The sequence below is a fragment of the Eurosta solidaginis genome, chromosome 3 (assembly GCF_040869045.1).
Source record: "Eurosta solidaginis isolate ZX-2024a chromosome 3, ASM4086904v1, whole genome shotgun sequence".
In the NCBI taxonomy this organism is placed as follows: domain Eukaryota; kingdom Metazoa; phylum Arthropoda; class Insecta; order Diptera; family Tephritidae; genus Eurosta; species Eurosta solidaginis.
The window spans coordinates 45,720,859-46,009,216 of NC_090321.1; the positions used below are offsets into that span (position 1 = coordinate 45,720,859).

Genomic DNA, 288,358 nt, shown 5'->3' on the forward strand with positions numbered 1-288,358 from the left:
AAACTAAAGCCTCCTTCAAAAGGGATGCTCATTCGATCGCTCCTGATGAAATAGAAAAAACAACACGAAGATTGATAACAATATGCCAGAGGCAACATTATCAAGAAGAGTACGCAAACTTGAAGTCAGGAAATCTAATAAATGGGAAGAGTGAGATTTTACCCCTGAACCCATATATAGATGAAGAAGGCATCATTCGAACTGGGGGGCGGACTGGGGCATCGAAAGACATGTCCCATAATGAAAGTCATCCCATTATTCTTCCTTATACTTGCAGGTTATCCAGACTTATAGTCCAATCCTCTCATGAGACCACCCTGCATGGAGGGAACCAGCTGATGCTACGTCATATCCGCACTCAGTACTGGATCCCACGCGTTAAAGTCATGATAAGGTCGGTTATCCACAACTGTAAAGTCTGCACTATTTACAGGAAGCGGACGCAAACGCAACTTATGGGGATCCTTCCGAAAAAGCGCACCACCTTTACTAGGGCCTTCACTAACACTGGGGTAGATTTCGCGGGACCATTCGATATAAAATCCTACCGAGGAAGGGGATGTCGAAAGCCATCCATCTAGAAGCGACAAACGATCTTAGTACCGGGTCCTTCCTAGCTGCCTTCGCCAGATTCGTATCCAGACGAGGCTATCCGAAAAACGTTTACTCCGACAATGGTACTAACTTTGTCGGAGCTTCTCGATCTTTACGATCCGAGTTTAAAACATTTCTGCGTGAAGCAAGGGACGGAACGTTGACTAAATATAGCCATCACATTATAGAATGGCATTTTATACCGCCAAGCGCTCCTCACATGGGAGGTTTGTGGGAAGCGGGGGTAAAAAGTTTTAAGACCCACTTTAAAAAGATCGCATCCGATCATAAATATACTCTCGAAGAGTTTACAACCCTCTTATGTCGAATTGAGGCCTGCCTCAACTCGAGACCTCTAAGTCCCTCATCCAACGACCTTTCCGACCTGGAGCCGCTTACTCCAGGCCATTTTCTCGTAGGTGGGCATCTTTTAGCTCCACCTGTACTCGACTGTAGTGAAAACCCTGCCTCCATTGTAAACCGATGGCAAAAGATGAAAGCCCTTCATCAAACCTTTTGCAAAAGATGGAAATCGGAATATCTCACCGAGATCCAGAAAAGGTATAAATGGAAACATCCACAATCCAATTTAAAAGCCGGGGACCTAGTCGTCATAAAAGAGGACAACCTACAACCAAACGAGTGGAGAATGGGGAGAGTCGTCAACACACATCCAGGTTCCGATAACCGTGTACGTGTTGTTGACGTCAATACAATTAAGGGACAAATTAGCAGACCAATCGCGAAACTGGTACTACTTCCGCCCAACGACAACGAAAATGAACTTTAATAGTCCACATTTCTCCATCCCAAATAACCCAGCTCTCGTTCACCCCGAACGAGGCCAACACCCCGGTAACCCTGCTCTCGTTCCCCTGAACGAGGCCAACAAAACCCTAACGCAGATTTACTATCTGCCACAGAATGCTTCTTCCAACAATTGCGTTAGTGCGCCGTGGCCACCACGCAATTGTTCAGAAGATAATTGAATGTAGGCGTTGACCCCAGAATTTTGGTCGTATCGTCACCAGAATATCCCCGTACCTCTCCCATCACACGTTGGGTATTCATCTCACAGCTGATGTCACGCTGTTTAAACTTTTTCCACGTTATTAAATAAATAATAAATTAAAAATTGATTTAAATGATTGTTTTCATCCATTTAAAGCAATAAGGGCTAACAACGCCATCAAAAAAGGGGCATCAGCTGATTTCGAAACATGCTTAATGATAGCAGCGTACTTCATCGGTGCGATCCAACAGATATTAGTGCCCCAAAACAATAAAACCTTTCCACCAAAGTAAACCCCAACGAATTTCCACCCTTCTGTCACCACTGAGTAATGTGCTAACAGCGACATAAAAATATGGTTAATGAATGACTTCTCACATGGAAAATCTCAAGCACAAACCATTTTTTTCAACAGCTTTAAACAATTTTCTGAAAACCTAACAACCAAATCATTTATTCCTTTTTACTTACTACAAAACAATAAGCCACTATAGAAGTCAAATGAAAACAATGCTACATCTTTATATTCGCATTATCAGTTTGGAATTTTTAAAGTGCTTTATGCACAGCATCCTCAAAACCTTCCATGCTTACAATTGGCGTTTGTGGCGTAATACCGTGCCCTAGATTTGAAATATAACGTTGCTTGCACGAATTTCTTCTGGTATTTTATACATATCCTGCGGATCTAAATTGCCTTGCAAAGCAATATTTTGACCAACTTGCTTCCGTGCCTCTACTGGATCCACAGTCCAATCTAAGCCTATAATGTCATAATCCAAAGTTGCTTGCTCTTTCAATGAGTGGCCAGCACCTTTAGCAAATAGTGTCAAAGGCACTAAAGGTATTGATTGTTGCTGCAAACGTTCGACCAACTTATCACGAATTTCTTTATGTAGGGTACTGCCCATTTCAGAAAATCTTCTTTGCTTAAATGCTCTGCTGAAGATTCGAAAATTTGCAGCAATTTTGCACCGGCCTTTGTCGGCATTTCCAAATAATCAACAATGGCGTCAGTCACCATGCTTAATAGCTTTTTTGAATCTACTGGAAAATCGATAACCCAAGCTTTTGATTTAGACATCGTTTTACTGCCGCCCCCTTCAATCATGTAACCCATTAGTGTCCACGGTGCACCCGTGAAACCAATAAGTGGCACACGTCCTTCTAGCTTGTGGCGCATCATTGTAATAGCATCGCCAACATATGTCAAGCGCCCCACCGCTCCCTCAGGTGTGAGCTTTGCTAAATCAGCAGGTGTTTGCAATGGTTCTGGGAAAACGGGACCCACACCCGCATGCATTTCCACTGTCACACCAAGTGCTTGCGGTATTACTAGAATGTCTGAAAATATGATAGATGCATCCAAGTCGAAACGTCTCAGCGGCTGCATTGTCACTTCACATGCCAGTTCGGGTGTACGACAAATAGTAAAGAAATCATGAAGCTTACGTACCTCTTGAAATAGCGTCCAGCCTGACGCATTACCCAAACGGGCACCCTGTCAACGGGCTCGCCACGCGCTGCTCTCAAGAGATTATCATTTTTAAGCAGTGGAAAGTTCTTTGTATCTTTCATTTTGTGTTGTTTATTAACTGGACTATGCTTTCTGTTGCGAATTACACCGTAAAGTGTTGCCTTTGTTTTGTTTTGGTTTAATTTATAACTTGTGAAATGTAGAGCTGCGACCGGCACGAAAAAAAAAGACCAAAAATTCTGCATTAAAAAATAAAGTTATTGTCACGAATATTAGCAGAATTAAGGAGTGCTGCCAGCTCTAAGCCGATGCTAAGCATGAAACTTTAATAAATCTTTGTTTTGATAACACTTTTAACTCTTTGGTCTAATCAGACTCAGTATCAAGTAGGGTTTGTTATTGTAATACAAACAAAAAAAATAAAAAATAAAATAAGTAACTATTGTTATTCGCATACTTATTACTCGTCAGCGATCTTTTGGTTTAATATAAACTCTATGATATCGTTTTATTGTGAGTCAAATGATGGATCATCCAGTATAACCATTTTGGTTGATCCCCAAATCTCAATTAAATGGCCAGCATTTTTTGCATATCCAGCAATTTCATCTTCCACAGTTCAAACCACACGTTTTTCCACCCTGTATTTATCAGCGTCAGCGAATTTCAAACAAATCAAGATTACTTTTCAACTTTTATTACAAAAAAACAAGAACAGCTTATTTTCGTTCGTAGTTTTTCAACACACTACGCTTACAAAAGCGAAAGACTTACAATTTTTGAAACTACAAAAAAGAGGGCGTTCGACCTACAGTACGCTTTGATATTTAATGTTGTGGATGACTGAGAAAGGGCATACTATGCATGCATTGAGTTGGTCAACTTTAACTTTAAGTGGAACACTAATCAAGCATTCAAATCTCAGTTGATTTTTATCCAGTTACTTTCTCTTGTATATTGTAATTATTTGAGCATTTTACCTTGATTGAATTTACGTCCATCTTTATCGGTACCTGTCCAAGAAAAATATTGTGGCACTCATTCTTTAGTTTCCTCCGAATTGGCATCCAATCTCCTTCATGCATAACAATCGTAATCAACTTGCCAATCGGGTGATAGGGTGAAGGCTAATTCATGACCGCGCCACACCCAAACACCGGATATGGTACTATCATTATCCTCACCAAACAGGCACACTAAAGCAAAGGCTTGCTTACGCATTTCATCGCGACGTCGAAACATACCAGTGATGAGATTGCACAACACAAACACTTTTGTAAGCTCACTATTATATTTATATTCACCGAACCAGATAGAATAATTTTCTGGATCGAATTTTTGCCAAAAGTAGGGAACGGAAACACATTCATCCTCGTTAGAGTATGAACGTTTGAAATCATCGAAATTGAATGTACCTATTGACAGTGAATCGAAATGATTTAAGCAGTTACGTGTCAAAGGATAAGCAACTATTATATCCAACTGTCCACTATAAATGCAAATAGTATAATCATTTAATAATTGTGATATCCATGGTGCAACCGTGTCCATTACATCCTTCTTCAAAAACCTTTCAACTTTATTTTCTTTACCCAAATCATGAAAAGTCATATTACCAACATGCATGGCACGACGCGTTGTTGACGATTGCAGGAAATTACCAAGCGCATCAGCGGGTTCGTCATTATCAGTTTTCAAATAATTATAGTAAACATTAAAACCGGTTAGATTAAGAAAAAGTGAACCATTCACAATAATATCATTGATAAGACTATCAAAATTTCGAAAGCGCATTCCATGTCATGTTGTTCTATGCATTTTTACCCCTTTCTTCTTGTTCATGGAACTGTTGCAAACCACGATCATCTATCAATTCCAATTGGTATAAATAATCACTATAATTTGGTTGATGTAATAGATCTGAAAGTCCATTACCAATGGCAAAGCCCTTCTGTGGTATATAAACCCGCGTCTATTGCATTTTGCACCAAATGTATGGGATATGTTAACGCTGGTACATATTTCCCAGCATACGATTCACCCGTAATCCAAAATCCACTGGAATTACGCCATCCAAATAATTCGTATAATTGCATAACAGCTTCATGTAAATTCCGTCCAACATCTTTTTCATTACCCGCATAACCATCGTCACTACCAGTAAAACTGAAACCAGTATCAACTGGACTATTACCCTAATTTCTTACATAAATGGTTTAAGTAGTGCTATTTTAACTTTAAGCACTTTGCGGAGAATTCTTGTTGCACACAAAGTGCTTACCTACACATAAATATAAATATGTGCGTATTGTTGTGCTATAATGTTTTATTTAAACTTACTTCCATCGCTATGCGCCACACCCTCACGCAACAGGAAATACCTCAAGCCCTCTATTGTGTAAAGTTTAGCTGCCTCAACCGGATGACCAGAATCAAGCAATAAACCTGCGCCCGTGTGTGTGTCCAAACGTAGCTGTGATTCTGTTAAGAAAGCTTCATCTGAAACATAATACCAACCACTGTATGCAGCAGAGTAAATGTGGCCGCGCGATTTTAAAGTGTGCCAAAAATGCGCTACAGCCGTCTTGTGGCGCTCTTCGTTAGTACGGATAAAATATGTGTTTGCTATACTCGCTTCGCCGAATACATGACGATATAGCGCAGATATATACTCGCAATATTGTGCAACGGGCACGTTTTGAGCTGCTGCTTGTTGGATTTTTGTACCATGTTCATCAGTGCCAGTACAGAGATGAACTGTCCTTTTGGGGTCATTAATTGATATGACTGTTCATTGTAATATTCTAACCTGAAAATGCAAAGAAAAATTGATCAATGAAAATAAAGAAATAAGGTTAGAATTAGCAAATTTTACTATACGAACAGTAACTATACTAACCGCATGTCGTAAATCAATGACATCTTTTTTCCTTTTTTCCATTCAGGAAATGGAAAAGCGTAGCAGATGTCAAAATATCTACATTTACTGTCTGACTGTCAATGATTATTGCAATACAAACGTTAGGCCTCATGCGAAAGCATCTCGCGCACTACACGTCATGCACTACATGCGCACTACACGTCACGCACTACATGCCGCACTAAATATCGCGCACAACACGCCGCACATGTCGCGTATTACATATCTCGATCAATCATTCATGTGGACGGGATTTGAAATACCTAATTCCACGAATCTCAACATTATCGACAATACACGTCAAAAAATAATGTTGGGTGGTGGAAGTGCAACTCTGTAATACCTTTTCAGCCAGGTTTCGAATCGTTCCGTGTGGTGGCAGGCCACTTGTGGTGAAAACAAAGTTCACCCCAAATAAAAAATAAATTGTTAGGACTACTTCGGCGACATCTACGGACATAAAATAAATTATAAAATGCACTAAAGGCGCTAAAGCACCAGCCACATCGCATGGATGCGTGCTAAATCCGTTTTTTCTTCGTTTCTTTGCGCGCATAAGTATTTAATTATGGCCTTTAATTTTTATTTCAACTAAATTTTATTTCAATAAAATTTTTTTTTTCTTCTGCGAAAATATATTAGAGATAATTTTCTTTTTATTTACGCCACCCAAACAACATTCCGCTAACCTCAATTTGGGCATGATCAATGACACCAATATTCTTTCAGATCATGACCCGTTATCAAACCTTATTGGCCAAGTCAGAGGGAGTCGCAAAGCGTTTCGACGTCGCGTGCCAGCTCTGCGGCAGGGACCATAGTCTCCGATTCTGTGCCGAATACAGGAAAAAATCCCCGGAGGAGAGGTTGCGGGCCGTGCTGTTGCACAAATACTGTCCGAATTGTCTGTCGCCCTTCCACCGCGTGGACAAGTGCAATAGCAAATATCGCTGCAAACGGTGCCAGCAAAAGCACCACACCACGCTCCATCTAGATGAGCGTCTTTCTGAACGCGATGATGCAACAACCATTGGCGACGACAGCCCGTCAGATGACACGTTGCCAATCCACCTAATGGGGCCGACAAAGTCCTGGGCTCAGCAGGTGGAGGAAGAGGAAATGGAGGAAGAGAGAGCGAAAATGGAGGAAGAGAGAGCAAAAACAGAACTGAACCGTCAATGAGCAGGAACGGGATGCGCAGTTTCCGACCGCTGTTGCAGCACGAACGAAGGGCGGAGGAAGTAAAGAAAGCTCGGAACCATCAAAATAACTGGCGGCGCCGTGACGTTGGACTCCAACGCGGCCCCACCAAGCCATCCAAACGCGAGAGACAGCAGCGGCAAAAAAAATCGACGCCATACTCTCTTGAGTACTCTCAGAGTACAAGGACGCTAACGTGCGACACGCCGGAAGGCTTCCGGACAGGGCGGCTGCTCCAGGCTACTCCATCGCCCATCATGCGGCCTTTCGTGCCCATTGCGTGGGCATTTACACCTGGTTCGGGCCATTATTGATCCCTGCGCCACCAGCACGATCGTCGATGCGGAGCTGGTACGCGACTTACAATTGGAGCGCCAAGGACATGGACAATGCACCCTCATACTGCGCGCAAATTCGGAGCGTCGACGCGCATAACGACCCAAGCAGCCATCGTCGAAAGCCATTACCGCTTAAGTCCACCGTCCGATGTGGACCCCAAGATTGCCGCGCCCTTTGAATTCATGCGGCTGGCGGATCCGCAATTCTACCGCTCATCACCAATACGGCTTACACTCGGCGCTGACATTTACGCCGAAATGATGGTGAGCGGTACACCGGCATCCACAATTGGCGGTCTCCTAACCCAACCGACCGTGTTCGGGTTGGTGGTCTCGGAAGCCTGCCAAAAATAAATATCCGACTTTCACGCCTCACACATGCGCCATCTTATATATATTTAAGTAAATATGCACGGAATTTAAAACCACGTACGTATATCTAATAACTTCTTTTCTTTTTCCACAGGAGAGCGAAACGTGAGGTCAACCATCTGGCGTGCAGTGCTTGCAGTCCGCATCTGCACTGCCTTCTTTCATTACACCGCCTTACTGGACGTGCGATCACGTGGCATCCCCTTTTTTTTAATGTTTTCTTTGTTGCTTACGGCAAGGGGGCCGGTATGTTTAGGCCACAGGCCTAAATATATCTCCCCTCCCTCGTAACATAATTTTCTTCGCTTACTGCCACCCACATATGCTTGTGATCACTAATACACACAGGCATGTGTGAGTGGCGGTACGCATGTATCTTAGATTTTTACCGCTGTGAGCCCGCGGTATAGCAACTTTGTTGCCGGGAAACCCAACGAAGGAGCTGTATCTCGGGTTCATCGGCTCATGTCGCAAAGAGGCTCGTCCTCTTTTAATCCAGCAGCCAGCAAAGGAACACGTAATCACACGTTCACGTAAGTTGTCAATTTCCAAAAATATACTTAGTAATTTCCTAAAATATATTTAATATTTTGACCTTTCAAAACATTTGTTAAAAAACTTCCTTAACACTTGTTGTATTTATATACATTGAATAAAAAAAACACTGTGAATTCCTTTTATTAATACGAAACCTTTTTGGTGTTTTTATTTTTTTCCCCTTTTTTTCGCCTAACTAATCTTTAACAAATACGTGGGTGCGCGCCGTTGCCACCACGCATTTGTTCAACCTTTGTAGAAATTTATTATGCATAATATGCATATACACACACATCGTCCGGTTATTCGTTAACCTCGTATCTACAAGTGAGACATCTTCGGTAAAGCGAACACGGTTACCACACCATGTTTTCATTTGGGACCAAAATTAATCGAAAAAAAGGACAAAATTTTTGTTTTATTTTATTAGTATTAAATACAAAATTTTAGGATGTTTCTACATAAAATTTTACTAAACATAATGAAGAATTTCCTTTAATTCAAGCTGAACAAACAAATATATGTGCATGCAACCAAAAAGTGTTTCTATATTTGGACATAGGATAAGTCTATGTCTTTCACCAACCAAACGTTGTGAACCTAGTGTTGGTCACAAAGCTCTTGGTTCTAGAATTATGTTGTTGATTGCAATGAAATAAAATATATAGTGCAGTTAGGTTTTAGTAAGAAGCGGTTCAAAATTTGCGTTCTGGTGTTGCCGAACTATGTATGTGGAAAAATCAGTAAATCATAAACGAAACTAGGTAATTTTGTTAGTGCTATTTTTATAGATGCTTACTTTTCTCTTAACTTTTAAACTTCATATCAGAGCCTATATTCAGTAAGTGTGAGTTTTGATCCCAGGCCTCAGGGGTTCTGCTAGCACCTACGGGAATAATTTTATACAAAACATTTCTTCCGAAATCAAATCTCTCAACATATATTCGCTCATCTGCTTCCTTCTGTTTTCGAGTTAAAATATTTCTTGTGCCAAGATACTTAATTTTCAATTACCTCGTGTGGCTTAACACCACAATAGTCCTGGAATTCCTTGAACTCATTGAGCTGGGTGAGAAAGATTTAAATATCAACGTGCCAAACGAGAAGTAATGCATATAATTTCTTTTTATAAATTTTGAAAGTGTTATATTGTTTTCACACAGACGGCTTATTGAATAATAAAGACAGTTTTCTACATTAAGACGCTTATTTAGCTCAATCTTCCCTACAAAATTCGCATCTATAATTATTTCATTAGTAGCTAATCGAATGCCTAATGAAGTCAAAAGCACAATGCAACTCTGTTGGGAGCGTTCAGTTTCTTAGTTTTTGGAGTGTTCAGTGCTTAAAAATGTCATTTGTCAAAGTAAATGTTATTGCCTGCATGGCGGAACGATACAAGGTGGACGCATCGAACAGCAGATTATAACCTTTTTTTATTTGATTTGATACATCAACTTTCGGCGCAGTACGATTTTGACATTTGTACATCGAATTTACAAAAACAAAGTACATGGAATTCTTATTTATGTAAGTAGGTATGTCACCATGCTGACACCTTGTATCGTTCCACCATGATTGTCTGTCATATAGCATTGTCATTTTATTCGCTTGACATTTCATCCTTCATACTAATCGAGCAGTTACTTCTGTGTGAAAGCAAAAAATTTACGATTTCATTAGAAGGTGAAATGAGATCATTAAGTTTCTGTGTGAAAATAGTATTAGGCTCACAGCAGAGTATTCGCTATAAGCTATGCTAGCCGAGAAGTAATTTTTATTTTATATTGTTACGAATATACTATGTTCAAACAGAAAAATAAATTGAGGCAATTTCGATTTAAATAGAGTGGTGTTTATACAACTCAATTTAGCCTACACAATAGTAATTTGATAGCTGGTTGGCTCATCTCTACAGCAACAACATACCTTTGTTCAGACTGTCAAAATGTGCGTGTTGGTATTAGGCGAATGGAATGGAATGAAAACATAAGACTTTGAAATTTTTGTGTGTTGTAAGAAAATAAGTTCAATGTTTTGGTTTTATTTTGAGTTTGCCATCTTCTTTTGAAAATCCGTACTCCAGTGAAATGAAAAAAATAAAATCAGCTGATGAGATGAGCCAACCACATAGGTGAGTAATGCGTAGTTGACGTTTAAAAACAAACACACTTTACAAGGTTGTATTTGCAGTTTGAAACAATTTATTACGCAAATTTTTTAAATTGGTAATTTATTATTACAATTTATTATATGATAAATTGCGTAATAAATTGCCCAAATGGTATAAATTGCCAATCTGGTGTGTGTTTGTACATAGTATTACAATATATATATTTTATATAGTGTTGTATAACCGATCGAGATATCTAGCCGTTATTAATATTATTATAAAAAAAGAGTTTTTTTTTTTTGATTAGTCGGTTATTTCATCAGCAATTAAGGACAATGTGTTTGCCAACACTTTTCTCTTTATAGCCTGGCCCAAATTATATCCTAGGTGAAATGTTATTGTTCTGGTACATTTTATTGACTGAGCAATTTTTTATGGTGAGAGTTCCATTGCAGTAAATTCAAAATTATATGGGGGCTAACGAAAGTGTTGCGAATTTTTGGGCAATATTGTGAAATTTTACCTGAGTGAAAAAGAGAGAAAATTACCAATCGTGTCTTTGGAAATTCGGCTTAAAATTTGCACATGGAACAACTAAATACTCTCCTCAATAAAAAAAAAAAAATGCCTTAGAACCTTTAATCGAGGGCCCCTGAGAAACACATTTTGGTTTGATGTTTTTATTGTCTCCTCAGGCCTAGGCAAAAAATCGTTATCAATATTCGTTGCTTTTGAAATTCGGCTTAAAATTTGCACATGAAACAACTAAAGACTCTCCCCGCTCCCCGGCAAAGATTAGCAAAATCGGATGACGAACAACGCCCACTTTGTAAAAAAAATGTTTTTAAAGTTAAATTTTAACAAAAAATTGAATATCTTTACAGTATATAAGTAAATTATGTCAACATTCAACTCCAGTAATGACAGAAATAAAAGAATATTTCAAAATGGGAGTGGCTCCGCCCTTTTTCATTTAATTTGTGTAGAATACTTTTAATGCCATAAGTTGAACAAAAATTTACTAATATTTGTGAAATTTGGTAGGGGCATAGACTCTATGACGATAACTGTTTTCTGTGAAAATGGCAGAAATCGTTTGAAGCCACGCCCAGTTTTTATACACAGTCGACCGTCTGTCCTTCCGCTCGGCCGTTAATACGATCACTTGAACAAAAATCGATATATCTTTACTAAACTTAGTTCACGTGCTTATCTGAACTCCCTTTATCTTGTTATAAAAAATGCCCGAAATCTACGCCCACTTTCTCGATATCGAAAATTACGAAAAATTAAAAAAAATTATATAATTCTATACCAAATATGAAAAAAGGATCGATCCACCTTTATGGCGATATCTCGAAAAGGCGTCCACCTATAGAACTATGGCCCACTGCCTTTTACAATACTCTTTAATACCTTCAATTTGATATCCATGTCATACAAACACATTCCAGGGTTTCCCTCGGTTCATTTTCCTACATGGTTATTTTCCCTTATGTTGTCACCATAGCTCTCAACTGAGTACGTAATGTTCGGTTACACCCGAACTTATCCTTACTTGTTTTTATTCATTTTCTCTTTCTAATTTTAATTATTACAAATGGAAAACTGATTTGCAGCTACCAATATTTTCGCACAACTTTCCCCCTATCATGTCCTACGAATAATGGATAACTGTAACAGTATCGCATTTCAGTGTTTCTTAAATCATTCTCTAATCGAATTATAACCAAGTACTCTGACCTAGTTTTCGATAAGAGATGCACTAATGTAAAATCACAATATTTCTCTAACGTTAGATACTGTCTTCGCTGTGCTGGTGGTAGCGTAGTCCCGCGCAAGGCCACATCAACAACTAAGAAAAACGTTTTTTCAATTAGAAAGCAAGTTTTTCTAAGCGGGGTCGCCGGGTGTTAAGATACTTGGCTTGGATATCATACGTGGTCCAGGCTCTGGATTAGGGACTGTTATCCGCCTTAGACTGGCCATAGTGACGAATTGTCACGCGTCATAAATTATCACGTCCTGCGCGTGGTGCCCCTGTTTCTACTGATAATGGCGGATCTATCTAGAGAAGATAACTCGATAAAACCCGCACCCCTGAGTCATTGTGCTGAGTTCAAACGAGGGAGGACTCTTTTAAGTGTCAAGATCGGTACACAACGGTGACGAACTGGATTGTTAGGGCTTACGATTTTGATTTGGGCTGGTAGGTGCGGTATTCTGCCACTCTGGTAGGTCGGGGTGAAACCCAATCGAAACGGCTGGTAGCCTAATGCCGCACCTGCCTACGTCCCGTTAAAACCGTGGCGGGCCTCAGGGTACGTTCCGGCTCCGTCGCCGTTAAGTTGGTGGTGTAGGTGCGGTTGAAAAATTTCCCGCTTTGCGTCCGGTCTAGCTCTGAACGCATTACCCATAAGGTAATACGTCAACCCTCGCGTAACTTCCCTGCATAGCACAGATAACCACGGGACCGTTGAAGGGCGACTACACATTCGGCTCCGTATAGCGGACTTGAGGGGGACTTCTTAGAATAGACACGACCAATAAAAATCAAAAGGAGGGTAGGAGTGACGGCGAAGGCCGTCATGGTGTAAGGGATGCGACAGGCGCGGAGAGCGCTCCGAAGCAGGTCGTTGGCAGCCGGGAAAACTCCCGGCGGACTAAAAGGTCTTATCAGTCGGATCAGCGCAGGGGTGTGGGTTGAAACCCCGTGGGTGCGGGTAGTTATGGTAGTGGAAGGGAGTCGAAACCGACACCTCTACTTCACAGCGAAACCCTTTGACAATAACCATGCCGTAACAAAAAGGTCAATACTTTCTGCGATCGCAAAACTTTTCGACCCTCTTGGCTGGCTGGCACCAGTCGTAATTGTAGCCAAAATAATAATGCAAAATATTTGGTTGGAAGGGACAGGCTGGGATGAAGATGTGTCTGAAACTACTCTACATCGGTGGCAATTATTCATGACTGACTACGAAAAGATCAACGATATACGCATACCGCGGTGGGTTCACTACACATTGAAGGACAATGTCGAAATACATGGATTCAGCGATGCCTCGGAAAAAGCATATGCCGCCACTGTCTTCCTTAGGGTACTAACGAAGGATCAAGTCTTCACCAACTTGCTGATGGCCAAGACGAGAGTAGCCCCGGTCAAAACTATATCATTGCCACGACTGGAACTCTGCGGCGCAGTCCTACTTGCAGAAATGATAGAGTCGGCCATAGAAAATATGCAACTTTACAATATTAAAGTAACCCTTTGGACAGATTCGACGATAGTACTGGCATGGATTCGAAAACCACCATGTTCGTGGTCAACGTTTGTGGCACATCGAATAACGAAAATTATCGACAAAGTTGGAGTCAAAGTATGGCGGCATGTAGACTCTGCGTCAAACCTTGCAGATTTGGCGAGCAGAGGCCTCCCCGCTTCGGATCTAATCGACAATTCTTTGTGCTGGCAGGGACCTTCTTGGTTACAAGAAGACAACGAAAATTGGCCAACACAAGAAGAAGATTACAACACGAATATCGAAGAAAAGAGGGTGAAAGTTCATACAACTTCGGTCAAAAATAACTTTGATATTCTAGATAGGTTTTCCGATTTACCAAGGGCTTTGCGGGTTATATCCTATATTCTTCGGTTTTTCCAGAATACGCACCCAAAAACTAAAGCCTCCTTCAAAAGGGATGCTCATTCGATCGCTCCTGACGAAATAGAAAAAACAACACGAAGATTGATAACAATATGCCAGAGGCAACATTATCAAGAAGAGTACGCAAACTTGAAGTCAGGAAATCTAATAAATGGGAAGAGTGAGATTTTACCCCTGAACCCATATATAGATGAAGAAGGCATCATTCGAACTGGGGGGCGGACTGGGGCATCGAAAGACATGTCCCATAATGAAAGTCATCCCATTATTCTTCCTTATACTTGCAGGTTATCCAGACTTATAGTCCAATCCTCTCATGAGACCACCCTGCATGGAGGGAACCAGCTGATGCTACGTCATATCCGCACTCAGTACTGGATCCCACGCGTTAAAGTCATGATAAGGTCGGTTATCCACAACTGTAAAGTCTGCACTATTTACAGGAAGCGGACGCAAACGCAACTTATGGGGATCCTTCCGAAAAAGCGCACCACCTTTACTAGGGCCTTCACTAACACTGGGGTAGATTTCGCGGGACCATTCGATATAAAATCCTACCGAGGAAGGGGATGTCGAAAGCCATCCATCTAGAAGCGACAAACGATCTTAGTACCGGGTCCTTCCTAGCTGCCTTCGCCAGATTCGTATCCAGACGAGGCTATCCGAAAAACGTTTACTCCGACAATGGTACTAACTTTGTCGGAGCTTCTCGATCTTTACGATCCGAGTTTAAAGCATTTCTGCGTGAAGCAAGGGACGGAACGTTGACTAAATATAGCCATCACATTATAGAATGGCATTTTATACATGGCATTTCACATGGGAGGTTTGTGGGAAGCGGGGGTAAAAAGTTTTAAGACCCACTTTAAAAAGATCGCGTCCGATCATAAATATACTCTCGAAGAGTTTACAACCCTCTTATGTCGAATTGAGGCCTGCCTCAACTCGAGACCTCTAAGTCCCTCATCCAACGACCTTTCCGACCTGGAGCCGCTTACTCCAGGCCATTTTCTCGTAGGTGGGCATCTTTTAGCTCCACCTGAACTCGACTGTAGTGAAAACCCTGCCTCCATTGTAAACCGATGGCAAAAGATGAAAGCCCTTCATCAAACCTTTTGCAAAAGATGGAAATCGGAATATCTCACCGAGATCCAGAAAAGGTATAAATGGAAACATCCACAATCCAACTTAAAAGCCGGGGACCTAGTCGTCATAAAAGAGGACAACCTACAACCAAACGAGTGGAGAATGGGGAGAGTCGTCAACACACATCCAGGTTCCGATAACCGTGTACGTGTTGTTGACGTCAATAAAATTAAGGGACAAATTAGCAGACCAATCGCGAAACTGGTACTACTTCCGCCCAACGACAACGAAAATGAACTTTAATAGTCCACATTCCTCCATCCCAAATAACCCAGCTCTCGTTCACCCCGAACGAGGCCAACACCCCGGTAACCCTGCTCTCGTTCCCCTGAACGAGGCCAACAAAACCCTAACGCAGATTTACTATCTGCCACAGAATGCTTCTTCCAACAATTGCGTTAGTGCGCCGTGGCCACCACGCAATTGTTCAGAAGATAATTGAATGTAGGCATTGACCCCAGAATTTTGGTCGTATCGTCACCAGAATATCCCCGTACCTCTCCCATCACACGTTGGGTATTCATCTCACAGCTGATGTCACGCTGTTTAAACTTTTTCCACGTTATTAAATAAATAATAAATTAAAAATTGATTTAAATGATTGTTTTCATCCATTTAAAGCAAAAAGGGCTAACAACGCCATCAAAAAAGGGACATCAGCTGATTTCGAAACATGCTTAATGATAGCAGCGTACTTCATCGGTGCGATCCAACAGATATTAGTGCCCCAAAACAATAAAACCTTTCCACCAAAGTAAACCATAACGAATTTCCACCCTTCTGTCACCACTGAGTAATGTGCTAACAGCGACATAAAAATATGGTTAATGAATGACTTCTCACATGGAAAATCTCAAGCACAAACCATTTTTTTCAACAGCTTTAAACAATTTCCTGAAAACCTAACAACCAAATCATTTATTCCTTTTTACTTACTACAAAACCATAAGCCACTATAGAAGTCAAATGAAAACAATGCTACATCTTTATATTCGCATTATCAGTTTGGAATTTTTAAAGTGCTTTATGCACAGAATCCTCAAAACCTTCCATGCTTACAATTGGCGTTTGTGGCGTAATACCGTGCCCTAGATTTGCAATATAACGTTGCTTGCACGAATTTCTTCTGGTATTTTATACATATCCTGCGGATCTAAATTGCCTTGCAAAGCAATATTTGGACCAACTTGCTTCCGTGCCTCTACTGGATCCACAGTCCAATCTAAGCCTATAATGTCATACTCCAAAGTTGCTTGCTCTTTCAGTGAGTGGCCAGCACCTTTAGCAAATAGTGTCGAAGGCACTAAAGGTATTGATTGTTGCTGCAAACGTTCGACCAACTTATCACGAATTTCTTTATGTAGGGTACTGCCCATTTCAGAAAATCTTCTTTGCTTAAATGCTCTGCTGAAGATTCGAAAATTTGCAGCAATTTTGCACCGGCCTTTGTCGGCATTTCCAAATAATCAACAATGGCGTCAGTCACCATGCTTAATAGCTTTTTTGAATCTACTGGAAAATCGATAACCCAAGCTTTTGATTTAGACATCGTTTTACTGCCGCCCCCTTCAATCATGTAACCCATTAGTGTCCACGGTGCACCCGTGAAACCAATAAGTGGCACACGTCCTTCTAGCTTGTGGCGCATCATTGTAATAGCATCGCCAACATATGTCAAGCGCCCCACCGCTCCCTCAGGTGTGAGCTTTGCTAAATCAGCAGGTGTTTGCAATGGTTCTGGGAAAACGGGACCCACACCCGCATGCATTTCCACTGTCACACCAAGTGCTTGCGGTATTACTAGAATGTCTGAAAATATGATAGATGCATCCAAGTCGAAACGTCTCAGCGGCTGCATTGTCACTTCACATGCCAGTTCGGGTGTACGACAAATAGTAAAGAAATCATGAAGCTTACGTACCTCTTGAAATAGCGTCCAGCCTGACGCATTACCCAAACGGGCACCCTGTCAACGGGCTCGCCACGCGCTGCTCTCAAGAGATTATCATTTTTAAGCAGTGGAAAGTTCTTTGTATCTTTCATTTTGTGTTGTTTATTAACTGGACTATGCTTTCTGTTGCGAATTACACCGTAAAGTGTTGCCTTTGTTTTGTTTTGGTTTAATTTATAACTTGTGAAATGTAGAGCTGCGACCGGCACGAAAAAAAAAGACCAAAAATTCTGCATTAAAAAATAAAGTTATTGTCACGAATATTAGCAGAATTAAGGAGTGCTGCCAGCTCTAAGCCGATGCTAAGCATGAAACTTTAATAAATCTTTGTTTTGATAACACTTTTAACTCTTTGGTCTAATCAGACTCAGTATCAAGTAGGGTTTGTTATTGTAATACAAACAAAAAAAATAAAAAATAAAATAAGTAACTATTGTTATTCGCATACTTATTACTCGTCAGCGATCTTTTGGTTTAATATAAACTCTATGATATCGTTTTATTGTGAGTCAAATGATGGATCATCCAGTATAACCATTTTGGTTGATCCCCAAATCTCAATTAAATGGCCAGCATTTTTTACATATCCAGCAATTTCATCTTCCACAGTTCAAACCACACGTTTTTCCACCCTGTATTTATCAGCGTCAGCGAATTTCAAACAAATCAAGATTACTTTTCAACTTTTATTACAAAAAACAAGAACAGCTTATTTTCGTTCGTAGTTTTTCAACACACTACGCTTACAAAAGCGAAAGACTTACAATTTTTGAAACTACAAAAAAGAGGGCGTTCGACCTACAGTACGCTTTGATATTTAATGTTGTGGATGACTGAGAAAGGGCATACTATGCATGCATTGAGTTGGTCAACTTTAACTTTAAGTGGAACACTAATCAAGCATTCAAATCTCAGTTGATTTTTATCCAGTTACTTTCTCTTGTATATTGTAATTATTTGAGCATTTTACCTTGATTGAATTTACGTCCATCTTTATCGGTACCTGTCCAAGAAAAATATTGTGGCACTCATTCTTTAGTTTCCTCCGAATTGGCATCCAATCTCCTTCATGCATAACAATCGTAATCAACTTGCCAATCGGGTGATAGGGTGAAGGCTAATTCATGACCGCGCCACACCCAAACACCGGATATGGTACTATCATTATCCTCACCAAACAGGCACACTAAAGCAAAGGCTTGCTTACGCATTTCATCGCGACGTCGAAACATACCAGTGATGAGATTGCACAACACAAACACTTTTGTAAGCTCACTATTATATTTATATTCACCGAACCAGATAGAATAATTTTCTGGATCGAATTTTTGCCAAAAGTAGGGAACGGAAACAGATTCATCCTCGTTAGAGTATGAACGTTTGAAATCATCGAAATTGAATGTACCTATTGAGAGTGAATCGAAATGATTTAAGCAGTTACGTGTCAAAGGATAAGCAACTATTATATCCAACTGTCCACTATAAATGCAAATAGTATAATCATTTAATAATTGTGATATCCATGGTGCAACCGTGTCCATTACATCCTTCTTCAAAAACCTTTCAACTTTATTTTCTTTACCCAAATCATGAAAAGTCATATTACCAACATGCATGGCACGACGCGTTGTTGACGATTGCAGGAAATTACCAAGCGCATCAGCGGGTTCGTCATTATCAGTTTTCAAATAATTATAGTAAACATTAAAACCGGTTAGATTAAGAAAAAGTGAACCATTCACAATAATATCATTGATAAGACTATCAAAATTTCGAAAGCGCATTCCATGTCATGTTGTTCTATGCATTTTTACCCCTTTCTTCTTGTTCATGGAACTGTTGCAAACCACGATCATCTATCAATTCCAATTGGTATAAATAATCACTATAATTTGGTTGATGTAATAGATCTGAAAGTCCATTACCAATGGCAAAGCCTTTCTGTGGTATATAAACCCGCGTCTATTGCATTTTGCACCAAATGTATGGGATATGTTAACGCTGGTACATATTTCCCAGCATACGATTCACCCGTAATCCAAAATCCACTGGAATTACGCCATCCAAATAATTCGTATAATTGCATAACAGCTTCATGTAAATTCCGTCCAACATCTTTTTTATTACCCGCATAACCATCGTCACTACCAGTAAAACTGAAACCAGTATCAACTGGACTATTACCCTAATTTCTTACATAAATGGTTTAAGTAGTGCTATTTTAACTTTAAGCACTTTGCGGAGAATTCTTGTTGCACACAAAGTGCTTACCTACACATAAATATAAATATGTGCGTATTGTTGTGCTATAATGTTTTATTTAAACTTACTTCCATCGCTATGCGCCACACCCTCACGCAACAGGAAATACCTCAAGCCCTCTATTGTGTAAAGTTTAGCTGCCTCAACCGGATGACCAGAATCAAGCAATAAACCTGCGCCCGTGTGTGTGTCCAAACGTAGCTGTGATTCTGTTAAGAAAGCTTCATCTGAAACATAATACCAACCACTGTATGCAGCAGAGTAAATGTGGCCGCGCGATTTTAAAGTGTGCCAAAAATGCGCTACAGCCGTCTTGTGGCGCTCTTCGTTAGTACGGATAAAATATGTGTTTGCTATACTCGCTTCGCCGAATACATGACGATATAGCGCAGATATATACTCGCAATATTGTGCAACGGGCACGTTTTGAGCTGCTGCTTGTTGGATTTTTGTACCATGTTCATCAGTGCCAGTACAGAGATGAACTGTCCTTTTGGGGTCATTAATTGATATGACTGTTCATTGTAATATTCTAACCTGAAAATGCAAAGAAAAATTGATCAATGAAAATAAAGAAATAAGGTTAGAATTAGCAAATTTTACTATACGAACAGTAACTATACTAACCGCATGTCGTAAATCAATGACATCTTTTTTCCTTTTTTCCATTCAGGAAATGGAAAAGCGTAGCAGATGTCAAAATATCTACATTTACTGTCTGACTGTCAATGATTATTGCAATACAAACGTTAGGCCTCATGCGAAAGCATCTCGCGCACTACACGTCATGCACTACATGCGCACTACACGTCACGCACTACATGCCGCACTAAATATCGCGCACAACACGCCGCACATGTCGCGTATTACATATCTCGATCAATCATTCATGTGGACGGGATTTGAAATACCTAATTCCACGAATCTCAACATTATCGACAATACACGTCAAAAAAAAATGTTGGGTGGTGGAAGTGCAACTCTGTAATACCTTTTCAGCCAGGTTTCGAACCGTTCCGTGTGGTGGCAGGCCACTTGTGGTGAAAACAAAGTTCACCCCAAATAAAAAATAAATTGTTAGGACTACTTCGGCGACATCTACGGACATAAAATAAATTATAAAATGCACTAAAGGCGCTAAAGCACCAGCCACATCGCATGGATGCGTGCTAAATCCGTTTTTTCTTCGTTTCTTTGCGCGCATAAGTATTTACTTATGGCCTTTAATTTTTATTTCAACTAAATTTTATTTCAATAAAATTTTTTTTTTCTTCTGCGAAAATATATTAGAGATAATTTTCTTTTTATTTACGCCACCCAAACAACATTCCGCTAACCTCAATTTGGGCATGACCAATGACACCAATATTCTTTCAGATCATGACCCGTTATCAAACCTTATTGGCCAAGTCAGAGGGAGGCGCAAAGCGTTTCGACGTCGCGTGCCAGCTCTGCGGCAGGGACCATAGTCTCCGATTCTGTGCCGAATACAGGAAAAAATCCCCGGAGGAGAGGTTGCGGGCCGTGCTGTTGCACAAATACTGTCCGAATTGTCTGTCGCCCTTCCACCGCGTGGACAAGTGCAATAGCAAATATCGCTGCAAACGGTGCCAGCAAAAGCACCACACCACGCTCCATCTAGATGAGCGTCTTTCTGAACGCGATGATGCAACAACCATTGGCGACGACAGCCCGTCCGATGACACGTTGCCAATCCACCTAATGGGGCCGACAAAGTCCTGGGCTCAGCAGGTGGAGGAAGAGGAAATGGAGGAAGAGAGAGCGAAAATGGAGGAAGAAAGAGCAAAAACAGAACTGAACCGTCAATGAGCAGGAACGGGATGCGCAGTTTCCGACCGCTGTTGCAGCACGAACGAAGGGCGGAGGAACTAAAGAAAGCTCGGAACCATCAAAATAACTGGCGGCGCCGTGACGTTGGACTCCAACGCGGCCCCACCAAGCCATCCAAACGCGAGAGACAGCAGCGGCAAAAAAAATTTACGCCATACTCTCTTGAGTACTCTCAGAGTACAAGGACGCTAACGCGCGACACGCCGGAAGGCTTCCGGACAGGGCGGCTGCTCCAGGCTACTCCATCGCCCATCATGCGGCCTTTCGTGCCCATTGCGTGGGCATTTACACCTGGTTCGGGCCATTATTGATCCCTGCGCCACCAGCACGATCGTCGATGCGGAGCTGGTACGCGACTTACAATTGGAGCGCCAAGGACATGGACAATGCACCCTCATACTGCGCGCAAATTCGGAGCGTCGACGCGCATAACGACCCAAGCAGCCGTCGTCGAAAGCCATTACCGCTTAAGTCCACCGTCCGATGTGGACCCCAAGATTGCCGCGCCCTTTGAATTCATGCGGCTGGCGGATCCGCAATTCTACCGCTCATCACCAATACGGCTTACACTCGGCGCTGACATTTACGCCGAAATGATGGTGAGCGGTACACCGGCATCCACAATTGGCGGTCTCCTAACCCAACCGACCGTGTTCGGGTTGGTGGTCTCGGAAGCCTGCCAAAAATAAATATCCGACTTTCACGCCTCACACATGCGCCATCTTATATATATTTAAGTAAATATGCACGGAATTTAAAACCACGTACGTATATCTAATAACTTCTTTTCTTTTTCCACAGGAGAGCGAAACGTGAGGTCAACCATCTGGCGTGCAGTGCTTGCAGTCCGCATCTGCACTGCCTTCTTTCATTACACCGCCTTACTGGACGTGCGATCACGTGGCATCCCCTTTTTTTTAATGTTTTCTTTGTTGCTTACGGCAAGGGGGCCGGTATGTTTAGGCCACAGGCCTAAATATATCTCCCCTCCCTCGTAACATAATTTTCTTCGCTTACTGCCACCCACATATGCTTGTGATCACTAATACACACAGGCATGTGTGAGTGGCGGTACGCATGTATCTTAGATTTTTACCGCTGTGAGCCCGCGGTATAGCAACTTTGTTGCCGGGAAACCCAACGAAGGAGCTGTATCTCGGGTTCATCGGCTCATGTCGCAAAGAGGCTCGTCCTCTTTTAATCCAGCAGCCAGCAAAGGAACACGTAATCACACGTTCACGTAAGTTGTCAATTTCCAAAAATATACTTAGTAATTTCCTAAAATATATTTAATATTTTGACCTTTCAAAACATTTGTTAAAAAACTTCCTTAACACTTGTTGTATTTATATACATTGAATAAAAAAAACACTGTGAATTCCTTTTATTAATACGAAACCTTTTTGGTGTTTTTATTTTTTTCCCCTTTTTTTCGCCTAACTAATCTTTAACAAATACGTGGGTGCGCGCCGTTGCCACCACGCATTTGTTCAACCTTTGTAGAAATTTATTATGCATAATATGCATATACACACACATCGTCCGGTTATTCGTTAACCTCGTATCTACAAGTGAGACATCTTCGGTAAAGCGAACACGGTTACCACACCATGTTTTCATTTGGGACCAAAATTAATCGAAAAAAAGGACAAAATTTTTGTTTTATTTTATTAGTATTAAATACAAAATTTTAGGATGTTTCTACATAAAATTTTACTAAACATAATGAAGAATTTCCTTTAATTCAAGCTGAACAAACAAATACATGTGCATGCAACCAAAAAGTGTTTCTATATTTGGACATAGGATAAGTCTATGTCTTTCACCAACCAAACGTTGTGAACCTAGTGTTGGTCACAAAGCTCTTGGTTCTAGAATTATGTTGTTGATTGCAATGAAATAAAATATATAGTGCAGTTAGGTTTTAGTAAGAAGCGGTTCAAAATTTGCGTTCTGGTGTTGCCGAACTATGTATGTGGAAAAATCAGTAAATCATAAACGAAACTAGGTAATTTTGTTAGTGCTATTTTTATAGATGCTTACTTTTCTCTTAACTTTTAAACTTCATATCAGAGCCTATATTCAGTAAGTGTGAGTTTTGATCCCAGGCCTCAGGGGTTCTGCTAGCACCTACGGGAATAATTTTATACAAAACATTTCTTCCGAAATCAAATCTCTTTTGCATTTTCTTCCTTCTGTTTTCGAGTTAAAATATTTCTTGTGCCAAGATACTTAATTTTCAATTACCTCGTGTGGCTTAACACCACAATAGTCCTGGAATTCCTTGAACTCATTGAGCTGGGTGAGAAAGATTTAAATATCAACGTGCCAAACGAGAAGTAATGCATATAATTTCTTTTTATAAATTTTGAAAGTGTTATATTGTTTTCACACAGACGGCTTATTGAATAATAAAGACAGTTTTCTACATTAAGACGCTTATTTAGCTCAATCTTCCCTACAAAATTCGCATCTATAATTATTTCATTAGTAGCTAATCGAATGCCTAATGAAGTCAAAAGCACAATGCAACTCTGTTGGGAGCGTTCAGTTTCTTAGTTTTTGGAGTGTTCAGTGCTTAAAAATGTCATTTGTCAAAGTAAATGTCATTGCCTGCATGGCGGAACGATACAAGGTGGACGCATCGAACAGCAGATTATAACCTTTTTTTATTTGATTTGATACATCAACTTTCGGCGCAGTACGATTTTGACATTTGTACATCGAATTTACAAAAACAAAGTACATGGAATTCTTATTTATGTAAGTAGGTATGTCACCATGCTGACACCTTGTATCGTTCCACCATGATTGTCTGTCATATAGCATTGTCATTTTATTCGCTTGACATTTCATCCTTCATACTAATCGAGCAGTTACTTCTGTGTGAAAGCAAAAAATTTACGATTTCATTAGAAGGTGAAATGAGATCATTAAGTTTCTGTGTGAAAATAGTATTAGGCTCACAGCAGAGTATTCGCTATAAGCTATGCTAGCCGAGAAGTAATTTTTATTTTATATTGTTACGAATATACTATGTTCAAACAGAAAAATAAATTGAGGCAATTTCGATTTAAATAGAGTGGTGTTCATACAACTCAATTTAGCCTACACAATAGTAATTTGATAGCTGGTTGGCTCATCTCTACAGCAACAACATACCTTTGTTCAGACTGTCAAATTGTGCGTGTTGGTATTAGGCGAATGGAATGGAATGAAAACATAAGCCTTTGAAATTTTTGTGTGTTGTAAGAAAATAAGTTCAATGTTTTGGTTTTATTTTGAGTTTGCCATCTTCTTTTGAAAATCCGTACTCCAGTGAAATGAAAAAAATAAAATCAGCTGATGAGATGAGCCAACCACATAGGTGAGTAATGCGTAATTGACGTTTAAAAACAAACACACTTTACAAGGTTGTATTTGCAGTTTGAAACAATTTATTACGCAAATTTTTTAAATTGGTAATTTATTATTACAATTTATTATATGATAAATTGCGTAATAAATTGCCCAAATGGTATAAATTGCCAATCTGGTGTGTGTTTGTACATAGTATTACAATATATATATTTTATATAGTGTTGTATAACCGATCGAGATATCTAGCCGTTATTAATATTATTATAAAAAAAGAGTTTTTTTTTTTTTGATTAGTCGGTTATTTCATCAACAATTAAGGACAATGTGTTTGCCAACACTTTTCTCTTTATAGCCTGGCCCAAATTATATCCTAGGTGAAATGTTATTGTTCTGGTACATTTTATTGACTGAGCAATTTTTTATGGTAAGAGTTCCATTGCAGTAAATTCAAAATTATATGGGGGCTAACGAAAGTGTTGCGAATTTTTGGGCAATATTGTGAAATTTTACCTGAGTGAAAAAGAGAGAAAATTACCAATCGTGTCTTTGGCAATTCGGCTTAAAATTTGCACATGGAACAACTAAATACTCTCCTCAATAAAAAAAAAAAATGCCTTAGAACCTTTAATCGAGGGCCCCTGAGAAACACATTTTGGTTTGATGTTTTTATTGTCTCCTCAGGCCTAGGCAAAAAATCGTTATCAATATTCGTTGCTTTTGAAATTCGGCTTAAAATTTGCACATGAAACAACTAAAGACTCTCCCCGCTCCCCGGCAAAAATTAGCAAAATCGGATGACGAACAACGCCCACTTTGTAAAAAAAATGTTTTTAAAGTTAAATTTTAACAAAAAATTGAATATCTTTACAGTATATAAGTAAATTATGTCAACATTCAACTCCAGTAATGACAGAAATAAAAGAATATTTCAAAATGGGAGTGGCTCCGCCCTTTTTCATTTAATTTGTGTAGAATACTTTTAATGCCATAAGTTGAACAAAAATTTACCAATATTTGTGAAATTTGGTAGGGGCATAGACTCTATGACGATAACTGTTTTCTGTGAAAATGGGCGAAATCGTTTGAAGCCACGCCCAGTTTTTATACACAGTCGACCGTCTGTCCTTCCGCTCGGCCGTTAATACGATCACTTGAACAAAAATCGATATATCTTTACTAAACTTAGTTCACGTGCTTATCTGAACTCCCTTTATCTTGGTATAAAAAATGCCCGAAATCCACGCCCACTTTCTCGATATCGAAAATTACGAAAAATTAAAAAAAATTATATAATTCTATACCAAATATGAAAAAAGGATCGATCCACCTTTATGGCGATATCTCGAAAAGGCGTCCACCTATAGAACTATGGCCCACTGCCTTTTACAATACTCTTTAATACCTTCAATTTGATATCCATGTCATACAAACACATTCCAGGGTTTCCCTCGGTTCATTTTCCTACATGGTTATTTTCCCTTATGTTGTCACCATAGCTCTCAACTGAGTACGTAATGTTCGGTTACACCCGAACTTATCCTTACTTGTTTTTATTCATTTTCTCTTTCTAATTTTAATTATTACAAATGGAAAACTGATTTGCAGCTACCAATATTTTCGCACAACTTTCCCCCTATCATGTCCTACGAATAATGGATAACTGTAACAGTATCGCATTTCAGTGTTTCTTAAATCATTCTCTAATCGAATTATAACCAAGTACTCTGACCTAGTTTTCGATAAGAGATGCACTAATGTAAAATCACAATATTTCTCTAACGTTAGATACTGTCTTCGCTGTGCTGGTGGTAGCATAGTCCCGCGCAAGGCCACATCAACAACTAAGAAAAACGTTTTTTCAATTAGAAAGCAAGTTTTTCTAAGCGGGGTCGCCGGGTGTTAAGATACTTGGCTTGGATATCATACGTTGTCCAGGCTCTGGATTAGGGACTGTTATCCGCCTTAGACTGGCCATAGCGACGAATTGTCACGCGTCATAAATTATCACGTCCTGCGCGTGGTGCCCCTGTTTCTACTGATAATGGCGGATCTATCTAGAGAAGATAACTCGACAAAACCCGCACCCCTGAGTCATTGTGCTGAGTTCAGACGAGTGTCAAGATCGGTACACAACGGTGACGAACTGGATTGTTAGGGCTTACGATTTTGATTTGGGCTGGTAGGTGCGGTATTCTGCCACTCTGGTAGGTCGGGGTGAAACCCAATCGAAACGGCTGGTAGCCTAATGCCGCACCTGCCTACGTCCCGTTAAAACCGTGGCGGGCCTCAGGGTACGTTCCGGCTCCGTCGCCGTTAAGTTGGTGGTGTAGGTGCGGTTGAAAAATTTCCCGCTTTGCGTCCGGTCTAGCTCTGAACGCATTACCCATAAGGTAATACGTCAACCCTCGCGTAACCTCCCTGCATAGCACAGATAACCACGGGACCGTTGAAGGGCGACTACACATTCGGCTCCGTATAGCGGACTTGAGGGGGACTTCTTAGAATGGACACGACCAATAAAAATCAAAAGGAGGGTAGGAGTGACGGCGAAGGCCGTCATGGTGTAAGGGATGCGACAGGCGCGGAGAGCGCTCCGAAGCAGGTCGTTGGCAGCCGGGAAAACTCCCGGCGGACTAAAAGGTCTTATCAGTCGGATCAGCGCAGGGGTGTGGGTTGAAACCCCGTGGGTGCGGCTAGTTATGGTAGTGGAGGGGAGTCGAAACCGACACCCAATGCAAACCCATACGGGGCTGTGTCTGGGAAAGGGAGAGGTCGGGAGAATGCGACGGACCAGCCCAGCGCCAGTAAGGAGGCCCTGTCGTGAAGAGCTTTTCCAAGGAGAACCCTGGGTCAAAGCCAGTCAGGAAAGGTAGGCGATCGACGCCACGTAGGAAAGCTCTGGGTGATCGACGCCTGGCCGAGAGCGCTTTGGCGGAACGGATTCAGCTCAGATTTCTGAGAAGCATTCCCGGACGCTGGAGTGGGCCAGGGGCATCGTAGCTGGCGACGATCACACACCGGTGTCGAACGGTGCGGGTGAGCAGCAGGGTTTGGGGGCTAGGAAGCAGCAAAGGTCGGATGAGCGGAATACCTCAACGACAAAAACGGCCCGAGGAGGTGGGGACGCGCTTGCGTTTAACGAATGCGTAGGGTACGCAGAGTAGAGGAGGCCGTTGGGTCACGTCAGCAAGTGCTTATTCTGCTAAACGCAGAGTCCACCGTTCCTCTCTCTGACATGAGGGGGGTTATCTCCTATGGTCTCGAGTGTGCGGTCCTCAAAATCTATCACGCCGATTCCAGGGGAGATGGCTTCCCTCCCCCAGATACTGGTCGGGAGGGGAAGGCGCCCGTAATGAAGCTAGTACCCATGGCTGTGGCTGCTGACCCCGCTAATTCGGACAGCGAAAACAGGTTTGACGTTTCGTCAATGGCAGGTCTGTTATCAGCGTTGGTCTTCTGGCTGATAGGGCAGAGGACTCCGAGGGCGAATCATCGATGGCGGGGTCCGTCATCATCATTCGTCTGTTTGGTGGTGAGGAGGATCTCCTAACGTCTAAGTGCGAATCCGCCAAGGATGGGGTGCGGAAGAAAAGTGCTGTTAATGGAAATCCGTCAAATCATTCTTCAGCAATCTAGGGCGGCTGTGGGTGGTCTCGGCGTGCATGTCCTATGGGGAAGAGCATTCATCTGTGGCAGGGGGCAGTCGTAAAGGTTTGCGGGGCGGGGGGCGGTCTTTTTTTCAAGAACTAGAAATAAGCCGCAAGTTTAATTTAGCTGATCACTGCAGTGTATTCCGAGCGAAAGTTGCTGCGATTAAGGAGGCGATGGATAAAATGCTATCCAGTGTTACTACGGTTAGGGAATTCAACATCTACTCTGATAGCTAAGCGGCTATCAAGGCCTTGAGTTGAACTACAGTGAGATCGAGGGTGGTGTGGTAGTGCGTGACCTCGCTTGCGATTGCATCGAACTATTTTATAATTAAGATTATCTGGGTCTCGGGCCATAGTAACATCCCGGGCAACTGTCAAGCGGATCCCTTAGCCCGCATCGGTATAACTGAACCGAATGAAGATGGCTGTAGGGATCTCGGGATTTCGCTGGCCACCCGTGGTTTGCTCCTCCATAGCTGTGCCCCGTGTCAGCTCAGCAAACGTTGGGCGGATACCGCCTCATGCAGCGTAGCAAGGTCTTTCTGGCCGAAAGTGGATGGTAGGAGGTCTGCCGAAGTACTTGCGTTCACTAAGACTCACATATCGATGGCCATTGGCATTTTGACAGGGCACTGTCCCATGGATATCCACGCGGTACGTTTCAATATACTGGAAACTCCATCCTGCTGCAGCTGTATGGAGGATGATGAGGTGGAATCATCAAATCAATTTATGCCTGATTGCCCAGCTTTTGCCAGAATATGGCGACAGCACTTCGGTCGCGACTCACTTTGATCTCCCGAGGATTTATCCAAAGTTAAGATCGGTATCATTCGAAACTTTATCGTTGCTACCCAACGATTCTCTAAGTAAATATGTCTACGTCACCGTTATTTTATTTTATTGTATGTGGTATCACAACGTCCAAGTGAGCTTCCCATATCAGGGTAGCTACCACCAAACCTAAACTAAACTAAGCGGCGTCGCCCCTTGGCAATAGTTTGCAAACACTATGAGTGTATTTCTGTGGCATTAAACATGTAGATCCCGTCCCTCCGATTTGTAGGAAAAACTAAAAAGAAACGCAACGTAAATTGGAAGCGACATTTAGGCTTACATCTCTTCGGAGTTAATAGCGGCTCCGATTTCTGAGGGTTTTCAAAACAGTTTGATCATTGCGATATCCAGCCACTCCTTTTGCCAAAGTAAAATCCTATTTTGATAAAATATCAGCTCTTTAAGGCCCTGGAAAATTTTCCATATTCATAACGACCAATTCGTAAATATATTTTGACTTAAACATATAATCTCCAACATGTGAATAAATTCGCCAGCGTGAAAACTTACAGATTATGGGTATGGGTGAAAACCAAAAACTAATTCGTTGGCTATGGTATCGTTAAGACTAAGGTGTTATTCTATGATTTCAAACCCGATTAAGTTGACTTCCATAGAGTTGGTTGGATCAGCTGTTTTACACGAAGTTTGCCAGGGCCTCAAAATAGTTGTTCTGCAATTTTCTTTTTATCTCATGTTCTATTCATACACGTGGAAACTTTACAGTAGTGATCAAACTTTGGTCTCACAATTTAAGGCATTTACATACGTACCACTTTCATTGCATAAAATCAAAAAATTTATTTATTCACAAGCATAACATTTTATTTGTAAATGATGTATAAAACAAATATCGCCATTTCGACTGTTGAGTAGAATGTCACCATAACTCAATGGCTGTTTCGAAAACGACCTATCTCAAAATGTTTCGAAATTCGGTGTTCTGTCGAGTAAGAGTGATATTCCACTCAACAGTGAATTTATAACAACACCCTTTAAGATGTATGGGATCTTAAAAATTCTTTAACTCCTTCATCTGTTAAATTTGTAAATAAACCCGGAGTATAGATCCGATCACCAATAAAGTGTGCCACCGCACAAAGATGGTCATTTACAAGTGCCCCTGCTCCATTTTCTCCACGACCCAGGTTACTTGTAATACCTCCAGCACAAAACATATTTTTTCGTGGAACAAAAGACGTATATCCAGATAGGTAGCGCAGGCAATGATTCCTTTCTATTATAGGCATCGTAATAGTTTTGAGCAAATCATTATGAACCATACTATCTTGCGTATCCGAACCCCATCCATTAACTTTCAAATCCATGTCCGGCTGTAATACGGTATGGCAAAGCGGAACAGGTTTTATTTTAGGACGCGGTGCAAAATCGAAACCTACTTTAGCCACAGCTATTTCGTAAACCATCGATCTTCCATTACACCGTGGATCGCAAAATACATTGCACACATTGCGCTTTTGACCCCGCTTTCTGCCTAAATTACTTATATTGTCTACACCAGCTATAACGTCGAGATCTCTTTTCGCGCGTCCTTGCGTGACTACACAATCCCCAATTGTAACCAGCGAATTCCAAGAGATTAGAGAACCAGAGCATTGATACTTGGAAAGTTGAAATATCGATACCGAATGTGGGCTGTCCTGTATATATATTCTTTTTCCATTTATAACGCGAAACTCCGCATTCGTTTTGAGTAAGCGTAGAACAATAAAGAGGATCGTGAAAATATCGCGTGTATACATTTCAATTTAAGAACTTTTGATCACTTTTCAAGTACAAAGACACTGAGATTAATTTTGTGGGCGCTATTTATACCCAATTGAGCGATATGAATAAAAAATAAGTAAACACTTTTCAGTCAAAATTTCTGGAATTTTAAATTACAACAATAAATCTTAATTAAAGTCAAGGCTACACAAAAAAAAAATCTTGTTTGTTTTCACTCGGTCCATTATAAATAAAATATATAAATAAATACAAGGCGCGCTAAACACCGAAGAGATTTTAGGCCGAGCTTATTTTACAATTTGCATTCATGGCAGAAATATATTGGGAGTGTATGCTTCACACTTCCGAGAGGCGACGCTGATTAGAAAACCTTTTTCTAATTAATTTTCTAATTGAGAAAAGTTTTTCTTCATTTTTTATGTTACTCTGCACGGGAGTTGAACGCAGCACCCTCGGCGGATAGGTGGAGCATGCTACCATAACATCACAGCGGCCGCCTCTATCAAATATGGCTTGTGTAAATTTTTGTGTGAAAGTGCTTACTAAAATTAAAATTTTGTTTATGACAAATACAATAAGTAAGGACGGGACTTTCTTCGGCTGTGCCGAAGACTTCATACCTTTCATGAATGGTGCTGAACAACAATCTTATCCCATTCGTAATATCCAAATAATCGGCGGTATAAGATATGAAATATATAGTGAACAGATGTACATGCCTAATTGATTTTTAAGATAATTAATAAATAAAAAATATGTAGGTTCTATGTGTGAGGATGCATAGTCTCACGTTTTTTGTGGCCTGAATGAAATAGCTTTGACCATGAATCACTTATCTTAACAATATATGCCGCAAACGTAAGCATTCGGTGAAATTTGAAGCTTCTAGCTATTAAAATGGGGCAGAAATTAGGAAAAGCTTCTTATCTGTGCAATATACAAGAGAATATGGTGAAGTTTGAAGCTTCTATCTGATAAATTGAGGAAGATATGAAACAAATCCTCTTTTCTGAAAAATCGCTTGTATGAGATATATATGGAATAGTGGTCCGATCCGGCCGGTTTCGACAAATGTCTAATCGGACACCTAAATATACCCGCTCACCAAAATTTATCAAGATATCTCAAAAATTGAGGGACTTGTTTGCATACAAACATGCAGACGGACAGACGGACATGGCTAAATCAACTCAGTTCTTCATCCTGATCATTTGAATTTTGAGACTCGTGACAAACTTAATATACCATTTAATTTTCATGAAAGGTATAAAAGCTTATTAAGCGTTTATACCTTCCCATACAACCTATTTGATATATGAACCTAAAACTGTTTTCACACAGAAACTTAATGATCTCATTTCACCTTCTAATGAAATCGTAAATTTTTTGCTTTCACACAGAAGTAACTGCCCGATTAGTATGAAGGATGAAATGTCAAGCGAATAAAATGACAATGCTATATGACAGACAATCATGGTGGAACGATACAAGGTGGCCATTTAATTTTCATGAAAGGTATAAAAGCTTATTAAGCGTTTATACCTTCCCATACAACCTATTTGATATATGAACCTAAAACTGTTTTCACACAGAAACTTAATGATCTCATTTCACCTTCTAATGAAATCGTAAATTTTTTGCTTTCACACAGAAGTAACTGCCCGATTAGTATGAAGGATGAAATGTCAAGCGAATAAAATGACAATGCTATATGACAGACAATCATGGCGGAACGATACAAGGTGGCAGCATGGTGACATACCTACAAAAAAAAAAAAAATTCCATGTACTTGTAAATTCGATGGACAAATGTCAAAATCGTACTGCGCCGGCAGTTGATTTATCAAATCAAATAAAAAAAGTTATAATCAGCTGTTCGATGCGGCCACCTTATATCGTTCCGCCATGTAGACAATGACATTTACTTTGACAAATGACATTTTTAAACACTGAACACACCAAAAACTAAGAAGCGGAACGCTGCCAACAGAGTTGCATTGTGCTTTTGACTTCATTATGCATTCGATTCGCTACTAATGAAATAATTTTAGATTCGAATTTTGTAGGGAAGGTTGAGCTCAATAAGCGTCTTAATGAAGAAAACTGCCTTTATTATTCAATAAGCCGTCTGTGTGAAAACAGTATAAGGAGCCTATTTAATTAATAACTATAATGGAAAGTATTAATTAGTTAAACAAAAAATTTAATATTGTCGCATATATCAGCGAAATGAAATGAACGTGGCTTTGCCAAAACATTTTGCTATACTTTTTCAAAAAAAAAAATTTTCCTAGTAACTGTTTGTTTGTATATGTGTATGTATATTTGCACAGTTGAATTGTGTTATCAAATTGATGTGTGTACAACGACTGCATTTTTAATTAAGTTTTATCTGTTTCCAAATTGCTAATAGTTTCTATTGTATACTGTCAAAAAACCAGAGTTGGGGAAGTGCACAAAATTCTGAGCAACAAAACTGCTCGAACTTAAATAGGCTGACATAACCAATACCTTTCGTGAAAAAAATAACGAGGTCGTTCAGAAAATAATCACTAAATAGTCCCAACAAATCGCGAAATACTCGCCGTCGCGGAGTTAAGCACACGGTGGTAAACAGAAGGAAGGATATAGTGCAGTTCTTAAAAAAGGAGGAGCCGATGCTCCCCTGAAATTCTTTTTTTTTAATGATCTTTAATTAGTTCCGAAAACAACGAATAGATCTGGCGATAGTTAAAAAATATTCGGTGCCAGTTCTTCCGATATGAGTCCCTAAACAATCGCGAAATACTTTCAAAAAACAAACTTGAAACTATATGGAGTTAGTTCCAAAAAAGTCTCGACGATATTATTACGAAAATAATCCGGAAAAAGATCCGAAACAGACGCCAGAAAATCTCGAACACAGTCTCTAAACGGCCCCGAAATAGTCCTAGAAAATTTTGAAATAGTCCCGAAAATGTTCCTCAAATAATCCCGAAACGGTTCTCTAATCCTGAGGTATTCTAAAGGTAGTCCCGAAAAGATTCCATACACGGTTTCGAAGTGGCCCAAATAGTTCCGATTTTATCCTGAAAAATATCCCAAACTGTCTTGATATAATCTCGGCAGTATGGAAATGGTCCCAATGATTCCAAAATTATCCTGTATGTAACCAGAAGATACAATTTTTTGGACTAATTTACATGAGTGGAGCGTTATATGGATTGGAAAGTTGACGAAAAAGGAGTCAACTTATCAATATATAGTCAACCAGCCTTTACCCGCGGCCCCGTCCGCAAGGAGAAAATGAAATATATGGGCTATCAAGTTATCTGTTTAAAAAAGTTTTTCTGTCTAATGCACTTTATTTTTGTAATTGAGTAAAAAAAGAACTAAATGAGCTAATAACCTTATAGAATCCCCAAATGATCCCGAAATTATCAAATAAAAAGCCACGAAATGACCCCCACGCTATCTCGGATGGATCCCGAAAACCATCCAGAAAACGACAAGATTCTAGACTTATCCAGAGAACCACACAGAAATGATCCCTGAAGGTTACCAAAATGAATCCCGAAATAGTCCCGAAAATGTTCTGAAATAACTCTGACGGGCTCCCGGATGGATCTCAAACACCATCCAGAAAATATCCAGGAAGGGTCCCTAAATTATCCCGACATAGTCCAGAAAAAGTGCCGAAATGGCCCCGAGGGGATGTATCTACAACGGATCGTGAAAACCATACAGAAATGATTCCGGAAGGGTCGCAAAATGATCCCGAAATAGTCCTGAAAAGACCCCTATGGGATCCCACAAGGACGGGTCCCAAAACTATCCCGAAAAAGTAACAAAAAAAATCACGAAATTACTCCTACGGCATCCCGGACAGATCCAGAAATGGTCTCGGAAAGGTCCCCAAATGATCCCAAAGCGGTCCCGAAATGATCCTGATCCCGAAATAATACAGAAAAAGTTACGAAATGACCTCAAAGGGTCCCCAAATGATCCCGAAATAGTCCAGAAGAAGTACAGAAATTACCCTGATGGGTTCCCGTACAGATCCCGAAATCCACCCAGAAATGATGCAAGAAGGGTCCTCAAATGATCCCGTATAAGCCCCGAAAAAGTCCCGAATTGACCCCGACGGGATCCCGGACGGATCCAGAAAACCACCCAGAAAATGAAGTCGAAAGGTCCCCAAATGATCCCGTATTAGTTGAGGAAAAGTCCCGAAATGACCCCGACGGGATCCCGGACGGATTCCGAAAACCATCAAGAAATGATGCCGAAAGGGTCCCCAAATGATCCCGTATTAGTTGAGGAAAAGTCCCGGAATGACCCCGACGGGATCCCATACGGATCCCGAAAACCATATAGAAATGATGCCGGAAGGTACACCAAATGGTCCCGAAATAATTCCAAAATGACCCCGACCCCCGAAACCCATCCAGAAATGATGCCGGAAGGAACCCAAATGATCCCGAAAAAGTCCCGAAATGACCCCTCCGGGATCCCGGACGGATCCCGAAAAACGTCTAGAAATGATACCGGAAAATACCCCAAATGATCCCGAAATAGTGCTGGAAAAGTCCCGAAATGACTCCGACGGAATCCCGGACGGATCCCGAAAACCATCAAGAAATGATGCCGGTAGGTACCCCAAATGATGCCGAAATAGTTCCGAAATGACCCCGTCGGGATCCCTAAAACTATCCAGAAATGATGCCGGAAAGGTTCCCGAAAACCATCCAGAAATGATGCCACAAAAGTCCTCAAATTATCCTATAATAGTCCTGAAATGACCCTGAAGGGATCCTGGACGGATCCCGGAAACTGTCCAGAAATGATGCCGAAAAGTTTCATAAATGATCCCCAAATATATCCGAAATTACCTTGCCGGGATCCCGGACGGATCCCGAAAAACATTCAGAAATGATGCCGCAAAGGTCCCCAAATGATCCCCTAATAGTCCCGAAATGACCCTGAAAGGATCCCCGACAGATCCCGGAAACTCTCCAGAAATGATGCCGGAATGGTCCCCAAATGATCCCCCAATGATCCCGAAAATACCCCGACGGGATGCCGGACGGAAAACCATCCAGAAATTATGCCGGAAGGGTCCCCAAATGATCGCGAAATAGTCCCGAAATGATCCCGGAATACTCCCGAAAATTTCCGAAAATAACCCCGACAGAATCCCGGACGGATCCGGAAAACTATACAGAAATCATCCCGGAAGGGTCCCAAAATGATCCCGAAATAGTCCCAAAAAAGTCCCGAAATGACCCCGGCGGGATGCCGGACGGATCCCGCAAACCATCCAGAAATTATCCCGGAAGGGTCTCGATATGACCCTAACGGGATTACAAATAAGGTGAAGCTTATTGTAAAACCATGTTAATAAGGCAGCAGGCGCGTTGGAGCGAATGAAGAGTTACATAGAAACATACGGGTTAAGCTAATAAAAGCGTGCTAATAAAAACAATTGAAGTAGGTCCGCCCTGGCGGGAGGAGAAGGAGAGGTCCACTGATCGTTTTTCCAAAATTGTTTAGATCTCGATCAGTATGTGCTAGATACCAAAAACTATTGATTTAGGAGAAAATTTATATTCAGTTATAACAATTTATAGATTTTACAACAGTGACGGGAAAAGGGAGGGAGGGGGCGGAAGGTGTCACTGCACACTTTGTAAGCCCTCGACTTATTTGACCCCTTGAGTCTGTAATATTGGTGAAGGCCAGTATACGTAATCGTACCACTGAAAAATGTTAAACTAATCCTTGGGGAAAATATGGCTGGATTGACCACTGACCAGTGTCCTGGATGTGAGCACTCTACGAGGTCGAAATATCGACTCGGACCACTTACCTTGTAGCAGCAAATATACGCGAACGCCTCTGTACAGCAAAGAAAGTGTCTGAAGGTGCGCAAGGAAAGTTTGCCGGCGAAAAGCTGTTCACGAAACAGACAACTGATGATTACTGATGATTACCTGATAATGTGGCCGAGCTGTGGGAGTATTTTGGTCTCTCATTACGTACAGCCGCTGCTGACACCATAGGTTTTCAGGGAGGCCGCAGAAAGACAACTTGTACGATGAGTACTGTCACGCTGCCTCGAACAAAAGGACGCTGCCTAAAGGGCCACGCTGCGCACATACGCAGAGGTATTTGGAAGGAAAAGACGTGAGGCAAAGCGGCTTGAGTGCGAGGCGCTTCAGATGTAGGCTGCAAGAAATGACGGCCGAGAGCTCTTCCAAAGATTCTGACCGTTGACGGATAGTCTCAAGATTCCTGCATAAATAATGATGGTGACGTGATAACTGACATGCAGCGTGTGCTTAAGTTTTGGAAGAAGCATTTATTCTCATTGCTAACTAGTGAGCGAGAAGACAAACATATTGCCCTGATGTAAAAGACAATCCGGCACTCGACTATGACGAAGTGAGAATGGCAATATACCGGCTAAAGAATAACAAGGCGCCGGATGGCGACGGAAAACCCGCCGAGCTTTTCAAAAATGCAGGTGAAAAGTTGGCAAAGGGCAAGCATCAACTACTTTGCAAAATATAGTTGGAAGAGCGAATGTATTCAGATTAAAATTTAAGTGTGCTCTGCCAAATCCACAAGACAAGCGATCCCGCAAAACGCGCTAATTACCGCCGAATCAGCCTTCTTAACATAGCTTACGAGGTTATATGAAACGTATTATGCAAAAGACTGAAGCCTAAAGTCAAATAAATAGCTGGCCCTTTCTTATCAGCGCATCTTCAGACCAGTTAAATATAATATGGGCCAGATTTTCACGATACGCCATATCCTTAAGAAGAATCGACGTACACAATCATCGACCTGAAAGCAACGCGAAAAGAAATGGCTTGTGTGCTGCTTTGACTGTATTTAGGTACGCTGCATAGTTAGTACGGCTGCGTCAAATGACATAGAGCAACGCCAACAAAATACCTAAATATTGAGACAAACCTCCACGAGTCATTCGAAACCAAAGGTGACTTGAGATAAGGCTACTATTTTCGTGCGATTTTTTTTAAACTCATGCTGGAGAAGATAATTCCAGCAACTTTGCTAAGCCATGAAGGCACAATCATTAACAAAAACGAATTCTATTCTCTCCTGAACATAAAAGAGGCAAAAAAGTGAGCCTTTCGGTAAATGAGAACAAAACGAAATACTTGCTGTCATCCAAGAAAGAATCAGCGCATTTGCGCCTTGGCCATGTCACTGTTGATGGATATAAATTCGAGACTGTGGAGGATTTCTTTATTTGAAAACCAGTGTAAAGAGCGAAAAACCTGCCAGATTAGAAATCAAATAGAGAATACCTCTGGCCAAAAAGTGTTAATTTAGACTGAGTAGCCAATTGCAAGGTAGAGTTTTCTCTCAACGAACAAAAAACACGCTCTACAAGTCGCTCATCATGCCAGTCGTGATGTATGACACAGAATCATGAACTGTGCGTAGACAAGACGACATGGAATTTGGGGTGTTCGCGAGAAAAGTTCTCCGAAATATTTATGTCCGTGATGCCGACGGCGAGTAACAGAGCAGATATAATGGTGAGTTGTATGAGCACCGAGGAAGAAGGCGCTCTTGACAAGAAAGTATTTCGATCGACATCACACTTTGCAAGCAGAAGAAAGCGGAGACTTTCACTGAGTTGGAAAGGCGTGGGTTCAAGCGTGGGCCTCTAAATATGTAGGTCCTGCAACCTTTGAGTAACAAAGTATCTTCTATTATAGATATGACTGCAGACTCATGACGGGTATTCTGACTGGGCACTGCCTTCTGGCGTCACATGCCATTAAATTAGGCTTGGTCAGTGATAGCAGATGTAGGAAGTGCGGGTTGGAGGAGGAAACGATCGAGCACGTTTCCTGCTTGTGCTCTGAGCTTGCCAGGCTAAGACTCCAGCCATTAGGAGTGACACAGCTGTCAGATCTAGAAGCAGGAAATGGCTTAATTCCTGGAAAATGTCTAGTATTTCCCAAGTGGACGGAGTTATTTTATAACATAGGTCCTAGTTTTTCAGTTTGGTCGTTAAAAGAAACTTATGGTTAAACTACGGACGCATTATGTCCATGTGAGGTCCTCATGGACCGGCCAGTTCAACCTAACATAACTTCCCATTGAGCTACGAACGTGAAGCTTCACAGATAGGTTAAGACATCGGGACAAAACTCTATCTAGTCCAACTTCGATCTGGATACTGTAACAGGTTAAACTCTTACCTATCCAGAATCAACCCCGATATACAAAATGTATACCCCGCTTGCAATGTGCCCCACATGACACGAACCTTCTCTTCAATTGTAATGTGGAACCAACGCCTCTAACACCACTTTCATTATGGTCCACCCCTGTTGAAACAGCAAGTTTCCTAGGACCCCGTTAGAGGATATTGATGACAATTTGTGATCGGTCACACCTACTGGATGGGGCTAAGCACTGCTACAACAACAACAACAACATACTCTTATTATAATTGATGTCTTATTCCGGAAACACCAGATATTGGAAAACCTACGAAATTTTCGTACAACCAGAGGGATAAATAGCTTCGAAAATTTAAAATTTAGGCATGTTAAACAACCGTTGGCAGGAGGTGGGCTTTCCCAAAAACAGGCATGGGTGATTCCACCTAAAAAGTTTATTTAACGAAAGAAAATACTCGAGGTTTGGTTTCGTGGTTTTCTTTTTATTAGGTTTACTACTTTCACTAGATGACTAGTATTAAGATTTTATTTTAAGTTCCTTTCATTTATATTTAACTTTAATTTTAATACAATTTTCAGCATGAAATTTCGAAATCCTGTAATTATACTCAGTTGAGCAGAGCTCACAGAGTATATTAAGTTTGATTGGATAACGGTTGGTTGTACATATATAAAGGAATCGAGATAGATATAGACTTCCATATATCAAAATAATCAGGATCGAAAAAAAATTTGATTGAGCCATGTCCGTCCGTCCGTCCGTCCGTCCGTCCGTCCGTCCGTCCGTCCGTCCGTCCGTCCGTCCGTTAACACGATAACTTGAGTAAATTTTGAGGTATCTTGATGAAATTTGGTATGTAGGTTCCTGAGCACTCATCTCAGATCGCTATTTAAAATGAACGATATCGAAAAACCGAAAAAGTGCGATAATTCATTACAAAAGACCGATAAAGCGACGAAACTTGGTAGATGAGTTGAACTTATGACGCAAAATATAAAATTAGTAAAATTTTGGACAATGGGCGTGGCACCGCCCACTTTTTAAAGAAGGTAATTTAAAACTTTTGCAAGCTGTAATTTGGCAGTGGGAAGATATCATGATGAAATTTGGCAGGAACGTTACTCTTATTACTGCATGTACGCTTAATAAAAATTAGCAAAATCGGAGAAGGACCACGCCCACTTTTAAAAAAAAATTTTTTTTAAAGTAAAATTTTAACAAAAAATTTAATATCTTTACAGTATATAAGTAAATTATGTCAAGATTCAACTCCAGTAATGATATGGTGCAACAAAATACAAAAATAAAAGAAAATTTAAAAATGGGCGTGGCTCCGCCCTTTTTCATTTAATTTGTCTAGGATACTTTTAATGCCATAAATCGAACAAAAATTAACCAATTATTTTAAAATTTGGTAGGGGCATAGATTTTATGGCGCTAACTGTTTTCTGTGAAAATGGGCGAAATCGGTTGATGCCACGCCCAGTTTTTATACACAGTCGTCCGTCTGTCCTTCCGCATGGCCGTTAACACGATAACTTGAGCAAAAATCGATATATCTTTACTAAACTCAGTTCACGTACTTATCTGAACCCACTTTACCTTGGTATGAAAAATGAACGAAATCCGACTATGACCACGCCCACTTTTTCGATATCGAAAATTGCGAAAAATGAAAAAAATGCCATAATTCTATACCAAATACGAAAAAAGGGATGAAACATGGTAAGGTAATTGGATTGTTTTATTGACGCGAAATATAACTTTAGAAAAAACTTTATAAAATGGTTGTGACACCTACCATATTAAGTATAAATTATATTAAAATCTTGCCAGGTATTACATATATAAATAAATTAGCGGTATCCAACCGATAATGTTCTGGGTCACCCTAGTCCACATTTTGGACGATATCTGGAAAACGCCTTCACATATACAACTACCACCACTCCCTTTTAAAACTCTCATTAATACCTTTAATTTGATACCCAAATCGTACAAACTCATTCTAGAGTCACCCCTGGTCCACCTTTATGGCGATATCTCGAAAAGGCGTCCACCTATAGAACTAAGCCCCACACCCTTTTAAAATACTCATTAACACCTTTCTTTTGATACCCATATCGTACAAACAAATTCTAGGGTCACCCCTGGTCCACCTTTATGGCGATATCTCGAAACGGCGTCCACCTATGGAACTAAGGATTACTCCCTTTTAAAATACTCATTAATACCTTTAATTTGATATCCATATCGTACAAACGCATTCTAGAATCACCCCTGGTCCACATTTATGGCGATATTTCGAAAAGGCGACCACCTATAGAACTAAGGCCCACTCCCTTTTAAAATACTCATTAACACCATTCGTTTGATGCCCATATTGTACAAACAAATTCTAGGGTCACCCCTGGTCCACCTTTATGGCGATATCTCGAAACGGCGTCCACCTATGGAACTAAGGATTACTCCCTTTTAAAATACTCATTAACACCTTTCTTTTGATACCCATATCGTACAAACAAATTCTAGGGTCACCCCTGGTCCACCTTTATGGCGATATCTCGAAACGGCGTCCACCTATGGAACTAAGGATTACTCCCTTTTAAAATACTCATTAATACCTTTAATTTGATATCCATATCGTACAAACGCATTCTAGAATCACCCCTGGTCCACCTTTATGACGATATCTCGAAACGGCGTCCACCTATAGAACTAAGGCCCACTCCCTTTTAAAATACTCATTAACACCTTTCGTTTGATGCCCATATTGTGCAAACGCATTCTAGAGTCACCCCTGGTCCATCTTTACGGCGATATCTCGAAAAGGCTTCCATCTATAGAACTTAGGTCCACGCCCTTTTAAAATACTCATTAATACCTTTCATTTGATACCCATATCGTACAAACGCATTCTAGGGTCAACCCTGATCCACCTTTATGGCTATATCCCTAAATGGCGTCCACCTATAGAACTATGGCCCACTCCCTCATAAAATACTCTTTAATGCCATTCATTTGATACGCATGTCATACAAACACATTCCAGGGTTTCCCTCGGTTCATTTTCCTACATGGTTATTTTCCCTTATGTTGTCACCATAGCTCTCAACTGAGTATGTAATGTTCGGTTACACCCGAACTTAACCTTCCTTACTTGTTAGTATATATGTTTATTTTTAAACGTTTTTGAATTTTTTTTTTATATTTTTCAAGTCGTAATTTTTAAGTGATTTGTTTACGAGTGTAGGAAGGCCATTTCAATATGCCATAAATGAGGAAATTTATAAAATTCTTCTGTCTCGGTTGATTTGCTTGTGTGATTTGCTGTGGAAAATGTTTACACTTGCTATTCGTGCGCGTGCAGTTGAAAAAATTCGTTTATAACAGAAACAATGTCACAGCTTTTGTTTTGATTAGCATTTTTTCTTTGTTTTACTAATTTAAACAACTTCGAGGGGTGTTTATATTAGACATGTGTGTATGTAGATATAGCGCTCTATAACGTTAATTGCATGTCTTGTTTCAGTTGTTATTTGTTTTTAATTGTTTTATCTTCTTCGTATTTTTCATTTATTTGCGTTAACGCTTAAAAATATTGTGGCGTGTGTGTGTTTAACTGTAATGAAATACTAATTTTTTTCACAGTTGAATTTTAGCCATATTTTTGTTAGTAATTATTATGTTTGTCAGTTTTTGTAATTTTGTTATTGATTTTTGTATTTTATTTTTGTTGTAAACATTGTTTATTTATATTTTATAAATATTGTTTACTCCTTGTTATTTGTAGAATAATAAACGAACAAATAAACACAATTTCTGAGATAATATTCGAGCCTTTAAAACTTCTTTACAAGCAACAAAGTAATCACACATGTACAAAACAGACAAACACACAACAGCAAATAAACACAAAACGATTAACGCACCAAAACAACAAACCCACAAAGAAGGTCAAACGGCTAAAATTACGGACCTTCACCTGCCTCAGTCAGCTACACAAATCGATCAGTAAAAACCACCCTCGATTCTGAATGAACACACAACACTTACATATGACTAAATATACACAAGCATCAATTTTGACAATACCTGCTCATGTACCTACGAACTATAAATACAGGACAAACTACAACAACAGATCAGAACGTAAATCGACACGGATATTTGTATGTTTGTATAGCAGAACGATCTCGGGAACGGCTGAACCGATTTAAATGAAATTTGGCACAGAGATAATGTATCACCTTCTAAGACTTGCCACTCAGAATATTTCACAAGGTTGCCACCTATTCGAGATTAAAAAAAAATTGCATTAGATATGCCGATATGGGTATCAAACGAAAGGTATTTCACTCCGCATTACAAGATGGACTTTTTTGAGTAGGGTTGCCATTTAGGGTTGGGGTAGTTAGGCGAAATAATACTCTACTTATTCATATTCTATTAAAGCTATAAAGGAGAACATTAAAGTTAAAAATCTTCGTAAAAAATCTTACACATGATTCGACTTAATTTTCTTAATTTCACACACGCTAATAAAATTGAGATGCAATGTCAAGGCGCCGTATTTTTGGCAAATATGAAATTAATAATTGCAATTTCTCACAGATTACTATTAGAAAGATTTCTCACCATAGCAAAAAGATATCTTACCATGGTAATTTGCTACCGTTGAACACTAGTTCAATTCAATTTGACGACATCTAACCATTTAACTACTTACCAACAGATGGCGCTTAGGAAGTAAGTTGACATTTAATTAAACTAACTGATAGTTGTCATTCGTGAAATTTACAATAATAAAATTGTGAGACTTTCATAGTGTATAACTAAAAAAATGTTTGGAATTAATAATTCTATTTTTAAGGAAATCAAATATTGGTACACTGAGGAAAGAAACAAAGGTAAAACTTACTATAACGAGGTTAATTCTACAATAAACAGCTATGATAGTCAACCAAAGCTGTAATTTGTTAAATTAACTATTATAGAAAAGTAAATTTTACGTTGAAAAGTAGTGTTGTAATTATAAGATTATTTCTTTTCAATTCAAAATAAATTAATGTTTATTTAAAAATTCACATTCTTTATTCAACTTGGAAATATAGTTGATTCAAACCTGACTTTGTTTTTGTTTCAACATTTATAACTGTCGTAATAACTATGTATATATACATACGTAAATAAGTAACTTTGACAACTATCCAGGCAGTGATATTTTTTCGTTAATTTTTTATAAAAATGTGGTACATACTTCAAAATTTGTATAAAACTAAAAGCAATTAAACACACAACCGTGTAATAAATAAAAAATCAAACATACTTATCTCTACAATAAATATTGCCGTTATTTATAGAATACAGGTGCAATGGTTTACTTAAAAATTTGGATATTTCGATAATATGAATTTCATAAATTTTACTGCCAACTTCGAATGATTGAAAATGCGTACAAAATTTTTTTAAAAGTATTGGGTAACATAATACGTATAAATTTTCGTTTTGATATAAAAAGTTATGTATTTTATGAAGTTTAAATACATCCCTTTGGGAAGCTAAATAAAAGTTTGTTTTATATTTCTTGTATCTGTAAACAATTTCGTCCAATATTAGACAATTGTTATAGTCAATATTTTCATTGTGAACAATTTTAGAAAAATAATCTGTCTTTGTTAAATTTATACATTTAACCAAATCATGTATATTCGATTTCGTTTTCCACACCGCTCTCATGGTCTAGTAAAAACTTTGTTTTCAGGAGATGGTCTAGTTTGAAGTGACGAAATTTTTTAGAGCATTGAAAACAGATAAACATATTGAAAGTTTAAGTATTTTTTAAAAAGTTTATTAGGGACACCACATTCAAAGTCTTGTAGTCGAAGTTGGTAGTTATGTCAAAAAAGTATTTCTGAATAAAAATCCAAACTAATTCACATCCCTCGGAATATGCCAATGAAAAAACTAGAAATATTTTAAAGCAAACATCCAAGCTCTCGAGGAATGTGGAAAATTTTTATAAAGTAGAATCAAAATATATGAAAAAGCTTTTTAGATCATTGGCAGATAAACTACAATTAAGAAAGCTTGTATTGTCAAATGGCATGAATAATATTTACGACCAATTTCGTAAATTTTTAGCTGATAGTCATTTATGGACTCAGTATGCAAAACAAAAATTTCCTGTGCGTCGATTATTGTGATCTCTTTTGCGCGTTTTCCCGAATTATTTGTAAACCTTGAAGATGTTGGTAATACCGATGTGAGCAATATTGAAAGTAAGTAATCCTGGGAATCTAACAAAAATTTCCATTAGATGGGTATTTAGCATATTTATGTACATATTATAATAAATTTACCTGTATTTGTCAACGATTTTTCCAAAGAAAATAACTGCTTACAATTGTCATTATTTATGTTTATTTCATAAAAGCGAACAATATTCCTTTCAAAGTGGTCCCACTTAGAGCGAAAATAGACTTGATTCAAAGGGTACAGAAAATCGAAATCAATTTCAATCTAAATAAAGTGAAAAATTTAAAACAAATGGAAACTTAGTATAAAATACATAAGTGTATGTTAAGAGACAAAGCTAAGTAGGTACTTAAATTTGGTTGAACCTGACAGATAGTCTATGTGAAGTTATGTCAAAAAGCTAAATCTTTAAATACCTACTAAACTTGATTATGCATATACACCAATATTCTTATATACTTACCAGCTCACGTGCCCGAGCATCGGCCAATTTTGGCCGGGCTTTTAAAAGGTCGACACTTGCCAAGCTCTTCATGTGTTGTTGCCTTGCTGCAAAAGTTTTAGCCCACTTATCCAAAACTTCGTTCCAATCTGCGTTCTCCTTGCTGAGCGACAACTTTAAAGTGCTGATAATAGAAGTATCGAGTTCTTCAGTGCATTGGTGCGTGTTGTTTTCTACATTGTGATGTATATTATTCTGCGAACCTTTTTTGGACTTGCGGCAGTTTAAGTATTTATAGATAGTTTTCCGGCCCGGGGAATATAGTAATATTCCTGAAAATTTTAATTAAAAAATTTGTTTAATCAAGAAGTAAAGAACATTATTTTGTTTACAATATTAATTTATTTCAAATTCTTATAAAACATAAAATCACATTTTTGCCTACTTCACTAGGGAAAACAGAGCAAATTTCGTTTAATAACGAATAAAAATCATTCGGTTTAAGAGAAATGTTTCCGTAGAATATTTCTTCGACTAAAACTTCAATTACTTCATTCCTGTTGATATTGTCAAGTCTACTGTTCTCTTTGTAGAAATTTAAAATTTTCTTTCCACGTGTGGTACTCGACAACAACGTAAATAAATCCTGACGAAAATAAAATAAAATATGATAATGTAAATTAAAATAAAAACAAGTAAGGAAGGTTAAGTTCGGGTGTAACCGAACATTACATACTCAGTTGAGAGCTATGGTGACAACATAAGGGAAAATAACCATGTAGGAAAATGAACCGAGGGAAACCCTGGAATGTGTTTGTATGACATGTGTATCAAATGGAAGGCATTAAAGAGTATTTTATGAGGGAGTGGGCCATAGTTCTATAGGTGGACGCCATTTAGGGATATAGCCATAAAGGTGGATCAGGGTTGACCCTAGAATGCGTTTGTACGATATGAGTATCAAATGAAAGGTATTAATGAGTATTTTAAAAGGGCGTGGACCTAAGTTCTATAGATGGAAGCCTTTTCGAGATATCGCCGTAAAGATGGACCAGGGGTGACTCTAGAATGCGTTTGCACAATATGGGCATCAAACGAAAGGTGTTAATGAGTATTTTAAAAGGGAGTGGGCCTTAGTTCTATAGGTGGACGCCGTTTCGAGATATCGTCATAAAGGTGGACCAGGGGTGATTCTAGAATGCGTTTGTACGATATGGATATCAAATTAAAGGTATTAATGAGTATTTTAAAAGGGAGTAATCCTTAGTTCCATAGGTGGACGCCGTTTCGAGATATCGCCATAAAGGTGGACCAGGGGTGACCCTAGAATTTGTTTGTACGATATGGGTATCAAAAGAAAGGTGTTAATGAGTATTTTAAAAGGGAGTAATCCTTAGTTCCATAGGTGGACGCCGTTTCGAGATATCGCCATAAAGGTGGACCAGGGGTGACCCTAGAATTTGTTTGTACAATATGGGCATCAAACGAATGGTGTTAATGAGTATTTTAAAAGGGAGTGGGCCTTAGTTCTACAGGTGGTCGCCTTTTCGAAATATCGCCATAAATGTGGACCAGGGGTGATTCTAGAATGCGTTTGTACGATATGGATATCAAATTAAAGGTATTAATGAGTATTTTAAAAGGGAGTAATCCTTAGTTCCATAGGTGGACGCCGTTTCGAGATATCGCCATAAAGGTGGACCAGGGGTGACCCTAGAATTTGTTTGTACGATATGGGTATCAAAAGAAAGGTGTTAATGAGTATTTTAAAAGGGTGTGGGGCTTAGTTCTATAGGTGGACGCCTTTTCGAGATATCGCCATAAAGGTGGACCAGGGGTGACTCTAGAATGAGTTTGTACGATTTGGGTATCAAATTAAAGGTATTAATGAGAGTTTTAAAAGGGAGTGGTGGTAGTTGTATATGTGAAGGCGTTTTCCAGATATCGTCCAAAATGTGGACTAGGGTGACCCAGAACATTATCGGTTGGATACCGCTAATTTATTTATATATGTAATACCTGGCAAGATTTTAATATAATTTATACTTAATATGGTAGGTGTCACAACCATTTTATAAAGTTTTTTCTAAAGTTATATTTCGCGTCAATAAAACAATCCAATTACCTTACCATGTTTCATCCCTTTTTTCGTATTTGGTATAGAATTATGGCATTTTTTTCATTTTTCGCAATTTCGATATCGAAAAAGTGGGCGTGGTCATAGTCGGATTTCGTTCATTTTTCATACCAAGGTAAAGTGGGTTCAGATAAGTACGTGAACTGAGTTTAGTAAAGATATATCGATTTTTGCTCAAGTTATCGTGTTAACGGCCATGCGGAAGGACAGACGGACGACTGTGTATAAAAACTGGGCGTGGCATCAACCGATTTCGCCCATTTTCACAGAAAACAGTTAGCGCCATAAAATCTATGCCCCTACCAAATTTTAAAATGATTGGTTAATTTTTGTTCGATTTATGGCATTAAAAGTATCCTAGACAAATTAAATGAAAAAGGGCGGAGCCACGCCCATTTTTAAATTTTCTTTTATTTTTGTATTTTGTTGCATCATATCATTACTGGAGTTGAATCTTGACATAATTTACTTATATACTGTAAAGATATTAAATTTTTTGTTAAAATTTTACTTTAAAAAAAATTTTTTTTAAAAGTGGGCGTGGTCCTTCTCCGATTTTGCTAATTTTTATTAAGCGTACATGCAGTAATAAGAGTAACGTTCCTGCCAAATTTCATCATGATATCTTCAACCACTGCCAAATTACAGCTTGCAAAAGTTTTAAATTACCTTCTTTAAAAAGTGGGCGGTGCCACGCCCATTGTCCAAAATTTTACTAATTTTATATTTTGCGTCATAAGTTCAACTCATCTACCAAGTTTCGTCGCTTTATCGGTCTTTTGTAATGAATTATCGCACTTTTTCGGTTTTTCGAAATTTTCGATATCGAAAAAGTGGGCGTGGTTAAGGTCCGATATCTTTCATTTTAAATAGCGATCTGAGATGAGTGCTCAGGAACCTACATACCAAATTTCATCAAGATACCTCAAAATTTACTCAAGTTATCGTGTTAACGGACGGACGGACGGACATGGCTCAATCAAATTTTTTTTCGATCCTGATTATTTTGATATATGGAAGTCTATATCTATCTCGATTCCTTTATATATGTACAACCAACCGTTATCCAATCAAACTTAATATACTCTGTGAGCTCTGCTCAACTGAGTATAACAAGTAAGGAAGGTTAAGTTCGGGTGTAGCCGAACATTACATACTCAGTTGAGAGCTATGGTGACAACATAAGGGAATGTAGGAAAATGAACCGAGGGAAACCCTGGAATGTGTTTGTATGACATGTGTATCAAATGAAAGGCATTAAAGAGTATTTTAGGGTTATAGCCATAAAGGTGGATCAGGGTTGACTCCAGAATGCGTTTGTACGATATGGGTATCAAATGAAAGGTGTTAATGAGTATTTTAAAAGGGAGTAATCCTTAGTTCCATAGGTGGACGCCGTTTCGAGATATCGCCATAAAGGTGGACCAGGGGTGACCCTAGAATTTGTTTGTACAATATGGGTATCAAAAGAAAGGTGTTAATGAGTATTTTAAAAGGGAGTAATCCTTAGTTCCATAGGTGGACGCCGTTTCGAGATATCGCCATAAATGTGGACCAGGGGTGACTCTAGAATGTGTTTGTACGATATGGGTATGAAATTAAAGGTATTAATGAGGGTTTTAAAAGGGAGTGGTGGTTGTTGTACAGGTAGACGCCTTTTCGGAATATCGTTATAAAAGTGGACCAGGGGTGACTCTAGAATGCGTTTGTACAATATGGTTATCAAACGAAAGGTGTTAATAAGTGTTTTAAAAGGGAGTGGGCCTTAGTTCTATAGGTGGACGCCTTTTCGGAATATCGTTATAAAAGTGGACCAGTGGTGACTCTAGAATGCGTTTGTACAATATGGGTATCAAATGAAAGGTGTTAATGAGTATTTTAAAAGGGCGTGGGCCTTAGTTCTATAGGTGGACGCCTTTTCGAAATATCGCCATAAAGGTGGACCAGGGGTGACTCTAGAATTTGTTTGTAAGATATGGGTATCAAATGAAAGGTGTTAATGAGTTTTTTAAAATTGCGTGGGCCTTAGTTCTATAGGTGGACGCCTTTTCGAAATATCGCCATAAAGGTGGACCAGAGGCGACTCTAAAATTTGTTTATACGATATGGTTATCAAACGAAAGGTGTTAATAAGTGTTTTAAAAGGGAGTGGGCCTTAGTTCTATAGGTGGACGCCTTTTCGGAATATCGTTATAAAAGTGGACCAGGGGTGACTCTAGAATGTGTTTGTACGATATGGGTATGAAATTAAAGGTATTAATGAGGGTTTTAAATGGGAGTGGTGGTTGTTTATAGGTGGTCGCCTTTTCGAGGTATCGCCATAAAGGTGGATCAGGGTTGACTCTAGAATGCGTGTGGACGCCGTTTCGAGATATCGCCATAAAGGTGGATCAGGGGTGACCCTAGAATTTGTTTGTACAATATTGGTATCAGAAGAAAGGTGTTAATTAGTATTTTAAAAGGGAGTAATCCTTAGTTTCATAGGTGGACGCCGTTTCGAGATATCGCCATAAAGGTGGGCCAGGAGTGACTCTAGAATTCGTTTGTGTAATATGGGTATCAAACGGAAGGAGTTAATGAGTATTTTAAAAGGGAGTGGGCCTTAGTTCTATAGGTGCACGCCTTTTCGAGGTATCGCAATAAAGGTGGACCAGGGGTGACTCTAGAATGTGTTTGTGTGATATGGGTATCAAACTAAAGGTATTAATGAGGGTTTTAAAAGGGAGTGGTGGTTGTTGTACAGGTAGACGCCTTTTCGGAATATCGTTATAAAAGTGGACCAGGGGTGACTCTAGAATTCGTTTGTACAATATGGTTATCAAACGAAAGGTGTTAATAAGTGTTTTAAAAGGGAGTGGGCCTTAGTTCTATAGTTGGACGCCTTTTCGGAATATCGTTATAAAAGTGGACCAGTGGTGACTCTAGAATGCGTTTGTACAATATGGGTATCAAATGAAAGGTGTTAATGAGTATTTTAAAAGGGCGTGGGCCTTAGTTCTATAGGTGGCCGCCATTTCGAAATATCGCCATAAAGGTGGACCAGGGGTGACTCTAGAATTTGTTTGTAAGATATGGGTATCAAATGAAAGGTGTTAATGAGTTTTTTAAAAGGGCGTGGGCCTTAGTTCTATAGGTGGACGCCTTTTCGAAATATCGCCATAAAGGTGGACAAGGGGCGACTCTAAAATTTGTTTATACGATATGGGTATCAAATGAAAGGTGTTAATGAGTATTTTAAAAGGGAGTGGGCCTTAGTTCTATAGGTGGATGCCTTTTCGAGATATCGCCATAAACGTGGACCAGGGGTGACTCTAGAATTTTTTTGTACGATATGGGTATCAAATGAAAGGTGTTAATGAGTATTTTAAAAAGGGGTGGGCATTAGTTCTATATGTGGACGCCTTTTCGAGATATCGCCATAAACGTGGACCCGGGGTGACTCTAGAATGTGGTTGTACGATATGGGTATCAAATTAAAGGTATTGAAGAGGTTTTTAAAAGAGAGTGTCCCTTAGTTGTATATGTGTAGGCGTTTTCGAGATATCGACCAAAATGTGGACCAGGGTGATCCAGAACATCATATGTCGGGTACCGCTAATTTATTTATATATGTAATACCACGAACAATATTCCTTTCAAAATTCCAAGGGCTTTTGATTTCGCCCTGCAAAACTTTTTCATTTTCTTCTACTTAATATGGTAGGTGCCACACCCATTTTTCCAAGTTTTTTTCTAAAGTTATATTTTGCGTCAATAGACCAATACAGTTACCATGTTTCATCCCTTTTTTCGTATTTGGTATATAATTATGGCATTTTTTTCATTGGTTATAGGCGGATTTCGCCATTGTTTACACCAATACAAAGTGAGTTCAGATAAGTACGCGGACTGAGTTTAGTAAAGATATATCGATTTTTGCTCAAGTTATCGTGTTAACGGCCGAGCGGAAGGACAGACGGTCGACTGTGTATAAAAACTGGGCGTGGCTTCTACCGATTTCGCCTTTTTTCTCAGAAAACAGTTACAGTCCTAGAGTCTAAGCCTCTACCAAATTTCACAAGGATAGGTAGATTTTTGTTCGACTTATGGCATTAAAAGTATCCTAGACAAATTAAATGAAAAAGGGCGGAGCCACGCCCATTTTGAAATTTTCTTTTATTTTTGTATTTTGTTGCACCACATTATTACTGGAGTTGAATGTTGACATAATTTACCTATATACTGTAAAGATATTAACTTTTCTTTTAAAATTTTAATTTAAAAAATAATTTTTAAAAAGTGGGCGTGGTCGTTCTCCGATTTTGCTAATTTTTATTAAGCAGACATACAGTAATAAGGGTAACGTTCCTGCCAAATTTCATCATGATATCTTCAACGACTGCCAAATTACAGCTTGCAAAACTTCTAAATTACCTTCTTTTAAAAGTGGGCGGTGCCACGCCCATTGTCCAAAATTTTACTAGTTTTCTATTCTGCGTCACAAGTTCAACTCACCTACCAAGTTTCATCGCTTAATCCGTATTTCGTAATGAATTATCGCACTTTTTGATTTTAAATGGCGATCTGAGATAAGTGCCCAGGAACCTACGTATCAAATTTCATCAAGATACCTCAAAATTTACTCAAGTTATCGTGTTAGCGGACAGACGGACGGACGGACGGACATGGCTCAATCGAATTTTTTTTCGATACTGATGATTTTGATATATGGAAGTCTATATCTATCTCGATTCCTTTATACCTGTACAACCAACCGTTATCTAATCAAAGTTAATATACTCTGTGAGCTCTGCTCAACTGAGTATAAAAATAGGTAGATTCTTTGTGTGAAGATGCAAAGTTTCAGGTTTTTTTTGGTCTGCTTGTAAAAACTATTACTACGAATCATGTATTTCATGATGAAATTTGATGAATTTTGAAGCTTCTACCCGTAAAAAAGAGTCAAAAATTACAGTTTATATGGGGTATATAATATATATAACATCCAATCTCTATGATTTTTTTAGACAACAATATATGCTATATACGTAAGCATTCGTTGAAATTTGAAGCCTCTAGCTCTTAAAATAAGGCAGTAATTACGAAAAGTTTCTTATCTGAGCAATCGGTTGTGGGGGATATATACTATATATACGACCGATCTCATCAATTTTTTCAGACGATAATATGTGCAATATACGAAAGTATATGGTGAAGTTTGAAGCTTCAATCTGTTAAATTGAGGAAGATATGACAAAAATACTCTTTTTCTGAAAAATCGGTTGTAGCGAGGATATATGCTATAGTGGCCCGATCCGGCCGATTCGGACAAATGTCTAATCGGACACCCAAATACACCCGCTCACCAAATTTTATCAAGATATCTCAAAAATTGAGGGACTAGTTTGCATACAACCAGACAGACGGACATGGCTAAATCAACTCAGCCCTTCATCCTGCTTATTTCGGTATACTTGATGGTGGGTCTATCTATTTTCCTTTAAGGACTTACAATTTTCGGTTTCGTGACGACATTAATATACCAATTCATATTCATGAAAAGTATAATAACACTACTGCACCAATTTGCTAGATGTCACTTTATTCGAAAAATTGTATTTTAATGCAGTTTTACAACTGAATTCAAAAGACATCAATCCCAAAAAAAAAATTGAATTTTTAATTTTTACATGCTGTGGGCAATGATGTGTAAGTGTGGTAAGTCGTCAGTAGTTAAAAAGAACATGTCAATCTGAATTACTAGTCATATCTTTGTGCGCGCATTTTATTTATTTATTTAATTCATTCAATCTAAAAGTACATGCTTTGTTGTTGTATTAACGATGAATACACTCCTCGAAGGCTTTAGGGAGTGTTACCGATGTTGATGGTCCTTTGCCGGATATAGATCCGGTACATTCCGGTAACAAAGCACCATATAGGGACCGATTTATATCACCACATTAAACCTTCTAGGCCACCCCGCCCTCGCCAGAGCCTCGGCTGTCAATGAAACAGGATTCGCCACGGGTAGGTGAGGTTGAAGATTGGGTCGGAGAAGCTATATATTGCGCTCGCAACCTCTTGAGAGTGTTGCGCAACACAACCCCTTGAAATTGGATTCACCCAATTGAGACATGCCTTTACTTACTTACTTAATTGGCGCTTAACCATCTAAACGGTTATGGCCGTCCAACAAGGCGCGCCAGTCGCTCCTTCGCTCCGCCAACCGGCGCCAATTGGTCACACCAAGGGAGTTTAAATCGTTTTCCACCTGGTCCTTCCAACGGAGTTGGGGCCGCCCTCTACTTCTGCTTCCATAGGCGGAGATATGCCTTTGGTGTTTGATAAATGCTTTGCTCTGACCATAATCTACTTCCATTCTTACATGTCGATAACTACATGCTTTCTTACAGACTAGTTAAAAATAGAAAACAATTCAAGCTTATACTTATATAAGCTGTTATTAAAATTAAAAACCCTACTGGACCGATTTGCTAGAAGTATAGTCCTTATAGGTTCATTCATAGCATAATTCGTTTTATGAGTTATTTCGATAAATAATATATTATGTAGAAGATCACGCAGTGGAATATATGGAATGAACAAATTAGATAAATCAGAGCAATTCGTGCTAAAGTTTATTACATTATAGGCAAGCATGAGTGAGATAAAAGTTGTTCTGTCATGCAGAGCCTGAATACCAAGCTTTTTGTGCCTATTGGTATATGATGGGAGGACGTCTGGCCAGTGAAGCATACGTAAAACAATTTTTGTAAAAATTTTTTGAACTTTCTCAGTTTTATAGGAGTTAGATTCATAGAAATAATGACATATTATTGAGCAATATTCAAGACCATTTCTGACCAAGGATATATAAAGTGCCTTCAACGTCATTGGGTCCTTAAAATGACTGGTGTTACGTCTACTGAACCCAACCATTGCAACAAATTTTGAAACAACGAAGTCAATGTGACTAGAAAAAGAGAGTTTGGAGTCAAAAATTCACCCAAGTCTTTACTCTCTTGACAAAGATCTAGTATTTAGTTTGTAGATAAAGACAACTGCCACAGTCTTTTTGGAATAAAACAACACAGCGTTTGTTTGAATTTAAAAATAAATTATTGTCTGCGCACCATCCGGCAAAAGAGTCCAGATCAGAACCGCTAAAATAGTTTGGCAAATAAATAATATTTTTTGTGAAATATGTATATAGTTTTAGTGTTATATTTTAACCATTAAAGGTGAGGAGTGATGGGGAAACTTATTGACTAAAAAGTGCTAAGTCAGGAGAAAAAATTTGCTTTGAGAGCGGAAATTGTGCTAAGTCATAAAATAGCTGCTGGGTTAACATACATGATTTTTTATTTCTTTTTTTCAAAGCTTCTACGCTCCAAAGTATTGCAACTAAGGTAGCCTCATTCACAGTTTTGAAAAAGAGGTCATTTCAAAAATTTTTAATTTTTTTCGTCTCCTGAAAAATTCGTAAAAGTTGACTTAGCACATTTTCACATTAAGGTAACGTTATGCTATTGCGTACATCGAAACACTTAAATAAATAAAGTAACTAGATACTAGCGACAATAACAAAGTATGTTGTGTGTCGCACCACGTGTTATATAAAATACTAAAGAGCTACGAAAATTCATTTAATAATAAGTCCCTAAAATTAAAGCTAAACTTGGCCAGAGACTCGAAGTTAAATCCACTGGCAATCACCTTGGCCATATCTAAAGTTCATTCACCAAAATAAAGGGAAGGAATGTTGTTATATATCGGACATGTACCAATAAAGTGAAAAACGTCTTCTGGCTACTGCAAGTTTCATAATGTGCAAAGTGTAGACGATATGGTTTTATAGATTCTTGCGCTTAGATTCAGCAAACCTCCCCGTGCCCGGAGAATGGTGGAGCATGCTACCATAACACCACGGCGGCCGCCTCGATGAATTATAACTTGTGTAAATTTTTGGCTGAAAGTGCCCGCTAAAATTAAAATTTTATTTATGAAAACTTTTGCATTTTATTTATTAAGCGTTGATAACTTCCCATAAAAATTTTCTGATATAGGAGCCTAATGAGCATATTTAATTAATAACTATAATGGAAAGTTTTAATTAGTTAAACAACAGATACATATTGACGAATATACCAGCGAAATGAAATGAACGTTGCTTTGACAAACCATTTTGTAATATTTTCAAAGGAAAATTTCCTAGTAATTGTTGTTTTTTTATACATATATGTATATATATATTTGCACATTTAAATTGTGTTATCAAATTGATGTGTGTATAATGACTGTATTTTTAATGAAGTTTTATCTGTTTCCAAACTGCTAATACTTTCTATTGTATTCTGCCAAAAAACCAAAGTTGGGAGAAGTGCACGAAATTCGGAGCAACAACACTGTTCGAACTTAAATGGGCTGACATAATCAAAATCTTTCATTAAGTGTTAATAAGGCGTTAATTTTTTGTGGATTTAAACGTCTATTCATCTTTCAGATATTCGTAAAACTAGCCTAAAACCGCATCCCACTCCGCACGATATGCCAAGATATGATCTTGAAAAAATAACTAGATCTTCCAGAAAATAAGCTTTAAATAGTATCAACAAATCACGAAATACTCGGAGCCGCGGAGATAAATACACGGTAATAAATAGAAGGTAGGATATTGTGGAGTTCTTAAAAAAGGATGATCCGATACTCACCTGAAGTACATTTTAATAGTTCTGAAAACAACGACCAGATCCGGCGATAGTTAACAAATATTCGGTGCCAGTTTTTCCGATATGATTCCTTAACATTTCAAGATTCACTTTCAAAAACCAATCTTGGAACTATATGGAGTTAGTTCCCAAAAAGTCTCGACGATATTATTACGAACACAATCCATAAACGAATCCGAAACAGCCACAAGAAGATCTCGAACCCAGTCTTTAAACGGTCCCGAAATAGACCTAGAAACATTTTAAATAGTCCCGAAAATTTTCCTCCAATAATCCCGAAAGAGCCCTCTAATAGTCTCAAAGTATCTAATCTATAAACAGTTCTGAAGTGATTGCGTGCACTATCCCGAAATAATCGTGAGGTATTCTAAAAGTAGTCCCGAAAAGATTCCATACACGCTTTCGTACTGGCCCAAATATTTCCGGTTTTATCTTGAAAAATATCCCAAACTATCTTGATATAATCTCGGGAGTACGTTTTGAACATATGCAAGCTCATAGTAAGCACCCATTATTGTCAAGACTAGTTTTGCGATAAAAATTAATAGAAATGGGAGTAAAGAGAAACATTTACCATATTTATTGCCTATCAGTCAACAAATGCACTCTTCCATCTACCACTTTTTATGAAAAAAATCAGTCGTTGTAAGCCTATGGGAGGGGTTTGAACCCCCAAAACATTTTGCATTATTGAATATTGGAGTTATTTATTCAACAGTTTAGTGATTCGAACGTTAGCAGAATGTTGCAAATAAGAGGAATTTCCATAAATTCCTTACAATTGGTGTCTGAAGAGGAATTGTTGAATAAATTCCGAAGATTGCGAATATAACTTGGACATGGCAAAGTTGAGTGAATTGAGGATCCAGCAACTGAAGAAGGAGTTGGAGAGCCGTGGATTGAATACAACCGGAAATAAACTCGAACTTCAGGCACGACTACGAGACGCTATGGAGTCGGGCGCAATTAATGTGGATGATGATGTTTTTCATCCTAAGAGGGACGAGACAACAACAAAAATTGAAGAGAAAAACGAAACATCGAAGACAGTTACGAGCACAGACTTGAACATGATTTTGGGTGCAATATCTGCTCAAAAATCGACAATGGCATCTCACTGGAATCACAGGAGACACGTATAACACCAAAGATGGAAACACAACAAGAATGCCAGGAGAACGGTATAACATCCAAGATTGAAGCCCAGGAAAGACAAATGTCATCCCAACTGGAATCGGAGCAGACACGCATAACATCAAAGATTGAAGAACAAGAAACGCGTATTTCAGAAATGTCGACACAGATTACATCAAAGATGGAAACACAACTGAAAGAGCAAGAGGTATGCATAACAGTACAACTCGAAGCGCAAGAGGCGCGTATATCATCAAAACTCGAAGCGCGTATGGACGAGAAAATAACGCAGTTTGAGGAAAAAACGAAGCCAAGGTGGATGCTTTGAGAGGTCGTATACAGGAGTTGCAATTAAATCGCCCAGCTGTTTCAGCAAGCAATACGAAGGTAAAAACACCATCTTTTGTCGGCTCTGTTCTTTTCCATGTATTTAAGCTCCGATTTGAGAAAACGTCAGCAGTTAACAACTGGAATACTGAATATAAGGTTGCTGCGCTGTTCGTCGCATTAAAAAAACCTGCAGCGGAAATCTTACAGACCATTCCAGAGGGAGAACGAAACAATTTGGGCGCTCTAGAAAGACGATACGGAAGCGAAAACAGGAAACAAATCTACCAAATAGAATTGCAAAACCACTACCAAAAATCTAACGAGACTTTGCAGGAGTTCGCTTCAGTCATCGAAAGATTGGCTCATCTTGTAAATGCGGACGCACCTGTGGAATACACTGAGAGGGTAAGGATTCAGAGTTTTATAAATGGCATACGGGACGTCGAAACAAAGCGAGCTACATAAGCAAGCCCAAAGCAAACATTTGCTGAAACAGTATCCCATGCACTAACTCAGTAAACTGCCTCACGCCTGCCTGCAAAAAACGATGGTGCCGCCAAATGCTTTAATTGTGGAAAGCCAGGGCACATTGCACGTTATTGCATTGGGATTGGTACCCAATAGTTCCAACAATGTTGGTGGCCACAAACGCAGAGCTGAAGTAGATGAGCAAATCTCCGAGTCAACTCAGTCGTTAAACTAAAGCGAGTCAGCCGCAAGGGGTGACAGCTGGCTCCCTCAATTGAATGCCCCATAATCTCTATCCCCCAAATTGGAAGAAGGTCAAACAATCTTACTGTCGGAGGACACGTGGATGGAAATGAACGTTTACTGACTGTAGATACGGGTGCATATCATTTAGTCAACAAGAAGAAAAGACCATTGCTTGAAGCAAGATAACGTACAGCCAGGTATTTGGAGAAGTAGCATGTGAAGTAGCAATTGGGAACGTCATGATACTACACAATTTTATAGTGGCAGAGTTTGTTGATGAAATCATAGGATAGGATAGGATAGGTTAGGTGATAGCTGCCCTGATCTTGGACAACACGAAGGTCCGTTGTGATACCACATACACCAAAAATAACGGTGACTTAGACCTAGCTACTTAGAGAATCGTTGGGTAGCAACGATAAAGCTCCAAATGATACCGATCCCAACTTTGGATAAATCCTCGGGAGATCTAAGTGAGTGTCGACCGAAGTACTTTCGCCTAGTTCTAGCAAAAGCTGGGCAATCAAGCATAAAGTGATTTGGTGATTCCACCTCATCATCCTCCATACAGCTGCAGCAGGATGGATTTTCTAGTATATTGAGACGTACCGCATGGATACCCATGGGACAGTGCCCTATCAAAACCCCAATGACCATTGATAGGTGAGCCTTAGTGAACCCAATTATTTTAGCAGACCTCCTGCCATCCACTTTCGGCCATAAAGATCTTGCTACCCTGCAAGACGTGGTGTCCGCCCAACGTTTGCTGAGCCGATTCGAGGCCCAGCTATGGAGGAGCAATCCACAGGTGGTCAGCGGGATCCCGAAATCCCTACAGCCATCTTCATCCGGTTCAGTTGTACCGATGCGGGATAAGAGATCCGCTTGACAGTTACCCGGATATCACTATGGCCCGAGACCTAGATTATCTTAATTGTAAAATAATTCGATGCAATCGCAAGCGAGGTCAGGCACTCCCAGACCACCCTCTATCGCACTGTAGTTGAGCTCAAGGCCTTGATAGCCGCTTCCCCACTCCTCTCTCTGGAATGACTGGGGTGAAGGTTGTATAGGGGGCAGTTATCGGCATACAATAGTCCGTTATGTCCGGGATAAAGTCGAAACTGGTAAGAAGGCTAGAGTGTCCGCGGTCAGAAAGTCCATATCCCATATCACGAAGCCTGACCAACGACCTTGCCGCGGCCGCCTTTCCCGCAATATCTACTGGGTATATGTTCAGCATGACGTTCAGTGCCAAGGTAGGTGTTATTCTGAGAGCGCCACTGATACCGATCAGCGCCGTCCGTTGCACTGACACTAACATTTTGGAGGTGCTTGCCGTGTCCAGTGCTTTCCACCAGACCAGCACCCCATATAGCAGAATCGGTTTGACCACCATCTCATAAAGCCAGTCTACTACTCCTGGCCAGAATCCCCATCTCTTTACGATAGCCCCTCTGCAGCAGTACAAGGCAATGGCGGCCTTCCTGGCCCAATCTTCCACATTGGATCTCCAGGTCAGTTTCTTATACAAAACAATCCCCAAATATTTAACCCTATCAGAAAGTACCAACGGTAACCCTCCAACCGAGGGAGTTCTGAAATCGACCAACTTATATCTCCTTGTATAAGGAACCAATTCCGTTTTTCCCGGGTTGACCGCCAATCCACATGATTCAGCCCACCTAGCCAAAGTATCCATGTAGCCCTGCAGAACATCGCGCACGGTGCCCAGAAATTTGCCTCTGACTAGGATAGCGAGGTCATATGCATAGGCAACCACCCGACAACCATTGGCTTCCAGCTCCACAAGAAGCTCGTTGACTACCACAACCCAGAGGAGAGGAGATAGGACACCCCCTGTGGCGTACCCCTGCACACCTTTCTCTTAATTATGGCCCCTCTCCACTCCGCTGCGACAATTCTGCCGCATAGAAGTTTGCTAATAAATTCAACCAGAGCCGCCTCGACTCCTAAACCCACCAGAGCTCTTTCGATTTCCCGCGGTAAGACATTATTAAAAGACCATTCGATGTCTAGAAAGGCACCCAGAGCATACTCTTTGTGTTCTAGGGACCCCTCTATTTGCTTTACAATCGAATGGTGAGCCGTTTCCTTCGATCTGCCCTTGCAGTAACCCCCGAGGTATCCTTTCCCGCAGGTACAGTTCAATCAACCGCTCAAACGTCTTAAGAAGAAACGATGAGAGACTGATTGGGGTGAAATCCTTAGGTGATACATGAGAGCTTTTGCCGGCCTTCGGAATGAAAATAACCCTAACCGTGTGCCAAGATTTCGGTATATAGTTAAGCCTGAGGCAGTTAGTATAGATGATGGCCAACCAGCGGCAGGAAATCCCCAAAGACTTTTGAAGTTGCGCAGGAATGATTCCATTCGGGCCCGGAGACTTATAGGGCTTTAACGACCCTATATCCCAGGGTATTTGACGTATTGTAATGGCAGGCACTTCTGCATGGCCAACGACCGCCGACCATGCAGGCGAAGATCCCTGCGCAACTGAAATCATAATTGGAGTGTACTTCTTAATCGGCCAAGGCATCAAGATCGACATGCGAAGCAAGACGATGCGATATAAGAACATGGATGAGCCACTTAATTTCGGCTACGAGAAAGGCTACAGCAGTAAACGAGTGCTGGTGGAAGAAATTCAGCAAATACCAGCAAAATCAGAAGCAGTCATCTGGGCAAAGGTTGATGGAGATTGTGGGACAAACAAATTGTGCGTTGTCGCGGCAGCAAACAGATCAAAGCCGAACGAACTTGTAGGAAAAACCCTGGCTATGACAACACAGGATGGACGTATTCCGGTAAGAGTACTCAATGAGTTCAAGTCGCAACTCAAACTGACAAAAGGAGCTATATTGGGAAGATGCCAATAGGCTGAAGTAGTTATTAACTGTGAACAGCTCCAGGAACAAATTTTAACTAGCAAGACTGATCTTTCAAATGGCATCACAGCATTGACGGAGTACGCCAACATATTTGACCAGGATGGTTCCAAACCAGGCCACACCAATGTTGTGTAACATCAAGTTGAACTGGAGACGCCAGACCGATACGTCAAGCTCCTCGTAGTGTTCCACTGGCGAAGCGGAAAGTTGTGAGTCAAATCGTTCAAGAAATGAGCGACAGCGGCGTCATCGAACCATCAGACAGTCCACGGAGCTCAGCGGTGGTCCTTGTGAAGAAGAAGGATGGGAAAATGAGGTTTTGCGTGGACTACCGCAAGTTGAACGACGTCACGAAAAAAGATAGCTACCCATTGCCCGGAATTGACGATACTATGGACTCGCTATCTGGTACGAAATGGTTTTCCACACTGGACTTGAAAAGCGGCTACTGGCAAGTTGAGGTGAAGGAGGAAGATAAAGAGAAAATAGACTTCAGTGTCGGTGATGGCCTTTGACAATTTACAGTGATACCTTTTGGACTTTGTAATGCACCAGCTACTTTTGAGAGACTCATGGACAAGGTACTGAAAGGGCTACATTGGAAAACATGCTTGGTATACCTGGACGACATCGTCGTATTGGGCAAGAACTTTGATGAATATCTTATGAACTTGGAGGTAGTTTTCCACAGAATAGCTGGCGCTGGTCTGAAACTAAGTCCCAAAAAGTGTTCGTCATTTAAAAAGGAGGTAAATTATTTGGGTCACAAGGTAACAAGAGAAGGCATTTGTACAGCGAATGAAAATATAGAGGCAGTAAAGGATTCGCCAAGACCACAGAACTTGCATGAATTAAGAAGTTTCCTTGGGCTGTGCACATATTACCGCCGATTTGTAACAAACTATTCCAGCCTAGCCCATAGCTTCCATGAGCTTACAAGAAAAAATAAAGCTTTTGAATGGAAGAAGGAGCAAGAAGTGGCTTTCCAAACATTGAAGGAGCGTTTGTGCACTGCCCCAATGTTGGCACATCCGATTCCAGGAGCAACATTTATTCTAGATGCAGATGCGAGTTGATATGCGATAGGAGGCGTTTTATCACAACTGGTCGATGGACAGGAGAAGTTAATTGCATATTACAGCCGTTCGATTGGAAAACCAGAGACGAACTACTGCGTTACACGGAGAGAGCTGTTGGCATTGGTAGAGTGCATTAAACATTTTCACAAATACCTCTACGGCCAGCGTTCCGCGTCAGGACAGATCACGCAGCGTTGAAATGGGTTCTGCAATTCCGTAATCCGGAAGGACAATTGGCACCGGTCGAGCGACTACAAAGCTATAACTTTTCCATTGAGCATCGAAAATGTAGTACCCATGGAAATGCTGATGCAATGTCACGACCACGTAGTTTGAAATGCAAGCACTGTTCAAAGGCCGAGGCTAAATGGGGATTGGGAAAAGGAACAACTAAGGAAGTGTCAGCTAGAAGATACTGATCTGTCACATGTTATGAAAGGGCTCGAACGAAACGAAAGCCCAAATAGAGAGGTGTCAGCAGAGAGTCCCATTGCGATGTCATATTGGGCACAGTGGAACAGTTTAGAATTGATATCCGGTTGCTTGCATCGAGTATGGGAGAGTGAGGATGGGCAATGCAAGAAGAAACTGATAGCTGCTCCCAGAAAGAGGATTCCTGACGTGCTCAGTGAGCTTCATAATGGTCCAAGTGGAGGTCATCTTGGAATCACGAGACGCTCAAGAAGATTAAAGAGAGATTATATTGGGTTGGTTACCGCCAGTCGGTCACTGAGTGGATTGCGAACTGCGAGGTTTGCAGCAGAGCGAATGGGCCCAAAACCCGAAGTCATGGCCAGATGAAGCAATATAACTCAGGTGCGCCATATGAAAGGATCGCCATGGATGTCGCAGGTCCATTTCCTACTAGCAACTGCCGAAACAAATTTGTACTGGTGGTTAAGGATTATTTCAGCAAATGGCCAGAGGTATACCCAATCCTAAATCAAGAAGCGGAAACAGTAGCAGGAGTGTTTATAAACAATTGGGTTACAAGGTATGGTGTACCAATAGAGTTGCATTCTGACCAAGGCGGGAATTTCGAATCAGCTGTGTTCCAGGAAATGTGTAAATCATTGAGCACTCGAAAACTCAGTCCGATGGTAGGGTGGAACGATTCAATAGAACATTGGAGGAGCACTTAAGGAAAGTAGTGGACAAGTTCCATAAAGAGTGGGATACTCGAATACCATTATTCTTGATGGCTTACCTATCAGCAGTGCATGAGACAACGGGCCAAACCCCTGCAAAAGAAATTTTTGGAAATGACCTTCGACTGCCAGCTGATTTGAAGTTTAGGATAGATGCCGATGCGGAGAGAAATGCCAAGAAATCCGCTGGTGTTTTGGAAGAAGAGCTGAGAGAAATACACTCTCTGATAAGGCAACGAACAAAGATTATGAGTGACAAGATGAAAGTCAAATACGATAAAGCACTTAATTCGGAAGGTTGGAGATTTGGTGCTATTATACAACCCACAACGAAAAAAAGGTTTGTCCCCGAAATTGCAGTGTAACTGGGAAGGCCCATACAAAGTTGTAAAACGGATCAACGATGTAGTTTACCGCATACAAACTATTGGTAAACCACGAACCAAAATGAAAGTGGTTCATCTGGAAAAGCTGGCGGCATTTAGATCGGGGAATTTGTCTGAACGGAACGATCAGACTTAGGTGGAGGGCAGTGTGACGAATATTAGTGACACTATGTGATACTCATATCGCTAATCTGATGCTAAGTAAATAAAGCCACAGCAACAATAAAGCAAGCAGTCACTTGTATCTACGTAAACGAATCAATCATAATTTCTACACATATGTACGTACACGCAGCGGAGAGAAAACGCACAAACACATGCATATATCTTATCTGAGATGCTCACAAAAGTATCAATAATGTGTGCAAGTATCACTTACATATACACGCGCATCTGTAGTTATAGCTCGTAATTTTATAGCTGGTAAATAAGTTAAATTCTAGAAACGCCTAGAAGTATGCGAGCAAGGAAATCACAGCGTATAAAAGGAGGTAAAGCTGAGAATCAGTAATCAGTTTGATTTAAGCCCGCTATCTGTCAGAAATTTCTGAATTTAAATTGGAACTTCTGAACTTGAATTGTAATTTTCTGAACTTGAATTGTAAATTTCTGAACTTAAACTGGAAAAGGTGTAATATGTTATTGGCGGAAGTGTTGATGCTCCGTTGGCAATGGTGGATTTGATATGCTGTACCCCAAGATTTCTTCAAGGCGTGTACATCCCGAGCTAAGAAATCAAACGGAGGATAACTATTTGCAACAAGTGCAAGGGGACGCTCCGGCCATGAAAATACTTCAGTCAACACAGCAGCTTGGAAGCAGTGGAAGGGGGAAACCTCCACAACTTGAAATTTCTGAACTTGAATTAAAACTTTCTGAATATGAATTGTAAATTTCTGAATTTAAAATGAAATTTCTGAACTTCAATTGTAATTTTCTGAACTTGAACTGGAAACTCTGAACTTGAATTGTAAATTTCTGAATTTAAATTGGAAATTCTGAACTTAAATTGTAATTTTCTGTACGTGAATTGTAATTTTCTGAACTTAAACTGGAAAAGGTGTAGTAGATATTTTTATCATTACTATCAAGTGCAAATCAAAGGGAATTAAAGAGTTTGGTAATTCTATACAATTCATGACACTCTTAATACTCTTAATACACGTCAAAAAACATCAAGAGGGGTACCAGAAGACGCGTTTTGGAACCAGGAACGCGAATCCGAAAGCGGAAGTAAAAAATTTTGGGTACATAAAGAGATATTTGCAAAAGAAATTGAAAATTATCATGTGGTTGTTGTAAGTTTGATGATTTGGCGTAGTCAACAAAAAATTGTGAACATAAGAGTTTTGCGCCGATATAGTTTTGTTCTCCAAACAGGTGTTGGACCCACCCAGGGTAAGTTTTTATAAGCACGGCCGATGGCCTCCAATGAAGAAAGGTGTTCTGCGCAAAAATTCTATGGGTCCCATCCCCCGTTTCGGAGCACTCCGCGGTAATTTTTCGGTTTTCCGTTAATATTTTTTGAACGATCTAAAATTTTTATTTTCCGCCTTCGGATTATTGTTGTCGAGGTCAATACGCGTCTTTTGACACCTCTCTCGATATTTTTGGACGCTGTCATATAGAATTACCAATAGGTTAATCCAAAATGACTCGACTTTGATTTAAGTTTTAAGCAGTTCCTCTTTAGTTCAGAATACTTTACACATTTTCTAAGCTAAATTTATCACACACAGAAGACACGTAATTGAAACAAGCACTTTCCTTTCGCTGCCGCGCACAAAAATTCTTGATTCTTTAAGGTTATGTTTCTTATAGAGCGTTATGAAAAGGTGATGAGAGTAAAATTTAAAGAAAATATGACACAAAAGTCACAGGTTGAATATGCCATTCGTGTGTATGTTTGCTGTGGATACTGCGAGCAAACTTGCCTTAAATGGGATGCATACGAATGTGTGCAAGGTGAATTCAGTACAAGATGTTGTTATCCCAACAGCTGATTGCTTCTTCTTGATTATTTTCCATACAACGCCTTGTACAACAATATGTCAGTTAATCAAAATCAATGAAAATTTTCTTTTGACTTGACATTCTTCTGCACGGCCAATTGGTTGAATTCGCTTTGCCACCACCTGTAGTGGAATTCACTAGCATATAACGTTGCAATTTGTTGAGATTTTTATTAGCAATTTTGTTGCTAGCCTTATCGATTGCACTATTCACTAACTTAGTTTTAGCGACTCGATCTAAATTTCGTTTTAATAGTAGAAAGGTGGCAGCACAGCTTAACGAAACCTAAAAAATGAGAAAAGCACAAAAGGAATGCCAAAAATAAATAAATTCCGTATATTAACTGCTTTTAAAAGTCATTATTGAGCAAGTTTTTACCTGATTTCGCAGTTATTATTGTACCCCTTAATTGACCATCAAGTTGAGAAATAATATCATGAGCCAAGTCTGGGGTTAATCGGTACAGCTTTCGAAACTCCGTTGAATTCAAGAGGAATCAAATAAAATTTGATTTATAAATAAAGCAGCTTTTCGTGTTTGAAAGTATTCAATTAAAGTTCTGACTTTTTTTTAAATTAAAATTGCCAGAAATATTAATTTCGTGATATTTAACGCAGCCAATTTACTTGCCGTTTGTTTAACGACACAGCTGATCGTCGATAAACAAATATCGATACAAAATAGTTACTGAATAATGAAATCGTTACAGTTATCGATTCGCAAATAAAGCGATGGTGGTTAAAAAAGTTAGTGAATTTCACTACTGGTATGGATTCGCCTTGGATGTGTGTAAATATGTATTCAAGTTTGTAGAAAAGCTTCACAGCTACGCGAAGAGTGTTTTTGAAAAGTTTCTTTCAGAGATGTGGAAAAGGGACCAATCTATTCTATTAATGGTTCGATTTGCTTGAAATTTAATATATAAAAAATAAATAAATAAATGTAAGGCGCAATAACCTCCGAAGAGATTTTAGGCCGAGTTTCTCTTCCAATTTGCGTCGTGCTCCTTTTTAATTTTTCCTACAAATTGGCGGGACGGGACTTACTTGTTTTATGCCGACCCCGACCGGTATCTGCGAGGTAGATGAGTTTTAATTGAGAGCTTTTCATGGCAGAAATACACTCGGAGCGCTTGCCAAACACTGCCGAGGGGCGACCTCGCTTAGAAAAATTTCCTTCTAATTGAAAAACACTAGTTTGACTGCCTTGTGTATTTCAATGCACATTAAGAGCTCTGTGTAATATCGTGACAAACACAATACACAAAAACGATTCGAAGTGTTATTACTTTATGTTTGGCAGTGTGCATCGTAAAGGCGAATACTAAACAATGCAATTGTGCTGACTAACACTCTGGTTGCAGGTGGGTCAACGGGCCAATCATCAACCTCCCTCTTTCTATAACAATACTAATACAGTTTTTTCAAATAATATTCCTTTAAATCTTAAATCAGGTTTGTTGATCATTCATTACATTTTTGATTTGTGATTGTTATTTTTTGACAAAATAATTATTGTTTGCTTGCTTTCTTTATATTTCGTTTACTAATTTAGGTGGGAGAAGCCGAACGCATACATAATGTAATGACAGAGGATGGAGGATGTTTTGTCAGCTGTCATATCAACCGTCTTTAGCTCCAGGTTGTTTTCTGGTAGTCCGGGGAAAATGAGGGCATAAAAAAGGCCGTTTTGTAAAATAGTATTAAACTTCATGACACGGGAAAAGAAGGAAATTAAGAGTTTACACCAAAGAAAGCTAGAGTACGAAGAAGCAAGAAAAAGAATATTTTGTGATACAATAAATGCAAGTAGGAAAAACAGAAATTTTAAGAAGATAGAGAAGATGAGAGAAAAGACAAAATATATTAAAAGGTTGAAGAATAAAATAGTTTCAACAATTGCTACAGTGAAATGAGATAACAGGTTTTACGCCAGAACAAAGATAGGAGGTCATGAAGTCGTGGCTCTCTTGGACTCAGCGGCGAGTGCCAGCTGCTTAGAAAAAGGCTAAGCGGCACTTCTACGCGGTAAAGGGGCCTTGATTGTACCAATCAGGGGCCAAAATATCCGAACCGCGAACGGGGAGGAAACCGCCGTGGTAGGAGTAATAAAGTTACCGGTTGTGTGGGATAATTCGATGGAAGAATTAGAATTTTTGATAGTGCCAGGTCTACAACAACAAGTTTATTAGGTATAGACTTTTGGCAGGCATTCCGTATGGTTGTTGTAAGCAAAGGTTTGAATGGCAATGTGAATGCTACCAGTGTGACGAAGCTCGTGCCCGCCGAAGGTGACCTCTCTTTTGACGCAGTCCAACGCGTTTTGACGACGGAACAGAACCATATGTTGGAGCGTGTGAAGACCCAATTCCCGTCCTTCTCGGTATTGGGGTTAGGCTGGAAGACAAAGAGGAACACGTCATCGGGGTAGTGGACGAGAAACTGCCGGTCAAGCAACGCCATTATCCAATTTCGCCGGCCATACAAAAACTCATATACGCAGAGTTGGATCGAATGTTGGGCATGGGAGTAATGGAGGAGTCCAAGAGTAGTTGGAATTCCCCCGTATTACTTGTTACTAAAGGAACGAAGAATCGGCTTTTCCTAGATGCCCGCAAAGTGAATGAAATAACCATAAAGGACGCATATCCCTTACCACATATTGATGGAATTTTGAGCCGCCTACAAAACACGAGATATATTTCCGCAATCGACTTGAAAGATGCTTTCTGGCAGATTCCCTTCGAGAGGAAATCACGTGAAAAGACTGCCTTCACTGTCCCTGGTCGACCTCTTTACCAATTTACTGTCATTCCTTTTGGGTTGGGTTGTGCAATGCAGCACAACGAATGTGTCGTCTAATGGACAAGGTCATTCCGGCCGCTTTGCGTGAATGTGTTTTTGTTTATTTGGATGATTTGTTAGTGTGTTCTGAAGATTTCGTGTCTCATATGTGTCTGTTGGAAAAGTTCGCTCGGTGTCTTCGCGAGGCAAAGTTGACGATTAATGTAGAAAAGAGCAAGTTTTGTTTTAAGTAGGTACGATATTTAGGGTACGTAGTCGGGGATGGTTGTAAAAGGACAGATGACAATAAAGTGGTAGCTGTGAGGGACTTTCCAGTTCCGAAAACCCCGAAGCAACTACGATGGTTTCTGGGCATGTCGGGCTGGTACCGAAGTTTCATACAGGACTACGCGACTATTGCAGCTCCGCTGCACGACTGCCTCAAGAAAGACAAAATACTGAAATTTACTATGACGGACGAAGCAATCAAATCATTTGAAATTTTAAAGCAGAGTTTGGTTTCTGCACCGGTGCTCACATATCCTGACTTTAATCGTCGTTTTTATATTCAATGTGATGCATGAACTGACGGAGTGGGAGGGGTTTTGTTCCAACTGGACGATGACCAGAACGAAAGACCGATTGCCTACGTTTCGGCAAAATTAATAAAGCGCAGAAAAACTGCAGCAGAACTAGAATGCTATGCTGCAATCGTGAGTGTTAAAAGATTCCGACCTTATGTGGAAGGAACCACGTTCACCATCATAGCTGATCATGCCAGCCTCAAATGGCTCATGAATCAGAAAGATCTTTCTGGGAGGCTGGCAAGGTGGAGTTTGAAGCTCCAAGGTTATGACTTCGATATTCAACATCGAAAAGGTGCGCAAAACGTGGTTACCGACACACTCTCACGAATGCACATGGCCGAAATACAGACGAATGACAGAGCCATCGACATTTGTCTCGAGTCACCGTGCTTTGAGTCGGAGGAGTATACGGAGTTGAAAAAGACGCTGACCGAGAACAAAGACAAACTAGACGACTTATGTGTATCGGACGGTTACGTTTATAAACGGACGCAATGCGGCAGGGGGGACGATCTTCTAGCAGACCAGAACTTGAAGCTCTGGGTACCGTCGGAATTGCGACCGGGGATGGTAGGGTCGGTTCACAGCTCACCGTCCGCCAGTCATGGTGGCATCCACAAGACACTGTCCCTACTACGTCAAAAGTATTACTGGCCAGGTATGGCTACAGACGTATACACGTATATAAAAGATTGCGAAATTTGTAAAGTAAATAAAACTCAAAACGCTTTTAAACAAACGATGATGGGTAAACAGAAGCTAACAGAACGACCTTTCCAACGTTTGTTCATAGATTTTATGGGTCCGTATCCTCGTTCTAGTGATGGTAACGTGTATGACTTTGTATGTTTAGATAATTTTTCAAAATTCGTGTTTTCAAAACCAATGAAAAGGCCACTTCAGCTGAGGTAGTAAAGTTTTAGAAAAAGATGTGTTCCATGTGTTTGGTGTACCCGAATATGTCCATTCGGACAATGGGAAACAATTTGTTTCCGAGGGCACCAAACATGTAAAAACCGCCTTCTATTCACCACAGGGTAACGCTGCAGAGAGGGTAAACTGATCTGTCCTACAGATCATTAGATCATTTATAAAAGGGAATCAAAAGAATTGGGACAAATGTGTCAGTGATGCCGCATTTGCACTCCGCAGCGTTACACATGCAGCCATCAACATGTCGCCGTACTACGCCACTTTCGGTATGCCTATGATACAGCATGCTGCATCATATGAGCTATACCGAAATCTGGCAGCGGTAAAGGATGTTGATTGCGAGGTAGAGGCTCCAGGTGATAAACTGCAACTAATTCGAAACAAAATTATGAAAGAGCTGAAGTTGGCCCATGAAAGAAGCCAAAAGGTATACGACACTAGAAGTAGAGATGTGAAGTTTAATATTGGATAAATGGTATATCGCCGAAACTTTAAGCAAAGTTTCCAAGTCGATAATTACAACGCCAAGCTAGCTCCGAAACAAATAAAATGTATCGTACTTAATTCCATAGGGAATTCGATGTATGAGCTTGGCGACAGCAATGGGAAAAGGATCGGCCTATACATTTTTGCAAAATAGTTTAATATTTTTTTGTAGTGCTGGTACCTTTGTTCTATATTATTTATTTATTAATTTACGTAGTTTATTTATTTATTTATTGACGTATTGCATTTATTAATTTATGGACGTATGTGATTATTTTAGTAATTTTTTTTTTTATTTTTCTTGACTTTTTTTCATTTGATTATTTTTGCATTTATTTTTATTTTATTTTTATTTATTTATTTTACATATTTTTTTAAGCTATTGCATAGATTTTATCGCGGGCTTGGCGACTAAATCAAAAAAAACCGTAACTGATATTTGTCAAAAAAGATCCGAAAAGGCTCGAAAAGGTTCGAAAATGTTCGGTGTTAGCAACAGGCCAAATACATAAAATTGGATCTCTATCATAAACAGCGGTGGGCACCACTACATTTACACGGTTACCAAATTGAGAATGTGTTAGTAAACACGAACGCGTAGCGAGCACGAAAGCAAAATCAATTATTTATTTAGTTTGATTTCAATGCTTGAACGGTGGACACGTGTCACACGCATTCTTTGGTACTCTGTTTTAAGCGCGCGTGCGACACTTCCTCATCGTACGACCATCGAAATCAAACTAAAAGAGCTGTCGTTGATTTTCACGAAGTAGCCATTGTGCTATCGCTTATCGTATACATATATGGTCGCTTACAATCCAACCTAATAAAACCGCACTGCGATTTTTTAGCGCACGTAAACAACCGGCGTTTTTTGCCCGAACCCGAATAAGCATACGTTGCGACAATGTAAAGCATGTGTGCAAACGTCAAATCTAAATGTCAAGCAGGTGCTAAGCTCACGCTCACCCCGGATCATAAAGTTAAAGTGAATGTTAAAGTTAAAGCGAAAGTTAAAGTTAAAAATAAATTTAAAGTTAAAGTTAAAGTGAAAGTTAAAGTTAAAGTTAAGGTTAAAGCTAAAGTTAAAGTTAAAGTTGAAGTTAAAGTTAAAGTTAAAGTTAAAGTTAAAGTTAAAGTTAAAGTTAAAGTTAAGGTTAAAGTTAAAGTTAAAGTCAAAGTTAAAGTTAAAGTTAAAGTTAAGGTTAAAGTTGAAGTTAAAGCTAAAGTTAAAGTTAAAGTTAAAGTTGAAGTTAAAGTTAAAGTTAAAGTTAAAGTTAAAGTTAAAGTTAAAGTTAAGGTTAAAGTTAAAGTCAAAGTTAAAGTGAAAGTTAAAGTTAAAGTTAAGATTAAAGTTAAAGTTAAAGTTAAGGTTAAAATTAAAGTCAAATTTAAAGTGAAAGTTAAAGTTAAAGTTAAGGTTAAAGTTAAAGTTAAAGTGAATGTTAAAGTTAAAGCGAAAGTTAAAGATAAAGTTAAAAATAAAGTTAAAGTTAAAGTAAAAGTGAATGTTTAAGTTAAAGCGAAAGTTAAAGTTAAAAATAAAGTTAAAGTTAAAATGAAAGTTAAAGTCAAAGTTAAATTTAAAGTTAAAGTTAAGGTTAAAGTTAAAGTTAAATTTAAAGTCAAAGTTAAAGTTAAATTTTAGGTTAAAGTTAAAGTTAAAGTTAAATTTAAAGTTAAAGTTACAGTTAAAGTTAAAGTGAATGTTAAACTTAAAGTTAAAGTTAAAAATAAAGTTAAAGTTAAAGTGAATGTTAAAGTTAAAGTGAAAGTTAAAGTTAAAAATAAAGTTAAAGTTAAAGTGAAAGTTAAATATTAACTTCTCATTTATTCAATAACAGTAAAAAATTTGTTTTCTTATCTGTCACCACGCTTAAAAAGGTTAACTTGAATTAATATCAAAGAAAACAAAATGTTGCATAAATATTATAATTGCATAAGTTGATAATATGCAATAACTTTGCCGCGGCAGTCCCCGAGTGCCACACGTCCTTTTTTTTTTTATTTTACTTGACTGTATTATCTGTGATATTTTATTTTATTTAATCCTTCTATTTCGCCTTTTTTAATTACCAGTCATATTTTATTTTATAGTTTTGTTAAGTTTTATTATCTGTGATATTTTATTTTTTTAATTTATTCTAGATTTTAAATTCTATATTTGATATAGCTCATGAATGGTATAAGGAGTAGAAGTAACCCAGTGACTTAGTATGTATGTAGATGTAGCAATAGAACCAAGCGTTAACAATAAAATTAAGCCCGGCATTTAGTCGTGGGTCGAGGCCACACTTTGGACGGGAAACAATAGGTTGCAGGCTCCGTTCAAATTTTTCTTTTTACGCAGACGCTCCATAGTGCAGGCACCATCGGCGGTTGCGAGCCTGTAACGACAGCCTTGCATCATAAGCACTGGTTCGAGTGAATGGCAACATTATATGTGTCTATGTGTTTTGTGTCCAGGTTCGTGTGATGGCCGCAATGTTGCAATGACTGGCGCAACAGCACAACGGCAACATTGTATCTGGAGTAGACGGCGTAGCAACATTGCTGATGGCGTAGCAACATTACAGTCAAGACACGAACTAAATGTATCTGTGTAGGTGTTAGTTTGTGTAAGCGTTTAAGTGTATGAATGTAAGAGTGTGTGGATGCATAAATGAAAATACGGGAAAGCCGAAAGATAGCTTTGCACGCATAGGAAAAATTTTTTCGTTCCAAGAGCCTCCTGCGATTTACAACCAGATTGACTGAAATTTGTGTGTGTTAGTGCAGTCGGGTGGCTTCGTGACACACGTATTTGTTGTAGGCTACACGTTGATAAAAATCAAAAATTTTTGATTTTTTCATTTGACGCTTGCTTATTTGATAGTCGCGGGGTGTGATTTAGCAGTGTTGTATTTAGATTTTGTCGACATTCAAAATGAACAAGTGCGCGGAAAAACAGCAATTCATATTAAAATTTATTGAAAATTATCAATGTTTAGCAGCTTTATGGAATGTAAAGCTTTTCTTATTATTTAATAAAATGTTTATTAATTTTTTTATTATGTAATAAACTGCTGTAGTTGCAAGTAAAAAAAGTCATCATCCGATGACGGCATATTCACGTCCGAACGCTACGCTTTCTCAATGCAAATGTTGATTGATGGCTTTTTATTTGATAATCGCGGGACAAGCGTCAAATACCCGACACGCACACATACAAAAATTCAGTCAATCTGGTTGTAAATCGCAGGAGGCTCTAAGTAACGTTCTCTGCCACGGCGATAGCTATAAAAGAGCGCAACGTTAGGCAACGGACAAAGTATTACTTTATCAGTGCCCAGTGTGAGCGAGTGAATATCTAAAAGTTTTTGCTTCCACATAGCCAATTTTCCAAGAAAGCCAAAAGCAAATTTGCATGCATATATGCACGCCTTCACACAGACATATGTATATGTGTGTATATTAATAATGCAGACAAAAAAAAAAATAGTTTTAGCATCACCAGGCTTTTTGCACTAGGAATTCTTCAAGAATAATGTTTTTCTTTCCTTATATTAACAGGACAATCCCTTTTGGAAAGAACGCACTGGGCAGAGCATTGAAAATTACGGTTTGCGGCCTAAAAGCGAAATTGGCGACATACCGCCCAACAACAACTGCATCACCTTTTAAACCGACGGCACAGCACGCCTACAACAACACCACCCGTTTGCTCTCTTAGACGGCGCACAACACATACAACAACCACATATTTTTTTTTTCATCGGCGGCACAACGCCAACAACATCAACAATAGCTACGCATATTCGCTGCTGGCAACCACAACTTTCACCTGCGACACAAGCAGCGGCAACAATAACACCTTTCCTTTATATATATATCGCCACAACAACGACAACCACATCTACACCACCTGCAACAAGATAAGAAGCCGGTATTGGCGGCGGTCACGCTCAACAACGAAGAGACACCTTTTCCCACTTGCGGCTACAACTGCATCAACATTTTTTTTACACGCATTTCTGACGGCGCGATCAGCCATCAACATAAGGTCATCAACAACCAACAAAAAGGGAAGCAAATAATTGAATTTTTTCATATTACTATGTTTATAGATAAATTTTTCTTGGGATTTCGCATATGTTTATACATAAGTATATATATATTTGTACTAACCCATATTAAAGTAAAAACGGGGTTTAAAGGGACGGGTCCCCTTCGATTTGTCACGTTTGCCATATCGGTAGATTTTTACTAGAACCATTTTCTTTTTGTTCATTTAATTTTGATTTTTAATTTTAAGCCCACCTTTTTTTATTGTCTTTTGACGTTTGTATCTTAATTCCCTATTTTTCTCATTCTTTGCATATCTGGAATTAATTTGTTTTTTATTCCCTGGCAGCCTCCATCACTTTTCATGGAAGACCTCCTCCTTTTTGAGTTCGAATACTCTTTCAAATCTTTCGTGGTTTTTTGTTTTAAAAAGAAAATATCACTATTTGAAGTAATTATTCAAATTAATTCACCTGTTTTCTCTCTCTTCTCAATAATTCTGTAATATTTTTTTTTATTTCCTCACGTTTCGGTTTTTATACTCAGCTGAGCAGAGCTCACAGTGTATATTAACCTTGTTCGCATAACGGTAATCCGTAACGGCATAAGCTAATCGAGATAGATATAGGCTTCTATATATCGAAATGATCTGGGTGAAAAAGTAAATTCATTTAGCCATGTCCGTCCGTCCGTCTGTCCGTCCGTCTGTCCGACCGTCTATAAACACGATAACTTGAGTAAATTTTGAGGTATCTTGATGAAATTTGGTACGTAGGTTCCTGGGCGCTCATCTCAACAAGCATAGGTGATTCCAACTAACAAGTTTATTGAACGAAAGAAAATACTCTAGGTTTGGTTTTGTGGTTTTATTTTTATTAGTTGTATTACTTTCACTAGATTACTGTTATTAAGATTTTATTTCAAGTTTCTCTCATTACACTCAGTTGAGCAGAGCTCACAGAGTATAATTACTTTGATTTGATAACAGTTGGTTATACAGGTATAAAGGAAACGGGATAGATATAGACTTCCATATATCAAAATCATCAGTATCGAAAAAAAATTTGATTGAGCCATGTCCGTCCGTCCGTCCGTTCGTCCGTCGGTCCGTCAACACCATAGCTTGAGTAAATTTTGAGGTATCTTGATGAAATTTGGTATGTAGGTTTCTGGGCACTCATCTCAGATCGCTATTTAAAATGAAAGAAATCGGACTACAACCACGCCCACTTTTTCGATATCGAAAATTTCTAAAAACCGAAAAAGTGCGATAATTCATTACCAAAGACGGGTAAAGCGATGGAACTTGGTAGGTGCGTTGACCTTATGACGCAAAACAGAAAATTTGTAAATTTTTGGACAATGGGTGTGGCACCGCCCACTTTTAAAAGAAGGTAATTTAAAAGTTTTACAAGCTGTAATTTCGCAGTCGTTGAAGATGTCATGATGAAATTTGGCAGGCACGTTGCTTCTATTACTATATGTGCGCTAAATTAGAAAATCATAGAACGACCACGCCCACTTTTAAAAAAAATTTTTTTATGTAAAATTTTAACAAAAAATTTTTAATCTTTACAGTATATAAGTAAATTATGCCAACATTCAACTCCAGTAATGATATGGTGCAACCAAATACAAAAATAAAACAAAATTTCAAAATGGGCGTGGCTACACCCTTTTTCATCTAATTCGTCTAGAATACTTTTAAGGACAGAAGTCGAAATAAATTTACCAATCCTTGTGAAATTTGGTGTTTGCATAGATTCTATGACGATAACTGTTTTCTGTGAAAATGGGCGAAATCGGTTAAAGCCACGCACAGTTTTTATACACAGTCGACCGTCTGTCCTTCCGCTCGGGCGCTAACACGATAACTTGAGCAAAAATAGATATATCTTTACTAAACTTAGTTCACGTACTTATCTGAACTCACTTTATCTTGGTATAAAATATGGCCGAAATCCGACTATGACCACGCCCACTTTTGCGATATCGAAAATTACGAAAAATGAAAAAAAATTCCATAATTCTATACCAAATAGGAAAAAAGGGATGGAACATGGTAATTGGATTGGTTTATTGACGCAAAATGTAACTTTAGAAAAAACTTTGTAAAATGGGTGTGACACCTACCATATCAAGTAGAAGAAAATGAAAAAGTTCTGCAGGTCGAAATCAAAAGCCCTTGGAATCTTGACAAGAATACTGTTCGTGGTATACATATATAAATAAATTAGCGATACCCGACAGATGATATTCGGGGTCACCCTGATCCACATTTCGGTCGATTTCTCGAAAACGCCTTCATATATACAACCAAGGGCCACTCCCTTTTAAAATCCTCATTAATACCTTTAATTTGGTACCCATATCGTCCAAACACATTATAAAGTCACCCCTGGTCCACCTTTATGGCGATATCTCGAAAAGGCGTCCACCTATAGAACTAAGGCCCACTCCCTTTTAAAATACTCATTAACACCTTTCATTTTATACGCATATCGTCCAAACACATTCTAGAGTCACCCCGGTCCACCTTTATGGCGGTATCCTGAAATTGCGGCACCTATAGAACTATAGCGCACTCCATTTTAAAATACTCTTTAATACCTTCCATTTGAAACCAATGTCATACAAACACATTCCAGGGTTGCCCTAGATTCATTTTGCTAAATGGTTATTTTCCCTTATTTTATCTCCAAAGCTCTCAGCTGAGTATGTAATGTTCGGTTACAACCGAACTTAGCCTTCCTTACTTATTTTACACACGTTTTTTTTCTGTGGTAGATTGTCGCCACTGGCAAAAGTTATTACCTACTATCTATCCACTCACTATCCAAGATCGTTAGCGATCGAGCTGGACCAGTGTTTGACGTGGTCATATGTACATATGTATGTATGTTTGAGTTTTTTTTTATTTCAGCTACTCAACCGCAGCGGCGCCGTTGGATAAGAAGAGTAACTTGGTGAGTGTTTTGACAGAAACTTCAAAAATTTATTAAAATACACTTGTGTAGTTGTATGTACATGTGTTAGCACAGATTCCTGCTCTTGCAAAAATAGAACAGGAATTAGCAAATCAGAAAAATAAAAACAGATTGCAACGAACATATGTACATGCATGAAAAACGTCACAAATGTACATTTGCACTTACATACATACCTTTTGCTTTCATATACTCATAAATTCTTTTACTTTGTACATAATTGATCTTATGTTTACTTGAGCGGTTGCGGTAGGTCAGGAATTAGGGTTCTTGATTTTTTTTTGTTGGCCCTCTTATTTTATTTTGTTTGAATTCGTATCTTTAGGATTTAGAATTAGCTCCTATTTATAATATTGCATAAGGGTGGCCCCAAAAGTTAATTTTTTTTTTATTTGAGTTCAGACCCTTTGTCTATTAGTCGTAAGTATTTTGTATTGAATTGAATTTGCAATGTTAACTAGCAATAAAGTTTATCATTAAATTTGAGCAATTTTTTAAATTTTATTTCGAGTAAATAGAAACTTTACAAGTTGATCCTAGTAGTTAAGCCTTTTGAAATCATTGTCAAATTATTTTTTATTAAACTTTGAACTTAAAGTTTTTTGTAGAAATAATTGAACTAGTAGTATAGGGTGTTAGTTGCTAATTTGTAAACCATGAACTTTGTAAATAAATTGTAAGAATTATGTTTGGATGAAATTTGAATATATTCATTATGCAGGGCTAGGTTGAAAATAATTGGCGTTGGTGCTGCGCTTGTGCGTGGCAGGGTAAGATGAAGGTGAGTGTTTAGGGAAAATGACTGAGTGACAGGGGACAGACTTATGCCAGCTTTGGGGGCACTGTAAGTAGATAGGAGCCAGCGCAGTGCCCACGGTGCGGTGCAAATTGCACTGCAGAGGGAGGGTAGACTCCACCTGACAGGACAGGCCTTCACGTTTTTCTCCCCTTATGCTTTCCCCTTCTAAATTTGCCCCTCACGTCTATGTATATCTTTTTCAGCTTTTTCTTTACTTTTTTCTCATCATGCAGGTATGAACTCCTATTTTGTTCATGTGGCGGCGGGTGAGGTCGGTGGTGCAATACCCCAGACGACGAGATAGCCTGGGCCCGCCAGCATACCTGCTTGCCGCCCCTCCTCAGCACCCACCTCAGCCACGTAACAAATCTTATGATACAATCCATAAAAATTAGCTTACCTTTTAAAATTCTGGAAGTTTCTCCAGCTAAAATTTTTTTAACGCATTTAGTGTGAGTTACCTTTAGAAAAGAAACCACATTTATCAAAGAATTCCTCTCAAATATTTATCGATTTGTATTATATATGCAGACTAATATGCTGCATATTTCGGACACATTCTGAGATTTACGGGAAGAAGATTAGTTTAAAAACGTTTTCAAATAATTTTTTTGTAGAAGTGACTTTCGAAAGTATGTTTTCACACATATACCCGGGTCTAGAAGAGTAAATAATAATTTGACTGTATACCTCTGAGAAGGTTAGGGCAGAGCTGTCCGTCCGATTTTTTTTGTTAGGCTCGTTTTTAATTAAAATTAAATTAAATTTATGTTACTGGATGTTTGTAGTAGCTGTAAAATAACTGTTGAAGTATAGGCATTTTGATGGTCTCATTGCTAACTTTCTTGGCGTGCTCGTGTCGACAAAAACACTCCCGAAAGTTCTGAGAAGTGTTACCGGTGAGGGTAATGCTGCGGTGCTCGAAGAGTAGTTGAAACCCGTTGATTAGATGACTAAAATGTTAAAAGTGTAACGTCACGATGACGCATCTATTATTGAGAACTTTGCTAATTTTTTGACCAATCTGGTATTATGTGACATTTAGATCGGTAGTGCTGCTGTACGCTTGACCGAAAAGGAATACTTAGCGCGATATACCTGAGGAGGCCTACGCCGGGCTTTACTTCTAATTTTCGTCGTCCAACGCTTTAACTGTTCATATCAATTAGCGGGACATGTAGGTCCCATGTTTTGTGCCTTCCCCGTACAGCATCAATAGGGCAGATGCAACTTCACAGAGAAAGTTTTGATGGCAGAAATACAGCCTGAGTTTTTACCAAACTTCTGCCGAAGGCGACCCAGTTTGGATGATGTTCATTTTTACGGAACTGGACTTAAAGCCAGGACCTTCGGAGTGGTAGGCATGCACACTATTATCAGACCACGTTGGCCGCCACTTGACCGAGTCCATGTAAACATGTTAAAAATTAAAGATTAGGGAAATAAACTTGTTCGTGCTGGTATGTTTCAGCGGTTGGCCAAGAGTTGGTACGTAATACAATGCCCGGCTTCGCCTCCGAAGTTTATAAAACGAATGAACTGCAACATCTGTAGGGTCGCTTCGGCATATATGTATTTGGACACGTTTCCTATCTTTCCACTATTCTAAAAAAAAAAGAAGTTGTAGCCGAAATGTCTTTATAGCAGGAAGAACTATTTCCCACTTTTATGTTTTATGGGAAAAGGGTGACTTCAAATTGAACATCAGTAAAAGGTCAACGCAGTAGACTAAGTTCGTACTGGTCAAGTTATGCTAGCTGTTGCAATTTCCCAATAACTTGTAGGCGAATATTATTGTTCATGGTCCTCAAGGTCGATATTTGCTTTACTATTAAGCTGACTATTGTGCCCGTGTAACATATCATAGGACGTAAATGAATTCAGTCATGCAGTTTCTTTTTAGTTTTTGATTTCATTTTGAAAATATCTTTTAAAGAATAAATATCAATTAGAAATCTGTTTCTTAATATCCGCAATAAAACTAACCTTAATTTAACGACGAAAACATAAAAATTTCTTTAGTTCTGCAATTAATTTTTTTCTGAATTGTCACAGAAATTTATAATTCAAAACAAAATTGGAGAAGAATTTTTGCAATTTTTATACTCAGTTGAGCAGAGCTCACAGAGTATATTAACTTTGATTGGATAACGGTTGGTTGTACATGTATAAAGGAATCGAGATAGATATAGACTTCCATATATCAAAATCATCAGTATCGAAAAAAAATTTGATTGAGCCATGTCCGTCCGTCCGTCCGTCCGTCTGTCCGTTAACACATTAACTTGAGTAAATTTTGAGGTATATTGATGAAATTTGGTGTGTAGATTCCTGGGCGCTCATCTCAGATCGCTATTTAAAATGAACGATATCGGACTATAACCACGCCCACTTTTTCGATATCGAAAATTTCGAAAAACCGAAAAAATGCTATAATTCATTGCCAAAGGCGGTTAAAGCGATGAAACTTGGTAGATGGATTGAAGTTATGACACAAAATAGAAAATTGGTAAAATTTTGGACAATGGGCGTGGCACCGCCCACTTTTACAAGAAGGTAATTTAAAAGTTTTGCAAGCTATAATTTGGCAGTCGTTGAAGATATCATGATGTAATTTGGCAGGAACGTTACTACTATTACTATATATGTGCTAAATAAAAATTAGCAAAATTGGATGAAGAACACGCCCACTTTTTAAAAAAATTTTTTTTAAATTCAAATTTTAACAAAAAATTTAATATCTTTACTGTATATAAGTAAATTATGTCAACATTCAACTCCAGTAATGATATGGTGCAACAAAATACAAAAATAAAAGAAAATTTCAAAATGGGCGTGGCTCCGCCCATTTTCATTTAGTTTGTCTAGAATACTTTTAATGCCATAAGTCGAACAAAAATTTACCAATCCTTCTCAAATTTGGTAGGGTCATAGATTCTATGACGGCAACTGTTCTCTGAGAAAATGGCCGAAATCGGTGGAAGCCACGCCCAGTTTTTATACACAGTCCACAGTCTGTCCTTCCGCTCGGCCCTTAACACAATAACTTGAGCAAAAACCGATATATCTTTACTAAATTTAGCCCACGTACTTATCTGAACTCACTTTATCTTGGTATAAACAATGGCCGAAATCCGACCATAACCACGCCCACTTTATCGATATCGAAAATCACGAAAAATGAAAAAAATGCCATAATTCTATACCAAATACGAAAAAAGGGATGAAACATGGTAACTGGATTGGTTTATTGACGCAAAATATAACTTTGGAAAAAAACTTTGTAAATTGGGTGTGACACCTACCATATTAAGTAGAAGAAAATGAAAAAGTTCTACAAGGCGAAATCAATAGCCCTTGGAATCTTGGCAGGAATACTGTTAGTGGTATTGCATATATAAATAAATTAGCAGTACCCAACAGATGATTTTCTGGATCACCTGGTCCACATTTTGGTCGATATCGCGGGAACGCCTTCAAATATACATCTAAGGGCCACTCGCTTTTAAAACCCTCATTAATACCTTTAATTTGATATCCATATCGTACAAACACATTCTAGAGTCACCCCTGGCCCACCCTAATGGCGATATCTCGAAAAGGTGTCCACCTATAGACCTAATACCCACTCCCTCTTAAAATGCTCAGTAACACCTTTCGTTTGATACCCATATCGTACAAACATTCTAGAGTCACCCCTGGCCCACCCTAATGACCATATCAAGAAAAGGCGTCCACCTATAGACCTAATGTCCACTCCCTCTTAAAATGCTCAGTAACTCCTTTCGTTTGGTACCCATATCGTACAAACATTCTAGCGTCACCCCTGGCCCACCCTAATGGCCATATCACGAAAAGGCGTCCACCTATAGACCTAATGTCCACTCCCTCTTAAAATGCTCAGTAACTCCTTTCGTTTGGTACCCATATCGTACAAACATTCTAGAGTCACCCCTGGCCCACCCTAATGGCGATATCTCGAAAAGGCGTCCACCTATAGACCTAATGCCCACTCCCTCTTAAAATGCTCAGTAACACCTTTCGTTTGATACCCATATCGTACAAACATTCTAGAGTCACCCTTGTTCCACCTTTATGGGGATATCTCGAAAAGGCGTCCACCTATAGAACTAAGGATTACTTCCTTTTAAAATACTCATTACCATCTTTCATTTGATACCCATATCATACAAACACGTCACCCCTGGCCCACCCTAATGGCGACATTTCGAAAAGGCGTCCACCTATAGACCTAATGCCCACTCCCTCCTAAAATGCTCAGTAACACCTTTCGTTTGATACCCATATAGTACAAACACATTCTAGAGTCACCCCTGGCCCACCCTAATGAAGATATCTCGAAAAGGCGTCCACCTATAGACCCCATGCCCACTCCCTCTTAAAATGCTCAGTAACACCTTTCGTTTGATACCCATATCGTACAAACATTCTAGAGTCACCCTTGGTCCACCTTTATGGCGATATCTGGAAAAGGCGTCCACCTATAGAACTAAGGATTACTCCATTTTAAAATACTCATTACCACCTTTCATTTGATACCCATATCGTACAAACAAATTCTAGAGTCACCCCTGGCCCACCCTAATGGCGATATCTCGAAAAGGCGTCCACCTATAGACCTAATGCCCACTCCCTCTTAAAATGCTCATTAACACCTTTCGTTTGATACCCATATCGTACAAACATTCTAGAGTCACCCCTGGCCCTCCCTAATGGCGATATCTCGAAAAGGCGTCCACCTATAGACCTAATGCCCACTCCCTCTTAAAATGCTCAGTAACACCTTTCGTTTGATACCCATATCGTACAAACACATTCTAGAGTCACCCCTGGCCCACCCTAATGACGATATCTCGAAAAGGCGTCCACCTATAGACCTCATGCCCACTCCCTCTTAAAATGCTCAGTAACACCTTTCGTTTGATACCCATATCGTACAAACATTCTAGAGTCACCCTTGGTCCACCTTTATGGGGATATCTCGAAAAGGCGTCCACCTATAGAACTAAGGATTACTTCCTTTTAAAATACTCATTACCATCTTTCATTTGATACCCATATCATACAAACACGTCACCCCTGGCCCACCCTAATGGCGACATTTCGAAAAGGCGTCCACCTATAGACCTAATGCCCACTCCCTCCTAAAATGCTCAGTAACACTTTTCGTTTGATACCCATATCGTACAAACATTCTAGAGTCACCCCTGGCCCACCCTAATGGCGATATCTCGAAAAGGCGTCCACCTATAGACCTAATGCCCACTCCCTCTTAAAATGCTCAGTAACACCTTTCATTTGATTCCCATATCGTACAAACACATTCTAGAGACACCCCTGGTCCACCTTTATGGCGATATCTCAAAAAGGCGTCCACCTATGGAACTAAGGATCACTCCTTTTCAAAATACTCATTAACAGCTTTCATTTGATACCCATATCGTACAAACATATTCTAGAGTCACTCCTGGTCCACCTTTATGGCGATTTCTCGAAAAGGTGTCCACCTATAGAACTAAGGATTACTTCCTTTTAAAATACTCATTACCATCTTTCATTTGATACCCATATCATACAAACACGTCACCCCTGGCCCACCCTAATGGCGACATTTCGAAAAGGCGTCCACCTATAGACCTAATGCCCACTCCCTCCTAAAATGCTCAGTAACACCTTTCGTTTGATACCCATATCGTACAAACACATTCTAGAGTCACCCCTGGTCCACCTTAATGGCGATATCTCGAAATGGTGTCCACCGATAGACCTAAGGCCCACTCCCTCTTAAAATGCTCAGTAACACCTTTCATTTGATACCCATATCGTACAAACAAATTCTAGAGTCAGCCCTGGTCCACCTTTATGGCGATATCCCTAAATGGCGTACATCCATAGAACTATGGCCTACTCTCTCTTAAAATACTCTTTAATACCTTCCATTTGATACACATGTCATACAAACACATTCCAGGGTTACCCTAGGTTCATTTTCCTACATGGTGATTTTCCTTATTTTGTCTCCATAGCTCTCAAATGAGTATGTAATGTTCGGTTACACCCGAACTTAGCCTTCCTTACTTGTTTAAACAAAATTTGATTTGTGTTGTTTCAGTACACTTTTTCCATTGAATAAAATATAAGTTTTGTAAAGCAACAACATTCTTGTTTCTAAGGGCGTTCAAGATTGCTGCGTTAGAGCGAGAAACTGCTCACATCCGTCACCTCCTATCATTCCATCATGGAACGCATGTACATAAGTGGGAGTACGTGTGGGAGTGGAAGTGGAAGTGGGACCAAAACGTAGATTTTCATATATCCGTAATTATTTAAAAGGGTGTTCAATATTTGGTGTGTAGGTATACTTCTTATATGAGGTAATTAAGATCGGAGAAATAGAGGGAGTGGAAGAGTGAGTAAGCATGGAAATGAGAGGGAGAGGGGTGGAAATTAGAGTGGCAGTGAAATTGGGATTGGGTTTAGGAGTGAGGAGGAAAATTATAATGGGAATGGAGTGGTGATGAAGGGTAGAAGGAAAGGAATAAGAAGAGAAATGAAAATGAAGATGTAAGGAAGGCAATGGTCGGCTGTAACCGAACTTAGATACTCAGCTGCCAAATTACAGCTTGAAAAACTTTTAAATTACCTTCTTTTAAAAGCGGGCGGTGCCACGCCCATTGTCCAAAATTTTACTAATTTTCTATTTCTATAAGGTCAACGCACCTACCAAGTTTCAGCGCTTTATCCATATTTAGTAAAAAATTATAACACTTTTTCGGTTTTTCGAAATTTTCGATATCGAAATCAGCTCTTTAAAGCCCTGGAAAACTTTCCATATTCATAACGCACAATTCGTAAACATATGTTGACTTAACCATATATATGTGTACACTGGCATCAGTTATTGGTGCCTTAACCTAAATATGTGATAATTTCATGAAAAAGAAAATGTAAAAAATTTCGAAACGAAAAATATAATCTCCAACATGTGAATAAACTCGTCAGTGCGAAAACTTACAGATTATGGGTATGGATGAAAACTAAAAACTAATTGTTTGGCTATGGTATCGTTAAGACTAAGGCGTTAATCTATGAATTCAATAAACGATTAAGTAGACTTCCATAGAGTTGGTTGGATGAGCGTTTTACACAGAGTTTGGCAGGGCCTCAAAATAGTTGTTCCGCAATTTTCTTTCTATCTCATGATCTATTCATATACGTGGGAACTTTACAGTGGTGGTCAAACTTTGGTCTCACAATTTAAGGCATTTACATACCTACCACTTTCATTGCATAAAATCAAAAATATTTATTTATTCACAACCATAGCATTTTATTTGTAAATGATATATAAAACAAATTTCGGCAGTTCGACTGCTGAGTAGAATGTCACCATATCTCAACTGCTGTTTCGAAAACGACCTATTTCAAAATGTTTCGAAATTCGGTGTTCTGTCGAGAAAGGGTGATATTCCACTCAACAGTGAATTTATAACAACACCCTTTAAGATATATACCAACTTAAAAATTCTTTAACTCTTACGTTTGATAAACTTGTAAATATACCGGGAACATAGGTCAGATCATCAATAAAGTGTGCCACTGCACAAAGATGGCCATCCACAAGCGCCCCTGCCCCATCATCTCCATAACCCAGTTTACTTATAAAGCCTCCGGCACAAATCATTTCGTCTCGTAGATAAATAGGCCTATACGAATCTAGGTAAAACTGGCAGTGATTCCTTTCTATTATAGGCAATGTAGTAGTTCTGAGCAAATCTTTATGTTCGTTAACACCTTGTCTATCCGAACCCCATCCATTAACTGTCAAATCCATGTCCGGTTGTAATACGGTATTGCAAAGTGGAACAGGATTTATATTAGGACCCGGTGTAAACTCTTGAACGACTTTAGCCACAACTATTTCGAAAATCATTGGTCTTTCATCACACCGTGGATCACAAAATACACTGCACAAATTTTGTCTTTCACCACAGTCGCTACCTGCTCCTATATCGTCTACACCAGCTATAACGTCGAGATGTCTTTTCGCTTGTCCTTCTTCATCGACTACGCAATCTCCAACTGTAACCACCGAACTCAAAGATATTAGGGAACCAGCGCATTGATACTCGTAACCATGAAATATCGATACCGAATGTGGGCTGTCTTCTATATTTATTATATGACTATTTATAACGCGAAATTTAGCATTCGTTTTGAGTAAGCGTAGAACAATAAAGAGGATCGTGAAAATGCTGCGTGTATTCATTTCAATTTAAAAACTTTTGATCACTTTTTAAGTACAAATACACTGAGATTAATTTTGTGGGCGCTATTTATACCCAATTGAGCAATGTGAATAAAAAATAAGCAAAAACCTCTCAGTCAAAATTTCGAGAATTTTAATAACAACAATACATCTTAATTAAAGTCAAGGCTACACAATAAAAAATCTTGTTGGTTTTCACTCGGTCCATTATAAATAAAATAAATAAATAAATGCTAGGCGCGCTAAACTCCGAAGAGATTTTAGGCCGAGCTTATTTGCATTCAAAGCAGAAATATTGGGAGTGTATGCTTCACACTTCCGAGAGGCAACGCCGATTAGAAAAAATTTTTTCTAATTAATTTTCTAATTTAAAAAAGTTTTTCTTATTTTTTTATGTTACTCTGCACGGGAGTTGAACCCAGCACCCTCGGGGTGGTAGGCGGAGCATGCTACCATAACACCACAGCGGCCGCCTCGATCAAATATAGCTTGTGTAAATTTTTGTGTGAAAGTGCCTACTAATATTAAAATTTTGTTTATGGCAAATACAATAAGTAAGGACGGGACTGTTTTCGGCTGTGCCGAAGACTTCATACCTTTCATCATGGTGGAATCACCAGGTGAAGTAAATAAAAAGTGATAGAAGATGTACGCTATCTGAAACGGTAGAGATGTATTTTCAACGGTCAGAATAGGGTAAAATGTTTACCCACGTTGGAAAAGTAGGAGTAGAAAAACAAATGCCTTGCTACGAAAGCCATTGCAGACTGTTTTTTTTCAGCATATCAGTGCAACCTAATGCCAATACAAAAGGGATACAAAAGACCAGTGCAAACTTATATTACTTTAGGCATCGAATAAAATTAAAAACTTAAACTGCGATGAGTAGTAAAATTCAATAATGCGTCTAAAGTAAACTGACCTCAACTTCAACTGCAGTTGAAGCTTTTATCGAAAAACCGGACATAACTGGAAAAGGTGTTATCCATTATATAGTTGAACTGTACGAACTTTGCGCACTTAAATGGGTTTCGGGTTTGATGAACAGTTTTACAGTTTACAGATTGTACCAGAAATCCAGAGCCGTAATAAAATCCTCAAATCCCTCACTGGCAGTACTAGGGGAAAAGGCAAAGAAACGCTCATTACCACATACAAAGCAATTAACCAGCCGATTGCGTGCTACGCGTCCTCTATATGGTCGCCAAGCCTAAAAATTACCCACTGGAATAACCTACAGGCCTGCCAAAATACTGATCTCAGAACCGCCACTGGCTGTCTTCTTATGTCTTCAGAACACCATCTACGTTATGAGGCGAGAGTAATGAGATGCTAACCAAACAGTTCTTGTTGAATACCCAGAAACCTGGGCATCCCAACAGACATCTGATTGATGAGCGAACACCTCCTAGGGACTTAAAGAGTCATCTGCGTAAGCATTTTGAGGAAATACGGCACCTGAGAGCTCAGCCGTATGAAGCAAAAAAACATAAGCAGGTCCTTGGTGAACTCTACAAACAGGCGTCGGACCTTTATGTCAGTAATTGCCCGGTGAATCCAGTACTCAAAAAACAGTACCCAAGACTTGCGGAAGAGGAACGCATACTCCCCAGGGAAACGCGAGTCACTCTGGCCCAACTTCGTTCTGGATACTGTAACAGGTTAAACTCTTACAGATCCAGAATCAACCCCGACATACAAAATGTATGCCCCGCTTGCAATGTGTCCCCACATGACACCAACCATCTCTTTAATTGTAATGTGGAACCAACGCCTCTAACACCCCTTCATTATGGTCCACCTCTGTTGAAACAGCAAGTTTCCTTGGACACCGGTTAGAGGATATTGATGACAATTTGTGATCGTGCGCAGCTATTAGGTGGGGCGAAGCATTGCTACAACAACAACAGTCACACTTGGAAGTGATCGTAATACTTTTAAATGTGTTTCGATCTCTGAAAATCCATTGTTCTTTCCATCTGCTCTGTTGATTTGACATTGAGAGTCGGTTTAGCAGTTAATTCATGATGTATTACTAATGTTCCCAAGTTATTATTTACTAAAATATGTCAGGGGATATAATAGTAGTCGGCCTAGAACCAGAAGGTGCTAATCCGAACGAGCCGGATTCATATATTCTAAATTACAATCCATAACTGTAACAATCCTCTTATCTTAGTGGTCTAATTTTTTGGCCAAAACAACAATAGTGGGTAACAATTTTTTGTAACTGTATTTAGAAATCCATTGTTTTAGCGAAGTGTTTGCATAACGTCAACAGCATACATACCTGGGTATACCATACCATATGTATAGTAAATCGCATGCAAATATGATAATATTTGAAAAGTATAGTTTATTTTGAGTGAAAAAAATACTTGTGGCATAAAAATTATTATAAATTATAAAATACTTATGAAAAAAATATTAAAAAAAACTACGAAAAAATTTAAAATTATTGAAATTCAATTACATCTATCGCATTGCGGCAAGTCTTTGGAATGCTCTGCGCACACTGGTTTGTTAAATAATTTGCATGCTTTACGAGTAGGGCGTCGTTTGGAGTAGATGTAGCAATTCCCCTTTACTTTTAGGCGTCCCGTACTATCACGCTCCTCCGCTTCATGTGCTCCAGCATCCACAACTCGGATGGGCCTTCCTATCATGGCTTCGATGGCGTTGAGCGTTGAAAAAACTCTGGATATTCTGCTGTTATTCGCCCTTCTCTCTATTTCTGGCATGCATAGTTGCTCACTTAGCTGATGGAGAAACATCCTACGGCGGCTTGTATATGACTTCAGGTGAGTGTTGTTGTCAACGTATATTATGTATGCAGCAAACGCAGCAACGTCCACAATATTATAAAAGAAAGCCAAAGGCCATCTATTTGTGCGCCGCTTGGTACTATATTCGGACAAGCACATGTCCATATTATCAACTCCACCTTTGGTTTTGTTGTAGTCCAATATAAGCAATGGCTTCTTCTTAGGACCGTACGTTTCTGTTGTATAATGAGAAGTGGACAATAATACAACTGCCTTGTTTTTCTTGGGCACGTACGAGCACATCGTAACGTGATTATAGAACCCAAACATTGACGATTCAGCTTCACGTCCCTTGGGGTTGGCAAATGCTGCTGGCACGAATGTACGCCTTTTGTTGCAAGTACCCAATATAGATAAATTATTGTCTATCATCAAAGATTTTGCCAAGTTGTAGCTAGTGAAAAAGTTGTCACATACAATATTTCTTCCACTTCCATCAAAAAGGTTGATACATAAATCTTTGACTATTCTTTCACCAACGTTTCTTTCACGTTCACCAGACGGTGCCATTCCTGTATAGATTTGTCCCTGCATTGAAAAATTAAATTCAATTTAGTTATTTATACTTTCAACAATTTTCAACAATATTGATAGTACCTGCAATGGATAGAACGAAATGGAGTCGCACACCCACCACACTTTTATCCCATATTTGGCAGGTTTTGATGGTATGTATTGCGTGAAGCCAGTTCCACCACGATAAGCATACAATTGTTCATCTACGGTGACGTTGGCTCCTGCCACGTAATATCTACGAAGACAGTTGTTTAGCATCAAAAAAACGTCCGATATTGCTGCTTTGTCAGTTTGTTTGCGTTGCTGGCGTGTGTTTCCATTATCAAAACGAATGAAGCGGCTAATTTCCCAAAATCGTCGTAAACTCATTGCAGCACGATATAATGGATGTGACTTAGTATTCCACAAATCTTTCGTATGCACGTAACCAGAATGTGTAACGCCACTTAGCAAAAGTACGCCCAAATATACATCAAATTCACTTTCTGTTATGGGAATCCATGATCTCGGTTCTCTTGTTGGATGTTTTGCATTGTCATCATCAAAGAATTGCCTTGCCTTTCGATTTGATTCACGAATAATTATGTCGCATATTTCGTCTGACGTTATCAATTTGAACGTTTCTGAAATGGTCAAACCTTGCGTTGCCCGTACTGGTCCAGATTGTGCACTTCTTAGAATGTTGTGCGTACGGAATCTTACAGGTTGTGGTTGTATCGAAGACCAAACATTACCATCTCTGGCAGTAAAATATTCCCCAGTTTCAGTTGGTGCATCTTCAAGTTCTTCACCTGAATCACTGCCGTCCTCTGGGTCATATTCTGGTAACGTGGGCTCTTCTAAGTCTGAGTCATCACCACCAATATCACCTACACATTCATCTAAAGCCTCGTCACCAACTACTGAATCGTGGTCACTTATTTCTTCTTGGCTCTCTTCAAGCGTTTGACGAATATATGCTTGCTGTTCTTCTTACGAAAGTGCGCTTAGTTGTCGTGGAGTAAACCATTTACCATCTGCCAATTCACTTTGATTTTATTTTTTTATTTCCACAAAATAAACAGAAACGTCCTTTCACTTCGAATCATACGTGCATGATAAAATCCGTAATACTGGTAAACCCTATTTTATACTTTTTAGCGCAAGTGATTAACGCAGGTACTATCGATTTTTTCAGAGATGTGTACCTGCCGGGTTATAACGGCATGCCATTTGCCATACAAAACGTATGTACATACCCGGGTGTGTTGCTGTTGACGTGCGTAAAAAAGTTCTGCTGTTGACATAAAGGTTAATGAAGATCAATGTAAATGATATTATTTTTGCGAAAAATGATCTCTATATCAATCGTATTTTACTTTCAAAATACCATAATAGCAAGAAATTTAAGAAACTAATATTTAAAATAGGTGTTTCACTACACCTTCTTCGACCATTCGTTATTCTGCGTTTCGATTTCCATTACTGGAAGAAGAATTGAAATATTGTGAAAAAGTCTATATCTTTATTTTATATAAATATGAATAGTTCTAATAAAATCGTCAAAAATAATTTGATATAAACCCCCTTTTGACAACTGTACGACAGCTCTTAACCGTTTAAACTGGCTCGGCGAACTGGCGCCAGTTGGTCACAGCAAGAGAGTTTAAATAGTTGTTTCCACCTGTTCTTTCCAGCTGAGTGGGGACTGCCCTCTTCCTCTGCTTTCATATGCGGGTTCCAATAGAAATACTTTCTTGGCCGGAGCGTCATCTTTCGTTCGCATAACATGGCCTGCCCAGCGTAACCACTGTATTATAATTCGCTGGATTATGTTGATGTCTGCGTAAATCTCGTACAGTCATAACTAAATCTTTTTCGATACTCGCCATCGCCAATGCGTGGCGGTCCCTAAATCTTTCGAAGAACTTTTCTCTCGAACACACCCAGAGTCACTTCACCTGATGTTGTCATGTTCCACGCTTCTACACCGTATAGAAGGATGGGTACGATAAGTGACTAGTAGAGCATGATTTTCGTTTACCGAGAAAGGAGTTTCTTTTTCAATTGTCGTAAGTAACATTTGTAGGCAATAGTGATTCTGCGGTGGATTTAAGAACTGATGTTGTTGCTTGTGTTAGTAATGGTTCTCAAATAAACGAAGTCCTTTACTATTTCGAAAGTTTCGCTGACTCTTTCCTCGATGACGGCCGGTATTTTCTTTTGTCCTTATTCGCCATCAACTCAACAGCTTTTAAATTTCTTGTCATTAGTTTGGCAACGCTGCTTTTAATAAACATCCTTTTTCAAAAATAGATGTCGTGGATTGGCCTTTTTCCGCATGTTTTAAATGAAACACAACGGCGATATCTACTAACTTATGTATTTGTACATATCACGACCTCTATTTCTCCATTCTTCCAATGATCCAAAGCATTTCCGTGAGAATTGAGACTTATACGGAGCTATAAAACGCACTGGCTAATGGCTAATATGTGTGAAGTGAGAGCGAAAACTATCTTAGACCATGGATGGGTCTTTGTTTAATGATTTTGGGTGTCTTTTATCAGAAGTATTCCTCTTCGTACAGGAAATAAGTGTAAACAGCTTCTTCACAGTAGGTCAATTCTTCTTCATTGGCCAAAAGAAGATGCCACACCCATTTAAAAATGTTTAAGTTACGTCAAACGGTCTTCGAGTTATGACTTCAGAAATGGTACCCAAAGCATTTTCATTCCTTTAATTGTTATAAATACACTTTAGAAGGAAATAGCATAACAACAACTTTTTATAAGTTTTTGTTGAGCATGGCTCTCGAAAATTACAAAAAAACCCGATTCTGGGCATTTTCAATGAAAATGTGCCACGCCTTAACCTGAAGTTGTCTGCCCAAGAGTTTGGAATTTAATTACCTACATGCAAAGGAATAATTTGAGGGGGCGGTACAGCTTTTTCTTAAACTTAAAATTTTTTCATACAAAATATGTCCAGTCTAGTGTACAATGACTGTATTTTTAATGAAGTTTTATTTGTTTCCAAACCACTAATAATTTTTATTGTATACTGCCAAAAAACCAGAGTTGGCAGAAGTGCACGAAATTCGGAGCAACAACACTGCTCGAACTTAAATGGGCTGACATAATCAAAATCTGTCATTAAGTGTTAATAAGGCGTTAATTTTTTGTGGATTTAAACGTCTGTTCATCTTTCACATATTCGTAAATCTAGCCTAAAACCGCGTCCCAGTCCGCACAATATGCCAAGATATGATTTCAAAAAAAATAACAAGATCGTCCAGAAAGTAATCTTTAAATATTCCCAACAAATCGCAAAATACTCGCAGTAGCGGAGATAAGTACACGGTGATAAACAGATGGAAGGATATAGTGGAGTTCTTAAAAAAGGAGGATCCGATACTCCCCAGAAATACTTTTTTTTTAATGATCTTGAATTAGTTCCGAAAACAACGAACAAATCCGGCAATAGTTACAAAATAGTCGGTGCCAGTTCTTTCGATATGATTCCCTAAATAATCGAGAAATACTTTGAAAAAACAATATTGAAACTATACGGAATTAGTTTCCAAAAAGTCTCGACGATATTATTAGGAAAATAATCCAGAAACGGACCCGAAACAGACCCAAGAAAATCTCGAACACAGTCTCTAAACGGTCCCGAAATAATCCTAGAAAATTTTGAAATAGTCCCGAAAATGTTCCTCAAATAATTCCGAAACGGTCCTCTAATCCTGAGGTATTCTAAAAGTAGTCCCGAAAAGATTACATACACGGATTCGAACTGACCCAAATATTTCCGATTTCATCCTGAAAAATATCGCAAACAGTCTTGATATAATCTCGGGAGTACGGAAATGGTCCAAATGATGCCAAAGTTGTCCTGTAAGTAACCAGAAGACACAATCTTTTAGACTAACATCTATATAAACCTTGAACCGTACATACATACATCTATCTATCTATATAAATATATATATCTATCTATAAATCTTATAAAATAAAGTCGCTAAATGCCATGTATGCACATAACTTCATACAGAATACTCCGATTTTAAAACGGTTTTTTGCATTTGAAAGCTTAGCTACGTGAGATGGTACAGTTAAAATAATTTGAAGATATATATTATAGGGGCGTCGAAAATTGCCAAAATGTAGCAAAAAATCATAAAATTTTTGTTTACACAGCTATAACTCATAAACGGATGGATGGATTTCAAAAATTCTACTTTTCACTAAATCTTTGAAATATCTACCTTCGATCTCCATCAAAAAAAAATACTTGATTCCTTTCTTATATCAGCCAAATTTTTTAAACAAAAGTAACATTTTTATCAAAAAATGCGTATGTGTGTTTGTTCGCTGTGAACTGTCCGCGCTAATTGCTTTTGAGTGAGGCTTGATGCGACACATACATACGTACATATATAGCATTTGCTGCGTTATTTAACTTCGGGCGTAGGTTTATAAGTATGTATGGATGTACATCACTACATAGCATAGAACAAAGTCGCTTTTTCTGTCCCTATGTCCCATTGAATGCCTAAACCTTTAAAAATGCGCAACGGATTTTGATGCGCTTTTTTTTAATATATAAAGAGTGATTGAAGAGGAAGTAACAGATGAACATATTTGGCTGAAAATTGGTGGAGGGGTAGCTTAGAACCAGGAGACAGGCATAGGCTAATTTTTACCTAGTTCTGGATAGGGTCTTGAGATCAAAACGTGGACGTGGGTAATCCTGGGATATGTTTGTACAATATGGGTATCGAATGTAAGCTGTTTATGAGTACTTTGATACGGGGTATTTTTCCTACCCGCGTGTAACTAGAGTCTCGAGATATAAGCGAAAACGTGGCCGCGGGTACCCCTAGAATGTGTTTATAGAATATGGATAACGAATAAAAGCTGTTGATGAGTGCTTTAGTACAGAGCAATTTTTTTACGGCTGGGTGACTGCGGTCTCAAGATATGGGCAAAACCTGGACCCGGATACCCCTAGAATGTGTGTGTAATATGGATATCAAATGAAAGTTGTTGCCCAGAGCTTTAAAGTAGTTTTCATTGTGATATTCGATTTAGTTGCATTAACCTGGCAAAACTGATAAATGTGCATGCGAAGCCGAAATAAAGACATGAATTAATAATACCCACATAACTATTTACATACGTCCTATTCAATTTGCCTGGCAATAAGGGATGGAGAAGAATGGGAAAAACTTTAGAGAAGAGAAAAGACGGAAGGAGAAGGAGACTGAGAAAGAGATAGCGTGAGACGAAAATAGAGATAGATGAAGCGAAGAGACGGAGGGAGGAGTGAATAAAAGGATTAAGAAAAAGTGAGGGGGTGGGGAGCAGAGTTAGGCAGAAAATGTTTATTAAAATTGATGTAGATAGACCAAATTTAGGGCAGAACAACATCTGACCGGTCTGCTAGTATATTATAAAAGTAAAATTTGGGGTGTTCGATGTCTGGTTAAACCAAAGTAATAACAGCTTAGGAAACGGTTTATATAAGTGGAGCGCACGTTATATGGATTGGAAATTTTACAGAAAAGGAGTCAACTTATCAATATCTAGTCAATTAATTGCGCTTCGTCTTTATATTTTTATTTCTCATAAATATTTTTACAATTTCTATGTCAAAATTTTAAAACCAAAGATCAGAAAGAATATGCCTTTATATAAGGCTACATTTTTCGCTGATTTTGTCCATTTATATAAAGAAAATGCTTACAATTTCTCTATTTTCTTTCTATTATGTTTCTTAAAATGGGCTACATAGATTTCAATCTGACTTATCACAACTGGACGCAAAAGGGACTAGAGGGGCTCAATTATGCTCCAATGTAGACAAAAGAGATCAATCGGAGACCGCTCTGTTTAGAGATTAGTCGCACTATTTTTGCAGGGAAGCAACAAGATCGGCTACGTTAGGTGCTTCTTATTAAGAACTGCATGTGATGTACCGAGAGTAATCTACCTTTCGTACCAATGAACAGTGTTAAATTAATCCTTGGGGAAAACATGGCTGGATTGACCACTGACCAGTGTCCTGGATGTGTGCACTCTACGAGGTCGATATATCGACTCGGACCACTTACCTTGTGGCAGCAAATATACGTAAATGCCTCTGTACAGCAAAGAAAGTGTCTGCAGGTGCACAAGTAAAGTTTGCCGACGAAAAGCTGTTAACGAAACAGATAACTGATGATTACCTGATAATGTGGTCGAGCTTTGGGAGTATTTTGCTCTCTCATTACGAACAACCGCTACTGATACCATAGGTTTTCACGGAGGCCGCAGAAAGACAACTTGTACGATGAGTAGTGTCGCGCTGTCTCGAAAAAAGGGCGCTGCCTAAAGGGCCACGCTGCGAACATAAGCAGAGGTATTTAGAAGGAAAAAACGTGAGGCGAAGCGGTTTGAGTGCGAGGCGCTTCAGATGTAGGCTGAAAGAAATGACGGCCGAAAGCTCTACCAAAGATTCTGACCGTTGACGAATAGTTTCAAGATTCCTGCAGAAATAATAATAGTGACGTGGTAACTGACTTGCAGCGTGCGCTTAAGTTGTGGAAGAAGCACTTATTCTTATTGCTAACTTGTGAGGGAGAAGACAAACCCGATAGAATAATTGCCCAGATGTAAAAGGCACTCGACTATAACGAAGTGAGAATGGCAATAACTCGGCTAAAGAATAACAAGGCGCCGGATGGCGACGGACAACCCGAAGAGCTTTTCAAGAATGCAGGTGAATAGTTGGTAAAGAGCAAGCATCGACTACTTTGCAAAATATAGATGGAAGAGCGCGTGCCTTCAGATTAAAATTTAAGTGTGCTCTGCCAAATCCACAAGACAAGCGATACCCCAAAGCGCGCTAATTACCGCTGAATCAGCCTTCTTAACGTAGCTTATGAGGTTATATGAAACGGATTATGCAAAAGAATGAAACCTAAAGTCAAAGAAATAGCTGGCCCTTCCTTATCAGCGCACCTTTAGACCTGTTAAATATAGTATGGACCAGATCTTCACGATGCGCCAGATCCTGAGGAAGAATCGACGTACACCATCACCGACCTTAAAGCAACGCGAAAAGAAATGGCTTGTGTGCTGCTTTGACTGTACTTATGTACGCTGCAAAGTTACTAAGGCTGCGCCAAATGACATAGAGCAACGCCAACAAAATACCTAAATATTAAGACGAACCTCCCCGAGTCATTCGAAACCAAAGGTGACTTGAGATAAGGCTACTATTTTCGTGCGATTTTTTTTAAACTCATCTGGAGAAGATAATTCTAGCAACTTTGTGAAGCCGTGATGGCACATATCTATTCTCTCATGAACATATAAAGAGGCAAAAAAGTGAACCTTGAGGTAAATGAGAACAAGACGAAATACTTGCTGTCATCCAAGAAAGAATCAGCGCATTTGCGCCTTGGCCATGTCACTGTTAATGGATATAAATTGGAGACTGGGGAGGATTTCTTTGTTTGAAAAGCAGCATAAAGAGCGAAAAACCTGCCAGATTAGAAATCAAATGGAGAATACCTCTGGCCAAAAAGTGTTAATTTAGATTGAGTAGCCAATCGCAAGGTAGAGTTTTCTCTCAACGAACAAAAACACGCTCTACAAGTCGCTCATCATGCCAGTCGTGATGTATGACACAGAATCATGAATTGTGCCTAGACAAGACGACACGGAATTTGGAGTGTTCGCGAGAAAAGATCTCCGAAATATTTATGTCCGTGATGCCGACGACGAGTATCAGAGCAGATATAATGGTGAGTTGTATGAGCACCGAGGAAGAAGGCGCTCCTGACAAGAAAGTATTTCGATCGACATCACACTTTGCAAGCAGAGGAAAGCGGAAACTTTCACTGAGTTGGAAACGCGTGGGTTCAAGCATGGAACTCTTACAACCTCAAACTAACAAAGCTGCTTCTATTATAGAGATGACTGCAGACTCATGACGGGTATTCTGACTGGGCACTGCCTTCTGGCGTCACATGCCATTAAATTAGGCTTGATAGCAGATGTAGGAAGTGCGGGTTGGAGGAGGAAACGATCGAGCACGTTTCCTGCTCGTGATCTGAGCTTGCCAAGCTAAAACTCCAGCCATTAGGAGTGACACAGCTGTCAGATCTAGAAGCAGCAAATGGCTTAAGTCCTGTAAAATGCCTAGTATTTCCCAAGTGGACGGAGTTATTTTATAACATAGGTCCTAGGTTTTCAGTTTGGTCGTTAAAAGAAACTAATGGTAAACTACGGACGCATTATGTCCACGTGAGGTCCTCATGGACCGGCCAGTTCAACCTAACCTAACCTCTCAATGAGCTACGAACGTGAAGCTTCACAGATAGGTTAAGACATCGGGACAAAACTCTATCTAGTCCAACTTCGATCTGGATACTGTGACAAGTTAAACTCTTACCTATCCAGAATCAACCCCGATATACAAAATGTATACCCCACTTGCAATGTGCCCCACATGACGCGAACCATCTCTTCAATTGTAATGTGGAACCAACGCCTCTAACACCCCCTCACTATGGTCCACCCCTGTTGAAACAGCAAGTTTCCTTGCACCCCGTTAGATGATATTGATGACAATTTGTGATCGGTCACACCTATTGGATGGGGCTCAGCACTGCTACAACAACAACAACAACATAATCTTATTATTATTGATGTCTTCTTCACGAAACACCAGATATTGGAAAACCTACGAAATTTTCCTACTTGCAGAGGGATGAATAGCTTCGAAAATTTAAAATTCAGGCATTTTAAACAGCCGTTGGCAGGAGGTGGGCTTTCCCAAAAACAGGCATGGGTGATTCCACCTAAAAAGTTTATTTAACGAAAGAAAATACTCGAGGTTTGGTTTCGTGGTTTTCTTTTTATACTCAGTTGAGCAGAGCTCACAGAGTATATTAAGTTTGATTGGATAACGGTTGGTTGTACATATATAAAGGAATCGAGATAGATATAGACTTCCATATATCAAAATAATCAGGATCGAAAAAAAATTTGATTGAGCCATGTCCGTCCGTCCGTCCGTCCGTTAACACGATAACTTGAGTAAATTTTGAGGTATCTTGATGAAATTTGGTATGTAGGTTCCTGAGCAGTCATCTCAGATCGCTATTTAAAATGAACGATATCGGCCTATAACCACGCCCACTTTTTCGATATCGAAAATTTCGAAAAACTGAAAAAATGCGATAATTCATTGCCAAAGGCGGTTAAAGCGATGAAACTTGGTAGATGGGTTGATGTTATGACGCAGAATAGAAAATTAGTAAGATTTTGGACAATGGGCGTGGCACCGCCCACTTTTACAAGAAGGTAATTTAAAAGTTTGGCAAGCTGTAATTTGGCAGTCGTTGAAGATATCATGATGAAATTTGGCAGGAACGTTACTACTATTACTATATATGTGCTAAATAAAAATTAGCAAAATTGGCTGAAGAACACGCCCACTTTTTAAAAAAAAATTTTTTTTAATTCAAATTTTAACAAAAAATTTAATATCTTTACTGTATATAAGTAAATTAAGTCAAAATTCAACTCCAGTAATGATATGATGCAACAAAATACAAAAATAAAAGAAAATTTCAAAATGGGCGTGGCTCCGCCCATTTTCATTTAGTTTGTCTAGAATACTTTTAATGCCATAAGTCGAACAAAAATTTACCAATCCTTCTCAAATTTGGTAGGAGCATAGATTCTGTGACGGTAACTGTTCTCTGTGAAAATGGGCGAAATCGGTGGAAGCCACGCCCAGTTTTTATACACAGTCCACCGTCTGTCCTTCCGCTCGGCCGTTAACATAATAACTTGAGCAAACAACGATATATTTTTACTAAACTTAGCCCACCTACTTACCTGAACTCACTTTATCTTGGTATAAAAAATGGCCGAAATCCGACCATAACCACGCCCACTTTATCGATATCGAAAATTACGAAAAATGAAAAAAATGCCATAATTCTATACCAAATACGAAAAAAGGGATGAAAAATGGTAACTGGATTGGTTTATTGACGCAAAATATAACTTTGGAAAAAACTTTGTAAAATGGGTGTGACACCTACCATATTAAGTAGAAGAAAATGAAAAAGTTCTACAAGGCGAAATCAACAGCCCTTGGAATCTTGGCAGGAATACTGTTAGTGGTATTGCATATATAAATAAATTAGCAGTACCCGGCAGATGATTTTCTGGATCACCTGGTCCACATTTTGGTCGATATCGCGAGAACGCCTCCACATATACATCTAAGGGCCACTCGCTTTTAAAACCCTCATTAATACTTTTAATTTGATATCCATATCGTACAAACACATTCTAGAATCACCCTGGCCCACCCTAATGGCGATATCTCGAAAAGGCGTCCTCCTATAGACCTAATGCCCACTCCCTCTTAAAATGCTCAGTAACACCTTTCGTTTGATACCCATATCGTACAAACATTCTAGAGTCACCCCTGGCCCACCCTAATGGCGATATCTCGAAAAGGCGTCCACCTATAGACCTAATGCCCACTCCCTCTTAAAATGCTCAGTAACACCTTTCGTTTGATAACCATATCGTACAAACATTCTAGAGTCACCCCTGGCCCACCCTAATGGCGATATCTCGAAAAGGCGTCCACCTATAGACCTAATGCCCACTCCCCCTTAAAACGCTCAGTAACACCTTTCGTTTGATACCCATATCGCACAAACATTCTAGAGTCACCCTTGGTCCACCTTTATGGCGATATCTCGAAAGGGCGTCCACCTATAGAACTAAGGATTACTCCCTTTTAAAATACTCATTACCACATTTCATTTGATACCCATATCGTACAACCACATTCTAGAGTCACCCTGGCTCACCCTAATGGCGATATCTCGAAAAGGCGTCCACCTATAGACCTAATGCCCACTCCCTCTTAAAATGCTCAGTAACACCTTTCGTTTGATACCCATATCGTACAAACATTCTAGAGTCACCCCTGGCCCACCCTAATGGCGATATCTCGAAAAGGCGTCCACCTATAGACCTAATGCCCACTCCCTCTTAAAATGCTCAGTAATACCTTTCATTTGATTCCCATATCGTACAACTAGAGACACCCCTGGTCCACCTTTATGGCGATATCTCGAAACGGCGTCCACCTATGGAACTAAGGATCACTCCTTTTCAAAATACTCATTAACAGCTTTCATTTGATACCCATATCGTACAAACATATTCTAGAGTCAGCCCTGGTCCACCTTTATGGCGATATCCCTAAATGGCGTCCATCCATAGAACTATGGCCTACTCTCTCTCAAAATACTCTTTAATACCTTCCATTTGATACACATGCCATACAACCACATTCCAGGGTTACCCTAGGTTCATTTTCCTACATGGTGATTTTCCTTATTTTGTCTCCATAGCTCTCAACTGAGTATGTAATGTTCGGTTACACCCGAACTTAGCCTTCCTTACTTGTTATTAGGTGTACTACTTTCACTAGATGACTGTTATTAATTAAGATTTTATTTCAAGTTCCTTTCATTTATATTTAAATTTAATTTTCAGGCAATTTTCAGTAGGAAATTTCGAATTCCTATAATTAGTATATATGTTTATTTTTAAACGTTTTTGAATTTTTTTTATATTTTTCACTTCGTAATTTTTAAGTGATTTTTTTACGAGTGTAGGAAGGCCATTTCAATATGCCATAAATCAGGACGTGTATACATTTCTTCTTTCTCGGTTGACTTGCTTGTGTGAATTGCTGTGGAAAATGTTTAAACTTGCTATTAACTGTTTTTTAATTATTACTTAAATTGTTGTTAAATACATTGTGGTATGGAAAGTTCACTTACTTTATGTTTGCAAATTTTTATATACTCGCTGTAGGTATATTGATCGTAAAATAGGATCAAAATACCATGGCTATCCAATCCATTTGTAGTGCATAAATCGAAATTGAATCTTTGTGGCCACGTGTAATGCTTTCGCAAACCTATCATGGTCGTTGTTAAGAACTGTACCAGCGGGGAGCACGGAAGCAGTTCTGAGATTCAAGGACGTGAATAGCGCAATACAAAGCTTTATAGCTTCCGAATCCCAATTGTCAAAATCACATAGGCTAGGCGAATCCTGTTACAAATATGAATATACCATACACATATTTAGCAGGCGAGGCTCTGGCGACCTGGGGGCGTGATGGCCTAGAATCATTAAACCTGTCATGTCATCGCCATGGTAATGGTTTCCGAGCTGCGTCGGGCTTGTACCTTTATGGTGCTTTCTTACCGGAACGAACGTGTTCTATATCCGGCAAAGGACCATAAGCATCAATTACACTCAAAAAAAGCCTTGGGTTCGGCCCCTACGGGGAAAATCGCAGGGACTGTGGATTTACTTCGCATGCGCAGGAGTTCATTTTTGGGGTAGCTGACAATAAAGTATACTCAACCCTTTTTCACCAAAGTTGACTATGAAGCATTCGAAGTTGACAATGATTAATCAAACTAAAGAGAATAACGAAATTGTGAACATACAGTATTTTCTTAGTTGTCGCAAACCTGAACACCCTAGCAAACAACTGCTTGATCTAGTTCCGTCTCCAAGAGCGTTGAGGGAACATCTTTGTAATCACTATGGTGAGAACCGGAATACGTTTGATCCAGACAAGCATACGAGCCTTTCCAGCGCGCGCCGTCTCAAAGGGGTTGCCAGCGCAATATATAGCTCCTACAATCCAATTGTCAATCTCAACTTCCCGCGGCGAATCACGTTTCATTAACAGACGAGGATCTGTCGACCCGAAGCTCCTCATGGCACTAGGAGGTGGGGAGGGAGGGATGGCCTTGAAGGTTTAATGTGGCCATATAAATCGTTCCCGAGATGGTCGGGCTAGTACCTTAATGGTCATTTGTTACCCGAAAGTACCGCATCTTTATCCGGCAAAAGACCATCGATAACACTCCCCAAAGCCTGCGTGGAGTGTTTTTATCGTTAATACAACAACAGCAACCATTCTACTATAGTACAAGAAGAAAGAACACTACCAAGGAAGACACGAGTTTCCACATAACACGAACTACATTTTCAATTGTAATTGTTGTAAACTTAACTTCCCTATGGACCAACCCTGTTTAGACTGATAGTTTCCTTGGACTCCCGTGTTAATACATCAAGAACAAATTGACAATAAGGCCACCTCTTTGGAGTAAAGCGGTATCTTCGTTGGAAAGTTGGCAATAAAGTTCGAAAAGAAATTTGAATCTGTTCTTGTATTAAAACTGTGGAATTGTATCATATATCCGGCAGTTTTACAACGTTCAAAACACGATGTAGCGGATTATTTGTGCTTAGGTTAGAATGATAGTGGAACTCACAGTTGAAAAGGGTTTAGATAGACATTGTATCTTACCAAGGCAAGACCTTGTGATTGTACATGCGAGTGCAAGTTAATTTCTTACCAACAATTGACACTGCAGTGTTTGGCCTTTTTTTGCCTTTTCGTTGGGCCGCTGATAACGCAATTCGATCTGTGAGGCAGAGCCTTACATGGCAAATACTCACGTTAAGCATACATATATACTATGCGAGCTCTATCGCCTTTTTCTTTCAGGCAGTGCTTGTTTGCAACTTTCTTATTTTCGGTGGCGAACTTTGCAGGCCAAAACCTCCACCCAGATCATATTTTGTAATTGCGTGAATTTAGATCTGGACTTCTGCGGCGTCATTCCGTTAACGGAAATAATAGAGGCGGAATACTCTTAATCGATATGAAGCTCTAATCTGTGATGGAAATCAGTTACGAGAACCTACTTTGAAATCAAAAAGTTTGTGCTATAGTTTTTTTTTTCAAAGCAATATATTGTGGCGAATGTTGACATTAGTAAATAATCGCAACAACAAAACAGAGCAAGCAGCGACACTTATGTACTAGGCAACGAAGAGATATCTCACACACACACATGTAGTCATCAGCCGAAGTAGTTACTCACACATACACACGCATATGACTAGTATTAAAGAATAAACTATAAATATACATGTATGTAGCTGCTAACCAAGCATGAGATACAAGTGTTCGCGAAAACCGAGAGTATAATAGCAGCGCAAACGGTTTGATTTAAGTACGCTATAAGTTGCAAAGTGAAGTATAAATGTGAAGTATAATTGTACTACCCCCAAAGTAGTCTAATGAATACCATTTTGCAAAACAGTATATTGGAGTTTATTATTCGACAGTTAAGCGATTCGAACGATAGCAGTAGGTTTCAAATAAGTGGAATTCCCCAAAACTCGTTACAGTATATTAACTATATTGCGCTGTTTAAAATTTCCAATATTTAGTTTTGCTCAGTTAAAAATTGTTGAACATGCACACTAAAGTAATAATAGAACCTTAAATTCGTAGCATTCACAAAGTGTCATAACACGTCAAATTGTCGCCAATAATAACCTTACGACATTAAGACTATAGCGCATGCGACGACACTTTGTGAATACCCCAAATATTAAACACGCGCTATAAGATCGTGTTGTGGGGGTAAAGTGGGCGTGCGTGTGCAGTTGAAAAAATTCTTTTATAACATAAACAGTGTCACAGCTTTTGTTTTGATTAGAATTTTGTCTTTGTTTTACTAGTTTAACTGTTTTAAGTTCGACAACTTCGAGGGGTGTTTATATTAAACATGTGTGTATGTAGATATAGCGCTTTATAACGTTAATTGCATGTTTTGTTTCAGTTGTTATTTGTTTTTAATTGTTTTATCTTCCTCGTGTTTTTCATTTATTTGTGTTAACGCTTAAAAACATTGTGGCCTGCGTGTGTTTAACTGTAATGAAATACTAATTTTTTTCACAGTTTTAGCCATATTTTTGTAAGTAATTATTATGTTTGTTGGTTTTTGTAACTTTGTTATTGATTTTTGTATTTGATTTTTGTTGTAAGAATTGTTTATTTATATTTTATAAATACTGTTTACTCCTTGTTATTTTTAGAATAATAAACGAACAAATAAACACAATTTCTGACATAATATTCGAGCCGTTAAAACTTGTTTACAAGAAACAAAGTAATCACACATGTACAAAACAGACAAACACACAACAACATATAAACACAAAACGATTAACGCGCCAAAACAACAAATCCACAAAGAAGGTCAAACGGCTAAAATTACGGACCTTCACCTGCCACAGTCAGCTACACAAATCGATCAGTAAAAATCACCCTCGGTTCTGAATGAACACACAGTACATACATATAACTAAATATACACAAGCATCAATTTTGACAATACCTGCTCATGTACCTACGAACTATAAATACAGGACAAACGACAACAACACATCAGAACGAAAATCGACACTGATGATGGCACTATGCCAAAACCGGTTTTTCTCGAAACCAAATTTAACAAGGGATGACGGAAAATCGTTCCAATCTTATAACTTTAAACGAGCAATTCTTGTACATGTGTATGTTTGTATAGCAGAACGATCTCGGGAACGGCTTAACCGATTTAAATGAAATTTGGCACGGAGATAATGTATCACCTTCTAAGACTTTCTACGTATGTGTTTCCACTCAGAATGTTTCACAAGGTTTCCATCTATTCGAAATTAAAAAAAAAATTGCATGAGATATGCCAATATGGGTATCAAACGAAAGGTATTTCACTCCATATTACAATAGGGACATTTTTGAGTAGGGTTGCGACCTATTCGAAATAAAAAAATGCATGAGATATGCCGATATGGGTATCAAACCAAAGCTATTTCACTCCGCATTACAAGGTGGACATTTTTGAGTAGGGTTGCCATTTAGGGTTGGGATAGTTAGACGAAATAGCACTCTACTTACGCATATTCTATTAAATCTAACACATGATTCGACTTAATTTTCTTAATTTAATTTCACACGCTAATAAAATTGAAATGCGATATAAAGGCACCGTATTTTTGGTAAATATGAAATGAATAATTGCAATTTCTCACAGATTACTATTAGCAAGATTTCTCACCATAGCAAAAAGATATCTTACCATGGTAATTTGCTACCGTTGAACACTAGTTCAATTCAATTTGACGACATCTAACCGTTTAACTACTTACCAACCGATCGTGCTTAGGAAGTAAGTTGACATTTAATTAAACTAACTGATAGTTGTCATTCGTGAAATTTACAATAATAAAATTGTTAGACTTTCATAGTGTATAACTAAAAAAATGTTTGAAATTAATAATTCTATTTTTAGGGAAATCAAATATTGGTAAGTAAAAATATATAATATATGTACATATAAAAAAAGTAGAGTTTGATTAGTGATGACATGTAGAACAAAGTATGTTATGCGGCATACTCGAAGATTGCCGAACAAAGCTCGGTCGCCCAGGTACTATACATTATGTAAATAACATTGATTTTGGACGAACGCAAATAATAACGGTAATGCAACAGTTTTAGTGGAATTTTTAATATGAAAATTTTGAAAATTTAAAATCCTTTCTTTAAATTTACACTATTTTCATACTTAGTTCGCAACATATAATTTCATAGACTCTATAACCAACACTTTATAGTCCAATAACAAATATAACTTCTTCTTTTGTCATGCGCCAAAAACAGCTTAAGTCAACATAAGCTAATACCTCGCCTAACTTGTATCGACTTAAGCTGTTAGTGCTTATGACCATGGATTCTTCGCCCAAAAGCAATTACATCTCAAATCTTATTCTTACATTCTACTTTCTTTTCTTTTGTTTCTTGCATTGCAAATCCATCAATTACAATATTTAATTAATTTATTTATTATTGGTTTGAAATATTTTGCGAAAAAAGTAAAGTAATTGTCTTTATTTGTAATGCAATCTAATTTCAACTACATAATTTTGGCAAAACCGAATCTCGCTGGCATTCGTAATTATGATAACTGCGCAGAGTTGCGAATATAAAGTAAAAAATACTTTGTATACGCTTGCAACTCTGCGCAGTTTTCACAATTACGAATGCCGGCGAAAGATTGTTACATACATCCATATACAATACATATAATACATAAAGTAATAAGAATCAGGTAAAACAACAGTTGCAATAAATACTGAAAATGCTAAAACTTCTTTGTATATTATTTAAGTAATATTGTTTCAAAGCAACATTTTCTTGAATGTTTAAGTATTTTCGTTTGGTAAGGAAAAATGGATACTTTAGGGGGGGGGGGGGGGGGGGGTCCAACTTTGTAAGCTGACATAATCAGGTGAAAACGACTTCATAGCTTAAACAGACATCAAACGGAAATGTGAAGCTTTTCAAAGCCAACGAAGGATTAAAAAAAAATAAAAAAAATTTTTTTCCGAAACCCTCTCAACATAATCTTTAAATTTAGTGGCGGACATTAGCAACTTTTTTTACGACTCAGTCTAATGTGCATGTATGTATGTAATACAGTGTATTAAAGGGGAAATTGGCATAATTTTTAACTGAGAAATTGTTGAAATAGTTTCAGCACGTTGACGTGCGCTTAAAACAAAAATTTAAAGGGGTTTTTCATAACTAAAGCTAAAACATAAATATAGCTTTGCAAGTTAGAACTTTCCGAAATGATTCAAACAATGTATACTGAAAGGAGTTTTCGTTATCCTTCGTCAAATTTGGTTTCCGAACAAACAGATTTCGCCGTTGTGCCGTCTTCAGTGCCCGTTCGTTCTCTCGTTTCATGCTATTGTTTTGAGCAAAGCTGTTATACCCTGACGAGTATTATTGACAATGCGATAATCCCTTGCGGGTAAGGAGTAATGAATATGCTCGCGGTAGGTATATCGATCGTAAAATACGATGAAAATACCATGGCTATTCAATCCATTAGTGGTGTATAAATCGAAATCAAATCATTGTGGACACGTGTAACGCTTGCGCGAACCTATCATGGTCGTTATCAAGAACTGTACCAGCGGGGAGCACGGAAGCAATTCTGGAATTCAAGGACTTGATAAGCGCAATACAAAGCTTTATAGCTTAAGAGCTTCTGAAATCCAATTGTCAACCTCACCTACGGGAGTTGATTCCTGTTAAAAATATGAATGTATCATATACATATCGCCTGCTAAATATGGCTCTGGCGACCTGTGGGTGGTATGGCCTAGAAGGGTTAATGTGGTTGTTGTTGGTGTTGAAGCAGTTTGCTCATGTTGATCGTTTCCGAGTTGAAGGTTTATGGTGCTTTGATACCGGAGCGTACCTGATCTATATTTTACTTATATCCGGCAAAGGACATAAGTATCGATAACACTCCAAAAAGCCTTGGGTTCGGCCCCTACGGGGGAAAATCCCAGGGACTCTGGTTTTACTTCGCAGGTGAAGGAGTTCACTTTTGGGCGAGCTGACAATAAAGTATACTCAACGGAGCTATGCAGTTTCTACTTCGCCGAAGTTGACAATGATTAATCAAATTGAAGAGCATAACAAAATGCTAAACAGACAGTTTTTTGCTTAGTTGTCACAAGCCTGGACACCCTAGCAAACAACTGCTTGATCTTGTTCCGTCTCCAAGAGGGTTAAGGGAACATCTCTACAAGCACTATGGTCAAATCCGGAATACATTTGATCCACACAAGAATAAGAAGGCCCTGAGCGAAATCAACACAGAATGGGTAATCGCCTTTGCCAGTATGCGCCCGGTGTACCCGCTATCAATATACACCATCCTACTCTTGTAGGGTGGAGCCGTGTGTAGAAGTCCACGGAAAGCTTCTGACCGCCATTCACCTGGGAATTGTCAGAGCGATTCTTTTGCATGTGGTTCAACCAGCTCACTACCGCCGGTCGCTTGCGGCCAAGTATCCTTTGGGTAGCCGCTAAACGGATGTGCTAATGTGAGAGGGCGACAACCTGGCTAGGCCACTCTGATATAATCGGTTTAAGGGCTAGCCGGGGAAGATCTCATCGGCAGCGTCTGTACTCTAGGTGCGGCTGCAAGTGGGCGTCTGTCTTGGGGCAAGCGGCTCGCTATATAAACGTGCAAGTAATATTTTCACCCCCGCTGAGCGGGTTGTGCGCTGGGCTTGGGACCCGCCACGTAAAACCATACTCCAATGAAATATAACAACAAGCCTCGGATAAATACACTCTCTATTGATGACGACCATGCCAAACGTTTGAAGGACAATGAATAGAGGGCATGCACCTGGAACGTCCGCTCCCTGAATGGGATTTGTGCAGATGCCCGGCTGGTTGGTGTCCTCCTCAAAGCAAAATCTGACATCACCGCCATCCAAGAAATGGACGAAGCAAGGAAGAAAGAGGATCAAAAATTGTGACATCTATTGGAGTGGCCATACGAATAAGCGCAGTTTCGGCTTCGGATTCGTGGTGGGAGAGAGACTTTGTCGCCAAGTTCTGGCGTTCACATCTGTAGACGAACGTCTCGCCGCTATCCGAATAAAAGCAAAATTGTTTAATATATCATTAATCTTTGCCCATGCGCCGACAGAGGAGACAAACGATGAGGTGAAAGACACTTTTTATGAACAATCAGAAAGCACATACAAGCGCTGCCCCCGTCATGATATAAAAGTAGTGGTTGGCGACTTTAACGCCAGGGTGGGCAAAGAAGGTGTTTTTGGCCCTACAGTCGGAAAGTTCAGCCTACACAATGAAACTTGTCCTAACGGACTGAGGCTGATTGACTTGGCCGGTGCTCGAAACATGGTCATATCCAGCACGAAGTTCATGCATAAAAAGATACATCAAGCTACATGGCTGTCTCCTGATCGAAATACTCGCAATCAGATCGATCACGTTGTGATAGACGGACGGCATGCCTGTAGTGTTTTAGATGTGCGAACGATCCGAGGAACTAACATCGACTCGGACTCTCGATGCAGCCAAAATACGCACCCGCCTCAGCGCGGCTAAAACCAAGGAACAAAAACCACAAGGAAAGCTAGACGTCGAAAAGCTTCAATCACAAAAGACTGCCAATAATTTCGCAACTCGACCCTCACGCCTGCTCTCTGAGAGCACAACTCAGCCTAAAGGAATACAGTAGCAGTGTGAGCATATTTCCAAAGCACTTCGTACTGCAGCCGAGGAAAAAATTGGTTAACGGCGGCCACGAAAAACAACTGATACGATAAAGAATGCCGCGTTGCAACCGAAAGAAAAGACGATGCCTACAGGGCTACGTTAAAAGCGGGCGCGACAAGAGGAGTGTGTGAACGCTATCGTGAGTTGAAAAGGGAAGCGAGACGCCTTTTCAGGAAGAAAAAGGCAGAAGCAGAAAGGCGTGAGTGCGAGGAGCTTGAGCTGCTAACCACCAGGAATAACGCCCGAAAATTTTACCAAAAAATACGGCGGCAGACGGAAGGTTTTAAGACCGGGGCAAACCCCTGTAGAAACGAAAACGGGACCTTGTAACTGATGTCCAGAGAGTGCTTAGATTATGGAGGGAACACTTCTCTGCTCTCCCAACTGGAGGCAGCAATTCACCGCGCAGAGATGAAGAACCCGATCCCGCAATCGATGATGATGGAATATATGTCCCCCCGCCCGATTATGATGAATTTAGAATAGCAATAAAAAGATTGAAAAACAACAAGGCCGTGGGTGCTGATGGATCGCCTGCAGAGCTATTCAAGTACGGCGGCGAGGAGTTGGTAAAGCGCATGCCGCAGCTTCTTAGCAAAATATGGGCGGAAGAGTGCATGCCCGACGGTTGGAATCTAAGTGTTCTTTGTCCAGTCCACAAGTAGGGGGATACTGCAAAATGCACCAACTATCGTGGAATCAGCCTTCTTAATATCGCATATAAGGTCCTTTCAAGTGTATTGTGCGAAAGATTGAAGCCCACCGTGAACCGGATGATTGGACCTTATCAGTGCGGCTTCAGACCTGGTAAATCTACCATCGACCAGATTTTCACAATGCGCCAAATCTGGAAAAAACCCGTGAAAAGAGAATCGACACACATCACCACTTCGTCGACTTTAAAGCGGCCTCCGACAGCACGAAAAGGAGCTGCTTATATGCCGCTATGTCTAAATTTGGTTTCCCCGCAAAACTTATACGGCTGTGCAAAATGACGTTGAGCAACACAATCAGCTCAGTCAGAATTGGAAGGACCTCTCCGAGCCGTTCGAAACTAAACGAGGTTTCAGACAGGGTGACCCCCTATCGTGCGATTTCTTTAATTTGATGCTGGAGAAAATTATACTAGCTGCAGAACTAAACCGCACTGGAACAATATACTATAAAAGGGTACAATTACTGGCATATGCTGATGGCATTGATATCATCGGCCTAAACACCCGCGCTGTTAGTTCTGCTTACTCCAAAATGGAAAAAGAAGCGGTAAAGATGGGTTTGATGGTGAATGAGGACAAAACGAAGTACCTGCTGTCATCGAGCAAAGAGTCAGCGCATACGCGCCTTGGCAACCACGCTACTGTTGGCAGCCATAATTTCGAAATAGTAAAAGGCTTCGTTTATTTGGGAACCAACATCAATACTAGCAACAACATCAGCACTGAATTCCAGCGAAGAATCAGTCTTGCCATTAAATGCTTCTTTGGACTAGGTAGGCAGTAGAAAGGTAAACATACTCTACAAGTCACTATCGTACCCGTCCTGCCATATGGGGCAGAAGCATGGACCATGACAACAGCAGATGAAGCGGCTTTGGAAGTGTTCGAGAGAAAAGTTCTTCGAAAGATTTATGGACCTCTACGCTTTGGCGATGGCAAGTACCGAAGAAGATTTAATAATGAGCTGTACGAGCTATACGCAGACATCAACATAGTCCAGCGAATTAAAACGCAGCGGCTGCGCTGGCTAGGCCATGTTATGCGAATGAAAGATGATGCTCCGGCCAAGAAAGTGTTTCTATCGGAACCCGCCTATGGAATCAGAGGTAGAGGGCGGCCCTCACTCCGTTGGAAGGACCAGGTGGAAAACGATTTAGACTCCCTTGGTGTGACCAATTGGCGCCGTTTGGCGGAGCGAAGAAGCGACTGGCGCGCCTTGTTGGACGGCCATAACCGTTTAGACGGTTAAGCACCAATTAAGTAAGTAAGTAAGTACTCTTGTAGAAGAAGAAAGCACACTACCAAGGGAGACACGTGTCTCCACATAACACCAACTATTTTTTTAATTGTAACTTGGAACCTACGCCTCTAAACCCAACTTCTATATGGTCCATCCTGTTAGAGAGACATTGTATATTACCAACAATTGACACTGCAGTGTTGGGCCGGTACCATGAAGCTTTTGGTTGGGCCGCTGATAACGCAATTAGATCCGTGAGGTTGAGCCTTATATGACAAATACTCACGTTAAGCATATAGTATACTATGCGAGCCCTCCGTGTTCATGTTCTCTAAAAACTATCGCCTTTTTCTTTCAGTCAGTGTTTGTTTGCAAGTTTCTGATATTCGGGGGCGAACTTTGTAGGCCAAAACCTCAGATCATATTTTGCAATTGCGAGAATTAAATCTGGACTTCTCCGGCGTCATGCTATATGGAGCTCTAATCTGTGATGGCAAATTAGTTACGAGAACATGCTTTGAAATCAAAAAGTAGTTTTTTTTTTGAAAGCAATGTATATTAACTATTTCCGCTGTTTAAAATTTACAACATTTAGTTTTGCGCACTCAAATAGAACCTTAAATTTGTAACATTCACAAAGTGTCATAACGCGTCAAATTGTCGCAAATAATAACTTTACGACACTTTTTGAATACCCGAATTTCGGGTCCCGAAATGTTAAACACGCGCAACTGCTATAAGCACGTATTGTGGGGGGGTAAAGTGGGCGTGCGTGTGCAGTTTGTTGACTTAGCATTGTTATACTCAGTTGAGCAGAGCTCACAGAGTATATTAAGTTTGATTGGATAGCGGTTGGTTGTACATATATAAAGGAATCGAGATAGATATAGACTTCCATATATCAAAATAATCAGGATCGAAAAAAAAATTGATTGAGCCATGTCCGTCCGTCCGTTAACACGATAACTTGAGTAAATTTTGAGGTATCTTGATGAAATTTGGTATGTAGGTTCCTGAGCACTCATCTCAGATCGCTATTTAAAATGAACGATATCGGACTATAACCACGCCCACTTTTACGATATCGAAAATTTCAAAAAACAGAAAAAGTGCGATAATTCATTACAAAATACAGCTAAAGCGACGAAACTTGGAAGATGAGTTGAACTTATGACTTAGAATAGAAAATTAGTAAAATTTTGGACAACGGGCGTGGCACCGCCCACTTTTAAAAGAAGGTAATTAAAAAGTTTTGCAAGCTGTAATTTGGCAGTCGTTGAAGATATCATGATGAAATTTGGCAGGAACGTTACTCCTATTACTATATGTACGCTTAATAAAAATTAGCAAAATCGGAGAAGGACCACGCCCACTTTAAAAAAAAATTTTTTTTTAAAGTAAAATTTTAACAAAAAATTTAATATCTTTACAGTATATAAGTAAATTATGTCAACATTCAACTCCAGTAATGATGTGGTGGAACAAAATACAAAAATAAAAGAAAATTTCTAAATGGGCGTGGCTCCGCCCTTTTTCATTTAATTTGTCTAGAATACTTTTAAGGCCATAAGTCGAACAAAAATTTTTTTTTAAAGTAAAATTTTAACAAAAAATTTAATATCTTTACAGTATATAAGTAAATTATGTCAACATTCAACTCCAGTAATGATGTGGTGGAACAAAATACAAAAATAAAAGAAAATTTCAAAATGGGCGTGGCTCCGCCCTTTTTCATTTAATTTGTCTAGAATACTTTTAAGGCCATAAGTCGAACAAAAATTAACTAATCCTTTTGAAATTCGGTAGGGGCATAGATTTTATGACGCTTACTGTTTTCTGTGAAAATGGGCGAAATCGGTTGATGCCACGCCCAGTTTTTATACACAGCCGTCCGTCTGTCCTTCCGCATGGCCGTTAACACGATAACTTGAGCAAAAATCGATATATCTTTAATGAACTTAGTTCACGTGCTTACTTGAACTCACTTTATCTTGGTATGAAAAATGAACGAAATCCGACTATGACCACGCCCACTTTTTTGATATCGAATATTACGAAAAATGAAAAAAATGCCATAATTCTATACCAAATACGAAAAAAGGGATGAAACATGGTAAGGTAATTGGATTGTTTTATTGACGCGAAATATAACTTTAGAAAAAACTTTATAAAATGGTTGTGACACCTACCATATTAAGTAGAAGAAAATGAAAAAGTTCTGCAGGGCGAAATAAAAAACCCTTAAAATCTTGGCAGGTATTACATATATAAATAAATTGGCGGTATCCAACAGATGATGTTCTGTGTCACCCTGGTCCACATTTTGGTCGATATCTGGAAAACGCCTTCACACCACTCCCTTTTAAAACTCTCATTAATACCTTTAATTTGTTTGTACGATACTCATTCTAGAGTCACCCCTGGTCCACCTTTATGGCGATATTTCGAAACGGCGTCCACCTATAGAACTAAGGCCCACTCCCTTTTAAAATACTAATTAGCACCTTTCGTGTGATACCCATATCATACAAACTCATTCTAAAGTCACCCCTGGCCCACCTTTATGCCGATATCTCGAAAAGGCGAACACCTATAGAACGAAGGCCCACTCCCTTTTAAAAATACTCATTAGCACCTTTCATTTGATACCCATATCGTACAAACAAAGTCTAGAGTCACCCCTGGTCCACCTTTATTGCGATACCTCGAAAAGGCATCCACCTATAGAACTAAGGCCCACTCCCTTTTAAAATACTCATTAACTCCTTTCGTTTGATACCCATATTGCACAAACGAATTCTAGAGTCACCCCTAGTCCACCTTTATGGCGATATCTCGAAACGACGTCCACCTATGGAACTAAGGATTACTCCCTTTTAAAATACTCATTAACACCTTTCATTTGATACCCATATCGTACAAACATATTCTAGAGTCACCCCTGGTCCACCTTTATTGCGATACCTCGAAAAGGCATCCACCTATAGAACTAAGGCCCACTCCCTTTTAAAATAATCATTAACTCCTTTCGTTTGATGCCCATATTGTACAAACTAATTCTAGGGTCACCCCTGGTCCACCTTTATGGCGATATCTCGAAACGGCGTCCACCTATGGAACTAAGGATTAATCCCTTTTAAAATACTCATCAACACCTTTCTTTTGATACCCTTATTGTACAAACAAATTCTAGGGTCACCCCTGGTCCACCTTTATGGCGATATCTCGAAAATGCGACCACCTATACAACAACCACCACTCCCTTTTAAAACCCTCATTTATACCTTTAATTTGATACCCATATCGTACAAACACATGCTAGAGTCACCCCTGGTCCACCTTTATGGCGATATTTCGAAAATGCGACCACCTATAGACGGCCACCGTGGTGTGATGGTAGCGTTCTCCGCCTACCACACCGTATGCCCTGGGTTCGCACCCCAGGCAAAGCAACATCAAAATTTTAGAAATAAGGTTTTTAAATTAGAAGAAAATTTTTCTAAGCGGGGTCGCCCCTCGGCAGTGTTTGGCAAGCGCTCCGGGTGTATTTCTGCCATGAAAAGCTCTCAGTGAAAACTCATCTGCCTTGCAGATGCCGTTCGGAGTCGGCATAAAACATGTAGGTCCCGTCCGGCCAATTTGTAGGGAAAATCAAGAGGAGCACGACGCAAATTGGAAGAGAAGCTCGGCCTTAGATCTCTTCGGAGGTTATCGCGCCTTACATTTATTTATTTATCCACCTATAGAACTAAGGATTACTCCCTTTTAAAATACTCATTACCATCTTTCATTTGATACCCATATCATACAAACGCATTCTAGAGTCACCCCTGGCCCACCCTAATGGCGACATTTCGAAAAGGCGTCCACCTATAGACCTAATGCCCACTCCCTCTTAAAATGCTCAGTAACACTTTTCGTTTGATACCCATATCGTACAAACATTCTAGAGTCACCCCTGGCCCACCTTTATGGCGATATCACGAAACGGCGTCCACCTATGGAACTAAGGATCACTCCTTTTCAAAATACTCATTAGCAGCTTTCATTTGATACCCATATCGTACAAACACATTCTAGAGTCACCCCTGGTCCACCTTAATGGGGACATCTCGAAAAGGCGTCCACCGGTAGAGCTAAGGCCCACTCCCTCTTAAAATGCTCAGTAACACCTTTCGTTTGATACCCATATCGTACAAACAAATTCTAGAGTCAGCCCTGGTCCACCTTTATGGCGATATCCCTAAATGGCGTCCATCCATAGAACTATGGCCTACTCTCTCTTAAAATACTCTTTAATACCTTTCATTTGATACACATGTCATACAACCACATTCCAGGGTTACCCCAGGTTCATTTTCCTTATTTTGTCTCCATAGCTCTCAACTGAGTATGTAATGTTCGGTTACACCCGAACTTAGCCTTCCTTACTTGTTTTTGTATTTTATTTTTGTTGTAAACATTGTTTACGTTGTTTAAATGTTTCCCAAATTATTAAATAAATTATAAAATTAAAAAAATTGCTTGAAATAAGTGTTTTCATACATTTAAAAGCCTTACGGGCAATCCTCGGTTAAATCATTGTTTATTTATATTTTATATATATTTTTTACTCTTTGTTATTTATGTTACGCACGTATGTATTTTTTGTATGCACTATCAAATTTTTTTGTTTTAAACTTATTTTTATATATTTTTTACTCATCGCAGCTGCTAAACAATAAAAATAAAGCAAGCGTTTTTTAATGTTATATTTTAATAGAAATAACTTTTAATTAATATCTTTTTTTTACTAAATTTTTCTTAAACTATATAAATAACTGACTTATTTTGTTTTGTTGATTTTCCGACAAGGTGGATAAATGATGTATATTGGAACTATTTTCCGTCATCCCTTGTAAAATTTGGTTTGGAGACAAACCGGCTTTGGCGTAGTGCCATCATCAGTGTCGATTTTCGTTCTGATCTGTTGTTGTCGTTTGTCCGGTATTTATAGTTCATAGGTACATGAGCAGGTATTGTCAAAATAGATAATTGTGTATATTTAGTTATATGTATGTGATGTGTGTTCATTCAGAACCGAGGGTGGTTTTTACTGATGGATTTGTGTAGCTGACTGAAGCAGGTAAAAGTCTGTAATTTTAGTCGTTTGACCTTCTTTGTGGGTTTGTTGGCTTGGTGCGTTAATCGCTTTGTATTTATTTGTTGTTGTGTGTTTGTCTGTTGTACCTGTGTGATTACTTCGTTTCTTGTAAACAGATTTGAAGGCTCGAATATTGTGTTAGAAATTGTGTTTACCTGTTCGTATATTATTCTACCGTCGATTGTTTTATGTTTGTAGATTTCCATGTTTTTGAGTACGTTGAGACGCCGGCCTTTTGCTTGTATGTGAATCACCCTAATTGTTCTATTAATGTTTGCTGGGGAACATTCATTTTCAACCATGTGATTCGCGAAGTTAGACTCTGATATAATGCTTGCATTCCGTGTTTTTTGATTGTAATCTCTAATGTGTTCTCTGAACCTCGTTCTTATATGCCTTCCTGTTTGTCCTATTTGTTGGCATCCGCAGGTAACTTTGTATACGCCGTGGCTGTTAAACGGATCCTCTAAGTTAGTTTTTTAGTTTTCGCCCTAGATTGTTCGATGTTTTGAACGCTGTGTTAATGTGCTCGATAGTGAATTATAACGCAAATACCTGTCTTTGTAGACTTAATTCCACGGTATCAAACACGGATCTAATGCGTGATCAATGGCCCAACTATCGGCTACATGCTGTCTTCTCTCAACACTTCAGTGCACGAATCGTTTGGTACCAATTTGCTTGTAATCGGGCGATTCAATTACGAGTCATTACCTTGGTTAGGTAGGGGTGTATCAAGCTCCAGCCATTTTATGGCTAATGGCATCCGGTTGTTAGACAACTCCACCAGAATCTTAGTACGTTCTTCTTTGCTCACACGTAATTCGCTTGCAACAAGTTCTGTGTGTATAGATCAGATACATGCTACAGTCCCAAAATTTAAATAAATGTATTAGGGGCATTGTGAGCAACCCTTTCTGAGCACCAGGAATTTGGAACACAATTTAGGGATGTGATACAACCTTTATATGGCATATGATCTAAAACGCATGTTCACTGTGACCTAACTACAACGACGTCATCCGTAAGATCTAAAATGACTTTTCCCCATGAAAAACTACTTAGGTCTATAAAGCGAAATGTCCGTTCGTTGTGAGTATATATGACTGAAATATCCTGTGCCACCAGACAGTCATACTCACAAGTACTTAACACACCCACTCGCAAGATACACCATTTTCATTAGTCATGGTTACTAAGCCATTTACATTAAGGATACATCTCATTAGCCACAGTTAATAGTACGATTGCTCAGCATACACCACTTCTCCGTGAATAACTAACTACCCATGCCATCTATAAGCCAGAATGTCTTTTCCCAATGAATTAAACATAGGTACTTACAAACTGCACTGAAGACGCATCTCATTAATCACAAGTACTAAGAGCGTATGCCTGATCATATGCTTAGGTCCAACGAAGTTTCCAAAAATTTCAAAATGAAGTGTGGGAAATACCCTTACTTACTTACTTAATTGGCGCTTAACCGTCTAAATACCCACCCTTACAATTATCCATAATTTTCCACGACGAGGGACCCCGTTGCAACTGAAATACCAGCTAAACGTTTCTAGTTCAGTTATGCAACATTTGACATTATTTGATACATTTATACAACTCTAATAAACTCGCCATTGTATATCATCAAAATATCCACCATATTTTTCTTCCTGTTATTCATCTTTTTTAATCTTCCTGTTATACAATCTTTTTAAACAACGTGCACAATTTAGGGATGTAACCAACCTTGTCTTTGACGTTCCGCAGAAGCGACTGTGAACTACTTGTGCGCAGATTATCACGTACTCGGGCAGCTTACTCTATGTGAGAAGTACGTGAGTAAAATTTCTTGCCCACCTCCCACCAAAGAAGACAGTATTACTCCGAAGAGAATACTATATTGTCTGATTCGGCGGCTGGAGCGACCGCATTACTCCGAAGGGAACACTGTCAACTCCAACGAAGAAGCGAACTTCCACGAAGGCGATCCTACGCATTCTGGGTTACCCTCCCAGAATTACGATATGAAACCACAGCCACCGCGATGCTCCCACAAGGGGGCCATCCCAGGACAGGAAAGTGAGACCTGAAGAATTCAGATCACCTGGCTTTTTTCCTGCTCCCGCGGTGGCAGTTTTTATAAGGACCATGCTTGGGGTCCCACAGGGTGATAAAAGCGTCCACCCTGCTCCCTTTCGAGCAATGCCACTCAGAATTGGTTAGCCTTATCGTCACTAATAAGATGACGTACATTTTTTACGGTTAGGGTGCACTGATAGGTTTGGAGTGTGAAGATCCGATGATCAACCACAAACCAATTAAACCAACAGTACAATCCCTTTTCGTCAATAATTTGATGACGGCAATTTTGTCAGGGAGGTCTATCCACCCTTTCCGTCACTAATACGATGAGGGCAATTTGTTACTTTGTGGGTTATAGTCGCCTTTTATGACTAGCATGCCTGCCGTGGGCATATTCTACTACCCCTAACCCACAGGGGAGTGTTCATGTGGTAACGGGAACGATTTATATGACCACATTAAACCTTCTAGGCCATACCGCCCTCCCCACCCCCAAATTCCATGAGGAACTTGGGGTCGCCACAGGTAGGTTAGGTTGACCATTGGGTTGGAGAAGCTATATATTACGCTGGCAACCCCTTGAGAGGGTTGCGCAGCACAACCCCCAGCCTTTGGTGTTCCATAAATGCTTTGCGGTGACCATAATCTACTTCAATCCTTAAATGTAGATAACTACATGTTTTCCTACAGACTAGTTAAAAATAGAAAACAATTCAAGCTTATAAACATATATGTACGTAATCAGGGCCGTAGAGAGAAAATCCGGTCCCGGGGCCCCTGTAAAAAATCCACCAATACATTTGATTAATTTGGATTACAACAAACAAAATTTTTGCCACACCAACTAAATGATTTTTGGACTAAGAGGTGAAAATAAAATTAGCACAGAATATTTACTATTTATACTGTTTTATTGTAACGCAGAAATAGAATTCTCTTTTAACAGCCACATATTGCTTCAAATAATCTTTTCTAGTTATTTGGTAACATTTTAATACATTTCTGATAAATTTAATGATGATTATAAATTTTAATTATTCAATATAGAAAGTTCTGATATCAAAGAGTGGCTTTTCTGATATTTTTCGGTGCAAAATTTTTTATAATAATATCAAAATTTAACTGTCTTGCCAAAACAGATTCAACACAAAGCGTGGCAAGTCCTGAAACTCGCTCTTGAGATGAACACGATCTATGAAAGTTTTTGTTCTTGAAAGGATGCTGAAGGAACATTCTGCACTAGCTACAGTGAGAGGTATAATTCAAAAGAAACGTAAAGCAACACAAATGTTGGGGAAAATCGTATACAGATTTTGAACATATTGTAACGAATTTACTGCAATTCCCCTTATTTGCAATCTTCTGCCAACGCTCGTATCGCTAAACTGTTGAATAAAAAACTCCAATATTGAATAATGGAAAATGGCCTTTATTAAAGTACTTCACAATAACAGTTATACTTTGCAACGAATAGCTTGCTTAATAACCAAACTGATTGATAGCGGTCACCGTGGTGTGATGGTAGCGTGCTCCGCCTACCACACCGTATGCCCTGGGTTCGCACCCGTGCAAAGCAACATCAAAATTTTAGAAATAAGATTTTTAAATTAGAAGAAAATTTTTCTAAGCGGGGTCGCCCCTCGGCAGTGTTTGGCAAGCGCTCCGGGTGTATTTCTGCCATGAAAAGCTTTCAGTGAAAACTCATCTGCCTTGCAGATGCCGTTCGGAGTCGGCATAAAACATGTAGGTCCCGTCCGGCCAATTTGTAGGGAAAATTAAGAGGAGCACGACGCAAATTGGAAGAGAAGCTCGGCCTTAGATCTCTTTGGAGGTTATCGCGCCTTACATTTATTTTTTTTTTTTGATTGATAGCTTAAATGAAACTGACTTCTCGCCTCCACTGTTGTCGCCCTTTTATACTGTCCTACCTCCTTGTTGCATATTTCTAGGATTTTATAATTCCAGAACTTACTAGTTAGTTATAAATTTCTCAGCTAAAACTACAGATATATAATTTTTATAGCTTTTCTCATACCCCGTGCACTTGTATGTGTGAGCGACACTTCCGCAATCACAATTGCATACCTGTAGGAGCATTTCATATAAGATATCTGCATGTGCTTGTGCGTTGTTTCTCCGCCGCGTGCACCCGTGTTTGTAGACATAATGACTGAATTATTGATGTGAAATCACGTCACTGCTTAGCATCGGCCTAGAGATGGCAGTACCCCTTAGTGCCGCCAACATTCGTAACAATATGTAGATGGCATTTAGCAATTCTAATGGTGACAGAAATTTATCAAAATTTGGTTCGTAAATGTGTTTCAAGTGAATTATTTCGCATTATTTCTTTGAGAAATGTACGACTTGTATTTTTCGACAAATTCTACTGCGTTCGCTGGAACCGTAGTTTCATTCATGTCTTCAAATTGCCAGAAAAAGGAAAACGTCTCGCTCAAATTTCTCATAGCTGGAAATCGTTCAGTAATGCTAGTGATTACCGAATCAACGATCACCAGGAATGTATTGTTTTTAAAATCAGACTCTGGATCATCCGTAATCATCTCATTTCCATTGTCTTCAAAACGTCTTTTGGGTTTTCTCTTTCGAACGTCTGGATACTTTGGATAGATGCTCAATTGAGTAGCAACTGTTTTGCATACGTTTAAAATTGTTTTCCATTGGTTCCTGATCAACTTCAAATCAGCTAATAAGGCATCTAGATGTCGGACCTCAACATCAATGGTTGCGTTTTTAGCTTGAAGTACAATGTTTCTTTCATTAATGGTAGTCAGTATTTTGAACCAAATTGAGGACAGCAAGATACATTCGAACTTGTTGATGTACTTGAGAATGCCGGTAACATCGCCGTATGCTTGCGCAGTCAAATTTGGCTCTTGGCTGAAAGACTATGAAGAGATAGGATAGGTTAGGTGGTAGCTGCCCTGATAAGGATAGGTCACTTGGGCAACACGAAGGTCCGTTGTGATACCACATACACCAAAACTAATGGTGACTTAGATCTAGCTACTTAGAGAATCGTTGGGTAGCAACGATAAAGCTTCGAATGATACCGATCTCAACTTTGGATATATCCTCGGGAGATCCAAGTGAGTCGCGACCGAAGTACTTTCGCCTAGTTCTGGCAAAAGCTGGACAATCAAGCATAAAGTGATTTGGTGATTCCACCTCATCATCCTCCATACAGCTGCAGCAGGATGGAGTTTCCAGTATATTGAGACGTACCGCATGGATACCCATGGGACAGTGCCCTGTCAAAACCCCAATGACCACTGATAGGTGAGCCTTAGTGAAGCCAATTATTTCAGCAGACCTCCTGCCATCCACTTTTGGCCAGGAAGATCTTGCTACCCTGCAAGACGTGGTATCCGCCCAACGTTTGCTGAGCTGATTCGAGGCCCAGCTATGGAGGAGCAATCCACAGGTGGCCAGCGGGATCCCGATATCCCTACAGCCATCTTCATCCGGTTCAGTTGTACCCATGCGGGCTAAGAGATCCCCTTGACAGTTACCCGGGATATCACTATGGCCCGGGACCCAGATAATCTTAATTGTAAAATAATTCGATGCAATCGCAAGCGAGGTCAGGTACTCCCAGACCACCCTCGATCGCACTGTAGTTGAGCTCAGGGCCTTGGATAGCATTCCATCTACCGCATCCCTAATCGCAGCAATTTCCGCTTGGAATACACTGCAGTGATCAGCCAACTTAAACTTCCGGCTTAAATTTAGCTCTTGACAAAAGACCCCCCACCAACCTTTCCATCCAGCTTCGACCCATCCGTGAACAAGTTAACTGGTCCCATGCCCCAGATAATTCCTCTTTCCCAATCCTCTCTCTCTGGAATAACTAGGGTGAAGGTTGTATAGGGAGCAGTTATCGGCATACAGTAGTCCGTTCTGTCCGGGATGAAGTCGAAACTGGTAAGAAGGTTAGAGTGTCCGCGGTCAGAAAGTCTATATCCCATATCACGAAGCCTGACCAACGACCTTGCCGCGGCCGCCTTTCCCGCAATATCTACTGGGTATATGTTCAGCATGACGTTCAGTGCCAAGGTAGGTGTTGTTCTGAGAACGCCACCGATCAGTGCCGTCCGTTGCACTGACACTAACATTTTGGAGGTGCTCGCCGTGTCCAGTGCTTTCCACCAGACCAGCACCCCATATAGCAGAATCGGTTTGACCACCATCTCATAAAGCCAGTGTACTATTCTTGGCGAGAGTCCCCATCTCTTCCCGATAGCTCCTCTGCAGCAGTACAAGGCAATGGCGGCCTTCCTGGCCCGATCTTCCACATTGGGTCTCCAGGACAGTTTCTTGTCCAAAACAATCCCCAAATATTTAACCCTATCAGAAAGTACCAACGGTACCCCTTCAATCGAGGGAGTTCTGAAATCGGGCATCTTATATCTCCTTGTGAAAAGGACCAATTCCGTTTTTCCCGGGTTGACCGCCAATCCACATGATTCAGCCCACCTAGCCACAGTATCCAGGTAGCCCTGCAGAACATCGCGCAGGGTGCCCAGAAATTTGCCTCTGACTAGGATAGCGAGGTCATCCGCATAGGCAACCACCCGACAACCATTGGCTTCCAGCTCCACAAGAAGCTCGTTGACTACCACAACCCAGAGGAGAGGAGATAGGACACCACCCTGTGGCGTGCCCCTGCACACCTTCCTCTTAATTATGGCCCCTCCTCCCTCCGCTGCGTCAATTCTGCCGCATAGAAGTTTGCTAATAAATTCAACCAGAGCCGCCTCGACTCCTAAACCCACCAGAGCTCTTTCGATTGCCCCCGGTAAGACATTGTTAAAAGCTCCCTCGATGTCTAGAAAGGCACCCAGAGCATACTCTTTGTGCTCTAGGGACCCCTCTATTTGCTTTACAATCGAATGGAGAGCCGTTTCCGTCGATCTGCCCACGCATGCTGTGAAGCCGACAGTAACCCCCGAGGTATCCTTTCCCGTAGGTACAGGTTAATCAACCGCTCAAACGTCTTAAGAAGAAACGACGAGAGACTGATTGGCCTGAAATCCTTATTTGATACATGAGAGCTCCTGCCGGCCTTCGGAATGAAAATAACCCTAACCGTAAGAGAGCTAACTATGAAGAGAGCTCGGTACATTTTTTTTTTCGAGGATGTCCCATCGTTGTGGAGTGCTGCTGAAAATAATAAAATATTTTTGTACAACTCCGAAGAAAGTACTTGCAGCCGTACAACATTCTGCAGCATCAATACCACATAAATTGAGACTGTGGGTTGCACAAGGCGAGTAATCAGCATCCGACTTTTTGTAGAGAATGTGACGTAGTGCTCCGTTGTAAGCTCCTTTCATATTGGCGCCGTTATCGTACCCTTGTTGTAGCATTATACGTCACACACTGTATTGTATCATTATATGCCACACCTACTGTAACATACTTGCGGCTTTACGCCTAACAAATTCAAATATATTTTAGTAATAATCATATTACAATTATTGAACTAACCCAGACGGCACGGAATGCCGAATATGAGACACATATCACAGCTAATAAATTATACATATAAACACACAACCCATTGTAATATACATACAAACATTCAACTAATTGTGGGAAAATACCAAAATATTCAAACTGATCTGCTGACGCTGCAAATTGTACAAAACTACATGTATGGAGTTATGCATACAAAACTACATGTATACAAAGACTGTATACAAACGTACATGTATGCATAACCCATTTCCTATGTACTTATTTTTAGTTATTAGTATTAAGATATTTATGAATGTATAGGTTAAGTAAATTAGTATAAAAGACAATAATTTATTCAATAAAGAAGAGACTTAATGTCGCACAATCAAACGTGCAACGTCTTTCCATTACGAACATTTGTTGCACGACAATCTTTTAATGGGATTTCATGTTTACCTAGAGTATGGCAAATTAGATCAGCGATTTTCTGACCAGTTTTTTGGTTACAATTCACGAAAGCCAAAAACCGTTCTTGAATTGTAAAATTTGTTGCTTTCGAATTGAAATGGAGTTAGCGCAAAATGAAAGTTGTCAACGTGACTAGCATCAGGCATAGCATCAACGATAATAGCAAAATACTTGGGTTTCCTGCTTTGATCTAATATAGTTTCCCTTACGTGCTTTGCACAAATTTCTATAATTTCGTTCTGAACTTCTTGGGAATAATAGTGAACTTGTAAACGTTTGTTGTGCTGTTGTGAAATCCTAGCCTTTTTCCAAATGATCTCTAAGTATCGGATTATAATGGTTTATGAGATCTTATATGCCCATAAAATTACCACCGTTTCGTTCACCAAGATATATACCTTCGCCTTTGAAAGATATACCTCTTTCACCCAAAAATAAAATAGTGTCCAAAATTCTATATAAAATTTCTATCCATTTCTTAGTTTCAGCGATTAGCTGTTCATTGATAAGTGTATCAATTGAATTAGATTTTGTAAAGATCGCCAATGAATATAACATTTAATGTGATCTTGAGTATTTTCGTGTGATGGCAGTTTATCGTTTAGCTTGTTCCATACCTGGAATTTCGAATATCCGCACAACAAATTTTAGGTCGATTTAAAGTATTGGTGCTTAACAGACGACATGGTATGCAATAAAAAGCTTTGCTACTGGCACTCCACACTAACCAGTCACGCTCCAATTTCTCTCCATTTGGCAAGATTCTGTTTAACAACGAGGTAGGATATGCCTCGTCATGACAATCACGTGGAAAAATAACAGGACACTTTTGCTGACCTCGACGAATTATTTCGTTGACTTCTTCAGATCGCAAAAACTCATTATTCACGGTACCGATATCGAAGTCGTTTAAATAATTTGGAATTTGGTACAGAGTTGGTGGTATTGTTGGAAGACTTTCGAAGGTGAACCTTCATCAGTGTCGCCACGAAAACTTTACGATTTCGGATTCATGTAAGCATAAATTTTTATTTGATGTTTTTATTGTCTCCTCAGGCCCAGGCAAAAAATCATTATCAATATTCATTGCTTTTGAAATTCGGCTTAAAATTTGCACATGGAACAACTAAAGACTCTCCTGAATTAAAAATAAAAAGATGATAAAAAAATTTTAAGGAATACCTTTATATAAATGGAACAAAAAAGAGAAGGCAATTTTTCCTTTAACACAGACATAATCTTGTTGAATTTTGACTAAAAATCTTTAACAATAGCTCTTGTAAAAAAATTTCGGGATTTAAAACTATAAACGTGGAGCGCAGTCTTTCAATTTAGGGCAACCCCTGTATTTGGCATTAACTAATTGATTATTTAAAATTTAAGCACGCGCTCTACTTTTATAATTTATATCCCAAAATTCTTTTACAATAGCTATTCTTAAAATTTTTTAGTCAAAATGCAACAAGATTATGTCTGTATTAAAGGAAAAATTGCCTTCTATTTTTTGTTCCATTTATATAATGGTAGTAGTTCTTAAAATTTTTTTATCATCTTTTTATTTTCACTTTTATAGTGCTGCCTAAAAAAGAGCATTTGGAATTTTGGCATCTGACTCACGGCCCAAGTTTCAGGTCTCTAGCTCACCGAAAAGTTAGTTAAAAATCGATCGCAAGATTCCCTGCGTTTTTTGAGGGATTTCCGTTTATCTCGATTCCTCTTCCACATGGCGGCATTTTGTTTTCCACGAATTGTAGTGCCATCGCAAAATTTCCATTTGAAAATAAATTTTCTGTATATCTCGATCCGTGCGCCACCTAGCGGATTTTTTTAAACTTGCATTGTAGTGTTTTCCAGATCTGAACTGTGCTCTAAGTATCAAGTATCTAGCTCAACGCGAAGTTACCGAAAAAGACTTTTCCGTGGGTAAAAAATTCGTATGGAAATGAGGGGACAAACATGAAAGCGACTTAATATAGAGGTATTATAAAATGCGTTAGTACATCTAAATCGCGGGTCCCCTGAGAAACACATTTTTGTTTAATTATTTTATTGTCTCCTCAGGACCAGGCAAAATATCATTATCAATATTCGTTGCTTTGGAAATTCGGCTTAAAATTTGCACATGGAACAACTAAAGACTCTCCCCCCCTCGTCGCGCCTGCCGTAACGGCATAAACTAATCGAGATAGATATAGACTTCTATATATCAAAATGATGTGGGCGAAAAAATAAATTCATTTAGCCATGTCCGTCCGCCCGTCCGTTAACACGATAACTTGAGTAAATTTTGAGGTATCTTGATGTAATTTGGTACGTAGATTCCTGAGCACTTATCTCAGGTCGCTATTTAAAATGAACGAAATCGGACTATAACCACGCCCACTTTTTCGATATCGAAAATTTCGAAAAACCGAAAAAGTGCGATAATTCATTACCAAAGACGGATAAAGCGCTGAAACTTGGTAGGTGAGTTGACCTAATAAATTTGAATATAAAATTTGTAAAATTTTCAATGGGAATGGCACCGCCCACTTTCAAAAAAAGGTAATTTAAAAGTTTTGCAAGCTGTAATTTGGCAGTCGTTGAAGATATCATGATGCAATTTGGCAGGAACGTTACTCCTATTACTGTATGTATGCTTAATAAAAATTAGCAAAATCGTAGAACGACCACGCCCACTTTAAAAAAAAAAATTTAACAAAAAATTTAATATATTTACAGTATATAAGTAAATTATGTCAACATTCAACTCCAGAAATGATAGAAATAAAAGAATTTTTCAAAATGGGAGTGGCTCCGCCCGTTTTCATTTAATTTGTGTAGAATACTTTTAATGCCATAAGTCGAACAAAAATTTACCAATATTTGTGAAATTTGGTAGGGTCATAGGCTCTATGACGATAACTGTTTTCTGTGAAAATGGGCGAATTCGATTGAAGCCACGCCCAGTTTTTATACACAGTCGGCCGTCTGTCCTTCCGCTTGGCCGTTAATACGATCACTTGAATAAAAACCGATATATCTTTACTAAACTTAGTTCGCGTGCTTATCTGAACTCACTTTATCTTGGTATAAAAAATGGTCGAAATCCACGCCCACTTTTTCGATATCGGAAATTACGAAGAATTATAAAAAATGCTATAATTCTCTACCAAATATGAAAAAAGGGATCGATCCTCCTTTATGGCGATATCTCAAAAAGGCGTCCACCTATAGAACTAAGGATCACTCCGTTTTAAAATACTTATTACGACCTTTAATTTGATACCGTTACCGTAAAAACACATACTAGAGTCACCCCTGGTCCACCTTTAAGTCTATATCCCGAAATGGCGTCTACCTATAGAACTATGGCCCACTTCCTTTTAAAATACTGTTTAATACATTCTATTTGATACCCATGTCATACAAACACATTTCAGGGCTACCCTAGGTTCATTTTCCTTATTTTGACTCCAAAGCTCTCAGCTGAGTATGTAATGTTCGGTTACACCCGAAATTAGCATTCCCTGCTTGTTTTTATTAATTTTCTCTTACTACTTTTAATTATTACAAATGAACAACTGATTTGCAGCTACCAATATTTGGGCACAACTTAAGCCTTATTATGTCCTACGAATAATAGATAACTGTGACAGTATCGTATTTCAGTGTTTCTTAAATCATCCTCTAATCGAATTATAACCAAGAACTCTGACCTAGTTTTCGATAAGACATGCACTAATGTAAAATCACAATATGTCTCTAACGTTAGATACTGTCTTCGCTGGGCTGGTGGTAGCGTAGTCCCGCGCAAGGCCACATCAACAACTAAGAAAAACGTTTTTTCACTTAGAAATCAAGTTTTTCTAAGCGGTGTCGCCGGGGGTTAAGATACTTGGCTTGGATATCATACGTGGTCCAGGCTCTGGATCAGGGACTGTTATCAGCCTTAGACCGGCCATAGTGACGAATTGTCACGCGTCATAAGTTAAAACCCTGTCGCAACGGCTGGTAGCCTATTGCCGCACCTGCCCACGTCCCGTAAAACCGTGGCGGGCCTCAAGGTACGTTCCGGCTCCGTCACCGTTAAGTTGATGGTGTAGGTGCGGTTGAAAAATTTCCCGCTTTGCGTCCGGTCTGGCTCTGAACGCATTACCCATAAGGTAATACGTCAACCCTCGTGTAACCTCCCTGCATAGCACAGATAACCACGGGCCCGTTGAAGGGCGACTACACATTCGGCTCCGGATAGCGGACTTGAGGAGGGACTTCTTAGAATGGACACGACCAATAAAAATAAAAAGGAGGGGAGGAGTGGCGGCGAAGGTCGGGAATACTCCCGGCGGACCAAAAGGGCTTATCAGACGGATCAGCGCAGGGGTTTGGATTGAAACCCCGTAGGTGCGGGTAGTTATGGTAGTGGAAGGGGGTCGAAACCGACACCCAATGCAAACCCATATGGGGCTGTGACTGGGAAAGGGAGAGGTCCGGCGAATGCCACAGAGCAGCCTAGCACAAGTAAGGAGGCCCTGTCGTGAGGAGCTTTCCCAAGGGGAACCCTGGGTCGAAGTCAGTCAGGAAAGGTAGGCGATCGACGCCGCGTAGGAAATCTCTGGGTGATAGACGCCTGGCCGAGAGCGCTACGGCGGAAGGGATTCAGCTCAGATTTCTGAGAAGCCTGCCCGGACGCTGGAGTGGGCCAGGAGCATCGTTCCTGGCGACCATAACACACCGGTGTCGAACGGTGCGGGTGAGCAGCAGGGTTTGGGGCTAGGAAGCGGCAAAGGTCGGATGAGCGGAATGCCTCAACGACAAAAACGGCCCGAGGAGGTGGGCGCGCTTGCATTTAACGAATGCGTAGGGTACGCAGAGTAGAGGAGGCCGTTGGAGCACGTCGGCAAGTGCTGATTCTGCTAAACGCAGAGTCCATCGGTCCTATCTCTGACATGACGGGGGTTATCTCCTATGGTCTCGAGTGTGTGGTTCTCAAAATCTATCACGCCGATTCCAGGGGAGATGGCTCCTCTCCCTCAGATACTGGTCGGGAGGGGGAGGCATCCGCAGGGGAGCTAGTACCCATGGCTGTGGTTGCTGCCCCGCTAATTCGGACAGCGAAAACAGGTTTGACGTCTCGTCAGTGGCACGGTCTGCCATCAGCGTTGGTCTTCTGGCTGATAGGGCAGAGGAGGAGCTCCTAGCCTCCGAAGGCAAATCATCGATGGCGGGATCCGTCATCATCAATCGTCTATTTGGTGGGGAGGAGGATCTCCCAGCGTCCGAGTGCGAATCCGCCAAGGATGGGGTGCGGAAGATAATTGCTGTTAATGGAAATCCGTCAAATTATTCTTCAGCACTCTAAGGCGGCTGTGGGTGGTCTCGGCGTACATCGCATTAATCTGGGGCAGGGGGCGGTCGGAAAGGTTGAGGGGGGGGGGGGGGTTTGTTTTTCAAGAGCTAAATGTAAACCGCAAGTTTAAGTTGGATGATCACTGCAGTGTATTCCAAGCGGAAGTTGCTGGGATTAAGAAGGCGGTTGATAAAATGCTATCCAGTGTTACTACGGTTAGGGAATTGAACATCAACTCTGAAACCCAAGCGGCTATCAAGGCCTTGAATTCAACTACAGTGAGTTCGAGGGTGGTCTGGGAGTGCCTGACCTCGCTTACGATTGCATCGAACTATTTTATAATTAATATTATCTGGGTCTCGGGCCATAGTGACATCCCAGGCAACTGCCAAGCGGATCTCTCAGCTCGCATCGGTATAACTGCACCGAATGAAGATGGCTGTAGGGATCTCGGGATTCCGCTGGCCACCTGTAGTTTGCTCCTCCATAGCTGTGCGTCGGGTCAGCTCAGCAAACGTTGGGCGGCACCGCCTCTTGCAGGATAGCAAGATCTTTCTGGCCGAAAGTGGATAGTAGGAATCGTAAAATCACTTTATGCTTGATTGCCCAGCTTTTGCCAGAATAAGGCGAAAGGACTTCGGTCGCGACCCACTTGGATCTCCCGAGGATTTATCCAAGGTTGAGATCGGTATCATTCGGAACTTTATCGCTGCTACCCAATGATTCTCTAAGTAACTACGTTGCGGTTTTTTTATTTTATTGTATGTGGTATCACAATCATTTTGTCCAAGAGGGCTACCCCTATCAGGGTAGTTGTCACCAAACCTAACCTAATCTAATCGGGGTCGCCCTTTGGGAATAGTTTGCAAACACTCCAAGTGCATTTCTGTCGGCATTAAACATGTAGGTCCCGTCCCTCCGATTTGTAGGAAAATCTAAAAAGAACCACAATGTAAATTGGAAACGACATTTGGGCTTACATCTCCTAGGTGTTAATAGCGGCTGCGATTTCTGAGAGTTTTCAAAACAGTTTGGTCAGTGCGATATCCACCGACACCTTTTGCCAAAGTAAAACCATATTTTGGTAAAATATCAGCTCTTTAAAGCCTTGGAAAATTTCCATATTCATAACGCCCAATTCGTAAATATATTTTGACTTAACCATAGATATATGTACACTGGCATCGGTTGTTGGTGCCTTAACCTAAAATATGTGATAACTTCATGAAAAAGAAAATGTAGAAAATTTTGAAAAGAAAAATACAATCTCGAACACGTGAATAAATTCTCCAGCGCCAAAACTTACAGATTATGGGTATGGGTGAAAACCAAAAACTAATTGGTTGGCTATGGTATCGTTAAGACTAAGGCGTTATTCTATGATTTCGATAACCGATTAGGTTAACTTCCATAGAGTTGGTTGGATCAGCTGTTTTACACGGAGTTTGCCAGGGCCTCAAAATACTTGTTCTGTAATTTTCTTTTTATCTCATGATCTATTCATACACGTGGAACTTTACAGTAGTGATCAAACATTGATCTCAGATTTTAAGAAATTTACATACCTACCACTTTCATTACATAAAATCAAAAATACTTATTTATTCACAATAATAACATTCTATTTGTAAATTATATATAAACCAAATATCGCCAGTTCGACTGCTGAGTAGAATGTCACCATATCTCAACTGCTGTTTCGAAAACGACCTATCTCAAAATGTTTCGAAATTCGGTGTTCTGTCGAGTAAGGGTGATATTCCACTCAACAGTGAATTTATAACAACACCCTTTAAGATGTATGGCGACTTAAAAATGCTTTAATTCTTACATCTGTTAAATTTGTAAAAAAACCCGGAGTATAGATCCGATCACCAATATAGTGTGCCACCGCACAAAGATGGTCATCCACAAGTGCCCCTGCTCCATCTTCTCCAGAACCCAGGTAACTTCCACTACATCCAGCACAAATGATTGTGTTTGGTAGAACAAGATCGAGTTTAGATAAGTAGTAGTTCAGGCAGTGATCCAATCGTATTATAGGCATCGTAGTAGTTGTGAGAAAATCACTATGAACGTCAATATCTTGAGTATTTGAACCCTATCCATTAACTTTCAAATACATGTCCGTCTGTAATACGGTATTGCAAAGCGGAACAGGATTTATACTAGGACGCCGGTCAAAATCGAAACCCACTTTAACCACAACTATTTCGTCAGCTACTATTCTTCCATCACACGGTGGATCACAAAATATACTGCACACATCGCGTTCTTGACCACGGCCTATACCTGCTCCTATATCGTCTACACCAGCTCTAACTTTGAGATTTCTTTTCGCGCGTCCTTGTGTGACTACGCATTCTCCATCTGTAACCACCGAACTCAAAGATATTAGAGAACCAGAGCACTGATACTTGGAAAGTTGAAATATCGATACCGAATGTGGGCTATCCTCTATATATATTCTTTGTCCATTTATAATGCGAAACTCCGCATTCGTTTTGATTAAGCGTAGAACAATAACGAGGATCACGAAAACATTGCGTGTATACATTTCAATTTAAGAACTTTTCATCACTTTTTAAGTACAAAGACACGGAGATTAATTTTGTGGGCGCTATTTATACCCAATTGAGCGATATAAAAAAAAAAAAATAAGGAAACGACTTTCAGTCAAAATTTCAGGAATTTTAGATAACAACAATACATCTTAATTAAAGTCAAGGCTACACAATAAAAAATCTTGTTTGTTTTCACTCGGTCCATTATAAATAAAATAAATAAATAAATGCAAGGCGCGCTAAACGCCGAAGGACGAGCTTATCTTCCAATTTGCATTCATGGCAGAAATACATTGAGAGGGTATGCTTCACACTTCCGAGAGGTGACGCCGATTAAAAAACTTTTTTCTAATTAATTTTCTAATTTCTTAATTTTTTATGTTACTCTGCACGGGAGTTGAATCCAGCATCCTCGGGGTGGTAGGCGGAGCATGCTACAATAACACCACGGCGGCCGCCTTGATCAAATATAGCTTGTGTAAATTTTTGTGTGAAAGTGTCCACTAAAATTAAAATCTTGTTTATGGCAAATACAATAAGTAAGGACGGGACTGTCTGCGGCTGTGCCGAAGACTTCATACCTTTCATGAATGGGGCTGAACAGCAACAATCTTATCCCATTCGTAATATCCAAATAATCGGCGGTATAAGATATGAGATATATAGTGAACAGATGTACATGCCTAATCGATTTTTAAGATAAATAAAAAATAAACAAGTAAAGGTGTCTAAGTTCGGGTGTAACCGAACATTATATACTCAGCGTGAACTTAAATTGTACATTTAATTTCAGATAAATTACTTTTCTACATAACACGTGGCACCGCCCGTTTAAAAGAAAAATGTCTCCACATTTCCTCTTACAGTAAAACTTGATAAGTGAAATATCATTGATTGAAAACTATTTTTTGCTAAGTTATAGCTTATTATTCTAGTCTACGACCCTTTTAAACTTATTTTATATCTAAGTTGCCGTGGTCTTTAACCGATCTCGTCCTATTTTCCTGGAAATATTTGCTGCTATAGGGAAAAATTGTGTAACCAATTTTATTAAGATCCCTTAATTTTTCTTCGAGTTATGGCTCCCGAAATATTGCTTAATCATAAAAGGGGCGGTGCCACGCCCATTTTTTTTAATTTTAAGTTTTTCCTATTTATTGTTATAAATCCACTGGGAAATGAAATAACATTGATATAAAGCTTTTTTCTTCAAAGATATAACTTATTTTATTCGTCCACGAACCTTTTAAAAATCTTTTATATAAAAGTGGGCGTGGTCCTTAACCGATTTCGTTAATTTTTCATCAAAGCATTTCTTATAGTAAACGCAACCCCTTTTCCGAATTTTGTTACGATATGTTTAACGTTTTTTGATTTTTGATTAATAATATTTGTAAAATTTATTTTATCACAAGTGGGTGGTGCCACGCCCATTTTAAATTTTTTTTTAATTTTTATCAAGAGTCTCGATATCAGTCCACACGTCAAATTTCAACATTCTAGGTATATTATTTACTAAATAATCAGGTTTTATGTGTTTTCCAAAATGTTATATATATAAAAAGTGGGCGTGTTTATCATCCGATTTCGCTCATTCTCAATACCAATCTATTCTGTCCAGATTAGCGCGTGTATTAAATTTGGTGAAGATATCTCAATATTTACTCAAGTTATTGTGTTAACGGGCAGACGGACAGACGGACGGACGGACATGGCTCAATCGAATTTTTTTCGATACTGATGATATTGATATATGGAAGTCTATGTCTATCTCGATTCCTTTATAAATGTACAACTAACCGTTATCCATTCAAAGTTAATATACTCTGTGTACAAAGCACGCTGAGTATAAAAAATATGTAGGTACTTTGGTGAGGATGCATACTCTCACGTTTCTTGCGGCCTGCATGAAATAGCTTTGACCATTAATCACTTATCTCTACAATATATGCCGCAAAGGTAGGCATTCGGTGAATTTTGAAGCTTCGACCTGATAAATTGAGGATGATATGAAAAAAATCCTCTTTTCTGAAAAATTGGTTGTATTAGGGGTCTATGTATGGAATAGTGGTCCGATCGGCCCGGTTCCGATAAATGTCTAATTGGGCACCTAAATATACCAACTAACCAAATTTTATCAAGATATCTTAAAAATTGAGGAACTACTTTGCATAAAAACATACAGACGGACACAGCTAAATCAATTGAACGTTTCAACCTGGTCATTTCGGTAAACTTACTGGTGGCTGTATCTTTTCTCCTTTAATGCCTTTTGAATTTTGAGACTCGTTACAAGCTTAATTCATTTCATTTTTATGGAAGGTATAAAAAGCTTATAAAGCGTTTATACCTTCCCATACAAATTTTCTGATATATGAACCTAATGGGCCTATTTAATTAATAACTATCATGGAAAGTTTTAATTAGCTAAACAAACAGATTAAAATTGACGCATATACCAGCGAAATGAAATGAACGTGGCTTTGACAAAACATTTTGTTATACTTTTTCAAAAGAAAATTTCCTATTAATTGTTTGGTTATATATACATATGTATGTATATTTGCACAGGTGGATTGTGTTATCAAATTGATGTGTGTACAATGAATGTCAAAAAACCAGAGTTGGGAGAAGTGCACGAAATTTTGAGGAACAACACTGTTCGAACTTAAATGGGCTGACATAATTAATATCTTTCGTTAAGTGTTAATAATGTGTTAATTTGTTGTGGATTTAAACGTCTGTCCATCTTTCACATATTCGTAAAACTAGCCTAACCCGAGTCCCAGTCCACACGATATGCCAAGATATGATCTTAAGAAAATCACGAGATCGTTCAGAAAATAATCTTAAAATAGTCCCAACAAATCGCGAAATACTCGCCGTCGCGGAGATAAGCACACGGTGATAAACAGAAGCAAAGATATACTGGAGTTCTTAAAAAAGGAGTATCCAATACTCCCCTTAAATACTTTGTTTTAATGATCTTGAATTAGTTCCGAAAACAACAAACAGATCCGGCGATAGTTAAAAAGTACTCGGTGCCAGTTCTTCCGATATGATTCCCTAAACAATCATAAAATACGTTTAAAAAACAATCTTGAAACTATATGGAGTTAATTCCCAAAATACCTCGACGATATTATTAGGAAAATAACTCAAAAACGGATCCGTAACAGACCCAAGAAAATCTTGCACACATTCTCTAAACGGTCCCGAAATAGTCCTAGAAAAAATTGAAATAGTCCCGACAACCAGTGTACTGGTCACTGGTACGAGCACTCTGTGAGGTCGATATATCGACTCGGACCACTTACCTTGTGACAGCAAATATACGTAAACGCCGCGGTACAGTAAAGAAAGTGTCTGCAGGTACACAAGGAAAGTTTGCCGGCGAAAAGCTTTTCACGAAACAGGCAGGTGATAATTACTGCACTCGGCTCTCACACCTGCGCACTCAAAGTAATTTTCGACCTGACAATTTAGTCGAGCTGTGGGAGTATTTGCGCTCTCATTACGTAGCGCCGCTGCTGACACCGTAGGTTTTCAGGAGGCCAAAGAATCTGACCGATTACGGAAAGTTTCAAGACCGGAACAGATTCCTACAGAAATGATAATGGTGACGTCGTAACTGACATGCAGATTGTGCCTAAGTTGTGGAGGAAGAACTTATTCTCATTGCTAACTAGAGAGAGAGAAGACAAACCCGATAGAATAATTGCCCTTATATAAAAGACATTCCGGCACTCGACTATGGCGAACTGAGAATGGCAATATCTTGACTAAAGAATAACAAGCCGAAATATAGATGGAAGAGCGCATGCCTTCAGATTACAATTTAAGTGTGCTCTGTCAAATCCACAAGACAAGCGATCCCGCAAAACGCGCTTATTTCCGCCGAATCAGCCTTCTTAACATAGCTTATAAGGTTCAATGAAGCGTGTTATGCAAAAGACTGAAGCCTAAAGCCAATGAACTAGCTGGCCCTTCCTTATCACCTGTTAAATCTAATATGGACCAGATTTTCACGATGAGCCAGATCCTTAAGAAGATAGAACAGTCGACGTACACCATCATCGACCTGAAAGCAACTTTGACTGTATTTAGGTACGCTGCAAAGTTAGTAAGGCTGCGCCAAATGACATAGAGCAACGCCAACAAAATACCTAAATATTGAGACGAACCTCCCCGAGTCATTCGAAACCAAAGGTGGCTTGAGATAAGGCGACTACTTTCGAGCGATTTTTTAAAACTCATGCTGGAGAAGATAATTCCAGCAACTCTGCTAAGCCGTGATGGCACAATCATTAACAAAAGCGAATTCTATTCTCTCCTGAACATATAAAGAGGCAAAAAAGTGAGCCTTGCGGTAAATGAGAACAAGGCGAAATACTTACTGTCATGCAAGAAAGAATCAGCGCAGTTGCGCCTTGGCCATGTCACTGTTGATGGATATAAATTCGAAACTGTGAAGGACTTCTTTATTTGAAAACCAGCATTAGCAGCGAAAACCCTGCTAGCTCTGAAATCAAACGGAGAATAGCCGTTGCCAACAAGTGCCAATTTAGACTGAGTAGCCAATCGCAAATCAAAGTTTTCTCTCGACGAAGTATGACACAGAACCATGAAATGTCCAGGGAAAGGACGACATAGAAACAGAGTGTTTGTGTGAACAGTTCTCCGAAAGATTTATGGCACTGTCCGTGATGCCGACGGCGAGTATAAGAGCAGATATAATGGTGAGTTGTATAAGCACCGGGCAATAAGGCGCTCCTGACAATAAATTATTTCAATCGACATCACACTTTGCAAGCAGAAGAAAGCGGAGACTTTCACTGAGTTGGAAAAGCGTGGGTTCAAGCGTGGGACTCTAAATATATAGGTCTTACAACCTTAGACTAACAAAGTTGCTTCTATTATTAAGAAGAGATGTTGCAGACTCATGACGGATATTCTGACTGGACACTGCCTTCTGGCGTCACATGTCATTAAATAGGCTTGGTCAGTGGTAGCAGTAGGAAGTGCAGGTTGGATGAGGAAACTATCGAGCACGATTCGGGCTCGTGCCCTGCGCTTGCCTGGCTGGCCAGCTATTAGGAGTGATACGGCTGTCAGATCTAGAAGCAGCAAGTGGCTTAAGTCCTGGAAAATGTCTAGTATTTCCCAAGAGGATGGAGCTATTTTATAACATAGGTCCTGGTTTTTCAGTTTGGTCGTTGAAACAAACTTCTGGTGGAACTACAGACTCATTCAGTCCATGTGAGGTCCTCATGGACCGGCTTGTTCAAACTTAATCTAACTTCCCATTGAGCTACGAACGTGATGCTTCACAGATAGGTTAAGACTTCGGGACAATGCTCTATCTAGTACAAATTCGATCTGGATACTGTAACAGTTTAAACCCATACCTATCCAGAATCAACCCCGACAAACAAGATGTATTCCCCGCTTGCAATGTGTCCCCACATGACACCAACCATCTCTTCAATTGTAATGTGGAACCAACGCCTATAACACCCCTCTTATTATGGTCCACCCCTTTTGAAACAGCAAGTTTCCTTCGACACCGTTAGTGGATGTTGACGAAAATTTGTGTTCGGTCACACCTGTTGGATGGGGCGAAGCACTGCTACAACAACAACAACAACAACAGACTCTTATTATAATCGATGTCTTATTCAGGTAACACCAGATATTGGAAAACCTACGAAATTTTCGTACTTTCAGAGGGATGAATAGCATCGAAAATTCAAAAGCTAGACATGTTAACAGCCGTTGGCAGGAGGTGGGCTTGCCCAAAAACAGACATAGCTGATTCCAACTAACAAGTTTATTGAGCGAAAGAAAATATTCTAGGTTTGGTTTTGTGTTTTTCTTTTTATAAGTTTATTACTATTACTAGATGACTGTTATTAAGATTTTATTTCAAGTTCCTTTCATTCATATTTAAATTTAATTTTCATACAATTTTCAGCATGAAATTTCGCATTCCTGTAATAAGTATATGTTTATTTTTAAACGTTTTTGAATTTTTTTTTATATTTTTCAATTCGTAATTCTTAAGTGATTTTTTTACGAGTGTAGGAAGGCCTTTTCAATATGCCATAAATGAGGACGTGTATACATTTCTTCTGTATCGGTTGACTTGCTTGTGTGAATTACTATGGAAAATGTTTAAACTTGCTATTAACTGTTTTTTATTTATTACTTAAGTTGTTGTTAAATACATTGTGGTATGGAAAGTTCACTTAATTTGTGTTTGCAAATTTTTATATACTCGAGGTAGGTATGTCGATCGTAAAATACGATCAAAATGCCACGGCCATCCAATCCATTAGTGGTGTATAAATCGAAATTGGATCTTTGTTGCCACACGTAACGCTTTCGCAAACCTATCATGGTCGTTGTTAAGAACTGTACCAGCGGGGAGCACGGAAGCAGTTCTGGGATTCAAAGACGTGATAAGCGCAATACAAAGCTTTATAGCTTCCGAAACCCAATTGTCAAACTCACCTTGGCTAATCGAATCCTGATACAAATATGAGGCGACGGGCGTGATGGCCTAGAAGCATTAAACCTGTCACGTAATGGCCATGTTAATGGTTTCCGAGCTGCGTCGGGCTTGTACATTTATGGTGCTTTGTTACCGGAACGAACATGATCTGTATCCGGCAAAGGACCATAAGCATCGATTTCACTCAAAAAAAGCTTTGGGTTCGGCCCGTATGGGGGAAAATCGCAGTGACTGTGGATTTACTTCGCATGCGCGGGAGTTCATTTTTGGGGGAGCCGACAATAAAGTATTCTCAACGGAGCTATGCAGTCCCTTTTTCACCAAAGTTGACAATGATTACTCAAACTAAAGAGAATAATGAAATGATGAACATACAGTTCTTGCTTAGTAGTCGCAAACCTGAACACCCCAGCAAACAACTGCTTGATGCAGTTCCGCCTCCAAGAGCATTAAAGGAACATCTCTATTAGCACTATGGTGAGAACCGGAATCCGTTTGAGCAGACAAGCATAAGAAAGCCCTGAACGAAATAAACACAGAATCCTTAATCGCCTTTGCCAGCACGCGCCCGGTGGACCCCGCTCGATATACACCATCCTACTCTTGCAGAAGAAGAAAGCACACTACCAAAGAAGACACGAGTCTCCACATAACACCAACTGTATTTTCAATTGTAATGTGGTACCTACGCCTCTAAACCCATCTTCCCTATGGCCCACCCCTGTTGAGACTGATATTTTCCTTGGACTCCCGTTAGAGAACTTTTATGACAATTTATGAGTGGTCGCACCCATTGAATGGGGCAAAGCTCTGTTAATACATTAAGACCAAATCGATAAGGAGGCCACCTCTTTGAAGTAAAGCGGTATCTTCGTTAGAAGGTTCGCAATAAAGTTCGAAGAGAAGTTTCAATCTGATGGAACGAAAAGGCTGTAATAACATCGCTTAATTGTGATGCAGGTAATCCCGCTCCATAGGTTTTCACATCCCGTAATACTTGTATTAAAATTGTGTAATTGAATCATATATCCGGCCGTGTTCCAACTTTCAGAACACGATGTAGTGGATTATTTGTGCTTAGGTTAGAGTGATAGTGGAACTCACGGTTGAAGTGTTTAGATAGAGATTGTATCTTTCCAAGGCAAGACCTTGTGATTGTACACGCGAGTGTAAGCTAATTTCTTACCAACGATTGACACTGCAGTGTTTTGCTTTTTTTAGGCTTTTCATTGGGCCGCTGATAACGCAATTAGATCCGTGAGGCAGAGCCTTACATGACAAATACTCACGTTAAGCATGTATACTATGCGAGCTCTATCGCCTTTTTCTTTCAGTCAGTGTTTGTTTGCAACTTTTTGATTTTAGGTGGGGAACTATGCTGGCCAAAACCTCAACTCAGATCATAATTTGTAATTGCGAGAATTTAAATCTGGACTTCTATGGCGTCATGACGTTAACGGAAATAATAGAGGCGGAATATTCTTAATCCGATATGAAGCTCTAACTTGTGTTAGCAAATTCGTTACGAGAACCTCCTTTACAATCATAAAGTTTGTGCTGTAGTTTGTTTCAAAGCAATGTATTGTGGCGATGTCGACATTACTATGCTGTTAGTAAATAATCGAAACATCAAAACACGGCAAGCAGCGACACTTATGTACTAGACAATGAAGAGATATCTCACACACACGCACATGTAGTCATCAGCCATAGTACCCTACAAAAGAATCGTGCGATTATAGTTACTCACACATACACACGCACATGGCTAGTATAAAGGCATAAACTACAAATATACATGTGTATAACTGGGCTGGTAACCAAGCATGAGATACAACTGTCCGCGAAATTACTATACCTTAGGAGAAATGGGTGAACGAGAAAACCGAGATTATAAAAGCAGCGCAAACAGTTTGATTTAAACACGCTATTAGTTGCGAAGTGAAGTATAATTGTACTACTGCCAAAGCAGTCTCATAAAGACCATTTTGCAATACAGCATATTGTAGTTATTTTTTCGAAAGCTCTGCGATTCGAACGTTAGCAGAATGTTTCAAATAAGTGGAATTCCCCAAAACTCGTTACAGTATATTAACTATTTGTGCTGTTTGAAATTTACAACATTTAGTTTTGGTCAGTTAAAAATTATTGAACAGTAATAATATAACCTTAAATTTGTAGCATTCACAAAGTGTCCTAACACGTCAAATTGTCGCCAATAATAACTTTACGACATTAAGACTATAGCGCATGCGACGACACTTGGTGAATACCCGAAATGTTAAACACGCGCACCTGCTATAAGCTCGTGTTGTGGGGGGTAAAGTGGGCGTGCGTGTGCAGTTGAAAAAAGTGTTTTATAACATAAACAATGTCACAGCTTTTGTTTTTATTAGCATTTTTTCTTTGTTTTACTAATTCAACTATTTTAAATTCGACAATTTCGAGGGGTGCTTATATTAGGCATGTGTGTATGTAAATATAGCTCTTTGTGACGTTAATTTAAAGTTTTGTTTCAGTTATTTGTTTTTATTTGTTTTATCTTCCTCGTCTTTTTCATTTATGTGCGTTAACGCCTAAAACATTATGGCCTGCGTGTGTTTAACAGTAATGAAATACAAATTTTTTTCGCAGTTGAATTTTAGCCGCATTTTTGTTAGTATATATTATGTTTGTTGGTTTTTGTAATTTTGTTATTGACTTTTGTATTTGATTTTTGTTGTAAACATAGTTTATTTATATTTTATACATATTAATTACTCTTTGGTATTTGTTGTTTGCGTTACGCACGTATGTATTTTTTGTATGCACTATCAAATTTTTTTTGTTTTAAACTTATTTTTATATATTTTTTACTCACTGCAGCTGCTAAACAATAAAAATAAAGCAGGAGTTTTTTAATGTTATATTTTAATTGAAATAACTTTTAATTCATATTTTTTTTACTAAATTTTTCTTAAGCTATGTAAATACCATTTCTTTTGGACGAACGTAAATAACAACGGTAATGCAACAGTTTTGGTGGATTTTTTTTTTTGCTGAATTTTTAATATGAAATTTTTGAAAATTTAAAATCCTTTCATTAAATTTACACTATTATTCATACTTAGTTCGCAACGTTTCATCCCATAGACTCTATAACCAACACTTTATAGTCCACTAACAAATATAACTTCTTCTTTTGTAGTGCGCCAAAAACAGCTTAAGTCAACATAAGCTATTACCACGTCTAACTTGTATCGACTTAAACTGTTTGTGCTTATGACCATGGATTCTTCGGCCAAAAGCAGTTACATCTCAAATCTTGTTCTTACATTCTACTTTCATATTTTGTTTCTTGCATCGCAAATCCATCAATTACAATATTTAATTAATTTATTTATCATTCATTTGAAATATTTTGCGGAAAAAGTAAAGTAATTGTTTTTATTTGTAATGCAATCTAATTTCATATAAAATACATATAATACATAAACTACAATTTTATTCTTTTCTTTTTAATATTTTACTACTACTATAAATTAAAAAATATGATTTTATTTTCGTTTATATTTTGTTTTATTTTTATTTTCTGAGTCAGATACGTATTTATAAAGCTCTAAAAATGTGCAGTGAAACCCCTCTTTCGCCGACTAGCAGTGCTACTACAAAATATAATATTTTTGACAAAAAAAGTTTGAGTGCGCAAATAAAATAAATAACTGATACTTACTTACTTACTTAATTTGCGCTTAACCGTCTAAACGGTTATGGCCGTCCAACAAGGCGCGCCAGTCGCTCCTTCGCTCCGCCAACCGGCGCCAATTGGTCACACCAAGGGAGTTTAAATCGTTTTCCACCTGGTCCTTCCAACGGAGTGGGGGCCGCCCTCTACCTCTGCTTCCATAGGCGGGTTCCGATAGAAACACTTTCTTGGCCGGAGCATCATCTTTCATTCGCATAACATGGCCTAGCCAGCGCAGCCGCTGCGTTTTAATTCGCTGGACTATGTTGATGTCTGCGTATAGCTCGTACAGCTCATCATTAAATCTTCTTCGGTACTCGCCATCGCCAACGCGTAGAGGTCCATAAATAACTGATACATTGGAGGTTTATTTATTTTAATTAAAAAAAAACCTTTCTCTTTTAAATGTGATTTTATTTAGGGGGCCTTTACACTCGCGTTTCAATTTAGCTTTTGTTGCTGATTTGTTGCAAAAATGCAACACTGAACACAAGTTTTGTTTTTAAATTTATATTTCTTTAAATATTGTATTTTTTGCCATTACTATATTTGCTTCACAGTTTACCATTTTCTATGCATTTTTTCAACAATTTTTGAATTATTCATTTATAAATTTTTTTTGTGTTATCTTCAGCTAATTACTTAGAAGCTTATACTATTAATGCTGCAATTTTTTCTCTCTGTGTAATTATGTAATTATGTTTATGGCAATCTTGGTATAATTTCTTGAAATCTTAAATTTTTGTTTTCCATGAATTTTGTTAATTTTATATTTTTGATTTCTTTATTTACTTAATGCTGTTTTGTTTTTAATTCAAAGTGGTTTTTTTCATACGTAGTTATTTAATAAAATGTTTTTAATAAATAAGTTTTTTTTCATCATACATATATATTCGACATTTTTGTTGTTGTTGTTGTGGTTGTTGTAAGGAAAACGTAGACAAAAACAAATTCTCTTATTCAGTTCCAATATCCTTGCGAATTTTATGTCCTCGGAATGAGGCTTGAATTTTAGTGGCCGCCTTATGCAACTCCGGATCACTGAGATCGATATCTAGCTCCTCAGCTACCTTTTTAGTGATTTCTTGTATGTCGACATCATCAGGCGCATCTTTGGTTACAACTTTACGTGTTAAATGGCCGCGGAAGGCAGCCTGAATTTTCGCAGCAGCATCGCACAGTTTTAGAAGAAGAAGAGCGAAAGAAATATTCTATTAATAGAAGAAAAAAGGCTCAACTTAAGGTAAGTAAAATCTGAGGCATCATACAATTCAGAAGTGGAATATGTCATGCATCAATTGCTCTCAGTTACACAGATGGTAAAAAAGGAATCAGCTGAGTAAATAATATAAATATAGTTTAAAAAACTGAAAAAGAAGAACATATGCTGCCGTTGTAGTATCTACAATCCACTTAGATATTTGATGTTGATAGCACCGTAGCACAGAGGTTCGTGTCTCCGCTATTAAGCACAACTCGTTTCATAACTAGCTACATAACCACTTCAATAATTACCGCTAGATGGGACTACCTCCCCTTTGCGTACCAAGCCTAGGGAGTTACAAACAAGCCTGAATACAAGTGCAGCTAATATAAGCCACCCAATCCAAAAATTTAGAAAGAAGTTTTTATCAATTAGAAACAAATCTTTCTAAGCGAGTCGCGCCTCGGCATTGACTTGGCAAAAACTCCAGAGTGTATTTCTACCATGAAAATCTTGTCAGTGAAAACACATCGGCTTTGCAAATGCCGCTCGGAGTCTGCGAAAAAAATGTAGTTCCCGTCCCGAAAATTTGTAGGAAAAATTAAGGAAATATGTCGCAAATTTGAAGGAAAGCTTGATCTTAAATCTCATCGGAGTTTATCGCGCCTTGCATTTATTTACTTAAAAACCCAACTCTCGACAACCTGTTCAACAACTTATCTCAGCAAACGGTTTCGTTGAAGAATGTCCTACATCATAACTTGTTCCAAAAATCTGGACATGAGCTCACTATATTTTCAGCTTATATAGCGCTGTTTTGCAAAAGGTTTTGAAAAAGAGAGTTTTGTGAAAAATTAAGAATAAAATTTGAACTCCGCTTATATTTTTGTTGTTTTTAAAACTTCGAAAACCTGAAATACAAAATATAAGATGCGATGGTACAAGTAGAGAGCTTACGTGAGCTCAATCGAGTTTGCAGATCACGCTATTTTTGAGAAACAATGTCATTTGTGACGGTGACAGTGACAGAAGAGCCATACGATCTAAAACGCTATTCACAAATATTAACAGTTGTAAACATCTCAGCCTAAAAGTACACCTTAAGCTGCCAAGTAAGGAAAAATGCAGCTTTAATGTATTTTTAATTGGCGCATGACGCCACGAAGCGGCCATTAAAATTGTCGGAAAGAAAAAGAGAGAAAAAAGATAAGAGCAGAATTTTCTTGTTTTCCAGTGTCACAGTTTAGCACTCACTTACAAATTTAAGCCAATTAGTTGATAGTTTAGGCTATATAATGGAAACTTAAACAATTTCACGGTTGCAGCTCCGAGAGTATAACTTTCAAACGCGAAAACTTGAATACCAAACTTACATACGCACTAAAACCTTATAATTTTAACCAAAAGCTTAAAAACTTGGAACCATATCGTATTCATATCGCCCGCACTTCATAAACCCAATGTTACATTTTTTGATAAACTAATTTATTTCTACATAACTGACATAGCCATGGGAACGAGTATGGTATGTTATGGATGTGCATATTAATTGCTACAGCAAGCTTTGGTTTTGCCTACTACACATACTAAAACTTTCTTTTTCAGTTTGTCTTGCAATGCAACGTGCATGCAGAAATCTGTCCTATTATGAACCGAAACAGGTGCCAAGCACTAGTGACGGGCTGGTTATTTTCCTATTTGGCAAATTTCTGCATTATGACGAATACCTGTTTTGTCGTTCATCTCACAGTAGTGTCTTAACGGCAGAATAAATCTTGTTAATGTGATGCCACGCACTGTCAATATGAAATGGAGTCTGCGGAGAATGGTTTTGCTTTGGGAGGGAAAACGCAGTAGACATTTACATTCCTGCTAAGCCCAGTGAATTGTCGGGTATATACCTTAACCAGATCAGTTCATGTTATACACATAAGCTAAAATAAAGACGAATTTTTGCCAGCTGACCACATTAAGTTCACCATCTGCGCTTAAATGATTGCAAGAACTGTATCCGTGGTTGATAATACTAGGTTACACTTTGGGGTCAGGTTTCTAATTCTAGAAGATTATAGCAACACACAGGGTAATATTAACTCTCTTCTGGCACTTAAATTTTATAATTCCAAACTCCCACTTCCAAACTCCAACTCCGAAGACGATTCCTTAATTCTAGCTGCTGCTCTTAACTTAATTAATTGGCGCTTAGCCGTTTAAGCGGCTGCTGCTGCTCTATGTGGAGAAAATGGAGTTGAGCATCACAGTTGAAGACACTTTTGACCTCTAGATTAATAGTTCCTAGGATTTGGAGCTTAACATTTAAAACTTTGCTGACTTTTACGACTAATTTGAATGCCATAGCAACAAAATACAAATCGAATGCTTCCAAGCTCTGTTTTTGCAAGACTATCAGCTCAATTTTTACAATTAAGTGCAAAGCGCGATAACCTCCGAAGAGATTTTAGACCGATATTCTCTTTTAATCTGCGTCGTGCTCCTTTTAATTTTTCCTACAAATTTGCGGGACGACTCCGAACGGCATCGGCAAGGCAGATGAATTTTCACTGAGAAGCATTTCATGGCAGAAATATAACCGGAGTGTTTGCCAATTCACTGGCTATGCGCGACTTTGCTTAGAAAAACTTTTTTTTTTTCTTGAAACTTTGTTTTTAACTTCGATTTTACTTTGCCCGGGGCTTGAACCCAGAATCTTCGGTGTGATAGGTGAAATACGCTACCACCACACTACGGCGGCCGCCTTTATTACAATTGCAACAGATCAAAGTCTTACGATCTTTCCTTGGCCTCACTTTTAATGCGTCAAAATATTAACTTCATAATTAACGGGATTTTTCCTTTCCATGGCTTTGAGGTCATAACGATTTTCTTTCCTCCTTCGTTATACTCCATTTAAGTTAACAAACTTGTTTTAATCAAAGCCTCAAATAACTCATAATCTTAATTCCCGCTTGGATAATCCCTACTGTGATGAAGCCGTTCATAACATCAGACAAGTTTTCAACCCCAAATTTATGTTTTTGCGTATACGTTCTCTTGTTGTAACTTTTGTGTGTGATTTGTGCTTTCATCGCTCCACAAGGCATGACCATACATACGAAAATATGTACAATCTAGGTGCGGGCAGAAGTACGTAGTACCTGCACATTCTGTTTACCATGCTCAATACAAACAATTTTAGTGCTAGTTACTCGTCCTCATAATATCGAGTTTGCTGCTTGGCGCACAAACTTTTACTTTCGGCCAGCACAACAATTTTTTTTTGCAGGAAAGTTGAAAGTTCAAATGTTTCAAATAAAACAGTAAAAAAAAAAATTGCGTTAAACTTTTAAAACAAGGTAGTACATCGTATGTATTACGAGCTAAAGCTTACCTGAACAGACAAAGGTTTTTTTTTTGATGAAAAATATAAAATTTGTTGCAAAATATTGAACGAAATTTTCAAATAAATACAATACATACATACATACAAATATGTAAGGATACAACATCGAAACACATGCAGGGGATATATCAAATATTTTTCTATTGTCAAAATCATACTACACCAGATGATGAAATATCAAATCAGACAAACAAAGTACGAATCAACTTATTTCCTTCCGCCACCTGTAAAATTCCTCCACTTACCCGTTCAGCGACAGCGACGCGATAGCAAAAATATAAATTATGGCTTCATTGGTTTGCCCACCACTGGATTGGAGTGAAAATGGCAAATTTTATTACGCTTCACCTTCATTTCTGTAAATCATACACATGCCATGCCTTCCAATGAACAGTGATCCAGATACCGATAAAATCCATATGCATCACATTGCTGTTGCTTTTGCATGGTAAATTTCTATCCGAATCTGGATCAAGTTTCATCGGAACGCAACAATGATAATTGGAAAAGTTTTTATTTATACCAAACTATTGAAGGTAGTTTCACTTAACAAAAATTTGACGTATACAGGCAGTTCTTTATTTCTATTTTTGGTAATCATTATGACCAATTTTGTCCCACTGCAGAATTTTTGCGACTTTTGTTTTTTAATTTATCTTTCATTTACTTTCGTACAATGCACAATAGATCTACACAAAGGTTGCAGTGCTTCCAGTCCTAATAATAATAATAATTTCGTACAGAAAAAATTAAATACAATTTGATATAAACTTCTATTATTAACCCTTAAAAACCAAAATGAGAATTATTGGTACAAAAATGACCCAGCACCTGAATTGCCCATATCTATTGAGCTAAGCAAGATTTTGTAAACTCTTTTTTTGCATTATATAGCTACTTTTGAAGATACAATTCTATGTAAGGTTCTATCATTGACTTTTCCACCTCGACTTGCGATATCCGGTTTATAGACAACTACTGACGACTGAACCGATTAATGCGCATATCTCTTGAACCAAGCAAAATTTCAAAATTTTTTTTGTTACATTATGTAGCTACCAACTTGTAGATTAAGGCACAGCTTCATGCAAGATTCTGCCGCTAACGGTTAAGGCGATAAGTGGATTAATCTGTTTATCGATAACTACTGTCAATTTGTGCATATCTCGTGAACCATGCTAAATGGTACCCTGAGTCGAATTGTATGGGGGTATATGGGGTGAGTTTTATTTACCAATTGAGCAGACCATTATTTACGCATCTTCATAGATTCTGTAGGTCACTACAACAAGCCTCAATTAGCCTCATTAGCTGTCATTCTTTGTGACACCAAAGGCAACGACCTAGGGAAATCACTAGCTTTACCATCTCCTTGTGCGCTTGGTGGCGTCACACCCTTCCTAGATCACAAGGACGCTCTTGGTTGCTTCACAGTGTTGGTATATATTTATATATTTTCGCCGAAATCTTGTCGACCATGAGCAAATCGTGTGTTGTGCAACCGTAGTTGCTCATCAGCTTTTCAGCTGGTCACCTCCCAAAGTCTTTAACCCTTAACTGATCGTTTATAGTTTTGTGTTACCCGTTGTGACGTGTTGCTGCTGCTTAACGATCTTATCCCTTATATTCAACTCACTCTCAACTATCACTACCTTTTTTCCTCTTGTCTGCTCACTATCATTGGTATGGAAGTATTATTGGTATGAAGCCACGTAAGGTTTCCTCAGGGAATAACCTACTGATCGTATGCAGCTGTCCGGCTCTTTTATATTCAATTTGATTTTCGGGTTGTTAAAGATAATCGTTGCGTATATTTTTGAGACTAGATTATAATGTATTGGAGCGCCTGAGTCAGGCTCTCTATGGTATATAGCTCCGCTTAAAAGACACTACCAAAGTCAGTAGAAAGTGTGGACTACACTACTTACGTACACATACGGGGGGATCAAGTTAAGAATAACATTGAACCGAAGCTAATATCACCAGGCACATTAGCCTTTGCTCTTTCTAAAACTGCTGTTTATTGACCTTTTTCCTAGCGCCTTCACCCAAACTAGAATGCCATACTTTAAAGTGGGCCAATTACTGCGTTCTGTATACTATGCATGGATTACGGCAACTGTTCCTTGTTTCTTCCTTTTGCAGATAAAATAGTCTGCCCGAGCTTTCGTCCAACACTCTTCAATGTTCAAATATACTAGGTGTTATTATTTATTTTGGGCATATGTGTAGGCAGAACTGATGACTGACTCTGTATGGATTTTACGTAATCTGAGCCTTTCACAAAACCAACTTCATAATCATTAATCGACCTCCACCTTGCAGCAGCAACTGGTTACCTGTTTGAAGTATTAGTCGTATACCCTGCGACGGGACTACATGGCGAACGCATGAGACTTCCACCTAATGACCTCTGTTTGAGCTGCAGGGCAATGGATGTAATAGAGGGCAATGCCAATGCCCTGCTCATATCATTTATCGTTTTTATACTCAGTTGAGCAGAGCTCACAGAGTATATTAACTTTGATTGGATAACGGTTGGTTGTACAGGTATAACGGAATCCAGATAGATATAGACTTCCATATATCAAAATCATCAGGATCGAAAAAAAATTTGATTGAGCCATGTCCGTCCGTCCGTCTGCCCGTTAACACGATAACTTGAGTAAATTTTGAGGTATCTTTATGAAATTTGGTGTGTAGATTCCTGGGCGCTCATTTCAGATCGCTATTTAAAATGAACGATATCGGACTATAACCACGCCCACTTTTTCGATATCGAAAATTTCGAAAAACCGAAAAAATGCGATAATTCATTGCCAAAGGCGGATAAAGCGATGAAACTTGGTACATGGATTGACGTTATGACGCAGAATGGAAAATTAGTAAGATTTTGGACAATGGGCGGGGCACCGCCCACTTTTACAAGAAGGTAATTTAAAAGTTTTGCAAGCTGTAATTTGGCAGTCGTTGAAGATATCATGATGAAATTTGGCAGGAACGTTACTACTATTACTGTATATGCGCTAAATAAAAATTAGCGAAATCAGAAGAAGAACACGCCCACTTTTTAAAAAAAAATTTTTTTAAAGTCAAATTTTAACAAAAAATTTAATATCTTTACTGTATATAGGTAAATTAAGTCAGAATTCAACTCCAGTAATGATATGATGCAACAAAATACAAAAATAAAAGAAAGTTTCAAAATGGGAGTGGCTCCGCCCATTTTCATTTAGTTTGTCTAGAATACTTTTAATGCCAGAAGTCGAACAAAAATTTCCCAATCCTTCTTAAATTTGGTAGGGGCATAGATTCTATGACGATAACTGTTTTCTGTGAAAATGGGCGAAATCGGTGGAAGCCACGCCCAGTTTTTATACACAGTCCACCGTCTGTCCTTCCACTCGGCCGTTAACACGATAACTTGAGCAAAAACCAATATATCTTTATTAAACTTAGTCCACGTACTTACCTGAACTCACTTTATTTTGGTATAAAAAATGGCCGAAATCCGACTATAACCACGCCCACTTTATCGATATGGAAAATTACGAAAAATGAAAAAAATATCATAATTCTATACCAAATACGAAAAAAGGGATGAAACATGGTAATTGGATTGTTTTATTGACGCAAAATATAACTTTAGAAAAAACTTTGTAAAATGGGTGTGACACCTACCATATTAAGCAGAAGAAAATGAAAAAGTTCTACAAGGCGAAATCAACAGCCCTTGGAATCTTGACAGGAATACTGTCCGTGGTATTGCATATATAAATAAATTAGCAGCACCCGACAGATGATTTTCTGGATCACCCTGGTCCACATTTTGGTCGATATCGGGAAAACGCCTTCACATATACATCTAAGGGCCACTCGCTTTTGAAACCCTCATTAATACCTTTAATTTGATATCCATATCGTACAAACACATTCTAGAGTCACCCCTGGCCCACCCTAATGGCGATATCTCGAAAAGGCGTCCACCTATAGACCTAATGCCCACTCCCTCTTAAAATGCTCAGTAACACCTTTCGTTTGATACCCATATCGTACAAACATCCTAGGGTCACCCCTGGCCCACCCTAATGGCGATATCCCGAAAAGGCGTCCACCTATATACCTAATGCCCACTCCCTCTTAAAATGCTCAGTAACACCTTTCGTTTGATACCCATATCGTACAAACACATTCTAGAGTCACCCCTGGCCCACCCTAATGGCGATATCTTGAAAAGGCGTCCACCTATAGACCTAATGCCCACTCCCTCTTAAAATGCTCAGTAACACCTTTCGTTTGATACCCATATCGTACAAACATTCTAGAGTCACCCTTGGTCCACCTTTATGGCGACATCTCGAAAAGGCGTCCACCTATAGACCTAAGGATTACTCCCTTTTAAAATACCCATTACCACCTTTCATTTGATACCCATATCGTACAAACACATTCTAGCGTCACCCCTGGCCCATCCTAATGGCGATATTTCTAAAAGGCGTCCACCTATAGACCTAATGCCTGCTCCCTTTTAAAATACCCATTACCACCTTTCATTTGATTCCCATATCGTACAAACACATTCTAGAGTCACCCCTGGTCCACCTTTATGGCGATATCTCGAAACGGCGTCCACCTATGGAACTAAAGCCCATTCCCTTTTAAAATACTCATTACCACCTTTCATTTGATACCCATATCATACAAACATATTCTAGAGTCACCCCTGGCCCACCTTAATGGCGATATCTCGAAAAAGCGTCCACCGATAGACCTAAGGCCCTCTCCCTCTTAAGATGCTCAGTATTACCTTTCATTTGATACCCATATCGTACAAACACATTCTAGAGTCACCCCTGGCCCACCTTAATGGCGATATCTCGAAAAGGCGTCCACCTATAGACCTAATGCCCACTCCCTCTTAAAATGCTCAGTAACACCTTTCGTTTGATACCCATATCGTACAAACACATTCTAGAGTCACCCCTGGCCCACCTTAATGGCGATATCTCGAAAAGGCGTCCACCGATAGACCTAAGGCCCACTCCCTCTTAAAATGCTCAGTAACACCTTTCATTTGATACCCATATCGTACAAACACATTCTAGAGTCACCCCTGGCCCACCTTAATGGCGATATCTCGAAAAGGCGTCCACCTATAGACCTAATGCCCGCTCCCTTTTAAAATGCTCAGTAACACCTTTCATTTGATTCCCATATCATATAAACACATTCTAGAGTCACCCCTGGTCCACCTTTATGGCAATATCTCGAAACGGCGTCCACCTATGGAACTAAGGATCACTCCCTTTTAAAATACTCATTAACACCTTTCATTTGATACCCTTATCGTAAAAATATATTGTAGAGTCACCCCTGGTCCACCTTTATGGCGATTTCTCGAAAACGCGTTCACCTATAGAACTAAAGCCCATTCCCTTTTAAAATACTCATTACCACCTTTCATTTGATACCCATATCATACAAACATATTCTAGAGTCACCCCTGGCCCACCTTAATGGCGATATCTCGAAAAAGCATCCACCGATAGACCTAAGGCCCACTCCCTCTTAAGATGCTCAGTATCACCTTTCATTTGATACCCATATCGTACAAACACATTCTTGAGTCACCACTGGCCCACCTTAATGGCGATATCTCGAAAAGGCGTCCACCTATAGACCTAATGCCCACTCCCTCTTAAAATGCTCAGTAGCACCTTTCATTTGATACCCATATCGTACAAACACATTCTAGAGTCACCCCTGGCCCACCTTAATGGCGATATCTCGAAAAGGCGTCCACCGATAGACCTAAGGCCCACTCCCTCTTAAAATGCTCAGTAACACCTTTCATTTGATACCCATATCGTACAAACACATTCTAGAGTCACCCCTGGCCCACCTTAATGGCGATATCTCGAAAAGGCGTCCACCTATAGACCTAATGCCCGCTCCCTTTTAAAATGCTCAGTAACACCTTTCGTTTGATACCCATATCGTACAAACACATTCTAGAGTCACCCCTGGCCCACCTTAATGGCGATATCTCGAAAAGGCGTCCACCTATAGACCTAATGCCCGCTCCCTTTTAAAATGCTCAGTAACACCTTTCGTTTGATACCCATATCGTACAAACACATTCTAGAGTCACCCCTGGCCCACCTTAATGGCGATATCTCGAAAAGGCGTCCACCTATAGACCTAATGCCCGCTCCCTTTTAAAATGCTCAGTAACACCTTTCGTTTGATACCCATATCGTACAAACATTCTAGAGTTACCCCTGGCCCACCCTAATGGCGATATCTCGAAAAGGCGTCCACCTATAGACCTAATGCCCACTCCCTTTTAAAATGCTCAGTAGCACCTTTCATTTGATACCCATATCGTACAAACACATTCTAGAGTCACCCCTGGCCCACCTTAATGGCGATATCTCGAAAAGGCGTCCACCTATAGACCTAATGCCCGCTCCCTTTTAAAATGCTCAGTAACACCTTTCGTTTGATACCCATATCGTACAAACATTCTAGAGTTACCCCTGGCCCACCTTAATGGCGATATCTCGAAAAGGCGTCCACCTATAGACCTAATGCCCACTCCCTCTTAAAATGCTCAGTAGCACCTTTCATTTGATACCCATATCGTACAAACACATTCTAGAGTCACCCCTGGCCCACCTTAATGGCGATATCTCGAAAAGGCGTCCACCTATAGACCTAATGCCCGCTCCCTTTTAAAATGCTCAGTAACACCTTTCGTTTGATACCCATATCGTACAAACATTCTAGAGTTACCCCTGGCCCACCTTAATGGCGATATCTCGAAAAGGCGTCCACCTATAGACCTAATGCCCACTCCCTCTTAAAATGCTCAGTAGCACCTTTCATTTGATACCCATATCGTACAAACACATTCTAGAGTCACCCCTGGCCCACCTTAATGGCGATATCTCGAAAAGGCGTCCACCGATAGACCTAAGGCCCACTCCCTCTTAAAATGCTCAGTAACACCTTTCATTTGATACCCATATCGTACAAACACATTCTAGAGTCACCCCTGGCCCACCTTAATGGCGATATCTCGAAAAGGCGTCCACCTATAGACCTAATGCCCGCTCCCTTTTAAAATGCTCAGTAACACCTTTCGTTTGATACCCATATCGTACAAACACATTCTAGAGTCACCCCTGGCCCACCTTAATGGCGATATCTCGAAAAGGCGTCCACCTATAGACCTAATGCCCGCTCCCTTTTAAAATGCTCAGTAACACCTTTCGTTTGATACCCATATCGTACAAACATTCTAGAGTTACCCCTGGCCCACCCTAATGGCGATATCTCGAAAAGGCGTCCACCTATAGACCTAATGCCCGCTCCCTTTTAAAATGCTCAGTAACACCTTTCGTTTGATACCCATATCGTACAAACACATTCTAGAGTCACCCCTGGCCCACCTTAATGGCGATATCTCGAAAAGGCGTCCACCTATAGACCTAATGCCCGCTCCCTTTTAAAATGCTCAGTAACACCTTTCGTTTGATACCCATATCGTACAAACACATTCTAGAGTCACCCCTGGCCCACCTTAATGGCGATATCTCGAAAAGGCGTCCACCTATAGACCTAATGCCCGCTCCCTTTTAAAATGCTCAGTAACACCTTTCGTTTGATACCCATATCGTACAAACATTCTAGAGTTACCCCTGGCCCACCCTAATGGCGATATCTCGAAAAGGCGTCCACCTATAGACCTAATGCCCACTCCCTCTTAAAATGCTCAGTAACACCTTTCATTTGATACCCATATCGTACAAACACATTCTAGAGTCACCCCTGGCCCACCTTAATGGCGATATCTCGAAAAGGCGTCCACCGATAGACCTAAGGCCCGCTCCCTCTTAAAATGCTCAGTAACACCTTTCATTTGATTCCCATATCATATAAACACATTCTAGAGTCACCCCTGGTCCACCTTTATGGCGAAATCTCGAAACGGCGTCCACCTATGGAACTAAGGATCACTCCCTTTTAAAATACTCATTAACACCTTTCATTTGATACCCATATCGTACAAATATATTCTAGAGTCACCCCTTGTCCACCTTTATGGCGATTTCTCGAAAAGGCGTTCACCTATAGAACTAAAGCCCATTCCCTTTTAAAATACTCATTACCACCTTTCATTTGATAGCCATATCGTACAAACACATTCTAGAGTCACCCCTGGCCCACCTTAATGGCGATATCTCGAAAAGGCGTCCACCGATAGACCTAAGGCCCACTCCCTCTTAAAATGCTCAGTAACACCTTTCATTTGATACCCATATCGTACAAACAAATTCTAGGGTCAGCCCTGGTCCACCTTTATGGCGATTTCTCGAAAAGGCGTTCACCTATAGAACTAAAGCCCATTCCCTTTTAAAATACTCATTACCACCTTTCATTTGATACCCATATCGTACAAACACATTCTAGAGTCACCCCTGGCCCACCTTAATGGCGATATCTCGAAAAGGCGTCCACCTATAGACCTAATGCCCGCTCCCTTTTAAAATGCTCAGTAACACCTTTCATTTGATTCCCATATCATATAAACACATTCTAGAGTCACCCCTGGTCCACCTTTATGGCAATATCTCGAAACGGCGTCCACCTATGGAACTAAGGATCACTCCCTTTTAAAATACTCATTAACACCTTTCATTTGATACCCTTATCGTAAAAATATATTGTAGAGTCACCCCTGGTCCACCTTTATGGCGATTTCTCGAAAACGCGTTCACCTATAGAACTAAAGCCCATTCCCTTTTAAAATACTCATTACCACCTTTCATTTGATACCCATATCATACAAACATATTCTAGAGTCACCCCTGGCCCACCTTAATGGCGATATCTCGAAAAAGCATCCACCGATAGACCTAAGGCCCACTCCCTCTTAAGATGCTCAGTATCACCTTTCATTTGATACCCATATCGTACAAACACATTCTTGAGTCACCACTGGCCCACCTTAATGGCGATATCTCGAAAAGGCGTCCACCTATAGACCTAATGCCCACTCCCTCTTAAAATGCTCAGTAGCACCTTTCATTTGATACCCATATCGTACAAACACATTCTAGAGTCACCCCTGGCCCACCTTAATGGCGATATCTCGAAAAGGCGTCCACCGATAGACCTAAGGCCCACTCCCTCTTAAAATGCTCAGTAACACCTTTCATTTGATACCCATATCGTACAAACACATTCTAGAGTCACCCCTGGCCCACCTTAATGGCGATATCTCGAAAAGGCGTCCACCTATAGACCTAATGCCCGCTCCCTTTTAAAATGCTCAGTAACACCTTTCGTTTGATACCCATATCGTACAAACACATTCTAGAGTCACCCCTGGCCCACCTTAATGGCGATATCTCGAAAAGGCGTCCACCTATAGACCTAATGCCCGCTCCCTTTTAAAATGCTCAGTAACACCTTTCGTTTGATACCCATATCGTACAAACACATTCTAGAGTCACCCCTGGCCCACCTTAATGGCGATATCTCGAAAAGGCGTCCACCTATAGACCTAATGCCCGCTCCCTTTTAAAATGCTCAGTAACACCTTTCGTTTGATACCCATATCGTACAAACATTCTAGAGTTACCCCTGGCCCACCCTAATGGCGATATCTCGAAAAGGCGTCCACCTATAGACCTAATGCCCACTCCCTTTTAAAATGCTCAGTAGCACCTTTCATTTGATACCCATATCGTACAAACACATTCTAGAGTCACCCCTGGCCCACCTTAATGGCGATATCTCGAAAAGGCGTCCACCTATAGACCTAATGCCCGCTCCCTTTTAAAATGCTCAGTAACACCTTTCGTTTGATACCCATATCGTACAAACATTCTAGAGTTACCCCTGGCCCACCTTAATGGCGATATCTCGAAAAGGCGTCCACCTATAGACCTAATGCCCACTCCCTCTTAAAATGCTCAGTAGCACCTTTCATTTGATACCCATATCGTACAAACACATTCTAGAGTCACCCCTGGCCCACCTTAATGGCGATATCTCGAAAAGGCGTCCACCTATAGACCTAATGCCCGCTCCCTTTTAAAATGCTCAGTAACACCTTTCGTTTGATACCCATATCGTACAAACATTCTAGAGTTACCCCTGGCCCACCTTAATGGCGATATCTCGAAAAGGCGTCCACCTATAGACCTAATGCCCACTCCCTCTTAAAATGCTCAGTAGCACCTTTCATTTGATACCCATATCGTACAAACACATTCTAGAGTCACCCCTGGCCCACCTTAATGGCGATATCTCGAAAAGGCGTCCACCGATAGACCTAAGGCCCACTCCCTCTTAAAATGCTCAGTAACACCTTTCATTTGATACCCATATCGTACAAACACATTCTAGAGTCACCCCTGGCCCACCTTAATGGCGATATCTCGAAAAGGCGTCCACCTATAGACCTAATGCCCGCTCCCTTTTAAAATGCTCAGTAACACCTTTCGTTTGATACCCATATCGTACAAACACATTCTAGAGTCACCCCTGGCCCACCTTAATGGCGATATCTCGAAAAGGCGTCCACCTATAGACCTAATGCCCGCTCCCTTTTAAAATGCTCAGTAACACCTTTCGTTTGATACCCATATCGTACAAACATTCTAGAGTTACCCCTGGCCCACCCTAATGGCGATATCTCGAAAAGGCGTCCACCTATAGACCTAATGCCCGCTCCCTTTTAAAATGCTCAGTAACACCTTTCGTTTGATACCCATATCGTACAAACACATTCTAGAGTCACCCCTGGCCCACCTTAATGGCGATATCTCGAAAAGGCGTCCACCTATAGACCTAATGCCCGCTCCCTTTTAAAATGCTCAGTAACACCTTTCGTTTGATACCCATATCGTACAAACACATTCTAGAGTCACCCCTGGCCCACCTTAATGGCGATATCTCGAAAAGGCGTCCACCTATAGACCTAATGCCCGCTCCCTTTTAAAATGCTCAGTAACACCTTTCGTTTGATACCCATATCGTACAAACATTCTAGAGTTACCCCTGGCCCACCCTAATGGCGATATCTCGAAAAGGCGTCCACCTATAGACCTAATGCCCACTCCCTCTTAAAATGCTCAGTAACACCTTTCATTTGATACCCATATCGTACAAACACATTCTAGAGTCACCCCTGGCCCACCTTAATGGCGATATCTCGAAAAGGCGTCCACCGATAGACCTAAGGCCCGCTCCCTCTTAAAATGCTCAGTAACACCTTTCATTTGATTCCCATATCATATAAACACATTCTAGAGTCACCCCTGGTCCACCTTTATGGCGAAATCTCGAAACGGCGTCCACCTATGGAACTAAGGATCACTCCCTTTTAAAATACTCATTAACACCTTTCATTTGATACCCATATCGTACAAATATATTCTAGAGTCACCCCTTGTCCACCTTTATGGCGATTTCTCGAAAAGGCGTTCACCTATAGAACTAAAGCCCATTCCCTTTTAAAATACTCATTACCACCTTTCATTTGATAGCCATATCGTACAAACACATTCTAGAGTCACCCCTGGCCCACCTTAATGGCGATATCTCGAAAAGGCGTCCACCGATAGACCTAAGGCCCACTCCCTCTTAAAATGCTCAGTAACACCTTTCATTTGATACCCATATCGTACAAACAAATTCTAGGGTCAGCCCTGGTCCACCTTTATGGCGATATCCCTAAATGGCGTCCATCCATACAACTTTGGCCCACTCTCTCTTAAAATACTCTTTAATACTTTCCATTTGATACACATGTCATACAACCACATTCCAGGGTTACCCTAGGTTCATTTTCCTACATGGTAATTTTCTTTATTTTATCTCCACAGCTCTCAACTGAGTATGTAATGTTCGGTTACACCCGAACTTAGCCTTCCTTACTTGTTTGGCTTAAGATGGTCGCAATGGTTCAGTTGCCGTCATATTTAAGGTAGGAAGACGAGTGGGCATACCCGTAGTATCACAATGAGCCAGCAGGCCTAGGTGTTTTCCTCTACTAAGTATTCACTCAAATCTGCAGCCCCTTATGGTGACCTAACCTAACCAAACACTTTCCGTAACAGGTTTCAAAATAACTTATTAATCTACTTGTGCGCCTATCTGTCTGCATCAACGGCGCGTCTGCTTAACGCAGCGATTGCCACCACTTTAAACGAATGCGACTCAGATTAATGAATAGCATTTACGCGTTCACCATGCACAACGCAGTGGGAATGCTTGCAAAAAAAAAAAGAGTTAACCCGAAAAGGTCATATAAGCTGATGGATGGGTCGCGTGACCCAGTGTTATTGCTACATTTTGTCACATGGATATGAGCATATCTATGTATTCAGTTTCAAGGAATCGAGATAGATATAGACTTCCATATATCAAAATCATCAGTATCGAAAAAAAAATTTGATTGAGCCATGTCTGTCCGTCCGTCCGTCCGTCCGTATGTCCGCTAACACGATAACTTGAGTAAATATTGAGATATCTTCACCAAATTTGGTAAACGAGTTTAACTGGACCCAGAATAGTTTGGTATTGAAAATGAGCGGATTATAACCACGCCCACTTTTATATATATAACAGGGATCGCCACCCCATAAGCGCTTTCACGCAATTGTTTTTGTAAAACGCTCAGGCATGCGCATCGCATAGGCCAGCGCACCACACATCTCCGCGCGCACGCATTCTATCCTCTCGCCTACAACCGAATGTATTCTACTGTACCCATTAGGAACTAAACTGCTATAATTTCGTGTAAAATTACTTTTGAAGTAATATTTTCGGGTATATTTTTGGTTCACCTGTACGAAAACATTGAAGCTTTGTTTGATTTATTTAATGATTAAATTTTAAATTAAATCCAATTTTAATTGAACGCATTTTTTAATGCATTCAAGAAAAAAATGCGATACGTTAATTTTGAAAGCTACCATGTCCGACTGGGATTGTGCACGTGTCAGCGCCATTTCTTCTCGCTGATGGGTTGTCGCTAATTTTTTTAGAAAACAAAATGAAGAATAGACAGGCACTGACGAAAATTTATTTCGTCTCAATTGAAGTTAAAAATTTAATAAGGAATATACATATTAGTGGTAAGTTTAAATACATGCATGCTTTCTTTCACCGTTATTAACCGGAAAAGTTAATTTAAGATTATCACTCATTTGTCGAATAGAATATAATAAATAATGGGAGCCTGTCATTATTCTTCATTACAAAATTCTGTGTGACAAAATTTTGTAAATTGCAAAAAAATTCTGCTTGAACAAAATTCTGCTTTTTAAAATTCTGCTTTCTAAAATTCTGCTTTTTCAAATTCTGCATGTTTAATGCGAATAATTCTGCTTTATTCAAGTTTTGTGATTTTGATCATATGCAGAAGTGTGTACTACGCAGAAGGACATCACCGTGGCGGTAGCCACGGTTATACCACACACCGGGTCATGGCACGGCGTAGCCCAGGTTATTTTTTATAAGCGCGGCCAAAGGCCGCCTATGCAGAAAGGTGTTCTACGCAGAATTAGTGTGCATGGCGCAGCATGTGTGGGATCGGCTTTTTCCAGAATATTGACTTCCATAATATTGATTTCCGGTGTTTCGACTTCCGGAATTATGAATGCATGACCTCTTTAACATTGTTAAGATAATATTTTAATACAGAATTTTGAAATCAGAATATTAGAAAGCAGAATTTAAAAAAAGCAGAATTTTAAAAAGCAGAATTTTGTTTTTAGAATTTTGTACATACAGAATTTCGACACCAACCCGAAATAATAGCCCTGTTTTTTAAACGGTTTTACTTAACTTTACTCAGTGTAGCGAACAGAAATTTGTAATCGAAATTTAAGTAACTACCCCATAAGCTACATTATGTTATGTTATTTCAAAATGAAAATTTTATTGGCAATTATTTTAAAACATTTTAAGTTAAAATTATAAATTATTAATAAAAATTAAATTATAAATAAAATTTTTTTAAAATATATAGTTATTACTGTAATTAGGGGGAGTAAATGTAGGGCTATAGGTGAGTTAAATATCTTTATTTTTGTAAATTATTTTTAATTGAGTTATCTTTGAAGATCAAAATTTTTGAATTACTTCAAAAAGAAAATTTTTGTTCTTAGATATTTAAAAACTTCAAATGAATAAAAAATAAAAGCTGTTCTTAAAAAAAAAAATTAGAAAAGATTTAATAAAATGAATGAACAAAAAAAAAATAAATAAAAAGCCTCAAAATATAAAAAAATTAAAAAATATAAACAAAAAAAATATAAAAAATTATATATATAAATAATCGAATGAACTTATCTTCTATCAGGATTACAAAATATATAATTTTCTTTCTAAATAAAATAATATAATTTTATGAATTTCGAAGTTTTTACAGTGTACTTTTTACCTGCTCCGTCGCCGTTTTTTTTATTTTTGGATTTCAAAGTAGGTGTGGTCACACTTCCATAAGAGGCTTGTGGCGATCCCTGATATACAACATTTTGGAAAACGCAAAAAACCTGATTATTTAGTAAATAATACACCTAGAATGTTGAAATTTAACGTGTGGACTGATGTTGAGGCTCTTGATAAAAATTTCAAAAAATTTTGAAAAACGGGCACCACCTGCTAACAAAAATGTCTGCCCATTTGCTCTTGCAATAAAACTTGATAAGTGAGATATCATTGATTCAAAACTATTTTTTGCTAAGTTATAGCTTATTATTCTATTCTTCGACCCTTTTAAATTTATTTTATATCTAAGTTGCCGTGGTCTTTAACTGATCTCGTCCATTTTTTTTCTAGAAATATTTCCTGCTATAGGGAAAATTTGTGTACGCAATTTCATTACGATATGTTAATTATTCTTCGAGTTATGGCTCCCGAAAAATAGAAAATTGCTTAGTTATAAAAGGGGCGGTGCCACGCTCATTTTTTTAAATTTGAAGTTTTTCCTATTTGCTGTTATAAATACACTTGGGAAATGAAATACCATTGATATAAAGCTCTTTTTTGCAAAGATATAGCTTATTTTATTCGTCCACGAACCTTCTAAAAATCTTTTATGTAAAAGCGTGCGTGGTCCTTAACCGATTTCGTTAAAATTTCTTCAAAGCATTTCTTACAGTAAAGGAAACCTCACTACCGAATTTTGTTACGATAGGTTTAACGATTTTTGATTTATGATTAATAATATTTGTAAAATTGATTTTATCACAAGTGGGTGGTGCTACGCCGATTTAAAATGTTTATACTCAGTTGAGCAGAGCTCACAGAGTATATTAAGTTTGATTGGATAACGGTTGGTTGTACATATATAAAGGAATCGAGATAGATATAGACTTCCATATATCAAAATCATCAGTATCGAAAAAAAATTTTGATTGAGCCATGTCCGTCCGTCCGTCCGTCCGTCCGTTAACACGATAGCTTGAGTAAATTTTGAGGTATTTTGATGAAATTTGGTATGTAGGTTCCTGAGCACTCATTTCAGATCGCTATTTAAAATGAACGATATCGGACTATAACCCCGCCCACTTTTTAAATATCGAAAATTTCGAAAAACTGAAAAAGTGCGATAATTCATTACAAAAGACCGATACAGCGACGAAACTTGGTAGATGAGTTGAACTTATGACGCAGAATAGAAAATTAGTAAAATTTTGGACAATGGGCGTGGCACCGCCCACTTTTAAAAGAAGGTAATTTAAAACTTTTGCAGCTGTAATTTGGCAGTCGTTGAAGATATCATTATGAAATTTGGCAGGAACGTTACTCCTATTACTATATGTACGCTTAATAAAAATTAGCAAAATCGGAGAAGGACCACGCCCACTTAAAAAAAAAAAATTTTTAAAGTAAAATTTTAACAAAAAATTTAATATCTTTACAGTATATAAGTAAATTATGTCAACATTCAACTCCAGTAATGATATGGTGCAACAAAATACAAGAATAAAAGAAAATTTCAAAATGGGCGTGGCTCCGCCCTTTTTCATTTAATTTGTCTAGGATACTTTTAACGCCATAAGTCGAACAAAAATTAACCAATCCTTTTGAAATTTGGTAGGGGCATAGATTTTATGACGTTAACTGTTTTCTGTGAAAATGGGTGAAATCGGTTGATGCCACGCCCAGTTTTTATACACAGTCTTCCGTCTGTCCTTCCGCATGGCCGTTAACACGATAACTTGAGCAAAAACCGACATATCTTTAATGAACTTAGTTCACGTGCTTACTTGAACTCACTTTATCTTGGTATGAAAAATGAACGAAATCCGAATATGACCACGCCCACTTTTTCGATATCGAAAATTACGAAAAATGAAAAAAATGCCATAATTCTATACCAAATACGAAAAAAGGGATGAAACATGGTATTTGGATTTGTTTATTGACGCAAAATATAACTTTAGAAAAAAATTTTGTAAAATGGGTGTGACACTTACCATATTAAGTAGAAGAAAATGAAAAATTTCTGCAGGGCGAAATAAAAAACACTTAAAATCTTGGCAGGTATTACATATATAAATAAATTAGCGGTATCCAGCAGATGATGTTCTGGGTCACACTGGTCCACATTTTGGTCGATATCTGGAAAACGCCTTCACATATACAACTACCACCACTCCCTTTTAAAACTCTCATTAACACCTTTCATTTGATACCCATATCGTACAAACGCATTCTAGAGTCACCTCTGGTCCACCTTTATGGCTATATCCCTAAATGGCGTCCACTTATAGAACTATGGCCCCCTCCCTCATAAAATACTCTTTAATGCCTTTCATTTGATACCCGTGTCATACAAGCACATTCCAGGGTTTCCCTCGGTTCATTTTCCTACATGGTTATTTTCCCTTATGCTGTCACCATAGCTCTCAACTGAGTATGTAATGTTCGGTTACACCCGAACTTAACCTTCCTTACTTGTTTTTTTTTTAATTTTTATCAAGAGTCTCAATTAAGGTTCACATGTCAAATTTCAAACATTCTATGTGTATTATTTACTAAATAATCAGGTTTTTTGTATTTTCCAAAATGTTATATATGTATATAAAAGTCGTGGTTATCATCCGATTTCGCTCGTTTTCAATACCAATCTATTCTGGGCCCAGGTAAGCTCGTGTACCAAATATGGTGAAGATATCTCAATATTTACTCAAGTTATCGTGTTAACAGGCGGACGGACGGACATGGCTCAATCAAATTTTTTTTCGATAAAGATGATTTCGATATTTGGAAGTATATATCTATGTCGGTTCCTTTATATCTGTACAACCAACCGTTATCCAATCAAAGTTAATATACTCTATGTGCAAAGCACGCTAAGTATAAAAAAACATAAGGTACAAAATAATAACAAAAATTTCTTTTTTTTTTAACTTTGGTTTTGCCATTTGACGGTAAGGTATCGTTAAAAAGCAAGAAGTATTCTTCACACTGCTACGATGACGGCACGGCTATTGGTTCGCCAAAATTACGACTTGCCAAAATGTTGGCCGATGAAAATTAATTTAAATTTTTTCCAATTTTTTTATTAAATGTTTAACGTCCCATGGGTGTACGAATGACCATTAAAATACACGTGTCGATATTCAAGTTTATGATATGTTTGCAAGGCATAAGACTTCAAAATCTATGATTCCGTCCTCAGATGGATTATTATTTTTGCTACACTCATAAATATTTTTTGTGTTCATTAATTTTAAGAAATCGTTGTTTCTTTCAAAGTCATGGCAGCATTTATTCATCCGTTTAAGACCACTTCTTATTGTCATTTTGTTTCTGTGTTCGCTTTTAATCAAACTCATGTTTGAAAACGTCCTTTAACTTCATCATTACTTAGAGGGAGCACAAAATGGACAAGCTTTTGGAAATATACTGTTTAACATCGAACCAAAAACTTAATGTTGAAGTCAAATTTTTCCAATTTTGGAAATAGATATTTTTCCACTGCATTTGTAATCTCGTTATTTCATCAGTGCTTTACTTGCTTTTTTCGTTTGTGAAATATGAAAAGTTTTGAGGTTCTGCAATTCCAAATGTGTTTTCATCCGAAAAGAAATCTATTTTGCTAAGCGTTTCCATATTGTGCGACAAGCGTTGCCTTAATTGCTCTTTTAATTTAATTATCTTTCTTTCAATGAATTCGTCTATACATTTATCTTCTTTTTAAATTCATATATATTCTTCAAAGGTATAATGAAAATAAGGTAGGGCAGACAAAAATTTATTAAATTCTGAAGTTAAAGGGTCGAAACTGTTAGAAGGTGGCACTATGCTGTTGCACAAGCTGGAAACAACCTCATGACACAGTTTATCGATTAAAGTTTTTTTATCAGTTGAGTACCGAGTTGCCACATTATACATAACGAAACAAATAAAATAAAACTTCGACACACATAAAACACATTACAAATTTCACAATATGTATTGCCGAAATACATTTGGAGCCAAAAAGGGGCAAACATTTTACAGAGGGCCAAAAAAGGAGCTAGAGCTAAACCGGAATTTTTGGTGCTAAACGCAAAAAAATGGCTATGCACCTATACTATATACATACTAACATGTCAAAAAATGCATTGTGTACATGGGTACGTATGCGTTCATGTATCATGTAAACGGCGCATTCTTTTCGTATTTCGCGTTGGTAAGCGCGTGGTAATTGTAGAGTCACTCATGCGCCATGTTGTACCTAGACAAACGTTTAAAATTGCATCATTGCATTCATATTGGAAATGCGCGAGTATGAGTTGAATTGTGACATACTTTACACCTAATTTGTTGCGTGGGTAGGTTGAACTGGCCGGTCAATAAAGACGTCACATAGACGGAATATGTCCATAGTGTTACCAGAATTTGTTTGACGACCAACCCCAATCAGGCGGCAGGAGTTATGTTATAGTATAACTCCGTACCTAGCTTAATAACTGCTTCGAAATTTGGCAATTCTGCCACCCCTTATAGCTAGAGCCTTGAACTGGCGAGCGTAGGACACGAACATAGAACGTGCACAACCGTTTCTTCCTGCAGCTCGCACTTCCTACAACCGCTGTTACTGAGGAGGCCTAACATATAAGCATGTGACGGCAGCAGGATGTGTCCAGTTATTATGCCCATCATTAGCATTAAGTCTTCTATCTTCAGTTCTTCCTGCTTGATGGATCATATGCGTGGTTAGAGAGGGAATAATAATTTTGTATATCTTAAATAAGCTAAAGATGAAAAGGAGGGACTTATCTATTACTACAAAGGCAGCATTTAAATGCAATGGCCTCTGAGTGCAATCGTCTACTATCAAGAGAAATCTATATATCGCGGTTTTGAAAAATAAATTACAAGTTTCAAATTGGTAAATTACAAAGATGAACGCAGTGAGTGGGTAGACTCACATCATAACCTCAAATCATTTAAATTAACAGTAGTAAAGTGCTTCTCAGATAGCTTTTGGCGTTGTTTTGTGCCAGTTCGGATTCCCATCGGTTACAATCATGAACCAATAAACAGATCCCACATTAAAAAATGAGAGAGCAAAGAAATCATAGTTGGCTGGGAAATAAATTTTCTCGGCGTGACGTCTCGCTTTTGACAGCATGTTTCATTGCTGACGCAGTGTTCAGACTTTATTTCAATCGGAGTATTTTGCTCCGCTTTTACCTCCTAGAACATTTTTTATCTCAAAGGTTTATTTGGGTCGAGTTGAGAACAAAATAGTGTTACTACCTAATATCTTTGGTTGTCATTGCATACGCATGACAAGCTGATGCGAATTCATTGTTCGTGTCTTAAGACATGTTTTTTCACATTTTACTCACAGTGTTTGTATTTTTTTCGTACGGCGTGAGAATAGAAGGAGTAAAATGTAAGCAAAAAATGTTCCCGACGCGATTCTTGAAATTTTATATAGAAATGAAGTACGCTGAGTTAGTGAGGTCAGCTTACTCTGCTTTGCGATAACAGTCGCCAATTGGGAGCACCAAGCGAGGTTAAAGCTTCCTCCAACTGTCTCTCCCAACTCAGTGAAGGTTTTCTCTTTCCTCTGTTTACAAAGAGCCGGAGCGTATTCGTCAATCCGCATAACATGGCCTAACTAGCGAAGTTTTCTTTTTTTATTCGCTGCACGATTACCATGTCTGCAAAAATCTTATATAGCTCATCATTACACCTTTTTCGATACTCTCCGTCGACTTCACGGGCAGGACTATAAATCTTCTGGAGAAAACTCTAAGAGCCATGTCATCTTCTCTCTACACCTTCCATGATTCCGAGCCACACAGCAGGACAGATTTTACTTTTCAGTTACCTAAAGAAGCACTTTTTTCAATTACCTAAAGAAGCACTTGTTGTTGGTTTCAAGGCTGACATTGTTTTTGTTTATAACGCTGCTTCCCAAATAGGCGAAATGCTTCACAGTCTCGAATGTATATCCGTAAATAGTGAAGTGGCAACAAAGGCTACGATGACAGCAATTACTTCGTGTTGTCCTCATTTACCGTAAGACCCACTTTTTTGCTTCTTCGTCTTACACCAACTGTTCGTCTCCATGTTTAGACGGCCCGGCGGGTATCCTGTCATTACTTGGTACCATGTTTTTTTAGCCGGGATATTGCCATGCTCACTTCGCATATTTGGATACCGGAGCGTATTTTTCATCATCGGCTATTGGGGTATCGGGTTCGTCTTCCCCCACACTCTGTACAGCAGTTACCAGGTCGCCATTATCGTTCCTGCAGGAATCTGCCCCGGTCTTCAAGCCTTCAGTCATTAAAAGAGCATGAAATATGTGTGGTAAACCGAAATATGAGAGAAATGTAATAAATCCAAAAATTTCAAAAGCGCTTCGTCATCAAACTATTTTTTCAAATTCAATTACAAATACAACAATTCCGTATTACGTGATCTTGGCTAATTTGTTTATGGGTTACAGTCATTGATATTTGTTCAATAGCGTAGACGAAAATGAACTCATTGTAACTATGTTTACATATACACGCATTACACCTGAACACACAATATCTCGCTTTTAGTCTACCACACTGATGCATTTAAGTTTTCAATTCACTGTTATCACAGTACATACATGCGAGGAAGGTTAAAGCCCCGACACATAAGCAGTTTTTTATAGATTTTAACACAAGCTTATGCATTATGAGTAGATTGCACGTAACTTTATGGAGAACGGTAGAATGAGCGACACGGGCACCATCTGATATTGAAAAGTAGCCAACTCCCAAATTTTGTTGCAAGCGAATCATAAGAAGAAGAATTTTATATTTGCTTTGGCTAAGGGTGTTGGCACACTTTGTAAGTGAAATTATTTTTCCCACTGGTTGGTAAATTTTGTAACATTCTTCGCAATTAAAAACTGCAATATAATCGAATACGACACAAAATATGTTAGCAAGTAATTTTGTTGTATAGGGAGAATGTTTATAACAGTACTTCGCTAAATTTTGTGTATGAATGGGCAAGGCGTAATAAACTACAATTGCCAAGTCTGAATTTCCTTCTTATTTACAAACGCAACATCTTATTTGATTATGGCGATGTTATCGGAATGCATGGGCTTGTGTTAAATGCATCTATATGAAAAATATCATTGTGCCGCGGCCTTTAAGTGCCTTTTGTTCAATTCTGTTTTTAAACAAGTTCCGCAAAATAGCTGCTATATTTTTTTAATTTTAAATATTTTAAATACATTGAATTAGTCGTCACTTTGTCGTGAGTACCTAAATACGCAAAATAGCGCTGTAAAAGAAATGATTTATTTGACATGGTCAAATGACTTAAGTGAAAAATTCAAGGTTAATTCAAATTAATATAATTTTGGTCTGTGTGACGGATAACTAGTAATTATTTTATATTAAGATATGGGTGAGGTGCATATTACGAAGGTCTCCTATACAAACATTCACGTTTTTTCAATGCTAAGGAGTTCCACGCCATCATTGCATTTGTTGAGTATATTAATCAATGTTGATTTCACAGAAGCACAATAGTGGCTTGGTATCAATACCGCCAACGCTGGTTAAAAGACTAAGAATAGTTCTGCAGAAGGCGTGTCTTACGTAAGATGACACTAAGATCCACAAACCCAAAGGCGCGAGGGATAACAAAAAAAATGTGCTGAGGCAACCGAAATTCTAGAAGTTGGTAGTACCAAAGAGTACCCAGATTTATAAACGACAAGGATTTTCAACATCGGCAATACTCCACTAAGCCTTCTGATAGTGTTCTTGCGATCAAATTTCGCTAAATCTAGTCCGTAGTGTTACCAGAAATTTATTTTAGTGACTAAACTGAAAAACCCTATCAAAAAACAGGACCTATGTTATAAAATAACTCCATCCTCTTGTGAAATACGAAAAGCTTTCTTGGACCTATTGGACCTTGGTCCCTTGCTGCTTCTAAATCTGATAACTGTATCACCTATAATAGAGGGAGTCTTAGCCTGGCAAGGGCACGGCACGAACACAAAACGTGCTTGATCGTGTCCTCCTCCAACCCACACTTCCTACATCTGCTATCACTGACCAAGCCTTATTTAAAGACATGTGAAACCTGAAGGCACATGCCGTCTACAGTCCTTTCTTTTTAATGACAAAAGCAAGTTTGTTAGCCTAAGGTTGTAAGACCTACGCATAATCTTCGACACTTTACAGCCTCGTGCTTGGACCCACGTCTTTCCCGCTTGGTCGATCACGTGCACCTCTCGACCAATCCAATTGGTTCATCCGCGTTTTCATTCCCATCTATTCCCATATGACCTGGGACCCAGTATAGATGTATGACTACATGACTTGAAAACTTGTTCGACTACATAATGCCGCCAGTACGGAAAATTAGTAAGGTAAGTGGAAGCCAGTAGCGGCCACCGTGGTGTGATGGTAGCGTGCTCCGCCTATCACACCGTATGCCCTGGGTTCAACTCCCGGGCAAAGCAACATCAAAATTTTAGAAATAAGATTTTTCAATTAGAAGAAAATTTTTCTAAGCGGGGTCGCCCCTCGGCAGTGTCTGGCAAGCGCTCCGATTGTATTTCTGCCATGAAAAACTCTCAGTGAAAACTCATCTGCCTTGCAGATGCCGTTCGGAGTCGCATAAAACATGTAGGTCCCGTCCGGCCAATTTGTAGGGAAAAATCAAGAGGAGCACGACGCAAATTGGAAGAGAAGCTCGGCCTTAGATCTCTTCGGAGGTTATCGCGCCTTACATTTATTTTTATTTTTAAGTGGAAGCCAGATGATTCTGAGTTCCTGCAAATGAGAGTGTTGGCGACTTGGACATTCTGAGCTCATTACCGACATTTCAGTGCCGCCAATTAGCTCTTTTATACCATGAATGTCAGACGAGTTAGATACTATGTATCTGCTCCCGTTGCTTATAAGGTTTAAAGACATGACTGATATCAAGTACGATGCATCTGTCTTGCTCTCGCGAGTGCGAGCATCACATAGGAGAAAAGTGGCACAATTGTGTTGGGAGACAAACAACTTGAGGTTTTTGGCATCCACAACTCAACTATCATTTATTCTTAAATCGGGTTAATTTAAACGGGTGTCAAAAGGAAAGCAAGCACAAAACAATGAACGATACGTAGCTTGAGCGGGGTTGTACAATTCCGATATTTTTTGACCCAAAGGTTCGATTCAAACCAAATAGGTACTGTAGCATATTGTAACGAATTTTGGGAGATTCAGCTTATTTGAAACCTTCAGTTAACGTTCGAGTCGCTAAACTGTTGAATAAATCTCTCCAATATTCAGTATTCCAAACTGGTTTTTATTTAGCTTACTTTGGGAGTAGTACTTCACAATTATACTTCACAAACAACAGCGTATTTAAATCACAACTGATTCGTTATTATTCAGCTTGCGCTGCTTTAATATATATAGTTCCTCGGGTTCCTCGTTAACCCATTTCTCCTAAGCTCTAGTGATTTCTCGTTGTACCTCATGCTTGGTTAGTTATCAGCTATATTAGTACATGTATATTTGTAATTTATAGCCATATTCGTGTGTATGTGTGACTTACTACTTCGGCTGATGACTACATCTGTGTGTGTGATATAGCTCTTCGTCATCTTCTACATAAGTGTTACTAGCTTACATGTTTTTGTTGTTGCGTGATTATTTACTAACAGCTTAGTGATGCTAATATTCATCACAATATACACTTGTATAGTTACATACCCGATTCGTATTCGGCAAAGGACTGCCACTATTGCAAAACTGCCTTAAATATTCGGACTGTGTGCTTGCAGTGCGTAACAACAACAACAACTGGCAATAATGAAGATACACCTCTTCTGGAGTAAGTCATAATTATTAATTGGGGAATAACCGTTAAGCGATTTTGACCGTTTTGTAACAAGTCGTGTAAACTATCCCTTCTTCGCGAAAACTTACGCCAATATGGAGCACCAAGGAAGATGAAGTCTTCATTGTTATGCGTCTCCCAACATAGTGGAAGTCTCCTTCCCATACTTGTGACCACTTAAGTGGCCATAAGTTCAACTATGAGCATATAAAGTGATTACAACAAAACATTTTCAATTATTTTCATTTCAGTGGTATTGATATTGTCACGGATATTACCACCCCTAAGTTATCCCATCACTAAGGCGATGCTAAGGCCATGCCAAGCAGTATTTACGTTAATAATCAAATCAAGTATACACATATATAAGGCAGCCCAGAAAGATGTCACACACAGATGCATTTACTTATACGGCTATGTGCGCGCGAGAGACTGTAAACTACAAACATTCACATCAATAATTCAATCTGTATGTGTTTACATAAACGAATAAATAATTGCGTCTACACATATGTACGTATACGAGCAGCGGAGTGGCAATGCACAAACACATGCATATATCTTATCTCAGTGGTCATAAGAGAGGGCAATAATTTGTGCACGTAGTTGTGGCTGGCGATTTTGTAGCCGAAACAACTAGTAACTTCTGGAAATCGAAGAGCCTAGAAGTATGCAGCATAAACTATAAAAGCGGTGCAGGCGAGTAAGAAGTAATTCAGTTTGAGTTGAGCAATCAATCAGTTATTGATTAAGCACGCGATCTGGCGGCCAATAGTAGAGTTTAATTTGAGTTATCAATCAGTTTGGTTATTAAGCCAGCGAGTAGCAAAGTATAAGTTTAATTGTGAAATACTTTAATAAAGGCCATTTTTCCATTATTCAATATTGGAGTTATTTATTCAACAGTTTAGTGATTCGAACTTAGCAGAGGATTGCAAATAAGAGGATTTGCAAGTAAATTCGTTACAATTGGTGTCAGAAGAGGAATTGTTGAATAAATTCCAGAGGACAACAAGGACATGGCAAAGTTCAGTGAATTGAAGATCCAGCAACTAAAGAAGGAGTTGGAGAGTCGTGGATTGAATACAAGCGGCGCTAAACTTGAACTTCAGGCACGGCTACGAGAGGCAATGGAAGCAGAAGGAATTGATGTGGAAGAGTATGACTTTCATCTTGATGGCGAGGAAATAACAAAAATGGAAGAAACACCGCAGACAATGGCGAACACAGACCTGAACATGATATTGGCTGCAATATCGGCACAAATGTCCGAAATGTCAACACAAATATCTACCAACATGTCATCACAATTGGAATCACAGGAGGCAAGCATTTCAGAAATGTCGACACAGATAACATCCAAGATGGAAACTCAACTGGAAGAACAGAAGACATATATGGCATCACAATTGGAAGAACAGAAAACACACATGGCGTCACAAATCGCAGGACAATTAAAAAAACAAGAGGCACGCATAACATTACAGCTCGAAGCACAAGAAGAACGTATCTCAACAAAGCTGGAGGCACAGGAAACAAAATTCTCATCGCAGCTGGAGGCTGTTAGTGAACGACAAAATAAAGTTGAGGCCGAGATGGATGCTTTGAAAGATCGGATTCAGGAGTTACAATTGAACCGTCCAATCACTTCAACGTCTATTCTGAAGGTAAAATCCCCAACGTTTGATGGTTCTGTTCCATTCAAGTTATTTAAGCTCCAATTTGAGAAAACGTCGGCAGCAAACAACTGGAATGATGAAGAGAAAGTTGCAGCTCTGTTCGTGGCATTGAAAGGGCCAGCAGCCGAAATCCTACAGACGATTCCCGAAGGAGAGCGGAACAACTATGAAGCATTGATGGCCGCTGTCGAGAGACGTTACGGAAGCGAGCATAGGAAACAGATATTCCAAATTGAGTTGCAAAACCGTCACCAAAGAGCGAATGAGACTTTACAGGAGTTTGCCTCGGATGTTGAAATGTTGGCTCATCTCGCAAATGCGGACGCACCCGTGGAATACACCGAGAGGGTAAAAATCCAGAGTTACATAAATGGTATACGGGACGTGGAAACGAAGCGGGCTACATATGCGAATCCAAAACTAACATTTGCTGAAACGGTATCACATGCTCTGATTCAGGAAACAGCGTTGCTTCTGTGTAAGCCAGTTTTCAAAGCACGCCGTGTGGAAGTAGGAAGGCCAGAGTGGGTAGACACAATTTTAGAAGCATTGAAGGGATCTCAACAGAAGAATGTCGGAGTTATTAAATGTTTCAAGTGCGGCAACCCAGGTCACATTGCACGTCATTGCGATCTTGGTCCTAATAGTTCCAACAATGTGGGTTGCCGTAAACACAAAGCTGGCGGAAATGAGCAAGAGCGTGTCGGATGTAAAGAACAAAAACTTGCCCCGGCTATTGAAGGTACTGTGATATCTGTGTCGCAGATTGGAAGGAAATCAAGCAGTCTTACCATCAGAGGGAATGTGGATGGTAAAGAGCGTGTACTGACTGTAGATACGGGGGCATCTCATTCCTTGATTCGATCTGATTTGGTCTACAGGAGAGTAAAGTCATTTCCTGGAGCAAGATTGCGTACGGTCACAGGCGAGTATAATCAAGTCCAAGGCGAAGAGGTATGTGAGGTATTAATTGGAAAAGTCATGGTTCTACACAAATTCGTTGTAGCGGAGATCGTTGGTGGAGTCATATTGGGAGTGGACTTCTTGGTTGACCATGACGTCAGGATCGATATGCGGAGAGAAATGTCAGGAAATCCACTAGTGATTTGGAAGAAGAGCTAAGAGAAATACATGATCTGATAAGGCAACGAACAAAGATTATGAGTGACAAGATGAAAGCCAGATACGATAAAGCAATTAATTCAGAAGGTTTTCAGGAAGGAGATTTGGTGCTGTTATACAACCCACAACGTAAAAAAGGTTTGCCCCGAAATTGCAGTGTAATTGGGAAGGCCCATACAAAGTTGTAAAACGGATCAACGATGTAGTGTACCGCATACAAACCATCGGTAAACCACGAACCAAAATGAAAGTGGTCCATTTGGAAAGGCTGGCAACGTTTAGATCGAGAGATTTGTCTGATCGGGACGATCAGACTTAGGTGGAGGGCAGTGTCACGGATATTACCACCCCTAAGTTATCCCATCACTAAGGCGATGCTAAGGCCATGCCAAGCAGTATTTACGTTAATAATCAAATCAAGTATACACATATATAAGGCAGCCCAGAGAGATGTCACACACAGATGCATTTACTTATACGGCTATGTGCGCGCGAGAGACTGTAAACTACAAACATTCACATCAATAATTCAATCTGTATGTGTTTACATAAACGAATAAATAATTGCGTCTACACATATGTACGTATACGAGCAGCGGAGTGGCAATGCACAAACACATGCATATATCTTATCTCAGTGGTCACAAGAGAGGGCAATAATTTGTGCACGTAGTTGTGGCTGGCGATTTTGTAGCCGAAACAACTAGTAACTTCTGGAAATCGAAGAGCCTAGAAGTATGCAGCATAAACTATAAAAGCGGTGCAGGCGAGTAAGAAGTAATTCAGTTTGAGTTGAGCAATCAATCAGTTATTGATTAAGCACGCGATCTGGCGGCCAATAGTAGAGTTTAATTTGAGTTATCAATCAGTTTGGTTATTAAGCCAGCGAGTAGCAAAGTATAAGTTTAATTGTGAAATACTTTAATAAAGGCCATTTTTCCATTATTCAATATTGGAGTTATTTATTCAACAGTTTAGTGATTCGAACTTAGCAGAGGATTGCAAATAAGAGGATTTGCAAGTAAATTCGTTACAATATTTTAACTTGCTTATCTGCAGTAGTCATAAAGTCGACACGTATTCACATAAATTGGCATAAGGTAATTTTCTTTTGCCGCCTCCACGTATTAAAATGTTAACAACTAATAAATTTACAGTTATGTTTTATTATATGCACTTTATAATTTTTTTAGTATACTGAAAAGATAATTAAGTGCAGACCGTCAAAAGATGTGCAGAAATATTTAAGTGTAAAAGTACTCAAATTAAGGAGTATGGAATTTTTAAAGATCGAGCACTTTTTGTGTCGAATTTTTGGGAGTTCCTGATGATTATGCACTTAGTTCTAACGTTTGAATCGCTGAACTGTCGAATAAATAAATCTAATATTCAGTATTGCAAAATGGTCTTTATTTAGACTAATTTGGGACTAGTACTTTACAATTATATTCCACTAATAGCGTGTTTAAATCAAACTGATTGATTATCCAGTTTGGATTGCTTTGAATCCAAGAAGAACCTGTTCAACGAATAGTTTGATGAAAGTTGGAAAGAAAAAATCATATGAAGCAGTCCTTTGGCTGTTGACTTTGTGTTGGGCATTGTACCCGGTGGGGTAGGGGAATTTCCTTTGATAAAATGCTTTTATTTCTAGAAAAATTGTTAGCCCTAATTTGCTTTCTAGAATATGATAGAGGAGAATAACTGCAATATCCAGTAATTGGTTACTTACAAGGCAATTGATATAAACATGAAATTTCCCTATAAAGCTCGAAAATTAATAAAAAGTTTACGACATTTATATGGCTTGCGGCGTTTATGAATAAAGTGTCAAATTAATTGCAGACAGGTAAACGTTTCGATAGTTCCATAAATATCTTATAATAAGCCAAAAAATTCAAAGTTAATTATTATAAACGCGCTTTTCTCAAATATCTAATACAAATCCTCTTCCGGCTCTCATTAAATTAAATTCATTTTCAAATTTTACATTTGCCTTTCAGCTTTTAGACGCCACGAAATACCGAAAACTGCACGCTTTGTCAAATACTGAAAACATTCTCTTTTTTCTTCTTATTCATTTCTCTTTTTTTATACTCAGTTGAGCAGAGCTCACAGAGAATATTAACTTTGATTGGATAACGGTTGGTTGTACAGGTATAAAGGAATCGAGATAGATATAGACTTCCATATATCAAAATCATCAGTATCGAAAAAAAATTTGATTGAGCCATGTCCGTCCGTCCGTCCGTCCGTCTGTTCGTTAACACGATAACTTGAGTAAATTTTGAGGTATCTTGATGAAGTTTGGTATGTACATTCCTGGGCACTCATCTCAGATCGCTATTTAAAATGAACGATATCGGATTATAACCACGCCCACTTTTTCGATATCGAAAATTTCGAAAAACCGAAAAAATGCGATAATTCATTGCGAAAGGCGGTTAAAGCGATGAAACTTGGTAGATGGGTTGACGTTGTGACGCAGAATACAAAATTAGTAAGATTTTGGACAATGGGCGTGGCACCGCCCACTTTTACAAGAAGGAAATTTAAAGATTTTGCAAGCTGTAATTTGGTAGTCGTTGAAGATATCATGATGAAATTTGGCAGAAACTTTACTACTATTACTATATATGTGCTAAATAAAAATAAGCAAAATTGGATGAAGAACACGCCCACTTTTTAAAAAAAAATTTTTTTAATTCAAATTTTAACAAAAAATTTAATATCTTTACGGTATATAAGTAAATTAAGTCAAAATTCAACTCCAGTAATGATATAATGCAACAAAATACAAAAATAAAAGAAAATTTGAAAATGGGCGTGACTCCGCCCATTTTCATTTAGTTTGTCTAGAATACTTTTAATGCCATAAGTCGAACACAAATTTACCAATCCTTCTCAAATTTGGAAGGGGCATAGACTCTATGACGGTAACTTTTCTCTGTGAAAACGGGCGAAATCGGTGGAAGCCACGCCCAGTTTTTATACACAGTCCACCGTCTGTCCTTCCGCTCGGCCGTTAACACAATAACTTGAGCAAAAACCGATATATCTTTACTAAACTTAGCCCACGTACTTACCTGAACTCACTTTATCTTGGTATAAAAAATGGCCGAAATCCGACCATAACCACGCCCACTTTATCGATATCGAAAATTACGAAAAATGAAAAAAATGCCATAATTCTATACCAAATATGAAAAAAGGGATGAAACATGGTAACAGGATTGGTTTATTGACGCAAAATATATCTTTAGAAAAAAACTTTGTAAAATGGGTGTGACACCTACCATATTAAGCAGAAGAAAATGAAAAAGTTCTACAAGGCGAAATCAACAGCCCTTGGAATCTTGGCAGGAATACTGTTAGTGGCATTGCATATATAAATAAATTAGCAGTACCCGACAGATGATTTTCTGGATCACTTGGTCCACATTTTGGTCGATATTGCGAGAACGCCTTCACATTTACATCTAAGGGCCACTCGCTTTTAAAACCCTCATTAATACCTTTAATTTGATATCCATATCGTACAAACACATTCTAGAGTCACCCCTGGCCCACCCTAATGGCGATATCTCGAAAAGGCGTCCATCTATAGACCTAATGCCCACTCCCTCTTAAAAGGCTCAGTAACAACTTTCGTTTGATACCCATATCATACAAACATTCTAGAGTCACCCCTGGCCCACCCTAATGGCGATATCTCGAAAAGGCGTCCACCTATAGACCTAATGACCACTCCCTCTTAAAATGCTCAGTAACACCTTTCGTTTGATACCCATATCGTACAAACATTCTAGAGTCACCCCTGACCCACGCTAATGGCGATATCTCGAAAAGGCGTCCACCTATAGAACTAAGGATTACTCCCTTTTAAAATACTCATTACCACCTTTCATTTGATACCCATATCGTACAAACACATTCTAGAGTCACCCTGGCCCACCCTAATGGTGATATCTCGAAAAGGCGTCCACCGATAGACCAAATGCCCACTCCCTCATAAAATGCTCAGTAACACCTTTCGTTTGATACCCATATCGTACAAACGTTCTAGAGTCACCCTTGGTCCACCTTTATGGCGATATCTCGAAAAGGCGTCCAACTATAGACCTAATGCCCACTCCCTCTTAAAGTGCTCAGTAACACCTTTCGTTTGATACCCATATCGTACAAACATTCTAGAGTCACCCCTGGCCCACCCTAATGGCGATATCTCGAAAAGGCGTCCACCTATAGACCTAATGCCCACTCCCTCTTAAAATGCTCAGTAACACCTTTCGTTTGATACCCATATCGTACAAACTTTCTAGAGTCACCCTTGGTCCACCTTTATGGCGATATCTCGAAAAGGATTACTCCCTTTTAAAATACTCATTACCATCTTTCATTTGATACCCATGGACGAATGTGCAACCACTTAATTCCAGATGAACTTTTAATGTTTAATTGCTCTAGTTTGTTTTGATTACGCCTATCCGTGTCACCACTGCTTTTCGCATTTGACAGTTTCTAAGGTGAAGAACTTGGCTACATCACATTATGAAAAGGCTGCGTTCACATCCACACAACTCTGCGTAACCAACTAAAGAGCAAGTTTCTCTGTCTATGATATGTATATAGATAAATATTAGCACTAATGTTCAACGCATATCAATTAACTTAAGAGAGAGTAATATAGGTACTTTGTATACACTAAATGGTAAAATAAATCAGAACGTAAATCGACCAACAGTAAACTGGTCATACAATTGTTTTTAGTCACCAAATAACGGCATATTAATAAATGTTTTTTCTGATATACAGTTATGAACATTTTTTGGTAGCCCATGAGGGGAATCAAGTGTCAAGCAAAACAATTGAATATAGTCAAAAACGTTCTAATCATCCGACTTTACCGTTTGGTTATAAAAAAAAAAAACTTCTGATTGCACCGTTCACATAGAAGGTAACATATTCCAACAATTGCTAACGAGTGCGGAGTCATATACGATTGTACCGGTGTGATAAGAATCAAAGGGAATTAACCACGCACGTTAATAAAAATCAGCACAAACGGTGTTTGCAATCAAAATGGATACTTCAAAATTGGAGGAGCCTTTTGCGCTCGAAAGTCTTATAGCGCTCCAGCGAGAAAGTGCAAAAATAGTAAAGGAATACATATCAAAGCTTAAAAAATATGCACAACAAAAGCGCACGGTGATACTATTTGATTTAAAATTGGAAGCGCTAAAAGAACGACGTCAAGAGTTCCTAACGAGACACAAAATAATAGTTAATGCTGCGCCTGATATAGAGGAGGATTACGTTAAGCAGGATGAATACGGTGCCTTTCTTGAGAATTATGATGAAGTGTTTTCCGAGCTATCGGAGATGAAAGAGGAGAAGTATCCAGCACCACCAACATCCTCACAACCAGTGCCAGCTACTAGCACGGGGATAACGTTCCCACGGAGTATCACCACAACCAAGTTTCCAGAAATACCATTACCGTCATTTACGGGAAATCCAAAAGACTGGCATAGCTTTAATGAAACGTTCACTCGCATAGTTCACCAAAACCCAGAGTTGAATTCGATACAAATATTCCATTGCTTGCGCACAGCGCTCAAAATTGAACAGCATAGAGACATCCACGAACTACAGCTCTCAGAGTTAAACTACCCGATAGCTTTAGAACTGCTGAAACAACGTTATGACAACCTGCGCGTAGTATTCGCTGAGCGTGTGGATGAATTTATATCGCTAGCGTTCATGACAAAGGAACAGTCTTCCGAAATGAGACATTTGCAATTCATTTTAAAGGGCTGTGCCACAGAACTTCTTCGTCTCAAGGTTACGGATATCAATGATCTCTTAACGCATTTCGCCATCAAAAAATTAGCTCCGGAGACCTTAAAGGCTTGGGAACACCATTTGGGATCTAAAAGTAAGGTGCCAACGTACTCCGAATTCGAGGCATTTCTTAACACTCGTTTAATAAGTGTAAGTAATCTCGAACGAAGCAGCCAGTCAGTGCTAGAACGATCGTATAAACAGAACCAAGCAACAAAGGCTAAATCTTCGATAGAACAGAAATCAGGAAACAAAACACAATTGCAAAGGAAAACTTACCACGTCACTACGTCCGTATCTAAAGAAAAATGCACGCTACCCAATTGCACAGGGACTCACAATATTCGATCGTGTCCAGATTTCATCGCTCGTGACTCTTTTGCAAAAAAGGCAATGGTGGAGCAGCTTCATCTATGTATAAATTGCTTAGGAACTAATCATTTCGTTTCCAAATATCCGAGCAGATCGAATTGCAGAAACTGTGGCCAAAGACATCACACACTTATACATTATTCCTTTAACGGAAGATCAGTAGCCACCAATTCATCCGACAATGCTACGACATCAGCTCAGAATACAATACAGGCTCCGTGCTCACCCAAAATAAAAACCTATTCTGCAAGCTTAAAGTCAGAGCTAACACCACAACAACCAGCAAAAGTGTTATTAGCCACAGCATTAGTACCAGTTGTCAATGTCAATACTGGACGGCAAATAACGCTCAGAGATCTTATAGACCAGTGCTCGGAGGGCACTCTCATCACAAAGCGAGCCGCACAGGCATTGGGCCTACATCGTACACCCACACACACTAATGTGAGTGGCATCGGCGGAAGTTCCGACACTATCAGAGAGTGCATCAGCTTTCAACTTCGATCAAGCCTCAATCCTCACTTTGAGGCAGTCGTACAACTGGCATTTGTAATGGACAAAGTCACATCGCAGCTACCAAGTAAGCAAATCGAGCCAAATGATTGGTCACACATCAATGGTCTGGAGTTGGCAGATCCAACATATTTTCGTTCAAGCAACGCTGATTTACTCATTGGGACGGAAATGCAAGCATCAATTTTATTGCCAGATATCCGTATCGGTCAACGTGACCAACCCGTTGGGCAAAATTCGTATTTTGGTTGGATTCTATATGGTCAAGTTGCATCAACTGCAACCTACAATCCGTCACCCATCGTTCATTGTCACCATGTAGCAATCAAATCGCAATTGGATACACTTGTTCAGCGTTTCTTCGAATCAGAGCAAATACAGGAAGAACGAGGCATAACACAGGAAGAGAAATGGTTCATCGATTTCTTCAATCAAAATTGCGTTCGACAACCAACAGGGAAGTATCTAGTTCGATTACCACTAAAAACGTACTTTGATCCAACCCAAACATTAGGTCGATCAAGAAAAATGGCTAACAATCGATTCCAACAACTAGAACGGCGTTTTCTTCGTACAGAAAAGATCCTGGAAAGTTATACCGAAGCGATTCAAGAATATTTTCAATTAAACTAAATAGTTCCATCGACATCTACAGAAGATGAACATCTTACTATCACCACTGCAAAGCAAACAGCAGTTACGGCGTGTGTCTTACCACATCATGCAGTGATCCGAGAAAGCAGTTTGACCACCAAACTTCGGGTTGTCTTTGATGCGTCAGCAAAAACGTCTAACGGAAGGGCACTGAATGATATTTTGTGCATCGGGCCAGCGCTCCAAACCGAGCTCCCAGCAGTATTGTTCAATTGGAGATTATATGAGTGTGCTTTCAACGCCGATGTGCAAAAAATGTATAGGTGCATCGAAATGCACCCGGATGACATACCATATCAAAAGATGCTATGGCGCAACAATCAAAGTGACATAGAGGAATATTGCCTTACAACTGTAACATTTGGTACTGCTTCGGCACCATGTACTGCTATCAGTGTCATAAACAGAATCGCGGACGACGAAAAGGAACGCCACCCACTGGCAGAAAATGTATTGAAGAGAGAAATGTACGTAGACGACGTGCAATCAGGAGACCATTCAGTGGAATCTGCTTTAAATAAACTAAAGCAAGTGAAATCAGCACTACAGTCAGCCGGTATGGAGTTGAGAAAATGGTCTTCCAGTCATCCCTCACTATTGGAATCAATTCCACTTGAACAGCGACGACACGGTTAAGACGTTGGGCATGAATTGGCAGCCACACGAAGATCTGTTCAAGTTTCAATTAAGATTCGACGTTCAAACTATTGCTACAAGACGAACTATTTTGTCAACCACGGTTCGGTTATTTGACCCATTGGGACTCATCGCGCCAATCATCGTGATCGCAAAAATTATTTTAAAACAAGTTTGGGCATACAACCAGGAGCGAGAGCATGCTCCATTGGGGTGGGACGATAAGGTTTCCGGAAAGCTGAACGAGGCTTGGGCCGAATTCACTACCGAGCTCCCATCTATCAACGAAATATCCATTCCACGATGGATCAAATACTCACCAAGAATACAGTCTGCAGAATTGCATACGTTTTGCGATGGCATTCGCTGCTTGTATATATATTCGCATCACAGAAGAAAATGGTAACGTGAACACACAACTGCTGACTGCCAAATCGAAAACAACACCAACGAAGCCAACATTAACAATTCCTCGAGTAGAATTGTGTGCCGCCGAATTAGCCACACGCATAGCTTCATGGACGAAGAAAATCTTGAAGGTGCACATCGATGAGATTCCAATGTATTTTTGGAGTGATGCAATGATTGTATTGCACTGGATTCATGGCGACACAACCCGATGGAAAGTATTTGTAGCGAATCGCGTCAGTAAAATACAGTCAAAGTCAGCCATAGAAAATTGGAGCCACGTTGATACAAAGAACAATCCGGCTGATTGTGCAACTCGCGGTTTAATGCCAAAACAGTTATCAACATTCGATTTGTGGCGGAAGGGGCAACCTGGCTCCGGCAACCTAGTGATACCTGGCCAAAGTTTCATAAACACGGTCACAAATTTAACGAAGAGGAATTGGAAGCCAAGTCTGCTAAAGTCCATGTTCACGTCGGCATACAGGGAGATTCAATCCTGTATCATTATTCATCGCTAACCAAACTAATTCGCATATCCGCCTGGATTCATCGATTTGTTTTCAACTCACTTAAAGACAACAGAGCACAGCGCAGAAATGGGCCGCTTCAAGTGAACGAGTTACGCGATAGCTTAATTAAGCTAATTAAGTTAGTGCAACAGGACTCTTTCGCGAGTGATCTGTCCTATATTAATTCGAATGATCCGTTGCCAGCAAAATCGACAATCAGGGGTTTAGCACCTTTCGCCGAGACCTCAACCGGATTGCTTCGGGTAGGAGGAAGACTACACCGATCAACTATATCCTACCGTCAGAAGCACCCTATAATCGTTCCAAGTCATCATCACTTCACCAATTTATTGATTGACAATGCACACAATAACACGTTGCACGGATGAGTGCAACTAACTCTGACGAATTTACTACAACAATATTGGATTGTTCGAGGTCGACAACGTGTAGCTGCACGAATTCGAAAGTGCATAACATGCTTTCGAAACAAACCTGAAATATCCCACCAAATGATGGGAAACTTACCTTTTCACCGAATCAACCAACCAACAAGACCATTTGAAGCTACTGACACGGATTATACTGGCGCATTTGATCTAAAATCCTCAAAATTCCGAGGTAATACTGCATACAAAGGGTATATCGTCATCTTTATCTGCCTAGCAACGAAAGCTGTGCATTTGGAGGTCGTTACCGGAATGTCAACTGAACTTTTTCTCATGGCATTACATAGATTCATCGGCCGTCGTGGCTTATGTCGTGACATTTCCAGCGACAACGGCACAAATTTCATAGGCGCTGACAATATTTTAAACACAAGGGCGTACCAGGACTCCATTGAGAGGGAAATAGTACCCAAACTTGCGGAGCAGGGCATACAATGGCACCTAATTTTGGTGGGCTTTGGGAAGCCAATGTGAAATCCATAAAACACCATCTCAAACGTGTTGCGCAAAGTACTCGCATGACGCAGGAGGAGCTAACAACCGTGTTGATTCGCATCGAGGCCTGTTTAAATTCGCGACCTTTGTGCCCACTTACCTCTGACCCTGACGATTTAGAAGTGTTGACTCCGGGCCACTTTTTAATCGGCGATGCATTACTAGCCCCACCTCCAGAGAGAGCAATATCAACGCTATCGCTTAGCAGCAATTATATTGCCTTGCAACGAATGATTCAACAGTTTTGGTCACGTTGGTCATCTGACTGGCTGTCGCATCTACAAAATCGTCCGAAATGGCAGCAAAAGCAACATAACCTAGAAGTGAACGACTTGGTGCTCATAAAAGACGATCGGTTAACACCAAATGAATGGGCAAGAGGGAGAGTAATCGTGGTTCACCCCAGGTCGGATGCACTAGTTCGCGTTGTTACATTGAAAACTAAGGATGGCACATTGAAACGACCGGTAAGCAAACTGTGCCTTCTGCCAATCCGGCAGTACAACACCACCGCGGAAAGTATTTGAATCAACACACGATTTCGCATTCAATTTACCGAAAGTAGCCACAACACAAACATATCCAACAATTACAATGAATACAATACTGCACAAAAGCAGTATTGGCAGGAGCATGGACGAATCTGCAACCACTTAATTCCTGATAAACTTTCAATTTTTAATTGCTCTAGTTTGTTTTGATTACGCCTATCCGTGTCACCACTGTTTTTCGCATTTGGCAGTTTCTAAGGTGAAGAACTTGGCTACATCACATTATGAAAAGGCTGCGTTCACATCCACACTACTCTGCGTAACCAACTAAAGAGCAAGTTTCTCTGTCTATGATATGTATATAGATAAATATTAGCACTAATATTCAACGCATACCAATTAACTTAAGAGAGAGTAATATAGGTACTTTGTATACACTAAATGGTAAAATAAATCAGAACGTAAATCGACCAACAGTAAACTGGTCATACAATTGTTTTTAGTCACCAAAGAACGGCATATTAATAAATGTTTTTTCTGATATACAGTTATGAACAACCCATATCATACAAACACATTCTAGAGTCACGCCCACCCTAATGGCGACATTTCGAAAAGGCGTCCACCTATAGACCTAATGCCCACTCCCTCTTAAAATGCTCAGTAACACTTTTCGTTTGATACCCATATCGTACAAACATTCTAGAGTCACCCTTGGTCCACCCTAATGGCGATATCTCGAAAAGGCATCCACCTATAGAACTAAGGATTACTCCCTTTTAAAATACTCATTACCATCTTTCATTTGATACCCATATCATACAAACACATTCTAGAGTCACCCCTGGTCCACCCTAATGGCGACATTTCGAAAAGGCGTCCACCTATAGACCTAATGCCCACTCCCTCTTAAAATGCTCAGTAACACTTTTCGTTTGATACCCATATCGTACAAACATTCCAGAGTCACCCTTGGTCCACCCTAATGGCGATATCTCGAAAAGGCGTCCACCTATAGAACTAAGGATTACTCCCTTTTAAAATACTCATTACCATCTTTCATTTGATACCCATATCGTACAAACATTCTAGAGTCACCCTTGGTCCACCCTAATGGCGATATCTCGAAAAGGCGTCCATCTATAGAATTAAGGATTACTCCCTTTTAAAATACTCATTACCATCTTGCATTTGATACCCATATCATACAAATACAATCTAGAGTCACCCCTGGCCCACCCAAATGGCGATATCTCGAAAAGGCGTCCACCTATAGACCTAATGCCCACTCCCTCTTAAAATGCTCAGTACCACCTTTCATTTGATTCCCATATCGTACAAACACATTCTAGAGACACGCCTGGTCCACCTTTGTGGCGATATCTCGAAACGGCGTCCACCTATGGAACTAAGGATCACTCCTTTTCAAAATACTCATTAACAGCTTTCATTTGATACCCATATCGTACAAACACATTCTAGAGTCACCCCTGGTCCACCTTAATGGCGATATCTCGAAAAGGCGTCCACCGATAGACCTAAAACCCACTCTCTCTTAAAATGCTCAGTAACACCTATCATTTTATACCCATATCGTACAAACAAATTCTAAAGTCAGCCCTGGTCCACCTTTATGGCGATATCCCTAAATGGCGTCCATCCATTGAACTATGGCCTACTCTCTCTTAAAATACTCTTTAATACCTTCCATTTGATACACATGTCATACAACCACATTCCAGGGTTACCCTAGGTTCATTTTCCTACATGGTGATTTACCTTATTTTGTCTCCATAGCTCACAACTGAGTATGTAATGTTCGGTTACACCCGAACTTAGCCTTCCTTACTTGTTACTTATTACTTTGTTTTTGTTGCACACAGCAAAAACAACAATAAATGCTGTTTATGTCACTCTTTGTTTTTTCCTTTAAAAAATGGGTCAGTTGTTGTTGATGGCTTGCAGCTGGTTTTAAAAGCTTTGAAGCCTTTCAGTTTGGTCGCAACAAATCACTATTGGCCGCCGAGTATATTAAATGAGCGGAAACTTGGCACTTTTTTGACCTTTTAGTAGCTAAGAAATGAGTTTTTTTGTGTTCTCTCTTTCTACATTTAATGGAATATTGATTTGATATGCTCATTTTGATTTCTCATTTTTTCACATCGTATAAAAGCAATTTTCCCATAACTTGGTATTTAAAGAAGACGATAATCAAGTTAAGAAAAGATCATAATTAAGAAGAAATAAGCTGAGTTTATGATGAAGGCGTCTGATGCGTTTGGAGGCACGACATTTTTAAATTCAATAATATATAAATAAATGTAAGGCGCGATAGCCTCTGAACAGATTTAAGGCCAAGCTTCTCTCCCGATTTGCGTCGTGTTCCTTTTTAATTTTTCCTGCAAACTGGCATGTTTTATGCTGACTCCGAACAGCACCTGCAAGGCAAATGTGTTTTCACTGAGAAGATTTTCATGGCAGAAATACACTGGGAGTGTTTGCCGAATCACTGCCGAGAGGAGCGACCCCGCTTAGAAAAACTTTCTTCTAATTGAAAAAATTTATTTCTAAAATTTAGAAGGTAACGAAAAGGCCGACGAGTTGGCAAATGAGTATGCAACACTCGCTGAAACGACAATAGGCGTCCCAAAACGTTTGGGAGAAATAAAGAAAATACAAGAGCGGATATGTTCCATCAAGCAGAAAAGGCGTGGACAAAAGCGCGGGCTACAAAATTTCTTAACTCATGTGCATAGCCTACGATATTAGACTCAAAAAGTGGTTCAAACTTCTGAAGTGAAAAGAGTTAAGGCTCACGATGTGCATGCTGATTGGACAGTGCCTTCTGACGTCACATGCCTATAAGTTGGGTCTCGTGTAGGCAGGTGTAGGAGCAGCAGGAAGAAAGGGTTGAGCACGTTCTGTGTTCGTGTCCTGTGCTAGCCATGGCAAGGTTCCAGCCATTAGGGGTGCCAGAGTTGACAGATCATTAGGCAGCAATTGAACTGGGTTCTAGAAGCCTTCTAGCATTTGCCAAGAGGACGGAGCTATTCTATAATAACTCCTGGCACAAGATTGGGGTTATTCTGTTTGGTCGTCAAACAAATTCTGGTAACATTATGGACACATTCAGTCTATGCGAGGTCTTTATTTACCGGCCAGTTCAACCAAACCACGATACTGGTGCATATAATAACTAGTTTGTCAACAGGTATGTGGCTGATGCAGAGACTGGCAATTGGCATTTCGTAGGACAACGTCGTGTTAAAAATACCAACTGCCTTAATGAACAGAACTCTAACTAGTTGGAATTTTCGGCAAACTAGGATTCTTCTAGTATTCAACTAGCTGTTTTGACTACAGGCTGCTTTTTTGTTCGTTATATGCAAATAATTTGCTCTATGTTGCATCAAACTTTAATCGTTGTATATACCGCAATAAATAAAATATTGACAATAATAACCACAAAACACATGGCTACATAACATTGGTTAACTCTTCTGTTTAAAATATGGTGGAATATAAATAATAAAATACCATACTAATTTGTGTTGCCGTCTATGAATTGTGCAATCCTCATTTATTGATTGGTATGACATGGCGTATGAGTAATATTTGGAATATGGATTGATTAGGGTTAAATGTTCAGGATATTTATGTAGGCATTAACGTAAAATTATTTATGTGCCTTACGTAACAAACGTAGCACATTAATAGAGCACGTTTAATAGCAGAAGAGACTCTTTAAACTGGATAAAAAAAGGTGCCGCCTAGCGAACCCTTTTCAGAGTTTGAAGTATCCAATAAATCAAAAGGATTCAAAAAAAAAGGTTCCACGTAATATTAGTTTTGTTTCATCCTACAAGTTAAAATAAAATCGAGGTCTAAATTTGGGTGGAAGCGAGCATTTTATAAGGTTTGAGCACATATCTGAAGGTATCTCTTGGCAGTTCGGAGCGCGGTGTTTTGACAGGCCTACAACTTCCTTCAGTGTGTTCTTTTAGGCTTGCCCACCATATTCGATACGCGTAGCACACAAACGGCTGGCCAATTGCTTTGTAGGTGGTTAATAAGAGCTGTCAGCTAGCGACTTTATGACTTTGTTACGGCTCTGAACTTAAGATACTAAAGCGGTTACATGCTCGCCAAAATATAGGGCGTCGCACAGTTGGTAGGTTAATGCCGGTATTTGCATTGTCCATGTCGTAAATAAGGTCGCTGAAGATTTGGTCAGTGATAGTACCTAATTTCACAAGTTGATAAACTGGAAAAACTTGCGAAAGAGTTTCTATTTTTACAGCAAAGCTTAGAAGAGCCACGACTTGTCCTAATTATCGGGCAGTCACCAGCGTAGGAAAGAATGGTAACTCCTTCTGTATAAAACACTATGCACTCTTCACTTGCACATGAAAAAAGGGTACACGGGAGGGTGTTGGGTTTAATCCGGATGTCATATATTCACGATTTAAAGATACAACAAAATTATAATAAATTAGTGAATTTTATTTAATTAAAAAATAGAACTTCGATTTGCGGGCACGATTGATTGATGCGGTTGGTAGAGTAGTTTGGATCAACTAAAAAAAATTGAGAGTAAGCGCGGTGGTGGTTGGCAAGCCACAGCTGAGCTGCACTGCTTGCGTTTGGCCGCACTGGCCAGGTGTTGCCAGACGGAGGGGGCGGACTTAGTCCGAAAACTCGATCATGTCTTTAACATGCTCCCCCTCCGCCCGACGCGTTGATGGGTTAAGGGCGACATCAACCCTGTCCAGGGCCGCCCGTGCTTCGGCTACTAATTGTCGTATTCGGTCGTCGCGCTGTCTAGCCGACCGGCTTTGAGTTGCCCGTTGGCGATGTTGGGCTGTTGCGCGCTGTGGTCTGCTGTCGGTGCGACGCGGATTGGTGGGCGTGCGTCGAGCTCGGTGTAGGAGCGTGCGATGGCCGAGGGAGCATTTGCGGTAGCTTGATTTTGAGTCACATGCCCCGGTGCTGTGCGACACTGCCAGACAGTTGATGCAGTACCGGTGGTTCCTCGCGCACTCGTAGCGCTCCTCCGGCTTCATCGCGAGGAACGCCCGGCACTGCCTTAGCGCGTGTCGCTGGCCACACAGCCGAAATTTCGGCATCTCCGTACGTCTGCGGGTCCTGTAAAGGCAAGAAAAGAAAAATACGTATTTTTCAAAAAAATGGGTTAGAAAAATACGTTGGTGAGGGTAGCTTAGATATCTTTCCAGATTGCTAGGGGCATGAAGCAGAGGGTACCAGAGTTAGGGTTGGCACTACTAGGCAGTTGGTAGCACGCGCAGTTTGGCAATATTTCGGGTTATTATTCCGTTTTGGGTTTTGAGTTCCACAACTCGAACATGGCTATCCGATCCAGGGAGTAAAGTGATTACCCGTCCCAAACGCCATTCGTTCGGGGGTAGTAAATCATCCTTTACCACGACTAAATCTCCAACTTGAATATTGCGTTGAGGGCATTTCCATTTGTACCGCTTATGCAGCTCCTTGAGATACTCGCTCTTCCATCGTGTGCTGAATTGGTGGTGAAGCACTTTCAGTTTCTGCCATTTGTTGACCAAGGTGAGACGCTCTGCAGTTGGCTCCGGTAACGATAAGAGCGGTGCGCCACGTAGGAAATGCCCTGGGGTTAGGACTAGGGGATCCATTGGATCTTCGGACAGAGGGGAGAGCGGTCGGGAGTTGAGGACCACCTCTATGCGTATTAAGAGGGTAGTAAGCTCTTCGAAGGAGAACTTCTGGTTTCCTGCTACCTTCGTGAAGTGTATCTTGAAACTTTTCACGGTCGCTTCCCATAGCCCACCCATGTGTGGAGGTTTTTCAGTGGAATACGAGCTTTTTGACCTTTTGCTTCAAACGTGGAATGTAGTACTGTTGCTGCACCACTCGGATCATCAGCTGTTTGTCGGCGTGTAGCAGGTTCGAATGGAGGAAGTCTAACAGAAGAGAACACAATCGAGAATTTTCGGGTATGATAATTGGGTGCCGCTCATTAAAGCTATAGGTGGCATATGCTAATCTTCCAGAAACTCGCATGATTCCTGAGTCATCTAGCATGGGGTTTAATGTCAGAAGGGTGTTCTTTTTGGGTAAGGGTCCTGACGTTTGAAGCAGCTCTATCGTGTCTCCGTAATGATTCCGTTGAGTTTGAATGATGATTTTGATTTTGGCATCATTCACTTCGGCGGGGGTGAGGTTAAGCGTGGCTGGAACTTTCAGTTTCCTGCCCAAATCCGCTGGGTTATCCTTACTGGAAACGTGCCTCCAAGTGGCGTTGTCGACGTTCTTAAGAATTTCAGAGGTTCTGTTGGCGACATACGTTTTCCAGGTATGGGGTGGTTTTTCTAACCAGGCCAGTACGATGGCAGAATCGCACCAGAGAATGAGTTCGTGTTGGGGTAGACTCAGCTCACTTCGCAGCTGTTTCACTAACTTGGAGAGTAAAACTGCTCCACAGAGTTCCAACCGTGGAAGACTCATGGTTTGGAGGGGTGCCACTTTGCTTTTAGCAGCTAGCAAATGGGATGAAAACCTATTTTCATTGGTTTGTACTCGTAAATATATACAGGCACAAAATGCTTTTCCTGAAGCATCTGAGAATCCATGCAGCTAGATTAGTTTATCGGGGGAATACTGTACCCACCTAGGGATTTTAATGTCTCTGATATGAGGTAAATTTTCATAAATTGAGGTCCATTTTTGGAGAGCTCCGGGCTTCACGTCTTCGTCCCAATCCGTTCCTTCCATCAAGAGTTGTTGCAGCAACATTTTTGCAAGAATCATTATTGGCGAAAGCCATCCTGCGGGGTCAAACAGTTTTGCAACTGCCGATAAAATCTGCCTTTTTGTAGTCGTGTTTTCTGCTGATGGTGGATCATACGTGTAGGTGAAGGTGTCGGTTAGCGCGTTCCACTGAATTCCAAGGGTTTTTGTTGAACTCGAATCATGGAATTTAAGGAAGTCGACGTCTAGCAAATCAGGGTCGGGAACGGGTTTTAAAATTTCAGGGTGATTTGCCGACATCTTCCTCAAAGGGAATCCTGCCGATTTTAAAGCTTCGATAACTTGAGTCATAGAGTTCAAAGTGGACTGTATATTATGACCGCCTGACAAAATATCGTCAACATATGTTTCGTTTAATAAGATACTTTTAGCGAGCGGATATTCGTCTTGACAATCGAGGGCGAGTTGGTGTAGGGTTCGAATCGCCAAATATGGCGCGCAATTTACACCAAAGGTAACTGTTTTTAGTCGAAAATGTTCTATCGGCAGAGTTGGGTGTTTTCGAAAAACGATTCGATGAAAATCTTTTTCTTCTTCATGGATGAGTATTTGGCTATACATTTTCTCAATATCGCCGTTGAAAACAAACTTATAAAGTCGCCATTTAAGTATGACGAGCATTAAGTCATTTTGTAGTATGGGGCCTGTATGGAGAACGTCGTTCAGCGAGTTGCCAGAATGCGACATTTTTGATGCGTTGAAGACGACTCGCACTTTTGTGGTTTTTCTGTCGGGTTTTATGACAGCATGATGGGGTAGATAAAATGATAGATATTTACCATCTCTAATTATCTCTTGTTGGGAGGCGGGTTACATGTGATCCATGGTTAAATATTCATTAAGGACTTCAGAATATTTGTCTCTTAATTCGGGTTTTCTTTCGAGCGTGCGTTCGATGCTGATGTACTGCTGTTGTGCTGCGGGTCGTGAATGACCGAGTGCCAGATTGGCTGGAAATTCCGATTTGAAGGGTAGTTTGACTCTGTAGCGTCCATCTTCCTCACGAATTGTGGTTGTCCGGTAGAGTGCTTCAGAGTACTCATCATCTGCTGATCTTTGTTGGGTTTGGTGAACTTCTTCCTGTTCCCAAAATTGTTTCAAAATCTGATTGATGGGGTCATCGGTGCATTCCGTGACATGAGTGCTGAAGGTTGATACCTTTTCAGCTACAGGGCCGCTTAATATCCATCCGAATATTGTGTTTTGGGCAAGTAATGTTCCACTCACATTTCGTAGGAGCCCTTCGGTGAGGATTTGCGGGGTGATATCGCTGCCGATTACCACATCGATTTTCGATGGTATCGAATACTGTGGATCGACTAACGGTAAATGGGACAGTTCTTCGAGATCGATGCTTGAAACTCTGACTGTGGGCAAGAACTTAGTTAGCTTCGGCCAAATTATTGCTTGTGCGTCTATCATTTGGGTTAATTCTGCTGAACAGAATGTTATCTGGCAGACTTTATTAGCATTTTTCACAACCGTTCCACCCATTCCAGATATCTGGTGGAGAGACTCTTTTGTGGGTAGACCAAGAACCTTTTGTATACGGGATGATACAAAAGTTTTTTGTGAACCTTGGTCTATTAGGGCACGAATTTTATGAAATTCGCCAGCAAAGTATACTGATACTATTGCTGTGGGTAGTAGGGTGGTTCCATGATTACTCGAGAAGAGTGAAGAAAACGGGTTTTTGTCTTGAGACTGTTGGGAGGAGGTGGCTCTTGCGGCGGCTTTCGATGTTGAGGCTCGTTCGTCGTCCGTTCTCCTAGGGGTGCCGGCTTGGGCATTTTGAGCTCTGGGGTTTGGTTGTGATTGTTGGGGTTTGGGCTGCAAATGCAGTAGCGAATGATGATGCTTTTGGCAATAAACGCACGTGAAACTACTTTTACATTCGTTCTTGGGGTGTGACGTTGATAAACAGTTTTCGCAGTAACTATTTTCTCTCACAAATTTGATTCGGTCTGATACCGATAAATTCCTAAACCTGACGCAAGGTTTGACTGCGTGGTATTGGTTGCATAATCTACACGAAGCCGTTTTACTGAACTCGGTGTGATATGCATGGGTTTTATTATTATTGGGTTGGGTCGAGTTTTGATTCACCGTTCGTGGCGTAAAACTCGAAAGTTGGGGTTTCGCCTTGCCTGGTCTATAGGTACTAAGTCTTTATACTACCCATATCTACTGGTGAGGAATTTATTCATGTCCTCCCAAAGGGGCAGCTCCTTTCGGGAGCTGAGGGATTGTTCCCATAGTGAAACGCTTTCACTTGGCAGCTTCGATGAGCACAGATAAACGAGGATCGGGTCCCAGTCCGTTGTCGGGATTCCTTGGGTGTTAAGGGTTGACATGCAGTTGTTGACTGTTGTCTGCGTCTTCTGTATTTTTTCTCCGTTTTCTGCGAATATTGTGGGTAGGTTGAACAGCGTCTTCAGTTGGTTGTCGACGAGTATCCTTTTGTTCTCGTACCTAGATCTGAGCGCTTCCCAGGCAAGCTCGAAATTATCATCGCTCAGTGGGTATTGCTTTACAATAAGTCCTGCTTGACTTTTCGTTTTCAGGCGCAGGTGGTATAATTTTTGAGCGGGTGATAATTTAGGGTGGTTTTTATAGACTGCCGTGAACATATCTCTAAAGGATGGCCAGTCTTCGTATCCACCATGAAATACTTCGGTGTCGCATGGTGGTGCTTTTAAATAAAAACCGTTTGCGTTTGAATTGTTCATTGGGTGGGCGGGTATTTGTTGTTGGTTGGTGCTAGCAGTATTAAAAAGCTGTAAGGCTTCTAAAATTTCTGATTTGCATGTTTGGTACGTTTCCATGCATTTAGCAAATTTTTGCTCAACCGAGCCGCTGACATCTGTATAATTATCAGAGAAACTTACATCTCGATGGGACTCTAGCACCTTTGCTCATATTTTATCTAGGTCTTCTAATTTGACCTTAAGCATACACTCTGATAAATCGGTAGCTTGGGAGGGTGACCATCTTGAGCAGTAAACTTCTACTTGATTGCAGTCATATATGAATTTCTGCAGGCATTGGTCTGCAGTGGTCAATTTTTGGATTTCGTCCGACGATTTCGGCATTATAAATTAGTTTGATTTACTAAGAAATGGGAGCTTTTATTAAGCTGTGAAAATCGAAAAAAATGTTGTCAAAAGGGCAAAAAAAATTTTTTTTTTTGAAACCAGCCTAATGTACGCTTGGTTCTTTATACGGGCTTGTCTCAGCGCTTCTGAGTAAAAGTAATGTGGGTATATAATAATATAAATATTATAATATTTGTGTTCACTGGGATTTTATTTTTTATTTTTTGAGACCGGCCTAATGTGTACCGGCTTTTTGCTTTGTTATATGTACTTGTCTCAGCGCGTCTGAGCACAAGTAATATGGGTATATAGTACGTATGTATGTATATATATAAGTGGGTAAAATATATTTGCCAGTAAACTGTGGTGTACCAACAATACGTTTTGTTGCCGTGCCAATGCACTTGATCTATTGTTAACAAAGCAAATGTATGCCAATATGTGATCGATGATCTTCTTTGTTGCTTCCTTCTATTATGTAGTTACATATGGTCATGCGATAACTTTTTTGAGGGTGGGTTTTTGGCTTATGCAAAAAGATATACAAGTGCGTGTGGGTATTATGGGTGCATATAATTGTAGGTTTGTATGCAAAATTAATATTGGGTGCACCGGTAAAATAAACTTTAGGAAAAGTGACAAAAACTTGGCAAAGTTTGTTGCTATGGGTTTTTTATAAAATATATTTTATGTAATATATTGTAGCGAATTTGCTGCAAATCCTCTTATTTGCAATCTTCTGCTAAGTTCGAATCACTTAAACTGTTGAATAAATAACTCCAATATTGAATAGTGGAAAATGGCCTTTATTAAAGTACTTCACAATAACACTTATACTTTGCTACTCGCTGGCTTAATAACCAAACTGATTGATAACTCAAATGAAACTCTACTATTGGCCGCCAGATCGCGTGCTTAATCAAACTGATTGATAGCTCAACTCAAACTGAATTACTTCTTACTCGCTTGCCCCGCTTTTATAGTTTACGCTGCATACTTCTAGGCTCTTCGATTTCGAGAACTTACTAGTTAGTTTCGGCTACAAAATCGCCAGCCACAACTACGTGCACAAATTATTGCTCTCCTTTGTGACAACTCAGATAAGATATATGCATGTGTTTGTGCATTGCCGCTCCGCTGCTCGTATACGTACATATGTGTAGACGCAATTATTTATTCGTTTATGTAGATACATAAAGATTGAATTGTTGATGTGAATGTTTGTAGTTTACAGTCTCTCGCGCGCACATAGGCATATAAGTAAATGCATCTGTGTGTGACATCTCTCTGGGCTGCCTTATATATGTGTATACTTGATTTAATTATTAACGTAAATACCGCTTGGCATGGCCTTAGCATCGCCTTAGTGATGGGATAATTTAGTGATGCTAATATCAGTGACAATATGTATATATGGGTAAATTGGGCAGCGGTGAATTTCACGCTGGAAAAATATATATATAGCTCGTGGATGATTACCGAACTAAGTGGGTATATACATATATTACATATATACGTATATACTTCTATAATTAAGTGGGTAATTAGCGCAACGAACTTTTTGGGTACCGGGCAGTGGATTTTCCGTTAGCACGGGAATACAAATTTTTTGTTGAAAAAATTATATTGGTTTTCACGGGACTGTACCAGTGGGTAGGCAACTGAAATATATTGCCGTTTAGGCTTTATAATGTTGGTATTTCTCCAGGGTCCAAATCTTTAGATCGGAGGGTCTAAAATTGAGAGATTTTTAGACTTTCGGGTCCGTACTTTTGACGGAGGGAATATATATATGGATATATAATGGGTACCGAGAGTACTTACTCAGACATTTTTTCTATGTGAACTGTGTGTTACTTGTGGGTTTTTGTGCTGTCTTTTAGCCTCCTTTGTATTGTGCTCCTCCTTGTTGGTGTAGTTAGTGTTAATGTTGTAGTGTTGATGTGTTTAAAAAAAAAAATATTTTTTCCAAACAAACTAATTTTTATTTTCTTTTAAATTTCTATATATGTATATATTTTGTTTAGCAGATTTCAAATATTTCAATTTTTTCCTTAAATTGTTGTTTTTGTTTCACACCGTGATGTAACTTTCACACCAATGCTAGTGATTTTTGCCTTTTCCAGATTTTGTGTTAATTTTTTGTTATTTCGTTATAAACTTTCCTCCAAAAACTCCCTTTTTCTTAAAAATTATATTTTTTTGTTTTTTTTTGTCTCTTGTATATAAAGCGTTTTTATGGTTCTTTCTCCTTCACTTTTATGTTATTAAATTTTGGTTTACAATTTTTTCTCTTTTTGTAACACCTTAATGTAACAATTTTCTCATATGTATCACTTTTTTATATTTCTTGTTTGTGCACTTCTTTTTTGTCAAATTTTCTCAATAATTTATTTAGTCCACCTATATGTATGTTTCGTCCACCAAACTAAACTTTTTCACTTCTTTTTGTATATGTATATTTAAATACTTCGTTTTATGTTTAAATTTAAGCACTTTGTTTTTTTTTGTTACAGTGTCCGTACCGGCCCGCGTTTTTATTTATTTTTATGTAAAATTTCTTATTTTTGTTTTTGTCTTATTAAATTTTTTGATTTCTCAACTTATTTTATTTTTTTTTTTTTCACACCTTAATGTTTTTTCTTTGCATGCGCATATATGTACGTATATTTTGTCTAATTTATTTTAAATAATTTTTGTTTTTAACATTTGTTCTTACTTTGTGTTTTTATTGCCGATCGCGTTTTTTTTTTTCGTTTTTATATACAAATTTGTGTTTGTTTTGAATTTTAATAAATTTTTGGTCGCTGGTGCACTTTGGCCGCGAAAGGACCATGTATAAAACACTATGCACTCTTCACTTGCACATCAAAAAAGGGTACACGGGAGGGTGTTGGGTTTAATGCGGATGTCATATTTTCACGATTTAAAGATACAACAAAATTATAATAAATTAGTGAATTTAATTTAATTAAAAAAGAGAACTTCGATTTGCGGGCACGATTGATTGATGCGGTTGGTAGAGTAGTTTTGGATCAACTAAAAAAAATTGAGAGTGAGCGCGGTGGTGGTTGGCAAGCCACAGCTGAGCTGCACTGCTTGCGCTTGGCCGCACTGGCCGGGTGTTGCCAGACGGAGGGGGCGGACTTAGTCCGAAAACTCGATCATGTCTTCAACAGCTTCTTATGGGGAAGGAAGCTTCGATATGTAAAAATTTTACAAAAATGGGGTTGGACACGATCATGCGGCATAACCTTGTTTTATTCTTCTTAATTTTGATATACGCTTCTGAACTTGACCGATAGCTGCCGACCACACAAATAATTTCCGCTCCATTTTTTGAGGCTAGTTGGAAGGGTAGTCCGTTTGCGTTTCTAGCAGTATCATGTTGTGCTTGACTGTAAAAGGTCATAAGTCTAGCGTTACGCCTAGTGTTCTATGGTGAGGTTTTTGGTTCAGTCCGATATCTATTTCAGTGCTTTTTGAACGACTTTTCCAGAAACGCTTACTTTTTCTAGAAAATTAGTTAAGAACTGGGTACTTTTTCGGATCCGGTTATTTTCTCAAACCCGGGTACTTTTTCAGTTCAGGTAAATTTTTCGAATCTGAGTGCTTCTTAGAAATAGTATTTTTTTGAATCCGAGTTTCCAGAACCGGGTGCTATATAGTTTTCGAAAACCATGCTACTGGTTAAAAACCCTATGTTTGAGGTGAAATAAGGGAGCATGATGATTTCAAGTGTCTTGGCTACTGGCGATAGGAGAGCTATCGGGTGATATGAATCTCCTTCGTTGCCTGGTTCCCAGTATTCTAAAGGGATACCAACCTCGCCATTTTGCATTTTTCAAGGATGACAAATGTGAGCAGAGACAGGTTGAAGATTAGCGCCAGGTAACTAAATCCGTCTTTGCCAAATTATTGTAGTATTAACATGGCAATATCGGCCAGGACTACCGTTTTTGATGGCTTAGCAAGTTTGATAGCTTTTTCAAACTCTATGGCGGTGACGGTGATTTGAGACCACCGTGTTTGTGTTTATGTGCGCGTCTTTTGGCCTGTCGTCTGGATTTGGTAATCGAGCAATGCACTACTTACTGCTGGAAAAAGGCGCTCGGGCGTTTTTTCGCAACAAAGAGCAGATTATCGTCAACGTCGAGGGATACTTTGTGAGCTCCGCTCAGCTAAGTACAAAAGGTTAAAGAGGGAAAGTGATCAAAATGTTGCTATTTATTAGAGGGCGTGGCTCCGCCCTTTTTCATTTAATTTGTCTAGAATACTTTTAAAGCCATAAGTCGAACAAACATTTACAAATCTTCGTGAAATTTAGTAGGGGCATAGATTCTATGACGATAACTGTCTTCTGTGAAAATGCTCCATCACCCTCGGTGTCCTGGATAGGAGTAGGGAGGATGGTGCCATCTCCCGATAGGAGTGGCTGTGGGTCGCCAGCGCCATATCAGCAGCCTATATGACCGTTGTTATGGAGATCCCAGGTCCGCGGCCATGCTTCGAATACTCGGCATGGTATCATGGATTTAGTTTGATTACTTTTGCTGACAAGCGGTCGGCCTGTATCTTTAAGAGAATAATTTCTTTGGTTGGGGAGGTATGCAAGGGAGCTAGGATCGAGGCCGTGGAAAGGAGGGATCCCCACCTTCGACCGAGGGCCCGAGTGTGGTTGCCAGCCGGACCCTCTCAGAGTTGATGCGAAACTGCAACCCCAACCTTCCGACGCCTAATTGGAGGGTACGCAGAGTAGAGGAGACCGTTTGGTCCCGTCGGGAAATGTTGATTCTGCTAAAAGCAGAGTCCACCGGTCCTCTCTCTGACATGAGGGGGGTAATCTCCTATGGTCTCGAGCGCCTGGTCCTCAAAATCTACCACGTCGATTCCAGGGGAGATGGCTCTCTCCCCCAGGGACTGTTCGGGAAGGGGAGGCGTCGGCAGAGGAGCTAGCACCCATGGCTGTGGTTGCTGACCCCGCTAATTCGGACAGCGAAAACAGGGTTGAAGTCTCGTCTATGGCAGGGTCTGTCATCAGCGTTGGTCGTCTGGCTGATAGGGCAGAGGAGGAGCTCCTAGCCTCCGAGAGCGAATCATTGATGGCGGGATCTGTCATCAGTGTAAATTGTCTGTTTCGTGTGGAGGAGGATATCCTAGCGTCCGAAGGCGAATCCGACAAGGATGGGTGCGGAAGAAAAGTGATGTTGATGGAAATCCGTCAAATCATTCTTCAGCACTCTAGGGCGGCTGTGGGTTCTCGCCGTACATCGCATTAATCTGGGGCAGGGGGCAGTCGGAAAGTTTGGGGGGGTCTGTTTTTCAAGAGCTAAATATAAGCCGCACGTTTAAGTTGGAGGATCACTGCAGTGTATTCCAAGCGGAAGTTGATGGGATTAAGAATAAGGTTGATAAAATGCTATCCAGTGGTACTACGGTTAGGGAATTCAACATCTATTCTGATAGTCAAGCGGCTATCAAGGCCTTGAGTTCAACTACAGTGAGTTCGAGGGTGGTCTGGGAGTGCCTGACCTCGCTTGCCATTGCATCGAACTATTTTATAATTAATATTATCTGTGTCTCGGGCCATAGTGACATCCCAGGCAACTACCAAGCGGATCTCTTAGCACGCATTGGTATAACTGAACCGAATGAAGATTGCTGTAGGGATCTCGGGATTCCGTTGGCCACCTGTAGTTTGCTTATCCATAGCTGTGCGTTGGGTCAGCTCAGGAAACGTTGTGCGGCACTACCTCTTGCAGGATAGCAAGATCTTTCTGGCTGAAAGTGGATAGTAGGAGGTGGAATCATCAAATCATTTTATGGTGGAATCATCAAATTACTTTTGCTTGAATACCCAGCTTTTGCCAGAGTAAGGCGAAAGGACTTGGGTCGCGACCCACTTGGATCTCCCGCGGATTTATTCTAGGTCGAGATCGGTATCATTCGGAAATTTATCGTTGCTACTCAATGATTCTCTAAGTAACTAGTATATCTACGTCACCGTTTTTTTATTTTATTGTATGTGGTATCACAATCATTTTGTTCAAGTGGGCACCCCTATCAAGGTAGCTGTCACCAAACCTAACCTAATCTAATCGGGTCGCGCTATGGGAATAGTTTGCAAACACTCCAAGTGTATTTCTGTCGGCATTAAACATGTAGGTCCCGTCCCTCCGATTTGCAGGAAAAACTAAAAAGAACCACAACGTAAATTGGAAACGATATTTGGGCTTACATCTCCTCGGCGTTAATAGCGGCTGCGATTTCTGAGAGTTTTCAAAACAGTTTGGTCAGTGCGATATCCACCGACACCTTTTGCCAAAGTAAAACCATATTTTTGTAAAATATCAGCTCTTTAAAGCTCTGGAAAACTTTTCATATTCATAACGCCCAATTCGTAAATATATTTTGACTTAACCATATAATCTCCAACATGTGAATAAATTCTCCAGCGCAAAAACTTACAGATTATGGGTATGGGTGAAAACCAAAAACTAATGGGTTGTCTATGGATCGTTAAGACTAAGGCGTTATTCTATTATTTCAATAGCCGATTAGGTTGACTTCCGTAGAGTTGGTTGGATCAGCTGTTTTACACGGAGTTTGCCAGGGCCTCAAAATATTTGTTCTGCAATTTTCTTTTTATCTCATGATCTATTCATACACGTGGAAACTTTACAGTAGTGATCAAACATTGATCTCAGATTTTAAGAAATTTACATACCTACCACTTTCATTACATAAAATCAAAAATACTTATTTATTCACAATCATAACATTTTATTTGTAAATGATATATAAACCAAATATCGCCAGCTCGACTGTTGAGTAGAATGTCACCATATCTCAACTGCTGTTTCGAAAACTACCTATCTCAAAATGTTTCGAAATTCGGTGTTCTGTCGTAAGTAAGGGTGATATTCCACTCAACAGTGAATTTATAACAACACCCTTTAAGATGTATGGCGACTTAAAAATGCTTTAATTCTTACATCTGATAAATTTGTAAAAAAACCCGGAGTATAGATCCGATCACCAATATAGTGTGCCACCGCACAAAGATGGTCATCCACAAGTGCCCCTGCTCCATCTTCTCCAGAACCCAGGTAACTTCCACTACATCCAGCACAAATGATTGTGTCTGGTAGAACAATATCGATTTTAGATAAGTAGTAGTTCAGGCAGTGATCCTTTCGTATTATAGGCATTGTAGTAGTTGTGAGAAAATCACTATGAACGTCATTATCTTGAATATTTGAACCCCATCCATTAACTTTCAAATCCATGTCCGTCTGTAATACGGTATTGCAAAGCGGAACAGGATTTATACTAGGACGCTGGTCAAAATTGAAACCCACTTTAGCCACAACTATTTCGCCATCTACTGTTCTTCCATCACACGGTGGATCACAAAATATACTGCACACATCGCGTTCTTGACCACGGCCTATACCTGCTCCTATATCGTCTACACCAGCTCTAACTTTGAGATTTCCTTTCGCGCGTCCTTGCGTGGCTACGCATTCCCCATCTGTAACCACTGAACTCAAAGATATTAGGGAGCCAGAGCATTGATACTTGGAAAGTTGAAATATCGATACCGAATGTGGGCTGTCTTCTATATATATTCTTTTTCCATTTATAATGCGAAACTCCGCATTCGTTTTGATTAAGCGTAGAAAAATAAAGAGGATCGTGAAAATATTGCGTTTATACATTTCAATTTAAGAACTTTTGATCACTTTTTAATTACAAATACACTGAGATAAATTTTGGTGGGCGCTATTTATACCCAATTGAGCAATGTGAAAAAAAATAAGCAAAAACCTTTGTGTCAAAATTTTAGGAATTTTAAATAACGTCAATACATCTTAATTAAAGTCAAGGCTACACAATAAAAAATCTTGTTTGTTTTCACTCGGTCCATTATAAATAAAATAAAACAAGTAAGGAAGGTTAAGTTCGGGTGTAACCGAACATTACATACTCAGTTGAGAACTATGGTGACACCATAAGGGAAAATAACCATGTAGGAAAATGAACCGAGGGAAACCCTGGAATGTGTTTGTATGACATGTGTATCAAATGAAAGGCATTAAAGAGTATTTTATGAGGGAGTGGGCCATAGTTCTATAGGTGGACGCCATTTAGGGATATAGCCATAAAGGTGGATCACGGTTGACTCTAGAATGTGTTTGTACGATATGGGTATCAAATTAAAGGTATTAATGAGGGTTTTAAAAGGGAGTGGGCCTTAGTTCTATAGGTGTACGCCGTTTCGAAATATTGCCATAAAGGTGGACCAGGGGTGACTCTAGAATGTGTTTGTACAATATGGGTATCAAATTAATGGTATTAATGAGGGTTTTAAAAGGGCTTGGGGCTTAGTTCTATAGGTGGACGCCTTTTCGAGATATCGCCATAAAGGTGAACCAGGGGTGACTCTAGAATGAGTTTGTACAATATGGGTATCAAATTAAAGGTATTAATGAGAGTTTCAAAAGGCAGTGGTGGTAGTTGTATATGTGAAGGCGTTTTCCAGATATCGACCAAAATGTGGACCAGGGTGACCCAGAACATTATCTGTTGGATACCGCTAATTTATTTATATATATAATACCTGCCAAGATTTTAAGGGTTTTTTATTTCGCCCTGCAGAATTTTTCATTTTCTGCTACTTAATATGGTAGGTGTCACAACCATTTTATAAAGTTTTTTCTAAAGTTATATTTCGCGTTAATAAAACAATCCAATTACCTTAACATGTTTTATCCCTTTTTTCATATTTGGTATAGAATTATGGCATTTTTTTTCATTTTTCGTAATTTTCGATATCGAAAAAGGGGGCGTGGTCATAGTCGGATTTCGTTCATTTTTCATACCAAGATAAAGTGAGTTCAAGTAAGCACGTGAACTAAGTTCATTAAAGATATGTCGATTTTTGCTCAAGTTATCGTGTTAACGGCCATGCGGAACGACAGACGGACGACTGTGTAGAAAAACTGGGCGTGGCATTAACCGATTTCGCTCATTTTCACAGAAAACAGTTAACGTCATAAAATCTATGCCCCTACCAAATTTCAAAAGTATTGGTTAATTTTTGTTCGATTTATGGCGTTAAAAGTATCCTAGACAAATTAAATGAAAAAGGGCGGAGCCACGCCCATTTTGAAAATTTCTTTTATTTTTGTATTTTGTTGCACCATATCATTACTGGAGTTGAATTTTGACATAATTTACTTATATACGGTAAAGATATTAAATTTTTTGTTAAAATTTTACTTTAAAAAAATTTTTTTTTAAAAGTGGGCGTGGTCCTTCTCCGATTTTGCTAATTTTTATTGAGCGTACATATAGTAATAGCAGTAACGTTCCTGCCAAATTTCATCATGATATCTTCAACGACTGCCAAATTACAGCTTGCAAAATTTTAAATTACCTTCTTTTAAAAGTGAGCGGTGCCACGCCCATTGTCCAAAATTTTACTAGCTTTCTATTCTGCGTCATAAGATCAACTCATCTACCAAGTTTGGTCGCTTTATCTGTCTTTTGTAATGAATTATCGCACTTTTTCGGTTTTTCGAAATTTTCGATATCGAAAAAGTGGGCGTGGTTATAGTCCGATATCGTTGATTTTAAATAGCGATCTGAGATGAGTGCTCAGGAACCTACGTACCAAATTTCATCAAGATACCTCAAAATTTACTCAAGTTATCGTGTTAACGGACGGACGGACGGACGGACGGACGGACGGACATGGCTCAATAAAATTTTTTTCGATCCTGATTATTTTGATATATGGAAGTCTATATCTATCTCGATTCCTTTATATATGTACAACCAACCGTTATCCAATCAAACTTAATATACTCTGTGAGCTCTGCTCAACTGGGTATAAAAATAAATGCAAGGCGCGCTAGACTCCGAAGAGATTTTAGGCCGAGCTTATCTTTCAATTTGCATTCATGGCAGAAATACATTGGGAGAGTATGCTAAACACTTCCGAGAGGCGACGCCGATTAGAAAAATTTTTTTCTAATTTTTTCTAATTAAAAAAAGTGTTTCTTCATTTTTTATGTTACTCTGCACGGGAGTTGTACCCAGGACCCTCGGGGTGGTAGGCGGAGCATGCTACCATAACACCACGGCACCCGTCTCGATCAGTTATAGCTTGTGTAAATTTTTGGCTGAAAGTGCCTAATAATACTAAAATTTGTTTATGGCAAATACAATAAGTAAGGACGGAACTGTCTTCGGCTGTGCCGAAGACTTCATACCTTTCATGAATTGCGCTGAACGACAATCTTATCCCAACCGTAATATCCAAATAATCGGCGGAAATAAGATATTAAATATATAGTGAACAGATCGATTTTTAAGATAAATAAAAAATAAACAAGCAAAGGTGTCTAAGTTCGGGTGTAACCGAAAATTATATACTCAGCGTGAGCTTCAATTGTACATTTCATTTCAGATAAATTACTTTTCTGCATAACACATGGCACCGCCCGTTTAAAAGAAAAATGTGTCCACATTTCCCCTTAAAATAAAACTTGATAAGTGAAATATCATTGATTAAAAACTATTTTTTGCTAAGTTATAACTTATTATTCTAGTCTACGACCCTTTTAAACTTGTTTCTGATATAGGGAAAATTTGTGTACCCAATTTTATTACGATCCGTTAATTTTTCTTCGAGTTATGGCTACCGAAACATAGCAAATTGCTTAGTCATAAAAGGGGCGTTGCCGCGCCCATTTTTTTAATTTTGAAGTTTTTCCTATTTGCTGTTATAAATACACTTCGGAAATGAAATACCGTTGATATGAATCTCTTCTTTGCAAAGATATAGCTTATTTTATACGTCCACTACCATTTTAAAAATCTTTTATATAAAAGTGGGCGTGGCTCTTAACCGATTTCGTTAATTTTTCTTCAAAGCATTCCTTATAGTAAAGGCCTCTCTGCCAAATTTTGTTACGATATGTTTAACGATTTTTGATTTATGATTAATAATATTTGTAAAATTGATTTTATCACAAGTGGGCGGTGCCACGCCCATTTTAAAATTTTTCTCAAATTTTTATCAAGAGTCTCAATACCATTCCACATGTCAAATTTCAACATTCTAGTTATATTATTTACTAAATAATCAGGTTTTTTGTGTTTTCCAAAATGTTATATATATAAAAAGTGGGCGTGGTTATCATCCGATTTCGCTCGTTTTCAATACCAATCTATTCGGGGTCCAGATAAGCACGTGTATCAAATTTGGTGAAGATATTTACTCACGGACAGACGGACGGACGCACATGGCTCAATTAATTTTTTTTCGATACTGATGATATTGATATATGGAAGTCTATATCTATATCGATTCGTTTATAAATGTACAACTAACAGTTATCCATTCAAAGTTAATATACTCTGTGCACAAAGCACGCTGAGTATAAAAATATGTAGGTACTTTGTGTGAGGATGCATACTCTCACGTTTTTTGTGGCCTGCATGAAATAGCTTTGACCATGAATCACTTACCTCAACAATATATGCCGCAAACGTAAGCATTCGGTGAAGTTTGAAGCTTCGACCTGATAAATTGAGGAAGATATGAAAAAAATCCTCTTTTCTGATAAATCGGTTGTATGGGGGGTCTATGTATGGAATAGTGGTCCGATCCACCCGGTTCCCATAAATATCTAATTGGACACCTAAATATACCAACTAACCAAATTTTATCAAGATATCTCAAAAATTGAGGAACGAATTTGAATACAAAGATACAGACGGAGAGATGGACATGGCTAAACCAACTCAGCTCTTCATCATGATCATTTCGGTATACTTACCGGTGGGTCTATCTTTTCTCTTTTAATGACTTTTAAGACTCGTGACAAACTTAATATATAACAATTTCATTTTCATGGAAGGTATAAAAAGCTTGTAGAGCATTTACACCTTCCCATACAAATTTTCTGATATATGAACCTAATGAGCCTATTTAATTAATAACTATAATGGAAAGTTATAATTAGTTAAACAAACATATTCATATTGACGCATATACCAGCGAAATGAAATGAACGTGGCTTTGACAAAACATTTTGTTATACTTTTTCAAAACAAAATTTCCTAGTAATTGTTTGTTTATGTATATATATATGTGTATATATGTATGTATATTTGCAGAGTTGAATTGTGTTATCAAATTGATGTGTGCTTTTTATGAAGTTTTACCTGTTTCCAAACTGCTAATAGTTTCTATTGTGTACTGCCGAAAACCAGAGTTGGGAGAAGTGCACGAAATTCTGAGCAACAACACTGCTCGAAATTATATGGGCTGATATAATCAATATCTTTCATTAGGTGTTATTAAGGCTTTATTTGTTGTGGCTTTAAAAGTCTGTTCATCTTTCACATATTCGTAAAACTAACCTAAAACCGCATCCCAGTCCGCACGATATGCGAAGATATGATCCTGAAAAAAAAATTACTAGATCGTCCACAAAATAATCTTTAAATAGTCCCAATAAATCGCGAAATACTCGCAGTAGCGGAGATAAGCACACGGTAATAAACAGAAGGAAGGATATAGTGGAGTTCTTAAAAAAGGAGGATCCGATACTACCCTGAAATCCTTGTTTAATGGTCTTCAATTAGTTCCGAAAAGAACGAACAGATCCGGTGATAGTTAAAAGATATTCGGTGCCAGTTCTTCCGATATGATTCCCTAATTAATCGTGAAATACTCTCAAAAAACAATCTTGAAATTATATGGAGATAGTTCTCAAAAAGTTTGGACGATATTTTTATGAAAATAATTCAGAAACTGATCCGTAACAGACCCAAGAAAATCTCGAACACAGTCTCTAAACGGTCCCGAAATAGTTATAGAAATATTTGTAATATTCCCGAAAATGTTCCTCAAATAATCCCCGGTCTCAAAGTATTTAATATATAAACAGGCCCAAATATTTCCGATTTCATCCAGAAAAATATCCCAAACTGTCTTGTTATAAGCTCTACCTAGAGACTACAAATTTGAAACATAATTCAGAGACCGATGAAAGTATAAAACGCATAAAAAAGTTTCGCTAGGGGGCGCACGGATCGAGATATTTAGAAAAATCGTACGGAACGGAGGGAGTCTTGTGATCGATTTTTAAGTAACTTACCATTGAGCTACAACTTCCAAATGAACAAGCAGGCGGATGATATATTGTACACGCAGCTTGACAAAATTTCCTGGGCTACAGGCAAAATTTTCATGCGATTCAGGAAAAGAAGTCCCGAGGATAACAATCCCAACACGCTAGAAGTAGGCGAGGTCGAAAAGGACCTCAAAAGCCTAAGAGAAAAAGGACAGGTGGAGGTAGCCGACGTCACCATGAAGGTGTTAGAAGGGGTCAAACACTAAAATGTTGCTGCGAGTCGCACAGAGGAACACCCGGCACAGCATTTACGAGCGGATAAAGAGGGCCTCGAATACCCTAAACCAAAAGGGAAAGGAAAGGATGAAGACGTCACGACGAAGGTGCTGGAGGGGGATAAACAGCCCAATGGTGTTTCGAGTTTTACAGATAAACCTCCAACACAGTAAAGTGGTGGCGAGCGAACTCCAACTAACCCTTGAGGGGGGTTCGTTTGATGTGGCGCTGATCCAGGAGCCTTGGCTCTTATCGGGAGGAGAGGTTTCTGGGCTCAGCGTGCGCAGATGTAGTGTTTACTACGCGCAAACGGAAGGATTGCTGCAAGCTGTTGTCATGGTAAATGGTGGCCGTTGAGCAAAATAATAAGCAGGCAATTCTCCTAGTATCCTGCTACATGGCCCATGCTGCGGAGGTTCCACCGATGGAGTGCAAGAGGCTAGTACAGGACGAAGGGCGCAACTGGCGGTTGGTCCAACAATGATCTTTATATTAAATTGAGCCCCGAACGCGATATATTAGGGCATGACTGTAAGATTCTTGATAGGCCAGCCTTCTCCGACCATGCGTATATCAACTTCAGAATCCTCCTAAAGAGGGTAGAGAAGGGAGGAACATTTAGAAACCCTAGGTCAACAAACTGGACAAAATTCCAGAAACAGGTAGAAACGAAACTGCAACAACCCAAATAGGTTGCCAATGTGGAGGAACTGGAGGAGTCTAATGAATTCCTAACAAGGACGCTTATGACTGCGTATAACAGAGCTTGCCCTCTAAGAAGATTCAGAGGAAAAGTAAAACCGCCATGGTGGAGCAATGAGCTGAGTCTTCTAAAGAAGAGATATAAAAGAAATATTACGGCTAGCAAAGACCACAGAAAGCGAAGCGTGTCGAGACGAGAACAGGGATCTTCTGAAGATCTACAAACGCGAAATTTCCAGGGCGAAGGGAATATCATGGAAAAGTTTCAGTATGGACACAGAGTGCTCCAGCGAAACAGCATGGTTGAAAAAAGTCCTAGCAAGGGGAAACAAAGTCCAGGGATAAATAAAGAAGGAGAACGGGGAATGGTCACGTATTTGTGAGGAGTTCCTTGAGATGTTTTTCGATACACATTTTCCATCGGGAGATATTTAGAAGAGCCAGCAGACACCACTCACACTTCGATGACGGTGCGGGTAGTGCCGGGGTTGGTGACCGATACCAAGATCGAATGGGTGGTGAAGATGTTTTCTAAGTTTAAATCGCTCCAAATTTCAAGTAGAGCGGTCGTGGAATGGCTTAAAATAATATGCGATGGGTGCATAAAACTGAACCATGTACCGCACTCTTGGAGAACTGCTCGCGTAGCTTTCCTACCAAAGGCGGGGAAGATCGGTCACGTGTATCCCAAAGACTACAGACCCATTATCTTAACATCATTTCTGCTCAAAACCTTTGAGAGGCTAATAGATGGGTGCATAAAGCCCACTGTGAATAAACGGCTGCTCTCCATAGCACAACACACCACCAAAGGAAAGTCGGAAGACACCGCATTACATAGGGTTGTAATAAGCATAGGGAAAGTCCTGGAATATAAGGAATATGCTCTAGGAGTCTTCTTAGACATTGCCGGGGCTTTCACTAATGTTAATAAATGGGCAATTATGGATGGTCTTATTTACACTAAAGTACATCCCGCCTCAACCAGATGGATCGGCTGCATGTTAAATTGCAGGAAGATTACACCACAATGGGGATTGTACGATCCACGAAATCAGTGAAAAGGAGCACGCCGCAGGCAGGGGTACTATCAAATCTGCTGCGGACGCTGGTGATCAACCAACTGCTCAGGCGATTCGATGAGGGACGCGTAAAACTTACGGTTTACGCAGATGACGTTGCAATTGTCATAAGTGGAAATTGCTTTCAAACGATTAGCTCTTTGATGGATCGGGCGCTTCGGGATATTCATACCTGGGCATCTAATATCGGGTTGACAGCCAACCCGGAGAAGACGGATATAGGCCTAAGTTAGGAGGGGTGACCCTGCAGGAGAAATCTTGCACAAAATATCTGGGAATCATCCTAGACAGCTGTCATGAATCTTAACGGGGGGAGAGGGTGAAGAAGGCCTCAACGACACTTAATGCATGTAAAAGAATGCTGGGGTGTACGTGGGGTTTATCGCCCTCTCTTTCTAATTAGGTTTTTACAGCGATGCTACACAAAAAACAGCCTACCTCAAAAAAATAGGGCGGGTATGCAGACTATTAATGCTTAGCTTTACGGTAGCCCTGAAAACAACCACGCCGGCTGCATTGTATGCCATTCTGAAACCAGGTTCAGTGCCTCGGGGCAGCTTGAGCGCCGAACATTCGGCCAAAGTAGTATAGCGACATCAATTACAGGACGAGTAGACTAGCTGATTCCCTATCTGTGTTTCGAAGGAGCTATTAAATCCACTCTAGTGGTGAATGGCGCAAGGCTGCTCAAATGGCGGACAAGGCGATACATGTGTACACAGATGGTTCCAAAGTAGTGGAAGGAGTAGGGTCTGCGGTATACAGTGCTGATTCGGAAATAAAGAGATCCTAAAAGCTGCCAGATTACTGTAGCGTTTTCCAAGCGGAAATATTATCCTTAACCAAAGCGGTAGAAACAATGGAAGATAATAGTTTAAACTGCAACCGTGTTAACTGTAATATGGACAGCCAATCAGCAATTAAGGCAATAATCTCGCATACCACAGCATCAAAATGCGTATTAGAGTATAATCAGTCCCTAGAGAGAATCGGGACAGGGAGAAGCATACATTTATATTGTGTCACAGGGCATATGGGAATAGATGGGAATGAAAAAGCGGATGAATTAGCTAAAAAGGGCGCATCCCATGAAGGCTGCTCCGTAGACGTCTCAATTAGATTGGGCGACATTAAGAGAAGGCGAGATGTGTACGTGATCGACTAAGCGGGAAATCCGTGGGGCTCTATAGTGTCGAAGATTGTGTGTAGGTCTTACAACTAACAAAGTTGCTTCTATCATATAGAAGAGAGGACTACAGACTCAGGACAGCTATTCTGACTGGACACTGCCTTCTGGCGTCACATGCCTTTAAATTAGGCTTGGTCAGAGGTAGCAGATGCAGAAAGTGCGGGTTGGAAGAGGGAACGATCGAGCACGTTTTGTGCTTGTGCCCTGCGCTTGCCAGGCTAAGGCTCCAGCCAGTACGAGTAATACAGCTGTCAGATCTAGAAGCAGCAAGTGGCTTAAGTCCTAAAAAACTTTTAGTATTTCCCAATAGGATGGAGTTATTTTATAACATAGGTCCTGGTTTTTCAGTTTGGTCGTTAAAACAAACTTCTGGTGAAACTACGGACTCATTCAGTCCATGTGAGGTCCTCTTGGACCGCCCAGTTCAAACTAACCTAACCTCCCATTGAACTACGAACGTGAAGCTTTACAGATGGATTAAGACAACGGGACAATGCTCTATCTCGTCCAACTTCGATCTGGATACTGTAACAGGTTAAACTCTTACCTATCCAGAATCAACCCGAAATACAAAATGTATGCCCTGCTTGCAATGTGTCCCCACATTACATCAACCATCTCTTCAATTGTAATGGGGAACCAACGCCTCTAACGCCCCCCTCATTATGGTCCACTCCTGTTGAAACAGCAAATTTCCTTGGACTCCTGTTAGAGGATATTGATGACATTTTGTGATCGGTCACACCTATTGGATGGGGCGAAGCACTGCTACAATAACAACAACAAAGTTTAAAAGTTAGACATGTTAACAGCCTTTGGTGGGCTTGCCCAAAAACAGGCATGGGTGATTCCAACTAACAAGTTTATTGAACGAAAGAAAATACTCGAGGTTTGTTTTTGTGTTTTCCTTTTTATTTGTTGTATTACCTTCACTAGATGACTGCTATTAAGATTTTATTTAAAGTTCCTTTCATTTATATTTGAATTTAATTTTCATGCAATTTTCAGCAAAAAATTTCAAATTCCTGTAATTAATATATATTTTTAATAAACATTGTTTATTTTTAAACCTTGTTTGATTTTTTTTTATATTTTTCAATTTGTAATTTTTAAATGATTTGTTTACGAGTGTAGGAAGGCCATTTCAGTATGCCATAAATGAGGTCGTGTATATATTTCCCCTGTCTCGGTTGACTTGCTTGCGTGAATTACTGTGGAAAATGTTTAAACTTGCTATTAACTGTTGTTCTTTTATTTATTACTCGAATTGTTGTTAAATACATTGTGGTATGGAAAGTTCACTTACTTTATGTATGCAAATTTTTCTCTTATAGAATTTTTATTAGAAATTTGTTATATTTAATTAGTGTAACATATATATGTGTATGGTTTTATATGGAAAATTATGTTATACCAGAACAAAAGAATTAAATAGTTATTATGTTTGTAAATAATGATATATGATTGTATGTTAAGTAAATATTTATTGTTTAGTATACTTATTACGATATTTGCATTGGTGTGAATGTGCATGTATTAAAGGATAAATTGGCATTATTTTTAACTGAGAAATTGTTGAAATAATTTCAGCACGTTGGTGAGCGCTTATAATATAAATTTAAGAGGGACTTTCATAACTATAGCTCAAACTTTATACTGTAAAAACTTTATCGTAATTTACTTTTTGACATCGGTTAGTAGTAAAAATAGCTTTGCAAGTTAGAACTTCCCGAAATGAATCAAACAATGTATACTGAAAGGATTTTTCGTTATACTTCGTCAAATTTGGTTTCCGAATAAACGAATTTTGCCGTTGTGCCGTCTTCATTACCCCTTCGTTCTCTCGTTTCATTCAATTGTTATATGAGCAAAGCTATTATACCCTGACGAGTATAATTGACCATGCGATAATCACCTGTGTGTAAGGAGTTATGAATAGGCTCGCGGTAGGTATATCGATCGTAAAAGAAAATCAAAATACCATGGCTTTCCAATCCATAGTGTGGTGTATAAATCGAAATAGAATCTTTGTGGCCACGTGTAACGCTTTCGCAAACCTATCATGGTCGTGGTTAAGAACTGTACCAACGGAGAGCACGGAAGCAGTTCTGGGATTCAAGGACGTTATAAGCGCCATACAAAGCTTTAGATCTTCTGAAACCCAATTGTCAAACTCACTTAGGATAGGCGAATCCTGTTACAAATATGAATGTATCAAACATATATTTAGCAGGCGAGGCTCTGACGACCTGGGGGCGTGATTGCCTAGAAGCTTTAAACCTGTCATATCATGGTCATGTTAATAGTTTCCGAGATGCGTCGGGCTTGTACCTTTATGATGCTTTGTTACCGGAACGTACATGATCTATATCTGGAAAAGGAACATAAGCATCGATTACACTCCCAAAAAACCTTGGGTTCGGCCCCTACAGGGTAAAATCGCAGTGATTGTGGATTTACTTCGCATGCGCAGGAGTTCATTTTTGGGGGAGCTGACAATAAATTATACTCAACGGAGCTATGCAGTCCTTTTTTCACCAAAGTTGACAATGATTACTCCAATTAAAGAGAATAATGAAATGATGAACATACAGTTCTTGCTTAGTCGTCGCAAACCTGAACACCCTAGCAAACAACTGCTTGATCTAGTTCCGCCTCCAAGTGCGTTAAGAGAACATCTCTGTTATCACTATGGTGGGAACCGGAATCCGTTTGATCCAGACAAGCATAAGAAAGCCCTGAGCGAAATCAACACAAAATCGGTAATCGCTTTTGCCAGCACACGCCCGGTGGACCCTGCTATCAACATATACCATCCTACGCTTGCGATTCAAGGGATTGGTGGTGCGCAACCCTCTCAGGGGGTTTCCAGCGCAATATATAGCTTCTCCAACCCAATTTTCAACCTCACTCAACTACCCGCGGCGGATCACGTTTCATTAACTGACGAGGTTCTGGCGACCCCAAGCTCGTCATAGAACCAGGGGGTGGGGAGGGAGGGATGGCCTTGACGGTTTAATGTGGCCATATAATTCGTTCCCGAGATGTTCGAAATAGCATCTTAATAGTGTTTTGCTACCGAAACGTACCGGATATATATTCGGCAAAGTACCACAAACATCGATAACGCTCCCCAAAGCCAGCGGGGGTATCTTTATCGTTTATACAACAACAATAACCATCCTACTGTTGTAGAAGAAGAAGGCACATTACCAAGGGAAGAAGGAGTCTCCACATAACACCAACTATATTTTCAATTGTAATGTGGTACCTACGTCTCTAAACCCAACTTCCCTATGCTCCAACCCTGTTGAGACTGATAGTGTCCTTGAACTCCTGTTAGAGAACTTTTATGACAATTTATGAGTGGTCGCACCTATGTCGTGTGGCGAAGAAGTACTGTTAACACGTCAAGAACAAACCGACAAGGAGGCCATCTCTTTGGAATAAAGTGGTATCTTCGTTGAAAAGTTGGCAATAAAGTTCGAAGAGAAATTTCAATCTGATGTGACGAAAAGGCTATAATCACATCGTTTAATTGTGTGTCCTGATGCTTAGAAGAGGTTTTTCACATCCCTTAATGCTGTATTGAAATTGTAGAATAGTATCATATATGCGGCGGTGTTCCAACGTTCAGAACATGATGTAGCGGATTATTTGTGCTTAGGTTAGAATGATAGTGGAACTGAAAATGGTTTAGATAGACATTGTATCTTACCAAGGCAAGATATTGTGATTGTACACGCGAGTGCAAGCTAATGTCTTACCAACAGTTTACACTGCAGTGTTTGGTCTTTTTTGGCTTTTCGTTGGGCAGCTGATAACGCAATTAGAACCGTGAGGCTGAGTCTTACATGACAAGTACTCACGTTAAGCATATATACTATGCGAGCTCTATTGCCTTTTTCTTTCAGTCAGTGTTTGTTTGCAACTTTTTGATTTTCGGTGGCGAACTTTGCTGGCCAAAACCTCAACTCAGATCATAATTTGTAATTGCGAGAATTTAAATCTGGACATCTACGGTGTCATGACGTTAACGGAAATAATAGAGGCGGAATATTCTTAATCGATATGAAGCTCTAACCTGCGTTAGCGAATTAGTTTCGAGAACATCCTTTGCAGTCATAAATTTTGTACTATAGTTTTTTTCAAAGCGAATGTTTACATCACTATGCTGTTAGTAAATAATCGCAACAACAAAACACAGCAAGCAGGGACACTTATGTACTAGGCAACGAAGAGATATCTCACACACACACATATGTAGTCATCAGCCGAAGTAGTTACTCGTACATACACAATCATATGGCTAGTATAAAAGCATAAACCACAAATATACATGTATATAGCTGGTAACGAAGCTTGAGATACAAGTCTTCGCGAAAACCGAGAGAATAAAAGCAGCACAAGCTGTTTGATTTAAATACGCTATTAGTTGCGAAATATAATTGTACTACTCCCAAAGTAGTCTAATGAAGACCATTTTGCAATACAGAATATTGGAGTTATATACATATTTGACAGTTAAGCGATTCGAACGTTCGCAGTAGGTTTCAAATAAGTGGAATTCTCCAAAACTCGTTACAGTATATTAACTATTTGCGCTGTTTAAAATTTACAACATTTCGTTTTGATCAGTTAAAAATTATTGAACATGCACACTAAAGTAATAATAGCGCCTTAAAACTGTAGTATTCACAAAGTGTCATAACACGTCAAATTGTCGCCCATAATAGCTTTACGACATTAAGACTATAGCGCATGCGACGACACTTTGTGAATACCCCAAATGTTAAACACGCGCACCTACGATAAGCTCGTGTTGTGGGCTTGCGCGTGCAGTTGAAAAAAGTGTTTTATAACATAAACAGTGTCACAGCTTTTGTTGAATTAGCATTGTTTTTCTTTGTTTTACTAATTTAACTATTTTAAGTTCTACAACTTCGAGGGGTGTATATATTAGGCATGTGTGTATGTAGATATAGCGCATTATAACGTTAATTTCATGTTTTGTTTCAGTCGGTATTTGTTTTTATTTGTTTTATGCTCCTCGTATTTTTCATTTATTTGCGTTAACGCTTAAAAACATTGTGGCCTGTGTGTGTTTAACAGTAATGAAATACTAATTTTTTTCACAATTGAATTTTAGCCATATTTTTGTAAGTAATTATTGTGTTTGTTGGTTTTTGTAATTTTGTTATTTATTTGTGTATTTTATTTTTGTTGAAAACATTGTTTGTTTATATGATTTGTCCGTATTGCTTTTTTAAATGTATAATATGTTTATTTATATTTTATAAATATTAATTACACTTTGGTATTTGTTGTTTGTGTTACGCACGTAGGTATATATTTTTTGTATGTACGATCAAATTGTTTTTGTTTTAAACTTATTTTTATATATTTTTTACTCACTGCGGCTGCTAAACAAAAAAATAAAGCAGGAGTTTTTAAATATTATATTTAAATTTAAATGACGCTTAATTAATATTTCTTTTTTACTAAATTTTTCTTAAACTATGTAAATAACATTGCTTTTGGACGAACGCAAATAACAACGGTAATGCAACAGTTTTAGTGGAATTTTTAATATGAAAATTTAAAATTATTTCATTAAATTTACACTATTTTTCATGCTTAGTTCGCAACGTTTCATTTCATAGACTCTACAACCAACTTTTCATAGTCCACTAACAAATATAACTGTCATGCGCCAAAAACAGCATAAGTCAACATAAGCTATTACCACGTCTAACTTGTATTGACTTAAACTGTTTGTGCTTATGACCATGAATTTTTCGCCCAAAAACAATTACATCTCAAATCTTGTTCTTACATTCTACATTCATATTTTGTTTCTTGCATCGCAAATCCATCAATTATAATATTTAATTTATTTATTTATCATTGATTTGAAATATTTTGGCAAAAAGTCACGTATTTGTTTTTATTTGTAATGCAATCTTATTTCAACTACATAATTTTGGCAAAGCTTTTTTTACTTTGATTTAATTGCAACTCTGCACAATCATCACAATTACGAATGCCGGCGAAAAAGTGTTACATACATTCATATACAATACATATAATACATAAACTACAATATTACTATTTTTTAAATATTTTACTACTACAATAAATTAAAAAGTATGATTTTATTTTCGTTTGTATTTTTATTTTTTATATTTTTTATTTTCTTAATCTTATACATATTTACAAAGCGCAAAAAATGTGCAGTGATACCCCTTTTTCACCGACTAGCAGTGCTACTAAAAAGTAGAATATTTTTAACAACAAAGTTTGTATGCGCAAATAAACAAAAACAAAAAAAAAAAAACAATTAGAAAATTTTTTTCTTGAAGTGTAATTTTAATTAGAGCGCGTTTACACTGATTGATGAGCTTGTTTGTTTACGCTTGTTTCAATTTAGCTTTTGTTGTTGAGTTGTTGACAAACTATTACACAAAAAAAAAAAAAAAAGAGTTCTTTGTGTTTCAAATGTGAACGTCTGCGTGTAAACATACCCTTAGCAAAAATTCAACACTACACAAAAGTTTTATTTTGAATTTATATTTCTTTCAATATTGTATTTTATGCCATTACAATTGTTACGTACGGGCTGTCGGATAACGCCGGAGGTCCACTGGTGTCTCTTCTCTCTGCTCTTCTACTCCTACTGCATCCGCTGGGCATGCTCGAAAAACACTGGGTACGCTTGCGTTAATGCACGAGCTAGCTCGCCGGACTATGTGGTGGTTCTTGTGCCTTCGCTGCATGCCAACCGCACCATACAAAAAAACTCGCACCCTTCCATAACTAGGAGGCGATACTGTGGTTCCCCCCCCCCCCCCCTTTCTTCCTCGCATCCGACTCCGAGGAAAATCGCCACTGATGTTGTGTGGCAGGCATTCATCTTCCCTCCCTACCATGGTCGACATTGGCCGTTGTTGCTGTCGACCCCAACGATTGCCCACTGGGCCTTTTACAAATCTCTCATTCTGCCCCTCCTAAAGTCTGAGTCCGTTCGTCGATGTCGCCCCCGCCCAACACACAAGTCACGCTTTTCCATGATCAACAATTTATAGCATTATATTTACTACCATAACTTACATACTAAGTGTTTAAATTCTTGTTGGAATCTAGCGCTAAGCCTATTCAAATGGCCGCATATGCCAAATAGTAATGTATAATGAATCAATGAAATAACAAATGTATGAAAGACACTAGCCTATATTAAAAGCTGCTAATGATTATATTGTATAAAATCCTGCGCTATCTCATCCATCCATGCCGAATATTGGCTCTTCAATAAAACGCGGTGAGAACACACCTACGTATGCGAATCAATCAAAATACCAAACAAATTGTTGGGAGACACCAAGCTCATCGTGGCCAACCGCTACATACACCCACGCAAACCCTACAAGACGTCTTGTGCAGGCCCTTGGTTGCACCTTCTAGCGCGCTCGAAGCACCCTACCACTCCCTTTGGTTCTGCCAGCGTCTGTGCGCTTCGCTCAACAAAAAAAAATTAGTTTAATTACTCGTGAGATAACGCCTTCACATGAATTGAATGAAAGCAACAAACCAGGAGAAACTAACACAAGAACTGTAGCACTATAAGTGTGCAAAAAAAAGATTTACATTTAACAAGTCATAGAACAAGCATATTTGGTGGTCATTCTCCTCATTGGATCACTCTTCGATTCATTGCCGAATTCCTGTCACATCACTCTTAGATTATAAAAATGTCTTCACGTTGTTGCGGAGCGCAGGTTAAGGACATACTTGACCGCGTTCCTAACTATCAATTTGCTTAACTGCCGAGACGCGTGGCTTAAGCGCCAACGCAACACTTAAAACTAAAAAAACCTGTGCTGACTGCTCCGCCGTTCACTGCTTCACTTGATGCTTGTTATTTCGTTACATATTTTCGCTGCTGTTGTACACGTGCACATGGATGCAGTTCAGCGACGGCACTTTCATCTGGTGCTGACCCCGTGTGCGCACTCAGCAAACTGTCGCCTTCCTCGCCGCCTCCCACTTGCTGGTGATAAAATAATTTGCTCACTACCAGGGCGCGCAATCCAGCCGCCTGCGAGATGTACGCTCTAAATTGGGAGAATAAAATCAGAGTCCCTCTTTTGCTTCTGTTGGCTGCTCACTTACCTTAATTTTGCGCTTGTACTGGGCGTTGCTCCAATCAATTGGCGGATATTTCTTGCGCGTCAGGCAATGAAGCGAAAAACTCTAACTCTTACAATATAAGTAAGTTTTTGGATAAAAGCAATTATGGATAAACTGAGATATTAAATTTGAGACGTCAATCCGACCGCGCTGTTCATCCAGAAAGAAAGCGGAAGTTGGCCGTCGCGGCCTATGTATTTTCCAACAGCTAATATGACATACGTCACATGGATGGAAGCTTTGGAAATGGAATAACAGAGTTACATTATTTTGGTACTTCATGTTATGAAGCTATTAGGGTGACCGCAACACAATATTTGCTTAAAATTTTACCATTTTCTATGCAATTTTTCAACAATCACTTAATTTTTCATTTATAACTTTTGTTTGTGTTATCTTTAACTAATTACTTAAAAGCTTATACTATTAATGCTGCACTTTTTTCTCTCTGTGTAATTATGTTTATGGCAATCTTGGTATTTTTTTTTTTTTCAAATCTTAATTTTTTATTTTCCATGAATTTTGTTAATTTTATATTTTTGCTTTTTTTTATTTACTTAGCGCTGTTTTTTTTTAATTCGAAATTGGTTCTTTCATATGTAGTTATTTAATAAAATGTTTTTAATAAATAAGTTTTTTTTTCATCATACAAATATATTCTACATTTTTGTTGTTGTTGTTGTGGTTGCTGTAAGGAAAATGTAGACAAAAACAAATTCTCTTATTCAGTTCCAATATCCTTGCGAATTTTATGTCCTCGGAATGAGGTTTGAATTTAGTGGCCGCCTTATGCAACTTCGGATCACCGAGATCGATATCTAGCTCCTCAGCTACCTTTTTAGTAATTTCTTGTATGTCGACATCATCAGGCGCATCTTTGGTTACAACTTTACGTGTTGAATGGCCGCGGAAGGCAGCCTGAATTTTCGGCAGCATCGCACAGTTTTAGAAGAAGAAGAGCGAAAGAAATATTCTATTAATAGAAGAAAAAAGGCTCAACTTAAGGTAAGTAAAAGCTAAGGCATCATACAATTCAGAAGTGGAATATGTCATGCATCAATTGCTCTCAGTTACACAGATGGTAAAAAAGGAATCAACTGAGTAAATAATATAAATATAGTTTAAAAAACTGAAAAAGAAGAACATATGCTGCCGTTGTAGTATTTAAAATCCACTTAGATATTTGATAGCTCCGTAGCACAGAGGTTCGTGTATCCGCTATTAAGCACAACTCGTTTCGTAACTAACTACTTAACCACTTCAATAATTACCGCTAGATGGGACTACCTCTCCTTTGCGTACCAAGCCTAGGGACTTACAAACAAGCCTGAATACAAGTGCAGCTAATATAAGCCACCCAATCCAAAAATTTAGAAAGAAGTTTTTATTAATTAGAAACAAATATTTCTAAGCGAGTCGCACCTCGGCATTGACTTGGCAAACACTCCAAAGTGTATTTCTACCATGAAAATCTTGTCAGTGAAAACTCATCGGCTTTGCAAATGCCGCTCGGAGTCTGCGAAAAAAATGTAGTTCCCGTACCGAAAATTTGTAGAAAAAATTAAGGAAATATGGCGCAAATTTGAAGGAAAGCTGGATCTTAAATCTCTTCGGAATTTATCGCGCCTAGCATTTATTTACTTAAAAACCCAACTCTCGACAACCTGTTCAACAACTTATCTCAGTAAACGGTTTCGTTGAAGAATATCCTATATCATAACTTGTTCGAAAAAGCCGGACCTGAGCTCACTATATTTTCAGCTTATATAGCGCTGTTTTGCAAAAATTTTTTGAAAAAGAGCGTTTTGTGTAAAATTAAGATTCAAATTTGATCTCCGTTTATATTTTTGCTGTTTTTAAAACTTCGAAGACCTGAAATACAAAGCATAAGATGCGGTGGTACAAGTAGAGAGCTTACGTAAGCTCAATCGAATTTGCAGATCACGCTATTTTTGAGGAACAATGTCATTTGTGACGGTGACAGTGACAGAAGAGTCATACGATCTAAAACGCTATTCACAAATATTAACAGTTGTAAACATCTCAGCCTAAAAGTACGCCTTAAGCTGCCAAGTAAGGAAAAATGCAGCTTTAATGTATTTTTAATTCGCGCATGGCGGCACGAACCGGTCACTAAAATTTTCGGAGAAAAAAAATCAACAAAAAAGACAAGAGTAGACTTTTCTTGTTTTTCAGTGTCACAGTTTAGCACTCACTTACAAACTTAAGCCAATTAATTTATATTTTAGGCTATAAAATGGAAGTTTAAACAGTTTCACGATTGTAGTGCCAAAAGTATAACTTTCAAACACGAAAATCTTGAATACCATACTTACATCCGCACTAAAATTTTATAATTTTAACCAAAAGCTTAAAAGCTTGGAACCTCCTACTATTATTTCAAAGTGTGTGTATACCCCCTACTGGGTTTATTTTAAACTTTCTCTATAAAGTAATTTATTTTTACATAACTGGCATAACCTTGGGAACGAGTTTGGTGTGTTATGGATATGCATTTTAATTGCTGCAACAGGCTTTGGTTTTGCCTACTACACATACTAAAACTTTCTTTGTCAGTTTGCCTTGCAATACAACGTGCATGCAGAAATCTGTCCTATTATGAACCGAAACAGGTGCCAAGCATTAGTGACGGGCTGGTTATTTTCCTATTTGGCAAATTTCGGTATTATGACGAAGGTACGCTAAAGAATACCTGTTTTGTCGTTCATCTCACAGTAGTGTCTTAACGGCAGAATAAATCTTGTTCGTGTGATGCCACGCACTGTCAATATGAGATGGAGTCTTCGGAGAATGTTTTTGCTTTTGGAGCGATACATTTACATTCCTGCTAGGTCCTGTAACGTGTCCCTTCGTGTGCGAATTCAGCTCGCAGTTCGTATTGCACGCCACATTGCATGAGCTAAGACTAATCAGTGTGTCTATTGCCTTCTCTCGACTAGAGGTTGAGCATATCATCGGGAAGACCAAGGAATCGAAAGCTGATGATCATGATATACCAGCAATACTGATGTTGAAAAACTTCGTATCTGTAAGAACTAATTATCCTTCCTAAAATTTTTAAACTTCTACAAGCCACCCATACTATTTGAGTAGAGTGCTCATGACGCTTAAATCATAAAAACCAGTCAATTTAGGCGTGTCCTATCGACCTTGTTCTCCTCTCTCCCATAGCGATGTCACTTGAGACCTTTATGATACTATTTTACGTATTACGCGGCTCGCCTTGAATGTCCTTCGAAAGGTATATAGCCAGATCAATTCACGTCATACACTATTGAGCTCCAACCGAACGTCCGTCCGATTAAGCAAATGCATTTTCCTATCTCTCCTGCAGTGGAGAAGCTTGTTCATGCAGAGATTGGTGAGATGCTTAAGTTAGGTGTAATCGAGAAGTCTCCAAATAGTCCATGGTCCAGTCCGATTGTTCAAGTGAAAAAGCCGAATAAAGTTCTTCTGTGTTTAGACTCCAGAAAGGTAAATAGTGTCACAATAAAGGACGCATATCCCCTCCCACATATAGAAGGTATACTGAGTAGGATACCGAAGGCTAAATTCATTAGTTCCCTTGATCTGCGACGCGCCTTTTGGCAAATTCCCTTAGCAGAAAACTCCAGAGATTACACCTGTTTTACAGTCACAAATCGTCCGCTTTACCAATACCGCGTGATGCCCTTCGGCCTGTGCAACGCCCCACAAGCCCTCTGTCGTTTGATGGATCATGTTATTCCTCCCCAGTTAAAGAACCAAGTATTTGTCTACCTAGATGACCTTTTGACAGTGTCGGAAGATTTCGACGCACATATGTCCGTTTTGTCCGATGTTGCTCACTGTCGAAAAAAGCTAATTTTGTAGGAAGGAAATACGTTATCTTGGTTATATTTTTGATAATGGTACTCTTAGAATGGATCCCGATAAAATTTCTGCTGTAACAAACTATCCAGTCCCGAATAACATAAAATAGCTAAGACGATTTCTAGGTATGGCAGGGTGGTATAGACGATTTGTCGATAATTTTGCCACTGTAACCACTCCACTGACCAACTTGCGATGCCTGTAAGTTTGGTGTTGGTGCTGTTTTATTGCAGAAAAGGACGATGGAGTCGAAGTACCAATTTCCTATTTCTCGCAAAAGCTAAAAAAAGCTCAGAGCAACTATAGCGTTACAGAGCTAGAGTGTCTTGCAGCTATGCTTAGCTTGAAGAAGTTTAGAGCCTACGTAGAAGGGCAAGATTTCACCATCTCACAGATCACGCCAGCTTGCAATGGTTGATGCGCCAGTCAGATCTCTCTAGCCGACTAGCCCGATGGTCACTTAAGCTCCAGAAATATCGATTTACAATTGAGCATAGAAAAGGTTCCCAAAATGTAGTACCCGATAGTTTATCACGACAGAATTTCGAAGATATTAGTGAGTTACAAGTCCGTCCGTCTATAGATCTCATGTCGACCGAGTTTTCGTCCGATGAGTACACAAAGTTAATACGTCGAGTTCGTAATAATTAAAGACAACTACCTGATCTGCAAATAGTAGATGGTCATTTATATAAACGAACTGAACACCCTGACGGAGGGAGACCCGTCTCGAGAAGCATTTAACTGGAAATTGTGGATCCCAAAAACTTTAGTCGAGAGACTCTCCGCCAAATAAATGCCACACAGGTATAGCAAAGACACTAGAGCGTCTACGCGTGAATTTTTATTGGCCAAACATGGTCGCTAATGTAAAAGACTACGTATAAAATTGCGACATTTGTCGTCAAAGCCAAGCGCCTAATGTAATCCTGCGACCTCCAATGGCCACCCAGTATGCTGTTCAACGTCCATTCTAAAAATTGTATATAGATTTACTTGGCCCATATCCACGATCCCGGCAAGGCAATATCGACATCTTACTTGCGTACGTGCCTGAGAAAAAAGAATATTCATTATAATCATTATTCTGAAAAACCCACACAACTTACGATAGGATATATATCATTTTCCCCTTGTCAATTAACCCAATTTGTACTAAAATTTGTGTCATTCCGAACACTTCCTTCTATGACATTCATGAAACAGCTGATTTGCCAGTCTTCAAAAAATTGCCTACTTGAGTTTCCGGAAAAGATCTTTCCTTTTTCTTTTTTCGGAACGAGCGTGTGAGGAGGTAAGACCAGCAGAGATACGCCAACATAACCATGAGTTCAAAACCACGTTTAATGGTATAACCAAACGATATAAGTATATACTCACGCGGTTATTTAAATAATATTTAGAGTAGTAAATAAAAAGTGTGCGCTTTAAATATTTTAATCAGCAACGTGTGTTTAATCTCTTCTGGCTACAAGGCTGCTACCACCATCAAGAGTCTGAAACCACCAGGAGGAGGCCGATCATCTGCGAATCAGCATCATAATTCTACACCAGGAAGCCGCAAATTCGTGACAAAGATAAATAAACATATTTTCTCTCCAAATATATTGCTTTTTTATCCTAATTGAATTTCACTGCTCCCACAGTAAAATATTTTTAACTTTGCTTTGCAAATAAATTTTATATTAAGTTAAATATGCACCAAAGAAAAAATACTTAACAATATATACGTGTGTGTAAATACGTGCATACACTATGCTATTTGCGATAAAAAGTGTTAAATTTTTATATTTCTACGTAGGAAATTATATATTAATTTAAAGAAGAAAACAAAAAAAAATTTTAAATCGCGCTAAATATCACAAACGAATTTTCTTTTATAAATGTAGTCAGAAACACGTGTTAGAAAAAAAGAGCAAAAAACTCTAAACTAAATGAATGATAGCGCATGTATGTTACAGTGTGCGTACACAAAGTAATTATGGCAGAATAAAAAACAAACAAAAAAAAGTTAAATGAAATGTTGCAAACAAAAATTCTGATCTAAAGAAAACCAAAGGGTAATTTAGTAAAGAGTTACCCCTTTTAACTTATTGTTAACTTAACTTAATTAGGTTAATTAAAATAAAATCTAATTAGAATAATAAAACTTGTTAAATTATGATTAAGAGTGTCATTTTGGTATCTCTGAGGGCCAAATTATTATTAGTCTCTCTCAACAAGAGTTGCTTTTCTCCTTTTAGTTTTCTCTTAAAGTTTCCAATGCACACATACGTTTTACATATTTATACACATGCATGCTGTCAATTGATGTGGAGATCATCACACTTAGTGAGCCCTCACTTTTAATTCCTCTGCTTCTCAATTGAAATTCTTGTTGATTTGTTTTATTTCATTTCTTACAATAACTATAAATATAAATACTTACTAGGGTGGATAGGAAAATAAATAATATATGCATATATGCAACAAACATAAACCTAAGATTTCAGCGCACACAGCAAGGAGGCCTCTTCGCTACGTGGGACTGCCTTATTGACACCAATGTAAGTGATATTGAATTATTATTTTTCACTAATTATAAAAACAATTTTTTTTTCATCCATATATACCTATATACGTGTGTATATACGTAATTGCGGTTGTATCCGCGGAATTAGTGTACTTAAATTCCTTTTACGTTTGGTTTACCATTCTGTTCTTCTCTTCTAAGTGATCATACATACGATGATACGTACATATGGAGGAGTTTAGTTTGTTGATCTACATACATTTATAACTATGCAAAGATTATGAACGAACTGGAATTCATTCATAATATAAAGAATTTCATTTTTTTTGATTCACTCAACTCAACTCACTTTCTGCCAACATTGTTTTTAGCTGAGAACCAAACGTGGTAGACTTTGTTCTCCCACTCTTCCTTAGTTCTTGGTTTTCTTCTTTCTTGTTTCTTTGCGAAAACCAATGAATGCATGTGTATGTAGGTATGTAATTACTTGTCTACTTACTTTATTGGCGCTTAACAGTCTAAACGGTTATGGTCGTCCAACAAGGCGCGCCAGTCGCTCCTTCGCTCCGCCAACCGGCGCCAATTGTTCACACCAAGGTAGTTTAAATCGTTTTCCACCTGGTCCTTCCAACGGAGTGGGGGCCGCCCTCTACCTCTGCTTCCATAGACGGGTTCCGATAGAAACACTTTCTTGGCCGGAGCATCATCATTAATTCGCATAACGTGGCCTAGCCAGCGCAGCCGCTGCGTATAGCTCGTACATCTCATCATTAAATCTTTTTCGGTACTCGACATCGCCAACGCGTAGAGGTCCATAAATCTTTCGAAGAACTTTTCTCTCGAACACTCCCAAAGCCGCTTCATCTACTGTTGTCATTGTCCATGCTTCTGCCGCATATAGCAGGACGGGTACGATAAGTGACTTGTAGAGTATGATTTTCGTTCGCCGAGAGAGGACTTTACTTTTCAATTGCCTACCTAGTCCAAAGTAGCATTTATTGGCAAGATTGATTCTTCGCTGGATTTCAGTGCTGATGTTGTTGCTAGTGTTGATGCTGATTCCCAAATAAACGAAGTCTTTTACTATTTCGAAATTATGGCTGCCAACAGTAGCGTGGTTGACAAGGCGCGTATGCGCTGACTCTTTGCTCGATGACAGCAGGTACTTCGTTTTGTCCTCGTTCACCATCAAACCCATCTTTACCGCTCCTTTTTCCAGTATGGAGTAAGCAGAACTAACAGCGCGGGTGTTTAGGCCGATGATATAAATGGCATCAGCATATGCGAGTAATTGCACGCTTTTATAGTATATTGTTCCAATGCGGGTAAGTTCTGCAGCTAGTATAATTTTCTCCAGCATCAAATTAAAGAAATCGCACGATAGGGGGTCACCCTGTCTGAAACCTCGTTTAGTTTCGAAAGGCTCGGAGAGGTCCTTCCCAATTCTGACTGATCTGATGCTTTTGCTTAACGTCATTTTGCACAGCCGTATACATTTTGCGGGGAAACCAAATTCAGACATAGCGGCATATAGGCAGCTCCTTTTCGTGCTGTCGAAGGCGGCTTTAAAGTCGACGAAGCGTTGATGTGTGTCGATTCCCTTTTCACGGGTTTTTTCCAAGATTTGGCGCACTGCGAAAATCTGGTCGATGGTAGATTTACCAGGTCTGAAGCCGCACTCATAAGGTCCAATCAGCCGGTTCACGGTGGGCTTCAATCTTTCGCACAATACACTTGAAAGGACCTTATAAGCGATATTAAGAAGGCTGATTCCACGATAGTTGGTGCATTTTCAGTATCCCTCTTCTTGTGGGCTGGGCAAAGAACACTTAGATTCCAACCGTCGGGCATGCACTCGCCCGCCCAAATTTTGCTAACAAGCTGCTGCATGCGCCTTACCAACTCCTCGCCGACGTACTTGAATAGCTCCATCAGCGCCACGGCCTTGTTGTTTTTCAATCTGGTTATTGCTATTCTAAATTCGTCATAATCCATAATCATCGATTGCGGGATCGGGTTCTTTATTTCTGCGCGGTGAATTGTTACCTCCATTTAGGAGAGCAGAGAAGTATTCCCTCCATAATCTAAGTACTCTCTGGACATCAGTTACAAGCTCGCCGTTTCGTTCCTACAGGGGTTTGCCCCGGTCTTAAAACCTTCCGTCTGTCGCCGTGTTTTTTGATAAAATTTTTGGGCGTTATTCCTGGTGGCTAGCAGCTCAAGCTCCTCTCACTCACGCCTTTCTAAAAAAAAAAATAAAAAAAATAAATGTAAGGCGCGATAACCTCCGAAGAGATCTAAGGCCGAGCTTCTCTTCCAATTTGCGTCGTGCTCCTCTTGATTTTTCCCTACAAATTGGCCGGACGGGACCTACATGTTTTATGCCAACTCCGAACGGCATCTGCAAGGCAGATGGGTTTTCACTGAGAGTTTTCATGGCAGAAATACAATCGGAGCGCTTGCCAGACACTGCCAAGGGGCGACCCCGCTTAGAAAAATTTTCTTCTAATTGAAAAATCTTATTTCTAAAATTTTGATGTTGCTTTGCCCGGGAGTTGAACCCAGGGCATACGGTGTGATAGGCGGGGCACGCTACCCTCACACCACGGTGGCCGCACTCACGCCTTTCTGCTTCTGCTTTTTTCTTTCTGAAAAGGCTTCTCGCTTCCCTTTTCAACTCACGATAGCGTTCACGCACTCCTCTTGTCGCGCTCGTTTTTAACGTAGCCCTTTCGACGTCTAGATTTCCTTGTGTTTTTTGTTCCTTGGTTTTAGCCGCGCTGAAGCGGGTGCGTATTTTGGCTGCAACGAGATAATGGTCCGAGTCGATGTTAGGTCCTCGGATCGTGCCCACATCTAAAACACTGGAGGCATGCCGTCCGTCTATCACAACGTGATCGATCTGATTGCGAGTATTTCGATCAGGAGACAGCCATGTAGCTTGATGTATCTTTTTATGTATGAACGTCGTGCTGGATATGACCATGTTTCGAGCACCGGCAAAGTCAATTAGCCTCAGTCCGTTAGGAGAAGTTTCATTGTGTAGGCTGAACTTTCCGACTGTAGGGTCAAAGACACCTTCTTTGCCCACCCTGGCATTTAAAGTCGCCAAGCACGACTTTTATATTACGAGAGGGGCAGCGCTCGTATGTGCATTCTAGTTATTTATAAAAAGTGTCTTTCACCTCATCGTCTTTCTTCTCTGTCGGAACATGGGCGCCGATGAACGATATATTAAAAAATTTCGCTTTTATTCGGATAGCGGCGAGACGCTCGTCCACAGGCGTGAACGCCAGCACTTGACGACAAAGTCTCTCTCCCACCACGAACCCGACGCCGAAACTGCGCTTATTCGTATGGCCATTCCAATAGATGTCACAATTTTTGATCTTCTTTCTTCCTTGCTTCGTCCAAATCATTTCTTGGATGGCGGTGATGTCAGATTTTGCTTTGACGAGGACATCAACCAGCCGGGCATCTGAACCTATCCCATTCAGAGAGCGTACGTTCCAGGTGCATGCCTTCAATTCATTGTCCTTCAAACGTTTGCCATGGTCGTCATCAATAGAGAATGTATTTATCCGAGGCTTGTTGTTATATTTCATTGGAGTATGGTTTTACGTAGCGGGTTCCAAGCCCAGCGCACAACCTGCTCAGCGGGGGTGAAAATATTACTTGTACGTTTATATTGCGAACCAATTGCTCCAAGATAGATGCCAGCTTGCAGCCGCACCTAGCGCTGTACAGACGCTGCCGATGAGATCTCCCCCGGCTAGCCCTTAAATCGATTACGTTAGAGTGGCCTAGCCAGGTTGTCCCATCTCACATTAGCTCACCGCTAAACGGATGTTTAGCGACTACCCAGAGGATACTTGGCCGCAAGCGACCGGCAGTAGTGAGCTGCTTGAACCGCATGCAAAAGAATCGCTCTCGCCATTCCCAGGTGAATGGCGGTCAGAAGCTTTCCCCACTTTCATGGACTTCTAGTACATGCAAAAATACATACTTTAAGAATATAGGTCAATGACCAAATAAGATACCAGCTGTTGAGGTAGGTTAATTGTTGCCTTTTTGTATAAGACCCACCAAGAAATTTGTTAGCAGTTAAGTGATAGAAGCATATGTGAAATTTGAAAGTTTGAGTTTCTTCTCTTAGAATCCTAAGTACCATAAGCACAGAATTATGCCTTGAATGTAAATAAATAAAGTTTTTATAATGGATTGCTAAAATAATTAGTTTGGTCTGATCGAAGGAAGTGGGGGTATTCTAATGGGGCCTTATTACCATCTTAAAGGCCAAGGTAGGGTGGGTTTAGAGCAGCCGAAACCTATATATGTGCTGCAAGGTGATAAGTGTTGAACACGTAAGTACGCTTGTTCAAGTAAGATTTAGGTGATAGTTTTCTTTACGTCTAGTGTGCAAGTGTAACTATTTCTTATTAGGACTGTAGAATTACCCCGCCCCATGCTGAAACTCCGGGAATAAGCCAGTGCACGCGCGGCAGCTACAGGAGGCATCTCACAAGACCTTCTGAACGATACTCAAACGTTTCATAGCACCCTTTTCGCAGGTATCATAACAAACTCCACAAACAGGCGTCGGACCTATGTCAGGAATTTCTCGGTGAATCCTGCACTTAAACAACCTAAAATTGCAGAAAAGGAACACACACTCCCTAGGGAAACGCGAGTTACTATAGACCAACTTCGATCTGGATACTGCAACAGGTTAAACTCTTACCTAACCAGAATCAACCCCGACATACAAAATGTATGCACTGCTTGCAATGTGTCCCCACGTGACACCAACCATCTCTTCAATTGTAATGCGGAACCAACGCCTCTAACACCCCTCTCATTATGGTCCACCCCTGTTGAGACAGCAAGTTTCCTTGGACTCCCGTTAGAGGATATTGATGACAATTTGTATTCGGTCACACCTTTGGATGGGGCGAAGCACTGCTACAACAACAACAACAATAACAACAACAAAATTTAAAAGTTAGACATGTTAACAGCCGTTGGCAAGAGGAGGGCTTGCCCAAAAACAGGCATGGGTGATTCCAACTAACAAGTTTATTGAACGAAAGAAAATACTCGAGGTTTGTTTTTGTGTTTTCTTTTTATACTCAGTTGAGCAGAGCTCACAGAGTATATTAAGTTTGATTGGATAACGGTTGGTTGTACATATATAAAGGAATAGAGATAGATATAGACTTCCATACATCAAAATCATCAAGATCGAAAAAAAATTTGATTGAACCATGTCCGCCCGTCCGTCCGTCCGTTAACACGATAACTTGAGTAAATTTTGAGGTATCTTGATGAAATTTGGTATGTAGGTTCCTGAGCACTCATCTCAGATCTCTATTTAAAATGAACAATATCGGGCTATAACCACGCCTACTTTTTCGATATCGAAAATTTCGAAAAACCGAAAAAGTGCGGTAATTCATTACCAAAGACGGAACACAGCGATGAAACTTGGTAGGTGACTTGAACTTATGACGCAGAATAGAAAATCAGTAAAATTTTGGACAATGGGCGTGGCACCGCCCACTTTTAAAAGAAGGCAATTTAAAAGTTTTGCAAGCTGTAATTTGTCAGTCGTTCAAGATATCATGATGAAGTTTGGCAGGGTCGTTACTCCTATTACTATATGTATGCCTAATAAAAATTAGCAAAATCGGAGAAGGACCACGCCCACTTTAAAAAAAATTTTTTTTTAAAGTAAAATTTTAACAAAAAAATTAATATCTTTACAGTATATAAGTAAATTATGTCAACATTCAACTCCAGTAATGATATTGTGCGACAAAATACAATAATAAAAGAAAATTTCAAGATGGGCGTGGCTCCCAGGGATAATTTTAATGCCATAAGTCGAACAAAAATTAACCAATTCTTGTGAAATTTGGTAGGGGCTTAGGTTCTAGGACGATAACTGTTTTCTGTGAAAATGGGCGAAACCGGTTGAAGCCACGCCCAGTTTTTATACACAGTTTACCGTCTGTCCTTCCGCTCGGCCCTTAACACGATAACTTGAGCAAAGATCGATATATCTTTACTAAACTCAGGTCACGTACTTATCTAAACCCACTATTGGTATAAAAAATGGCAGAAATCCGACTATGTCCACGCCCACTTTTTCGATATCGAAAATTACGAAAAATGAAAAAAATTCTATAATTCTATACCAAATACGAAAAAAGGGATGAAACGTGGTAATTGGATTGGTTTATTAACGCAAAATATAACTTTAGAAAAAAACTTTGTAAAATGGGTGTGACACCTACCATATTAAGTAGAAGAAAATGAAAAAGTTCTACCAGGGCGAATCAAAAGCCCTTGGAATCTTGGCAGGAATATTGTTCGTGGTTTACATATATAAATAAATTAGCGGTACCCAACAGATGATGTTCTGCGTCACTCTGGTCCACATATCTCGAAAACGCCTTCACATATACAACTTAGGGCTACTCGCTTTTAAAATGCTCATTAACACCTTTCATTTGATACCCATATAGTACAAACACATTATAGAGTCACCCCTGGTCCACCGTTATGTCGATATCTCGAAAAGGTGTCCACCTATAGAACTAAGGCATACTCTCTTCTAAAATACTCATATCGTGCAAACACATTCTAGAGTCACCCCTGGTCCACATTTATGGCGATATCTCTAAAAGGCGTCCACCTGTAGAACTATGGCCCACTCCCTTCTAAAATACTCTTTAATACCTTCCATTTGGTACCAATGTCAAACAAGCACATGCCAGGGTTACCCCAGGTTAATTTTCCTACATGGTGATTTTCCTTTATTTCGTCTCAAAAGCTCCCAGCTGAGTATGTAATGTTGTTTTAGTACACTTTCTCTATTGAATAAAATAGGAGTTTTGTAAAACAATCACATTCTTTTCTCTAAGGGCCTTGAAGATGACTGCGTTAGAGCGATAAACTTCTTACATCCGTCACCTCCTATCAAACCATCATGGTGTTTTTCTTTTAATTTTATTAAATTATTTGGTAACTGATAAGTAATTTACTTAATAGGTGATGCAAAAATGCAATTATCGGTAGAAAGATTTGTTTACAAACGAATGGGGAGAATAGTGGGCAACAATGGAAAAGTTTACTACAATCATTTAAGTATTTTATAGAAGCTAGTGGTGTGCAGGATGAGCAACATAAGCTGAATTTATTGTTATATTTCCCTGGAAAGGCAGTACAAGACGTACATATATGCTCAGTTGCCAGAATCATAATGTGTAAATCGCGGCACGAACAAGCAATCAATAAATAAAATTATTTCTTTCTACCACAACAGAATGCTACTTACGAGAGGTATGTTTTGAGATCGATGGTATTTGATGAAAGTGTCACTGTATATGCAATGCGCTTGAAACAACAAGCAGAGCGATGCAATTTTGGAGATAAATTAGAGGAACATGTGAGAGATCAGATTATTGAAAAATGTTGTTCAGTTGCGCTTAGATGAGAAATGCTAAAACAAGGTGATACAAGTTTACAAACAATATTGACTACAGCTAAAGTTTTTGAGTTGATTTCAAAGCACAAAAAGGCATTTACCAATAAAGACGGAAAATGTATGCCAACATTTTCGGATGTGAATAAGATAAGCGCAAATGATGTTGCTTTAAAATCAAAACAAAAAGTTAGTGCAACTCAATGTTTCCATTGTGGATATACTGGTCATCGAGCAAATGATGAGAGTTGCCAGGCTATTGTAAAAAATTGTAATAAGTGTAGAGGCGTAATCATTTTAGCACCAAATTATGATCCGGTAATGCATCAAGTCATAAAGAGGAAAAGAAGTGATGTAGCACTCCAAAGTCATGCGGCTAATAATATATATAGAAGAAATTTGGCGCATCTTAAGAAGGTTCCTCTTGAGCAAGCAACACCAGCAACTAATAAAAGACAAATACGACTACCACAGCGATTCATGCAGTAATTCTTATTATATCAAGAAGATTATGATAGCAAACATAATTTTCAAAATTAAAAGAAAAGAGTAATGTAGTATCTAGTAATACTAGATTTATATAGCACTCTCAGAAATATGTGTCAGAAATGTGAAAATTAAATAAATCAGTTTGCTGTGTAATATTTGAAGAGACAAGACGTGTTTGAGATTTAATAAAATATTAAGAGATAGATCCGTAGATAGCTCTAATCTGTGATGGCAAATTAGCTACGAGAACATGCTTTGAAATCAAAAAGTTTTTTTTTTTGTTTTCAAAGCAATGTATATTAACTATTCCGTTTTTCTAAATTTACAACAATGAGTTTTGCTCAGTTAAATATTATCGAACATGCGCAATCAAATAGAACCTTAAATTTGTAACCTTCACAAAGTGTCATAACACGCAAATTGTCGCCAATAATAACTGTACGACATTAAGACATGCGCTATAGTCTATATAAAGCAACGACACTTTGTGAATACCCGAAATGTTAAACACGCGCACCTGCTATAAGCTCGTGTTGTGGGGGGGTAAAGTGGGCGTGCGTGTGCAGTTGAAAAAAGTATTTTATAACATAAACAGTGTCACAGCTTTTGTTGAATTAGCATTGTTTTTCTTTGTTTTACTAATTTAAGTATTTTAAGTTCGACAACTTCGAGGGGTGTTTATATGAAACATGTGTGTATGTAGACATAGCGCTTTATGACGTTAATTGCATGTTTTGTTTCAGTTGTTATTTGTTTTTAATTGTTTAATACTCCTCGTCTTTTTCTTTTATTTGCGTTAACGCTTAAAAAAATTGTCCTACGTGTGTTTAACAGTATTGAAATACTAATTTTTTCACAGTTGAATTTTAGGCGTATTTTTGTTAGTAGTAATTATATTTGTAGGTTTTTGTAACTTTGTTATTAATTTTTGTATTTTATTTTTGTTGTAAACATTGTTTATTTATATTTTATACATATTGTTTACTCTTTGTTATTTGTTTTAAACTTATTTTTATATATTTTTTACTCACTGCAGCTGCTAAACAATAAAAATAAAGCAAGCGTTTTTTAATGTTATATTTTAATTGAAATAACTTTTAATTAATATTTTTTTTTGCTAAATTTTTCTTAAACTATATAAATAACTGACTTATTTTGTTTTGTTGATTTTCCGACAAGGTGGATAAATGATGTATATTGGAATTTTTTTCCGTCATCCCTTGCCAAATTTGGTTTCGAGACAAACCGTTTATGGCGTAGTGCCATCATCAGTGCCGATTTTCGTTCTGATGTGTTGTTGTCGTTTTTTCTGTATTTATAGTTCGTAGGTACATGAGCAGGTATTGTCAAAATTGATACTTGTGTATATTTAGTTAGATGTGTGTGATGTGTGTTCATTCAGAACCGAGGGTGGTTTTTACCGATCGATTTGTGTAGCTGACTGAGGTAGGTAAAAGTCTGTAATTTTAGTCGTTTGACCTTTTTTATGGGTTTGTTGTCTTGGTGTGTTAATCGCTTTGTATTTATTTGTTATTGTGTGTTTGTCTGTTGTACCTGTGTGATTACTTCGTTTCTTGTAAACAGATTTAAAGGCTCGAATATTGTGTTAGAAATTGTGTTTACCTGTTCGTTTATTATTCTACCGTCGAATGTTTTATGTTTGTAGATTTCCATGTTTTCGAGTACGTTGAGACGCCGAACTTTTGATTGTATGTGAATCACCCTAACTGTTCTATTAATGTTTGCTGGGGAGCATTTATTTTCGACCATGTGATTCGCGAAGTTATATTCTGGTGTACTGATTGGATTCCGTGTTTTTTTGTTGTAATCTCTAATGTGTTCTCTGAACCTCGTTTTATTTGCCGTCCTGTTTGTCCTATGTAACTATGTTGGCATCCGCAGGTAAGCTCGTATACGCCGTGGTTGCTAAACGGATCCTCTGAGTGTTAGTTCTTAGTTTTCGCCCTAGATTGTTCGATGTTTTGAACGCTGTGTTAATGTAGTATTTTTAAAGAAGTTTGCCAATTTATATGTTGCTTTTCCAATATATGTCATAGTCGTCCAGGCTTTATTATTTTCCTTTTCAATATTTTTTTTTGATTCTCCATGCGTCCTTCTGAGCTTATCTACTAGTGCTTTTCATATCCGTTCTTTGCAGCAATGGTATATGTGACTTCAAGATCTCTCTTATATGCCTCTTGTGTAAGAGATGTTCCTTCAAATCCATGTACCAAAGGCCTTAATGCTGCATTTTTATGCTGTTGGGGGTGATTTGAGGCCTTATGTATTATTGTGTCGGTGTCGGTATTATTGGTAGATTCACCAGCTTTTTAGTCCATTTTAATTTTCTACCACTTCTACCACCAAAGCAAAAAAATCCACCAACAGTTGCCTTTGTAAGGAAATTAAGAAATTATTCAATTTCGAAGACGAAAAATTGCACCATTTGGAATATTTTGATGCAAAGCCTCCAATTTAATTAATAAGATTTTATAAAAAGTTGTAATTTGTAGGTGATTTTGTTCTTAGTATTTAATAACACCCATACGAACATATATGTAATACTCCTATATTGTTACAAAAAGCTAAGTACATTCCCAAACATCAGAGTGCCGATATATTGCTGTTTAAACGTTTTTGTTTTTGTACCTAAATTTAAATTATTTCATGTCACACTTATGCTGTTACAATCACAAAAATTTTATAGGCTGTCTTGTTTTGATTTCGAATTCAAAACACATTGCGAGCATTTTCTATTACCAATAGCAATATATGAGTATTACATATATTCATAGGGCACTAGATTTTTCTTTTGTTTTTTCTGGCAATTTATTTTTTTTTGCTGAGAATTCGGTTTTTATTTTGAAACATTTATGCACAAATTCAAACTAGAAATAAATTTGTTTATGACAGAAATGTACTAGTTAGGTTAGGTTGAACTGGCCGGTCCATGAGGACCTCACATAGACTGATTGAGTCCGTAGTGTTACCAGAAGTTTGTTTTAACGACCAAACTGGAAAACCCTATCAAAAACCAGGACATATGTTATAAAATAACTCCGTCCTATTGGCCAATACTAGAAGCTTCCTAGGACTTAAGCCACTTGCTGCTTCTGGATCTGACAGCTGTATCACTCCTAATAGCTGGATTCTTAGCCTGGCAAGTGCAGGGCACGAGCACAGAACGTGCTCGATCGTTTCCTTCGCCAACCCGCACTTCCTACATCTGCTATCACTGACCAAGCCTAATTTAAAGGCCTGTGAGGCCAGAAGGCAGTGTCCAGTCAGAATACCCGTCATGAGTCTACAGTCCTCTCCTTTTAATGACAGAAGCAACTTTGTTAGTCTAAGGTTGTAAGACCTACACATAATCTTCGACACTTTACAGCCCCGCGCTTGAACCCGCGTCTTTCCCGCTTGGTCGATCATGTGCACCTCTCGCCTTCGCTTAATCTCGCCCAGTCTAATGGGACGTATACGGAGCAAGCTTCAAGGGATGCGCCGTTTTTAGCTAGTTCGTCCGCATTTTCATTCCCATCTATTTCCATATGCCCTGGGACCCAATATAGATGTATGCTTCTCCCTGTCCCGATTTTCTCCAGAGACTGCTTACACTGTAACACACATGCTGTGCTATGCGAGATTATGCCTTAATTGCTGCTTGACTGTCAATACAAAAGTTAACACGAATGCAGCTTAAGCTATTCTCTTCCAGGGTTTCTACTGCTTTGGTTACGGCGAATATTTTCGCTTGGAAACGCCACAGTAATCCCGCAGGCTGCAGGATCTGCTTATTTCCGGATCAGGACAGTATACCGCAGACCCTACTCCTTCCACTACTTTGGAACCATCTGTGTACGCATGTATCGCCTCGTCCGCCATTTGCGCACCCTTGCGCCAACAGTCCACCTCTATTGTGACCTTAAGATCTTCCTCGAAGAGCAGATAGGGAATCAGGTAGCCGTTTCGTCCTGTAATTGATGACGCTATATCACTATGGCTGAATGGTCGGCGCTAAAGCTGCCCCGAGGCACCGAGCCTGGTTGCAGTTGCTATGTTCTTTGCTACCAGGTCTACAGGTGGAATGTGCAGAATGGCATACAGAGCAGCCGTCGGGGTTGTTTTCAGGGCTCCCGGAATGCCAAGCATCGATAGTCTGCAAACCCCTCTAATTCTTTAAGGTATATTGTTTTTGTATGGCTTTCCACCAAACAATAACTCCATAGTATAGAATAGAGCTTACAAATGCTGTAAAACCCCAATTAGAAAGAGAGGGCGATAAGCCCCACGTACACCCCAGCATTCTTTTACATGGATAGAGTGCCGTTGAGGCCTTTTTCACCCTCTTCTCTACGTTGAGCTTCCATTACAGCCTACTGTCTAGGATGATTCCTAGACATTTTGTGCAAGGTTTCTACTGTAAGGTCACCCCTCTTAACTTTGGCCAGGTCCAATTTGGGACCTTGTACCTCTTTGCAAACAAGACCATATCCGTCTTCTCCGCACTGATTTTCAACTCGACATTAGATGCGCAGGTATGAATATCCCGAAGCGCCGATCCATCAAAGAACTAATCGTTGGAAGGCACTTTCCACTTATGACAATTGCAACGTCATCTACGTAAGCCGTAAGTTTTACGGGTCCCTCATCGAATCGCCTGAGCAGTTGGTTGATGACCAGCGTCCACAGCAGCACCCCTCCCCGCGGCGTGCCCCTGTCCAGTGATTTCGTGGCCTCCTACATTATCCATTGTGATGTAATCTTCCTGCAGTTTAGCATGCAGCGGATCCATCTGATTAAGGCGGGATATACTTTAATGTAATTAAGACCATCCATAATCGCCCATTTAGAAACATTATTGAAAGCCCCGACAATGTCCAAGAAGACTCCTAGAGCATACTCCTTATATTCCAGGGATTTCTCTATGCTTAATGTATTAGTCATCTACTCGCAAATATTTTCCTGCGCTATTTTCATCTGTTTTTAATGAATAATTTTAAACGAAAGTAAAAAAAGTTTTAAGTAAACGATAACATGCCAAAGTCGGTCATTTTGTGTCAGAAAAATACTGGTACATTGGAAAATTGCTATTGCAATTAGACGTATCGGTAAATTTTCCTCAGTATTTCAAGTTCAAAATACAGGAAAAAAGCAAGTATCACATAGGCATAAGCTATGTATATTAGACTGGGTCCATTTATTAACCTATATCGCGCCATCGATTTTTCGATAGGATTTGGGCGCAGGAAAAAAAAGTTCCACTACGCATACCCAAAAAAATAATTATTGAGCCTGCAAAATTTCAACGATTTTTTCGATTTTTTATGAATTTTTTTCATTTTCAAGGCTTCAAATAATTCTTTATGTATTTTTTTCGTGTCAATTGGCAAATGCAAAAACGGTAAATGCAGTTTTTTGAAAAAAAAAAAAAAAATTTTTCTTTTATGGATATTTGGAAGAATTTTGGTCGAAAAATCGATTTTTTTTGCAGGCTCGAAAATTATTTTTTTGGGTATGCGTAGTTGAACTTTTTTTCCTGAGCCCAAATCCTATCGAAAAATCAATGGCGCGATATAGGTTAACTTTCGCCAATAAAAATCGACCCAGGTTAATGTATATACAAATGTACATGAATTTTTTATTTTGTCTACATGTTTTTTTTTTCCGTGAAATGTGCTTTATTTGTTTTACAATAAAATATGAATTCTTTTGTACAAATATAAAGTATAGCTATTGTTTTCTTGGAAAAAAAATCTACCAACTTCTACCATTATTTTAATTTTTCGTCTACCAACATTCTCGTTTTAAAGGTCCTTGCTCTGATTTTAGGCAAGCATGAGTAAGATAAAAGTTCTTCGGTCATGCAAAGCCTTAAGACCAAGCAATTTGTGCCTATTTTACCAATATGGGATGATGGGAGGCCGTCTGTCCAGTGAAACATACGTAAAGCAATTTTTGTAAACATTTTTCGAACTTTCTCAATTTGATAGGAGTTAGATTCATAGAAATAATTCCATATTATTGAGCAATATTCAAGACCACTTCTGACCAAGGATATATAAAGTGCCTTCAACGTCATAGGGTTCTTAAAGTGACTGGTGTTACGTCTACTGAACCCAACCATTGCAACAAATTTTGAAACAACGAAGTCAATGTGACTAGAAAAAGAGAGTTTGGAGTCAAAAATTACACCCAAAACTTTACCCTCTTGACAAAGATCTAGCATTTAGTTTGTAGATAAAGACAACTGCCACAGTCTATTTGGAATAAGACACAATACAGCATTTGTTTGAATTTAAAAATAAATTATTGTCTGCGCACCATACGACAAAAGAGTCCACATCAGAACCGCTATAATAGTTTGACAAATAAATAGTATTTTTTTCGAAATATGTATATAGTTTTAGTGTTATATTTTAATCATTAAAGGTGAGTAGTGATGGGGAAACTTATTGAGTAAAAAGTGCTAAGTCAGGAGAAAAAATTTGCTTTGAGAGCGGAAATTGTACTAAGTCATAAAATAGCTGCTGGGTTAGCATACATGATTTTTTATTTCTTTTTTTTAAAGCTTCTACGCTCAAAAGTATTGCAACGAGGGTATCCTCATTCACAGTTTTGAAAAAAGGTCATTTCAAAAACTATTTATTTTTTTTCGCTTCTGTAAGATTCGTAAAAGTTTACTTATCACATTTTCACATTAAGCTAACGTTATGCTATTGCGTACATCGAAACACTTAAATAAATAAAGTAGATACTAGCGACAATAACAAAGTATGTTGTGTGTCGCAACCAAGTGTTATATAAAATACTAAAGAGCTATGAAAATTCATTTAATAATAAGTCCCTAATTTTAAAGCCATCATCCACGAAACACTTGGCCAGAGCCTTGAAGTTAAATCCATTGGCAACCATCATTATCTAAAGTTCTTTCACCAAAGTAAAAAGAACGAATGTTGTTATATATCGGACATGTGCCAATAAAGTGAAAAACGTCTTCTAGATCCTGCAAGTTACATACTGTGCAAAGTGGAGACGATATGTTTTATAGATTCTTGCGTTTAGATTCAGCAAACTTCCTCGTGCCGGGAGAATCAGACTGGCTGCATATGTACTGTAATCATCAGTGAAATACGAACTCTCCAACTCCACTAGGGCCGGTTAAAGGTCGTGGCTGGTAGATTTCCGAGCCATTTCAATGAACCTATTTGTATTATACTCAGCCCAGCAAACTAAGAGCGAGGAAGTGAAGGTTTGTATATTAGGTGATGGAAATTGCATAATGAAAGGTAGACTGACAGATTTAGCAAGTTCTTTCCAATTGCTTATCCAAGAAATCCCCAGGTTGGCAGTCTCCTCTTCTAGAATACGCGGAAGTCTGTCATGTGATAGGTTAAACCAACGAGCGATATAGAGCATGTACAGGCTTTTTCCAGATGCAACATGTAGTTTGGCGTAGAGCGAGGGAAGATCAGTTTCTTTATTAAAAATTTAAGAAGTTTCTCATCTTGACTCCCCCATACCTGCGCGCCGTAAAACATAATGGACCTGGAAGCAGCCTAGAAGATTTTATTTTCTGTAGCAAACAGATGCGAGGGTTATTAATATAGGTCAGCCAAGTTGCGTTAATAGCATTAGCTTCCGCCAATTTTGAGTCCATATATTTATTCAAAGATAGTTGACAAGTGAGAAGCGCACCAAAGTATTTGTCTTCTTTAACTACTTCAATAACCTCGCTACCGTAGATTCATTTCCATGAACCGGGGGATCTACCACCTTTCTTAAATACCATGATTTTTGACTTGTTCGAGTTGACAGTTTGTGCCCATTGACTATACTAGTTGTGAAGGGAGTTTTCGATTTCCTGTAGCTGTTCAGGTGATACCGTAAGCAAGACCAGATCATCTGCGTACATAAGCACGTTCATGAGTTTTCACACTTCCGAGAGACGACGACGATTAGAAAAACTTTTTTCTTAATTTTTGATGTTACTCTGCCTGGGAGTTGAACCCAGCACCCTCGGGTTTTTTTGGCTGAAAGTGCCTGCTAAAATTAAAATTTTATTTATGACACTTTTGTATTTTATTTATTAAGCGTTTATACCTTCACATACAAATTTTCTGATATATGAACCCAATGAGCCTATTTAATTAATAACTATAATGGAAAGTTTTAATTAGTTAAACAAACAGATTCATATTGACGCATATACCTGCGATATGAAATGGACGTGGCTTTGACAAAATATTTTGTTATACTTTTTCAAAACAAAATTTTCTAGTAGCTGTTTGTTTATATATATGTATATGTATATTTGCACAGTTGAATTGTGTTATCAAGCTGATATGTGTACAACGACTGTATTTTTAATGAAGTTTTATCTGTTTCCAAACAATTGTATACTGCCAAAAAACCAGAGTTGGGAGAAGTGCACGAAATTCGGAGCAACAACACTGCTCGAACTTAAATGGGCTGACATAATCGAAATCTTTCATTAACTGTTAATAAGGCGTTAATTTGTTGTGGATTTAAACGTCTGTTCATCTTTCAGATATTCGCAAAATTAGCATAAAACGGCGTCCCACTCCGCACGATATGCCAAGATATGAGCCAGAAAATAAGTTTTAAATAGTATCAACAAATCACGAAATACTCGAAGTCGCGGTGATAAGCACACGGTAATAAACAGAAGGTAGGATATAGTGGAGTTCTTAAAAAAGTATTATCCGATACTCACCTGAAATACTTTTTAATAGTTCTGAAAACAACGAACAGTTCCGGCGATAGTTAAAAACTATCCGGTGCCAGTTCTTCCGATATGATTCCCTAAACATTTCAAGATTCACTTTCAAAAAAACAATCTTGGAACTATATAGAGTTAGTTCCCAAAAAGTCTCGACGATATTATTACGAAAACAATCCATCAACGGATCCGAAACAGCCACAAGAAGATCTCGAACGCAGCCTTTAAACGGTCCCGAAATAGACCTAGAAACATTTTAAATAGTCCCGAAAATGTTCCTCCAATAATCCCGAAACAGCCCTCTAATAGGCTCAAAATATCTAATTATATACAGTTCTGAAATGACCTGAAATACTTTTTAATAGTTCTGAAAACAACGAACAGTTCCGGCGATAGTTAAAAAATATTCGGTGCCAGTTCTTCCGATATGATTCCCTAAACATTTCAAGATTCACTTTCAAAAAAACAATATTGGAACTATATGGAGTTAGTTCCCAAAAAGTCTCGATGATATTATTACGAAAACAATCCATAAATGGATCCGAAACAGCCACAAGAAGATCTCGAACGCAGCCTTTAAACGGTCCCGAAATAGACCTAGAAACATTTTAAATAGTTCCGAAAATGTTCCTCTAATAATCCCGAAACAGCCCTCTAATAGTTTCAAAATATCTAATTATAAACAGTTCTGAAATGATTCCGTGCACTATCCCGAAATAATCGTGAGGTATTCTAAAAGTAGTACCGAAAAGATTCCATACACCGTTTCGAACTGGCCCAAATATTTCCGATTTTATCCTGAAAAATATTCCAAACTGTCTTGATATTATCTCGGGAGTACGGAAATGGTCCCAGAATGATGCCGAAATTGTCCTGTAAGTAACCAGAAGAAACAATCGTTTAGCCTAACATCTGGATGAACCAAAGTAATAACGACTTAGGTTTTAGGTGGAGAGGCGATGCACCTATTCGCTTCACCATAATTGCTAGACCTTGACCATATACTAATATAATTGCCCGTAGTCCTAGTCAAATTAAAATTGAATTTAATAGGTTTTAACATGCTTCTAAATTAACCACAGTTTTAAGTCTGTTATAGTCAACTTAAACACTATTTTATCTTTAAAAAATTATTTTAAGTTTAAAATGACGCGCGATTTAAGCTCTTTAAAAGGAGTCAACTTATCAATATATAGTCAACTAATTCCGCTTTTCGCTTTACCATTTCTTCTCGAACACAAGCAAGATTTTCGAGACCCGAGAAATCGAGGACTCGACTTCTCGCGAGATTGTCGTGTCTCGAAGTACTCGTAAATCTCGCGAGCTTCTCGACATTCTTACATAATCGCTGTATGGACAGTATTTATACACTCTGGGTTTTTTACTTGTGACTTTTTTGTTGATTATATTGCTTCAATGACATTTAACGCAAAACATATTTATTATACATATAATTTGGTTCGCAATATTTTATTTTTCAACCAGACATCAAAAACACGGCTTCCCGCGAGATTCTCTAATCCCGAATTACTCGTAAGGCTCACGAGATTCTCGAATCTCGAATTAATCATAAGGCTTGTGGGATTCTCGAATCCCGAATTACTCGTAATACTCGCGATCTTCTCGACTTTCAATTCAGTCGCTGCATTGGCAATATTCTGTACATTGGGTTTTTTACTTGTGGTTTTGCGGACATCTAGACTTGTGCTCCAGAATAAATCGTAAGCTCTATATAAAACAGCCAATGAATCGATTAATTTGAATGTCGAGAAGTTCGCGAGCCTTACGAGTAATGCGAGAATCTCGCGAGAAGGCGAGACTCGCAAGAAATCTCTTCTGGAACATGTTCGAGAAATCGTGAGCTCTATTTTGTATTGGCAGTAGCTGATTTGCTATTCAATATTTAAAAAAATAACCTACGCTTTTTGATGTTGCGTATTTGCCATGACGTAGCAAATGCACAGCCGTATAAAATGTTGGCGTTTTGTGTAAAAATAATAAAACAGTTTAGAAATACAATGATAGTAGATCATTTGCAGAAAATCCTGAACTTTCCTTTTGATTCATTACACTCTTGGAAAAACTATACAAATAAAGACCTAACTGAAGTGGCCCAGGCTACCTTTAGTACTCCTGCAACCTAGGTTATGGTAAGGCAGTTTTTTCCAGTTTAAGTTCAGAAATTTACAACTCAAGTTCAGAAGAGTGAAATTCAAGTTCAGAAAATTAAAATTCAAGTTCAGAATTTCCAATTTAAATTCAGAAATTTACAATTCAAATTTACAATTTCAATTTTCAATTTTTTTTCAAAATTACAATTGAAGTTCAGAAATTCCAATTCAGAAAATTACAATTCAAGTTCAGAAAATTACAATTCAAGTTCAGAGTTTTTATTTCAAGTTAAGAAAATTACAACTCAAATTCAGAAAATTGCATTTCAAGTTCAGAAAATTACAACTCAAATTCAGAAAATTATAAGTAGGTGTTATTTTTCAAAAGTTATTCCAATTCATAATACGTTATGCAATACTACACCTTTTTCAGTTTAAATTCAGAAAATTACAACTCAAGTTCAGAAAATTACAATTCAAGTTCAGTATTTCCAATTTAAGTTCAGAAATTCCGAATTCAAGTTCAGAAAATTAAAATCTAAATTCAGAAAATTGCAATTCGAGTTCAGAAAATTACGATGCAAGCTTAGAATTTTCAATTCAAGTTCAGAAAATTTGTCGGGTATTTTTTTCATCCAATGGAAATAAATGTATGTTAGGAAGCATTGGACAATTTAACTCGTTTAAATCAATTTTTCGAGGTAGCGAAAAAAAAAACTCTCGCTCATAAGAAGCAATTGCAATGCCATCCAGCTATATTCTTAGCGTCACATCCATTGATCTGCACTGAGTATGAGAGCAGTGATGACGATGAACAGTCAACGGAGCGTCCACATTCCCGGAATGTACACACCTTGAAGAAAACTTGGGGTACACTATAACCAAGCAACAATTTTGGCAACATGGTCAACGAAGCATCAACACTTCCACAAGTAATTAAAAAACTTTTGAAAATTAACACCCTACTTATAAATTTCTAAATTTGCACTGTAATTTTCAGAACTTGAAATGTAATTTTCTGAACTTGAATTGTAATTTTCTGAACTTTAATTGTAGTTTTCTGAATTTAAATTGGAATTTCTGAACTTGAATTGGAAAATCTAAACTTGAAATGTAAATTTCTGAACTTGAATTGTAAATTTCTGAATTTAAATTGGAAATTCTGAACTTGAATTTTAATTTTCTGAACCTGAATTGCAATTTTCTGAACTTGAATTGTAAATTTCTGAACTTAAACTGGAAAAGGTGTAATATGTTATTTGCAGAAGTTTTGATGCTTCGTTGGCAATGGTGGCTTTGATATGCTGTACCCCAAGATTTCTTCAAGGCGTGCACATCCCGAGCTAAGAAATCAAACGGAGGATAACTCTTTGCAACAAGTGCAAGGGGACGCTCCGGCCATGAAAATACTTCAGTCGACCCCGCAGTTTGGAAGCAGTGGAAGGGGGAAACCTCCACAAATTGGAATTTCTGAACTTGAGGTAAAACTTTCTGAATATGAATTGTAAATTTCTGAATTTAAAATGGAATTTCTGAACTTGAATTGTAATTTTCTGAACTTGAGTTGGAAACTCTGAACTTGAGTTGTAAATTTCTGAATTTAAATTGGAAACTCTGAACTTGAATTGTAATTTTCTGCACGTGAATTGTAATTTTCTGAACTTAAACTGGAAAGGTGTAGTAGATATTTTTATTAATACTCTCAAGTGCAAATTAAATAGAATTAATGAGGTTGGTAATTCTATACGATTCATAACACTCTTAACACACATCCAAAAACATCAAGAGGGGTATGAAAAGACGCGTTTTGGATCCAGGAATGCGAATCCGGAAGCGTAGGTAAAAAATTTTGGGTATGTCAAGAGATATTTGCAAAAGAAATTGAAAATTTTCATGTGGTTGTTGTAAGTTTGATGTGTTTGGTGTACGCACAAAAAAAATTGTGAACATAAGTGTTTTGCGCGGATATAGTTTTGTTCTCCAAACCGGTGTTGGACCCACCCAAGGTAAGTTTTTATAAGCACGGCCGAAGGCCTACAATGATCAAAGGTGTTCTGCGCAAAAATACTTTGGGTCCCACCCCCCGCTTCGGAGCACACCGTTAATATTTTTTGATTGATCTAAAATGTTTATTTTCCGCCTTCGGATTATTGGTGTCGAGGTCAATACGCGTCTTTTGACACCTCTTTCGATATTTTTGGAGGCGTATTAGCAGTGTCATGCTGTCGTATAGAATTACCAAAAGGTTAATCCAAACTGACTCGACTGATGATTTAAGTTTTAAGCAGTTCCTCTTTAACGTTTCATGTAAGAATTTTTTTGCAGTATCCGTAGAAAGGAAAGAATACTTTACACATTTTCCAAGCTAAATTTAACACACACAGAAGACACATAATTGAAACAAGCACCTTCCTTTCGGTTTAAAAATGTAATTAGCGACGAAGATGAAATATGTAACGCATTTTTTCTGCACTGAAACATTTTATAGAAGCTGCCGCGCACAAAAATTCTTGATTCTTTAAGGTTATATTTCTTATGGAGCGTTATGAAAAAGTGATGAGAGTAAAATTTAAAGAAAATATGACACAAAAGTCACAGGTTGAATATGCGATTCGTGTGTATGTTTGCTGTGGATACTGCGAGCAAACTTGCCTTGAATGGGATGCATACGAATGTGTGCAAGATGAATTCAGTACAAGATGTTGTTATCCCAACAACTGATTGCTTCTTCTTGATTATTTTCCATACAACGCCTTGTACAACAATATGTCGGTTAATCGAAATCAGTGAAAACTTTCTTTTGACTTGACATTCTTCTGCACGGCGAATTGGTTGAATTCGCTTTGCCACCACTTGTAGTGGAATTCACTAGCATATAACGTTGCGATTTGTCGAGATTTTTATTAACGATTTTGTCGCTAGCCTTATCGATTGCACTATTCACTAACTTAGTTTTAACGACTCGAAATAAATGAGATTTAAATTTCGTTTTAATAGTAGAAAGGTGGCAGCACAGCTTAACGAAACCTAAAGAATGAGAAAAGCACAAAGGAGTGACAAAAATAAATAAATTCCGTATACTAACTGCTTTAAAAAGTCATTATTGTGCAGGTTTTTACCTACTTTAACAAAATGTAAGTGAATGCGGTATTAAGTTATTTTTTTTCTCTGTTGATTTCCCAGTTATTCTTGTACCCTTTAATTGACCATCAAGTTGAGAAATAATATCATGAGTCAAGTCTGGGGTTAGTCGGTACAGCTTTCGAAACTCCGTTGCATTCAAGAGGAATCAAATAAAATTTGATTTATAAATAAAGCAGCTTTTGGTGTTTGAAAGTATTTAATTAAAGTTCCTATTTTCTTTTTTAACTAGAATTGCCAGAAATATTAATTTCGTGATATTTAACGCAGCCAATTTACTTGCCGTTTGTTTAACGACATAGCTGATCGTCGATAAACAAATATCAATACAAAATAGTTACTGAATAAAGAAATCGTTATAGCTATCGATTCGCAAATAAAGCGATGGTGGTTAAAAAAGTTAGTGAATTCCACTACTGGTATAGATTCGCCTTGGATGTGTGTAAATATGTATTCAAATTTGTAGAAAAGCTTCACAGCTACGCGGAGAGTGTTTTTGAAAAGTTTCTTTCCGAGATGTGGATATAGGACCAATCTATTCGAGCAAATTCTATCAATGGTTCGATTTGCTTGAAATTTGGTATATAAAAAATAAATAAATTAATGTAAGGCGCAATAACCTCCGAAGAGATTTTAGGCCGAGTTTCTCTCCAATTTGCGTCGTGCTCCTTTTTAATTTTTCCTACAAATTGGCGGGACGGGACTTACTTGTTTTATGCCGACCCCGACCGGCATCTGCGAGGCAGATGAGTTTTCATTGAGAGCTTTTCATGGCAGAAATACACTCGGAGCGCTTGCCAAACACTACCGAGGGGCGACCCCGCTTATAAAAATTTCCTTTAATTGAAAAACCTTATTTCTAAAATTTTGATGTTGCTTTGCCCGGGGTGTGAACCCAGGGCATTCGGCATGGTACGCGGAGCACGCTACCATTACACCACGGTGGCCACCGGTAGGAATATATGAAGCACTTTTTATCATAAGCCACTGATAACTGAAGTTCCGATTCAGTCATTACCGGAAGATTAATTCGTTAATTTATGTTATACTTAGTGTAAATAATAAATATTTATTAACTTTTTCAAATTTAAACTGAACTTTATAGATTTTGCTGACTTTTTTTTCCAGTCCTTTTATTATAATTAATTATTTGCATGCAATTAAAAACAATTTTTTTAATTCCAAAAAACTATAAGCGCCTACATAAGTAATCGCACCTATTTTTTATTAGGTTGGTCCTTGGTCCACTTCCCGGAAAAAACAAAGTTTTCTAAATATTACCTATGTACCAAATTTCAAGTAAATCGCTCAACAAACAAGCCTTTGCCATTTAAACTAAAATTTTTGCACGCAGGCAGTCACGTAGTGAAACACAAAACTCCTTCGTAGTGTGCACGAGTTGCACAAGTGCACGCACACTAGTTTGACAGTCTTGTGTATTTCAATGCACACTAAGAGTTCTGTGTAATATCGTGACAAACACAATACACAAAGCGATTCGAGTTTCTCCAGAAGTGTTATTACTTTTTGTTTGGCAGTGTGTATCGTAAAGGCGAATACTAAACAATGCAATTGTGCTGACTAACACTCTGGTTGCAGGTGGGTCAACGGGCCAATCATCAACCTCCCTCTTTCTATAACAATGCTAATACAGTTTTTTCAAAAAAATTTCCTTTAAACCTTAAATCAGGTTTGTTGATCATTCATTACATTTTTGATTTGTGATTGATATTTTTTGACAAAATAATTATTGTTTGCTTGCTTTCTTTATATTTCGTTTACTAATTTAGGTGGGAGAGGCCGAACGCATACATAATGTAATGACAGAGGATGGAGGATGTTTTGACAGTTGTCATATCAACCATCTTTAGCTCCAGGTTGTTTTGTGGTAGTACGGGAAAATGGGGGCATTAAAAAGGCCGTTTTGTAAAATAGTATTAAACTTCATGACACGGGAAAAGATGGAAATTAAGAGTTTACACCAAAGAAAGCTAGAGTACGAAGAAGCAGGAAAAATAATATTTTGTGATACAATAAATGCAAGTAGGAAAAACGGAAATTTTAAGAAGATAGAGAAGATGAGAGAAAAGACAAAATATTTTAAAAGGTTGAAGAATAAAATAGTTTCAACAATTGTTACAGTGAAAGGAGATAACAGGTTTTATGCCAAAACAAAGACAGGAGGTCGTGAAGTCCTGGCTCTCTTGGACTCAGCGGCGAGGGCCCGCTGCTTAGAAAAAGGCTCAGCGGCACTTTTATGCGGTAAAGGGGCCTTGATTGTGCCAATCAGGGGCCAACATATCCGAACCGCGAACGGAGAGGAAACCGCCGTGGCAGGAGTAATAAAGTTAACGGTAGTGTGGGATAATTCGATGGAAGAATTAGAATGTTTGATAGTGCCAGGTCTAAAACAACAAGTTTATTTAGGTATAGACTTTTGGCAGGCTTTCCGTATGATTGTTGTGAGCAAAGGTTTAAATGGCAGTGTGAATGCTGCCAGTGTGGCGGAGCTCGTGCCCGCCGAGGGTGACCTCTCTTTTGACGACGGAACAAAACCATATGTTGGAGCGTGTGAATACCCAATTCCCATCCTTCTCGGTATTGGGGTTAGGCCGGACAGACAAAGAGGAACACGTCATCGGGGTCGTGGACGAGAATCTGCCGGTCAAGCAACGCCTTTATCCAATTTCGCCGCCCATACAAAAACTCATGTACGCAGAGTTGGATCGAATGTTGGACATGGGAGTAATAAAGGAGTCCAAGAGTAGTTGGAATTCCCCCGTATTACCGGTTACTAAAGGAACGAAGAATCGGCTTTGCCCAGATGCCCGCAAAGTGAATGAAAGAACCATAAAGGACGCATATTGATGGAATTTTGAGCCGCCTACAAAACACGAGATATATTTCCGCAATCGACTTGAAAGATGCTTTCTGGCAGATTCCCCTCGAGAGGAAATCACGTGAAAAGACTGCCTTCACTGTCCCTGGTCGACACCTTTACCAATTTACTGTCATTCCTTTTGGGTTGGGTTGTGCAATGCAGCAAAACGAATGTGTCGTCTAATGGACAAGGTAATTCCGGCCGCTTTGCGTGAATGTGTTTTTGTTTATTTGGATGATTTGTTAGTGTGTTCTGAAGATTTCGTGTCTCATATGTGTATGTTGGAAAAGCTCGCTCCTTGTCTTCGCGAGGCAAATTTGACGATTAATGTAGAAAAGAGCAAGTTTTGTTTTAAGTAGTTACGATATTTAGGGTACGTAGTCGGGGATGGTTGTATAAGGACAGATGCCAATAAAGTTGTAGCTGTGAGGGACTTTCCAGTTCCGAAAACCCCGAAGCAACTACGACGGTTTCTGGGCATGTCGGGCTGGTACCGACGTTTCATACAGGACTACGCGACTATTGCAGCTCCGCTGCACGACTGCCTCAAGAAAGACAAAATAATGAAATTTACTATGACGGACGAAGCAATCAAGTCATTTGAAATTTTAAAGCAGAGTTTGGTTTCTGCACCGGTGCTCACATATCCTGACTTTAATCGTCGTTTTTATATTCAATGTGATGCATCAACTGACGGAGTGGGAGGGGTTTTGTTCCAACTGGACGATGACCAGAACGAAAGACCGATTGCCTACGTTTCGGCAAAACTAAATACAGCGCAGAAAAACTGCAGCATAACAGAAATAGAATGCTATGCTCCAATCGTGAGTGTTAAAAGATTCCGACCTTATGTGGAAGGAACCACGTTCAACATCATAGCTGATCATGTCAGCCTCAAATGGCTCATGAATCAGAAAGATTTTTCTAGGAGGCTGGCAAGGTGGAGTTTGAAGCTCCAAGGTTATGACTTCGATATTCAACATCGAAAAGGTGCGCAAAACGTGGTTCCCGACACACTCTCACCAATGCACATGGACGAAATTCAGACGAATGATAGAGCCATAGACATTTGTCTCGAGTCACCGTGCTTCGAGTCGGAGGAGTATACGGATTTGAAAAAGACGGTGACCGAGAACAAAGACAAACAACACGACTTATGTGTATTGGACGGTTACGTTTATAAACGGACGCAATTCGACAGGGGGGACGATCTTCTAGCGGACCAGAACTGGAAGCTCTGGGTACCGTCGGAATTGCGACCGGGGCTGGTAGGGTCGGTTCACAGCTCACCGTCCGCCGGTCATGGTGACATCCACAAGACACTGTCCCTACTACGTCAAAAGTATTACTGGCCAGGTATGGCTACAGACGTATACACGTACATATATAAAAGATTGCGAAATTTTTAAAGTAAATAAAACTCAAAACGCTTTTAAACAAACGATGATGGGTAAACAGAAGCTAACAGAACGACCTTTCCAACGTTTGTTCATAGATTTTATGGGTCCGTATCCTCGTTCTAGTGATGGAAACGTGTATGTCTTTGTATGTTTAGATCATCTTTCAAAATTCGTGTTTTTAAAACCAATGAAAGGGCCACTTCAGCTGAGGTAGTAAAGGTTTTAGAAACAGATGTGTTCCACGTGTTTGGTGTACCCGAATATGTCCATTCGGACAATGGGAAACAATTTGTTTCCGTGGTCTTTACTAGTTTCCTAGGGAAATATGGCACCAAACATGTAAAAACCGCCTTCTATTCACCACAGGGTAACGCTGCAGAGAGGGTAAACTGATCTGTCCTACAGATCATTAGATCATTTATAAAAGGGAATCAAAAGAATTGGGACAAATATGTCAGTGATGCCGCATTTGCACTCCGCAGCGTTACACATGCAGCCATCAACATGTCGCCGTACTACGCCACTTTCGGTATGCTTATGATACAGCATGTTGCATAATATGAGCTATACCGAAAGCTGGCAGCGGTAAAGGATGTTGATTGCGAGGTAGAGGCTATTATGAAAGAGCTGAAGTTGGCCCATGAAAGAAGCCAAAAGGTATACGACACTAGAAGTAGAGATGTGAAGTTTAATATTGGATAAATGGTATATCGCCGAAACTTTAAGCAAAGTTTCCAAGTCGATAATTATAACGCCAAGCTAGCTCCGAAACAAATAAAATGTATCGTACTTAATTCCATAGGGAATTCGATGTATGAGCTTGTCGACAGCAATGGGAAAAGGATCGGCGTATACCACGCTAAAGACATTTTTGCAAAAGTGTTTAATATTTTTTTGTAGTGCTAGTAGCTTTGTTCTATATTATTTCTTTATTAGTTGACGTAGTTTATTTATTTATTTATTGACGTATTGCATTTATTAATTTATGGACGTATGTGATTATTTTAGTAATTTTTTTTATTTTTCTTGAGTTTTTTCATTTGATTATTTTTGCATTTATTTTTATTTTTTTTTTTTTTATTTATTTATTTTACATATTTTTTTTATTTTACTTGACTATATTATTTGTGATATTTTATTTTATTTAATCCTTCTATTTCGCCTTTTTTTATTACCAGTCATATTTCATTTTATGTTTTGTTAAGTTTTATTATCTGTGATATTTTATTTTTTTAATTTATTCTAGATTTTAGATTCTATCTTTGATATAGGTCATGTATGGTATAAGGAGTAGAAGTAAACCAGTGACTTAGTATGTATGTAGATGTAGCAATAGAACCAAGCGTTAACAATAAAATTAAGACCTGCATTGAGTCGTGGGTCGAGGCCACAATTTGGACGGGAAACAAAAGGTTGCAGGCTGCGTTCAAATTTTTCTTTTTACGCACACGCTCCATAGTGCTGGCACCATCGGCGGTTGCGAGCTTGTAACGACAGCCTTGCATCATAAGCACTGGTTCGAGTGAATGACAACATTATATGTGTCTATGTGTTTATGTGTTTTGTGTCCAGGTTCGTGTGATCGCCGCAATGTTGCAATGACTGGCGCAACAGCACAATGGCAACATTGTATCTGGAGTAGACGGCGTAGCAACATTGCTGATGGCGTAGCAACATTGCAGTCAAGACACGAACTAAATGTATCTGTGTAGGTGTTAGTTTGTGTAAGCGTTTAAGTGTATGAATGTATCAGTGTGTGGATGCATAAATGAAAATACGGGAAAGCCGAAAGATAGCTTTGCACGCATAGGAAAAAATTTTTCGTTCTAAGAGCCTCCTGCGATTTACAACCAGATTGACTGAATTTTGTGTGTGTTAGTGCAGTCGGGTGGCTTCGCGGCACACGTATTTGTTGTAGGCTACACGTTGATGAAAATCAAAAATTTTTGATTTTTTCATTTGACGCTTGCTTATTTGATAGTCACGGGGTGTGATTTAGCAGTATTGTATTTAGCTTTTGTCGACATTCAAAATGAACAAGTGCGCGGAAAAACAGCAATTCATATTAAAATTTATTGAAAATTATCAATGTTTAGCAGCTTTATGGAATGTAAAGCTTTTATTATTATTTAATAAAATTTTTATTAATTTTTTTATTATTTAATAAAACTGCTGTAGTTGCAAGTAAAAAAAGTCATCATCCGATGACGGCATATTCATTGATGGCTTTTTATTTGATAATCGCGGGACAAGCGTCAAATACCCGACACGCACACATACAAAAATTCAGTCAATCTGGTTGTAAATCGCAGGAGGCTCTAAGTAACGTTCTCTTCCACGGCGATAGCTATAAAACAGCGCAACGTTAGGCAACGGACAAAGTATTACTTTATTAGTGCCCAGTGTGAGTGAGTGAAAATCTAAAAGTTTGTGCCCCGAAAAATATTTAAAAAAGTTTGATGTGCGCGGCTTAAAGGGAAACAAAAAAAAAAGGTTTGTTGTGCGCGAATAAAAGCGAAACTTAAAGTTGTGCGCGCCGAAAAGTTTTTCGCGAAACGTGAAAAAAAAAAACGACGCAGAAAGGAGTAAAGGCTAGGGATATCCTGCCCACCACCAAGCGGTTCCCGACTCAGGACAGCAGCAGAAGTTCCTGGTAAGTACAGTGGTTTTCTTTGCCCTTGAATTTTTTTATCTCCCACCAACTTGGCATGCCCACTGGGAAGCTGGCTTCCACATAGCCAATTTTCCAAGAAAGCCAAAAGCAAATTTGCATGCATATATGCACGCCTTCACACAGAGATATGTATATGTGTGTATATTAATCATGCAGACAAAAAAAAATTGTTTTAGCATCACCAGGCTTTTTACACTAGGAATTCTTCAAGAATAATGTTTTTCTTTCCTTATATTAACAGGACACTCCATTTTGGAAAGAACGCACTGGGCAGAGCATTGAAGATTACGGTTTGCGGCCTAAAATCCAAATTGGCGACATACCGCCCAACAACAACTGCATCACCTTATAACCGACGGCACGGCACGCCTACAACAACACCACCCGTTTGCTCTCTTAGACGGTGCACAACACATACAACAACCACATATTTTTTTTTCATCGGCGGCACAACGCCAACAACATCAACAATAGCTACGCATATTCGCTACTGACAACCGCAACTTCCACCTGCGACACAAGCAGCGGCAACAATAATACCTTTCCTTTATATATATATCGCCACAACAACGACAACCACACCTACACCACCTGCAACAAGATAAGAAGCCGGTATTGGCGGCGGTCACGCTCAGCAACGAAGAGACACCACTTCCCACTTGCGGCAACAACTGCATCAACATTTTTTTTTACACGCATTTCTGACGGCGAGATCAGCCATCAATATAAGGCCATCAACAACCAACAAAAAAAGAAGCAAATAATTGAATTTTTTCATATTACTATGTTTATAGATAAATTTTTCTTGAGATTTCGCATGTGTTTATACATAAGTATATATATATATTTGTAAAGTAAAAACGGGGTTTAAAGGGACGGGTCCCCTTCTATTTGTCACGTTTGCAATGTGGGTACTAGAATCATTTTCTTTTTGTTCATTTAATTTTGATTTTTAACTTTAAGCCCACCTTTTTTTTTGTTGTCTTTTAACGTTTGTATCTTAATTCCCTATTTTTCTCATTCTTTGCATATCTGGAATTAATTTTTTTTTATTCCCTGGCAGCCTCCATCACTTTTCATAGAAGACTTCCTTCTTTTTGAGTTCCAATACTCTTTCAAATCTTTCGTAATTTTTTGTTTTAAAAAGAAAATATCACTATTTGAAGTAATTATTCAAATTTATTCACCTGCTTTCTGTAATATTTTTTAATATTATTCTGTAATATTTTTTTTTTATTTCCTCACGTTTCGGTTTTTATACTCAGCTGAGCAGAGCTCACAGAGTATAATTACTTTGATTGGATAACAGTTGGTTGTACAGGTATAAAGGAATCGGGATAGATATAGTCTTCCATATATCAAAATCATCAGTATCGAAAAAAAATTTGATTGAGCCATGTCCGTCCGTCCGTCCGTTCGTCCGTCGGTCCGTTAACACCATAGCTTGAGTAAATTTTGAGGTATCTTGATGAAATTTGGTATGTAGATTTCTGGGCACTCATCTCAGATCGCTATTTAAAATGAAAGAAATCGGACTACAACCACGCCCACTTTTTCGATATCGAAAATTTCTAAAAACCGAAAAAGTGCGATAATTCATTACCAAAGACGGATAAAGCGATGGAACTTGGTAGGTGCGTTGACCTTATGACGCAAAATAGAAAATTTGTAAATTTTTGGACAATGGGCGTGGCACCGCCCACTTTTAAAAGAAGGTAATTTAAAAGTTTTACAAGCTGTAATTTCGCAGTCGTTGAAGATATCATGATGAAATTTGGCAGGCACGTTGCTTCTATTACTATATGTGCGCTAAATTAGCAAAATCATAGAACGACCACGCCCACTTTTAAAAAAATTTTTTTTTATGTAAACAAAAAATTTTAAATCTTTACAGTATATAAGTAAATTATGCCAACATTCAACTCCAGTAATGATATGGTGCAACCAAATACAAAAATAAAACAAAATTTCAAAATGGGCGTGGCTACACCCTTTTTCATCTAATTCGTCTAGAATACTTTTAAGGCCAGAAGTCGAAATAAATTTACCAATCCTTGTGAAATTTGGTGTGTGCATAGATTCTATGACGATAACTGTTTTCTGTGAAAATGGGCGAAATCGGTTAAAGCCACGCACAGTTTGTATACACAGTCTGTCCTTCCGCTCGGGCGCTAACACGATAGCTTGAGCAAAAATAGATATATCTTTACTAAACTTAGTTCACGTACTTATCTGAACTCACTTTATCTTGGTATAAAATATGGCCGAAATCCGACTATGACCACGCCCACTTTTGCGATATCGAAAATTAGGAAAAATGAAAAAAATGCCATAATTCTGTACCAAATATGAAAAAAGAGATGAAACATGGTAATTGGATTGGTTTATTGACGCAAAATGTGACTTTAGAAAAAACTTGGTAAAATGGGTGTGACACCTACCATACCAAGTAGAAGAAAATGAAAAAGTTCTGCAGGGCGAAATCAAAAGCCCTTGGAATCTTGGCAGGAATACTGTTCGTGGTATTACATATATAAATAAATTAGCAATACCTGACAGATGATATTCGGGGTCACCCTGATCCACATTGCGGTCGATATCTCGAAAACGCCTTCACATATACAACTAAGGGCCACTCCCTTTTAAAACCCTCATTAATACTTTTAATTCGGTACCCATATCGTACAAACACATTATAAAGTCACCCCTGGTCCACCTTTATGGTGATATCTCGAAAAGGCGTCCGCCTATAGAACTAAGGCCCACTCCTTTTTAAAATACTCATTAACACCCTTCATTTTATACCCATATCGTCCAAACACATTCTAGAGTCACCCCTGGTCCACCCTTATTGCGATATCTCGCAAAGGCGTCCACTTATAGAACTATGGCGCACTCCCTTTTAAAATACTCTTTAATACCTTCCATTTGAAACCAATGTCATACAAACACATTCCAGAGTTGCCCTAGGTTCATTTTGCTAAATTGTTATTTTCCCTTATTTTGTCTCCAAAGCTCTCAGCTGAGTATGTAATGTTCGGTTACACCCGAACTTAGCCTTCCTTACTTGTTTTACACACGTTTTTTCTGTGGTATATTGTCACCACGGCCACAAGTTATTACCTACTATCTATCCACTCGCTGTCCAAGATCGTAAGCGATCGAGCTGGACCAGTGTTTGAGCGTGGTCATATGTACATATGTATGTATGTTTGAGTTTTTTTTATTTCAGCTACTCAACTGCAGCGGCGCCGTTGGATAAGAAGAGTAACTTGGTGAGTGTTTTGACAGAAACTTCAAAAATTTATTAAAATACACTTGTGTAGTTGTATGTACATGTGTTAGCACAAATTCCTGCTCTTGCAAAAATAGAACAGGAATTAGCAAATCAGAAAAATAAAAACAGATTGCAACGAACATACGTACATGCATGAAAACGTCAACAATGTACATTTGCACTTACATACATACCTTTTGCTTTCATATTCTTTTACTTTGTACATAATTGATCTTATGTTTACTTGAGCGGTTGCGGTAGGTCAGGAATTAGGGTTCTTGATTTTTTTTGTTGGACCTCTTATTTTATTTTGTTTGAATTCGTATCTTTAGGATTTAGAATTAGCTGCTATTTATAATATTGCATAAGGGTGGCCCCAAAAGTTAATTTTTTTTATTTGAGTTCAGACCCTTTGTCTATTAGTCGTAAGTATTTTGTATTGAATTGAATTCGAAATCGATTGAATTGAATTTGCAATGTTAACTAGCAATAAAGTTTATCATTAAATTTGAGCAATTTTTTTAATTTTATTTTGAGTTAATAGAAACTTTAGAAGTTGATCCTAGTAGTTAAGCCTTTTGAAATCCTTGTCAAATTATTTTGTATTAAACTTTGAACTTAAAGTTTTTTGTAGAATTAATTGAACTAGTAGTATAGGGTGTTAGTTGCTAATTTGTAAACCATGAACTTTGTAAATAAATTGTAAGAATTATGTTTGGATGAAATTTGAATATATTCATTATGCAGGGCTAGGTTGACAATATTTGGCGTTGGTGCTGCGCTTGTGCGTGGCAGGGTAAGATGAAGGTGAGTGTTTAGGGAAAATGACTGAGTGACAGGGGACAGACTTATGCCAGCTTTGGGGCACTGTAAGTAGTAGTATGAACTCCTATTTTGTTCATGTGGTTGCGGGTGAGGTCGGTGGTGCAATACCCCACCCAAGACGACGAGATAGCCTGGGCTCGCAAGCATGCCTGCTTGCCGCCCCTCCTCAGCACCCAAACAGTCAGCCACGTAACAAATCTTATGATACAATCCATAAAAATTAGCTTACCTTTTAAAATTCTGAAAGTTTTTCCAGCTAAAATTTTTTTAACGCATTTAGTGTGAGTTGCATTTAGAAAAGAAACCACATTTATCAAAGAATTCCTCTCAAATATTTATCGATTTGTATTATATATGCAGACTAATATGCTGCATATTTCGGACACATTCTGAGATTTACGAGAAGAAGATTAGTTTAAAAACGTTTTCAAATAATTTTTTTGTAGAAGTGACTTTCGAAAGTATGTTTTCACACATATACCCGGGTCTAGAATAGTAAATAATAATTTGACTATATACCTCTGAGAAGGTTAGGGCAGAGCTGTCCGTCCGATTTTTTTTGTTAGGCTCGTTTTTAATTTAAATTAAATTAAATTTATGTTACTGGATGTTTGTAGTAGCTGTAAAATAACTGTTGAAGTATAGGCATTTTGATGGTCTCATTGCTAACTTTCTTGGCGTGCTCGTGTCGACAAAAACACTCCCGAAAGTTCTGAGAAGTGTTACCGGTGAGGGTAATGCTGACGTGCTCGAAGATTAGTTGAAACCCGTTGATTAGCTGACTAAAATGTTAAAAGTGTAACGTCACGATGACGCATCTATTATTGAGAACTTTGCCAATTGTTTGACCAATCTGGTATTATGTGACATTTAGATCGGTAGTGCTGCTGTACGCTTGACCGAAAAGAAATACTTAGCGCGATATACCTGAGGAGGCCTACGCCGGGCTTTACTTCTAATTTTCGTCGTCCAACGCTTTAACTGTTCATATCAATTAGCGGGACATGTAGGTCCCATGTTTTGTGCCTTCCTCGAACAGTATCAATAGGGCAGATGCAACTTCACAGAGAAATTTTTGATGGCAGAAATACAGTCTGAGTTTTTACCAAACTTCTGCCGAAGGCGACCCAGTTTGGATGATGTTCATTTTTACGGGACTGGACTTGAAGCCAAGACCTTCGGAGTGGTAGGCATGCACACTATTATCAGACCACGTTGGCCGCCACTTGACCGAATCCATGTGAACATGTCAAAAATCAAAGATTAGGGAAATAAACTTGTTCGTGCTGGTATGTTTCAGCGGTTGGCCAAGAGTTGGTATGTAATACAATGCCCGGCTTCGCCTCCGAAGGTTATAAAACGAATGAACTGCAACATCTTTAGGGTCGCTTCGGCATATATGTATTTGGACACGTTTCCTATCGTTCCACTATTCTAAAAAAAAAAAAAGAAGTTGTAGCCGAAATGTCTTTAAAGCAGGAAGAACTATTTCCCACTTTTATGTTTTATGGGAAAAGGGTGACTTCAAATTGAACATCAGTAAAAGGTCAACGCAGTAGACTAAGTTCGAACTGGTCAAGTTATGCTAGCTGTTACAATTTCCCAATAATTTGTAGGCGAATATTATTGTTCATGGTCCCCAAGGTCGATATTTGCTTTACTGTTAAGCTTACTATTGTGCCCGTGCAACATACCATAGGACGTAAATGAATTCAGTCCTGCAGTTTCTGCTTAGTTTTTGATTTCATTTTGAAAACATCTTTTAAAGAATAAATATCAATTAGAAATATGTTTCTTAATATCCGCAATAAAACTCATTTAACGACGAAAACATAAAAATTTCTTTAGTTCTGCAATTAAATAAAATCTTTTTCTGAATTGTCACAGACATTTATAATTCAAAACAAAATTGGAGAAGAAAGTGATGCCGTTGCAATTTTTTAAACAAAATTTGATTTGTGTTGTTTCAGTACACTTTTTCCATTGAATAAAATATGAGTTTTGTAAAGCAAAAACATTCTTGTTTCTAAGGGCGTTCAAGATTGCTGCGTTAGAGCGAGAAACTGCTTACATCCATCACCTCCTATCATTCCATCATGTAACGCATGAACATAAGTGGAAGTACGTGTGGGAGTGGGAGTGGAAGTGGAAGTGGGACGAAAACGTAGATTTGCATATATCCGTAATTATTTAAAAGGGTATTCAATATTTGGTGTGTAGGTATACTTCTCATATGAGATAATTAAGGTCGGAGAAATAGAGGGCGTGGAAGAGAGAGTAAGCATGGAAATGAGAGGGAGAGGGGTGGAAATTAGAGTGGCAGTGAAATTGGGATTTGGTTTGGGAGTGAGGGGGAAAATTATAATGGGAAGGGAGTGGCGATGAAGGGTAGAGGGAAAGGAATAAGAAGAGAAATGAAAATGAAGAAGTAAGGAAGGCTAAGGTCGGCTGTAACCGAACATTAGATACTCAGCTGCCAAATTACAGCTTGAAAAACTTTTAAATTACCTTCTTTTAAAAGCGGGCGGTGCCACGCGCATTGCCCAAAATTTTACTAATTTTCTATTTCTATAAGGTCAACGCACCAACCAAGTTTCAGCGCTTTATCCATATTTAGAAATGAATTATAATACTTTTTCGATTTTTCGAAATTTTCGATATCGAAATCAGCTCTTTAAAACCTTGGAAAACTTTCCATATTCATAACGCCCAATTCGTAAACATATTTTGACTTAACCATATATGTGTGTACACTGGCATCAGTTATTGGTGCCTTAACCTAAATATGTGATAATTTCATGAAAAAGAAACGAAAAATATAATCTCCAACATGTGAATAAACTCGTCAGTGAATTCAATAAACGATTAAGTTGACTTCGATAGAGTTGGTTGGATCAGCGTTTTACACGGAGTTTGGCAGGGCCTCAAAATAGTTGTTCCGTAATTTTCTTTCTATCTCATGATCTATTCATATACGTGGGAACTTTACAGTGGTGATCAAACTTTGGTCTCACAATTTAAGGCATTTACATACGTACCACTTTCATTGCATAAAATCAAAAATATTTATTTATTTACAATCATAGCATTTTATTTGTAAATGACATATAAAACAAATACCGCCAGTTCGACTGTTGAGTAGAATGTCACCATATCTCAACTGCTGTTTCGAAAACGACCTATTTCAAAATGTTTCGAAATTCGGTGTTCTGTCGAGAAAGGGTGATATTCCACTCAACAGTGAATTTATAACAACACCCTTTAAGATATATACCAACTTAAAAATTCTTTAACTCTTACGTTTGATAAACTTGTAAATATACCGGGAACATAGGTCAGATCATCAATAAAGTGTGCCACTGCACAAAGATGGCCATCCACAAGCGCCCCTGCCCCATCATCTCCATAACCCAGTTTACTTATAAAGCCTCCGGCACAAATCATTTCGTCTCGTAGATAAATAGGCCTATACGAATCTAGGTAAAACTGGCAGTGATTCCTTTCTATTATAGGCAATGTAGTAGTTCTGAGCAAATCTTTATGTTCGTTAACACCTTGTCTATCCGAACCCCATCCATTAACTGTCAAATCCATGTCCGGTTGTAATACGGTATTGCAAAGTGGAACAGGATTTATATTAGGACCCGGTGTAAACTCTTGAACGACTTTAGCCACAACTATTTCGAAAATCATTGGTCTTTCATCACACCGTGGATCACAAAATACACTGCACAAATTTTGTCTTTCACCACAGTCGCTACCTGCTCCTATATCGTCTACACCAGCTATAACGTCGAGATGTCTTTTCGCTTGTCCTTCTTCATCGACTACGCAATCTCCAACTGTAACCACCGAACTCAAAGATATTAGGGAACCAGCGCATTGATACTCGTAACCATGAAATATCGATACCGAATGTGGGCTGTCTTCTATATTTATTATATGACTATTTATAACGCGAAATTTAGCATTCGTTTTGAGTAAGCGTAGAACAATAAAGAGGATCGTGAAAATGCTGCGTGTATTCATTTCAATTTAAAAACTTTTGATCACTTTTTAAGTACAAATACACTGAGATTAATTTTGTGGGCGCTATTTATACCCAATTGAGCAATGTGAATAAAAAATAAGCAAAAACCTCTCAGTCAAAATTTCGAGAATTTTAATAACAACAATACATCTTAATTAAAGTCAAGGCTACACAATAAAAAATCTTGTTGGTTTTCACTCGGTCCATTATAAATAAAATAAATAAATAAATGCTAGGCGCGCTAAACTCCGAAGAGATTTTAGGCCGAGCTTATTTGCATTCAAAGCAGAAATATTGGGAGTGTATGCTTCACACTTCCGAGAGGCAACGCCGATTAGAAAAAATTTTTTCTAATTAATTTTCTAATTTAAAAAAGTTTTTCTTATTTTTTTATGTTACTCTGCACGGGAGTTGAACCCAGCACCCTCGAGTGGTAGGCGGAGCATGCTACCATAACACCACAGCGGCCGCCTCGATCAAATATAGCTTGTGTAAATTTTTGTGTGAAAGTGCCTACTAATATTAAAATTTTGTTTATGGCAAATACAATAAGTAAGGACGGGACTGTTTTCGGCTGTGCCGAAGACTTCATACCTTTCATCATGGTGGAATCACCAGGTGAAGTAAATAAAAAGTGATAGAAGATGTACGCTATCTGAAACGGTAGAGATGTATTTTCAACGGTCAGAATAGGGTAAAATGTTTACCCACGTTGGAAAAGTAGGAGTAGAAAAACAAATGCCTTGCTACGAAAGCCATTGCAGACTGTTTTTTTTCAGCATATCAGTGCAACCTAATGCCAATACAAAAGGGATACAAAAGACCAGTGCAAACTTATATTACTTTAGGCATCGAATAAAATTAAAAACTTAAACTGCGATGAGTAGTAAAATTCAATAATGCGTCTAAAGTAAACTGACCTCAACTTCAACTGCAGTTGAAGCTTTTATCGAAAAACCGGACATAACTGGAAAAGGTGTTATCCATTATATAGTTGAACTGTACGAACTTTGCGCACTTAAATGGGTTTCGGGTTTGATGAACAGTTTTACAGTTTACAGATTGTACCAGAAATCCAGAGCCGTAATAAAATCCTCAAATCCCTCACTGGCAGTACTAGGGGAAAAGGCAAAGAAACGCTCATTACCACATACAAAGCAATTAACCAGCCGATTGCGTGCTACGCGTCCTCTATATGGTCGCCAAGCCTAAAAATTACCCACTGGAATAACCTACAGGCCTGCCAAAATACTGATCTCAGAACCGCCACTGGCTGTCTTCTTATGTCTTCAGAACACCATCTACGTTATGAGGCGAGAGTAATGAGATGCTAACCAAACAGTTCTTGTTGAATACCCAGAAACCTGGGCATCCCAACAGACATCTGATTGATGAGCGAACACCTCCTAGGGACTTAAAGAGTCATCTGCGTAAGCATTTTGAGGAAATACGGCACCTGAGAGCTCAGCCGTATGAAGCAAAAAAACATAAGCAGGTCCTTGGTGAACTCTACAAACAGGCGTCGGACCTTTATGTCAGTAATTGCCCGGTGAATCCAGTACTCAAAAAACAGTACCCAAGACTTGCGGAAGAGGAACGCATACTCCCCAGGGAAACGCGAGTCACTCTGGCCCAACTTCGTTCTGGATACTGTAACAGGTTAAACTCTTACAGATCCAGAATCAACCCCGACATACAAAATGTATGCCCCGCTTGCAATGTGTCCCCACATGACACCAACCATCTCTTTAATTGTAATGTGGAACCAACGCCTCTAACACCCCTTCATTATGGTCCACCTCTGTTGAAACAGCAAGTTTCCTTGGACACCGGTTAGAGGATATTGATGACAATTTGTGATCGTGCGCAGCTATTAGGTGGGGCGAAGCATTGCTACAACAACAACAGTCACACTTGGAAGTGATCGTAATACTTTTAAATGTGTTTCGATCTCTGAAAATCCATTGTTCTTTCCATCTGCTCTGTTGATTTGACATTGAGAGTCGGTTTAGCAGTTAATTCATGATGTATTACTAATGTTCCCAAGTTATTATTTACTAAAATATGTCAGGGGATATAATAGTAGTCGGCCTAGAACCAGAAGGTGCTAATCCGAACGAGCCGGATTCATATATTCTAAATTACAATCCATAACTGTAACAATCCTCTTATCTTAGTGGTCTAATTTTTTGGCCAAAACAACAATAGTGGGTAACAATTTTTTGTAACTGTATTTAGAAATCCATTGTTTTAGCGAAGTGTTTGCATAACGTCAACAGCATACATACCTGGGTATACCATACCATATGTATAGTAAATCGCATGCAAATATGATAATATTTGAAAAGTATAGTTTATTTTGAGTGAAAAAAATACTTGTGGCATAAAAATTATTATAAATTATAAAATACTTATGAAAAAAATATTAAAAAAAACTACGAAAAAATTTAAAATTATTGAAATTCAATTACATCTATCGCATTGCGGCAAGTCTTTGGAATGCTCTGCGCACACTGGTTTGTTAAATAATTTGCATGCTTTACGAGTAGGGCGTCGTTTGGAGTAGATGTAGCAATTCCCCTTTACTTTTAGGCGTCCCGTACTATCACGCTCCTCCGCTTCATGTGCTCCAGCATCCACAACTCGGATGGGCCTTCCTATCATGGCTTCGATGGCGTTGAGCGTTGAAAAAACTCTGGATATTCTGCTGTTATTCGCCCTTCTCTCTATTTCTGGCATGCATAGTTGCTCACTTAGCTGATGGAGAAACATCCTACGGCGGCTTGTATATGACTTCAGGTGAGTGATGTTGTCAACGTATATTATGTATGCAGCAAACGCAGCAACGTCCACAATATTATAAAAGAAAGCCAAAGGCCATCTATTTGTGCGCCGCTTGGTACTATATTCGGACAAGCACATGTCCATATTATCAACTCCACCTTTGGTTTTGTTGTAGTCCAATATAAGCAATGGCTTCTTCTTAGGACCGTATGTTTCTGTTGTATAATGAGAAGTGGACAATAATACAACTGCCTTGTTTTTCTTGGGCACGTACGAGCACATCGTAACGTGATTATAGAACCCAAACATTGACGATTCAGCTTCACGTCCCTTGGGGTTGGCAAATGCTGCTGGCACGAATGTACGCCTTTTGTTGCAAGTACCCAATATAGATAAATTATTGTCTATCATCAAAGATTTTGCCAAGTTGTAGCTAGTGAAAAAGTTGTCACATACAATATTTCTTCCACTTCCATCAAAAAGGTTGATACATAAATCTTTGACTATTCTTTCACCAACGTTTCTTTCACGTTCACCAGACGGTGCCATTCCTGTATAGATTTGTCCCTGCATTGAAAAATTAAATTCAATTTAGTTATTTATACTTTCAACAATTTTCAACAATATTGATAGTACCTGCAATGGATAGAACGAAATGGAGTCGCACACCCACCACACTTTTATCCCATATTTGGCAGGTTTTGATGGTATGTATTGCGTGAAGCCAGTTCCACCACGATAAGCATACAATCGTTCATCTACGGTGACGTTGGCTCCTGCCACGTAATATCTACGAAGACAGTTGTTTAGCATCAAAAAAACGTCCGATATTGCTGCTTTGTCAGTTTGTTTGCGTTGCTGGCGTGTGTTTCCATTATCAAAACGAATGAAGCGGCTAATTTCCCAAAATCGTCGTAAACTCATTGCAGCACGATATAATGGATGTGACTTAGTATTCCACAAATCTTTCGTATGCACGTAACCAGAATGTGTAACGCCACTTAGCAAAAGTACGCCCAAATATACATCAAATTCACTTTCTGTTATGGGAATCCATGATCTCGGTTCTCTTGTTGGATGTTTTGCATTGTCATCATCAAAGAATTGCCTTGCCTTTCGATTTGATTCACGAATAATTATGTCGCATATTTCGTCTGACGTTATCAATTTGAACGTTTCTGAAATGGTCAAACCTTGCGTTGCCCGTACTGGTCCAGATTGTGCACTTCTTAGAATGTTGTGCGTACGGAATCTTACAGGTTGTGGTTGTATCGAAGACCAAACATTACCATCTCTGGCAGTAAAATATTCCCCAGTTTCAGTTGGTGCATCTTCAAGTTCTTCACCTGAATCACTGCCGTCCTCTGGGTCATATTCTGGTAACGTGGGCTCTTCTAAGTCTGAGTCATCACCACCAATATCACCTACACATTCATCTAAAGCCTCGTCACCAACTACTGAATCGTGGTCACTTATTTCTTCTTGGCTCTCTTCAAGCGTTTGACGAATATATGCTTGCTGTTCTTCTTACGAAAGTGCGCTTAGTTGTCGTGGAGTAAACCATTTACCATCTGCCAATTCACTTTGATTTTATTTTTTTATTTCCACAAAATAAACAGAAACGTCCTTTCACTTCGAATCATACGTGCATGATAAAATCCGTAATACTGGTAAACCCTATTTTATACTTTTTAGCGCAAGTGATTAACGCAGGTACTATCGATTTTTTCAGAGATGTGTACCTGCCGGGTTATAACGGCATGCCATTTGCCATACAAAACGTATGTACATACCCGGGTGTGTTGCTGTTGACGTGCGTAAAAAAGTTCTGCTGTTGACATAAAGGTTAATGAAGATCAATGTAAATGATATTATTTTTGCGAAAAATGATCTCTATATCAATCGTATTTTACTTTCAAAATACCATAATAGCAAGAAATTTAAGAAACTAATATTTAAAATAGGTGTTTCACTACACCTTCTTCGACCATTCGTTATTCTGCGTTTCGATTTCCATTACTGGAAGAAGAATTGAAATATTGTGAAAAAGTCTATATCTTTATTTTATATAAATATGAATAGTTCTAATAAAATCGTCAAAAATAATTTGATATAAACCCCCTTTTGACAACTGTACGACAGCTCTTAACCGTTTAAACTGGCTCGGCGAACTGGCGCCAGTTGGTCACAGCAAGAGAGTTTAAATAGTTGTTTCCACCTGTTCTTTCCAGCTGAGTGGGGACTGCCCTCTTCCTCTGCTTTCATATGCGGGTTCCAATAGAAATACTTTCTTGGCCGGAGCGTCATCTTTCGTTCGCATAACATGGCCTGCCCAGCGTAACCACTGTATTATAATTCGCTGGATTATGTTGATGTCTGCGTAAAGCTCGTACAGTCATAACTAAATCTTTTTCGATACTCGCCATCGCCAATGCGTGGCGGTCCCTAAATCTTTCGAAGAACTTTTCTCTCGAACACACCCAGAGTCACTTCACCTGATGTTGTCATGTTCCACGCTTCTACACCGTATAGAAGGATGGGTACGATAAGTGACTAGTAGAGCATGATTTTCGTTTACCGAGAAAGGAGTTTCTTTTTCAATTGTCGTAAGTAACATTTGTAGGCAATAGTGATTCTGCGGTGGATTTAAGAACTGATGTTGTTGCTTGTGTTAGTAATGGTTCTCAAATAAACGAAGTCCTTTACTATTTCGAAAGTTTCGCTGACTCTTTCCTCGATGACGGCCGGTATTTTCTTTTGTCCTTATTCGCCATCAACTCAACAGCTTTTAAATTTCTTGTCATTAGTTTGGCAACGCTGCTTTTAATAAACATCCTTTTTCAAAAATAGATGTCGTGGATTGGCCTTTTTCCGCATGTTTTAAATGAAACACAACGGCGATATCTACTAACTTATGTATTTGTACATATCACGACCTCTATTTCTCCATTCTTCCAATGATCCAAAGCATTTCCGTGAGAATTGAGACTTATACGGAGCTATAAAACGCACTGGCTAATGGCTAATATGTGTGAAGTGAGAGCGAAAACTATCTTAGACCATGGATGGGTCTTTGTTTAATGATTTTGGGTGTCTTTTATCAGAAGTATTCCTCTTCGTACAGGAAATAAGTGTAAACAGCTTCTTCACAGTAGGTCAATTCTTCTTCATTGGCCAAAAGAAGATGCCACACCCATTTAAAAATGTTTAAGTTACGTCAAACGGTCTTCGAGTTATGACTTCAGAAATGGTACCCAAAGCATTTTCATTCCTTTAATTGTTATAAATACACTTTAGAAGGAAATAGCATAACAACAACTTTTTATAAGTTTTTGTTGAGCATGGCTCTCGAAAATTACAAAAAAACCCGATTCTGGGCATTTTCAATGAAAATGTGCCACGCCTTAACCTGAAGTTGTCTGCCCAAGAGTTTGGAATTTAATTACCTACATGCAAAGGAATAATTTGAGGGGGCGGTACAGCTTTTTCTTAAACTTAAAATTTTTTCATACAAAATATGTCCAGTCTAGTGTACAATGACTGTATTTTTAATGAAGTTTTATTTGTTTCCAAACCACTAATAATTTTTATTGTATACTGCCAAAAAACCAGAGTTGGCAGAAGTGCACGAAATTCGGAGCAACAACACTGCTCGAACTTAAATGGGCTGACATAATCAAAATCTGTCATTAAGTGTTAATAAGGCGTTAATTTTTTGTGGATTTAAACGTCTGTTCATCTTTCACATATTCGTAAATCTAGCCTAAAACCGCGTCCCAGTCCGCACAATATGCCAAGATATGATTTCAAAAAAAATAACAAGATCGTCCAGAAAGTAATCTTTAAATATTCCCAACAAATCGCAAAATACTCGCAGTAGCGGAGATAAGTACACGGTGATAAACAGATGGAAGGATATAGTGGAGTTCTTAAAAAAGGAGGATCCGATACTCCCCAGAAATACTTTTTTTTTAATGATCTTGAATTAGTTCCGAAAACAACGAACAAATCCGGCAATAGTTACAAAATAGTCGGTGCCAGTTCTTTCGATATGATTCCCTAAATAATCGAGAAATACTTTGAAAAAACAATATTGAAACTATACGGAGTTAGTTTCCAAAAAGTCTCGACGATATTATTAGGAAAATAATCCAGAAACGGACCCGAAACAGACCCAAGAAAATCTCGAACACAGTCTCTAAACGGTCCCGAAATAATCCTAGAAAATTTTGAAATAGTCCCGAAAATGTTCCTCAAATAATTCCGAAACGGTCCTCTAATCCTGAGGTATTCTAAAAGTAGTCCCGAAAAGATTACATACACGGATTCGAACTGACCCAAATATTTCCGATTTCATCCTGAAAAATATCGCAAACAGTCTTGATATAATCTCGGGAGTACGGAAATGGTCCAAATGATGCCAAAGTTGTCCTGTAAGTAACCAGAAGACACAATCTTTTAGACTAACATCTATATAAACCTTGAACCGTACATACATACATCTATCTATCTATATAAATATATATATCTATCTATAAATCTTATAAAATAAAGTCGCTAAATGCCATGTATGCACATAACTTCATACAGAATACTCCGATTTTAAAACGGTTTTTTGCATTTGAAAGCTTAGCTACGTGAGATGGTACAGTTAAAATAATTTGAAGATATATATTATAGGGGCGTCGCAAATTGCCAAAATGTAGCAAAAAATCATAAAATTTTTGTTTACACAGCTATAACTCATAAACGGATGGATGGATTTCAAAAATTCTACTTTTCACTAAATCTTTGAAATATCTACCTTCGATCTCCATCAAAAAAAATACTTGATTCCTTTCTTATATCAGCCAAATTTTTTAAACAAAAGTAACATTTTTATCAAAAAATGCGTATGTGTGTTTGTTCGCTGTGAACTGTCCGCGCTAATTGCTTTTGAGTGAGGCTTGATGCGACACATACATACGTACATATATAGCATTTGCTGCGTTATTTAACTTCGGGCGTAGGTTTATAAGTATGTATGGATGTACATCACTACATATTATAAAAAAAATCGCTTTTTCTGTCCCTATGTCCCTTTGAATGCCTAAACCTTTAAAAATGCGCAACGGATTTTGATGCGCTTTTTTTTTAATATATAAAGAGTGATTGAAGAGGAAGTAACAGATGAACATATTTGGCTGAAAATTGGTGGAGGGGTAGCTTAGAACCAGGAGACAGGCATAGGCTAATTTTTACCTCGTTCTGGATAGGGTCTTGAGATCAAAACGTGGACGTGGGTAATCCTGGGATATGTTTGTACAATATGGGTATCGAATGTAAGCTGTTTATGAGTACTTTGATACGGGGTATTTTTCCTACCCGCGTGTAACTAGAGTCTCGAGATATAAGCGAAAACGTGGCCGCGGGTACCCCTAGAATGTGTTTATAGAATATGGATAACGAATAAAAGCTGTTGATGAGTGCTTTAGTACAGAGCAATTTTTTTACGGCTGGGTGACTGGGGTCTCAAGATATGGGCAAAACCTGGACCCGGATACCCCTAGAATGTGTGTGTAATATGGATATCAAATGAAAGTTGTTGCCCAGAGCTTTAAAGTAGTTTTCATTGTGATATTCGATTTAGTTGCATTAACCTGGCAAAACTGATAAATGTGCATGCGAAGCCGAAATAAAGACATGAATTAATAATACCCACATAACTATTTACATACGTCCTATTCAATTTGCCTGGCAATAAGGGATGGAGAAGAATGGGAAAAACTTTAGAGAAGAGAAAAGACGGAAGGAGAAGGAGACTGAGAAAGAGATAGCGTGAGACGAAAATAGAGATAGATGAAGCGAAGAGACGGAGGGAGGAGTGAATAAAAGGATTAAGAAAAAGTGAGGGGGTGGGGAGCAGAGTTAGGCAGAAAATGTTTATTAAAATTGATGTAGATAGACCAAATTTAGGGCAGAACAACATCTGACCGGTCTGCTAGTATATTATAAAAGTAAAATTTGGGGTGTTCGATGTCTGGTTAAACCAAAGTAATAACAGCTTAGGAAACGGTTTATATAAGTGGAGCGCACGTTATATGGATTGGAAATTTTACAGAAAAGGAGTCAACTTATCAATATCTAGTCAATTAATTGCGCTTCGTCTTTATATTTTTATTTCTCATAAATATTTTTACAATTTCTATGTCAAAATTTTAAAACCAAAGATCAGAAAGAATATGCCTTTATATAAGGCTACATTTTTCGCTGATTTTGTCCATTTATATAAAGAAAATGCTTACAATTTCTCTATTTTCTTTCTATTATGTTTCTTAAAATGGGCTACATAGATTTCAATCTGACTTATCACAACTGGACGCAAAAGGGACTAGAGGGGCTCAATTATGCTCCAATGTAGACAAAAGAGATCAATCGGAGACCGCTCTGTTTAGAGATTAGTCGCACTATTTTTGCAGGGAAGCAACAAGATCGGCTACGTTAGGTGCTTCTTATTAAGAACTGCATGTGATGTACCGAAAGTAATCTACCTTTCGTACCAATGAACAGTGTTAAATTAATCCTTGGGGAAAACATGGCTGGATTGACCACTGACCAGTGTCCTGGATGTGTGCACTCTACTAGGTCGATATATCGACTCGGACCACTTACCTTGTGGCAGCAAATATACGTAAATGCCTCTGTACAGCAAAGAAAGTGTCTGCAGGTGCACAAGTAAAGTTTGCCGACGAAAAGCTGTTAACGAAACAGATAACTGATGATTACCTGATAATGTGGTCGAGCTTTGGGAGTATTTTGCTCTCTCATTACGAACAACCGCTACTGATACCATAGGTTTTCACGGAGGCCGCAGAAAGACAACTTGTACGATGAGTAATGTCGCGCTGTCTCGAAAAAAGGGCGCTGCCTAAAGGGCCACGCTGCGAACATAAGCAGAGGTATTTAAAAGGCAAAGCGGTTTGAGTGCGAGGCACTTCAGGTGTAGGCTGCAAGAAATGACGGCCGAAAGCTCTACCAAAGATTCTGACCTTTGACGGATAGTTTCAAGATTCCTGCAGAAATAATAATGGTGACGTGGTAACTGACATGCAGCGTGTGCTTAAGTTGTGGGAGAAGCACTTATTCTTATTGCTAACTAGTGAGGGAGAAGACAAACCCGATAGAATAATTGCCCTGATGTAAAAGGCACTCGACTATAACGAAGTGAGAATGGCAATATCCCGGCTAAAGAATAACAAGGCGCGGATGGCGACGGACAACCCGCCGAGCTTTTCAAAAATGCAGGTGAAAAGTTGGTAAAGGGCAAGCATCGACTACTTTGCAAAATATAGATAGAAGTGCGCGTGCCTTCAGATTAAAATTTAAGTGTGCTCTGCCAAATCCACAAGACAAGCGATCCCGCAAAACTCGCTAATTACCGCTGAATCAGCCTTTTTAACGTAGCTTATGAGGTTCTATGAAACGGACTATGCAAAAGACTGAAACCTAAAGTCAAAGAAATGGCTGGCCCTTCCTTATTAGCACACCTCTAGACCTGTTAAATCTAGTATGGACCAGATCTTCACGATGCGCCAGATCCTTAAGAAGAATCGACGTACACCATTGATCACCGACCTTAAAGCAACGCGAAAAGAAGTGGCTTGTATACTGCTTTGACTGTATTTAGATACGCCGCAAAGTTACTAAGGATGCGCCAAATGACATAGAGCAACGCCAACAAAATACCTAAATATTAAGACGAACCTACCCGAGTCATTCGAAACCAAAGGTGACTTGAGATAAGGCTACTATTTTCGTGCGATTTTTTTTAAAACTCATCTGGAGAAGATAATTCTAGCAACTTTGTGAAGCCGTGATGGCACAGTAATTAACAAAGCCGATTTCTATTCTCTCATGAACATATAAATAGGCAAAAAAGTGAACCTTGCGGTAAATGAGAACAAGACGAAATACTTGCTGTCATCCAAGAAAGAATCAGCGCATTTGCGCCTTGGCCATGTCACTGTATATGGATATAAATTCGAGACTGGGGAGGATTTCTTTATTTGAAAAGCAGCATAAAGAGCGAAAAACCTGCCAGATTAGAAATCAAATGGAGAATATCTCTGGTAAAAAAGTGCTAATTTAGACGGAGTAGCCAATCGCAAAGTAAAGTTTTCTCTCAACGAACAAAAACACGCTCTACAAGTCGCTCATCATGCCAGTCGTGATGTATGACACAGAATCATGAATTGTGCCTAGACAAGACGACACGGAATTAGGAGTGTTCGCGAGAAAAGATCTCCGAAATATTTATGTCCGTGATGCCGACGACGAGTATCAGAGCAGATATAATGGTGAGTTGTATGAGCACCGAGGAAGAAGGCGCTCCTGACAAGAAAGTATTTCGATTGACATCACACTTTGCAAGCAGAGGAAAGCGGAAACTTTCACTGAGTTGGAAACGCGTGGGTTCAAGCATGGAACTCTTACAACCTCAAACTAACAAAGCTGCTTCTATTATAGAGATGACTGCAGACTCATGACGGGTATTCTGACTGGGCACTGCCTTCTGGCGTCACATGCCATTAAATTAGGCTTGATAGCAGATGTAGGAAGTGCGGGTTGGAGGAGGAAACGATCGAGCACGTTTCCTGCTCGTGATCTGAGCTTGCCAAGCTAAAACTCCAGCAATTAGGAGTGACACAGCTGTCAGATCTAGAAGCAGCAAATGGCTTAAGTTCTGGAAAATGCCTAGTATTTCCCAAGTGGACGGAGTTATTTTATAACATAGGTCCTAGGTTTTCAGTTTGGTCGTTAAAAGAAACTAATGGTAAACTACGGACGCATTATGTCCACGTGAGGTCCTCATGGACCGGCCAGTTCAACCTAACCTAACCTCTCAATGAGCTACGAACGTGAAGCTTCACAGATAGGTTAAGACATCGGGACAAAACTCTATCTAGTCCAACTTCGATCTGGATACTGTGACAAGTTAAACTCTTACCTATCCAGAATCAACCCCGATATACAAAATGTATACCCCACTTGCAATGTGCCCCACATGACGCGAACCATCTCTTCAATTGTAATGTGGAACCAACGCCTCTAACACCCCCTCACTATGGTCCACCCCTGTTGAAACAGCAAGTTTCCTTGCACCCCGTTAGATGATATTGATGACAATTTGTGATCGGTCACACCTATTGGATGGGGCTCAGCACTGCTACAACAACAACAACAACATAATCTTATTATTATTGATGTCTTCTTCACGAAACACCAGATATTGGAAAACCTACGAAATTTTCCTACTTGCAGAGGGATGAATAGCTTCGAAAATTTAAAATTCAGGCATTTTAAACAGCCGTTGGCAGGAGGTGGGCTTTCCCAAAAACAGGCATGGGTGATTCCACCTAAAAAGTTTATTTAACGAAAGAAAATACTCGAGGTTTGGTTTCGTGGTTTTCTTTTTATACTCAGTTGAGCAGAGCTCACAGAGTATATTAAGTTTGATTGGATAACGGTTGGTTGTACATATATAAAGGAATCGAGATAGATATAGACTTCCATATATCAAAATAATCAGGATCGAAAAAAAATTTGATTGAGCCATGTCCGTCCGTCCGTCCGTCCGTTAACACGATAACTTGAGTAAATTTTGAGGTATCTTGATGAAATTTGGTATGTAGGTTCCTGAGCAGTCATCTCAGATCGCTATTTAAAATGAACGATATCGGCCTATAACCACGCCCACTTTTTCGATATCGAAAATTTCGAAAAACTGAAAAAATGCGATAATTCATTGCCAAAGGCGGTTAAAGCGATGAAACTTGGTAGATGGGTTGATGTTATGACGCAGAATAGAAAATTAGTAAGATTTTGGACAATGGGCGTGGCACCGCCCACTTTTACAAGAAGGTAATTTAAAAGTTTGGCAAGCTGTAATTTGGCAGTCGTTGAAGATATCATGATGAAATTTGGCAGGAACGTTACTACTATTACTATATATGTGCTAAATAAAAATTAGCAAAATTGGCTGAAGAACACGCCCACTTTTTAAAAAAAAATTTTTTTTAATTCAAATTTTAACAAAAAATTTAATATCTTTACTGTATATAAGTAAATTAAGTCAAAATTCAACTCCAGTAATGATATGATGCAACAAAATACAAAAATAAAAGAAAATTTCAAAATGGGCGTGGCTCCGCCCATTTTCATTTAGTTTGTCTAGAATACTTTTAATGCCATAAGTCGAACAAAAATTTACCAATCCTTCTCAAATTTGGTAGGAGCATAGATTCTGTGACGGTAACTGTTCTCTGTGAAAATGGGCGAAATCGGTGGAAGCCACGCCCAGTTTTTATACACAGTCCACCGTCTGTCCTTCCGCTCGGCCGTTAACATAATAACTTGAGCAAACAACGATATATTTTTACTAAATTTAGCCCACCTACTTACCTGAACTCACTTTATCTTGGTATAAAAAATGGCCGAAATCCGACCATAACCACGCCCACTTTATCGATATCGAAAATTACGAAAAATGAAAAAAATGCCATAATTCTATACCAAATACGAAAAAAGGGATGAAAAATGGTAACTGGATTGGTTTATTGACGCAAAATATAACTTTGGAAAAAACTTTGTAAAATGGGTGTGACACCTACCATATTAAGTAGAAGAAAATGAAAAAGTTCTACAAGGCGAAATCAACAGCCCTTGGAATCTTGGCAGGAATACTGTTAGTGGTATTGCATATATAAATAAATTAGCAATACCCGGCAGATGATTTTCTGGATCACCTGGTCCACATTTTGGTCGATATCGCGAGAACGCCTTCACATATACATCTAAGGGCCACTCGCTTTTAAAACCCTCATTAATACTTTTAATTTGATATCCATATCGTACAAACACATTCTAGAGTCACCCTGGCCCACCCTAATGGCGATATCTCGAAAAGGCGTCCTCCTATAGACCTAATGCCCACTCCCTCTTAAAATGCTCAGTAACACCTTTCGTTTGATACCCATATCGTACAAACATTCTAGAGTCACCCCTGGCCCACCCTAATGGCGATATCTCGAAAAGGCGTCCACCTATAGACCTAATGCCCACTCCCTCTTAAAATGCTCAGTAACACCTTTCGTTTGATAACCATATCGTACAAACATTCTAGAGTCACCCCTGGCCCACCCTAATGGCGATATCTCGAAAAGGCGTCCACCTATAGACCTAATGCCCACTCCCCCTTAAAACGCTCAGTAACACCTTTCGTTTGATACCCATATCGCACAAACATTCTAGAGTCACCCTTGGTCCACCTTTATGGCGATATCTCGAAAGGGCGTCCACCTATAGAACTAAGGATTACTCCCTTTTAAAATACTCATTACCACATTTCATTTGATACCCATATCGTACAACCACATTCTAGAGTCACCCTGGCTCACCCTAATGGCGATATCTCGAAAAGGCGTCCACCTATAGACCTAATGCCCACTCCCTCTTAAAATGCTCAGTAACACCTTTCGTTTGATACCCATATCGTACAAACATTCTAGAGTCACCCCTGGCCCACCCTAATGGCGATATCTCGAAAAGGCGTCCACCTATAGACCTAATGCCCACTCCCTCTTAAAATGCTCAGTAATACCTTTCATTTGATTCCCATATCGTACAACTAGAGACACCCCTGGTCCACCTTTATGGCGATATCTCGAAACGGCGTCCACCTATGGAACTAAAGATCACTCCTTTTCAAAATACTCATTAACAGCTTTCATTTGATACCCATATCGTACAAACATATTCTAGAGTCAGCCCTGGTCCACCTTTATGGCGATATCCCTAAATGGCGTCCATCCATAGAACTATGGCCTACTCTCTCTCAAAATACTCTTTAATACCTTCCATTTGATACACATGCCATACAACCACATTCCAGGGTTACCCTAGGTTCATTTTCCTACATGGTGATTTTCCTTATTTTGTCTCCATAGCTCTCAACTGAGTATGTAATGTTCGGTTACACCCGAACTTAGCCTTCCTTACTTGTTATTAGGTGTACTACTTTCACTAGATGACTGTTATTAATTAAGATTTTATTTCAAGTTCCTTTCATTTATATTTAAATTTAATTTTCAGGCAATTTTCAGTAGGAAATTTCGAATTCCTATAATTAGTATATATGTTTATTTTTAAACGTTTTTGAATTTTTTTTATATTTTTCACTTCGTAATTTTTAAGTGATTTTTTTACGAGTGTAGGAAGGCCATTTCAATATGCCATAAATCAGGACGTGTATACATTTCTTCTTTCTCGGTTGACTTGCTTGTGTGAATTGCTGTGGAAAATGTTTAAACTTGCTATTAACTGTTTTTTAATTATTACTTAAATTGTTGTTAAATACATTGTGGTATGGAAAGTTCACTTACTTTATGTTTGCAAATTTTTATATACTCGCTGTAGGTATATTGATCGTAAAATAGGATCAAAATACCATGGCTATCCAATCCATTTGTAGTGCATAAATCGAAATTGAATCTTTGTGGCCACGTGTAATGCTTTCGCAAACCTATCATGGTCGTTGTTAAGAACTGTACCAGCGGGGAGCACGGAAGCAGTTCTGAGATTCAAGGACGTGAATAGCGCAATACAAAGCTTTATAGCTTCCGAATCCCAATTGTCAAAATCACATAGGCTAGGCGAATCCTGTTACAAATATGAATATACCATACACATATTTAGCAGGCGAGGCTCTGGCGACCTGGGGGCGTGATGGCCTAGAATCATTAAACCTGTCATGTCATCGCCATGGTAATGGTTTCCGAGCTGCGTCGGGCTTGTACCTTTATGGTGCTTTCTTACCGGAACGAACGTGTTCTATATCCGGCAAAGGACCATAAGCATCAATTACACTCAAAAAAAGCCTTGGGTTCGGCCCCTACGGGGAAAATCGCAGGGACTGTGGATTTACTTCGCATGCGCAGGAGTTCATTTTTGGGGTAGCTGACAATAAAGTATACTCAACCCTTTTTCACCAAAGTTGACTATGAAGCATTCGAAGTTGACAATGATTAATCAAACTAAAGAGAATAACGAAATTGTGAACATACAGTATTTTCTTAGTTGTCGCAAACCTGAACACCCTAGCAAACAACTGCTTGATCTAGTTCCGTCTCCAAGAGCGTTGAGGGAACATCTTTGTAATCACTATGGTGAGAACCGGAATACGTTTGATCCAGACAAGCATACGAGCCTTTCCAGCGCGCGCCGTCTCAAAGGGGTTGCCAGCGCAATATATAGCTCCTACAATCCAATTGTCAATCTCAACTTCCCGCGGCGAATCACGTTTCATTAACAGACGAGGATCTGTCGACCCGAAGCTCCTCATGGCACTAGGAGGTGGGGAGGGAGGGATGGCCTTGAAGGTTTAATGTGGCCATATAAATCGTTCCCGAGATGGTCGGGCTAGTACCTTAATGGTCATTTGTTACCCGAAAGTACCGCATCTTTATCCGGCAAAAGACCATCGATAACACTCCCCAAAGCCTGCGTGGAGTGTTTTTATCGTTAATACAACAACAGCAACCATTCTACTATAGTACAAGAAGAAAGAACACTACCAAGGAAGACACGAGTTTCCACATAACACGAACTACATTTTCAATTGTAATTGTTGTAAACTTAACTTCCCTATGGACCAACCCTGTTTAGACTGATAGTTTCCTTGGACTCCCGTGTTAATACATCAAGAACAAATTGACAATAAGGCCACCTCTTTGGAGTAAAGCGGTATCTTCGTTGGAAAGTTGGCAATAAAGTTCGAAAAGAAATTTGAATCTGTTCTTGTATTAAAACTGTGGAATTGTATCATATATCCGGCAGTTTTACAACGTTCAAAACACGATGTAGCGGATTATTTGTGCTTAGGTTAGAATGATAGTGGAACTCACAGTTGAAAAGGGTTTAGATAGACATTGTATCTTACCAAGGCAAGACCTTGTGATTGTACATGCGAGTGCAAGTTAATTTCTTACCAACAATTGACACTGCAGTGTTTGGCCTTTTTTTGCCTTTTCGTTGGGCCGCTGATAACGCAATTCGATCTGTGAGGCAGAGCCTTACATGGCAAATACTCACGTTAAGCATACATATATACTATGCGAGCTCTATCGCCTTTTTCTTTCAGGCAGTGCTTGTTTGCAACTTTCTTATTTTCGGTGGCGAACTTTGCAGGCCAAAACCTCCACCCAGATCATATTTTGTAATTGCGTGAATTTAGATCTGGACTTCTGCGGCGTCATTCCGTTAACGGAAATAATAGAGGCGGAATACTCTTAATCGATATGAAGCTCTAATCTGTGATGGAAATCAGTTACGAGAACCTACTTTGAAATCAAAAAGTTTGTGCTATAGTTTTTTTTTTCAAAGCAATATATTGTGGCGAATGTTGACATTAGTAAATAATCGCAACAACAAAACAGAGCAAGCAGCGACACTTATGTACTAGGCAACGAAGAGATATCTCACACACACACATGTAGTCATCAGCCGAAGTAGTTACTCACACATACACACGCATATGACTAGTATTAAAGAATAAACTATAAATATACATGTATGTAGCTGCTAACCAAGCATGAGATACAAGTGTTCGCGAAAACCGAGAGTATAATAGCAGCGCAAACGGTTTGATTTAAGTACGCTATAAGTTGCAAAGTGAAGTATAAATGTGAAGTATAATTGTACTACCCCCAAAGTAGTCTAATGAATACCATTTTGCAAAACAGTATATTGGAGTTTATTATTCGACAGTTAAGCGATTCGAACGTTAGCAGTAGGTTTCAAATAAGTGGAATTCCCCAAAACTCGTTACAGTATATTAACTATATTGCGCTGTTTAAAATTTCCAATATTTAGTTTTGCTCAGTTAAAAATTGTTGAACATGCACACTAAAGTAATAATAGAACCTTAAATTCGTAGCATTCACAAAGTGTCATAACACGTCAAATTGTCGCCAATAATAACCTTACGACATTAAGACTATAGCGCATGCGACGACACTTTGTGAATACCCCAAATATTAAACACGCGCTATAAGATCGTGTTGTGGGGGTAAAGTGGGCGTGCGTGTGCAGTTGAAAAAATTCTTTTATAACATAAACAGTGTCACAGCTTTTGTTTTGATTAGAATTTTGTCTTTGTTTTACTAGTTTAACTGTTTTAAGTTCGACAACTTCGAGGGGTGTTTATATTAAACATGTGTGTATGTAGATATAGCGCTTTATAACGTTAATTGCATGTTTTGTTTCAGTTGTTATTTGTTTTTAATTGTTTTATCTTCCTCGTGTTTTTCATTTATTTGTGTTAACGCTTAAAAACATTGTGGCCTGCGTGTGTTTAACTGTAATCTAATATCTAATATATAATATAAATGGGAAAGTTTGGATGTTAAGATGTTTGGATGTTTGGATGTTTGGATGTTTGGATGTTTAGATGTTTGGATGTTTGGATGTTTGGATGTTTGGATGTTTGGATGTTTGGATGTTTGTCCAGACGTTTGTCTTTGTGACTCAATAACGCAAGAACGGCTGGACCGATTTGGACGAAATTTTGCACACATATAGCCAATAGTCTAGAAGGATCTACTAGCTATATATTTTTCAAAAGGGGCGTGGTCCCCGCCCCCTAGGAACAGTTATAATTTAATTATTATATTTTTTCGTCTTTGCGACTGAATCACGCCAAAATGGCTACACGGATTTTGATGAAATTTGGGACACAGACAGTAGTCTACTAGCGAAATTTTTTTCGAACATGGAAAGAGGGGTGGGGGTCCCACGACCCTTCGAGAAATTATTTTTCATAATTTTTACACATTATAACTTTACGTATACTGGCCTTCACCAATATCACAGACTCAAGGGGTCAAATAAGTCGAGGGCTTACAAAGTAAGCAGTGACACCCTCCGCCCGCCCCCCTTTATCTCCCCCTCTGGTGTAAAATCCATAAATTGTTATAACTCAATCTAAATTTTCTCCTAAATCAATAGATTTGGTATCTGGTAAATACAGAACGAGATCTAGACAATTTTGGAGGAACGATCAGTGGTCCTCTCCTCTACTCCCGCCATCCGCCCTCCATCAATTGTTTTTATTAGCACGCTTTTATTAGCTTTACCTGTATGTTTCTATCTAACTTTTTATTCGCTCCAATGCGCCTGCTGCTTTATTAACATGGTTTTATAATTAGCTTCACCTTATTTGTAATCCCGTAAGGGTCATATCGAGACCCTTCCGGGATCATTTCTGGATGGTTTTCGGGATCGGTCCGGGATTACGTCGAGGTAATTTCGGGACTTTTTCGGGACTATTTCGGGATCATTTTGGGACCCTTCCGGGATCATTTCTGTATAGTTTACGGGATCCGTCCGGGATCCCGTCGGGGTTATTTTGGAACATTTTCGGGACTATTCCGGAATCATTTCGGAACTATTTCGCGATCATTTGGGGACCCTTCCGGCATCATTTCTGGATGGTTTTCGGGATCCGTGCGGGATCTCGTCGGGGTCATATGGGGACTTTTTCGGGATCATTTGAGGGCTCTTCCGGCATCATTTCTGGATGGTTTTCGGGATCCGTCCGGGATATCGTCGAGGTCATCTGGGGACTTTTTCGGGATCATTTGGGGGCTCTTCCGGCATCATTTCTGGATGGTTTTCGGGATCCGTCCGAGATCTCGTCGGGGTCATTTGGGGACTTTTTCGGGATCATTTTGGGGCTCATCCGGCATCATTTCTGGATGGTTTTCGGGATCCGTCCGGGATCCCGTCGGGGTAATTTCGGGACTTTTTCGCGACTAATACGGGATCATTTGGGAACCCTTTCGGCATCATTTCTGGATGGTTTTCGGGATCCGTCCGGGATCCCGTCGGGGTCATTTCGGGACTTTTTCGCGACTAATACGGGATCATTTGGGAACCCTTTCGGCATAATTTCTGGATGGTTTTCGGGATCCGTCCGGGATCCCATTAGGGTAATTTCGGGACTATTAGGGGATCATTTGGGAACCTTTCCGGCATCATTCCTGGATAAGTTTCGGGATCCGTCCGGGATGCCGACAAGGTAATTTCGGGGCTATTTCGGGATCATTTGGGATACCTACCGGCATCATTTCTGGATGGTTTTTGGGATTCGTCCGGGATCCCGTCGTGGTCCTTGCGGGACTTTTTTTCGACTAATACGGGATCATTTGCGGACCCTTTCGGCATAATTTCTGGATAGTTGTCGGGATCCCGTCACGGTCATTTCGGGACTATTAGGCGATCATTTGAGGACCTTTCTGGCATCATTTCTGTATTGTTTTTGGAATCCTTTCGGGATCCCGTCAGGGCCATTTTGGGACTTTTTTGGGGCTAATACGGGATCATTTGGGGATCCTCTAGGGTTCGTTTCGTGACTTTTTCTGTTTTATTTCGGGATCATTTGGGAACCCTTCCGGCATAATTTCTTAATGGTTTGCCGGATCCATCAGGGTCATTTCGGGACCATTTTGGGATCATTTGGGGACCCTTCCGCGATCATTTCTGGATCCGTCCGGGATGCCGTAGGAGCCATTTCGGGATTTTTTGTTACTTTTCCGGGATAGTTTTTGGACCCTTCCGGGATCATTTCTGGATCTGTGCGGGATCCCATCGGGTCATTTCCGGACTATTTCGGGATCATTTTGGGATCCTTCCGGAATCATTTCTGTATGGTTTTCGCGATCCGTCGTTGATTCCCTCGGAGCCATTTCGGAACCTTTTCTGGAGTATGTCGGGGTCATTTGGGGACTTTTTCGGGATCATTTGGGGGCTCTTCCGGCATCATTTCTGGATGGTTTTCGGGATCCGTCCGGGATATCGTCGGGGTCATTTGGGGACTTTTTCGGGATCATTTGGGGGCTCTTCCGGCATCATTTCTGGATGGTTTTCGGGATCCGTCCGGGATCCCATCAGGGTAATTTCGGGACTATTAGGGGATCATTTGTGGACCTTTCCGACATCATTTCTGGATAAGTTTCGGTATCCGTCCGGGATGCCGACGAGGTCATTTCGGGATTATTTCGGGATCATTTGGGATACCTACCGACATCATTTCTGGATGGTTTTTGGGATTCGTCCGGGATCCCGTCGGGGTCATTTCGGGACTTTTTCTCGACTAATACGGGATCATTTGCGGACCCTTTCGGCATAATTTCTGGATAGTTGTCGGGATCCGTTCGGGATCCCGTCACGGTCATTTCGGAACTATTAGGGGATCATTTGAGGACCTTTCCGGCATCATTTCTGGATAGTTTTTGGAATCCTTTCGGGATCCCGTCAGGGTCATTTCGGGGCTTTTTCGGGATCATTTAAGGATGGCTTTCAGGATTCGTCCGGGAACCCGTCAGGGTAATTTCTGGACTTTTCCCAGACTATTTCGGGATCATTTTGGGACCTTCTCAAGATCATTTCTGGATGGATTTCGGGATTTGTCCGGGATGCCCTCAGGGTCATTTTGGGACTATTAGGTGAGCATTTGAGGACCGTTCCGGCATCACTTCTGGATGGTTTTCGGTATCCGTTCAAATTCCCGTCGGAATAATTGCGGGACTTTTTCGGGATCATTGGGGTCCCTTCCAAAATCATTTCTGGATGGTTTTTGGGATTCGTCCGGCATCTCGTCGGGGTCATTTCGGTATTTTTTCTCGACTAATACGGGATCATTTGCGGGCCCTTTCGGTATCATTTCTGGATAGTTGTCGGGATCCGTTCGGGATTCCGTCAGGGTCTTTTCGGAACTATTGGGAGATCATTTGAGGACCTTTCCGGCATCATTTCTGGTTAGTTTTCGGGATCCTTTCCGGGTCCCATCAGGGTCATTTCGGGACTTTTTCGGCATCATTTAAGATTGGTTTTCAGGATTCGTCCGGTATCCGTCAGGGTAATTTCTGGACTTTTCCCAGACTATTTCGGGATAATTTTGGGACCCTCCCAAGATCATTTCTGGATGGATTTCGGGATCTGTCCGGGATGCCGTCAGGGTCATCATTTGAGGACCTTTTCGGCACCACTTCTGGATGGTTTTCGGTATCCGCTCAGGATCCCGTCGGAATTATTGCGGGACTTTTTCGGGATCATTTGGTGTCCCTTCCGGCATCATTTCTGGCTGGTTTTTGGGATTCGTCCGGCATCCCGTCGGGTTCATTTCGGGACTTTTTCTCGACTAATACGGGATCATTTGCGGGCCCTTTCGGCATCATTTCTAGATAGTTGTCGGGATCCGTGCGGGATCCCGTCAGGGTCTTTTCGGAACTATTAGGTGATCATTTGAGGACATTTCCGGCATCATTTCTGGATAGTTTTCGGGATCCTTTCGGGGTCCAGTCAGGGTCATTTCGGGACTTTTTCGGGATCATTTAGAGATGGCTTTTAGGATTCGTCCGGGAACCCGTCAGGGTAATTTCTGAACTTTTCCGAGACTATTTCGGGATAATTTTGGGACCTTCCCAAGATCATTTCTGGATGGATTTTGGGATCAGTCCGGGATGCCGTCAGGGTCATTTTGGTATTAGGTGATCATTTGAGGACCTTTCCGGCATCACTTCTGGATGGCTATCGGTATCCGATCAGGATCCCCTCGGAATCATTGCGGGACTTTTTCGGGATCATTTGGGGTCCCTCCCAAGATCATTTCTGGATGGATTTCGGGATCTGTCCGGGATCCCGTCAGGGTCATTTAGGGGTGCGTTCGAGATCCCGTCAGGGTCATTTCGGGACTTCTTCGGGAATATATCGGGATCATTTCTGGATGGTTTATGGGATCCGTCCATGACCCCTTAAGGGTCATTTCGGGACTATTAGGTGATCATTTGAGGACCTTTCCGGCATCACTTCTGGATGATTTTCGGTATCCGTTCGGGATCCCGTCGGAATCAATGCGGGACTTTTACGGAATCATTTGGGATTCCTGCCGGCATCATTTCTGGATGGTTTTCGGGATTTGTCCGGGATCCCGTCGGGGTTATTTCGGGACCTTTTCGGGGCTAATACGGGATCATTTGGGGATCCTCTAGGGGTCGTTTCGTGACTTTTTCTGTATTATTTCGGGATCATTTTGGGACCCTTTCGGCATAATTTCTTGATGGTTTGCCGGATCCATCAGGGTCATTTCGGGACCATTTTGGGATCATTTGGGGACCCTTCCGAGATCATTTCTGGATCCGTCCGGGATGCCGTAGGAGCCATTTCGGGATTTTTTGTTACTTTTCCGGGATAGTTTTTGCACCCTTCCGGGATCATTTCTGGATCTGTGCGGGATCCCATCTGGGTCAATTCCGGACTATTTCGGGATCATTTTGGAATCATTCCGGAATCACTTCTGTATGGTTTTCGCGATCCATCGTGGATCCCCTCGGAGCCATTTCGGAACTTTTTCTGGAGTTAGTCGGGATAATTTAGGGACCCTTCCTGGATATTTTCTGGATGGTTTCTGAGATCCGTCCGGGAGCCCGTCAGGGTAATTTCGGAACTTTTTCGGGACTATTTCGGGATCAATTTGGTACCCTTCAGGCATCATTTCTGTGTGGTTATCTGGATAAGTCTAGAATCGTGTCGTTGTCATTTCGGGTTTTTTTGGGACTACTTCGGGAACTTTTGGAAACACTTCCGGGGCATTTCCGGATGGTTTTCGGGATCCGTCCGCGATAGCGTCGGGGTCATTTCGTGGCTTTTTCTGGATAATTTCGTTATCATTTTGGGATCCTATCAGGTTATCAGCTCATAAAGTTCTTTTTTTTACTCAATTACAAAAATAAAATGCATTAGACAGAAAAAAAATTTTAAACAGATAACTTTATAAGCAGGCTAACGTGAATAGCCCACATATTTCATTTTCTCCTTGCGGACGGGGCCGCGGGTAAAGGCTAGTGAAATACTAATTTTTTTCACAGTTTTAGCCATATTTTTGTAAGTAATTATTATGTTTGTTGGTTTTTGTAACTTTGTTATTGATTTTTGTATTTGATTTTTGTTGTAAGAATTGTTTATTTATATTTTATAAATACTGTTTACTCCTTGTTATTTTTAGAATAATAAACGAACAAATAAACACAATTTCTGACATAATATTCGAGCCGTTAAAACTTGTTTACAAGAAACAAAGTAATCACACATGTACAAAACAGACAAACACACAACAACATATAAACACAAAACGATTAACGCGCCAAAACAACAAATCCACAAAGAAGGTCAAACGGCTAAAATTACGGACCTTCACCTGCCACAGTCAGCTACACAAATCGATCAGTAAAAATCACCCTCGGTTCTGAATGAACACACAGTACATACATATAACTAAATATACACAAGCAT

General features: G+C 39.2%; 1 protein-coding gene and 4 pseudogenes across 1 annotated transcript; all 5 read right to left on the reverse strand.

Moving 5' to 3' along the window:
- Window positions 1-2,155: 2,155 nt before the first annotated feature.
- Window positions 2,156-3,184, reverse strand: LOC137246354 (uroporphyrinogen decarboxylase-like; annotated as a pseudogene).
- A 394-nt stretch (window positions 3,185-3,578) lies between these two features.
- Window positions 3,579-6,005, reverse strand: LOC137247256 (venom serine carboxypeptidase-like; annotated as a pseudogene).
- Window positions 6,006-16,388: 10,383 nt separating this feature from the next.
- On the reverse strand, window positions 16,389-17,417 carry LOC137246355 (uroporphyrinogen decarboxylase-like; annotated as a pseudogene).
- Window positions 17,418-17,811: 394 nt separating this feature from the next.
- LOC137245881 (venom serine carboxypeptidase-like) lies at window positions 17,812-21,899 on the reverse strand (annotated as a pseudogene).
- Window positions 21,900-44,716: 22,817 nt separating this feature from the next.
- LOC137243628 (uncharacterized) lies at window positions 44,717-199,401 on the reverse strand. Its single transcript, XM_067771517.1, has 4 exons — window positions 197,986-199,401; window positions 45,970-46,280; window positions 45,611-45,770; window positions 44,717-45,547 (listed from the first exon to the last, which is right to left on the reverse strand). The coding sequence occupies exons 2-4, from the start codon at window positions 46,039-46,041 to the stop codon at window positions 45,303-45,305; spliced, it is 477 nt and encodes a 158-aa protein (XP_067627618.1). The 5' UTR covers window positions 46,042-46,280; window positions 197,986-199,401; the 3' UTR covers window positions 44,717-45,302.
- Window positions 199,402-288,358: the final 88,957 nt, after the last annotated feature.

Bases quoted from the DNA above. Each gene is read 5' to 3' on its own strand.
- LOC137243628 (XM_067771517.1), bottom strand. From the start codon at position 46,041: ATGAAGAGCTTGGCAAGTGTCGACCTTTTAAAAGCCCGGCCAAAATTG. The intron at 45,771-45,969 runs GTAAGTATATAA...CACTTTATTTAG, and splicing joins ATGCTCGGGCACGTGAGCTG to ATTGAAATTGATTTCGATTT. The intron at 45,548-45,610 runs GTAAATTTATTA...AATTTTTGTTAG, and splicing joins AAAATCGTTGACAAATACAG to ATTCCCAGGATTACTTACTT.